Source organism: Arvicola amphibius, chromosome 3 (genome assembly GCF_903992535.2).
Source record: "Arvicola amphibius chromosome 3, mArvAmp1.2, whole genome shotgun sequence".
NCBI classification, from domain to species: Eukaryota; Metazoa; Chordata; class Mammalia; order Rodentia; family Cricetidae; genus Arvicola; species Arvicola amphibius.
In genome coordinates, this window is record NC_052049.1 from 188,307,550 (window position 1) to 188,560,907 (window position 253,358).

The window sequence follows — 253,358 nt, forward strand, 5'->3', positions numbered from 1 at the left end:
ACCAACATTTTGGTATTTGTTGATAACCATGAATTTTTCTCCAGATTTTACATCTGCACCTCCAAAAACTGCAGACCAATGTTTAACTATTTAATTTCCTTATTACTTTAGAGACAAGATCACAAGGACATGCATTAATTTATATTTTAAACCATTGGTGCTTCTTTTAATTTTTATAGGAATATAGAACTAGCTTTGCCCAGTCCCTAGCTCTGCCATCTCCTTCAACACTGTTGTGAGTGCGTGCACGTGTTCCCACAGACACGTAGCACAGGAGATCAGCTTGAACTCTCTCTCGTCACGGTGTCACAGTGGAGATTCTCATCGGCTCACTGCCATCTTTGCATTTTTGTCTTTCTTGTCAAGGTTCCCTCCCTCCCTAAACCAACTGCTACCACTCTCTCCACGGGTCTTCCTGTAGCTCTGTCTGGCTTGGAACTCTATGTAGACCAAGCTGACCTTGATCTCACAGAGATCTACCTGCCTCTACCTCCTAAGAGGTGAGATTAAAGGAACAACCAAACATGGCCCAGCATATTTTAGGAGATATGTGGAACTGTAAACAGAGGCTGCTCTTTTGTTTCCTGGCCACCCAGACCAAAATAACCACACAGAAACTGTATTACTTCAACACTGCTTGACCTGTTAGCTCACGCTTCTTATTGGCTAGCTCTTATATCTTAAATGAACCCATTCCTATTATTTTATATTTACCACGAGGCTCATGGTTTACTGGTAAGGTTCCAGTGCATCTGTCTTCTGCGGCGACTACATTGCTTCTCTCTGACTCTGCCTACTCTCTCTCTATATATATATCTGTTCAGATTTTCCAACTGGCTTTGCTCTGCTAAGCCATTGACCCAAAGCAGCTTCTTTATTAACCAATAAAACATATTCACAGTATACAGAGGGGAATCCCATCTCATGGAGCTGTACAATGAGGAACCTACTTTAGCCTCTCACTAAGAAAACAGCATCACAGTGACTCTGGGAGATGGTATGACATTGTGCTACACCCCAGTGCTTGCTTTCCAGGCTTCCTCCTGCACAGGCTGTGCTAGCTCAGGTTCCTCCATCCTTGCCTTTCTTTGCTGTTCTCCTCTCTGGACTATTGTTCCTCTGTTTTTTTTTATACTTTTTTTTAAAAAAAAGTTATTTATTATGTATACAATATTCTGCCTGCATGTATGCCTTCAGGACAGAAAGAAGAAGGGACCAGATATCATTATGGATGATTGTTAGCCACCATGTGGTTGCTGGGAATTGAACTTAGGACCTCTAGAAGAACAGCCAGTGCTGTTAACCTCTGAGCCATCTCTCCAGCCCATGTTCCTCTTTGTTTTAAGATCCCAGAAGAAGAAAGGGAACTATTTTTCTCTCTACTTCTCAATATGTTATCTCATTCCTTAATGATAATATTTTTTTTCAGTTACAAAGCAAAAAGAAAAAAAGTAAAAAAATTGTCTTTTTCTTTCTTTTAGCAACAGGTAAGAACAGGATGGAAAGTTCTGAGTTCACTCCAAAGCACGACGTTTCTGAAGGATCCAATTCATTTGACATATCCTCAGCGGGACTCTTTGGAATGGAGTCTGGAGATATCTGTGGAGATCCTGTAGCACAGGCGGAAGGGCAGCCCTCAGATGATGAAGGGAGTGAACGAGAAAGTGATTTCTTGGAAAAGAAAGATAAGAAAAATTCCACAAAAGACAAAAATGAGGAGTGTAAAGATGGAGGGGAACATCCAGATCTTCCCTCTAGTTCTGCTGAGCATCAGCGAGAAGCAAAGAGACAGAAGCTCTATCAGTGTGATGAGTGTGACAGAGTTTGTAACCGGAGCTCACACCTCCTTGGACACCAGAGAACCCAGACTGGAGAGAAACCCTGTGAGTGTAATGAGTGTGGGAAAACCTTCCGACAGACATCTCAGCTAACTGTTCACCTCAGAACACACGCGGCAGGGAGGCCTTCTGAATGTAGTGAGTGCGGGAAGACGTACCAGCTCTGTTCCCATCTTAGTCAGCACCAGAGCCTCCACGATGGGGAGAAACCGTCTAAATGCCATGAGTATGCCAAAGCCTTCCCTCAGAGTTCCCAGCTCCTGGACCACCGGAGAACCCACATCGGGGAGAAGCCTCATGAGTGCAGTGAGTGTGGGAAAACCTTCTGCTCCAACAGAAATCTTATTGATCACCGGAGAACCCACACCGGGGAGAAGCCTCATGAGTGCAGTGAGTGTGGGAAAACCTTCTGCTCCAACAGAAATCTTATTGATCACCGGAGAACCCACACTGGGGAGAAGCCTTATGAGTGCAGTGAGTGTGGCAAGGCCTTTAGTCGGAGTAAGTGTCTTATTCGACATCAGAGTCTCCATAGTGGGGAGAAACCATACAAATGTAGTGACTGTGGGAAAGCCTTCAACCAGAACTCTCAGCTCATTGACCATGAACGGATTCATACTGGGGAGAAGCCTTTTGAATGTAGTGAGTGTGGCAAGAAATTCAGTTTAAGTAAATGCCTTATTCGGCACCAGAGACTTCACACTGGAGAAAAGCCCTATAAATGCCGCGAGTGTGGGAAATCTTTCAATCAGAACTCCCACCTCATCATCCACCAGAGGATCCACACTGGTGAGAAGCCGTACACGTGTAATGAGTGCGGGAAGGTCTTCAGCTACAGCTCCAGCCTCATGGTTCACCAGAGAACCCACACTGGTGAGAAGCCGTACAAATGTAAAGACTGCGTGAAAGCATTCAGTGACAGCTCACAGCTGATTGTGCACCAGAGAGTGCACACTGGCGAGAAGCCTTACGAGTGTGTCGAGTGTGGGAAAGCCTTCAGTCAGCGCTCCACATTTAACCACCATCAGCGGACGCACAGTGACAGACAACGCGGAGTTCTGAGTCAGCTTTGTTTGTAAGGAGGGTGTTTACCACACTCCCTTGGAAGCGTTATTCAAGTGAGCGTTGCTTAGTGCTCTTTCCATTTGGCCACCAAGGTAGGGGAGCAGTAATAACTTAGTGCAGTCTTTTCTCCTCACTGTTGGAAAAGTAAGAACCACGTGTCCCGTTTACTTCTGGCTTTTTGTTTTTTTAAACTGTTTTAAAATATACCTCATTTTTTTAGTTTTGCATTCCAGGATTTATGACTTTCAACACAAAGATACTATCTCTACTTCATCCTAACTTCTTTGACCGCTGACTCGGAGGCACACGACACGACTCTCATCGTTCTATTTTGTGGGGTAGCTCTCTCTTGGTTTACTTTGCCCCTCACATTTTTAGAGTGTTCTACCTACACATATGTCTGTGTACCACTCAGTACACATACATGTCTGGTGCCTACAGAGGCAAGAATAGGCCATCAGACCCCCTGGAACTGGAGTTACAGATAATTGTCAGCCATCATGTGGATGATGAGGATCAAACCTGAGTCCTTTGGCCAAGCAGCCAGTGCTCTTAACCACTGGACCGTTGCTCCAGCCTTCACATCTGTTCTTTAAAGTTAGTTCAGTATGTAGCTTTTTGTCATTTAAGTTCCCCAGAAATTTTTTCCTTTACTTGTTAATTTATGTATATATATGTATGACTGTTAGTTTATGCATATCTATGTGCGATTGTACAGTGAGCGCGGTGCTTTTAGAGAGCAGAGGAGGGCGTTGGGCCTTTAGAACTGGCGGTTGTCAGGCGCTGGGAACTGGACTTGCGTCCTCTGCAAGAACAGTACATACTCCTAACCACTGAGCCATCTCTCCAGCCCCTGAGGTTTCGTTTTTTTCCCTTTTAAACCTCTGTTGATCTGATCTCAACTTGCTTTGAGTTAGTTGATGGTATATGATACAACTGTTAAATTCTCTTGTATTTATATACTTTCATACCAACATGAGGGCTCTTTGTGGATATATATTTTTCATATATAGATAATTATATTAATTGATAAATAAATAATTTTTTAAATCTCCCTCAATCCTTAAATTATGGACAAACTCCCCTCTCCCCTAAGCTTTTAAGGTTGGGGGTGCATCTCCAGTGTCACATACATATATTAATTACTGTGTCGTAACTACTAGAGCATTGTTCTTAGGAAGCTAAGTGTGTGTGTGTGAGATAGAGTGAGAGACAGAGAGAGCACATTTTGTTGCACATTCAGTTGTGCAGGCAGGGCCCATCCAAATATGCATTGCGCTGGACAAGGACTAGCTGACTCCATTCCGGCTCTGCAGTGAGCAGGTTGAGAAAGATCACAGAAAACTAGAAAGGCTGTTGATGACTCCAGTGGCTGGACTGGGTGACGGACACACCCACCATAGTTTCTGTGTGTGTGCCGGGCATCTGAACTCGGGTACTCATGCATGTGTGGCAGTCATTGCCTCTGAGCCACCTCTCCTGGCCCATTTTGCACACATTCTTGAAGAATATATGGGAAGCTTCCTATTCTAAGATACAGTTATGAGTCCCTCAAGGGATCCATAATGTAGAAAAGGTCTCCATCTGGGAGTGTTGGCACATACCTGTGGTCCTAGCACTCAGGAGCAGAAACAGATCTGTATCAGTTCAAGGTAATCTTGGACTACATAGCAAGATAGGGTCAATCATGCTGAGCCACTTGTCTTCAGAGGGGAGGAGAGGGTGTGAATAAAACAATGTATAGAACTTCTACTTCACTTAGGTATCTTTTAAAATTTACATTTCTTGTACATGACTCTAGGAGGTCACAGGACAACTGTGGGAGTTGGTTTTCTCCACGAGGTAAATCCCATAGATCCAAGTTGGAAGTCAGGTTGTCAGGCTGGGTAACAAGTGCTTTCACTTGCTGAGCCCTTTCACTGGTCCTTGGCTTAATTTTTATAAACTATTCTCTCTCTCTCTCTCTCTCTCTCTCTCTCTGTGTGTGTGTGTGTGTGTGTGTGTGTGTGTGTGTGTGTGTGTGTGTGTAAAAGAGAGAGGGAGGGATGGAGGGAAGCAGAGAGCAAGTTTGAGGCAAGCCTGGTCTGCAGAGCTGGTTCCAGGACAGCCAGAGATACACAAAGAAACCCTGTCTCCAAAACCAAAAATAAGCTGGGAGGTGGTGGCACATGCCTTTAATCCCAGCACTCAGGAGGCAGAGGCAGGCACATCTCTGAGCTCCAGGCCAGCCTAGTTTACAGAGTGAGTTCCAGAGAAACCCTGTCTCGAATCAACAGACACACACACACACACACACACACACACACACACACCAAAAAGAAAAGAGAAGAGCTGGGTATAGTGGCTCCAGCAATGATCATCCAGAAGCTGGATGATCCCATTTTATACACAAAGCAGAAAGAAAACGAAGTGGGTGAGGCTGTAAAAGTCCTCACTGTCTCCAGCAAAGCTGCACCTCCGAAAGGTTTTCCCGTCTTCCCACACAGTGTTCTCAACCACCACAGTCACCACCCAATTTCCTCTTTTTTCTTTCTTGGTTTTTAGAGATAGGGTTTATCTGTGTATTAGCTCGGGATGTCCTGGAACTCACTTTGTAGACCAGGCTAGCCTCAAACTCAGAGATTTGCCTGCTTCTGCCTTTCCCCAAGTTACCTTAAGTCAGAATTCAAATCTGGTGGTCAAACGTGATGGTAAAGGGTGGGAAGTATACACTGAACCATTTGCCTCTGATACATGGGAACAACACACACAGTAAGGAAAGTCGTGTCATTATACTTTACCTTTATATGTTTGGATGCTTGCCTGCATGTATGTTTGTTTGGTGCCTGCAGATGCCAGAAAGGGTGCCAGATTTCCAATAACAAGAGTAATAGCCAGTTATGGACCACCATGTGGGTGGTTGGGATTGAACCTGAGTCTCTTGAAGAGCAATCAGTGTTCCTAACTCCAAGCAATCTTTCTAGTTCCATGTATTATTATCATTATTATTATTATTATTATTTGGTTGTTGGTTTATTTTAGGAAGTTGTTTTGGTTTGAGGTTTTTTTTATATTTATTATGTATACAATATTCTGTCTACATGTATGTCTGCAGGCCAGAAGGGGGCACCAGACCTCATTACAGATGGTTGTGAGCCACCATGTGGTTGCTGGGAATTGAACTCAGGACCTTTGGAAGAGCAGGCAATGCTCTTAACCGCTGAGCCATCTCTCCAGCCCCCTCATTTGAGGTTTTTGTTGGTTTTGTTGTCTTATTTTAAGACTGGGTCTCACTTTTAGCTCTGGCTACCCTGAATCTCACTATGTAGACCAGGTTGACCTTGAACTCACAGAAATCCACCTGTCTCTGCCTCCCAAATGCTGGAGTTAAAGGTGTTTGACAACAAGCCTGACACAAATCATGAGATTTCAAACTCTGACTTATAGGGGGCCAGGGAAGTACCTCGGCATTTAGGGACTTGAACTGCCATGGTAAAGATCTCAAGTTCAGTTCCCAGCACCCACAACAGGTAGCTCAGCTCACAAACTAATTACCTGTAACTCCAGCTCCAGAAGATCCGATACCTTCTTCTGGCCTCCTGAATTCACATGCTGTCAACTACACACAGACATACATACTCATAATTAAAAATAAGATAAAATTCTAACCCATGTCGGGAGATGGCTTTTGTCCAGAGTTAACTTCTAGGCTCGGTGGTGTGGTGCATGCATGCATTTATCCTAGCACCTGGGAGGCAGAGGTAGTCAGATCTCTGTGAGTTCGAGACCAGCCTAGTCTACAGAGTGAGTTGCAGGACAGCCAGGACTATATAGAGAGACCCTGTCTCAAAAACAAACAAACAAAAAAAAAATCAGTGCATCAGAAAGGATGTATTCATGAAAAGTTCTAATGATTGGGAATACATTTTAAATTTGCTAATTGTGAATACCCATACAGGGGCTCTAGCAAACAAGGCATACCACACACCTCTTACCCTTTCGCTCCGTCCTGATGGAGCCTTGTAGAAGCATTTACTCATCTAGTATAGCGTTTTTGCCCCAACTGAATTACCATGCAGCCACCATAGAGGTCCCTCTTGCCATAAAACTCCTGTTGGAATATTTTTTGTTTTTAATATACAAAGAGAAATTGGCAAAGACGGGTCATGGCGGCATAGCTGTGCCTTGGATATAGCCCCCTCAACCTTGCGTAAAGATTGCATAGCGGCAGGTGTCAACGTCCGTGGGGAGGTAACATCAGGATCACCCTCTAAGATAGAAAATAAGGGCAGTAGCTCCGACCTTGGTACATGTAGATACCCTCGGATCCAATTAATATCTCCTAGTAACTGTTGGAAATCATTAAGGGTCCTTAAGTTTTGGGTACGAATAAGGACCTTTTGTGGTCTGATTGTATCTGGGGAGATAATAGAACCCAGAAACCGTGCTGGTGTAGAGCACTGTACCTTTTCAGGGGCTACAATTAGCCCTTGCTTTTCCAAGGTCTGAACAGTATTTTGAAAAGCTTCCCTAAGTACCTGTTGGGATGAAGCTGTCAACAGGATGTCATCCATGTAATGAATGACCTTTACATTGGGAAACTGTCTCCTTACAGCCATCAGGGCAGAGTCTACAAATAGCTGGCACATAGTAGGACTGTTTGACATCCCCTGGGGGAGGGTTCTCCACTGATAACGGGAATCAGGCTGTTCATGATTTACAGAAGGCAAAGTGAAAGCGAACCTTTCCCTATCCTGGGAACACAGTGGAATGGAAAAGAAGCAATCTTTGATATCTAGTACTATAATTGGCCAATCCTTTGGCAGAGCAGAAAGTAATGGGAGACCCTTTTGGGCTGCCCCCATGACTTGCATCTGACTGTTTACAGCCCGCAAGTCATGTAATAACCTCCATTTTCCTGATGCCTTTTTGATAACAAAGATCGGGCTATTCCATGGTGATACAGAAGGCTCAATGTGACCTAATTGCAATTGTTCCTCAATTAGTTGTTTAGCGGCTTCCAATTTCTCCTGGGAAAGGGGCCACTGGGGGATCCATACAGCCTTATTTGTTGTCCATGGTATGGGTTTGGAGCCCATTGTGGAAGCCGATATGTCAGTGGCCCCTAAGAAAAACCCAGTCCTTTGCGGTCTGTCTTACAGACCCGTATTATTGGGTCAGGTATGCCTTGGAGATTTTTTCCCAGGCCTCGAGAAGGAACAAATCCTTGCAACCTCATCATATCTTTGCTTTTATCTGAAAATTCATTAGTCAACCTGAGCTGTAATTGCTGCTGAACATCCCTTCCCCAGAGGTTACTGGGGAGGTCTACTACAAAAGGTTGTATTTTTCCATGCTGATCTTCTATTCTCCAAGTCAATTCCTTAGAACTGATGCAAGGTGTACGTGCGTACCCTAGCCCCTGTAGGGACTGGCAGGATTGCTGTAAAGGCCATTGCTTAGGCCAGGATTGGGTTCTGATAATGCTTTGATCCGCGCCAGTGTCCACCAAGCCCGAAAAAACTTTTCCTTCAATAGTCAATTCTAAGATCGGTCTATCATTAAGGCCATGGACAAACAGGCAAGGTCAACTCCTGTGGACCCCAAGCCCTCATTCCCTCTTACTCTGTCTGCAGAGGGGAATGATTCATGCTTGGAGGGCAAAACTAACAATTGAGCAGCCCGGTCACCGGGAGCAACAGAAATTACGCCATGAAAAGCGTGACAAAGAATCTTAATCTGCCCCATATAATCAGGGTCAATAACACCTGGGTGAACTATCAGTCCTTTCATAGTAGATGAGGAGCGCCCCAAAACAATCCCTACATATCCCTCCTGCAAGGGACCCGACATGTCAGTCTCCATAATCTGAACTCCCATGTCTGGTGTTAATACCATTCCGGAGGTGGCACAGAGGTCCAACCCTGCGGAACCGATGGTGGCTCTCCGTACTGGCGGGTCTGCCTCTGGAGACTCAGAGGTGGGGCTGAAGCCTGAAGCGCCCCGAATATTTTCAGGCCCCGGGGACTGGGGCCCCTCATCCCATTTTTTGTCGCAGAACTAGAGACTTGTGGGATAGGCTGACCATTAATGTCCTTCACTGAGCGGCATTCATTGGCCTAATGCTTTCCCTTCTTACAGTGAGGGCAAGTGCCTGGCATACGTGGACCAAGCCTTGTAGGCGGTTCGAATGGTCCGCTGCCATTAGGACAATTTCTTTTTAAGTGTCCCATCTGGCCGCACCGAAAGCATCCTTTGTTTTTTGTATCCTGGGCTGATCTAGTGGCCGAAAGCATCGCCGCTGCTAAGCCTGCATTTGTTAAAGGACCTCCAATTTCCCTACAAGCCTTCAACCAAGCATCCAGTCCCTTATGCCTGACTGGTCCTATGGCTCGCTGACATTCTTTAGTGCTTTGTTCAAAAATTATCTGTTGCACAAACGGCAAGGTCACATCTGAATTTCCAAAGATCTTTTCAGAGACCTCAGTCATCCTGGCCACAAAGTCCGCGAATGGCTCTGTGGGTCCTTGGACGATCTTAGTCAAATTGCCTGCCACTTCCCCTTTATTGGGTAGGACCTTCCAAGCACGGAAGTAAATATCACTAATTTGCTGGTACACCTCAAGAGGATGATCAACTTGGTTTCCAGCAAACTCCCCTTGTCCCAAAAGCATCTCGGCAGTCCAATCTGGGTGGCCATTTTGTGCGTTAAGTCGAGCCTGAACCTGTGCCTTGTCAGCAGCCAGGGATTTGAATTCCAGAAATTGTCCTCGGGACAGGCATGCCCTAGCAACCTCTGTCCAGTCTGTGGGTGTTAAAACCTGGGTACAGAGTCTGCGCAACAATGCAATGGTATAGTCTGCGGTGGGCCCAAAGTCCCTAGCCGCGGTCACTATGTCTTTCAGCTGTTTATAGGGCACCGGCTCATACCACCTATGATGTGTATCAGCATCCTCAAACACTGGGAAGGCTGAGGCCAAACGAGCCCAAGTGTTATTGCTGATGAAATGATAACCTCTGGCAGGCTTTGCTGCCTGCGCATAAGATGGCAGCGGCGCTGTGGGTGGAGACTCACCCAGCAGCTGCCTAGGCCCTCCTCTGGCCCCGCCTCCAGCTGCAGAAACCCGCGGCAGGCGTCTCCACCCACGCCGCTCCTCCTCACATCTAGCAACTTCCTCCTCTAAGTCCTCCTCTTCCTGAGGACTCAGCTCATCGTCCGACAAGTCTAGGTTGGCGAACTCCTCAAGAACCGGATAAAGCCGGTTCCTCTCCTCCATTTTTGTGCCCAAGGGCTCTCTTTGGCCCTTTTCCCTGGGCTTAACTTTTGGATCCTTTTCTTTTTCCTTTTCCTTTTTTCTTTTAGGCCTATCCAAGTCTCCCCCTTTTGATTCCGATTCTGATAAGCTGTCCTGGTGTGCTATTAATGCCTCTCTACCTTTCCTAACAAGATCTGCATTATCACCCCCTCGTAAGCAGTTCCTCACTAGACGCCATAGCGGCATAGTGCCGCGGCCTATTTGGTTTTCCTGTTTAGCCTTTTCCAAGTCCCGTCCTAATTTTTCCCATGAGGGCAAGGTGAAATCCCCAGAGACCCCGTTCTGGTCAATGTCCTTCACGACCTTATCAATCGTGCTCCGAGAAACCTTCAGGCCACGCTGTTTAAGCAGCGCCTGCAGGGGACTAACGAGGTCGATGGGACCAGGACCAGCGCCATGAGTGTTGCCCATAATACGGTCTTATGCATGGGCACCCTACTGGAGAGCCGCTTAAGCTACAGCGGTCTTACTTCCCCATCAGAGAAAAGCCGTTTTATCTACGACGGACTTACTTTCGATTCTGACTAGGCTCTGACTAGGCGTGATCGCAACAGCAAAGGCACTCTTGACCAGGCTTATGGCAACGCAACCAAAAGCAACACAGGAGCACACAGATCACCATCACCACAAAAACAAGGCAGTACACTCCAGGCCCAACTCCAGCAATCATCATTTTTGGGAGACTTGCTTACCGATGTCGCTGCCCCGCGTGTCGAGTTCTGAATCCTCCTTGGCCCCTCGCCCGGTGACCGAAGGGTGTCCCTGCGTCCCGGGTTTCGGCACCAGTTGCGGCGAACCCCCCTGGCCAGCAGGGAAGAACGACCACCCAGTCGAGGATTCTTCTCAAATCACGCTTTATTGGAGCCTCTTGGTTGTAGGGAGAGCAGGAAGCGAAGGGCCCCGAGCACTTAACGGCAGCCGCTTATATAGGGAGAGTGGACATGGGTCGTGCCTGGATTGGCTACTCGCTCATCTTTCGATGCCCCCGGCCACGGGATTGGCCAAGATTACTGCGCACTACTGCGCATGCGAGAGGTTCCGTCTACAGCCTTGCCATATATGGAGTTGTTTACTCGGTGGTGCAGGGGCTCGGCGCCATCTTGTAATGGTGGACAGCAAATCGGCTCCCTGCAAATGAATAATCAGGAAACATCTAGCGTCCATTTAAGGTTTTGTGTTTAATATTTATTATTATTTTTACTATTGTTATTATTTGCAATATGGTCTCACTATATAGCCCTGGCTGTCTTGAAACTTGCGCTGTAGACCAGGTTGGCCTTGAACACACACAGATTCACCTGCCTCTGCTTCCCGAGTGCTGGGATTAAAGACACATGTGGCCACCATGCCCAGCTACTAGTTGAAAAAAATGTAATATTATTGTGTAATGTGTGTGTGTGTGCGCGCTTGTTTGCATGCGCATGTGTGTGTGCGCACAAGTAGAAGTTAGAGGACAACTCTGGAGAATTTCAGACTAGCTTGGCAGCAGTTTCATACACTGGGCCATCTTGCCAACCTTTTAACCTTCTCTCTCTCTCTCACTCTCTTTCTCTTTTAAGAGATCTATTTATACATATATATAATGTGGTGGGTGGTATATGCACCTACGTGCAGGTGCCTACAAAGTCTAGAAGGGGTTGGAGTTCAGATAGTTGTGAACCACCTGACGTGGGTGCTGAGGACTGAACTTGGGTCCTCTGGAAGAACAGCATGAACTCTTAGCCACCGAGCCATCTCCCCAGGCCTCTGTCCTAGTCTCCTTAGACGCTCAACAGCCAGATCTCAAAAAAAAAGAGGAAACCTTAGTCGTACCCTGAAACCACCTCAGTTGCTGTCTGTAGTTCTGCACGTTTGCTGTGTGCCAGCTGCCGCATCTCTGTTACACAGGAAGCAGCTCAGCAAGAACAGCTGACTGAGCCAGGGGACCTCCCATATCCCTGTTCTCAGTGCTAGATTACACTTGACCCTGCCTTTCGGTTACTCTGCTCCCATTTTAGAAAGCTGAGCAAGAAGAGAGCAGGGTGGATTTTATGTGGTTCTTTGCACGTTCCGAGACTGGGCCTGCTGTGTTCCACTTCACCTCTGTCTGCCTCTCTCTTTTTCCTAGCTTCACTTTCTCATCGTTTTGAACAGCTCTCTGGCTGTGGACACTCGCTCTCCTACGTGAGACACCGTGATCTACATTTCGTCTTCCTTGAGTAACTCTTACTCTATTCCAGAGAAACTGAGACATGTACTCTTCCTCTTCCTCTTCCTCCTGTCAGATGGTGAAATAGACTGAGGAGGGATTGATTCTGAAGCGTCATTCCTTGAAAAGTCAGAATCACGTTTCACCCTGGAGAATTCCACATAAGTGTTACCAAGTAAAGTAAAGAATTTAAAAGGGAAAAATAAGAGCAGAACAGCCACTGGAATGCCCCCAGCAGAAGATGAAGCGAAAGATGAGAACGTTTAAACACAAGGCGTTTGAAGGTAGCAAATCACCCACAGAAGGGAGGGACCAGGAGTGTCAAAACGATGGTAGTCGGCACTGTGACTCTCCAGCACATGAGCGAGGTCGCAGTGGAAAGAGACAGTACGTGTGCCCTGAGTGTGGAAAAGCCTTTAGTCAGAGGGCCAACCTCACGGTGCACGAGTGAACCCACACAGGAGAGAAGCCGTATAAGTGTAAGGATTGTGGCAAAGCTTTTAGTCATAGATCCAACCTTGTGGTCCATCGGAGAATCCACACCGGAGTGAAGCCGTACACGTGTAGTGAGTGTGGGAAATCTTTCGGGGGTAAGTCCCATCTCATCCGGCACCAGGGAATCCACAGTGGAGAGAAAACATAACGCGTGCCAAGAGTGTGGGAAAGCCTTCAGTCGGAGCTCAGGACTTATTTCCCATCCCAGAGTTCACACTGGCGAGAAGCCCTACACTTGTGCTGAGTGTGGGAAAACATTTGGCAGGAGTTCAAACCTTACTCAGCATCAGAGGACACACAGAGGAAAAAAGATTTACAAATGTAGAGAGTGTGAGAAAATATGTGGTTCCAATACGAAGATTATGGACCATCAGAGAATTCACAGCAGAGAGAAGCCCTACGAGTGTGCCAAGTGTGGGAAAGCCTTCACCTTAAGGAAGGCTCTTAGTGAGCATCAGACTTCACCATAGAGAGAAGCCTTATAAATGCAACGAGTGTGGCAAAGCTTTCACTTCTAGCTGAAACCTTGCTGATCATCAGAGTTCACACTGGAGAGAAGCCTTACGGATGTAATGAGTGTGGGAAGACCTTCAGGCAAACATCCCAAGTGATTCTGCATTTGAGAACCCACACTAAAGAGAAACCCTACAAATGCAGCGTGTGTGGGAAAGTCTACCGTTATAGCTCACAGCTTATTCAACATCAAAGAAAACAAGGAGGAAGAAAGCTTATTGTTTGTGGGCCAGGTGTGATGGCTCATGCTGTTCATCCCAGCGTTTAGGAGGCAGAGACAGGGAGATCTCTGTGAGTTCTAGACCAGCCAGGGCCATATGGTGAGACCCTGACTTAGGAAAAAAGAAAAATAGGCTATAAGGCTAATTGCTACTTTTCTGAAAATTAGATTTTTAATTGGTAACATTCGACTAAATTCTGCTTCTAAGAATCCACACAGGGAAAATAGTAAGTGGCTAAAGTTTAACAAAAGGCGTATTCATGCCAGCATTATATATAACTGAAAGGGGAAAACACACCATAGATATTTGCATGTGCAGGCAGAAACAAATGATAGAGCATTCAGATTATGCTTCTGAAGCCAGTCTGTTTTAAAAAGATTTTTAATGTGTGTGCCATGGGGGAAATTTTGAATAAAATGGAAAATGAAAGAATGAGATATCCAGATAAAATATTTATGCCTAAGAAAAATGAGGAAGGAGAAAGAAGGCCAAACCTAAATATCAGCAATGATCATCTCTGGGTGATAAGTTGTAGGTGATTCCTATTTTCTTCTGTGTACTTTTTTATGCGTTCTAGATTTTCTACAATGAGAGTGTCACTTTTATATTTAAGAAAAAGTATATTTTTAATATGGTGATTATGTCATCATTTTTATTCAGTGGTGGTAGGAAAAGGACCTGTTGTATAGTCTTAAAAAGCTCGGATTCGCCTTCATACTGGCACCCCACTCTCTACCAGCAAGCCAGTGTTGCCTTTTGTTCTTTGAAGTGTTAAGGTGAGTTGACTCTGTAACCACTGTTGGTTCAAAGAACACAGCAGAGATTAGTGCACCTTCTCTTCCTCGGTAGTAGAATATGAATCATCCATGATGGACAGCTACCTGAGCTCCATCCTTCCAGGAAATGTCTAGACTATAAGGAAAAAATTTTTAATGAGCTGGAGAAATTGCAGGCTCAAAAACTAGAACGTAGAGGATTTCACCTTTGTCACATTATTTGAGGCTGTGTGTGAAATGCAGTGAGGCTGAGAGACCTGCGTTCTGATTCTCTTGCTGAGAACCAGCTTAACTAGTTTAGACAAAGGACTTCACTACTCAGACTTCTGGTTTACCTCAGGGTTGCTGTGAGGATTGAGCTCTTGCTAGCGATGCCAAGACGGGCACATGGCAGAGACAAACAGGCCCACTGAAGGTTATTGGAGCCATGTTTCTAAACACTTCAGAAAGAAAATAACAAGAGACGTTTAGCAGTTAGCATATTCTCAGGTGTGATGAACAGGATTCCAAGTAATGATAGCATAAATCTTTGAAATGTTGTTGTTTTTGAAGAGGTAGTCTAGCAGCTCATACTTGGTTTTTGTAACTCAACAGTTCATCAGACTTGCAATAATTCCTTAAGTTTTTCATCAGATTGCTTTTATTTTTTATTGTCTCATGGTTGCAAGCCACTGCCACAGCTGGATGCTTCTTCACACAGTTTCTCCTATGATAGAACAGGAGGAAAGGAACAGAACATTCTTCTATAGTTTATCATTATTGAAAAAAAAATGTTTCCCCAAAGTGGGGACAGAATGCTGATTGATTAATGTGACAAATGCATCTGGATTCCCAGCCTCTGGGAATGGACCTGGAACCTCACATGCTGGCCAAACACTGTTGTGCTCGTTTATGAGATCTTCATGGCAAGTTTTTAGGAGGGTATTGGCCTATCTTTAGTCACGATCAAAACTTTTAATCCCTTAGTCCAAAATCCATCTAACTGTGTTGAGACTCTCCCCATTACTAATTCCTCTTGTATACAATAAATGCCTTAAGTTAATGAAGGAAGAAGGCCGCTAGTTAGTTCCCGGCCACTTAGTCCCAAAATAATTACACAGAAACTGTATTAATTAAACCACTGGTTGGCCCATTAGCTCTAGCTTCTTATTGGCTAACTCTTACATATTAATTTAACCCATCTCCATTAATCTGTGTACTGCCATGTGGTTGTGGCTTACTGGGTAAAGTTCCATCTACCTCCAGCGTGGCTCCATGGCTTCTCTCTGACTCTGCTTTCCTTCTGCCTTGCTATAGGCCAATCCAGTTTCTTTATTCATTAACCAATAAAAGCAACACATAGGCAGAAGGACCTCCCACAGCAAGTTAATACTGTTTGTCTCATATACAGTTCTTTCAGAAGTCACTAAAGATATGATATTTCATTTAATTCTGCCTGTAATTGTATAGGAGGATTGGGTTTTCCATGATGTCCGGTAACTAGACAGTCAGTGGTTGGAGCTAGTGGTTAGATCTCCAATTTGTTTTTGAATTTTAACGTTTTCCTAATTATGCCAAAGTCCCTCTGCTAGCTTTGGTGATCCCGTATGTGAAAGGGAGAACAGGGGTTCTCCGGGGAAGTCACCTCTGTGAAAGGTGACCTGGACAATTGCTTGGCTGACGCTTGCCAAGGAAAATGCTCTTCTCTGAAACTCATGGCCTGCTCCCGTGCTTCACTGCTTAGTTTTCAGGTCTGTATGTTTCTTGCAATGAAGGAATGTACAGGTTGTATGTTTGTCTCAAAAGGGATTGTTTGCTTTTGTTCTAGTTTGATAAGATAGCAGCTTTTATATAATTTTACGGTACAGTAGTCCCTCTGCATACTGGTTTAAAGCAGAGTTTTTGGGGTTCAGAGCAGATCTGCTGCACTCAGGAGCATGCATCACTGAGCAGAGCTGCTGATGCCGTCTGTATGACTGAGCACACATCCTAACAGGTATGTCATCATTTTCCTATCTGTGACATAGCATCTGAAGTTACTTCAAATCGGTGGTTTGCATGTCAAGACCTTGTGACATTTAAAGGTAAACGTTTCCTAGAAAGGTTTACGTGCCCTCTCATCCCTGAAGCTCTGAATACTGAACATCTTTGTATTTCCTGCTACATGAGGACTGAGATTGTAGTCTCTTGAGACCCTGCTGCCTTGGCCAGTGTCTGCCTTGCGCTGCAGGAGTGAATGTCAACAGCCTTCCTTACGAGGACCTGTCAGAGAAATACTCTTCTGTACAACAGAACAGGCCACACTTTTTCCTCTTATTACGTTTACCCCTCAAGCTTGAACGAGCAGCCCTGATTACTCTTTTACATGGCTATGATTTTAGGGGCTGTCTGAATGTGTTTTCTTTGCCTCATGGAACCCTGTGCATTCCCTAGGGATGGAAATTCCTGCACAGTTCTTCAGTTTCTAGGTTTGGTCTTCTTCATCCCACACACCTCTCTTCTGTTATTCTTCATTTTCCTTCAGAAATGAGTTCTGTTGAAGTAGACACCATGAGACTGTTGTGTGCTACTTAACTTGGTTTCACCTCTAGCTTCCTGCATAGCCCAGTTAGGGACTAAAGTCCCTAAAGAGTACGAGGAGGGGTGGTTTTGGTCACAAATGTCCTCACTCATTGTATAGAATCATTATATTGAATAAAAGTGTAGATGCTTGTCTGAGTCGAGAAGAAAATATCATTTTATATGGCTTTGGTTAAAGGGAAATCTTAAGACAAAGCTCGAATGTGTCCTCCCTGTGCTCAGAATTTTTTTTTCTAATAGTGTGTGCTGCATTTTAGATGGTGCATACATACTCCATGTCTTACTCGGAAACAAACTGAAACCAAAGAGCTGAGTAACTGTATGTAAATCACACGAGGCCGCGTTTCCTTGCCGCTCTCTATCCTCAGTGGCAGACCTCCATTCTAAAACAACACTCACACTGTTAGTTAGCAGGCTAACTAATCAGCTCTAACATTTATAACCAGAGTCGTGACATCCTTTTTGCAGGAAGTAGCTGTGAATCCTTGAATAAACATCTTACGTCATCACCTGTCCTCGTCTTTTTATCCGTTAAGAACAGAAAGAAATCATTTGAGCCTCTTCAAGGAGGGGCTGTTCTGAGAGTGAGGTCCATGGTTACCTAAGTAGAACTCTCAAGCCATTAGATGAAACCATTTTCCCTCCGCTGTCCCAGAGTCTTACGTGAGTGGCGGCGGCTACAGTACAGGCCATAGAGCATCTTTGTGTCACAGGTGTGCTTCCAAATACACCCTCACCTGTGCAGGGACTTTCCATTGCTTTTCTGGTACCCAAAAGCAAAGTATGTGGCAAATGTTTTGGATGGGGGAGATCCTAGATAACATTTCACAGAAAAAAGGAAAGCAAGAAAACAAATCCAAAAGGCCAAACTATTTTGGGGCCTTTCTAGATCAGTAGTTGAGATCAGTCCTGTTGGTTCAAGTCAGGGTGCTAGGCCTCTTCCATCACAACAAGCTATAAAGTTTGGTGGATTATCAGAGTGTCTGTGTTGGCTTGCACGCAGGCTGGTGTTGTTAGATCTAGTTAGCAGCGGAAACTCCTTTCTGCCCTGAGCTGCGACCCGCATTTTCCTGAGGCTAGAAAGCAGCTCTCCCCCCCACCACACACACAGGTCGACACCATGAGTGTTACACCCCCTTCTAATTGGTTGACCTAGAGCCTGTCCAAACCACCAAACTACAGAACCTCGTGATAGGCCGAAAGTCTGTCACCATGGAAACTCCCTAACAGCTTCTCCCTTTATTACATTGTGATTGGATGGGACTCAGGAGCTGTCTCTTTGTGGTTTCCCCCTTTAAAACTGGCTGCTGCCCCTGCTTCTGGGATGAGGCTTGGACCATCCTGTCTCCCTAATATATCAGTTTTTCTAAATAAATTCTTGGCTTGCTCGAACTCGATCCTTTGTGGATTATTCCCGGATTCTCGGACCCTAGCTGCGTGACTTGTCCAGGACCTGTTCGCAGATAAACATTCACAACGGAGAAGAGAAGATCCCCTCTGACCAGGTTCTGTCCCCATCAGCCCTCTTTCTCCTTGAATCTGACCTGAGTCCTGAGTGATTTGCTTCAATGAAGATAAAAGCTGATGTAGACGAAAGCTCACTTACCTTGGATCTCAAAGCCTTGCTTGTTAGTTAGAAAAAGTACGCAAGCTTATTAATCCTTAGTCTCCAGTATTAGGACAATATCGTCTGTCTTAGAGGATTCTTGTAAAGAAGCAAAGTAAGCATGTGAAAAAGGCAGACATGGAACACGTGATTTTATATTTAGTTTTTGTTTGTTTTGATGCCCTAGATGTTCTGGTTTGAAATTTAGCTTTATCTAAATATGCAGTTCCCAGTCTAGGAACAGCATTGTCTCTGAGCCCACGAGTCATGGAGATGCAGCTTCCTAGAGAGTCAGGATTGGTGTGGTATAAAGAGGGGGAGGGGTAAGGGGGGGAGGAGAAGGGAAGCCCCCCTCCCCCATGAGCGAACGGAAGTCGCAGGAACTGGCTGAGCCATTATTCCAGGCCTTGTCATCTACTTCCTGCGTTGTCTGCGGGCTGCCAGACTCAGGCTGGACCCCCCACCCCCACCCCCCACCCACGGGTCGGAGAGCGCAGGCGCAGGAAGTGGACATTAGGGCCAGGAGGGGGGAGAGGCCTCGGGCTGCGGTCACGCTACTGTGGGCTTGTGCTCTGAGAAACCCTGTTCTCTCGGCTCTAGGGATGCTGAGGCAGGAGGATCAAGAGTTCCAGATAGGACTTGGCCGCTTATGTCAAGGTGGTGAGGAGAAAGCAAGAGAGAGCGCCGTAGTCGGGTTCTCCACATCAGTCCCATCTCTGCCTTTTTGGTGTTCTTGAGGCTGGCAATGCTTTCAATGTTTGACATGTCCCTAGGACAGTGGTTCCCAGTCTTCTGGAGATGGATTTGTTTCTGTGTTTAGGGATGGGTCAGTTGTCCTCCAAATGTATAACTTAATGGAACTGAAAAAGCAAACCATTGTCTCTACAGAGCAATCATTTTATCACCGAAGTACCAAGACTGTAAAGTCAGAAAAATGCCAATTCTTTGCTAATCTGGCGATGACTATAATTATTTCTCTTTTTTTAGCCTAGTAGATAAAAGCTTTTATCTTGGCCTGGTGATTGGAAACAGTTGTCGCATGTCTCGTCTTAAATGGCATTATTTTGGACTCGGACTTAGGATCCTTGGATTCATAGTTTGCTCCCAGGCAGTAGCCAGGATGCTCATGTGTGAATTACTCAGCCTCTGGGCCTTTTACTTTTGATTGCTGCCTCATAAACCTTTTTTGAAAAGCAAGAAAGTGTGGGGTTTGTTTTGATCTGTGACATATGGAACTCTAGGGAGCAGGTGAGAAGGCTCAGTGTGTAAAGGCACCTGCCTAACCAACCTGAGTTCCATGCCAGAACCCACACAGAGGAGGAAGAAGAAGACTCCACAAAGTTGTCTTCTGACCTCCACGCGCGTGCCATGGCATGTGAGTGTCTGCACACTCTCATACACATGCACACATCTGGCACACACAATAACAGAAAAAAATTAAGTATGGAACTTATCAGTTGTAGAAAATTATTTTAAACACCTTCTTAAAAATCCCACACCATCAAGCCAGGCATGGTGGCTCATTGGAGAGGAAGCAAAGGCAGGTGCATCTCTGAGTTTCAGGCCAACCTGGTCTACAGAGGGAGGGAGTTCCAGGACAGCCAGGACTACCCAGAGAAACACTGTCTTGAAAAACAAAACAAGCAAACAAACTAAAATTCCTCTCCATCACTCTGTAGACTAGTTACCCAGAATGCCAGGTCTTTCTAAGTTGTCTTGTATGCACTACCTCTTTACTTAGAATATGATCATTTGCTTAGACTGTTGGAAAGATGGAGCTGACCTCCCTGATACCTGATCCGTCCCACTCCATCACCCTTCCCTTATCTGTGCTTCATCAGTTCTAGACTTCCATCATGTTCAGAGTCTGAAAGTTCTCTCCAATCAAAACCCCAGACCCAGAAGCCACGAAGGAAAAGGTTTACAACATGTCACCAACCGTGGAAACCACAAAGTCGCACATGTCTAACAAACTGGTGACATGTTATAAACCTTTAATCCAAGCACCCAGGAAACAGGTCTCTGTGAGTTGGAAGCTAGCCTGGTCTGCCTAGCCAGTTCAGGCCCTCACTCAAACAAACCAACAAGGGAATAATTGCAGCTCCCATTGTCAGCAAAGTGTTGACTTTCCTTTGACACGAGGACCAGATATGAGCCAACATATCTGGCTGTTACCCTCTTCCTTTGAAAACACAATGTCTTCTTGAAATAGCGTTTCTGAGTGGACTTTGGATGTCTTGCCTTTAAGCACACTCCAAAGTCATCTCTCATGAATCCCTGTGTTTGTGTGTTTACGTGTTGTTAGCTGTGACCGCACGCATTGAAATCTCTCAGATTTCTGTCTCCCCTGATTGGTTATTGTTAAGACAAGCCCCAGGACAAATATTGACAAGCTTGCATCCAACTGTATGAATTGATGAGGATGCTCATAATTCAGTGTTATAACTGGTAAACCTGAAAACTTGTAAGATTTGTACCCTTTGCCCAGCAGTTTTTCTCCTAGAAATGTATCCTGGAGAAATGTGTAAGAGATAACCAAACTTTTTTGTTGTTTTTGTTTTTTTCAAGGCAAGGTTCTTCCGTGTACCTTTGGCGCCTGTCCTGAAACTCGCTCTGTAGACCAGGCTGACCTTGAACTCACAGAGATCCACCTGCCTCTGCTTCCCGTGTACTGGGATTAAAGGCATGCACCATCACCTGGTGATAAACCACGCATTTTAACAATAACAATTAGTTTCTGGTTTGTATCTGTTTAAAAATCTTACAAATTTTTTTGTTTTGTACCCAAACAATGCTGTTTCTGTTGATTGACTTCTGGGAAGAGTCACAACCTAAGATCTGCTTAGCAAAACTTTGTTCAAAGTTATCCAGATATTTCAGTTAGCATAATGAACACATCTCAGAGAATATTGTGTAGGTCCTACAAACCCACACGATTTAATCTAGCCTTCCTTTGTTAACCGAGCATTGGGCTCACCCCTTGTATGTTTCAGGATTAAGCTCTGCTGAACTCGGGGGAAGGAGCGCAGTGACCCAAGAATAGGTAGCATCGGATCTGAGCTCCAGGCACTATACAGAAACTTGGATGAGAGTTTAGGGGTACAGCTCAGAGGCAGCACATTTATCTGGCGTATGCACTCAGTGCCACAAAACAAACCACGACGGAGACCTTCAAGTATAGTTAGACATCACCGTTCCACAGCCCTGTATGAATTGCTGTGGTCTCTGTCACAAGCTAAGAAACCAAGTCATAAGTGAGGTAGACTTCTCTGGCTACAGCAGTATCCAGGCGGTCTCTTGTCAGAGTGTTGGCTACGGTTTATTGTAAGCAGGTGGAAGAACTTTTGAGAATAAAGCCTAAAGCCATCCCATGTGTATGGTTCCATCTGTCTGTAGGGCATGGGACTTTTGACAAAGGAAGTAGTCAACAGAGCCTTGCATTCCAGAAGATTCTATTTGTTACTGGAGCTGGCTGGGCTCTATAAATCCTGGCTTTGGGGGCTAGAGAGACTACTCAGAGGTTAAGAGCACTTACTGCTCTTCCAGAGGTCCTGAGTTCAATTCCCAGCAACCACATGGTAGCTCAAAACTATTTATAATGAGACCTGATGCTCTCTTCTGGCCTGCAAGCAAACATGCAGACAGAACACTGTATACATAATAAATAAAATAAATCTTAAAAAAAAATAAGTTTTGGGGGACTGGAGAGATGGCTCAGAGGTTAAGAGCACTGACTGCTCTTCCGGAGGTCCTGAGTTCAATTCCCAGCAACCACATGGTGTCTCACAACCATCTATAATGAGATCTAGTGCCCTCTTCTGGCATGCAAGCATACAGGGAAGGAATGTTGTATACATAATAAATAGATAAATCTTAAAAAAAATAAGTTTTGGCTTTTTACGAGTCTCTTGGAAAGAGGAATCTCAATTGAAGAGTTGTCTTGATCAGACTGGCTTATGGCCACATCTGTGAGAGATTGTCTTAATTGATAATTATGTGGGAGGGCCCAAAACCAATTCCTAGGCAGGTGTGTCTAGTTTGTATGAAAAGCTAGCTCAGTGTGGGCCTGAGAGCCGGCCAGCCAGCAGAATTCTTCTGTGTTCTCAGAGCTCTGGCCCTGACTCTGCACAATTGGCTGTTGCCTGGAAGTATAAGCCAAGTGAACCTTTTTGTAAGAGACTGGTATTGGCTCAGGATCCCCAAGACCAAGTTCTCAGCACAAAGGAGATTTATTTGCCTCATGGGGACAAAGGGCAGGGAATAGGAGACAAAGACAGGAGATTGAGGACTAGAGAGAAAGGGAAGGGAGCAAGGATTAGGGGTCGGTAGTGTTTGTCCCAGTGGGGACAGAGGACTGCCCCTGATTAGAGAGGAGTCATATGGATAGAGAGGAAAATGGCAGTTTATAAACAAAAGAGTTTAATTTTATGACCTGTCCAGCAGGTCCAGTTATTCAGAGTCTGAAGAGGCTCTACCTGTAAGGGCGAGAGAAAAGGAGACCAAGCAGAATTCAATTGTCAAGGTCTCACTTTATTAGGGTAATGGTTACAGCTTATATAGCCCTTGAATGAGGAACTTGGCTTGGGGTGGGGGGTAGGGGAAAGAAGGAACTTGGCGGGGTAGCAAAGGTCACCAGTTTGCACACCTGGTGTTTTTTGTGTAAGCAGAAACATTCTTTTGTGGTTCCGTTAACAAACAGTTCTTAAGATAGTTGGGATGTGGGGCTCTCTGCAAACATTCTTAGGACAATGGTCTGTACCGGCGAGTACCGGCGGTACCGGCGGTCGGAGGGGTTAGGAAATAACCAAGATAGTCCTTTTATAATAAATCAGTTTTAATAAAAGGGGAAATAAGGGAACTTACAGAACCAAGGGTCCAGCGGAGCAGAAGGTAACGCGGGGGATAGAAAACAGGGCTCCTTCCGGGCCCCGATCCTATTTAAGGGGTATCCTACTCTGCTGGGGCAGCCATGCCCCTGAATGCAGGGATTGGGCCAGCTGCCCCAACATCTCCCCCTTTTGTCTAAATAAGGCAGATTCAGAAATCAAATACAACTATATACAACGGGAACAGATCATATAAAATTACAAGAAGTAAACAATATCAGGTGAGGAGCATATAACAAAAAATTTTTCTAATCACTCTACTTTGGGAAGTCTAAATAATGTAGAAGGTAGCTACCATTATCTAATCTTCAACCCCATCAAAGATCTGAGAAGGAAAGTAATATTACCAAAGCAACCAGGAAGCACAAACGAGAAACTTCCAAAATGTGCAACAGAAGACAGAGACAATTGACTACCTGGGCAACCACACGAAGTCTTGATAGCAATGTTGAGGCAACCAACTTTGGCTGAGGCCTGAAAAAACCTGACATACCATTATACAATGGCAAGGAACCTTTAGTAGAACTATCCTATCCTGTCTTGGCAAGATAAGACAATTTTGTTTTATCCACTCATGGATATTTTGTACTTTAGTCAGTAATGGAGGTATGGGCTTTTCTTTGCCCCAAGGCCAGTTCTGCCAAGTAGAAGACAAACCCCCAGTGGAGTGTCTTTGGTGCTCAACGTTCTCTCGGGAGTAGAGCATTGTTGCCAGGAGTGATTGTGTCTCATAAATACAAAACTCTAGGTTAGATTAAAGGCCATGTTCTACAGCTCTTCAAAGAGGTCGAAGATTATGCTATCTATACTAAATACAACCTCTATGTGTCTAAAAAACCTGATTGTCCTAAATATAAATATGACCAATATATAATTCTCTTTTTTTCTCATGGTTTATTTTTTTTTATATTTAAAAATTTCCATCTCCTTCCCTCCTCCTCCCCCCTCCCTCCCCCCAACATATAATTCTCAACACTTATGTAACTGTATGACTAATAGAACAGACAACTGTGCAATAAATGAAGACAATGATTTCCAAATGTAAACAGGGTCCTTACATAAATAATATCTGAGGTAGAAATGTACATTGCAATATGGTAAACAATGTCATTACATAAATAATATCAGAGGTAGAGATGTACATTGCAATATAGTAAACAATGTCAATATAACAATTGTTTCAAACAGAGGTAGTATCATACTCTCATACAATGTTCAATATATCAATATACAAGAATCAACACTCATATAGTTTTTCAAAAAACAATAACTCAAAAAAATCAATTATTCCTTCAGATCACCGGTTAATCCCTCCCCCTCCCTTTTTTTGTGATATAAATATATATATATATATATATACACACATAATTTATACCCCTGAGTCCATATAAAGCCTTCCACAACCCGACAACCCTATACCAGCCACCAATTAGTGTCCCTAAACCTGAGGGTAAACTTTGTTGGGAGGGGGGGCGTCGTATTATTAATAAAGATACTGCCTTGGACCTTTAAGAGACAGAAAATTAGGTAGGCGGAGTAGACAGAACAGAATTGTGGGAAAAGGGAAGCAGAGTTGGGGAGACGCTTCAGGCAGTCGCCATAGTGAGTCTCCATGCTTCTCCTCTTCAAGATGGACGCAGGTTAAGATCTCTCCTGGTAAGCCACACCTCGTGGTGCTACACAGATTACTAAATATGGGTTAAAGCAAGATATGAGAATCAACCAATAAGAAGCTACAGATAAGAGGCTGAAACTATGGGCCAGGCAGTGTTTTAAAAGAATACAGTTTCCGTGTAATTATTTCGGGTGTAAAGCTAGCCGGCGGCCGGGTGCACAGGCCGCCGCTCATTCTACAATGGTCCCTGCTGTCATCTTTAGGACAATGGTCCCTGACAATTTTAATTTATAATTTAGTTATAAACAAGAGGTGTTTCATTTTAATTGGGCATGTTGATTAGGTGACCCAAAGGGAGCTTTTGATTGTTGGACTTCAATACTTGGATAGTTGGACCTTGGTAGTCAGCCTCAGGAGGAGGAAGTAGGCCAAATAAGGAAATAGACCTTGGTGGCTAGCTTTAGGAATATAATCTAATGGTTTTCAGCAAGGCAAAGGGAACGGGTGAGAAGGGCAAGGCCTCCCAGAGCCACACTTTTCATGCTTGAGCGGTCCAGAGCCACTTTACCTTTCCTCCCAAAAGTCGCTTTTGGTTGTGGTGTTTGTCACAGCAACAGGAAGCAAACAAGGACGCTAACTTTAATGTTTTCTTGAGGTCTTACAGATGGTATAAGGAAGATTCAAGCCCAGTTCAAGGGGAGTGGAAAGGGGCCTTTCTTTTTGGTTTTTCGAGACAGGGTTTCCCTGTAGTTTCTATAGCCTGTCCTGGAACTAGCTCTTGTAGACCAGGCTGGCCTCGAACTCAGAGATCCGCCTGCCTCTGCCTCCCGAGTGCTGGGATTAAAGGCGTGCGCCACCACCGCCCGGCTGAAAGGGGCCTTTCTTAAAGGACAATAATAACAAGAGAAAGTTGGTCCCACAATGTTCTAAGACAAGAGAATCTTGTGAAAGGGAAGGATGATGCCCGGAAATGGGGAGGCATCTTTTCTGTTTTGGAAACCTCTATCTGCATTTTAGACAGCTACACTATCATGAGACGTCTGCACCCCAGGTGGCACTGAGCTGGCTCAGGGAGCTCTGCCACAGGTGGCTGTGGCTGAATCACTCACCAAGGATCAGATGCTGGAGCTGCTGGTGCCAGAGCAGTTCCTGGGCATCCTGCCTTGCGAGCTCCAGGCCTGGGTGCAGCTCCATCACCCTGGGAATGGCGAGGAGGCTGTGGCTTTGGTAGAGGAGCTGCAGAAAGATCTAGATGGACCACACCCCACACCCCAAAGGAAGTGCGGTGGCCCTGTAGTCGGGGAAGGAATGAGTTAAGACTGGACTTTTTGGTGATCCTGTGACTTTCCTTAGTCTTGGCACACTGGCAGCCTGATGAAAATTAAAGCAGGTTTGTGTTCAGAACAGAGTGTGTGCGCTGGTTTAGGGGTGATGGTTAAGGTCTTTGAGGCCAGTTGAGAATCCTCACACAAGCACTGATTCCTCTCTGTCCTCCAGGAGGAGGATGGCAGTCCTGAGTGTGGTTCCATACCTTGGAGGTGATGGTTATAAGCAGTCCCGTAAGCCAGCAGTTCCCAATCTGTGGGTCTTGGCCCCAACAGGGGTTGCATATCAGATATTTACATTACGATTCCTAACAGTAGCAAAATTACAGTTATGAAGTAGCAATGGAATAATTTTATGATTGGGAGGTCACAGCAACATGAGGAACTGTACTGAAGGCTGAGAACCACTGCCCTAAGCAAAGCATATCTGTTGTTTCTGTGAGTCTGGTTGGAACAATGATGTGGGACTAGGGTGCAAAGGGAGTGGCACAGAAAGAATGATGCTTTCCAAACCAAGTGTGGTGTCTCAAGATTGTCGGGCAGTGGTGGCGCAGGCCTTTAATTCTAGCACTCAGAAGGCAGAGGCAGGCAGATGGATCTCTGTGAGTTTGAGGCCAGCCTGGTCTTCAGAGCTGGTTTCAGAACAGCCAGAGCTGTTACACAGAGAAACCCTGTCTGGAAAAAAAATCACTTAGGATGCTGAGGTAAGAAGCTCACTGCAAGGTTTGGACTACCCTGGAATACTTAAGGAGCTCCTGAGCTTCTGTCCAAAAAGGAAGGATGGAAGGAAAGGGAGAAGGTGAGGGAGGGAGGGAGAGCGAACAAAAGAAAAGAGAATGCTGTTTTCCAGATCTAGTGGGAGCTCTGCTGTGCACCCTCACTGGGGATTGGTAACACAAGTATATAGTTGAGATATGTGCTTCTGGCAAAACTTTGAATTCTTGACCTTTAGGTTGGAACCTTGGCATTGTTTCCTGTATTTTTTATTAGATTCATTTTTTTCTTAAATGTGTGTATATGTGTGTCTGTGTGAATATATACTACATGTGTTCAGGTGCCAATGGAGGCCAGAAGGGGCCATTGGATCCTTTGAAGCTGTAGATGCAGGTATCTGTGAGCCACCCGATGTGGATGTTGAGAACCAATCTTATGGTCTCTGGAAGATCACTGAGCCATCCCTATGGGTTTTGTTTTTTAAAGATCAGCCTATTTATTATGTAAAAAATTCATTATGACATTCTTCTGCACATATATTTTGTACTTTAGTCTTACTCCAATTATTTTCCTTCAATCTGTCGCTCATGAAAAATACTTGTATGTAGGCAGTCTGAACCATAACTCAGTCTGGGCAATGGTATCAGGTATCAAGGATGGACTTCTTATTTTATTAAAAGTAAACAATTAGCCAAGCGGTGGTGGTGCATGCCTTTAATCCCAGCACTTGGGAGGTAGAGTCAGGCGGATATCTGTGAGTTCTTGGCCAGCCTGGTCTACAAGAGCTAGTTCCAGGATAGGCTCCAAAGCTACAGAGAAACCCTGTCTCAAAAAAAGCCAAAAAAGTAAACAATTATAGATCCTTATACCGAATTATAGATTATTAATCCACCTCCTTTTAAGAGATAAGGAAACTAAGCTAGAAAGCACTCCTTGGATGGCTTTAGGTCTGATGGCTAGCTGGAAGGTAAACCAGATGTCTAGACACCCCTCCAGGGTACTTCTTATTTTTTTTGAGAGCATGGATTTTACCTCAGACTTTGCTTTAGATCACACTAAGTTCAATCATGCATCTGCTCGCTTAGGCCTTTACCTAGCTGGCCCTTCTTGTTTCACCACAAGTAACTCTGGAGCCTGGGTGGCACGTGCTCATGCTCCTGGCACTTGGGAGCTGAGGCAGGAGAACCTTCGCAGGTCTCAGACCAGAATAGAGTACACAGAGACCTCCTGCCTCTGCCTCCTGAGTAATGGAATTAAAGATATGTACAGCCATGCCTCACTAAAACCTATTTCATATAATAACTTCGTGTCTAGCAACCTTACAATTTTATTGTCTATAGCAATTCGTACCATGTAGTTTTACAATTACGAAAATATGTTCTTCAGTATCTCAGCAGTGATGGTGTGGTAGGTCGAATATTCTCTAAGTTTTAAGCTTTGAAGCATATTAGCAAACTGCTTCTTTTAAGCAGTGAAATTACACTGATGCCCCCCAAAAATTCACAGGAGGGTCAACTCTCCAATGACCCCCAGAAAGTTCACAGGAGGGTCCACTCCCTGATGACCCCCAGAAAGTTCACAGGAGGGTCAACTCCCTGATGACCCCCAGAAAGTTCACAGGAGAGCCTACTCCCTGTAAGTGCTCGTGACTTGGCTGGTGTTTAATTAAACCTTTGTTATGGAAAGGAACAATAGGAATTCTGTTTTCCCTCTGATTGTTCTTTTCAGATGTGCACTGGTCATCTTACTCCTTGTCACGCCTCTTCTACATTTTTCTCTGCTATAACTACTTTTCCTTTGTAAAATGTTGTGCTTCTTTTATTCTCTTGGCTTGCTTTTCAGTATTATGTTTTTTTAAACCTTAGAAAATTGTTTTGTTAGTATATTTGAGACTTGAGAGATGGCTCAGTGGTTAAGAATGTTTGTTTGTTTGTTTGTTTGGGTACCAGGTGCACATGTGGTGCACAGACACACATTTAGGCAATATACATAAAGCAAAAATAAGTAAGATTTAAAAAAAATTACATTTATTTATTTGTCTTTGGAAGGGGAAAGAAGAGGCAGCTTCCCACTATGCTATGACTCTCATACTAAGGTCAGAGGACAGAAGTTGGTTTCTTCCTTCCTTTATAAAATACTTTATAGTATTTTTCTACAGTCTTTTCCCATATAAAGTAACTTTCCCCAGGCTTGCTGTTTATATTTTTATGTTATGGTTTTGTTGTCAGGGTACTTCTGGCCTTGTAGGCTAAGCTGGAAAATGTTTCCTCTTCTGTTTATTACAATAGTTTAGCAGAAGAATAGAACCAAGTCTTTAATGTTTGGTAGAATTCACAGTGACTCATTTTGGGCCTGGGGTTTTGTGTGAGTAATTTGCTTAAAAAATTTGGCTGGTGGGGCTGGAGAGATGGCTCAGAGGTTAAGAACACTGGCTGCTCTTCTAGAGGTCCTGAGTTCAATTCGCAGCAACCACATGGTGGCTCACAACCTTCTATAATGAGATCTGGTGCCCTCTTCTGGTGTGCAGTCAAACATGCAGACACACTATGCATAAATCAATCAATCAATCTTTTTTAAAATATAAGACAAAATTAGACAAAAATTGAAGCTAACTAATTTACTCACTGTGTTTTATCAGAGTTTTAAATGTCTTGAGTCAGTTTTAATAGTTTTTGTCTTTAGGAATTTTCCCATTTCTTCTTAATTGTATAATATGTTGTCATAGAATCTTTTGTAGTAGCTTATATTTTTTGTTTGTTTGTTTGGTTGGTTCTGTGTAACCTTGGCTATCTTGGAACTCACTGTACAGACCAGGTTGGCCTCAAACTCACAGAGATCTGCCTGCCTCTGCCTCCTAAATGCTGGGACTAAAGCCGTGCACCTCCACCATCAGGCTAGCTCATAAACTTTTTAGAAAACTTTTTTATTTTACTTATTCATTAAAGGGGTTTTGCCACAGCACATGCTCAGAGATAAGAAGGCACCTTGCAGGAGTTGGTTCTGTTCTTCTATTAGGTAGAAGTCCCTAGTCTTTTCAACAAGCACTTTAACCTGCTGAGCCCCTAATTTATTATCCTGCTTCTCCTCCCCGTGTGCTGGGATTACAGCACCAGGCTTACCGTTTAGTTTTGTTGTTGTTGTTGTTTTGATTTTTGAGACAGAATTTCTCTGTGTAACAGTCCTGGCTGTCCTAGAACTCACTTTGTAGACCAGGCTAGGCGATTAGTTTTGAAAGGGGTGGAGATGGTGCTTGTAGCAAGTTGCAAAGAACTTGAGCAACTGGGTAAGAGGAAAAGGACATGGGCAGTGGCTTAGCTAACGCAAAACCCTGGGTTCCATCTCTAGCACCAGAATAACCAACAAAAAATTGTCTTTTCAGAAATAGAATAATTTGATAGCTTTGCATTTAATTCATTTTACCAGAATGGGATACCATTACCGAGAATGAGGAGGTGATGTCAAAACTGAGCATTTTCTAAAGAGCAGATTATATAAAAGGAACATCAAAAAGATTCCAAGAACATATTTCTTTGACTTTGAAGAAGAGTGTGAATGGCAAGTTTTGACAAGTCAGTCAGAAAACGAACAGGGAAAGAGTATATATAGTAAAGAAGGGGCCCCTTTGCGGATGTGAACAATGGAAGAAGAAAATGACTCTACCAGAAAAACAACGCCAGACACGGAGGGAATTTGAAGAAAGCTTGACCTTGGATTCAACTACTTGTGAATGTTTCATAGATACTGAAGGAAAGAAGTTTTATAACGTGATATATGTTGTATACATTTTAGTAAAATCCCCCATCTTATGAACCATCAGAGAATCCATACTGATAGAAATCTCATAAATGTAAGGAGGGAGTGTGGAAAAGACTCTGTTTGGCCCTTCTAATGCTCTTACAGACCGTCCTGGGGAGAGACTTTCCAAAGGCCAGGACTGTGGGAGAGCATTCTCTCAGAGAGCTTATCTTCTAAACCACCAGGGAATGATGGAGGACTCTCATTGGTTAATAAAGAAACTGCCTTGGCTTTTTGATAGGCAGGATTTAGGTGGGTGGAGTAAACAGAACAGAATGCTGGGAAGTTAGTCAATCGCCATGCCTCTCCTCTCTGGGGCAGATGCAATGGAGCCAGCCGCCAGGTCAGACATGCCGAATCTTTCCCGGTAAGACACCACTAGTGGTGTTACACAGATTATTAGATATGGGTTAGTCAAGATGTGAGAATTAGATAATAAGAGGCTGAAACTAATGGGCCAGACAGTGTTTAAATGAATACAGTTTGTGTGTTGTTATTTTGGGGCATAAGCTAGCTGGTGGCTGGGAGCCGGGCGGGATGAAAAGCAGGCCTGCCCGCAGCTCCTTACGACAAGGGAACCCACAAGGGGAGAAACCTTACAAACATAAGGAGTGTGGAAAGGGCTCCTTTAGGCCCTCAGGCCTTTTAATACATCTGCGACACCATGCAGGGGAGAGATTGACACCATTCAGGGGAGAGATCGACACCATTCAGGGGAGAGACCATATAAATGTGATAATGTGGCAAGGTGTTTTCCAAGAACACTTACTGACTTTCAAATACAACGATGATTGATGGCAAAGCCTCTCCTCAGAGTGCTCATCCCTTGGACCATCAGAGACTCCATAATGGAGAAAAGCCCTATGGCTGTAGTGAATGTGGGGAGTGCTCATTCTGAAGAAGAGCCTTATTTTGCTCTCCACACTGGAGAGAGTCTCCATGAATGCAAAAACTGTGGTTAAGTCTTTGGCTCCAACAGAAACCTTCTTGACTGTGAGAGACTACATTATGGAAGAAGCCATATGAATGTGGAGAGCATGGGCAAACCCTTATGATGAGCAAAAGTTTCATGGGACATCAGAAACTCCATACCCACAAGAGAGAGCTTACAAGAGTGAAGACTATGGGAAGGCTTTCAGTTATAATTCAGGAATGTTTGTTCACCGGAGAATCCACACTGGATAAAAGCCCTTTGAATGTAGTTAAGTCTGAGAGGGCTTTTAGTTTAAACAGGAACCTCATCGAACATGAGAGAACCCACAGCGGTGAAAAGCCCTCTGAGTATAATGAGTATGGAAAGTGCTTCATTCTGAAGAAAAGCCTCATTGGGCATCAGAGGATTCACACGAGGAGACTCCTACAAGGGCAATGGCTGTGGGAAAATCTTCAGTTACCGCTCAAACCTGATAGCCCATTAGAGGATCCACACTGGGAGAAGCCCTGTGTTTGTAATGAGTGTGGTGAATATCAAAGAATTCACAATGGGGAAAAAACTTACGCATATTACATATGCATAAAAGTCTTTACCTCTAATAGAAAGCTTATGGTACATCAAAGAAACCACAGTGGAGACAAACTTCACAATGTGGGGAGCATGGGAAAGATTTTAGTCAGAATAAAAACCTCGTGGTGCATCAGAGAATGCACGCTGGGGAAAAACCTTATGAGTGGGAGAAATACTGGAAATCCTTTAGCTATAAGAGGAATTTAATTGGTCACCAGAGAATCCACACAGGGGAGAAGCCCTATGGCTGTAATGATTATAGCAAAGCTTTTAGGCAAAGGAAAAATACTTACTGTACACCAGAAAGTTAATACAGATGAAAAACACTGTTAATATGTGTGGGGTCCACAAAGGAATTCTTGCTACTTCAAGACGTCACCTATAACAAAAAGAAATCACACTATGGAAGAAATTTTTTTTTGCTGTAAATATGAGTCACTGAGAGATCAGAAAATCTAGGTAGGGCTGGGCATATGTCTTGGTATAAAGGTGTTTACCAGGACCTCAGAACAGTAAAAAAAGAAAAATGCAGTCATTTGTAAGATGAAATGCAATCACACTGAGGTAACTGTTGCAGTTTGAAGGAGAATGGCCCCAAAGGGACTGATACTATTAGGCATGACTTGTTGGAGGAAGAGTGTGGTGCAGAGCAGGCTCTGAGGTCTCTCTTGCTCAAGCTTCCCTCCGTGTAACAGTTGACTTTCTGCTGCCTTCTGATGAGATATAGCCAGCACCATGTCTCCCTTAACAGAGCTATGCTTCCCACCATGGTGATAATGGACTGGACCTCTGAAACTGTAAGCCACCACCTCAATTAAATGTTCTGTTAGTATTGCCTGGGGGCCCAGCCTTCAGCAGAAAAGGGCTCAGAGGGGTGGTACTGTGACTATCTGAGGGGGTTAAGGGAGAAAACACTCTCTTGATGGTTTCCTTCAGACCTTTTCTTTATTCTTCTTCCATATTATCTATTCTTTATTTTCCTGGTGATTTCTTTCTCTCATTCTTGATGCTTTCCTTCTAAATTATTTTGATTCTATCTTTATTCTTGCCCTTACAGCTTATACACCCCAGCAAAATCTTTCAGGCAATATAAAAATTACAATGTGGTTACATTTTGTTTTTCAAGTGAATGAATACAAGTAAAAAATAAAAACAACCAGCATGTTCTCTGTATCCCTTACATGATTAAACATTTTACATATTACAGGTGAAAAACAAATTATTCCAGGAACCCATGGACATTTATGTCCGAGCAATTTGCTATAGATTAACAGAGTTTAAACAAGCAAGGTATTCTTTTACTGGAAGGCTGCCTTTTACAGTTACAAAGGAAGGACCAATTACTTCATTACTTTAAAACTTTAGGGTACATACCCACTCGTAAATAGTTGTTTTTGTTTTGTTTAAGCAGGAGATTGAAAGCAAAAATGGGTACAAGGAATTAATCATCACCTTTGGTCATTATCAAATCCTAGAAAGAAAAGTGCAAAAGATAATTGGACTGCTTTGGTCTTGTCCAGATGAATGATGGTGGTATTCATTGTATCATTTCTTCAATTTTTCTGTACTGTTTGACATTTTGAAAATAAACATTTTTTTCTGCAATCTATCAGGATTTTCTACAGTTTGGCAGCTCTGGGTAGGTGCGCGCCTTGCAAGAATTGCCCCTGTCCTGCCCGCTAATACCTGGCCCTCTCTAATCTCAGGACTCTTAGGAAATGCGCGGAGGAGGACGACCTCCTAGATTCCTAGAGAGGTCGGCTTGTGTCTGTGGAGCCGGAAGCCCTTCCCGAGGCACTTCCTGTCCGGTCATTGTTCTCCCGGTTAATGCAGAGAGGCTCTGTAGTCTCAGTCCCGAAATTGGCGCTGGCTCGCTGGGCCTCCGTGGTGAGCGGGTGCGGGTGTCGCCGGGCGGGAGAGGAGCAGGATCGCCACGCACCGACCCATCCTTCTTGCGGAGCCACGAGGTAGTGGGACGGGCCGGGGCCGGGCGGCGAGGGGCTGCGGGCTCTGGAGGACGGAGCCCGTGCGTGTGGCTCCGGGCCTGCGGGGGCGCGAAGCCCACGGAGTCAGTTCGGAAGACTCAGGGTAGACAGCCTAGCGTGTGCACGTAGGGGAACGAGTCTCAAAGGCTTTCCTGCCAGGGGGACTCAGCCCCACCACGGGGAGAATAACCCTCCAGAACTGTGATTTGGTTCAGTGGAGAAAAGCGTGGCATTCCTTGAAAATTCAGTGTGTACAATAAAGTTAACGTTGGAAAAATGAGTATGATTACTCCAAAAGCTGCAAAGGTGGATTTGGTAAAAATTGGCACAGTTTTTAGTAACAGAACCAAAGGGGAATAGAAACAAACAAAAAACTAGTCTCCTTATAGCCAGCTAAAATAATAGATTATTTGATTTAGTTAAAATAATAATAATAAAAAAAACACCAGTTGGCTCATCTGAGATTTAAAAAAAGGTCTTGTTAATTAGTAGTTGTGTGCCTGACTTTATGTGGTGTTTTAGGAAGCAATTTGAAACATATAAGCCCTTAAGCTAGTGACCTCGCAGTTCCTTCTAAAGGAAAAATGCAATAGGCCTAAAGGGTGACTTGTACAGAACAACTGTTACCAAACTAAGGAGTGAAGTCCATGTTTGTTAAAGAAAAGGTTGTAAACAGTACGGTGAAGTAAGTGTAGAATCCTCCGCCAGAGTGAGGTATTTATGCTTTGTTTACTTTAGATATTGGAAGGCCCTTACGAGGCTGTTGTGAAACAGTCACTGGGTCAAGAAGTGGCTGTGGCTGAGGGTGTACCTCAGCGGTAGAGCGGCTGTCTAATAGCATCAGGCCTTTGGATGTCTTCCCAGCACTGCAGAAGCCACAGCAAAACCCACCAGCACTGTAATGGCATTTCATTTGTGTTTTAATAAATAAAACTTACCTGAAGGTCAGAAAAGCAAAACAGCTAGTCACTAACTCTTACCTCAACCTCAGTCCAAAATGGTGATCCTGCCTCCAGGAATACCAGAATGAGACTGTGTCTAAGGGCTGTCTCCTCCCGGTTTATAATCCTCGCGAGAGCTGGGATTAAAGGCCTGTACCACCACTACCACCTGGTTTCTGTGGCAAGCTAGTGTGGCTACTGGGGCTAAAGGTGTGTGTCATTGCTGCCTGGTCTGTAAGGCTGGCCACTGTGGCTGTTTTACTTTTCTGACCCTCAGGCAAATTTTATTAAAATACAAATGCAACACTATTACACAGTACTGAGTGGTGAAGTGTGTCCAAGTGTGGTCCAAAAGTACACATGGGACGAGCGACATCCAATCTAGTCACTAATTATGCTGTGTGTGTGGTGTGTGTGTGTATAATACATTTGATTTTATATGTTTATTTAACCTTCGGAAAGGCTGAAAATTATAGGTTATTGTACAACAATTAAAAAAATAAGGATAGGCTGAGCGGTGGTGGTGCACACCTTTAATCCCAGCACTCGGGAGGCAGAGGCAGGCGGATCTCTGTGAGTTCAAGGCCAGCCTGGTCTGCAAGCTCTAGTTCCAGGACAGGCTCCAACACTACAGAGAAACCTTGTCTCGAAAAACCAAAAACAACAACAAAAAAAAAGATAAACAGTGTTAACATGAATACTTTTAAGACCAAAAAGAGAAATGACCTCAAAATGCTTGGAATCATAACCTTTGAGATAATCATTCTTTTCTCTTTAGAGAACCTTTGTAATGTCTCCTCTTTAAAACTCTAGTTTAGGGGGTGGGGATTTAGTTCAGTGGTAGGGCATTTGAGGCCTTGGATTTGGTCCTCAGCTCTGAAAGGAAAAAAAAATTAGTCTAATTCTGAAAATATGTGTCCCCATGGTAAAAAAAAACAAGCTGCTAAGTAAAATAATTATTATCACTGGATTGGAGATTTTCCCTAATATTTTTCTATATTCTTAAAAGTTTTTACAGTTAAAATATTAATTCTTCCTCCTTTTTTCGAGATACCATCTTACTATGCAGCCCGGGATGGTCTATGTAGACAGGGCCTCTGCTTCCCCAAGTGCTGGGATTAAAGGTGTGCACACCAGGGTACCCCTGAAATTTGAAGGAGAACAGACTGCTATGTTCTACCATGCCACTAGCCAGGAGCAGGAAGCATCAACCAATGGGCAGGGTGTTATCCATGCAAAGCTATATTTGGTGTTAACTGTGTTTTCTGGTTTTGCAGGGAACAGTACTCCTCTGGCACTGGGAAGAGAGACTCAGGAGCTCTGGAGACTTCGAGATTAGATGGGGCGTGACCAGTGCTGGGCTCCCCCGCTGAACAGAGAAGATGGCTGCAGAACTGAAGAGGACCATGGCCCGAGCCTCCTGGGGCCCAGTGAAGGTGGAAAAGGATGGGGACGATGGTGAAAGTGTGAGCGCATCCAGTCGACAGGTGTACCCTGAGAGTGTCAAGGTCTGGGCCCCAGGGGAACGTCCTTATTTAAGCATTGATGTATCTGAGGCGGAGGGAAAGGTAAGTGAGAACGCGGATCTCAGATAGTTCCAGAGGCACTCCACTGCCAAACCCAGGCCTTGTTCTCTCCCTTTTATACTCTGGAACATAGTGAGATGTTCCCTTCGATTGATCTGTTAGTACTGATCTATAAGTCTGTGGCTCGCGACCATTGCCGCATAGAACCTGAGGAGCTTTACAATATCTTGTTACCCACAGTATAGTCTGTTCTGATCAGAACAGACTCTGGGGAATAAGACCTAGGCTTTTGTTTTTGTTTTAGGTTGTTGTTTTTTATTTTTCGGGGCAGGGTTTCTCTGTGTAACAGCCCTGGCTATCCTGGAACTAGCACTTGTAGACCAGGCTGGCCTCTAACTCAAGAGATCTGCCTGCCTCTGCCTCCCGAGTGCTGGAATGAAATGCGTGCACCACCACCGCCCGGCTCACCCTGCCTTCTTAAAGCCATGCTCCCTGCTTGTCTAAGCTAGGGCTCACTAACTGATGAGAATGTATACTGTAGAATTCTGTGAGTTAAAAATCAAAGTGGTAGACTGAAGAGGGGGTGTCACCCACCTTTAATCCCAGCACTCGGGAGGCAGAGGCAGAGGCAGGTGGATCTCTGTGAGTTCCAGGACAGCCAGGGCTACACAGAGAAACCCTGTCTTGAAAAACTTAAAATAATGAAAGTGGTAGCCTAACTTCTCCTCTCAGGTGTCCTGGGGAGGTTGGGAGACTCCTGCCCACTGTTGGTGACTCCAGGAGTGTGTTCTCGTCTGCAGAGCTGTATCGCAATGCTTCCTTCAAACAATCTACGCCCCCTTGTTTCTAGGGTCAGAAACTGTTCTGGGACATGGCACTGGTCCTAAAAGCAACACAGGAGGCTGCTGCTGCTGCTGATGCCACTACACCCCTTGGGGGCTACTCATTACCAGGGACTCTGGCCAAGAGTGAGATCCTGGAGCCTCATGGGATCTCAACCCTGCTAGGTAAAGTTCAGCTCCCTGATCTCAGTCACATTAAAATGCATGGGTGGGTGTCTGGTTTTCCTTCTTAAATACACAGTGTGAAGAGAGCAGCCCATATGCTTGCCACAGTGAGTGGTTTTTTTTTTTTTTTTTAATATAAACAAAAGAGCAAACAGATAAATTCTAAATTTCACTGTTTAATTGTTTAATCATGCTCATTCCTCAGGACTTTTAACATCTCTGCGCACGTGTAAACCCGTGTCATCATGGATATTTATATGTTGCAAGTAAAGGATAGTAGCTCTGCATTTTTTTTGAGATGGTCTCATATCCCTGCCAGACCCTAAACTCACTATATAGCCAAGATTGACCTTGAATTTTTAATTTCTAATCCGCTTTCATCTCCCAAGTGCTATAATTACGCAGATGTGCCGCCACGCCTGGTGCATGTGTGCTGGAAATTAAACCCAAGGCTTTGTACATACTAGGTAGGCAAACAGTTTACAAATTAAATTATATCCTCAGTCTTAAATGTCTTTTTTTTTTTTGTTTTGTTTTTTAAATACTTATAGAAAAAAAATAATACCTTGGGCTGGAGAGATGGTTCAGCAGTTAATAACACTGGTTACTCTTCCACGGGACCAGCACCCACATGGCAGCGCACAACAATCTGCAAGTCCAGTTTTACTGTATCAGATATACGTGCAGGCAAAACACCAATACACATAAAATAAAAAGAAGTAAATTATTAAAAAAATACCTTTAGGGCTAATGATATAGCACAAAATGTAAAGATGCCCGATGACCTCATCCCATCCCTCAGACCCACATATTTTAAAAGAAAAACACTATTTTGACTACAAAAGTTGATCTCTGACCTCCACACGTGCACTTTGGCATGCTACTTCTCTCTCGCAATAAATGTAATTTAAAAATTCTTAAAAGATACCTTTATCTTGGTATCATGGCCTTTAATCCCAGCACTCTGGAGACAGAGGCAGTTTGAGGCCAGCCTGGTCTACATAGCTGGTCCAGACCAGCCAGGGCTATATAGTATGTGAGGTGTTATTACAGATCATTAATATGAAAAGTGATTTAAAGATTTAAAAAGTTAATTTAGGGCTATCGGATAGCTTACTGGTAAAGGCAGTTGTTGCCAAGCTTGTTGACCTGAGTTCACTCCCAAGGGATCACATGGTAGCAGGGGAGAACCAGCTCTTGAATGTTGTCTTCTGATCTCCACAAGCACACTGTGGTGTGTGTGCACATACACACAAACAGAAGTGGTTTCTAAGGTGTGGGAGGTAATTCAAAGGTACAGAAATAAAAGAAAAAAATCCAAGAAGCAGATGAAGTGTTGCGTCTCGCTGATTGTAAGAGCATCACACTGAAAACAGTAGGATGTTATTCTTACTTAATTAAATCTTTTAGTATTTTTGCTCATTTGTTTTGGTTTTTGTTGTTTTGAAACAGGGTCTCTCTACATAGCCCTGGCTGTCCTGGAACTCATTCTGTAGATCAGTCTGGCCTTGAACTCACAGAGATCTACCTGCCTCTGTCTCCCAAGTGCTGAGATTAAAGGTTTGTGCCACTACACTTGACCCGTGAAATCAGTCCTGATTGTCTATGACAGAATCCGGTTTGTGCAGGAACAACCCATAAGTGAGGGTCAGGAATGTGTTTAGATGGGGTCAGAAATATCTTGGTGGGTGGGACTATATGCTTAATATCTAAAGAGTACAAAACCAAGTGTAGAGGACCAACAACATAGGTTTCAAATCTTTTTTTATTTGTTGGTTTGAGGGTTTTTTTTTTTTTTTTTTTTTTTTTCTTTTCAGCCAGTGTCTCATGTAGTCCAGACTGGCTTGAATTTAGGAACTTCGTGCTTCTACTTCCTATATGTTGGGATCACAGGTATATACTGTCATGCCCATGTGAAGTTTTTTTCTGATTAAATTTTATTTATTCTGTGTGCATGTGTGTTCACACCAACACCACAGTGCACATACAGAGGTCAGAGGTTAGAGGACAGTTTTGTGGAGTCAGTTCTGCCCTTCCATTTTCTCATGGGTACAGGGTTGGGTAGCAAGGACTTGAAATGGTAATGTTTACAGTTCAAAATGTAGGTTTACAAATGTGAGGATTTACATTTAATCCTCTGCACCAAGAAGAAAAAGTAAAATGAAGAAAGATAGATACTGATATAAGAACTTTGTGGGGTCTGATTGTAGTTTGGTGATAGAATGTTTGCTTGGCATTGTAGGTCCTAAGACCTTTGGGAAAGTAGTGTTCTTAACTTCTGAGCCATCTCTCCAGCCTCGGTGGGTTTTTTGTTTTGTGTTTTCAGTTAAACAGTCTCTCTGTTTAACCCTGACTATCCTTGTACTGGCTGTGGTTGAGGCTGGCCTCAGACTCAGCAGCAACTTTCCTTCCTCTGTTATCCAAGGGCCAGGATTACAGGTGTGTGTTACCACTCCCAGATTTTATCCTTCCTTTGCTGTCTGTCTAGCATTCTCAAACACAAAAAAGCCTAAATTCGTAGCCTTTTGATTATGGAGAGGAATTTTCCACAATTAACTGGTCAGTTATTTGCTAATCCATGTGAGCAGCTCAAAAAAAAAAAGTAAGTTGAGTCAGAGCTGGAATCCTTCCTAACCAGTCTTCAGGCTACAGGAGTCTGTCTAGAGCTTGAGGCAGAGCTGGTCTCCTTCATAACTGGTCTTCAGGTTACTAGGAGTCTTGTCTAGAGCTTGGGCCCGTTACTCTAGGCTAAGAGTCTGTTGTTGCTGACAGATATAAGGAGGGAAAGTTTCTTTTAGCTTACAAATAACAGAGGTTTTAGCACTCATTTGTACAGAAGATGAGTTTGTTTACTTTATGATAAACAGGGACCAGAGCCTCAAGTGTTCATTCAGCCCGTGACCTTTTAGGTGACACTCATACTGGAGCATAACAGAATCTGGGGAAGGTAAGTGTGTAGGTAGAAGGGCACAGAGGGTCTGGTATTTATTCCCTTCTTTGATGAGGTCAGTTTGCAAAGGTGGAGTTCTTTATTCTGACCTTGATGCCTGTTCTTTTTCTAGGCCAGAGGAATCTAACATTTTCATTTCTGTTTCCTGGTACAGGTACTGAAGCCAAGAACCTACAGCTATTGGTTCCTAAAACAGAGATTTGTGATGAAGCAGAAGAGCCCCCTGTGGTTTTAGGAAGAATACAGAAAGGTGACCTTCAAGAACCCGAGCTAGGAGAATCTTACGGAAAGGGAAATGTGTTAAAAAGACAGAAAATAAAGAGGGAAAAACAAGATATAAGAAAAGTGACAGCGAGAGACTCTCCATTGCCTGAGAGCTTCCGAGAGGACAAAGACCGGAAATCTAAGTCCAGGAGGAAATACTGCCTTAGCGCTGACCCAGCTGAAAGTCAGAAAATACAGCCCAGGCCAAAGCCTTTTACATGTAGTGAGTGTGGGAAAGGCTTTAGTCAGAGTGCAAATCTTGTTGTGCACCAGCGAATCCACACTGGGGAGAAACCCTTTGAATGCCACGAGTGTGGGAAGGCCTTCATCCAGAGTGCAAACCTTGTTGTGCACCAGAGGATCCACACTGGGCAGAAACCTTACGTTTGTGCCAAATGTGGGAAGGCTTTCACGCAGAGCTCAAATCTGACTGTACATCAGAAAATCCACTCCTTAGAAAAAACCTTTAAGTGCGGTGAATGTGAGAAAGCCTTCAGTTACAGCTCGCAGCTTGCTCGGCACCAGAAGGTCCACATAACTGAGAAATGCTACGAATGCAACGAATGTGGGAAGACGTTCACTAGAAGCTCCAACCTCATTGTCCATCAGAGGATCCATACTGGGGAGAAGCCTTTCGCCTGTAATGAGTGTGGCAAAGCCTTTACCCAGAGTGCAAACCTTATTGTGCATCAGCGCAGCCATACTGGGGAGAAGCCGTATGAGTGTAAAGACTGTGGGAAAGCCTTTAGCTGTTTTTCTCACCTTATCGTCCATCAGAGAATCCACACTGCAGAGAAACCGTACGACTGCAGTGAATGTGGAAAAGCCTTCAGCCAACTCTCTTGCCTTATTGTCCACCAGAGAATTCACAGTGGAGATCTCCCTTATGTGTGTAATGAATGTGGGAAGGCTTTCACTTGTAGCTCATACCTGCTTATTCATCAGAGAATCCACAATGGGGAGAAACCTTATACATGTAACGAATGTGGGAAGGCCTTCAGACAGAGGTCGAGCCTCACTGTCCACCAGCGAACCCACACGGGGGAAAAGCCCTACGAATGTGCCAAGTGTGGCGCAGCTTTCATTTCTAACTCGCACCTCATGCGACACCACAGGACCCATCTTGTTGAGTAGCCAGGAAGAAGATGTTTCTCTGCTGTTGGTCGTAGCCTACTGCTCCCAATAGTAGGCACCTCTGTTGAGCTTTATACTTCCTTTGTTAAAACAAAGCCTATACGCTTTAAAGTTATTTTTCTGGAAAGGAAAGTAAACACAAGCATTTCAGAGGCTAATTTAAAGAAAATAAAACTTAAATATCCAAGAGCCAAGGACTTTAACTGTACCCTAAGCAGCCATGCTTCCTGAAACGGAATGTGGGTCTGTTTTGTTCTCTGTGCCTGTACTCCCTGGTCCCAATCCTGCTAAGCTTCCGAGGTCAGATGAAATCAAGCATTGTGGGTGGTATGGGAACAGGGTTATGATAATCTAGGCCACTTTCAAATTTTCTATTGTCAGACCTCAGAATTTTTTTATACTCGAAGAAACTAAAATGTGCAAAGTTATAAGATTGTAGTCAGATCAGCACTCGGGAGGCAGAGGCAGACGGATCTCTGTGAGTTCGAGGCCAGCCTGGTCTACAAGAGCTAGTTCCGGGACAGGCTCTAAAAAAGCTGCAGAGAAACCCTGTCTCGAAAAACCAAAAAAAAAAAAAAGAAAGATTGTAGTCAGATAAAGCCTGTGTGCCAAAATGGATGTAATTAGAGGTGACAGGTGACAAGTGCTCAGTAAAATGACATTTCGTCGGGTGCACTAGATTCCCTTCAGGGTCTTTCAATCCATAGGCAGATTCTGTGACCTAATTTAATTTACCAAGTTTTTTTTTTTTTTTTTTTTTTTTTTTGGTTTTTCGAGACAGGGTTTCTCTGCAGCTTTAGAGCCTGTCCTGGAGCTAGCTCTTATAGACCAGGCTGGTCTCGAACTCACAGAGATCCGCCTGCCTCTGCCTCCCGAGTGCTGGGATTAAAGGTGTGCGCCACCACCGCCCGGCAATTTACCAAGTTTTACATAACATTTTTATGTTTGTAGTGTGACTCACTATTCTGCTTGTATTTTATCTCCAGATCTGAGTTTTTCAGAAACTCCAGGTTCAGGACTTTCCTTTGATCCTGACCAAATCACATGAGCTAGTGATTCCTATATTATCTGTTCACTGTCCAGCTAATAACTCTTCCCAGATCAGTTACAGCCCTTGAGTCAGTCTGTTCTCCTTAGTGTTTAGCAGGGAAGAAGGGCCATCCTTGTCAAAGCTGGCATGGGTATTTCTGTTCCATTGGGTCATGGCCCTCTCCCTTGGCTAGTTCTGGGAAAAGTGGTTGAAAACACCAAGATCAGCACTCGGGAGGCAGAGGCAGGAGGATCTCTGTGAGTTCGAGGCCAGCCTGGTCTACAAGAGCTAGTTCCAGGACAGTCTACAAAGCTACAGAGAAACCCTGTCTTGAAAAAACCAACCAAACAAACAAAACCAAACAAAAAAACCAGATCCCATTTCCACAGTTGCTGGAATATGAAAGAACTTTTTTCCAGCCCTGGTGATTAGTTTTCAGAGTAAAGCCAGGTGGAGTGCTGTCTGTGAAGCCTCGAGACCTTAGGTTCAATTACAAGTGGGGCTGGAGTCAGGTGGTGCTGACATACCTTTAATCTCAACAGAGGCAGGCGAATCTCTGAGATCGAGGCCAGCATGGGCTACAGGGTGAGTTTCAGGACAGCCAGGGCTACACAGAGAAACTGTCTTGGGAGGAAAATCAAGTGGAGCTGGAGAAATGACTCAATGCTGTTGTGCAGGACCTAGGTTTAGCTCCCAGCACCTACATTTGGCTCAGTCACCTTTAACTCCAGCTTCAGAAAAGAAACTTAGGAAATGTAAATGTTTTGAGGTCCAAAAACAAAATTAGTTTGGGTTGGTAATACAAGTTAGGATAGAAAGTGAATTAGGTACAAAACTTTAGACTCACCAAGATAGGGTAAGTTAATACCTTTCCTGTTTATTTAGACAGTACCTGATAATTGTTTTTATTGTATACAGTTTTACTATATTAAGAGTTAAAAACCTTGCCTTTTCCTTTAGACAAAAAGAGGGAGATGTTTTTGGAATACTCGGACTGGTTAATAAAAAGTATACCTAGGCAGGATTTTGGGGGCAGAGAGGATGCTGGAAAGAAGGGTGAAGTTGGGAGAAGACACAGAGGAAGCATGACATCCAGGAGAAGAGGTAACAAGCCACGAGCCATGTGGCAGCACATAAATTAATAGAAATGGGTTAATTTAAATTATAAGAGCTAAGCTGGGCAGTGGTGGCACACGCCTTTAATCCCAGCACTCGGGAGGCAGAGGCAGGCGGATCTCTGAGTTCAAGGCCAGCCTGGTCTACAAGAGTTAGTTCCAGAACAGGCTCTAGAAACTACAGGGAAACCCTGTCTTGAAAAACCAAAAAAAAAAAAAAAAAAAAAAAAATTATAAGAGCTAGTTAGAAACTATTATGGAAGTGGGCTTTATGTGTTAGTTTGCTTGTTTGTCTTGAGATGGGATATTCCTGTGTAGTTTAGGGTGATCTGGTTAATCCCTATGTCAGGCTAGTCTTTACCTGTGATAAATCTCCCTGCTCAGCTACCGGAGTCCCTGGCGTCTAGGCATATATCATCACTTCCAGCTAAGAATGGAAATTTACAGTTTGACCTTTCCTTCCTATAATAAGGTACATCCCTTGACTAGGCCAACAAACATCTTAGATGTGTTCAATGTTCTTTAGCTTCCCATTCTACCACTAATTTTCTGCCACACTGAAAGAAATTCATCCTGAGCTGGGAATCCCAGCATTTAGGATTTACAGATCTCTGAGCTCAAGGTCAGCCTAGTTTACAGGGTGAGTTCCAGGACTACACAGAGAAACCCAGAAAAAGCCACCCCTTAAAAGATCATCCCAGGGGGCTGGAGAGATGGCTCAGTGGTTAAGAGCATTGCCTGCTCTTCCAAAGGTCCTGAGTTCAATTCCCAGAACCACATGGTGGCTCACAGCCATCTGTAATGAGATCTGGTGCCCTCTTCTGGTCTGCCTGTATAAATAATAAATAAATAAATATTAAAAAAAAAAAAAGATCATCCCAAAATGAAGACTGTTAATCCCTTCAGTAGCACTTCTTTATATAAGGCTTCCTGGAACTCACTATGTAGTCCAGGTGGGCCTTGGAATTCCTCGTGTGCATGTTGGACCGTTTCTGGAGGTGGGACACCTGGCTTGGGAAGGTATTTTCAGCCAGGCATATATCCATGCCTTCATCTAAAGTAAGGTTTTACTAATGAAAAAGTTACAAAAAGGCTCATATATTTGAGTGCTCAATCACCAGGAAATAACTTGAAAGGATTACAAAGAGTAGAAGATATGGCTTTATTGGAGGAAGTATGTCACTGGGGGTGGGTTTTAAGGTTTCAAAAGCCCATGCCAGTGGACTGTGGTGTAGCACACCTTTAATCCTAGTGTTTGGGAGGCAGAGGCAGGCAGATCTCTGAATCTGAGGCCAGCTTGGTCTACAAAGTTCCAGAATGGTCAGAGCTACTCAGAGAAACCCTGTTTCAAAAAACAAAGCCTATGCCAGTCTGTCTCTGCATGTTGTCATGTTTCCCACCCCTCCCCCACCACCCCCTTGTGGTTCAGGATGTACCTTCAGGTACTTCTTTGGCATCATGCCTGTCTTGCCACCATTCTTCCTGCTAGGATGACTAAGCTCAAACTGCAAGCAAGCCCCCAATTAAATGATTTCTTTTATAACAGTTGCCTTGGGTATGGTGTCTCTACATCAACTTCACAGTGATTAAGACATCTATTATAACATTCTTTATGAGCTATTGATGTTAGATTTTTAAAATATGCAACAAAGTTCTAACACTGTAATTATAAGAAGCAGGACAAAGAACATATACGACAATCTCAGTTTTATTTAAAAATATAATTTACATATATACATACCCACAGGTGGGAGGTAATAAAATGTTAACAGTAGTGAATGTCTAGCATTTCCAGTAAAGGGGCATTATTGGATGGGTTTATTTCAAGTTTGTCTTCTGTATTTTTGAGGCTTTCTGTAATGAACCTGAAGTACTTGGGGAAAATGCCACTTTTAAGATATAGGAAAATTAATGTTTTAAAAAATACCTCATGGCTTTCGAAGGAAACCAAGTCCACAATGTTTATACTTACTCATTTTCATCTTCATTGTCAAAAGAAAGGAGACTGCTGTTTCTTACTTGCTTTTGTGAGTTCTTTCTAACTGGACTCTGCCTATCTATGTCATCTTCCTTTGTTTTCTTTTTCTTGGAGCTTGCTGTTAAACCTGAACACTTTTCATCTGAGGAACGCTTAGCCGGTTTTCGATACATGATTCTCCCGTCAGCTGGAGGTGGCTCTTCATCTGTGACAAAAAAGAGAAGAAAAGCTGGAGAAGCCAGACACTGTACTTAAGGACGTCATTGACTATTCAGTCTGCTCTACTGCTTCTGGTTATACCGTACCCAACACTAGCCACCACTCAGTAAAACCTCACTAACGTGTCCCATATATTATTAGTCCCCAGCTGATGACAGAAAAGATGAGGGCGACACCTGAACTTAGGGTCTCGTATGCTAAGAAGGTGCTCCACCACTGAGCTGTCGTCCAGGTCCTCAGGGTTTACTCTGAAATGTATTTGGAACCACAGTATTTCTCCCTAAACAATGTGACAGCTGCTTAGGATGAATACAAGTGTACTGCATAACACACTACACTCCAGCACTAATTAATTACACAAATCTTTGCTGACTGGTTGACCTATGTTGTTAAATGACTAAACAGTACACTACGGAAGGACCATTTATTGTCTCTATTTCACTGATGGGGAACTTGCCCAAGGTTACACAAATGGCACCATAGCTAATGATTGAAACAAATCATTAAACAATAACAACAAAAAACCCTACTTTATGCTCCTTAAAGTGCTAAAGAAAATCAGATAACTTTTGGACATTACCTGCTTTGGCAGCCTTTATTTCTGCTTTAATTTTCATGACTTCTTCAGCTGTTAGGTCTCCCTTTTTTAAAACCACTACTTGAGGCTGCTCATCTTCTTTGTCACTGCGGTCCCCATCATCATCTGGGAGCTGAGGCTGGATTTTCTACAGAAAATCAAGTGTAATGTGTAGGTTGATGACCTTTAACAACCACGGCCACTGTGACAACAATTATTAAAGTGAATGGGTATCCGTGAAATGAATATAAAGTGAATTAACTCCAAAGAGCCTAACTTCTCCACACACAACACAGGTCTCCCTGCCAGTCACCCCGGCATGCCCAGTGGCACTCACTTCCACCTAGCCCACTCAAGGGAGTGCCCAGCTACTCCGGTTCTTCGTTTCTAATCATTATTTTTCACTTCTGTCTTGTCTGAATTTGACAAAAAACAAAACGCCTGACAAACACAACTCGGCCTCACCAGTTAAGCCACCAAAGTAAGGAAAACAACAGGTAAAACTTATTTTCTCCTACCTCTGGTAGATATATTACATGATATCCTAACCGCTTCAGTTTAGTAGATACCTTATCAATTGCTCGTCAAAGACACACAAATAATTATGTAAAAGGTTTTGTACATAAACAATGCTGTAATACTCAAGCAGTACACTGTACTCAACACGTTCACACCCTCCAGACTCTAAACTTGAGTACATGGCAGTCCGTGACTATTTCCACTCCTCTGCCTCCTTTGTCTCTCACACTGTCCAGGACACGCCGCTGTTCCACACCAACCCTTACTTATGTTGCCTTCAAGACTAAAGATCCTCTAGAAGACAACCGCACGTGTGACGTGTGCATAGCTCCTAGACAACAAGAAAGACTGTTTACCGTCTTTTTTGGACAGACTACTTTGATGAGTACTGTTCCATCGCCCTATCCTGAGACACTCAGCCTGGACAGCAGCAGAGATTCTGCTCCTAATCCTGGAAGGTTCCCCAAAAGACTCCAGATTCGAATCATTTAAAAAAGTGGCCTCCGTGAAAAAGGGACGATGCTGTCAATCATCTTGCTCACGTAAAGTGAGGTCCGGAAGTGAGAAAGAAAAGGACGGGGAAGCCGTCTTAAGCTCCTGAGGGCTAGGTCATCTCCAAAAGCAGCACTGTGACAGTAAGGACCCCACGAGCACGAGAGACCAGACCTGGGGCCCGAGGCCCGGCCGGGGCTTGGCCCGGTCTCGAGTGGGGGACCCGAGGAGCCGGAAGTGGCGTGGGCACGCGGGTCCGACGCGGCGCGACTCCGGCTGGCTCACCTTGGTCTCGACGGTGGGCCCCTCCTGGTAGCCGACTCGCTCCTTGAAGCGGTACAGGAAGGCGGGCTCGGCGGGCCGCACGTAGGACACTAGGTTCCGCTTGCTCATGGCGGCCCGGACGGAAAGCGCCCACCGCAGCCAGCAGGGCAGAGGCGCCGTCGCCCGCGCGCACTTCTGACGTCTGCGCACGCTGGCGTCACCCAGACACGCCCATCGGGGGGGCGTGACGCGTGGGCGGCGCCAAATTCAAATCCGTGGCCATCTTGGCGGGAGGATCCTAGCGGCCACGGCGGTCGCGAATCCGCACGGAGGTCGCCATGGCCCCGGGCTGCAAAGGTAAGTCGTGAGCCTGCCCCGTGAGCTCATGGCCGCTGGCAAACCCCGGTGTCAGCGGACGGCAGCTCCTAAGGCGGCCCGCTGGAGTGACGGCGGCGCGCACGGTGGGAATCCGAGTTCCACGCAGAGCGCAGGCGCCCGGGTTCGGCCCCTGCTCACTTGCGCGCCCTTTCCAGCGCTGCGCACACTGATGTGTCCCTGCTGGCTTCTTGTGTCAGTGTCCCGAGGGCGGACCCTCGCGCTCCCACGTTTCCGACTTTCTCGAAGGGAAAGGAATCCCGCCCTCAGAGGAGGGATTCTTAAAGCGAATTGCAACCCGTCTGTTTACAATAGTTCCCACTTCATCCGCCAAGACTTCGTGAATTCATGAAACCAGGATTGCATCCTAACACAGAACCCTATAGATAGATAACTGTGCTCTGTAAATCTAGTATACTCAGAGTTAAGCTGATAATAAAGTACAGCAGTTGTGGTAATGTACAATAGTAAGTTATGTGAAAGGGTTTCTTAGAGCCGTCTTTCCTTTTGTCATGAGTCGCTACGGTGAGAGAAATGCTACAGTGTGACAGAGTTAGTTTCCAAAAGTCACTTGCACGCAAGCATTGTCAGTTAGCAAGTTGCTCTCATAACAGAAGGCTGAGACTATTAGGAGTGCGGTATATAGTGTGGCCAAGACCCTGGCTAAACGTAGTTGTGTAGCAAGGACGTGCTACTGAGAATAGGCTGTTTGAGGCCAGCCTTCATATTGAGAGCTTGTCTCAAGATAAATAAATAAAAGACTTACGATTTGTTTAGTTCTGAATTTTCTAGTTAGTGGTTTTGGAATGGCTGGGATATAAACCATGGAGAAGGGACCTGCAGTTTTATGGGTAGACTGATACACATTCTCAATCTCTTTTCATTCGGAAGAGACTGATTTAATCCCCCACCTCCACTGTATGTAAGTGCCACCTCTTGTGTTGCAGAATTCTGTAAGCTTTCTTAAATTCTTTATTTTTAATTATGGTATATGTGTCAAGGTGCCTGCCCTTGGGAGGGTGGTTGGAGACCACGAGCTGGCATTCTGAGTGGTCGTGAACTGCTGTGTACGGGTGCTGCCATCTGTTTTTTAAGGCTGATTTTAAGATTTGAGAGTGGAATGAGGAGATACTTGAGAAAATTGTGAAACTGTATGTTTGAATTTTACAATAGTGTTCATGTTTGTACCTCTTTGTCAAATTTTAATTGTTTCCTGATTAGTTGCTTAATTTACCCTCTAAGTCTATTACACCATTATCTGGACAATCCAGTGTGATCTTTTTCTCAGTTTAAAGCAGTCTTTTTCCTCTGTCACTTTTGGTGTTAAGGGAATTTAAGCATACGAATGGGTATGTTATGGATCTTAAATGCTCATTCTGTTTTCTGTATCATCACAGTATTTATTATAATCCTTTTAAAAAACAGGTATCACATAACCCAGACTGGTCTTAAGATTTCTGTGAAGCCAGAGATGGTCTTGGGCTTCTGATCCTCCTGCCACCACTCCCATAGACTAGAATAGAGCTGCTCCTGTGGTCAGCACCCTTCAGCCTTGCCAGGACTCTGCTTCTTATCACCACTCAGCAGTTTTATCTATTCTCGAAGCTCATGTGGTTGGTACATATGTTCTTTCTTCTCGTAATGACTTTTGTGAAATTTTGTGCCTGTTCCGTGGTAGGCAGCGGCAGCTAGGTCTTTTTCACTGCTCTCTGGTGTTCTGTTAGGTGAGCATATTACAATTTGTTCTGTTTTTGAGGGGCTTTTTCCCCCTCTCTCTCTTTGAACTTGGGTTTCTAGGTCGAATTAACATGAATAAAATATCTGTGAATAGTCTTTAACATGTTTTTAGGCAGCCACATCGATGACCTCAAAATTGAAAAAATTACAGTAACTATCCAGAGAATGGTAATCTAATAAGGCTATATACTTCCGTTAACCTTGAGTCAAGAGGGAGCACAACAAAGTGGCTGAGTAAATGAGAGATGAACTCAGAATGCCTGTGTTCTCAGAACATCCCGTCAGGTTTCAGTTAGGAATCGTGCATAGCTGCCTACTTCTCTGCAGTTTGTTTGTTGAGACGGGATCTCTCCGCATTGTTCTGTCTGTTTGGTGCTTGCTGTAGAAACCGGACTGGTCTGTAGCTCAGAGTTCCTTCTGCCTCTGCCAATGGCATGATGGGATTTAAGGTGTGCACCCCTGGCCTCCTCCCTGAAATTCTTCATTTTATCTCATTGTTCAGGTAGCTTTGCATTTGGGGGTGGACTGGGGACGGGTAAGAATTTTCTTTTGGGATCCACTTAACTTTAACTTACTAAAAACTTGCACACACATGCCTGTTGATGTCTGGGTAGTTAGGAGATCTCTGGAGAGCCAGAGCTTGCTCTCTCTATAAACTTCTCCAGTGTTTTGTCCCACAGAGTCTAGCTGCATTTACTTTCTCCTCAGCTCAGCCAGATAAGCGAGCTCTGCTTGGATTCTCCCGCCTGCACTGTGGCTTGTGATCCAAGGCTCTGCCTTCGTTTCTTCCTCTCACGATGGCTTTTCTGTGCTGCCTGCTGTCCAGTGTCGCAGAACTCGCGTTTCCTAGTCACTTAGAACAAGTACATCGCGTCCTTGCTACTCCGTCATGGCTGACAGACCGAAAGCCTGTGTTCTGTTCATAAGGATAAGCCAAAGTGTGAACTCAAGAGTTCAGCTTTTGAAACATGAAAGCCTTCCTTTTGTGTCCTGGTCTGTCTTCCTTTTCACTTTTGCCCAGGTACAGAAGTGCTGTTTCTTTGTCACCAGCGTTTAAGAGAACTGTGTACAGAGGTGTGGTGGGTTGGTCGTCTTGTCTGTTTCCTGCTTCTCAGGTGTTGGTTTGAGGGATGATCTCCAGAAATAAAGTTCTGTGATAACGTTTTGCTTTTAGTTCTTCTGTGCGTAGAACTCATTATTGTTCTGGTCTCGTTCATTCAGAGGTGGTTATTGTGTGTTACTGTGGATCAGGCACTCCCTGAGGTCTGCTTTATAAGGTGGAAGAATAATATGTGTTATGATAGTAATATAACAGCAGGTTCTTTGAAGCTGGACAGAGCCAAGAAAGGTGTGGGAATTTTGTCTGTGTTGTGGTCTGACATTCAGTGGAGTCAGGTGTTGGCCCGACAGGTGGTGGGAGAAGTGGCATTCGCGTTCAGCTGGTTGGAATGGATCATAGAGTGTGTGTGTTCACACGCTCCCCCCCGATCCAGGGGCTCTAGAAAGGGAGGCCCTGAGAAGAGTAGGCTGGCTGGAGGTTGTGTGCTCTTTTTGAGTGGGGGAAGGAAATGGTAGTGGTGTGTTTCGTGGTCTCTTGTGATTGTCTTAGATTGTATTCTTTAACATGTCTGTGAGTTTCATTCTTTAGTGGCCAGTAAAAGAAATTGCAATATCCGGCACCCCATATAGGGCCGAGTTTATCATCAGGACCACTGGTCACCTCTGTTCCACCAGCGTGCTCCCAAATAACCACACAGAGACTCTGTATTGATTATACATGCTTGGCTGATAGCTTAGTCTTGTTACTAACAGTCCCTGTCTCTAATTAATTATTAATTTGAAAATCATCGATGCATACCTAGCATTTGAACTCACGAGACTGGATATGGTTACCAGTATAATGGACTGGGGTAGCATGGGGAGGAGAAATGAGGCCAAGATTTGGTTGTGGATATAAGGGATCTGAGAAAGTCGAGGAGCATCAATAACTGAAGAAAAGATTTCCATGATGGATTTTTTTGTCCTTTGTTGTCACCCAGCCTAGGCTTTGCAGTTAGTATATAAATGCAATTATAATTACCTTTAATGATTTTGTTATATGAAATGGCATATAACCATTTGTATGCCATGAAAAATAATGATACAGGTGGTAAAGAATTCTCCCAGTTCACAAAAGTATGCAGAGAAGTTCTTTAGATACGTTGTAAGAAGACAACGGGCTGGAGAGATGGCTCAGAGGTTAAGAGCCCTGGCTCTTCTTCCAGAGTACCCAGCTTCAATTCCCGGCACCCACATGGCTCCTATCAACTGTCTCTAAGTCCAAGATCTAACACCCTCACACAGACATACGTGCAGGCAAAATACCAATGCAAATGAAATAAAAGTAAATAAATTATTAAAAAAAAGGAAAAGACAGCATGTCAGTTCCCTAGGCCAGCTTTCGAGGGGAGACCAGGGCAGAGAGAGGGGAGAAGTTTTATAGTAGTTGAGTAGAAAGTTACTTAGTCTCGTGAGCCATTCATGTGGGGTCCAGACTGGGATAGATAGGCAGGGATGCAGGCTTCTCACTGTCTTGTTAGCTAGGAAAGTTTAAAGTGTGGATCATTTTTTATTAGAACTTAGGTACCATGATGTCTGTATAAGACATGTTAAGTTACTGAGGTCAGTCTCCAAGGAGTTGTGGCCTAATTCCTGAGGTAAGAGTTTTAGTTTTATTCTTGTGCTTTTATCCTTACAGATCTCTTATCTTCTTTTTCTAGCTGAGTTACGAAATGGGACGAATTCTCATTCCACCCAGCCAAGGTAAGAAAAAGTCTTGCTGATAAGGAAAACGAAGGGTATAGTAGATCACTGTTTAGTGTGGTCAGAGATGCTTAGTTCAAAGTTTAGCTTGTCTTCAACCAGCTGGAAGTAGAGGACAATCGCATACTTCCCAATGCCTTCCCAGTTCCCGGCAAAAATATGGAGTGAATGACGTGATGATTCCTTGGGAAGGAACTACTTACTAATAGGCACTAGTAGGCGGCAGTCGCAGAAAAGCGGTGCCGGGCTCCGTGAAGTAGTCGCCTTCGATTCTATTTCCAGTAAAGGTGTGTGAGGGTATCTGCTGGGAAATAAATCTGGTGTGAGTTATGTGAAAATTTAAAAGGAGTAAATTTCAGTGGCGTAGGCCTAAGACTTGGACTATTATAGTAATGTGACAGGCAATTTGAGATTCAGTTTTTATAGTCTCCTTTCCCCAGCAAACTCACCTGTTCCTTTTTGTTTTGGTCTTAGTAATGAAGGTGATGCCATCAAAGTTTTTGTGAGAATTCGTCCTCCTGCAGAGGGCCCAGGACCTTCAGATGGAGAGCACAGCTTGTGCTTGTCTGTGCTCTCCCCGACGACGCTCCGGCTGCACTCCAACCCAGACCCCAAGACCTTTGTGTTTGATTATGTTGCAGGCATGGACACCACTCAGGTAGTGGCCATTGGAAACTTACCCTTTCATTAGGAAGATATGAGGCTTTGATTGTTGGAATTCAATTCTTGGTCACTTTTTAGTTGTGTAGATTTCAGATAAGAAAGCTAAAACTTCCATAAATGTTTTAACCTAATTTTATTAAGCTGTTGTCTTCTTTATTCTTCAAGCTTTGTCCAAGAATCACACAAAGCTGCTTTATGTTTCTTTTTATACATACTGATGAAGATAAATGAAGATTTCCAAGCCACTTAAACAATCCCTAAATAGTGTTCACTTTCAGCTTAAGGATTTAAGATGACTGTGAGCTTGTGAAAATGACTCTGTGGATAAAATCACTGCCTCAAAGGTCTCGCTAGCTGAGTTCAAACCCCGGAACCCACATAAAGAAGGTTACGGTTATGGGAGCAACTGCTTTGCTTTGCTTTGCTTTGCTTGCTTTCTTTCCTTCCATCCCTTTTTTGTTTTTCTTCTCCGCTTTGAGACAGGGTTTCTCAGTGTAGTCCTGGCTGTCCTGGAACTCACTTAGTAGACCAGACTGGCCTTAACTCACAGAGATCTGCCACCTCTGCCTCTAGAGTACTGGTGTTAAAGGCCTGTGCCACTACTGCAGTTTGATAGCTGCTTTTCTAATTAAATCCAATTTAATTAAAGTCTAATACCACTGTCTAACAGAACTTTCTGAAGTGGTGGAAATGTTTAATATTTGACCCACTACAGTAACTTCTGGCCATGTGGTGAATTAAATTTAATTAAAATTAAATAAAATTTAAAATTTGATTACTTGTGTGCATTAGCCATATGTGACTCTTAAACATTTGAAATATGGCTAGTATGTTAGATAATTCAAGTTAGTCACGTGTAGCTAATGGTTACTGTATCAGACATTGCAGGCCTTAATTTTTGTTTTGGGATAGGATCTTGTGTATCTCAGAGGAGTCTGGAGCACGCTGTGTAGCAAAGATGACCTCCAGCTCCTGAGTGCTGGGATTGCAGGCATGCACCGTGATGCCTGGTGTGTGTGGTGCTGGGATGGCAGGCGTGCACCGTGATGCTTGGTATGTGTGGTGCTGGGGATCAAACCCAGGACTGTGTATGCTAGGCAAGCACTCTGCTGAATGAATCAAATCTCCAGCCCCTCAGAGGTCTTTATTATACACTTGATATTTGTTTGCTTATTTTGTAAAATATTTAAATCTTTTTTTCTTTTCAGCTAGGGAGTTGATAGTCAATGCAAATATAACATGAGCTGCACAGTGGGCAGACAAGAGACAGACAACATTAATTATTAGTTGTATATTATTTAATAAATATGTCCAAAAGACCACTTTAGTATGTAATTAGTGTAGCTATCAGAAAGGTATTTTCCTGGCCACATGGCGGCGCACGCCTTTAATTCCAGCAGCACTTGGGAGGCAGATGCAGGCAGAACTCTGAGTTCAAGGCCAGCCTGGTCTACAGAGTGAGTTACCAGAGAAACCCTGTCTCAAAAAAAACAAAGGTATTTCCCATTTGAAGAGCATCTCCTATGTATTTCACACCTATACAACATTTCTGTTTGGACTAGTAACCTACATCAGGCTTTCAGTGGCCACACGTAGCTTACGGACAGTGTGGGTTTAGGAATTCTTGAACTGTTGATAAACTGCATATACCTATAAGTAAAAATAAAATAAAAATACTTTTAGTACAAATAATGACAAAATAAGTGAAGAAAATATAGAACTATGAATTTTGTGCTAACAAAATAATATTTGTATGTGATATGTAAAATTTAGATGCATGCATTTAAAATGTTTTTCTTATATGTATTGAGTGTTTTACCTGCATGTATGTATGTATGTGTGTGTTGTGTGCACATGCCTGATGTCCTTGGAGGTCAAAAGAGGGTGTCAGATACCCTGAACCTGGAGTTATGGATGGTTGTGAACCACCATGTGCATTCTGGGTATCAAACCTATACACAAAAGCAATGCATGCTTTTAATCACTGAGCCAACTCTCCATTTTATGTGTGTGGGCATTTTGCCTGCATATATGTCTGTGCACCATGTGTGTGTCCAGTGCCTTCTGTAACTAGAACTAGAGTTACTGTGGCTATGGGTCGGCCATGTGAGCGCTGAGAACTAGAGTTGCTGTGGCTATGGGTCTGCCACGTGAGCGCTGAGAACTAGAGTTGCTGTGGCTGTGGGTCTGCCACGTGAGCGCTGAGAACTAGAGTTGCTGTGGCTATGGGTCGGCCATGTGAGCGCTGAGAATCAAAGTAGGGTCCTCTGGAAGAGCAACCTGTAGTTCTCCTAATTACTGAGCTGTGTCTCCAGTCACCTGCGAGTTTTGTTTTTTTTTTCCCCTGGGACAGGGTCTTACTGTATAACTCTGGCTGTCCTGGAATTCACTACAGCCCAAGCTGGCCTTGAACTCCTGCCTACCTCTGCCTCCCAAGTGCTGGGATTAAAAGTCTTCACCACTATGCCCTGCTTGCTTTTTTTTTTAATAGAATTTTTTTTTTTTTTTTTACTAAAAAAACTGAAATGATTGGGAGATAGTGGAATCACTAAAGTACTAAGGTCCCAAGTTTCATCCTGAGATTCCATGTATGAGCAAAGGCAGAATTGGTGGTCTACACTTGTAATCCAAGTGGTGGGAAGGCAGAAATATGGATCACTGGGACTCACTGGCCAGCCTGCCTAGTCTACTTGTTGAGTTGACTTTGTCTCAAAATTAAACCAAAAACTACAGTGGGTAGCACTGGAGGAGCAACAGCCACAGTGTCATTTGCACCCCAACACATGCGTACACACATCTGTACATAAATATGTATGTACACCCGAAGAATTGAAATGCATTTGTAAACAATATCAACACTTTAAAAATAGTAAAACTGTGTTATAGAAATTGATAAGGCTGAAACCACAAAGTTGACACTGTGTCAGGTCTCTCAGAACCTTTCCCTGGTCGTGTTGCTCCCAAGCAGGAGACACACTTTTAGTCTTGACTTTATTGGGGGTTAATGGACCTAACGGTATCTGTAGTTCTGCCTTTTATCGTCTTTTATGGTTTTACCCGTTTTTCCTAAGTAGATGCAAACTTCAAGGAATCATGGGTCTTAAAGTCCAAGCACTCAGTTTTTGTTATATCATGAGATGTAGATTAGAAGTATTTTTATTTAACATGTTTGGTGCTTATTATTTGTAGGAGTCTGTGTTCTCAACAGTGGCTAAAAGCATTGTGGCGTCTTGCATGAGCGGTTATAATGGGACCATCTTTGCATAGTAAGTTGTTGTCTGTCTACATATAAAGGTATGATAGTGCTTGTAGTAGTTCCTACTTGTTGCTGCATTAATAAGTCACCCCAAACTTTAGTGGCATAAAATAACCGGTTTATTTTACAATTCTCTTAAGTCAAAAGTTCAGCATGGATCTTACTGGGCTTAGGTTAAGCTGTTACTGGAGCTTCATTCCTTCGGGCAGCTGTACAGAATCTTTTCTCCTTTCCCAGCCTAGAGACCATTCACCTTATGTGGCTCAGAGCCACTGACAGTGCAGTGTCTTTCTGACTTTTGCTCTGTCCCTGCAAAGGCTCTGGGTTTGCAGAGATGCCTGTTGTAGGTCAGCCTGACCTGGGCAATCAAGGTGAGTGGGTTGAGCTTTGTCTCTTGGAGATAAGAATGATATTTGAAATTTTTCTGAAAGAAAGGTTTGTCTGTTTTGTTTATTCGTCCATTTATATAATCTGTAGTCATGTATATTTATATTATACTTTGGGTTGTAATCCTGTGCTATAGTCTTATGTTGCTCATCTTGTTCCATCCTTGGTCACTGGGAGCTTTTTGAAGTTTCTGTACCCACTTGACATAGTCTGTCCTTCGATTTTTGAGCAATTTTCTTGCTTTATCACACTACCCAACTTTCCAAACTCTTATATTTTTCCTAAACTCGTTCTAGAACCATTAAAACCCTGGTTCCTTTTGTTGGAAAATAGTAATGAGAAACCAAGATCTGGCCCCTGAGGTGTATTTATTGCTATTGGACAGTGACTGCTTTGAGGCTTTCTCAGCAGACAGGGCTAGGAAATATATGTACATACCCTTGTGTCAGCAGAGAGATCTGGAATTGTTTCTGTATCATCTGCTCATGTAGATACCATGCTAAACATGGGTTTATACTGATGTCTGGCTCTGACCCAGTAACCACAGGGTTTATTCTAGCCTTTCTTTCTTGTTTATTACCCTTGCCATTGGTAATAAACCTTTTCCTGTCATCCCTTTATTAACCTATTCAGCCTTAGGATACATGTAAAATAGTTTCAGAATTAATAGGTATCACTGTGAGAAACATATTAGCTGTAAAGTATTAATGTGCAGTTCCCTTTCTGTGTGCCCTCCAGCACCATGAGATCCCGTCTACAGGGAGGAGATCTCTGGGCCTGTTCTCAAGTGAATGGTGTCTTCAGCAATAGGGAATGACCTTCCATCGCTTCGAGGGTAACCAAGGGCAACAGCAATAGTTGTATGTTCTGGGAGTCTCTTGGACACCCCTGCTCCCCAACTCAAAAGAGGGCTTCTCATGCTGTCATGTCTGATATTGGGATTTTAGGTTTTTGTTAGGTAATCTATTTATATATAGTTATATATATGGCATTTCATGTATTGTAGTCTTTTTAAGTAGATAATAGTGTGATTCCTTATGGCTTTTTCAGACCTCCATATTGTTATTTTACTGTCCTCCCTCCTTCTGTCTTTACCTCCGCCCTGCTCCCCAAAGAGCCTGCCCTTTCCTGTTGCCCGGGTCAGACCATTTGTAACCTGCTGTTGCCCTCTGTCTGGGCAGTGGTGCTGTCTCATGTTCTGATTTCTGTAGACTGTGTGCTCACTCACATCTGGAGACTTGGAGCTAGGGTCCTTTAAATGTTTCACTCTAAGACACAAGGTAGAAAGCTATTCTCTCATGCCTTCCCATAGCAGCGAGAATTTTTCCATAGATTATTTGAATGGTGAAATTCAAAATGACTTTGAGATAGCCACAGTTGCATCAGATTGCCTGTCTTCAGAACTGTTTTGGTTGGAGACTCTGGAGGCTGGCTTACTTGCTTGTTTATTTGTATTTATTTAGAGGAAGGGTTTCTGTGCAGCTCTGGCTATCCTGGAACTTGAACATATAGACCTTGAACTCAGAAAACTCTGCTGGCCTCTGCCTCCTGAGTACTGGGATTAAAGGCGTGCACCATTATGTCCAGCTCTGTAGGAATATTTATGCTAAGATTCACTCGTTAATATATTAATCAAATTTGTTTTTATATTTGTGGGTAGAACTTGGAGATAATCAAGTGATTTATTGGTTGGGTGATCATACAGATCTCAGAGATCTGCCTGCCTCTGCCTCGTACTGGGATTAAAGGCATGCTCCACCAGGTGCAGTCCTTAAATTAAAATAGACATTTAAATATCTTTTCCAGGCAGAGAACTTCAAAATTGCTACATTATTTAGCAAAAATTAGAAAGAGAAGTCTACTTGGTTCTGGTTGAATAACTTATGCTAGAAGATTCTGTCTCCATAACATACTGTTGTAGCTATTTATAAAAAAATGAGGTAAGCATCTGTTTTCTGGCTGAGATATGAGGTACAGTTAATTAAGGGAAAAGAAGGTTGCAGAGCAGTTTGGAAAGGATCTTCCCATTCCATCTTAGTAGACCATACTAAATAGGAGGATAGTCGGAATTTTATGTGTGAAAATAACACATAAAATTTTATCTTTCAGCGGGCAGACTGGCTCAGGGAAGACATTTACTATGATGGGTGAGTAACGACCAGTGTTTGCTGGCTAATGCATTTCCTGTAGTGACTACTTGGGGCGTGTTTTAGAAGGCATTATTTCTTTGTGTGATGTTGCTTTCATAAAAATATGGATGTTTCCCATGTTTCTACCAGATTGTGGATTCCTAGATAATCTGTTTGTTAATCCTGATTATAGCTATGTTCCTTAGCTCAATGCTTGGCATAGACCAGGTATAGATTGGGTGCTAGACACAATTTTATGTGTGTGTGTGTGTCTATTCATATATATACATACGTGTATGTGTGTGTGTGTGTGTGTAAAATCATATACATATGTGTGTGTTTATCTGCATAAGCTCTACCAAGGTCCAGATTCCTTGTTTATGGCTCCTGCCCTATCCCATGATACTATGATTGTTATCTTCATTATGTTTGCTTGGTTTGGAATGTCTGTCTACAAATGAGATTTTATAGAAAAATAATGTAAGATCACTCATGTAGCTAATATTATTTTCCTATGTCTGCTCTCCTCCTCTCCTTCCTTCCCTCCCTCCCTCCCTCCCTCCCCTTCTCCCTCCTCCTCTCCTCCCTTCCTTCCTTCCTTCCTTCCTTCCTTCCTTCCTTCCTTCCTTCCTTCCTTCCTTCCATTCGAGACAGGGTCTCATTGTGTGTAGTCCTAGCTATACTGGAACTTGCTCTATAGACCAGGCCTGCCTTGGACTTACATTCTTCTGCCTCTGTCTCCTCTGGAGTTTGGTATTTATAGTATATGGCACCTTGCCTAGCTCCTCCTTTCTTTCCTTTCTGTGATTCCCTCCCTAGGGATGCCCCCCCCCCCAACAGGATCTCATGTAGCCTAGACTGATCTCAAACTCACTGTGTAGCTATGGGTTTGGTTGAACTTCATCTTCCTATCTCAAGCTCCCAAGCAAGAATCACAAGTGTGCCTTTTACACCCAGCCTGTATTCTTAAAGTACAGTTTACAAGAACCATTCACAAACTTATAAGTGCAGTGCTACAGGCCTGTACAGAACAATTATAAGGTTTTCATAACTTCTCTGTACCCTTTTGTGCATACCAGTGTTGAAGGAGGCCCAGCTGCTCAGCCCCGAAATAATCACACAGAAACTGTATTATTTAAATCACTGTTCGGCCCATTACCTTTAGCTTCTTACATCTTAATTTAACCCATTTCTATTGATCTGTGTGTCGCCACGTGGCTGTGGCTTACTGGGTAAAGTTCCCAGCATTTGTCTTCTGCGGGGATCCGTGGCTTCTCTCACTCTGCCTTCTTTCTCCCAGCATTCAGTTTAGTTTTCCCCGCCTACCTAAGTTCTGCCCTATCAACAGGCCAAGGCTGTTTTTTATTCATTAATGATAATCACAGCATACAAAGGGGAATCACACATCATACCAGCCACCTGTTATGCCTAGAGCCTTTGGTCTCTAGGGTATACTTAACTAATATTTGTAATACTGAAGGTGTATGTCACAAACAATCCCACACCAGTTTGGAATTATGATTAATAGAATGGTTATTTATTTAAAAGGGAAAAACTTACAGATCACCGTCCCAGCCAACAGCCCTCTGCGCAATCAGGAAGGGAGCCTAGTCGCCGGCGGAGCCAGAAGCCAGAGAGCAAGCAGAGGGCAGTTGCTGCTTTTTTAAAGAAGGAGAGACCATGCCTCAATGGGCTGGTATCTCAGCAGCTATTGGCTGAAGGAGCGGAAGGAGCTCCCACAACATAATACCTTCTATATCATTTTGGTATTTTGTTTGTTTGGTTGGTTTTTTTGTGGGTTTGTTGTTGTTGTTGTTTTTTGTTTGTTTGTTTGTTTGTTTTTGTTTTGTTTTGTTTTTCCAAGACAGAGTTTCTCTGTAGCTTTGGGGCCTGTCCTGGAACTTGCTCTTGTAGACCAGGCTGGCCTTGAACTCACAGAGATCTGCCTTTCTCTACCTCCCAAGTGCTGGAATTAAAGGCGTGCGCCGCCGCCACCACCAGGCTCATTCTGATTTTTTTTCTTTTGAGAGTGGGTTGCTGTTTATCCCAGGCAGCTGTGACCTTGCAGCAGTGTTTGCTTTAGTCTCTTTGTCCTGGGATTGCCAGTGTGCTGCACCTTTCCTTTCTTACTCTGTCGCCCTAGCTGTCCCTGAGCTCTGTAGATCAGGCTGGCATCAAACACCCAGTGATCTACCTGAATGTGCTTCCTGAGTGCGCAGACTAAAGGTGTTTGCTAACAGGCTACCACCCCTTTCTGCGCTCTCTCTCTCTCTCTCTTTCTCTCTCTCTCTCAAACAAAAAGAAAGAAAATCAAACAAGCAAATAAGATCAATAAGACAAAATGTCCAAGCAAAAAAATCCTCAAAAAAACCCCAACAAACAAACGTGACGTTTGTTTTGTGTTGGCCAGCTACTCCTGGGCACAGGGCCTGCCCTGGAGAGTGGTGGGTAGGCATGGCGACACTCCATTGGAGAAAACTAATTTTCCCTTTGTCATTGAGTATCAGTTGATGGGACTCTGTGTCAAGTTCTTCTCGTTGCTGGGACTCGGTTTGACTTGAATCTGCTAGACCTTTCCAAACTATAAATGATGCTAGAGTTGTCTGGGAAAACAAACTTTCATCTGGTATAAGCATTCAGCTCACTCTTTTGGTTTTTTTCTACTCAGGAATTATAGGTGGGCAAGGAGAAGCTTTTCAGAGGGTGGTTATTGGCAGCTCCTGTAGCTCTTTGCATGGGATACCAGTGAGTGCTGGCATAGCAGGCAGGTCTGAAGAGGGACAGACAGTTCCAGCTCAGCTGTTGCAGGCCTCAGGTGGTAGAATTTGTAGCAGGATGTTGGGATTCCTTAGTCCTTGGTAGAAGCTGGTGTTGCAGCTTCCAAGTAGGCCTACATAATGAGATTCTTTAGCTCTTTACGATTAACACGCAAGACTTCCTAAGGTATGATAATTTAGTCCCACCTGCAAGCAAGTAATCATCAGCTGAGTGCCCCTAATGCAATTCATTCCTGTGTCATCTACTGGAAGTCTGTCCCTGATCCTGTAGGCTTAAGGCTCGCCTGAGGTTCCCTCCTCTAAGATGACCCTAGCGTGTGTTGAGGTGACAAAATCTAGCCAGCACAAAGAGTAAGCTGCCGACCCATTTCTCCAGCCCTCTGGATTTTCTGGGGATGAAAATTGTTTTGGGAATGACTGTAAAGCATTGACTGGTGATCAACTCTACCTTTGGTGTCTCTCTCCTCCTCCTTGAGGCTGGGAGGTGAGGACCTAAGCCTGTGGTCCCTCAGGCCTCCAGTCCCTCATCCTGTCGCTCGCTATGAAAGAACTTTCTAAACATGGCTTTATTAGCATCATGCGATTTTGAGTGGATTTGTTGTAAATAGTCTTTCTCCATTATTGCTCTAAACTGTCATGTGGCTGCTTCAGGAGTCAGGGACACAGGCTCAAATTCTTGAGGAAAGGATATGCTTATCACCCTATTCACTTAGGAAATAACAAGGGATATAGAACTTGTCAGCTAGGAGCTGTCAAGGTACATCAGAGTATAAATACCACATCACAAACTAAAGCTATTATTCCTTACAACTCTTATACATCTGTCCTTCCCCAGTTGTGAAAAAACAGAAAAAACACCCTACATTAATGTCTGTTAGTAACCAGGGGAAATGTCATTAGTGTGACCTTCCTACTGGTGTTTTTTTTTAACTGCCCAATTAAAAAAATGATAGCAAATCCTAATTTTTAGCACTTAATGTGCTCGATGTCCAACTGTAATTTATTTGCAAACTTTCAGATCTTTCAACAGCTCTCTGGTTATTGACATCGTTACCCCTATTTTGTAGTTGAAAGTTATGAAGCTTAGGACACAGTGTGGGTTAATGGCTTAGAGGACAGACCAGTCTGAGCCTTAGTTTCTTTTCTCTGGCTGTGAGAGGACCTCATGACCAAGGCAACTTACAGAAAAAGCGTTAATCACAACTTAAAGTTTAAGAGGGTGGGCCCATGACTATCATGGCGAGGAACATGGCAGCAGGCAGACAGTAGCTGAGAGCTTCTGATCCACAAGCAAGAGGCCTAGAGAGTTAACTAAGAATCACCACTTCAAAGCCCATCGCCAGTGACACACCTCCTCCAATAAGGCCACACCTCCTAACCCTTTTCAGTTTTCCTAACTGCAAATCCAGCATGCAAATATAGGCGCCTATGGGGGACTATTACCATTCAAGCCATCAATCCGTCTGTGAACACAAAGGTCACCTGCTTGAATAGAGTAAATAGAGTGCAGTCGCTCAGTCCCTGACACTTGGAAGTCACCTGTGTAAATAGAGTGCAGTCGCTCAGTCCCTGACACTTGGAAGTCACCTGTGTAAATAGAGTACAGTCACTCAGTCCCTGACACTTGGGAGTCACCTGTGTAAATAGAGTGCAGTCACTCAGTATCTGACACTTGGAAGTCACCTGTGTAAATAGAGTGCAGTCGCTCAGTCCCTGACACTTGGAAGATGTGAAGCTTAGCATGGGGATAGATCACACAATTTTTAGAATTGGTTGGTGGTTGCTGTGGGCCTTCCCTTCAGTTTCACTAATGGGCAGCTTTATTATTTGGTCTATCACAGATGTAAATGTAACTTGCTTGAACCAGAACTAGGAAGTTGGTTATACTAAGTATCATTTTATTTCTGTATAAACCGCCTTCTGATATTGCCATTGTTTTATTCTTTTTTCTCAGGACCATCAGACTCCGATAATTTTTCTCATAATCTGAGAGGAGTAATCCCACGAAGTTTTGAATATTTGTTTTCCTTAATTGATCGTGAAAAAGAAAAGGTAAAGCTTACTGTAAAAATTAAATGTTGGGAGGCTGGAGAGATGGCTCAGCGGTTAAGAGCACTGGCTGCTCTTCTAGAGGACCCACATTCAATTCCCAGCACCCACATGGCAGTTCACAGTCTGTAACTCCAGGGGACCTGATGCCTTCTTCTAGCCTCTGGGGGTACCGGGAATACACATGGTGCACAGACATACATATAGGCAAAGCACCCATACCAATAAATTAAAAACAAAAAACTTAAATGAAAAAATAAAATGCGGATAGAGAGCTTGCCTAGAATGCAGTAGGCCCTGGGTTTGATTCCCAACACTGAAAAAGCTGAGTGCATTGGTAATCCCATCATTCTGGAGGTAGAAGCATGAAGATCATAATTTCAAGGTCATCAGAAGTTCAAAGCCATCCTAATCGGTTTAGAGTGTTCAAGGCTAGCCTGATTGACAGCATACACAAAAGAACTGATTGCTTCTGGTGCTCTCAAAGCTTTTTATGGGAGAAAAGTGTATAGAAGAATCTCAGTCAAGGAAAATAAAGTACAGTGATTTAAATGAGAAATACCGCCCTCCTCCCCCATAGTCTCAAGCATTTAAATTTTTGGTCTCTACGTGGTTGCACTTTTTGAGGAGTCTGAGGAAGTACGGCCTTGCTAAGGAGTATGTCATTGGAAATGGGATTTGAAGAAAGTCTCAACACCATTTCGAGTTCACTCTCTCTGCTTCTTGCTTGTGTTTTGAGATTTGAGCCCTTAGCTTCTGGTTCCTCTGACAGTTGTTCCTCACAGCTCCCTTCCTTCTGCTGTCAAGGACTCTGTCCCCATGGAAGCTCTGACTTCTGTAAGCTGTCTTGGTTTGGGTGTTTTATCACAGCACTCGTAAAGCAGCTAGTAACTCGATACACTAGAAGTCCCATCATCTAGCTGTATCCAGGCTTAACGGTGTGTGTAAGTCCTCATGATATACATTAATGATGGACCCATCCTTTAAGTCCTCATGGTGTACATTAATGGTGGACCCATCATCCTTTGTTGGCTGTACTTGCTTGTACCTCACTGTCATCTTGCTCTTTGTGGATTAGAACTCCGTCATCTGAGAATATCGTCTCTTCCCTCTCATTGGCTCCTTGGTTGGACCATTCTCATGGTTGCATTTACTTAGCTTGGTAGATTCCAGAGTTAAGAATCCTTGGTATTGAGTACTTTATATATTTGTGTACCAAGGAAATTGGTAAGTAGCATTGATTTACTATTTATTCCTTTGCAAAAATACCCCTAACATTGCATTTAAACATATAAATTGCATGACATTAAATAATTAAATTTAACACCATGTGTTTCTATGGTTACATTTTAAAAAAATTATTTATTTTTATGAATATCGTGTGTCTTGTGTACCACAGGCAAGCCTGGTGCCTGAGACCAGAGATCATGTTGGGTCCCCTGGGACTGGACTTACTGATAATTGTGAGCCTCCCTGTGTGCTGAGAATCTAATGGGGGTCTTCTGGAAAAGCAGCCCAGTGCTCTTAACCAATAAGCAATCTCTCCAGCCCCTAGTTGGCATTTGTTTTGTTTTGTTTGTTTTTTAAAACAATTTTTAAAAGAATTTATTTCTATTTTAAGTATATTAAGTATTTTACCAGCACGTAAGTGCACCATATGTGTAAAGTGCTTGTAGAGGCCAGAAGAAGACAACACATACGGAATTGATGTTGTGAAAAAATATCTGTGGGTGCTGGAAATCAAGCCCAAGTCTTGTAGAAGAGCTGCAAGTGCTTTTAACCAGTTACTGAGCCATCTCTCCAACCCCAAAAGTTTTCAGGATGAATTAATTTCAGTCTTTTAAAAAACATAAATCTTTTTTAAAAAATATTTACTTATTTATTTATTATGTATACATTATTCTGTCTGTGTGTCTGCAGACCAGAAGAGGGCAGCAGACCTCATTACAGATGGTTGTGAGCCATGTGGTTGCCAGGAATTGAACTCATGACCTTTGGAAGAACAGGCAATGCTCTTAACCACTGAGCCATCTCTCCAGCCCAAGAACAGAAATCTTACTTCAAGTAAAACTTTATCTGAGCTGATGATATGGTCCAGCGTATAGACAGTTGCCACCAATACTGATGGCTCAAGTTTGGTCCCTGCGACCAGAAGTTATCCTCTGATCTACACGTACATGCATATACATAAAAGCACAATAAATAAATATTAAAAGACAAAACTAGGAGGAAGTTCACTATGGAAGACAGTAGAAACCCATTTGAGCTGCTCAGTTCTCGTGTCCACGGGCAGGCTCCGTGGTACCTTTCCAAACTGGACTTCTGGGACCAAGTGATGATGCTTAAAGTTAACTAATGTTTTGAAATTAGTTTTCCAGATTAATTTCACTTAGCTCTCAATACTTTACTTTATATATTAAAGAACAATAGGAAAGCATACCTGCAGTAGCTCATGGAAACTGAGGGTGAATGTGTGAAGTGTGTGCTGACTGAGCTTTTTTTTACAGGCTGGCACTGGGAAGACGTTCCTGTGTAAGTGCTCCTTTATTGAGGTCTACAATGAGCAGATTTATGACCTGCTGGACTCAGCGTCAGCCGGACTATACTTGAGGGAGCACATAAAGAAGGGCGTCTTTGTGGTCGGTGCCGTGGAGCAGGTGGTGACCTCAGCTGCTGAGGCCTATCAGGTACCCTGCCCCGAGGAGGGCATGCTTGATGCTTAGGCAGTAAGCATGCCTTGAAAGTGCCCTCATCTTCAAAGACTCAAGAATTGAGTTTCAGGGGGCTGGAGAGATGGCTCAGAGGTTAAGAGCATTGCCTGCTCTTCCAAAGGTCCTGAGTTCAATTCCCAGCACCCACATGGTGGCTCACAACCATCTGTAATGGGGCCTGGTGCCCTCTTCTGGCCTGCAGGTATACACACAGACAGAATATTGTATACATAATAAATAAATAAATATTTTTAAAAAAAAGAATTGAGTTTCATAAAGGCGAGAAGTAAAGAGAAAAGAATGTGTAGTCGGAGACTGTTCTTTTGTTCCCCAGCCACCCAGACCCAAATAATCACACAGAAACTATATTAATTACAATACTATTTGGCTGGTCTATTAGCTCAGGCTTCTTATTAACTAACTCGTACATCTTAAATTAACCCATTTCTATTAATCTGTGTATTACCGCCCTTCCTGGACGTGTTGTGGAGATCCTGTAGCCCTGGCCCACAGGACTGCCCCCCACTCCCCACCCCACCCTCACCACCTGTGCTTCAGCAGATCACAGATGGGGTGGGTGTTGGGGTGAGCCCACACTTAACCTGGTTCTGGGCCCGTATGTCTTAATTTTTAAAGTTAACATTAAAAGGTCAACATATAGTACATTAGGTCCTGTAATTTTTTTTTTAATTTTAAGTATTCAAGCAAATGTGCTTCTATTGCTTTGGGATCTGTCCTGTGTTTGAGAGATGTCTTTTTTGTTTGTTTGTTTTGCTTTGTTTTGTTTTTGAGACAGGGTTTTTTTGTGTAATTGCCCTGACTGTCCTTCCTCACTCTATAGGCTGGCCTCTTAACTCAAAGAGATCCACCTGCCTCTGCTTCCTGAGTACTGGGATTAAAGGCAAGGCATCTTTTTTTAAAGCTCTGCAAATATATAGCTGACCTAATATTAAATATATTTATTTAATTCTATGAGAAGGGAGCATTAAAGTACTGTTGAAGAACTATGAAAACTACAAATAATTTCAGTTTTATACTGTGTTTTGTTAATAGTTTTTTAATAACTAGCATTTATTATATTTTATGCCAAGTACTATGTTAATGTTTATATATATATACAGTATGTATATATATAAACATATGTATTATATAAATACACACATATAGAGTCGTGTGTGTCTGTGTATGTGTGTGTGTGTTTGTGTGTGTATGTGTGTGTGTGTCTATGTGTGTGTGTATAACATATGATGTATAATGGTGATGGGCAGTAGTCTTCTCACCATTCCTACAGCTTTCCTTCCGATCTTCGTGTTAAGTATATGCTACTTAGAACTTGTGATAATATGAATTCTGACAAAGCTAGATAACCGTGCAAAGTCTGTGAGTGCTCCCACCCCTGTTCCAAAGGGAAATTACTATGTTGTGAATGTGGATAATTACCTATGTGTTATGATTTTTTCATATTACAATGAGAGATTATTAAGTGCTTATTTTGTATTTTGAGTTCGTCTTGGGTAGTATATTTTCCTTCTTCCCTAGGTCTTATCTAGAGGATGGAGGAACAGGCGTGTAGCGTCGACATCCATGAACAGAGAATCCTCTAGGTCTCATGCAGTCTTTACAATCACAATAGAATCAATGGAGAAAAGCAACGAAACTGTGAACATTCGGACCTCCCTCCTCAACCTGGTGGATTTAGCAGGGTCTGAGAGACAGAAAGATACCCATGCAGAAGGGATGAGGTTGAAGGTGGGAATGAAATTACAGCGTTCATATTTAACTGTGAATACACAAAGTATAGTGAAGACCTCAGAAGAAACAAGAATTGTCCCTGCTCACAGGAGCAACGGTTTTACGAGGTCATGACAGTAAACTGAAATGAGATAGGACAGGTCTGTCAGGACAAGAGTGACGGGAAGGATGGTGGGGAGTGACTACTGGGAAGACAACTGGAAAAGAAGTGGCTTCTGGGTAGCTGTCTCATAGACACCAAGGTTCTATGGGAAGGAGGAGCGGGGAACACCTGCCCTGCAGAGTGATGTCTCGAGGTTTGCTGGGCCTTGCAGAGTAAATGTGTATTGGGTATTTCAGTGTGTATCAGCGAATAGATCAATTATAGAGCAAGAAAGCCCAGGTCAGTTAGGACCAGAAGTGCCAGGTCAAGTGTATACTCCTCCTTCTAAACCCTGGAAAACATTTTAAAAGTTTAGAGCAAATGTGTAGGTAGCTTTATGTAGAAAGCCTGTTTTATAACCACTTAGATCCATTTTTAAGTCTTTACTGCCAGAATCAAGGGGAGAGCAGTCATCTATAATCTTTGAGGTGGGAACGTACCTAGCCTGAGCTGTTTGGCAGTGGGACAGAAATTTAGTATGACATGTTTTGTGAGTGTGATGTAGTTTAGCAATGGGATCTAAGAAATCTGAGCCTACTGAGCTTGCAGTCAGCAAAAGGCTCATGTTTCTGTCAAGAAAGGAACATGTTTGTAGAGGTACTTCTAGACTTATAGTGATATTACCTCCAAAGAAATTTGGTTAAGATGAAATATCCTAAATCAGAAGTTTATTCAACAAATCTAACATGCTAAACATCCCAACTCAGCAATGTCTCATGTGGTCTGGAGCTGCAGCTTGCTGCTGCGGAAAGGTAATGAGAGAATGTTTTATCACATTTGATTCACTGGGAGAAATAAAAATTCAAATCCCAAGTCTAGTGCATTTATAAATTGTAGCTTTCTGCGGTTACAGTGTGCATGAAGTAGGAAACGGGAATAGCTGAGCACATTGCTTGAGTTTAGACGCTGCTTCTCTTTTGTCCTCGCCTTGCTCCTTAAATATTAGCTCAGAACGCTGAAGAGTGACATTGCACCTGTATTTTTGCTTTCCCCTACTTCCTCAGGAAGCAGGTAACATAAACCGATCACTGAGCTGCCTGGGCCAGGTCATCACTGCACTTGTTGACGTGGGCAATGGAAAACAGAGGCATGTCTGCTACAGAGACTCCAAACTTACCTTCTTACTTCGGGTAAAGCCGAGCACTGACTCCTGCCACCAGCATTATGCCCAGTGGAACTGATAGGGGAGATTTTCTTAGCCTTTATTATTTACAATCTAAAACATACCGTTGATGTTATTAAACAGGATTCGCTTGGTGGTAATGCCAAAACATCCATAATTGCAAATGTTCATCCAGGATCCAGGTGTTTTGGGGAAACACTGTCAACACTTAATTTTGCTCAAAGGGCCAAGTTGATCAAAAACAAGGTAACTTCTGGAGTATTTAATATATCAAATAAATTAGAAAATTATTTGCATCTACTTTTTTGTGATTAATGTTACCACTAATCTTTCTTCTGTAGAAGTTCATCTTGGTTGTACAAGTTTGCTCTTCTTCCTTCCCTCCCTTCTTTTCCTTTTTTCTTGATGCAGTTTTCTTTTTGTTGTTGGGATGGAGAGTAATTAGCCTAAGCCATGCTAGCAGAGTTGGTGCATGTGATGGTGCATGCACACGGGTTTGCATGCATGTGCCTGCCCTGTGCCCATGTGTGATGTATATGGTAGCAAAGAGTACATCTCCACATATTCTTGTTTACACACACACACATACACACACACAAGAGTGTCTTTAGTGATGGCTCAATGGTTAAGAATATTGGCTGTTTTTATAAAGAGGACCTGGACCCGGGTTCAATTCCCAGCACCCACATGGCAGCTCATAAGCAGGGTTCCAGAGGATCCGATATCCTCACCCAGACATACATGCAGACAAAACAACAATGCACGTAAAACTTTAAAAAAAAAAAAGTCTTTTAATATTGGTATACTCCTTAGTCAGGAAGCTTTTCTTGTAAACTGCTAGGTGATAAACTTCTTACGCTTCTTGTACCAACTACTCAGCTCTGCCTCTGCAGTAAGAAAGCAGCCACAGACAGTACGTAAACATGGTAGTTGCTGTGTCCCACCACAGCTTGGCACACAAAGACGCAACAGTCCATATCTTGCCTGTGGATAGTGCTTTATCGATACTTAGTGCAAACTGTCAAAAGACCAGTAGGACACCTAATTATTTTGGAGAGTTGAACACTCCTTTGGTGTCAGACAAAACAACTGTGCCATGAATTGGTACGTTTAATTCCTTCCTTTTCCAAGGAGATAACTGGGCATCACATCCCCAGGTCATCTAGCAGAGTGAAGTAGACTATGTTGCTCCTTCCCCTGGGTAAGAGAGAAGAGCACAGGTCTTGTCTTTTATTTTATTTCTTTGGGCATCATCCCATTTAATGTGAATGTTAGCAATGTGAAGAGAAAACATCAGCAGAACTTCCTGACTCTGTCTTGGATTACCAGAAGTCTTATAAGAGTAGAACCGTGTTAATGATTGTAGTTATAATGTCACTGATACAATAGTGATGTCATAATGCCTCATAATGAGGCTGGCTATATGAATCAGAAGCATTTGGAAATGACATTTAAGCATGAACAACAAGACCAGCAGCTTTCTAGTAGTTGCTCCCAATGGTGAGTCCTCTTCAGCCTGTCAGTGGGAAGTGCTAAGGTGGCTGGGGCTTGTTTAATGATGAAATGTTTCCGTCTTTCCAGGTGGGCAGGGTGAACTTAAGACAAGAACATGGGGGATTTGGGCTGTTACAAGGTGGTTTTCCTTGCCAAAATAGTTGACTTTCATAGCTAGGCCTCTGGTCTGTCTGGCAGTTAGCTGATGGCATTGGTTATTACCCTTCAGTTTTATGAATCTTTTTAAAAGATTTATCTAATTAATAAGATTTACAATGTTTGTTTGGTTTTTTTTTTCATGGTTTTTTTTTTATATTTAAAAATTTCCATCTCCTCCCCTACTCCTCCCCCTTCCCTCCCCTCCTCCTCCCCCTTCCCTCTCCTCCCCTCCACCCATACCTCCCCTCCCTCCCTCTCCAGGCCAAGGAGCCATCAGGGTTCCCTACTCTATGTTAAGACCAAGGTCCTCCCAACTCCCCCCAGGTCCAGGAAGGTGATCGACCAAGCTGAGAAGGCTCCCACAGAGCCCGTCCATGCAGAGGTTTTTAAGACAGAGTTTCTCTGTGTAACAGCCACGTCTGTCCTGGAACTCACTCTGTTGACCTGGCTGGCCTCAAACTCATGGATCCGTCCTCCCTACCTCCTGAGTGCTGGGACTAACGGTGTGCGCCACAACTGCCCGGCACTACACTTTACCTTTGAAGCAGCTTTAGATTTACAGCAGAACTGAACAGAAAGCACAGAACGATTCTGTATTTGCCCCTGTCCCCACACATGTGACCTCCCCACGACTGACATCCACACCAGAGTGATGCATTTGCTGGTAGCTTTTTTTAAATTTATTTTTCTGTAACTTTTTTAGAGGTTGTCATAAGCAAGACTTCTTTAAGAAGTTGAAGATGCCATCTAGTCACCGCGGTGATAACATTTGATTATAACTTTTTGGACCTTTCAGAGGCCATTTTACAGCAGGACACTAAAGTGAATGTGACATTGAAACGGTGGCCCGGCAGAAATGGACTGCGAAACCCGTCCCTGTTCCTGTCCATGCCAGCTTTAGAAACAAAGTAGCTCGCCCTGGGGAGGGCAGTTTCTGCTCCGTTAGTCCTGTTGGTGATCATGCCCTTCTAGGCCAGACTGTCACCAAAGGCTGCTGGACCAAGGGGACATGGCCTTGCTGAGAGAACCTGAGAGTCAGGGTTCTTAAGTCAGGGCAATACATTCAAATCCGAAGGTGACTGGCTAAGATGGCCGAGGACTGGCGAGACTGGCAGGGTCATTGGGAGCCTGGAGAGGGAGAGAGCCCGGCTGTGTGCCTTGGTTTCTGACTATTATACACACACACACACACACACACACACACACGGAGAGAACTTCCCATTTTAACATACTATTTTGGTGGCCTTTTGACTGTTGGCCAGACAGATGTGCAGTTTTGTTTGGTCTTCCTAATGCCAGCTCATACTAAACAAACAAACAGGGTTGTACAACTTGGAACATGGTCTTTCAGAGCTTTGCTAATTTTTGTCCAGGCTGTGGTGAATGAAGACACCCAAGGAAATGTCAGCCAGCTGCAAGCTGAAGTGAAGAGGCTCAAGGAGCAGCTGTCTCAGTTTACGTCTGGGCAGCTCACACCAGAAGGCTTACTGACCAGAGGTAGGATGAGCTCATTGCCTTTTGTCCTGGGCGGACTTGCTGGGAATGTTAGGTCAAGAGCTTGTGCTGCTAGATGGGTGGTCAGACTTTCTCACATACTCTCCTCCGTATTGTACCCGTGGATGAGGATAGCTCTTTGAATTAGATGTTTTGTGAGGTCCAGTAAGAAGGGGAATCAATGATTTTGAGTAATTCATCCCTAATAAATACTGGAAAGAGATGCACTTAGATTATGAGAATTTAGGAAAACTGAATTATTTTTCCTGTTTAACTGATTTGATTTGATTACTCCCAAGTATACAACATACGTATACTGATTGGGACAGGAAATGTTTCTTTAAAGAATAGCTAGTAGTGGCCAGGTGGTGCTGGTGCCTGCCTTTAATTCCAGCACTCAGGAGGCAGAGGCAGGTGGATCTCTGTGAGTTCCAGCACCACCAAAGCTGCACAGAGAGACCCTGTCTTGAAAAAACAAAAAAGACATAACAACAAAAAATAATAGCTAGTAGAATTAATTTGAGATCTATAAAACTGTAAGAAAAAAATATCTGGGGCTGGGAATAAGTTTTGATAGTAGAACACTTGGTAGGCATGTGTGAGGCCCTAGGCTTGATTTCCAATACTTTATAAGACAAAACCAGCAATCAAAAAATAAAGAGCATGCATTGATATAATAATATAAAGTATGCTTTGGTACGTGTTGGTATAATAATATAAGCATAGTCTGTGTACCTGATTCCCAGAACTCAGGGAGCGGAGGCAAGGTGGTTAGATTTAGACTAGTCTAGGCTACAGAATGAGTTTTAGGCCAGCTCTACTACAGAGCTACAGACAAAGAATAAATAAGAATGTGCATTAGGCTAGAGGCACGTGTGGTTCTCCTCCAGGTTCCTTGTAGACTCATTTCTAAGCAAGCTCTGGTGGCTCATGCCTATAATTCCAGCATTTGAGAGGCTAAGGCAGGATTGCCAGGAGTTCAAGGCCAACCTGGGCTACAGTTTTTAAAACAACCCACTTCCATTTCTTTCAGCACATGTATTTATGCTAAGTAAATAAAGAGAAACGTGTTTTCTTTGTAGAACAGCCTGTTTGCTGAGAGAGTTAGCATGAAACTGGTCACCAGTGAGAGTTGGCAGAAATACTTAGTTTTGACAAATGAACATGTTTCTTATTTTCCTGTTTTAGACAAAGAGAAGACTAACTACATAGAACATTTCCTGGAAGCAATGCTATTCTTTAAGAAATCTGAGCAGGAAAAGAAGGTAGGAGACAGAAAGAGATCCGGGACATTTTGGAGTTTGCTGTTGTGGTTGGTTTTCTTTATTTCAGGGAGTGACGCATATATAGTACCAGATGTGAAAGGAAAAGGCTTCTTGCCTTTGAGTTTGGAGTTGGTGCTCCCTGCCGGGTTCATGAGAATAGGAAAGCTAAATTAATTTTCATGTTTAACTGAATCATGATTTTTTTAAGTCTCTGGCAGAAAAAATTACCCAACTAGAAGACCTCACCCTCAAAAAGGAAAAGTTTATTCAGTCTAATAAAATGATCGTGAAGTTTCGCGAGGACCAGATAATGCGTCTAGAGAGGCTCCAGAAGGAGGCCCGGGGACGCTTCCTGCCTGAGGAGCAGGACCGTCTGTTGTCGGAGCTGAGGGATGAGATCCAGACTCTGCGAGAACAAGTGAGTGCAAGCCCCTGTTGCATTCCTAGGGAGGAGCTCTAAGGCTGTATGCCATCTTCTCCAGCTGCGTTCTTTAGTGCAGTGAACTTGACTGGCAGTGTGAGCTGCATAATTCCCTCTCCCTTTTCCAAGCTTGCAGCTGAAGACAGAAGGAAAGGCGGTGCCTTGGGCTCCACAGCAGCGGTCATTACCCCAGCCTCCGCAGAGCCGAGCTTTTCAGGGGTCTCCTTTTCTCTAGAGAGGATGAGTTTCACGAGGCACCCAGTTTGAAAGCCAAAATAAATTTTTTGTGTCCAATATATTTAATACATGTCCAATCAATGGATAAATATTTTTACTTCCATTTTTTTATGTGTTTTCCTGTACTTTGCTAGTTAATGTATTTTGGAGGGCAATTTAATCTTAATAGACATGAATTTTCCTTATTCTCCTCCCTCTTTTTAAAGATTTATTTATTGTATTTTATGTGTATGGGTGTTTTGCTTGCATGTATGTCTGTGTACTATGTGCTTCCGTGGTACCTGAGGAAGCCAGCAGAGGGTGTTGCCTATCTTGGAACTGGAATTACAGCCGTGTGGTTGCTGTTAGTGAAACCCAGGTCCTCTGAAAAAGCAGTCAGTGTTTTTGACTGCTGAGACATCTCTCTACCCCCGTACTCTTTTTATTTATTTATTTTTCTGTGCTGGAGATCAACCTAGAGCCTTTCGCATGCTAGGCTCTGAATGGCTTTTAGAGAGACCGGTTCCTTAGGACATTTTGTGAACACATGATGTGTGTAATTTCTCAATGTCACAGGTGGAACACCACCCCAGAGTTGCAAAGTATGCTATGGAAAATCATTCCCTCCGGGAAGAGAATAGAAGGCTGAAATTATTAGAGCCTGTGAGAAGAGCCCACGAAATAGATGCCCAGTCCATTGCAAGACTAGAACAGGCTTTCTCTGAAGTGTCTAGCAAAGAGAAAGACGACAGAGGTAAGAAGTGAAGTGAGAAGGGGCTGTGGAGCAGGGACTTCAGCGTCTGGAGCACTGGCTGCTCTTCCAGAGGACCCAAGTTCAATTCCAATTACCCATGTGGGAGCTTAGACTGTCTATATCTTCATTCTTACACAGAATGATGCTCTCTTCTGGCTTCCATGGGCACCAGGCATACTTGTGGTGCACAGACACACATAAAGAAAAACACACATGTACATAGGATTAAAAAAAAAAAAAAAAAACAAAAAAACAACTGAAGAATCTATGGGATTGGAAAGATAATGTCAGTAGGGTGTTTGCTGTATTAACATGAGGAGAGAACTGGATTCTCCAGTTAGCCAGCCTAGCGTATTAGGAAAACTGTTACACCATTTAGAGATCTCCTTCTTGGTGGATGGCACCTGAGGGAAAACACCTGAGGCTGCTTTCTGGTCTGCACATGGCTCACACACAGAGAAAGAGGAAAGAACATTTATAGCAGGGTGTGCAGGTGATACACGCCTGGAATCCAAGCACTCAGGAGGCTGAGGCTGGGGAATAGTAAGTTCTAGGCTAACCTGGGCTATGATGGATCTCTATCCCCAATCGCTTCTCTTGCTTTACATTTTATCTCTCTGTCATCTGTCTCTTTATCTACTTTAGATTTTTTGAGACAGGGTTTCTCTGTGTGTCTGTAGCTGTCCTGGAACTCACTCTATAGATCAGGCTAGCCTTGAACTCAGAGATCTGCCTTCCTCTGCATCTGAGTGCTGGGTTTAAATGTGTGTGCTCCTGCTGCCCAGCTCTTTTGCTTGTTTGGTTTGGTTTTCTCATCTTGCTTTTTCCATTTCCCTTGTCTGAGTCTTTTGTTACTCAGTTATGACTTAGTCAAAGAAGATCAATTATTTGCATGTGGAGAAACTCAAGATTTTATATGCAAAGTAAGGATTATCCTTGTTATCATTTTCTCTTCTAAATAATTCACTGTTCACAGTGGCCAGTAGCACCAATTTTTACAAGTTCAGCTGTACTAGTGTTTGTCTAGCACGAACATGGTTTTCTTTAGTCTCCAAGGGAATAGCTTGTCGCCTTCATTACACTTCTCCGTCCTGTGGTTTCTGAATCTTGGACATGACCTGTAGTGCCCTTGTGGTACTGCCTCATCCTGTGCCTCCTGCTGACATCTGTGTTCTCACAGACACACCTTCCGATCCATTTCTTATTTATCCTTGTGCCTCAAAACAAACCTGAAAGAGAGTGCAGAAAAATGTTTTCTCATTTTTTTGTCTTTCAAAGACTGAAGTGGTTTCCTTTTTAACAGGTCTGCAAGGATTTTCTCCCAAAGCACTGAAATAACCAAATTTCTTCGTAAACACTGAGAAGTTAAAAGCACAGCTCCTGCAAATTCAGACAGAACTAAATAACTCAAAGCAAGAATATGAAGAGTTCAAAGAGCTAACTCGGTAAAATGCAAGCACACATGCTCATCCCCCATTTTCTGAATACTTTCTATTAATAACCAATAATTTGGCATGTTACTTTACATATGAGACTTTTAGTAACTAATTTGAAGAAGCACTTTTTCTTGTAGTTCTTTGCTATGTTTTGACAGTCGGTCGTGCAAGTGTTTTGAGCAGTGCTCACCTGGAGTGTCAGTTGCACTTTAGAGGAAGTTCATCTCATTACCAGATTTAAATCACAGCCGCACACTAAATTGAGATTCCTTTTAGAAGTTATAGATTTATTAATACTCTTATTTGATTCACATTGTATAAAAGGATAAACTATGTTGATACTATAACCGAAGTTAATCCTAGCCTAAAATATAGAAAAGTGTTAATTTTGAAAGTAACAGTATCCTGACATGAACATGAGATCTACGAGAGCATAAACTGCAATGTACTTAAGAATGTTTGTCACTGCGCAGGGGTGGCGCACGCCTTTAATCCCAGCACTCGGGAGGCAGAGGCAGGTGGATCTCAGTGAGTTCGAGGCCAGCCTGTTCTACAGAGTAGTTCCAGGACTGTTACTGTTACATAGAGATACCCTGCCTCAAAAAAAAAAAAAAAAAAAAAGAAATGTTTGACATTATTGATTGTCTGAAGGAACTAAGTCTTAACATCTATTAGGAAAAAGCAGGTAGAACTGGAATCTGAGCTTCAGTCTTTGCAAAAAGCAAACCTCAATCTTGAAAACCTTTTGGAAGCAACGAAAGCCTGCAAGCGCCAGGAAGTTTCCCAGCTGAATAGAATTCATGCCGAGACACTTAAGGTGAGTCACTGGTGCTTCTGTTTAAACTAGACACGCCTCTTTTACTAATAAAGGTTGTTTCTAAACACAGATTGCAGGACACCTAGCGTTAGACTCCAGCGACAAGGCCAAGGAGGAGGAACAAAACATTTGAGATCAAATTCGACGTTAGACGTGTTTCCTAACATCTGCATCTCTCTCTCTCTCTCTCTCTCTCTCTCTCTCTCTCTCTTCCTATTTTGTTCTTTTTGAGGCAGGATCTCATAATAGCTTAGGCTGTCTTTAAACTTACTCTGTAACCTAGGTTGGCCTTGAACTTTTGATTCTCCTGTCTCTACCCCTATGAGTAATTGTCTTACAGGCATGTGCCACCATGCCCAGCTTTGCAATTTAATTTGCTTTTTGTAACACTCAAAGATGTGTCTTAGGCCACGCCTGGCAGCGCAGGCCTTTAGTAGGATGCAGAGGCAAGCATCACACATCCTGATATTACAGTCATACGTAACCATGCCCAACTTCAAGTTCCATTTTTTAAACTTTATTTACATGCAATTATATTGACTGATGGGTTTATTTCCATTTGGTCATTTCTACCCAGTGCTTCAAGAACGCATTTTTTTTTGATAAATTGATGAGTAAAACTTTAATTTTTTCCTATTCTTAAAATCTCTAGATATTTTTCTTTGTATTAATGATTCTTTCCGCAATGATTGTTCTGCAGACAATTACCACTCCAACGAAGGCTTATTCACACTGTTCGAAACTGGCCTTAAAGTCAAGCCCTGAGGTGGGGAACTTTGGCTTCCTGTACACACAGAATTCCAGTGGTTCAGACAGCGATATATTAAATGAGCCAGTGCCGCCAGAGATGAGTGAACAAGCTTTGGAGGCCATCTCTGAAGAGCTTCGGACTGTTCAGGTAATACTTTAATTTTAGGAAAAGTTAACAGTGTTCATTTAAATAAACTCCCTGTAATTCTTTCATTTAGCTTCTCGAGACAGGTTTCCATATATAGCAGTCCTGACTGTCCTGAAACTCGCTCTGTAGGCCAGGCTATCCTCAAACACACAGAGATCCACCTGCCTCTGCCTCCCGAGTGCTGGGATTAAAAAGTGTACACCACCACTGCCCAACAATTCCTTTTAATTTTTATGTTTGCATATTTATTTAAAAGTTTCTGTTCTGATTTTTTTAAGTTTGTTTGTTTGTTTATATATTTATTTATTTATTTATTTATTTTCTTATTTTTCAAGACAGGATTTATATGTAGCTTTGGAGCCTGTCCTGGAACTTGCTCTTTAGACCAGGCTGGCCTCAAACTCACAGAGATCCACCTGCCTCTGCCTCTTGAGTGCTGGGATTAAAGGTATGCGCCACCACGGCTTGGCTTATTTCTTATTCTTGAGCAAATTGTTATATAGATCAAATTTTAGGGAGGTTTTAATGTACTTGAAATAATGTGAGATTTGATTACATTGGGATCCTACTAGTTTGTTAATTAAATTTTACCCCTTTGTCCAGGAAAACTTGAAATAGATATCCCAAATCTGATTTTTTTTTTTTTTCCTGTTGCAGGCCAGAGAGGTCTTTGTGATGAAATAAGCCCAAGGAAGCTTCTTAAAAGACTCTGGGGGGGTGGGGGTGGGGTGGCTGGAGAGATGGCTCAGTGGGTAAGAGCACTGACTTCTCTTCCAGCCTACCTGGACTCTGTTCCCAGCACCCACATGGCAGGTCACTGTTATTTCAGTTCTGGAAACCCTATGCCCTCTCTTAGACATAACATGTAAGCAAAACACCAATTCACATAAAATTAAAATAAATTGGTTTTCATAAAAGAATTATTAAAAAGTCACTAGGGGGTGCACTGATTAAGTCTAAAGTTTAAAAAGTTATGTAGAGACCTTTATAATTTATTTCATACATACATTTTATATACATATATGTGTATATATAGTATACGTATATAATTACCAACCAAGCCACTTTTCCAACGCTTTTATTTATTTGCTTATTTATTGTTTATATATTTTGGGGGGGTTCAAGACATGGTTTCCCTGTTCAGACTAGCCTTGAACTCAGATCTGACTGCCTCTACCTCCCTAGTACTGTGATTAAATGCATACTCTGTCATACCTAGCTAGGACTCTGTAATTTAATTCCAGTTGAATATTAGCTACTTTTCTTTGTGATGAGTTTATCCATTTTGATCATTCACAAACGTAATTTTGGAACATAGGTATAATCAGAATAGCCCTTTGAAGATCTCTGCCTCCAGCAGTCCTTTGCTGTGTTTGCTTCTATAAGGGTTTAAGTTTATTTTGCTTTGGTTTCTTGTTTCTTTAATCAAAAAGAAATAGGGCAGGAGAGTTCTCAGCAGTTAGGCTGCTTTCTAGAGGATCTAGGTTCAATTCCCAGCACCCACCCAGCGGGTTACAGCTTCCTGATATTCAAGCTGCAGATGTTCCATCACCCTCTTCTGCACCATGGGCATTGGGCATGCACTTGGTACTCAGATGTACATTGACGCAAAACACCTGTCCCTAAAACTTATAAAATTAATAGTTTTGAAATTCTATGAGAGGCCTTTTTGATGACTGAAGTGTATTGATGCAGGAACAACTGAGCGCTCTTCAAGTCAAGCTGGATGAAGAAGAGCATAAAAACCTGAGACTTCAGCAGACTGTTGACAGACTGGAGCACCACTCTACACAGATGCAGGAGGTGAGGGTCGGAGGGCAGCCGCAGGATGCTGAGATAGCGTCCGAGTGAGCGTGCTGTGAGACGGGGCATCCCCTCCCACCTCTGGGGTTCTTTTCAGTTTTCCCTAGTAATTTATATTCATTCAGACCCCATTGCCCTCCAGAACAACACTGCCAGATAAAAATTCCCTTACCAAGCACTAGTGAACTTTCTGAACCCTCTGCTAGTAAGACAGACATTCATTGTCTGAGTTTTGTACTGCTTAGTAAAGTATTCAAGCGGACGGTTTGTTTAAAGACAGACGGGTCTGTCCACATCTTGCGCTGATCTTTGATTGTGTTGGTCATTTCGTTATCGTTCATCTTGTTTTGTCTCCTCATTGCCTTTAAAGCTAGACATTAAATACAGAAATGCATGACTTGCATTGCTTTAGCATACTTTTTCAGGATATTCACTTTTTTCCCAAAGCTTTTTTCATCAGAAAGAAGTGATTGGACCAAACAGCAACAAGACTATCTTGCACAGTTGAATGACCTTGAAAAACAGCTTCAGGATACCCACAGTAAGAACGACTGTAAGTCTGGCAGTGAGCTCAGTATCTTTTTTGATCTTTTAAATGACCTTTTTTTTCTATTCAGAGGGGTTGCTTATTTTGTTGTTAGATAATTGATCTTGAATTTTCATGGTAAAGGTATAATAAATAAAATAGGTTATAAGACATAATTTTCTTCAAGATTACTCACAAATAAATGTTGCAAGTGTTTACTTAAAGTTTATCTAAGGGCTGGGAGGTGGCTCCATTGCTTCACAGGTTTGAGGACCTGAATTCAGGTCCTAGAACCCACTTGAAAAGCTGGGCATCTGTTATCCCAGTGATGTCAAGATGGAGGGCAAGACGAGCAGATCTCGGCTCCCTGGGCAGCTAACCTGGCCCACGCTGGGAAGCTCTAGGCCAGTGAAGGCTCCGTCTCCGGCACTGCTGTCCACATCTGTGAGGATCTCTTGGAAGCTGGGTTGCGCTAATGTTGACAAAGTCTCTAGGTGTGGGTGTCACTCCCACTTCTTTATTTTCCTCTACATCAAAGCGTTTTCAGATAAGCCAGGACATCCTTTGCGACACAGCAAATTGGAGATTGGCCTGGGATGCATGAGACCCTGTCTCCAAAATGTTTTCTGTAGTTTTCAGTAACTCTAGTTTTAAGTTGGAGTTTCCTTTTGAGACTAGAAGTGTCTAACCCATGTTGAAAAGCTCTGGTATATTACTAAGCATTTTCAACAGCTAAGAGTACACTGCTTCAAATAGTTAAATATCATGAATTTTTCTTACATTAATAATTTTGTTGCGTGTTCTACAAGAAAAAAGTTCTTAAAATGTCAACAACGAGGAACAGATGTTAACTTTCTCTGTTTGAGCAGCAATGTTGGAACAGCTGGGTGTGGTATCCCATGCCTGTAATTCCAGCACTCAGGAAGTAGAAGCAGGAAGGTGAGGAGCTCAGGGCTATCCTTGCTACACAGTAAAAGTAGGGCCAGCCTGGGGCAAAAGAAATGGAGGTGCAGTCATGAACTCAGGAGAGGAAGGAAAGTGAGATTAGTGTTTAGTGCTCACTTGTCGATGCTTGTCTTGGTGATGGTGAGGTCATAGTTATTTGCCTGCTTTATACAAGGTAGAGGAACCTGTTGAGACCTTGATTTCTTTGATTTCCAGTTTTGAAGTGTGAGGTCCATGACCTACGAATTGTTCTTCACTCCGCTGACAAAGAACTTTCTGTGGTGAAACTGGAGTATAGCACGTTCAAAGAGAGTCAAGAGAAAGAACTAAACCAGCTTTCTGAAAGACATGTGCAGGTTCAGCTTCAGCTGGACAACACCAGGTAGACCTGTCCTCTGTTGGTTCACGGTGCCTGCTCTGTTGTTCTCAATACTACTTGAAGTATTATAAGCCCAACACACATTGCATAAGCCAGTAACCTTGTAATTTATTAATAATTTATTACAAGTATACTGTGTTTTCTTATATCCAGTTGACTTCATTACAAACTGGCTTTGAGATTTTTTTTTTTTTTAATTTAGTTTGTGGCGGGGCAGGGGCGGGTTGTTCAAGACAGGGTTTCTCTGTAACAGCCCTGGCTGTCCTGAAACTCACTCTGTAGACCAGGCTGTCCTTGTTTTTCCGAGACAAGCCCTCACTATGTAGCTTTGACTAATCTAGAACTCATTCTGCTTCCTGAGTGCTGGTATTAAAGGCATGCACCAACATGTCTGACCTAATCTCATTAAATCTTAATTTCCTTTGTTTATTTGTGAGACTAGAACTAGATCTGAAATGTAAAGAATCTACCGAGCTATGTATGCATTTTGTGCTAAATTAAAAAGCAGTGATTATCCTAGTGATATTGGTCAAAATGTAGTTGTTCTGAGTGTCTCTGTTCTACAGTGAGCCATTTACAGTGCTTATTCCCCGGCACTCAGTGACTGCTCGTGCTTCTGGGTGGTAGAGCACAGCACTGCCTTCTTGTCAGCATTGCCTATACCGTGAATACGTGCACAGGTCCCCCCTCAGCCTACTTCTTCATTCTCTTTGTAAGGTGCTGCTTCTGCACTCCTTCATTGCACAGGAGAGGGTTCTGCATCTGGTTCGCTGTGTGTCAGCCAGGAGAGATGAGATTATTGGTTCTCTTTTGGATGACTGCTGGATGCAGCATAAGATGAAGTGTGCTGGGGAAAGGAGCAAGGGGGTGTAACTGAGCAAGCAACAAGTAATTCTTCTCTGGGGTTATAATCTCTTGGTTAGGAAGAAGCCACAGATTCTATTGTAACATCTTCCTAGAGCTAGACTTTGTCATAAATGGCTGGGGTTGAATTTTTGACAAATCATGAAAATTATTAAGTGGCGAGTGCCTGGCTAGAAACACTCAAGTGAACCTCAATTGTCAGCTAGCTAATAAATCTCCAGCCAATTAGCCACATGAGCAAGGATACGGAGGAGATGCTTCAGGATGACACTCCCTCTCCATCATGTCTTCTGGTAGTGGTGCTCATATGAGTACCGAGGGCATTCCACATCAGACCCGACAGCTCTCTGTCGAATGCCAGTGGTTTCTGATAGAAAAACTTGAACTTGAGAAAATCTGACTCATAGAAGCAAATGTTCATACTTTCCGTTTATATTGCTGGTAAAGATTAGAAAATGAAAAGCTTCTTGAAAGCCAAGCCTGCCTACAGGATTCCTATGATAACTTACAAGAAGTAATGAAATTTGAAATTGACCAACTTTCAAAAAAACTCCAGAGCTGCAAACAAGAAAATGAAACTCTGAAGTCTGATCTGCATGTAAGTGATGGGCACTGTTGTAACTGGTGGCTGTATTCTGAATCTGTGGCTCCTGTCCTGTGTCCTCTAACTTCCTCTACCAATCGCGGTGCTTGATGTTTGTTAGCCGCTTCAAGCCTAATCTACGGTTGTCTTTTAGAATTTGATGGAGCTTTTTGATGCAGAAAAAGAACGCAACAACAAATTATCATTACAGTTTGAAGAAGATAAAGAAAATAGCTCTAAGTGAGTGCTGTTAATTCTTCCCATTAATTAGAATATTGTTCAATACTACATTCTTTATCTTGCTTTGGGGGACTTTAGGGTCTCACTGTCTAGTGGAGGCTGGCCTTAAACCTGCAGTCCTCCTGCCTGGGTGTATTCCCATGTGCTGAAATACAGACATGCACCACTGTGCACAGCTTTCAGCTTGTGGTTTTCTTATTAACACCCTACGGAGAGTTATTTTCAGTTGGGGCTGTAGCTAACTGGGGGGGGGGGGGGGGATACTTCTACCCAAGTAGCTGATGGTGATTGGAGTCAGGGTCACCTGTAAGTCACAGTATGAGCTATATGACTAATTATCCTTTTGTTTGTTTTGTTGTTTTGGGGGTGAATTGGTTGGTTGCTTGCTTTTTTTGTTTTGGTTTTTGAGACAGGGTCTCCCTATGTAGTCATGCATGACTTGGAACTCATAGAGATTCACCTGCCTGCCTCTGCTTCCTGAGTGCTGGGATTAATATACATCACACCAGGCTTTTGACTATCCTTTTATTTTGGGGGGGTGTAGGGGTAACTTTTACTTTATTCCCCCCAGACTCTCATTAGGTCTCTCCCTCTCTCCAAGTTCTTTTTCTTTCCATTGCAGTGAGTCTGTCAGTAATCTCATGATCACACTAGGGAGAATAGCTATTTTTCAATTTCTATTTATAGTGTTCTTTATGACTATTCTTGGCCCTGATACACAGTGAAGGCAGAATATGCCACCTAGTAGGGATATAGTAGGGATATACTAGCATATAGACATATCCGGTGGTCCAGGTCTGTGCTGTAGGTGTTAGAATGCGTAGAGTGAACCAGTGAATGAGACATCCCTGTGGTCATGGACTTCACGTTCTGTCTCAGACAGGCGGCAGTAAATACTGTGTGCTGTGTTTGGGCTATCAAATTCCAAACACTGAAGAGAAGTAAAGAGTTGTGGCACAAAAATAATTCCTTACTAAACAGTTGTTACCAGATACATTCGGCTTTCTGCCTTGCGTGGCATTTATCACTTCTGGGCATGCACACTCAGTTCATGTTTCCTTAATTTTTTTTCTCTAGAGAAATCTTAAAAGTTCTAGAGGCTGTGCGTCAGGAGAAACAGAAAGAGATGGCCAAATGTGAGCAGCAGGTGAGATTTTGTTCTTACTCAATTATCCTAGAATTTGAAATTTGTAACTTTTATTTCTGAACTCTAAAGAATAAAATGTTTCCACTTTCAGTGTTAGAAATCACTAATAAAAATTTTGACTAGGGTGTTTTGTTTTGTTTTTTGTTAAGGTTTAAACTTAGACTTCTACCACTGAGGTGCATCCCTAGACATTATTTGTTTCGTTTGTTGTTTGTTTCCGAGACAGGGCATCTCTGTAATCCTGGCTGGCCTGGAACTAGCTATGTAGACCAAACTGGTCTTCAGCTCAGAGAGCCGCAACTAAAGGCATGTGTCGCCACACTTGGCCGCCCTTGATTGTTGAGACAAGGTCACACTGTGGCTACCCTGGAATGTACTTATAACCCACGTTTTCCCTGAACTCAGATCCTCCTAGCCCTGCCTTCCAAGCACTTGAATTTTTGCATGCAGTAGGACATCTGTTTCTGTTAGTATTTTTAATTTTACTTTATTATTGCTGTGCACCCCGTCGTGTGTGTTTGTGTCTGTCTGTCTGTCTGTGTACCTCAGAGGACAGCTACTCCCCATCTCACCAACTCTTTCTGACTCCCAGGTGGCTATAATGAGAGCTGCTGGGCTCACTTAGTAGAAACCACAAAACCACTCCAGGCTTTGTTCCTTGTTAGTGCAGACTCTGTAATGTGCAAAGTAATTTTCAGCCTGTTTTTTTGTTTTTAAATGTGTGTCTGAATTATTTTCTAAAACTGTTTTTCCTCACAGATGGCAAAAGTACAAAAACTAGAAGAAAGCTTGCTTGCTACTGAAAATGTGATCAGTTCTCTGGAAAAGTCTAGAGATTCGGACAAGGTAGATAAAGTTCGAGTTTTATACTTCTATATTTTGTTTATTTTTGGTGGTGTTGTTGTTGTATGTTTAGTTTTAGAGCCCTGATATCTCTGTGTGACCCTACCTGGCTTTGAAATCACAGTCCTTTTACCTAAGTATCTGGGATACAGGTACATCATTCCTGTCTCCTGAACTATTTCTTACCTCAGGATGACTTACAGACTGGTCCATGTATATTTTAGGCTTTTTTTTTCTTCTGTCTTTAAAACAAGGTCTCACTGTGTAATCCTGGATGGCTTGGAACTTATGATATAGACCAGACTGGCCTCAGACTCACAGAAATCCACCTGTCTTTGCCTTCTTAGCACTGAGACTGTGCATGTACGCCGGCATGTCCAGCATACACTGTTCCTCTAGAGGCTTGTGAAACACACCTTGTCCTTTCAACTAGAATCCTGATGTGACGCTGACACTTTTTTACTGACTATAAGTTCATGACACACAGTCTCAGTCCTTATTGTTGGCTTCACCAGAATAATAAAAGTGGTTTGTCTGTGTAAATATAAAAATGAACATAACAGCCGGGCGGTGGTGGCGCACGCCTTTAATCCCAGCACTCGGGAGGCAGAGGCAGGCGGATCTCTGTGAGTTCGAGGCCAGCCTGGTCTACAAGAGCTAGCTCCAGGACAGGCTCTAAAAAAGCTGCAGAGAAACCCTGTCTTGAAAACCCAAAAAAAAAAAAAAAAAAAAAAAAAGAACATAACAGTCTACACCTATCATACCAGGTCTTAGGAGGCAGAAGGCAAGAAGGGTAGTGATTAAGAGGCCAGCCTGAGCTACATAAAGATTTGGAAGCTAACCTGAGGTACATGTTGAAACCCTGCCTCAAAAATAAATAAATAAATAAATAAATAAATAAATAAATAAATAAATAAATAAAAATTTAAAAGAAAAAGGTTGTGGAAGGTAGAGTATTATATAAGATTTTGCTAAAATAAATTGGCTTCCTTTGTTGCCACTAGGAAACAGAAATGGTTTGTATTTTTTGTGTTTGCTACTTTTCTTATTTATGTGACCAAACAATTCCCAATAAAGATTTATAGTAGGAAAGATTTATACTTTCTCATAAGGGGCAAGGCATGGCTCCATACTGATAGGAGCTCTTCGTAGCTTGGCACCTGATAGGGAGCACAGAGGGCATGAGTAGGAATTGGGGCTGTAACCCTAGAACCCACTTCCTCCATCTCGGTCCCAGAACAGTACCACTAGCTGGCAGTCGGGTGCTCAAACAAGACTGCAACAGTTCATCGTTTAAAATGATCTCCGTGTCACTGGTTTTGAAGATAATGTTTGTGTCCCTCTCAGGAACTTGTCACTAATCTCATGAACCAAATCCAGGAGTTAAGAATATCAGTTGGTGAAAAAGCAGAAACCATAGACACCCTGAGACAAGAACTGCAAGACATCAATGTAAGTTTACTCACAGTCTGTGGTGGAGTAAGCTCGATTGCAGAATTAACACCCAGAGGACTTGTGAGGTTGCAGTGGGCACACTTTGGGATAGAACATTTGTGTGCCGGGAGCCACTGATGAGAAACAAACGGTATTGCTGGTAACAGTTAAGGCTAAGGTGGGGCTCCTTATTTGCCTCAAGAAAGGAAGTTATGTTTTAGTTAAATTTGCAGGTGCTTGTCATATGGAATTGTGCCCCTGATCTGAGACCCAATGATCCGTTTCCTGAAGTAGCTTCTCCCTTTGCTTGGCTCAGGGTGAAGGTTTTCATCTGCATCTGTTCTGCTCCAAAGGAACTTGGCTTCGCTCCATATTTAACTTCACAAGCAGTCTCTGATGAGATGACAAAGCCGATGGTTCTCTTTAACACCTTTAGAACTGTCCTGTTTCTCCTTGCCATGTACACTAGTTCTTATTCCTTCATTAACACAGTTTGTCGGGTTGGAAAGACGGCTTAGTGGTAAGAGCAACTGCTGCTCTTCCAGAAGACCTGGCCCGTCCTCCACATTGGGCATCTCACAACCTCCTGTCACTGCAGACGCGTGGATTTGATACCCTCTGTGGGCACCTGCACATACCTGGCATGCAAGTACACTTGGCATACACAGACACAAAAATAATAAAACCCAAAACAACAACAAAAACAGCCACCAGGTGTTTCTGAGTTAGCTTGTTAGTCTGGTCCTCACCTTGGAACTAGGATCACTTCTCAGTTGCTTTGATGTGCAGATGAGCAGAAACCCTGCTGAAAGCTCTTGTGCCAGTGACTTTATTTTCTGCAGTGCAAATACAATGTTGCTGTGGCTGACAAAGAAGAGAGCAAAGAGTTGATCAGGAGACAGGAAGTGGATATCCTGGAACTAAAAGAAACTCTCAGGCTGAGAATCCTCTCAGAGGACATTGAGGTGGGTATTATTATCGTGACACTTTCCTTTTTTCTTTTTTCATCCCTTCCTCTCCTCCCCTCCCTTTCTTCCTCTGTCCCTTCCACCCTTCAAGATAGGCTCCTCTCTGTGTAGCACGGGCTGACCTTGAACTCATAGAATCCCACCTGCTTCTGCTTCCCCAGTGCTGGGATTAAAGGTGTGTGCCACCGCCTGGCAGCAGTAAAAATTGTTAAGTCCTTGTCACAAAAATAAAACAATGTATCAGAATCTTAAGGAGAAAATTTAGCAAGTGTTAGGCTATCAGAGAGATTCCAAGTGATGTAAAGGGAGCTGTGAAAAGAAAAACACAGAGTTACCGTTGTAGGCATAGAAATTTGTAACTCCAGTGCAAATCCCAGTTTTGAAAAACTGGTGTATATTTGCATTGCAAGTATACACATATAAGCCAAAAAACTCAGCTAGTGTTCTCCATGAAAAGATTAACTCTGAATCCCTGAGTAGAAAGAGCCTACTATCTAGCCTTACACAGGAGCCTGAATCTGCTGAAGTCACGCATAGGCCTGTTTATTTATGTATCAACTGCCTGGGTTGTCTTGGAATGGTTTAGCCCATAAACTGGGGGGGCGGGGGGAGGATTTTAAAGATTTTTATATGCAACTTTTCTAACTTTAAAAAGTTTATAAGAATGCAATGGTTTATGAAACAAACAAGATAGATATGAAGTGTATGAACTGTCCTCCTTATATGAACTGTCTCCTGGGGACATTGCTCCTACAGAAGGACATGCTGTGTGAGGACCTGGCCCACGCCACCGAGCAGCTGAACACGCTCACAGAGGCCTCAAAAAAGCACTCTGGGCTACTGCAGTCTGCCCAGGAAGAGCTGACCAAGAAGGAGGCGCTGATCCAGGAGCTTCAGCACAAGGTGAGGGGCACTCTGAGCCGCTCAGACACCTGCAGGGAATGGCATGGGCAGGGTGTCCTGACTGTCCTGCTGTGGCTAAGTTCTCTGTGCACAGAAAGTTGGCAAATGGGTTGATTAGATAGAGGCTGTCATTCCACCGTGGACTTCCCTCCCTGCTCTGGGTCTTTGACACATGACAACAGTATCTGCCACAAGGTTGTGGTTATTAACAGTAAGATATTAAAACAAAACTATAGCCTTCAAATTAATAAGTTGTCCATATATATATATAACATTTAAGAAACATCTTTTTTTTGCTGTTGTTTGAGATTGGGTCTCACTATTTATCCTAGGTTGGCTTTGAGCTCATCATTTTCTTGCCTCCACCTCAGTTGTGGGGAGGCTGCTTGTTGGTTTCCGGCTGCTCAACCTTGAAATAATCACACAGAAACTGTATTAATTAAAACACTGCTTGACCCATTAGCTCTAACTTTGGCTAACTCATATCTTAATTTAACCCATTTCTAGTAATCTGTGTATCACCACATGGCTGTGGCTTACCGGGTGAAGTTCAGGCCTCCTTGACTCCGCCTTCTTCCTCCCAGCATTCAGTTTAGTCGTCCCGTCCCCCTTTCCCCGCCACCCCCCCCCCATAATGGTAATCACAGCATTCAGAGGGAACTCCCACATCACACCTCCCAGAGTGCTGAGAGTACAGGCACAGGCCACTACACCCAGAATAAAATATCTTTTTATGTAATAAATAAATTAGATATATTTGTGAGGTTTATACTAATAGGTTTTGCTGGAGTTTGTTGAAACAAGCTTGCTTTGTAGCTCTGGCTTTCCTGGTACTCAGTAGGCAGCCCAGACTGGCCTGATAATTTTATAATTCAAGCTGTCCTCAAACTCATGATAATCTTCCTAATCTCTACCCCCTGAATTCTGGGATTACAGGCATCAGGCATCTCACTTGCCACACTGTGTTGCCTTGATATGTGTATACATTATATTATGATTAAATCAGGTTGGTTAATATATCCATTACCTCACTTACTGTTTTGTTTGTGGTACAGTTTTAAAACTACTGTCTTTCCTGTTTTGAACTATGCTTTATGCATTATTTTTGCTTGTGCTCAAGATATATTGCATTAGGTCTCAAAAACTCGCTTCTGTCTGAACTTGATAGACTTTAATGGACACCTCCCGTCCAGGGCTCTTTAACTCCCTAATCTCTCATAACTACTATTCCTCTCAACTCTCTGAGTGATGCTGTTGTGGGTTCCACATAGAAGCTGGTTCATTGTGTTTCTGCCCTTGGCTTCTGTCAGTTTTGTGATATCTTCTAGGTCCATGCACTTTATTGCAGAGGACAGAGTTTGCTTGTCCTACAGGCTGGCCAGGGCTCTTCTGTATCTAGGACTCCTTGTTTTCTTTCCGTCTGCTGGTGGATAATCAGATTGACTGTGCTTTGGGTGCTGTGAACAGGGTGTGGTTAACACAGGGATGCAATCCTCTCCTCAAGTATTATATCACAAACTGGGGAGGATGGTTCAGTAGATAGAGCAGTTGCCAGGCAAGCACACGTCCTGCTGCTTGGATGTGCAAAACTTACAATAGCTAGGTAGACGTGGTGGCCTACTTGTGATCTAGTGTGCAGGGAGCAGAGCCAGGGAGTCCCCTGAGCACACTGACTAGCGGTTGGCCTCCACAGGTCACACCCATGCTTCTGCATGTGATCCCACACATATGTGAGCACACACATACACCATTTCATTTCCTGCAAATAAAGACCCAGAACTGAGATTGCTGACCACGTGGGAGTTCTAGTTTGTTTTGGGGTGACCTTCCCCCTGTCCATGGGTTTGTACTAATTGGCATACCAATAGCAATACAGACTCTCCGTGTCCTCAGTACATCTTTTCACCTCGACAGGGACAGGACTCTGACTGTGATGCGCTTTCCTCTGGTGGTTGGCGCTGGGGAAAGTTGTCTTTTCTAATTGGACAGTGTTTCCTGAATTATTTTCTAAACTATAACCTGTTATCTGTTCAATTTGCCCAGTTAAACCAAGAGAAAGAGGAAATAGAACAGAAGAAGAATGAATATAACTTCAGGATGAGGCAGCTGGAGCACGTGATGAACTCTGCTTCCGAGTGTCCACAGGTATGTTTCCAAAGACGTGCATTTCAGAATGACCAGTTTTCAAATGAGAAAAACGTGTAAATCGTTATTCCTTGTAATTTTTAAGAAAAAAGTCTCTTCATTAGCACCCCATCTGCTTTCTACCTGGTAAATTCTTTTGTTTTGCTTGGATGGGAATTAAAATAATAAACTACGTGGCCTTTCCCGGCGTGGCCTGTGCTCTAGGGGCATGGCATCATCAGTGCGATGTGGACTGCAAAGGGACTCTTCGTGGTACGTGTAAGCACGCATGTGGATGCAGTGTGATTTTTGTTTCAGAGTCCCAAAACACCACCTCCTTTTCAACCTCATTTGGCAAAACTCTTGGAAACACAAGAACAAGAGATAGAAGACGGACGGGCCTCTAAGAATTTTTTGCAGCACCTTGTTACAAAACTAAATGAAGAAAGAGAAGTCAGAAATGCTGAAATCCTCAGAATGAAGGTACATGACTTCCTTTCTGTGGGCTTTAAGAATCTGCAGCTTCCTTCCAGCTGCTGCTGATCCACGTTCAAAAGGCCAGAACTTTTTCAGAGTCTTCCTCCCACCCTTGACCCCTGGTTGTCTAGTTTGTTATCCCAAGGAGCTCCCACTTCCTTTCCTTCCTTTTTAAAACTGTTCAGTACATACTCACTAAGTCTGTAAGCCCCTTTCCCTGCCATGTGGGGTTTTTAGTATCATAGTCTCTACCAACCACATTGTTATGAGCAATGAATAAGAGGCCTGATTCCTTGAACTTCACCTCAGTGCTGTCCAAGTTCTGAATCTTTACCAGATTAATAGCATATTACCTCAGCACAGATTTAAATGTGGCACGCTTGTCTTAGGTGATGTGCTCGTGGAGCCAGCAGTCAACATCACATGGGTTTCTCTGTCACTTTCCACCTTAATTTATGAGGCAAGGTCTCAGAGCAGGCACTCTACTGACTGCGCCATCTTCCTAGCCCCTTGGTATAGTTTCCTTTTCTCTCCTCTCTTAGGCTGTTTAAGACACTGAACATATTCATGAGTCACGGTTCTAAGTCTCCAAGAACCCGTCACCAACTGTTTAATCCAATAACACTCAGTGCTGTACTTTAAGAATGATATAGCCAGGCGGTGGTGGCGCACGCCTTTAATCCCAGCACTTGGGAGGCAGAGGCAGGCAGATCTCTGAGTTCGAGGCCACCCTGGTCTACAGAGCGAGTTCCAGGACAGCCAGGGCCGCACAGTTAAACCCTGTCTTTGGGGACTTGAGGGGACACAGGGGACACACAGTGTCACTTCACAGACCTTGCTGTCCTGCAACTCCTTATGTCCGGCAAACTCAGAGTTTTGCCTGCCTCTGCCTCTCAAGTTTTGGAATTAAAGGTATGTGCCACCACACCCAGCTTCAGTCACAACCTTGGGAAGAAAATAGCACCCAGTCTGACATTTCTTCTGAAAAAAGCCATTTGGTGTGTTCTCAGGATCAGCTGTGTGAAATGGAGAATCTGCGCCTGGAGTCTCAGCAATTAAGAGAGAAAAACTGGCTCCTGCAAAGTCAGCTGGATGATGTTAAAAGGCAGGACAGTAGGTGAGTAAGAGCAGAAGTCCCCTCTCTGGACTTGGTCTGTCTGTGCGTCCTTGTGTAGATGAGGTCAGTGCACGCTTCCCCTGACCTGGGCAGTGCTTGTTTGGCTTAAGTTCTGTGGTGAGGGTGTGGCTCTTGCTAGCATCTACCACCTACCAGCTCTGTGAAATATATTCAGAAGATGTGGAATATTTGAACTAAACCAGAAGCGTTATATCAATAAAAACCTAGAGTCAGCGATTGAGTAAAAACCTGAAGGGTCAGAGAAGCAGCGGAGTGGCCACCAGTGACTTCCTGCTTCCCCAGTTCCTCCAACCAAAAGAGCTTAGATCCTCTCTCGCCCCACCTTAGCACTTCCTGTCCCCTCTCTGTACAGACCTCCAGACCTCTATGGTTGACTAGTGGCTGGCTTCACCCTCTGACTCCAAGCAAGCTTTATTTGTCAGAACACAAACAAAATGTCACACAGCACAAACTGCTTTTGTTTAAAAGGGTTTTTGTTTTTGTTTTGTTTTCTGGTGTTTTGTTTGTTTGGTTGGTTTGGGTTTTTTTGGTTTGTTTTAGGAAGGGATGATTGTTTTTGTTTTTGTCGGGGTTGGGGTTTTCGAGACTGTTTCACTACTGCCCTGGCTGTCCCAGAATTCACTAGACCAGGCTGGCGATGAATGAATTCACAGAAATCCTCCTGCCTTTGCCTCCTGAGTGCTTGCATTAAAGGTGTGCACCACTACACCTAGCTTTTTGGTTTTTGTTTTGATTTTCTGAGACAGGGTTTCTCTGTGTAGCCTTGGCTTTGTAGACCAGGCTGGCCTGGAATTCACAGAGCCACCTGCCTCTGCTGTGCACCACCACTGAGCCACAGTCTGAAACCTAGCATCTGTATTTGTCAAGTAGCTGTCACAGGGTTTCTGTTGCTGGGAAGAGACAGCATGGTGACTCTTACTAGGGAAGATATTTAGTTGGGTGGCTATGTTTTCAGAGGTTTGGTCTGTTATCATCATGATGGGACATGGAGAGATTCAGGCAGACAGGTGCTGAGGAGGGATCGGAGAGTTCTATCTGCAGCTTGCAGGTAACAAGAAGTGAACTGAGATGTGACTTGAGCATTCATGAGACCTCAAAGTCTGCCTCTGTGGTGACACACTTCCCCCAACAGGATCGCACCCACTCAGGAAAACCACACCTCCTGATAGTATCTTTCCCTCTGGGGAGCCATTTTCTTTTAAACTACCACATTCCACTCCCTGGACCCCAAAGTCTTATCACCATATAATAAATGCAATCAATCCAACTTTAAAAGTCCTCACAGCCTATCACAGTCTTTGCAGTGTTTAAAAGTCTAAAGTTCAATGTCTCTTCTGAGATTCAAGCAGTCTCTTAACTGTAATACCCTATAAAACCAAACGAAAAAAAATCGCATACTCCCATCATATAATGGCTCAGGATATACATTATCATTCCCAAGCGTAGGCAAGGGATCATAGCAGGGAAATACTGGACCAAAGCCAGACCAAAGCCAGCTGGTCATCTCCAGACTCTGCATTTCTGTGCCATAGTCTGACCTGCGTTCAGATCTCCAGCTTCTGTCTGCTTTGTTCCCTGCAGCACACTTCTCTCTCTTGGGCTGGTCCACTCCCTGTTAGAGCTCTTCTCAGCTGGTGTCCTACAACTCTGGCATCTCCAGCATCTTGGAGTCTCCAAGGCAATCCAGGCTTCAACTTCAGCTTCACACAATGTCCTCTGTAGACCTTCATTCAGGAACACCCCTGCCATATGCCCGGCCTCAGTAGCTTTCCTTAGTCACAGAGGGAGATTCCATGACCCATTTCTTCCATTCTAACTCTAAACTCAGAACCATGTGGCCGAAGCTGCCAAGTTCTGCTGCTTGCTGGGGCTGGAACGTGGCCCCTCATTCAGGTTCATCTTCACTAGCTCTCTGTTTTCCATGTTTCTTCACCACCCAAGCTAGACTGTCCTTGCTCTGTAGGCCAGACTGGCCTCAAACTCAGAGATCCATCAGCTTCTACCTTTCCAGCGCGGGATCAACGGTGTGTGCCACTGCATCCTGCTCTAAGCTTTCTTAAAATTTCTTTTCACAAGATGAAAGTTTAGCTGGGTAGGATCTTACCCTGAGGTCACTAGTCTCTTTATCCCATTTCTAAAAATCTGTTTATCTCCTTGAATACAGGACTTTGCTCCACTCTACTTCCTAGTGCCCCCTTTCTCCTCAAATTTTACGTTTTGTAATTTATCCTGCTCAGCTTGCTCCTTTTCATTATAAATCTTTACTAGAGTTACCACTAATAACCAAACAGCAGAGTCTATACTAGGCTGTTTTGAGATTTCTTCTGCCGGCAAAATTAATCCAAAACTCTTCCCTTTAGCCTTAGACACTCTCTTTGGACAAGGGCAAAAGGCAACCACATTCTTCACCAAAGTATTTCAAGAATGGTCTCGAGGCCATATATTAATATTCTTTGATTTTGAATCCTCTTGAGCCCGGCTCACAGCACCACTGTCTTCCGTGCTCCTACGGCACGGCACATTAAGCCCGGCTCACAGCACCACTGTCTCCCGTGCTCCTGCGGCACGGCACATTAAGCCCGGCTCACAGTACCACTGTCTCCCGTGCTCCTGCGGCACGGCACATTAAGCCCGGCTCACAGCACCACTGTCTCCCGTGCTCCTGCGGCACGGCACATTAAGCCCGGCTCACAGCACCGCTGTCTCCCGTGCTCCTGCGGCACGGCACATTAAGCAATGCTGAAAGCATTCCACCTCTTTCCTACCCCAAAGTACCACATCCAGATTCCTCCTAACAAAGGCTGCCACAGCAATCCCTCACTCCTCGCACTAAGTTTTGTCTTAATTAGGGTTTCTGTTGTTGTGCCAGGACACTACGACCACGGAAACATTGAATTGGGTGGCTTAAATTTTCATTATTTTTATTTATTATTATTTCATTATCATCATGGTGGACACAGCAGCATGCAGGTAGACGTGGTGCTGGAGAAGCAGCTGAGAGTCTACCTCTTGCAGGAAACAGGAAGTGAACCAACACTGGGTGTGCCTTGAGGAGATACGATACCTCAGAGCCCACCCCCACAATGACACACTTCCTCCAACAAGACCATGCCCACTCCAACAAAACCATATCTCCTAATAGTGCCACTCCCTTTGGGGGCCATTTTCTTTACCACCACAGTTTCTAGGTAAATAAGGTACAAGATGCAGAAAAGGGGAGAGTTTCCCACCAATTGACTCTGCTTTGCAATATGGTTCAGGCAGACCGAGGCATCTTCAGCATCCTGCTAATCATGCCTAAGGCCCTAGGTTTGATATCCAATACCACAAACAAAGTCAAGCTAGATGTCAAGTGTACGGTGTAGTATTGTTGCCTGTTAACTTTCTACAAGAGGACTACTGACAAACCTGGTGTCAGCATCCATGCCTGCCTGTAGCCTCACTCAAGATGTGCAGGCGAGGGGAGAAGCTCACGGTCATCTTGAGCTACACATCAACTTCATGCCTAGCCTGGGCTACATAAGACCTTCTCCAACAGCAACAAAATAAGGCAGGAGGTGAAATGGACCCAAAGAATTTTCTGGGATTGCCCCACTAATTTCATCCCCAGACTGGGTCCATGCCTTTCCAGAGCATCTTAGAAACGTGCCAACTGTCTGCACGTTTTCAGAGGCTGTCCTGAGACTAAGATGGGATAACAAAGATTTGAGAGAGTTATAAAGGCAGGTCTGCTGACAGTGCAGATGCTTCTCTTCCCATCTTAGGGAACTCCATACCACTGACTTAGTGGACTGGAGTAAGTCACTGGTATAGGCTGCTCCCCTAGGTCAGTGGTTCTCAACTCGTGGGCCATAGCCCCTTTGGGGTCACATATCAGATACCCTGAGGATCAGATGTTTACATTACAATTTATAACCGTAGCAAAATTACAGTTATGAAGCAGCAACAAAGTAATTTTAAAGGGTCACCGCGTTAGGAAGGTTGAGAACTATTGCTCTAGGTGACTATTTGCAGTCTATAAGTCTGCTCACCTGTTTTCCATGGGCTCCACTCCTTGCCAGTCTTATGAAGAGCACAGTACTTTCCCAAGTCATTTATTAAACCACAATTTAAAGTACTTTAGTTTACTTTTTTTTTCTTGGTTGGTTTTTTTTTGTTTTGCGGGAAGGGAGGTTTTGAGGGAGGATTTCTCTGTTTAACAGTCCTGGCTATCCTGGAACTCAGTTTGTACACCAGGCTAGCCTTGAACTCACAGAGATCCACCTACCTCAGCCTCCCAAGTGCTGGGATTAAAGGTGTGCGCCACCACTGCCTAGTTTATTCCACTTCTTTTCAGGTTTGTGCAAACTATAACCCAATCTGGTCCCTAACCTCATAAATAATGTTCTGTTGACTGATAGTCACTTCATTTATTGTTTGTTTGTTTTATGTATAGCCTTGGCCAGCCTAAAACCAGTTATGTAGACCAGGTTGGTCTCAAACTCAGAAATCTACCTGCCTCTCCCTCCTGAGTGCTGGAATCACAGGTATGTGCTACCAAGCCTGGCTTGCTTCCTTTCAGTCACCATGCTGAATGGCTGTAATGTGATAGGGCTATAATTCTAAAATACTTAATGTCTGGACCTTATTTTATGGGTATTAGTATTTTGTCTGTATGTTTATCTGTAACAATTGTGTGCCTGGTGCCTGAAGAGACCAGAAAAAGGTGTTAGGTTCTCTGGAACTGGAGTTAGAAGTCGTTGTGAATTACCATGTAGATGTTGGGACACAAACCCCAGACTTCTGGAGGAGCAGCAAGTGCTTTGAACTGCTGAGCCATCTCTCTAGCCCCATTGTCTGAATGTTTGCAAAAAAGAAGAAAAAAAAAGTTTTCCTGACTGTGGATCAGTACACAAACAACACAGACAGCACACCTGTTTTTTAATTTTGGGTTTTTTTGGGGGGGGGAGGGGAGGCTTGGTTTTAAGATTTATTTATTTATTATATATACAGTATTCTGCTTGCATGTATGCCTGCAGGCCAGAGAGGGCACCAGATCTCATTACAGATGGTAGTGAGCCACCATGTGGTTGCTGGGAACTGAACTCAGGACCTGTGGAAAGGCAGCCAGGGCTCGTAACCTCGGAGCCATCTCTCCACCTCCCAACAAACAGCACACTTTTCCCTGACCTTGGGTGACTTCACATTTGAGTCTCAGTGCCGTGACTAGGCTACAGATGTGAAAGAAGGAAAGAAGCCATACTATACTAAGCCTTGCTTAATGATGGTCTGCTCACATCTGAGATTCCTAGCTAAGCCCACAGCACTCAGCAAACTTGCAGAGGTGCACGTGCCGTCAGACTGTAGCCCCTTGATTGTTCTCTGTGAAGAGGCCCATATCACATGCTCAGGTTGTCCTGCTGTTTGCATACACGTGAAGCCAGAGTGGTTGTCTGAAACAGTTATCTAACTAAATACCCAAGAAAGGGAGGAATCGGGTTCCAAGAGGCCTCCCCACCTAAGAACCCTCTTCTGTTGGCAGTCTGCCTGCTTTAACTCAGAGTTGATCTTCATGTTGCCACTTATGGCAAAATTTCTGCACCAACTTTTCTTTTGAGCCTTGGTTCGATTTCTGCACTTTGCTGATCTTGCTTTTATAGTGATAAAGCTCAGTCCTGAATTCTGGGGAGGGCCCTATTTATCCCATCTGTGGTCACACTGGTTAACTGTACTAACTTAATCAGCACAGTTAGCTTTACTATAGTTACATATAATAAACGGTAAATTAATCCTTGAATATACCTGACAGCGTTTCCCTGCCCGTTGTCTAATCTGTGCAGCAATCAGAGTCATCCAGACAGTCAACCGCTGAAGAACGAACATGAAGAGGAGCTTGTCAAAGAAAGACTTGCTAAAGTATGGCTTTGTTTACACAAATTTCTTCCATGAGAATTGCTTTTATACATAACATCCACGGTTATTTATTTTAGGAACCATTTTGCTTTTGAAATTATTACCTTTGCTGTGTTCCCACTGATTATCGGGATATTTACCATCAGTATTAATATGTAACCGAGAAGTAAAGGTGTCTGTCAGCCAGGCCTGGTGCGGTTCCAGTACTTGGGAGACTGGAAGATGGTGTCTGCCCTTGTGTTTCTACACAAGCACTACGTTTCCCATGCACGGTTATCTGCGTAGAACCGAGTGTGGCGTCTTTTGTGCACAGTGCGGGAATGCTGGTGAACCAGTGTCCTTTGTGTATCCATATGGGATTGTGGGAGTGGACATTGGCTTGATTTTATTAGCACTAAGGAAAACTGACTTGTTCCTCTCCAATCTTCTTTTTAGTAAAGGTATTAAAGAACCTAACTATCTTTTCTTTTTTTAAATTATAGAATAAACTTATTGAAGAAATGCTGAAGATGAGAACAGAGTAAGTGTGCTCTTTTATAGTTCAAATCTTTCTTTCTTTTTTTAGTATTTCTAAATTCTATTATGGGGGAGTGCATACACGCTGTGCCGTGTGTGTGTGTGTGTGGAGGTTTGGGGACAAATGGGCAAGTTGGTTCTCTTCTTCCACATAGGTCATCAGGCCTGTACAGAAAGTGTTCTGCCTGCTAAGCCGTCCTGCCAGGCCTACTTCTTTGTTGTTTTTAATTTCATGTGTATGGATGTTTTGCTTTGCCTTGTGTATGATGTGTGTGTGTGCCTGGTACCTGCAGAGACCAGAAGGGGGCAGCAGATCCCCTAGAACTGGAATTGCCACAGCGTTGTCAACCATCCTGTGGGTGAAATTCTCCTCTAAAGGAAAAGATACATCCATAAAATAACTTACTCCCTTCTGTGGTATATGTGAATATAATTGGTGTTTATCAGTCTTCCCCCCCACCCCCCCACCCCGAGACAGCGTTTCTCTGTGTAGCTATGGAGCTTGTCCTGGAACTTGCTCTGTAGACCAGGCTGGTCCCAAACTCACAGAGATTCGCCTGCCTCTACCTCCCAAGTGCTGGGATTAAAGGCGTGCACCACCACTGCCCTAGTCTTCTTTTTTGTTTTGTTTTGTTTTTTGTTTTTTTTTTGTTTTTCGAGACAGGGTTTCCCTGTAGTTTCTAGAGCCTGTCCTGGAACTAGCTCTTGTAGACCAGGCTGGCCTCGAACTCAGAGATCCGCCTGCCTCTGCCTCCCGAGTGCTGGGATTAAAGGCGTGCGCCACCACCGACGGCTCAAAGTCTTTTTTTTAAATAAGATTTTATTTTATATGCATGTGTTTGTGTATGGGTATGCACACATGCATGCAGTCGCCTGCAGAGACCAGAAGAGAATATCGGATCCCCTGCAGCTAGTTAGAGGCAGATGTGACCTGCCCTTTATGGTGCTTGGAACTGAACTGCAGGTCTCTTCCAGAACAAGTGCTCTTAACTGCTCAGCTGTGTCTCTAACCCCAGTCTTTGATCAATAAGCTTTTCATGTAAAGCCACTTTTAACAGCAACAAAAATGTGTATGAGCAATCTTTAGTTTTCTTGAGGTCCTCATGGACAGTTAAGAGCAGTTTTTACAGGCTTCTAGCAAATAGTGGTTAAGCTGGCATACAGGGTAGTGAACACTCTAAATAAGTTTGTAAAACAACAGCCAATTTAGATATATCCTTTGGGACCTTGCCACTGTATGGCATGTATTTCTCGTGGTGACAGAAGTCCTCAGGGATATGGGGTCCTTGAAGCATACAGAGCACACATCGTGTTGTGGGCATCCACACAACACATTTTCTTAAGTGCTACTGAGAACCAGATATCAAACGGTGGTGGCATGGGCAGGAAATATTTGATTTCATGTGGTTGGGACTTGGTGATACCATCAGGAACTGAGACCTTCCTCATTGTGCTTTTGGTACTACTGGCTACAATATACCCTATTGCAGTTCCAACATCCTGTCTTCATAGGGTGGTGGTGGCTGCTGCTTCTTTTTTTTTTTTTCTTTTTTTAGCGAGGTCTCATCTTTTAGCCCTTGCTGTCCTGGAATTCATTTTGTAGGCCAGACATCCTCAGGGCTTTGAAAACCAGTGTCCAGCAAGAAGACAGAGCTCACCATGCTCAGCTTAGGCCAGCATCGTCCTCTGCTGGGAAATGGATGGGCCAGTGTTCTCTTCCCTCATAAACAAGCCAGATGTCTCCATGTATTTTGATACATTACTGACAAAAGGAAGAAAAAAGGCTTTATTTTGATTTACGGTTCCAGAGGGATCCAGACCATCATGGTGGGGAATGGCACAGGGGCAAGAGTAGGAAGCTAGCCGTCATACTGCATTGGTAATCAGGAATCAGGGAGAAAACAGGAAGTATGGCTGGGCAGTAAAACTTGATGGTGCACACCTTTAATCCTGGCACTCAGAAGGCAGAGACAGGTAGGTCTCGAGTTCAAGACTATCCTGGGCTGCATTGTAAGTTCCATGACAACCAGGGCTACATAGAGAGGCCCTGCCTCAAATAAAACAAAAACCCTCAAGACATGGGCCTTAGAGGGATGTACTTCCTCCAGAAAGTCTCCACTGCCTTCCAAAATAGCACCAGTCTGCTAGGAACCCGGTATTAAAAATGCATGAGCCCTAGGGAACTACACATTCAAGCCACAACACAGTAAGGTGGGCGGGAGCAGCATCTGAGCTTTTTATTCAACCAGAGCAGAGACAGAGCTCTTCCTGCATTGTCTCTGAGGGTATGGCTGAACACGTTCTGGAAACATTGCCTAGACTGAGCGGCCTATGGAGAGGTTTGGATCCTGTGTGTCACCTCCTCCATCAGTCAGCATACATTCCACATGCATTGTAGCACACAGTGTTTCCAACAGAAAGTGTGTAAGACTGAAACACTCTTATAAAGTAGGTGAAAACCTATCCTTTTTCATTGAAATGGGTAAGGTACACACCCCTGATGCCAGAACTAATTAATGTTCCATTAATTAGTCTGGGGCTTGGTTTTTAAATCAGAAATCATTATTCTGAGATTGGAGACACTTAAAGCCTACAGACTGTAATGATACTTCATTTCCATCTCCATGTGGGCAAGCAAAGTTTCACACTAAATTTTTATGATTAAAAATGTGAAGCCTGTCATTGTGGAATATGCCTATAATCCCAGACTTGGGTAAGGGAAGTAGGGTCATCCTCAGCTACGTAGTGACTTTGAGGACAACCTGAGCTACACAACAGTGTGACTCCAAATAATAAATAAAATGGTTTGAAGAGTTTTTCTCAGGATTAAAACATTGACCTAACAAAGCAATCACATCTGATATTCAGTACTATCCCCCTACTGTGTTGAGGAAGGTGGAGCCCAGGGCCTGAGCCATTGTCAGGAAAGCATTTGCCACCTAGGTCCACCCCAGTTCTAGCCTTTTTGTTTGTTTGTTTCAAGAGAGGGTTTTCTCTGTGTAATCTTGGCTGTCCTGGAACTTGCTCTGTAGACCAAGCTGGCCTTGTATTCTGCCTCGGGAGTGCTCGGATTTAAAGGTGTACACCACCACCCAGCAAGCCTGTCTTCTTTTGCCAGCTATACAGGAGTCTTGAAGAAATCAAAATTCTGAACTTAGAAGGAAAAACCTAGTTTGAGTCCTGTTTTATAACTATATTTTCTTGCAATACTGTTAGTAATGCTATTCTTCCAGGCTAGAAGAAGTCCAAAGTGCCCTTCAGAGTAAGGAGAAGGTCTGCCACAGAATGGGTGAGGAGATTGAGCGAACCAGAACTTTGGAGTCTAGAGCATTTCAGGAAAAGGAGCAGCTGCGGTCAAAACTGGAAGAAATGTATGAAGAAAGAGAGAGAACCTCCCAGGTGTGTCGGGTTGTCCACGCTAGGTAGAATACTTGAGTAAACAGAATTAACAAAACACATCCGTGGTTCAGTTTCTCTGGTGTGCAGAAGGCCCACAGAAGCTTGGCCCGCACTCTGTTGGTGCTGGTGAGAGGGTGTGCATAGTGTGATCTTCCCGTCCTTGGGTTGACAGGAGATGGAGATGCTGAGAAAGCAACTCGAGTATCTTGCTGAGGAAAACGGAAAATTGATAGGTCATCGAAACCTACATCAGAAGATCCAGTACGTAGTGCGTCTCAAGAAGGAAAATGTCAGGCTTGCTGAGGTAAACTGGAAACTACTCTAAGTAAATTTATGGTGGTTTAAAAGTGAGTATTTTAGTAAAATAAATTGGTCATTGCTATTTTACTTTTTTGTGTTTTGAGACAGGGTCACACTCTAATCACACAGGTGCTAGATTTTTACTTAATATTCACAAACTAAATATTGTAGCTTTAATTTGAATATATACTGAAGTCAAGAAAATAGCTTCTATCAATTAGAAACTTAATTTTCTTTTTTTTTAAATTACAGGAGACAGAAAAGTTGCGTGCTGAAAATGTGTTTTTGAAAGAAAAGAAAAAGAATGAATTCTAAGGCTCCTAGCCAGCTCCCTAGAATCACGTTGTTTAGACTGGTTCTTTAAAAGTGAAAGACTTTCATTATAAACCACCGTGTATAGTGGCCCTCAGTATTGTGGTGGATATTCTACATGCAAACAACAGACTGTTAAGTGGGTAACAGTGCACTTCCAGGTTTCCAGTCACTGTAAGTTCTGGAAGACCCTTTAAAATAACCTACAGCTGAGGTTTCTGGTGAATGTTGGCCAAGTCCTTTTCTCCTTGGATTCACCTTTGATAAACCTGATGTGAATTTGACAGCTGGCTGATTTTATAGAAAACTTGTTCCTATACGTTTGTTTGTTTCTTTGTTTGTTTGTTTGTTTTTTATAACTATTGTCATGAGCATTTTATACATGTCTAATTTTTTTCTACAGTCAAATAAATTTTTTCAAAAACAAGTTTTAAAAAATTGTAAATAAATATTTTGCCTACATGTATGTACCTGTACCACATGTGTGCCTGATATCCTTGGAGGTCAGAAGAGGGTGCCAGATCTCCTGGAACTAGTTACTGATAACTGAGCCACCTGTGGGTGCTGGGAACCAAACCCAGGCCCTCTGCAGGAACAAGTGCTCTTAACCTCTGGGCTAACTCTCAAGCCCTAGTTGTGAGTTTTTTGACCAGGATCATAGGGTTTCGTGTAATCCAGGTTTACCTTGATCTCACTATGTAGGCAAAGATGCCCGTGAACTCTTGATCCTCCTGCTTCTACCTCCAAAGTTTGAGGACTTTAGGTATGCACATCACACCCAGATTGTTAGCTAGGTTTTGACACTGGATACACAAATAATAACCAAGTCAAACCACTAGCTTTACCTGGGCTTAATTTGCTTGAAATCCCTGATTCTGGAGGCCACACGGCTATTTCTCTACACCTCACACATCAGACGCCAACAGCTGTCTGCCTTACTCTTTCTGCTAAAAGCACAGTGTTACTTACCTTCCTAATCTTGGGATGAAGACCATGACAGAAACAGCTTAGATCGGTTTTAGCTTCTCTTGCCCGTTGCCACAGCGTAAGATCTCTCCACCATCAAGAGGAACAGTACAACAAGGCCTCTGCATGTCAACTTCCTTCGCTGCAAATGAAATTTATATCACATACAACTACCTGGGATAATTTGTGCTTTTTATTTAAGATTTATTTTTATATGTGTAACTGTTCAGGTATGAGTACATGAGTAAAGGTGCCCATGGAGGCCAGAAAAGGCACTGGGTCTCCTGGAGCTCTGAAGTTGTAGGAGCTGTGAGGTTGTGAGCTGCCTAAACTGGTGGCTGGGATCCGAATTGCTAAGCCATTTCTCCAGCACCCAAAACTCCAGCCCCTTATTTCCAGCACAAAACTACCTGCATGAGGAACAATGGGGCATGTTAAGAAAGTCCGTGGAAATAACGTGCTGAACCAGAAGTGAAATGCGTAGCCCAGGCTGCTCTGTCACTCACAGAGATCCATCCGCCCCTGCCTCCTGAGGTGCGCCCCCCCGCCCCGCCTCCACCCACCCCTGCCTCCTGAGGTGCGCCCCCCCTCCACCCACCCCTGCCTCCTGAGGTGCGGGCCCCCCCCCCGCCTCCACCCACCCCTGCCTCCCGAGGTGCGCCCCCCCCCTCCACCCACCCCTGCCTCCCGAGGTGCGCCCCCCCTCCATCCGCCCCTGCCTCCCGAGGTGCGCCCCCGCCTGGCCCACTTTATACGCCTCTAAAGCACTTTGGGGTTTTGTTTTGTTTTTAAGGAAATGTACCTGCAACATACACTGTCATGGATTGAACTCGGGATTCTCCATGTGTTAGGGAAGCACTAACTTAGGTCCCCAACCCTCCTTTTATAAGAAAACATCTTTTTGAGATAGTCTCAAAAAGTCTTTGGCTAGCCTAGTTCTTGCTATGTTGTCCAGGCTGGCCTCAAACTCACGACAATCCTGCCTCGGCCTCTGTAGTGTTGGATTTCAGGCCTGTGCCACCAACCACGCCAGGCTGCCCCATCCCTCTTACGTGAGACTGGTTGTCCAGGATTGCCATTAACTTGTAATATTACTGACAGTAGATGACGCGTTTTAGTTTTTTTGATAACTTTCCATGAATTTTGAAGTGACTGTGGTTCTGGTGGTTGACAAACCAAAGCGATCAACAAACGACGCTTTTCTTGGCACTTTCCCCAAACTCTTCTGTCTCAAGCTGCACGCCTCCAGATCTGTCCCCTGCATCCACGAGGGGGCAAGAGCTGGAAACATTTTGTTTGGTTTGGTTTTGGTTTTGCTCTGTATATCCTGTCCTGGAACTCACTCTGTAGACCAGGCCGGCCTCGAACTCACAGAGATCCGCCTGCCTCTGCCTCCCGAGTGCTGGGATTAAAGGCGTGCGCCACCACGCATCTTTAGGGTGCACATTGGCTTCAGGACCTGCAGAGCCCCATCCATGCCAAGGGGAAGGAGGTATGGAACTGCAGACCACCCCGTCATCCCCTGGGCTGCAGGGGTCTTTCGGGATCGGGGTGACTTCCGCACTGTGACAGATTCGCCTCTGCAGCAGATTCGTCTCACAGCAGCAGGTTCCCCTCCGTGGCGCACGGTGCTCACTGGCAGATTCGCCTCGCTCCGCCTCCTCCATGCTCGGCCTTGGCTCCGCCCTCGCCGGGCTCATAAGGCTCGGCTGTGGCGGGCGCAGCGGGCCTCATGGCGGCCTCAGGTGCAGCCGTATCTGCAGCCGCCTACCCCGACTCCCCCGTGGAGCTCCCCGCTCGCCTCCGGGCCGGCGCCATGCGGAGCCGCTTCTGGGGCGTGCTCAACTGTCTGTGCGCCGGCGCGTTCGGGGCCCTGGCGGCCGCCGCCGCCAAGCTGGCCTTCGGCGGGCAGGTGTGGGTCGGGGCGGGCGGACGGCGGGCGGGGCGGGGAGGAGGGCGAGGAGGGGGCCCGGGGGAGTACGCCCGCACCACCTCTCCCTGCAAGCCCCGTGCACCCCTGAGCCCTGCCCGACCCGGCACGGGACTCCTAGGGTGAGGTAGCCGGTGGCCCACCTCGTCCAGCCTCTGGCCGCAGCCCTGACTACGCCCCTAGGGGGGTGGGCTGCCGGCCCTCTCCTCTGTCCCGACCTCAATAGGGGACCGCTTGTTTCTTTTAAGATTCCTGGCGATTTAGAACCAACCGAGTTGCAGTTGCCAGGCTTGAAGCGCACCTCCCTTTGGGTGTGCAGATGTGCCCAAGTGGTCCAGCGTGAAATGAAGGGCTCTAGACTAGGGAAATTTTTCTTACTCTTTCCAGTAGCGATCAGACTTTGGTTATCCATTGTGCAAGCAGGTTGCCCTTGGCTCTGACGATGATGCACTTTTGTAAGTCACCTCTTTCCAAGACACTACTAGGCTGCCAGAAATTTGAGGTCCACACGAAAGAAAACTATGCCCCTTTCCTAGAGGCAGGTACCTCACTCTCTGTCCACAAGGTCTAGTATCCTTTGCAGGAGGCATCTAAAGATCCCCCGGGCTTTTAAGGTTCTGCCCTTGGTGGTTGTGGCTTCAGTGACCCTCTCTCCTGCAGGTGAATATTGGCTTGTGTGTCTTAGGCATTATTGCCATGGCAAGCACCAATTCTCTGATGTGGACCTTCTTTAGCCGGGGCCTCAGTTTCTCTATGTCTTCAGCCATTGCATCTGTCACAGTGACATGTTCGAACATACTCAGCTCGGTGAGTAGCCTGGTGACCTTGTTCTTACTCATGTTCTGGGTGAGTTGTCCTTGGGGAAACCCCCTGCTTGCTTGGGCTCAAGAAAGGACAGGAAGTCAAGCAGAGGTTGGACTCGCCAGTCTAGGAACAGCTAGACCTGGAGAGCTTAGGTAGGGATGAAATCTGAGTGTCATTCTGGGATCACACCAGCCATGTGAAGTCCCTTGGCGTGTCTCTCGTAAGTCTGGGGCAGAGAGGGGACTGGTCAAGATTCCCTGTATAAGCCCAAGGCCAACAAGGTGGAGCAGACACGGCAGTCCTGAAGTGGAAGGAACATGGCCTAGCTTGCTTTTATGGTTACTGGCCCCACCTGCTGGCCTGTTGGGCCCCGTTGCTCAGTCGGGGTAGCCCCTGACTTCCACAGAGGAGACGGAAGAACGTGGATTGATGTGATGAATGACGGTGGTAGTTGGAGGTGCAGCAGCAGACCTGGGCGTCTGGCCACCGCTGAGGAACGGTAGAGCCCGCCGGAGGAGGCCAGGTCCCTTACACCTGTCTCTCCCACAGGCCATCTTAGGCTACGTGCTGTACGGAGAGTGCCAGGAGGTCTTGTGGTGGGGAGGGGTGTTCCTCATCCTCTGTGGGCTCACCCTCATCCACAGGACGCTCCCACCCACCTGGGAGGCAAGCAAGCAGCAGTGACTGTGAAGGAGACCAGGATGTCCAGCCAGGGGTTGGCAAGTAGGACTGCCTCCAGGGTGGCCTGGGAGTGCCGCCTTTGACTGTCGGCCGCAAGGAGATGCCCGACCAACCTCAGGCCTCTGGCCAGCTCACAGCCTGGAGTGTTGGAGCATTAGCTCCTGTCAGATGACAATAACCACCACAGCATGAGGCCCAAGCCCTTCCGTGTCGGTACAGGGCTCCGATTCTGTGCTCCAGGACTGCCATGATGAGCCCTGGAAGACTGTTGGTTATGATCCTCCTACCTGACCATGACCCTTCATAGACCCCGGAGTCGGCAGCTGGCGGGACGTCCTGACGGAAGAAAAGCAAGCAGACTTGTAAAGTGTCGGGTAGTCTGTCCACGCCTATGAATCCGCATCAAAGGAAGGAAACTTGGGCTAATAAATCCTACTTTGTAAGATAAAGGTACTAGGTGTGGAATCTTAATTCTTTCCAATTGTAGCCAGGTAGCTGAGTTCTCAGAATTGGGGTAGTGGAATAGTACTCACGGAGACTGTGTGCCCCTGCCTCCATCTCCAGCTCCGCCCTTGTGGTTCCCTCCTGAGCCAGGACCCAGAAAATGAAGGTTCTCTCCCCTGCTCGTGCGCGCAGGTGACGGCGTACTGACACGGTTTTACTGCGTCTGCCAGCCGGGACCCGGCCTCAGCGCTCATACAACGGTTTCTATCTCAGCTTCTGTTCTGTCCTACACACTGGACTCCCCAGTGGCTGGACTTCTAATATAGAAAGGTTTGCAAGTCCACGACGTCCAGTTCCGGTTTGTGTGTCTGGGTCTGCTCTCTCTGCACTCCTGGCAACAACCTCTGCCAAACCTAGTTCCAGACTTCTTTAAACCCTCCCGGGAGCCAAGGCAAAGCTGTTGGTTGCTTAGCCCACTTTGACATAGTAAAACCACCTGACCACTCCATGAGGAACACACTCTAGTATTCTCATCTTAGGTGAGGTTAGGAGCCTGTGGAGTAACTTGTCCAACATCACACAGCTAATGAGGACTAGAAAGACCGTCAGCCCTGTCTAGGCCCAAACGAGTCTCAGAACCTTGTCACCAACCACTTCCTTGTTTGTGAGGGTTTCATGATGGTCATTCTACCAGCGAGAGAGAAAGCCACTCAAGGCCCCCTAAGGTGTGTTCCTGCTGGGGCTGTGGACCCTCAGACCCTGAATTTCCTGTAAACAACTTGTTTTCCTGTGTTTGCAGCTGCTCAGAGCGAGACCCTCAGGAGTTCCTGATGGCAGAGGAGTGGTTTCTGGTGGGTTTGGCTATCAGTTAAGGATCCCTATATAAGCTGCCCTGGAACACAATAAAGGGGGCATTCTTGGCATTCTTGTATCCCCGTGTCTCCGTGTGTTTTTAAACCTCCAGCCTAGTTCCCGGCTCGCATACCGTCCTGTAGTGCAGGCACCACATGTTCCCATGTGCGCCAGGCACCAATCAAGACCAAGCATGAAGGCTGGAGAAATGGCTTTGCAGAGGTCCTGTATTTCTGTCACCCACATGATGGCTTACATAGTTCTTGCACATTTGCCCTCATCTGACCTCTGCTGGCACCAGGCACACATGTCATACAAGCATGTGCAGACCAAACAGTTACACACATAAAATAAGTATTTAAAAAACAAACAAGTATTGAAGGTTGCTGAGAGCCACTGGTAGGGTCTCTCTGAGCAAGCCATCGTGCAGGTCAGATGTCCATCTTGTCCCAGGCACTGCTGAAGGAACTCTGCCTGCAATCTAGACAGCCGCTGAATGCACAGAGATGCTTGATACTGGCTAGTCCACAGATACTTTTTTCTACAGGGAAGATGAATTGTTCTCCGGGAAGCAGAAATGTTTGCCTCTGGAATCACCTGAGAAGACTGGCAGCATTCATGTCTTTGTTGCACTGGTTCTTTTGCAAGAAGAATAAACCACAAGACAATATTTGTCTTTCTGATGTGTGTCCTGGACTGTGGCTTGTCTTGTTTGCTTCCGGGCTGGAGATTTGGCATCAGGTTCTGTGTAGCCTGTGGCCTTGATAGGACGGTTACCATTTTCTGTTCTTGCTTTTTTTATGTATAGTTAGCTCAGCAGTTTTTAATATATCCACAGGATTTTCAGCCATCATTAATTCCAGGAAATCTTTCACTATCAGTGGAAGTCCCTACCCATCAGTCATTGCTCTGTCCTAACCTCACTGCACTCCCTGCTGTCACAGATACCTGTTTCTATGAATTTCCTAGTCTGGATATTTCATATAATGGGTCTTTTCCCGAGGTCTTTTGTGTCTGGGTTTTTCTTTTCAGTTAAAATAGTGTTTCTCGGGGCTGTAGAGATGGCTCAGTGGTTAAGAGCACTGGCTATACTTCCAGAGGACCTGGGTTCAGTTCCCAGCACCCACATGGCAGCTCACAACTGTCTGTAACTCCAGTTCCAGAGGATCTAGCATCTTCACACAGACATGGATGCAGAAAAAGCACCAATGTAAATGAAATAAAAATAAATATTAAAAAAATAGTGTTTCTCAGGCTCATTATTAATGTAACACATTTTAATACTTCATTCCTTTCTATGGTTCAGTCCCATTCTACCTTGCAGGGAGACCATTTGACCTTTTATTTAGATAGGTTGTTTCCACTTTGGGGTTATTATAAAACTGTTATTAGTATTCAAGATGTCTTGTGGAAATGTGATTTCAACTCTACTGAATACATGCCTAGAAATGGACTTACTGGGACACATAATAAACCATGTTAACTTGGTCTTTTTGTTTTGTTGCTGTTTTTGAGATAGGGTTTCCATAGGTAGCTCATGCTTGCTTGGAACTTGCTGTATAGACCCGGGTAACCTCAGACTCATAGAGATCCACCTGTCCCTGCCTCCCGAGTGCTGGGATTTCTGCTTAACTTTTTGAGGAACAACTATAGCAGCCACACCATTTTATAGTTTAGCCATCCAAGTATGAGTTTCCAATCTCACCACTTCCTTGACAACATGATTATTAACCATCTTTTTAAGTTTTTATGTTAATTGTACATTGTACTAGCATGTGTTAATTATACATTAATTATGACTTTTTATAAATATAAAATACTTTGTTTATACTTTTCATCTTTTTTTATTATAGCTGTTGTTTTAGTTTCTTTTCCTGTCATTAAAATACTGACAAATCAACTTGAGAAAGGGCTGGCTCTGGCTCACGTTTCAAGGACACAGCCCATCACTCTGGGGAAGTCACAGCGATGAGTGGAAGCAATTGGTCACATTGCATCCACAGCTAGGAAGAGAGTGAGAAATGTTTGCTCTTCATCACTGAGCTCCTTCTCTCCTCTTACACAGCTGCGGATTCCAGCTAGGGAATGGTACCAACCAGTGCGACAGTTCTCCACCAGGCATTTCCAAGAGTCTGTGGGGCTGAATATTGACACTATCTTAGCCATCCTAGTGGTATCTTCTGTGGCTTTTATTTACACTTCTATAGTGAATAACCGTGTCAAACATCTTTTCTATGCTTATGAGTCATTTGTGTATCTTCTTTGGGAAAAATGGCTTTGGAGGGACTTTGGACATTTTAAAAGTTCAGACTTGCAGAGGTCTTGCTTTTGGTTTTGGTTTTTATGATGAATTCCTTATGTAGGTCACACTGATCTCAAAGTCACATAGTCCTACCTCAGCCTTCCTAGGGCTGGGATTACAGGAATGAGCCTCCACATTTGCCTGGGCTTGATCTATAATAAATGATGCTTTAATATCAGTCCCTGCAGGGGACTGGGGTTAGCAACAACCCCGACTCTTGCTCAGTTTTCCCAGATGCTGTCTTAGAAGAAAGACTGGCAGCTTGGCACTGAAAAAGGTGGGCACTGCAGTGGGGTAAGAGAGAGGAAGGGCAGCAGAACTGAGGTCCTCAAATCCAGTCTATGACAGTTTCTGCCTGAGCGGAGTGGCTCAGGCAGTCCCGGCCAGAGCCTCCCACACTTACCCTGCCTGCTAACCATTCACTGCCCAGACTTATTTATGATCTCTACACTGTCACACTCCTGAAACTCAGTCCGCACCTAGACCCCATTCTGTTCCGGATGGGTCTACAAAGAAAAACCCTGTCTTGAAAAACAAACAAGCAAAAAAAGAAAAGGAAAGAAAGGAAGAAGAAAAGAAAAGAAAAAAGAAAAGAAAAGAAAAAAGGCTCAGTGGAAAGAACAGGCTGGAAGTGGAAGCAAGCCTGTAGAACATTTTCTTTGTGATTGGTGGGGGAGATCCCAGCCCACTGTGGACTGGATGGGGCCATCTCTGGGCTGGCCATCCTAGCAAGCCAGTAAGCAATGCCCTTCCGTGACCCCTGTATCAGCTCCAGTCTCCGGTTCCTGCCCTGTTTGAGTTTCTGTCCTGACTTCCTTGATGATGCTAGTGATAACTGAAGTGTAAACCAACTAAACCCCGTCCTCTCCAAAGTGCTTTGGTTATGGTGTTTCCTTGCAGCAACAGCAGCCCTAACTGGAAAGGCCCTTAATCCTGGATACAGACAAAAGGAAGGAGGCCCGTCTGGACCAGGGGCCCCTGCCTGAGCACCTTCCCAAGACCTTCCTCCTATTGAAAGCTCTCCTTAGCCCTCCCTAAAGGGTAAGGGAGGGTGGCCTCTCAGTTTATACCCCAAGTTCTTTTACCAGAACCCCCCCCCCGTGCAAGCACAGCAACCAAGAGCTTTGATTGGGTGTTCTCTCTCTCTCTCTCTCTCTCTCTCTCTCTCTCTCTCTCTCTCTCTCTCTCTCTCTCTCTCTCTCTCTCTCTCTCTCTCTCTCCATGTGTGTATGCACTTGCATGTGTCTGTGTATCCCTGTCTGTCTGTGTGTGTGTGTCTGTCTGTCTGTCTTGGCCTCCCCTCTCACTGTAGGAGCACTGGGATTACAGATGTTTGTCATTCTCAACTTTACATGGGTTCTGGGATTCAAGTGTTTAACTCACTGAACCATCTCTCCAGACCAAGCTTTGACCCTTTCAAAACTTTTTTTTGGGGGGGGGGGGGTACTCTTCAAAGTACAGCAAAAATCCCTTAGCTGTATGATTTGAAATACTTTCTCCCATTTGGGGAGTTGTCTTTTCAGTTCCTTGTACTATCAAGGTGCCTTTTGAATCAATGAGTTGTTTGGTTTTTTAGCCTTTGTGTTTGTTATTTTATGTATATGGGTGTTTTCCCTGCACATATGGCTGTACACCCCCTGGGGCCTGAAGAGGCCAGAAGAGGGTATCAGATCTTTTGGGACTGGAGTTAGAGACTACTGTGAGCTGGGAATCAAACCTGGCTCCTCTGGAAGAGCAGCCTGTGTTTTTAACCACCGAGCCATCTCTCTAGTCCTGTACATGAGTTTTTAATTTTGATGAGTGCAAATTGGCTTTTTTTTCCCTTTTTCTTGTGCATTTGGTGCCATCTCAAGGAATTCAGTCAAATATGAATGGAAAAGTGTTCAGATAATACAGATTATTGAAGTGACTTGCTTTTTTGACTCTATATAGTTAACCCAACTAACATTTTAAAGGGTTAGTTTATATTTAGAACAGTCTGTCGAGGCAGGAGCAGAAACAGAAAGACCCATTTGAGGCCCTGTAGGAGGAGGTGTTAGTGATCAGACCCTAAAACACTTGAAAATTTATAAACAATTCCATATACAGCATCATCAAAAAGAAGGGGGGAAATTAAATAAATTTAACCAGGGAATTACAAAACGTTGCTGAAAGAAATTAGGGGAACATAGGAACTGGAAAGACATGTTCATGGATTGGAAAATTCAATATTATTAGGATGATACTACCTAAAATTCATATGTGGTCTTTTTTATACATGTTTTTAATATTTATTTTTATTTTATATTTCATTTTTATTTCATATTTTTCTTTTATCTTATTTCATATTAATATTTATTTTATTCCATATTTTATATTCATATTGGTGTTAATAATTATAAATTTTTGAGGTAATAATATCAATAAGGGAAAATAGGAGAGAGAGACTGGACCCTAGACAGCTATGAAAACAAGGCATGGGTCGCATGGGTGAATAAATCTCAAAACTCTAATGTAGGCTCTGAAGAGATGACTCAGGGTAAAGTATTTGCTCTACAAATATGAGGACCTGAGTTCAGACCCCCAGAACACACATAAGATCCAGGCATGCCAGTACATCTGTAATTCCAGCAATTCTATGGCAAGGGGGGAAGCACGCAGGAGAATGCCTGGAGGTTTACAAGCCAGCTATCCTGTCACTTGTAGCACTGTGTCAGACATTACTTCAGACGTGGTGGAAGATGAGGACCCAGACTACCATCTGACTCTCTCTCACACACAGTGGCATGAGTATATCCACACACATCATGCATACGTACATTATGCACACACCATAATATGGAAAAAAAGGACAATTTTTTACTACCCTTTACAAAACAAAAGGAGGAGGAAGAGGAGGAGGAAGAAGAGGAGAGAAGAAGAAGAAGAAGAAGAAGAAGAAGAAGAAGAAGAAGAAAGCCCTAAATAGTGCTACTTTTTAAAAATATTCACATGAATGGTGTTTTAAACCAGTAAGGGGACTGAGAATGCAGCTCGGTAGTAGAGTGATGGACTGCTGGCCTGAGGTTTTGCATTCAATTTCCAGTTCTTAGATAGACGATAGATAAATAGCTAGATGATTAGATAGATGATGGATTAGATAGATGATAGACAGACAGACAGATAGGCAGGCAGGCAGATAGCCAGATATAGATAAATGATGGGCAGGCGGGTGGGTGGTAGGTGAAAGAAGCCCTAACTCAGAGCATTGATTAGTTTTGACAAGGCAGTGGTGTAGGAGGGGACACACACACATTAGGGTAATCACAATGTTTTAGTTCCTGACCTTAAGAAGGAGATGGAAGTTTTTATTCCTTTTTGTTTTTATAGGTCTTATGAGTCTTTAAGGACAATGGCTTGTTGATATATTAAAATGATGATTTTTAATATTATGAAACATGAAGTTACAGTTGCTGTGATGGTCAGCTAGGAAATACACATTATTCCAACTAGCCTAGCTGTGTTCTGGGTTCTCTGGACCTAGACAAGGAAGACGTGTTTGGAGGTATACAACGGACGCCACTGGAATTGGCTCCAGGAATGGGCTAGACAGAGAATGGTTCCTCACAATCCTCTTCTCATGTTACTGACTTTTTGAGACTCAGGCTAGTCTCAGACTCACGATATAGCTGAGGATGACTCCTGGTTTTCTGCTCCTACCTTCTAATTGCTGGGGTTATGGGTGTGCTCCGCAATGGCTGTGCAGATCCTACATTCTAGGACACAGGCTTAGAGAGCTTATGTTTCCCTGCATCTGCCCCCTAGACATAGAAGGGGCCAGGAGCCATCAGCTGCACTTCCTTGTCCCCTAACCAGCCTCCCACAGCATCCCGAAAGGTCTTTCTACTTGGTACCGTGACCATCGGTCCAGCTCACCCTTTGCACAGTTTACCCCAGATGACAGATCTTAATCAAGCCAAGAAGTCAAGCCTTGGACCCACAGCAGGCACAGCAGAGGAAAGCACAGTTCATCATTGCATGGCGGTGACCCCCAGCAGGGCTGATGGTGAACCATCCTGGGCTGTGAGCAGAGGTAACTCTGAAATCAGCATGGCCCCGGCACAATCAACGTGTCAAGCACTGGATGGCTTGATGAGTAGAGATTTCCTGGGTTATTGGAATCTTTCATTTTCTCTTGTAAAGTTGTTTATATACATATGAGTCAGAACAGAGATAAGCAGAGGTTCAGATGCCAGAAGAAAAGATGTTCCTAGTGGTGTCTGGGTGCTGTTTACCAACCCCTCCCTGTCTCCACAGACAGCGAGGCCAGACGTACAGGAGGACATCTTTATGCTTCAGAGCCAATGTGTGGCGCCAGGGCAGCTCCTGTGGCACCGGGATGGCTGCCAGGCCTAGGACTGCTCCTTTCTCAGAACTGGGACGAGAGTATAGAGGTTGGGTAGCAGAGCCGGCACGAAAACCGGCAAGCTTCCCTTCCCAGGCTTTCCTTCTGGGAGGAGAGAACCTGGCTTACAAGTTCTCATTCGGGTGTCCCCAGGATCCCTCCCCTGCACCCTTCGGGTGGCCCTGAGGCACATCTTCACACGTTATCTTCGTTGGCTCTGTCTCCTCACACTACTCAGTCCTGAGCAAGATGTCTCAACACGAGCCCAGCCGTGGGGCAGAGGCAAAAGGTGGACAAATGCAATCCTGGCTGGCAGTTTCATGCCTAAGTGTGTTTCCATCTCCAGTGTCTCACCTGCAAGCTTCCAGAACTTTCCTGCCAGTCTTCCCCCTCCTTTCCTTTCCTCCAAGACCCTGCCATCTCTGGATTGAGGTCAGTGGTACCTGTTTCCCAGGTAGTTGCATTCAAAGCCTCTGTCCCCTGGTGGGACCCGTGCCTGATCACCCCTATGAGAAGAACAAAGAGTGTGGGATCAGCTGACAGCTCCAAGCTCTACCCGCAGATGCGAACAGGTGGCACCTAGCACCACCTAATAGAGAAAATGCCACAAAGTAAAGCAAAAGCCAGCACAGTGGCGGCAGAGGAGTGGGGGAAGCTGGCTGGGCTCCTCAGATAACGCCATGCAGGGCTCCTCGCTGTAAAACTAACGCAGCATCCTATATAGAGCATGCCTTCTAGTCTAGGTACCAGGAGCCTGTGGGATGACATAACCTTGAAGGCCTCCTCATAACCTGGAGCGCGGGGATTCATCACCTCCCAGTGTCTAGAGGTTGAAGACAAAAACACAAAGAGGTGAAGCAGCTTGGTCAAGGCACACACTCTGTTCTCTGTGGACATGGCTGCTCTCGCCCTGGTGCCCTGGAGACAGCTTGTGCTTTTCAGGCTCCTCGTTCACATAGACCAGGAGAGTAAATACAGACCTCGTGGTCCCTGGGCTGGGACTCTGCAGAGGCTTCTCTCCTTTCTACTTCATACGATGAGCAGCTTTAGTTTTACATAATTCATGCACGTGGTCCTAACTTCTGATGCTACGAGAAGAAATAGAAAAGTAAGTCTCTCGCTAGTCTGCTTGACTTGAAAGCAGGGTGTAGAACTGCCCGGGCTGTAGAACCCTGCAGAGCGAGCCAGTCTGGGCTGTAGAACCCTGCAGAGCGAGCCAGTCTGGGCTGTAGAATCCTGCAGAGTGAGCCTGCCAGGGCTGTAGAACCCTGCAGAGCGAGCTTGCCTGGGCTGTAGAGGCCCAGAAGGAATTCAGTCCCTCAGACAACTTCCCAAGGACACAGCAGAGTTACTGAATGCTGGGACTCGGGCCGTACTCCTGCTCCAGGGCTTTTGTTGTGTCGAACCAGCTCTTTCACAAGAATCAGCCTCGCTGAAAAGGTTACAGGTATGGGGCTGATAGTTCAGTGGATAACACGCTTAGCAGACGTGAGGACCCGCGTTCAGATCTCTAGAAACCATGGAAAAGCTGGCATGGCAGAGCATGTCAGTATTCCCAGTGCGGGAGAGAATGGAGATCGCTGAAATTTGCTGATCAGCTAGCCGCAGTGAAACTATGAGCCCCAGGTCTGTGAGGAGCCTTGTCTCCAAACAGTAATGTGGTTAGGCTGAGCAGCTGCTCAGCAGTTAATAACACGTGCTGTTCTTGCAGAGGATCTGAGTTCAGTTCCTCCCACCCACACTTGGCAGCTCACAACCACCTATAATTCCAGCACAGAATCCAACACCCTTTTCTGACCTCCGTGGTCACCTGCACACATGTGTACATGCACATACACGTATATACACATAAAATAAAGATTTTAAAAGGTGTATAATTTTATAAGACAACACCTGATGTTAACCTCTGGTCTCCAGACATGTACACAAACAGCTGTAACCTGCACATAGCATGTATGGGTAAGTGTACCTACATACATGTTCACACATAAATACACCCTCAGTCAAGCAGAAGACCTTATAGGTACCCCTAAGGGAAACGGAGAATGGATGTCCACAAGACACACATCTGGGCATGCATGGGCCAGTGTTTCCACAAGGCCTGTGGTTCTTCCTCTAGACAGTGTAAGGAGCAGTGACTTGTGTGAAACCCTCTCCCTGCAGCACTGAAGGGAGGAACTGCTGCCTATCTGTGGGAGGAACTGTGGGATGTAGCCACGTGTGACAGCAAAGCCTCCAATACCCCCAAGGCCTCGCTGTGGATTCAGAACACAGTGGTATGTATATCTCATGTAATGCGTGAACATGCTGTCTTCTCAGTGGACAGCATATCTGCCAAGCTCTAAAAGAGAGTAGGAATTGGAGGTTGGGGACACTGGAAAAATCCGGAATCATGTGTGCATGTTAGAAATGTAAACAAAAATAAAATTATAAGGCACCCCTTATTTAAAAACAATAAAGCCACATACTAAGATCTTCCCAGTTTCCCTGGAGGTCACAGGACCCTGGCTTTTGGGGACTTGTTCCTAGGGTCACAGGATCCCGGTTTTGAGGACTTGTTCCTAGGGTCATAGGACCCTGGCTTTGGGGACTTGTTCCTGGGGTCATAGGACCCCAGTTTTGAGGACTTGTCCCTGGGGTCACAGGACCCTTGCTTTGGGGATTTGTTCCTGGGGTCATAGGACCCCAGTTTTGAGGACTTGTTCCTGGGGTCACAGGACCCCGGTTTTAAAGACTTGTTACTGGGGTCACAGAACCCTTGCTTTGGGGACTTGTTCCTGGGGCCACAGGACCCTGGCTTTGAGGACTTGTTCCTGAGGTCATAGGACCCCGGTTTTGAGGACTTGTTCCTGGGGTCATAGGACCTCGGTTTTGAGGACTTGTTCCTGTGGTCATAGGACCCCGGTTTTGAGGACTTGTTCCTGGGGTCACAGGACCCCGACACATGGCGCCATTCTCTGTGCCCCCTCCTTTGAAGCCAGCTCATCTTGTCTCCTGACTTCCTCCTAGGGCTGATATGGAAGATGGTTAAAGTTTTATTGTTTCTGATCGATATGGTCCTAAGCCTTACCACTTGGCAGCCACTGCAAAGCCACATCTACCCCAGGGCCACATAAAAAGGGGCCACACCTGCTCAGAGACTCACTCTGGCAGTGCCGTTGGCATCAGGGCTGCAGAGAGAGACAGCAGGACCATGGACACCAGGAGTGGTGAGTGGGTAGTGGGTACAGTCTGCACTATGCCAGCTTGGCTTTCTGGGCACCTGCTGCTATCCAGCCCTCTGAGCCAGCCACCTGCCTCAAGGCGGGGTGCCTGGGCCACTGTCCTCCTACCTCATCCATGGCTTGCTGTCTTATTCATTGAAGAAAGCCAAATTTTCAGATACACAGTAATTTCAGATCTCCCAAACAATTGCAGGGATCAGAATGCCGGCTCACTTTCACCCACACTCCCTTATGCTGACCGCATTTAGTTATCCATGTGAGTCTCTCAGGGCCTCTGTGACCTGGCATCAAGCATTGTGCAGCCTCTTTCTGGATGCAGAGCCATGGGTCAGGCAAGGAATGAGTACTTTGGAGCTCTGCGAAACGGTGTGGTTTGAATGACATTGGATGACAACATGATTCTTCGTAGCCCCTAGGCCACCTCGATTCTTCAGATGGTCGAATGCTTATCCACATTCAGAGGAGGAGGACAGCAGGGCCAGGGCTTGGTAAAGGCCGTGTATGCTGGGAGGGTCTGCTGGTCAGAGAGATGGTTCAGGCTGAAGTCTGCTATACACTGGTTAGCAGTGTGGCTTTGGGTTCTCTCAGCCACAATAAAGGACAAGTCCATGAAAGTGTTTGTGAATGGCTAGTGACAACCGTACAGGCTTGTTGATGTCACCTTGACACAGACTGGAGACATTTGAGAGGAGGGAACCACAGGTAATAAAATGTCTGCATCAAACCAGGCTGTAGTCAGGCCTGTAAGGCATTTTCTTAATTAATGATTGATGGGAGAGGGCCCAGTCCATTGTGTGTGGTGCCTCCCCTGGTCTATAAGAAGGTGGATTGGACAAGCCATGAGGAGCAAGCCAGTAAATAGCACTTCTCCATGGCCTCTGTATCAGCTTCTACCTACACCGGGTTCCTCCCCAGTTTAAGTTCCTGCCTAGGCTTCCTTCAGTGGACTATGACTGGGGATACGTGAGCCAAATAAACCCTTTTCTCCCCAAGTTGCTTTGGTCATGGTCTTTCATCACAGCAACAGAAACCCTACTAAGGGGCTGGAGAGATGTCTCAGTGGTTGAGAGCACTGGTCGCTCTTCTGGACGACCTGGGTTCAATCCCCACCACCCACATGGCAGCTCAAATTGTCTATAACAAGTTCTAGGGGACCCAACACCCTCACATAGATATACACGCAGGCAAAACACCAATGCACATAAAATAAGAACAAGTAAACCATTTAAAAAAAAAAAAGAAAGAAAAAAGAAATTCTAGCTAAAACTACAGCTTGAAAAAAAGATGTAGTTTCCTGACCCAGCCAGTGTGTTGAGCACTCGGGAAAATGACTGCAAGTTCAGGGTCACCAGTGACGGAGCATCGTGAGAAGGGCCTCATGCACTTGAGAAGTCCTTTCTGATGACTGAGGACTTTTCAGAATGGGTGAGAGAATCATTTCTTTAGGGACAAAAGAATCACAAACAAAACAAGTAATAACTGGTCATTGCAAAACTTAACCCTGTTCCTCCCCTGTGACTCCAGTTCCCTCTCCAGAGGTGGTCACAGTGTCTGAGTGTCTGTCTCAGCTTTTGTGTCTGTGTCAGTGGATGTTCCCTTGGTACAGGAGCAGGTTTCTCAGTGGGCATTTTTAATCTCAATGCTGACACCCACTTTCTCACCACCCCAGTAATCTTGTCTTGGTGGGTGGTGCACTCCCTGCTGTTGGCAGCTCTCTTCCTAGTGCTCCTGTTGTCCCCGCGTCTCGGGCCCCCTCAAACCCACTTCCATGTTCCCATGGTCACAGTTCTCCTAGTTATGCGTATTATTTTTAAACTTGTTTGCTGGATTTTTAAGAGAGAGAGAAAGAGGAAAGGAGGGAGGGAGGGAGAGAAGGAGAGGGCTATTACACACATGTGGAAGTCAGAGGCAACTGTCTGTACGTCTGTAAGTCTTTCCATCATGGGGGTTCTGAGGTTGGAACTCAGGTCGTCAGGCTTGGAAGCAGCTCCTTTACCCACAGAGCCACCTTGTTAGCCTTTCAATATTTTTTGAAAATTATATTTATTTGTGTGTGCGCCTGGTGCCCACGGAAGGCAGAAGAGTATGTTGGATCACTGGAACTGGAGTTATAGACAGTTGTGAGTGTTGTGAATTGAACTGTGGTCTTCTGCAAGAGCAGTCAGAACTCTTAACTATTGAGCCATCTCTCCAGCTCCATTCACTGTGTATTTAATTTTAAGAACTTTTATTTTTAAAAGTTATTTTAAATCTGTCTTTTTAATATTTCTTTAACTTTTATTTTGTTTTAATATATATTAATAATACTCATTATATATTAATAATACTCATATATATATGAGTATCATATATATATATATGAGTATTTTGCCTACATGTATGACTGTGCACCACTTGTGAGTCTGGTGACCAAGGACAGAAGAAGAGGGCATCTGATCCCCTGGGACTGGAGTTACAGATGGTTGTGAACCACCATGTGTGTGCTGGGAATTGATCCTGAGTCCTTGGAAGAGCAAGAAGTACTCTTAACTGCGGAGCCATCTCTCCAGCTCACCCTCCCACAACTGTTTTGAATTCCTTATGTCCCAACTGCTTTTTACTTATTTATTTTATAGTACAAATCACCTAATTTGTTTTCTTTGGGGGTAGAAGTGGGAATGAGACAGACTTGAGAATCTCACTTTGGCAGCCCAGGTTGGCCTCACTCTTGTGACATTACTGGAGGGGCTGCCACCTGCTGTAAGCTTTGATTTCTTTGGGAAGAATATATGTATAGTTTTCGTACAGTTCTGTTTTTAAATCTGTGCCTTCATCTGTGGAAATCCTGTAAACCCCTGACTGCAAATGAGCTCCTTTGATGAGGATTGCCGTGACAACTCTCTGGCACATGTACCTAGGGCAACCATTTACACTCCCAATTCGGAGGGGCCCTGCCCTCTGCAGGAAGAGGTAAGGTTTAGGGTGCTTAACAGTTGCTGTGTCCAGTGGACTCCTGTGCCCACAGCAGGAGGTCTATACAGCAGACTCCAGCTATGCCTGCTGGGAGCAAGGTTCCAGCAAGCTCCTGCGGGCACCTTTCTCCTTCGGCGGCTACATGGCATCTCTTTGACTCCACCTACATCTCTGTTCAGAATTCCTGCCTTGCTCTATTCTACCCTGTCTATAGGCCCGAAGCAGAGTCTTTATTAACCAACGGCAAAAAAACATTCACAACATACGGATGGGTATCCCACATCACCAGCTTAGGAAGAAAAGTGTTTATTTCAGCCAACAGCTCTCAGGTCACTTTCCTGTCACTCAGGGAAGTCAGGGCAGAAACCTAGACAAGAGCTGACACAGAGGCATGGAGGAGTGCTACTTGCTGGCTTGCCTTGTGGCTTGTCATTCCTGCCTTCCTATAGCACCCAGGACCGCCAGCCTAGAGGTGCCACTGCCCACAGTGACCTGGGACCTCCTACATCAAACATCAGTCAAGAAAATGCAGGCTTGTCCATAGGCCAACCTAGTGGGAGCATTTCTCACTTGAGGTTCAGTCTTCCAAAATGACTTTAACGTCTGCCAAATTGGCATAAAACCAGCCAGCACACACAGAATGACATGTAGTATTCTCATGGCTGTGCCTTCTTGTGGCACAAGGTGCAACAGTCACCAAAGGGAGAGACTTAGTCAGTGGGGTTGCACAGTATGCGTCCCTTGACTCCCTTAACAAGTGATAAGTTATCTGTTAGAACAAGGAACTCGGTGCCTTGAGAGTTTACTGTAGTCAGCCATGTAGCCTCTAGGAAGAAGTCACCTGTGTTTGTGCAGACTAGGTAGTGTGCACCCTGGGGTACTCTAGAGAAAAAGGACCGATACAATGAATGTATTTTAAAGGGGTATTTATTATATTGGCTTATGCAGATAGTTCAACAATAGCAATTTTCACATTGGAGAGGTTGAAAGCCAATAGCTGCTCAGGCCAGGAGACTAGCTGTCTCAGCATCCAGGCTAGTGTTCGAGGCCTGGAGGATTCCCAGATAATTATTCATCTTCCGTCCATGTCAGCCAAAGAAGCTGGGTTCTCTTGTCAGCCCAGAATGATGGCAGCAGCAGCTTGAAAGTGCCAACAGAGCAGATAAGCTTGCCGGCAAGACCTGAGAGTAAGCAGTTTCCTCAGACCTGCGTCTATCAGGCTGGCGCTGGGAGGTGCCATCCACCTCAAACAATATGATTAAAAACAAACAAACAGACATCAACAAAACAAAAACAAAAAAATGCTGGGCAGTGGTGGTGCACGCCTTTAATCTCAGCACTTGGGAGGCAGAGGCAAGCAGATCTCTGTGAGTTCAGGGCCAGCCTGGTCTATAGCGGGCTGGCAGGAATGGGGAGCAGTTGAGGACTGCCCCCTCCTCCTCCTCTCCAGGATCCATGTACCAGTTTACAAAGCTGGGAGGACGGACAGTGGGGGTGACCTCACAGCTACTGGTAGAAGTGTTGGTCAAGGCTATCTATGACTTGTATCTGGGCTCTGCCCCCTGTAATCCTGTGTGGCTGGTGTGCACACACACCCATTTTATAGGCAGGAAACCAAATCTCAGATTATCATGGCCTGTCAGAGTCAAGAGTCAGCCCTGTGTCTTCCCACACCCTGTGTGCTAACAGCTCTGGCGGTTTACTCTGTGAACTTGGAGAAAAAGGATAATGCCGCTGCCCACCACACGTCGGAGTTCCAGACCCAGAAGCTGGTGCTCAGACGCGGACAGATTTTCAACATGAAGGTGGTGCTAAACAGACCTCTCCAGCCTCAGGACGAACTGAAGCTGATATTTTCTAGTGGTGAGGCCTCAGCCCCGGGAGCGGGATGAAGGGTGGGAACACAAGGCTGATGAGTGTGCAGTGGCCAAGGGTGGCTTTGCTCCCTAAGCCTTAGCTTCCCCATGCTGACAGTGGACTGGGAACCGGGTTGATCACTCCGGCACAGTTGATGCAGCGATGGTTAGGGAAGGGGCAGAGCAAACAGAGGCCAGACAGTGAGGCAGCTGTTCTAAAGGGATCAGAAACACCTTCTAGAGATAAATCACAAAACTGTTTGCTGACCCTGTAGCTCTGTTATCAAAAGTACCACACTTGGGGGCCCACGGAGATAGTCCAGTCAGTGAAGAGCCTGTCACACACAAGCAGGAGGACCCGAGTTAAGTCCCCAGCACCTATGTAAAAGCCAAGCAGTAGGGTAAATATTTGGTGGAGCTGTACACAGGCTGATCCCTGGAGCTTACTGATTGGTCAGCTTAGACAAATTGGTGAGCTCCAGATTGAGGAGACATTCAGTGTTGACCTATGGCATACACACACATACACACACACACACATACAAATACACACACACACTGCATTTTTGGCAGGAAGATCATTAGTTTAATGCATGCTGTAGTGACTGTATTGGCCAGGGCTAAACAATTTAAAAAAGCAGATAGAGACACGGAAGAGAGGACTGGGCTCTGGAGTTATAGGAAAGGATATAGAAAGAAATGGGGTAGCCTTGCCTAATTTGAGCAGACAGGGCAACCTAGATAGCCAAGGTGGAGGAAGACCATGAGCCCTGTCAGGCAGAGGGACTAACCATCAATTGAGGGCTGCGCTCCAGGAACTAGGAAGGAGCAGTGGGACTTGGTGAGTGGATATCCATCCTGGGTTTGACATCAAGACTCACTTCCCTGTTGATGATTCCAGGAGAAAGATTGTCGCACTTGGTGGAGCTTGATCCGATGACATCCTTCCGCTCCAAGGGCTGGCAGGTGAAAATTACCAAACAGTCTGGCGTCGAGGTGAGGGCCATAGTGTCGGGTTACTGCCTGTGGCTTCTGGGTAGTTCCCTGTCTCGACTGACCAGTTCCTATTCATCCCTTCCTTGCTTCCCAGTGTATAATGCCGCTTACCACAGTAGCCTTGACTCTGGGTACCGCAGCTTCTTGCTTACCCATAGCGCACAGCAGCTCTGACTAGCCAGATGTTACATAACTCTTGATCTATATTTATGTTCGCTGGAGGAAATGAACAGAGGAAAATGAGTAAGAATAACCCATCAGGGCCAGGCGTGATGGTGCACGCCTTTATTCCCAGCACTCTTGGGAGACAGAGGCAGGTGATCTCTGTGAGCATCCTGCCAGCCTGGGCTATATAGTGAGTTCCAGGACAGTCAAGGCTATGGAGAGAGGGAGGGAAGGAGGGAGGGAGACAGGGAAGTGGGGGAGGGGAGAAGATCAATAACAACCCTTCTTCCTACAGATGCAGTGTCCATTCCTCCCTCCAGGCCTTTTGTTTAAATTCAAAAGCAGTTGAGGGAGCTTCTTGCTTCTCACCTCCTCTTAGCAGAACGTGACATCGTCATGGGTGTTCTTTCCTTTAGGTTGCCAGCACAGCAGCCTCCACAGGTGTGAGGGCTTAGGTGGCTTCTGTCACCACCAACTGTCCCCCTCCTAGCGAGACCCCTGAACAACTAGTCTATGACTTCTTCCTTCAGGTACAGCCTACAGATTCCACTGCTAAGTTATTGCCAAGATTTAGAAAGGGCAACGGTCTTCAGCCCCCCCCCCCCACCACGAGCCTCTTTTCCTTCCTTCCCTTTGGGTCGGAACCAGGGCTTCAGTTCCCTCTCTGCAGCAGCATTTTGTGGTTTTCAGGAACTCATGACAGCCTCTCTAGGGAAGGTCTAGGCTTAGTCTCCTTCTCCAGGAACCGCAGTCTGGGTCATGGAGCTGGTGGGAATGGGATAGGGGATGGGCTAAGTTTCTTCACCCAAACGATATTGTTTAATATTTTTTGTTTAAAATTGCTTATTTTTTATAGCGCCCATGAAGGAAGTGAATTTAAAGAAAAAACATGGGAACATAGGATTTTTTTTTTTTAAAAAAAATGTATATATAGCCGGGTGGTGGTGGCGCACGCCTTTAATCCCAGCCCTCTGGAGGCAGAGGCAGGCGGATCTCTGAGTTCGAGGCCACCTGGTCTACAAGAGCTAGTTCCAGGACAGGCTCTAGAAACTACAGGGAAACCCTGTCTCGAAAAACCAAAAAAAAATGTATATATATATATTCTTTATTTTTAATCAAGTGTGTGTGTGTGTGTGTGTGTGTGTGTGTGTGTGTGTGCATGCCTGTGATATCTATATGTGAGTCAGGTGCCCAAGGCACTGAATCCCCTAGAGTTGGAGTTAAAGGCAGTTATGAGCTGCCTGACATGGGTCCTGGGAATTGAACTTGGGTCCTCTGCAAGAGCAGTACAAGTCTTTAACCGATGAGCCATCTCTCCAGCCTTTCTTTAAAATTTTAAACATGTGAACATGTATGTAGGACCCCGTATAGATCAGGGTGTCTGACATTACTTGTACCACGGAAGGCTGGGCTTCCTGTGTTGCTTGGTAGTGAACGATGGTGAGGGTTCTAGTCTGTGCTGGGACCCAACAGGAAAGACCTTCCCCACGAGCCGAGAGCTCTGTCAGCTAAGGACTTTGTCCCACCTGTGCAGTTGGTGCTCAGGAACACTTTTATCACAGAACGGCCACTAATCAAGGCAGCCAAATGCCACTGGGGGTTGAGAGAGAGGACTTCCTGCCTTCCAGAAAGCTCACTCTCCTTCTTACTGCCTTGTGTTTGTGTTGCTAGTTTAAGTTCCACAACCACCTCAGGGAGATGGAGGAGGAGTCAGCAAACTTTCAAGCAAGGAAACTTATGCACATGAGAAATTGAGCAAGTAGTGTCATTCAGCTAGTGGAAGGCAGGGCCATTGCTCCCAGAAGATACCTTCTAACAGCAAGTTTAGAAGGTTTAGAAGTCCCTGGATGGCAAATAAAATTCTTAGTGCAGCTGTAGGTACTGTGATGTCTATGTCTTAGTTCTCCGCCCACTTCCACCCTAAAGCACTGGAAGGCAGTCTGGGTGCCACTGAAGATGCTTCAGGCCCTGCAGGGTTGGATATGACCTAGGGTTTCCAGCACCCATGCCCTGCAGAGAGCAGGAGCTGACATTTGCTTTGCCTCTTGGAGCCCTGGGTGCTAGATCAGACTCCTTATGCCACAGCCACAGGATCTGCCTTATGTCTGCATGCAGGAGCGAAAGGAACACAGCTTGGGCTGAAATACACCTAGGAGCTGCAAACTCAAGTTTATCTGCCACTTTGGTAGACTTTCTAGACCTTCCCGCCTTGTGGGTCGCATCTTCTCCCATCAGGGCACGCCTGGTCGCCGGGCCGGCCCTAGAGAGGGTGATTTGTCAGTACTGTTGATTCTCCTGGGGGCCTCCCAGGATTCAGAGCTGCATGGGGAAGAACGCGTCTGCATGTCTCGTGTTCCGTGCAGGTCACACTGGCTGTCATCAGCGCCGCCGACGCCATGGTGGGGAAGTACTACCTGAAGGTGAATGAGTGTAAAGCTGGAATATTCTTCCTTCTCTTCAATCCATGGTGTGCAGGTAACTCAGGAGTCCAGCTGTGCTGTGTTGTGGGTCCCCCCCCCCCGCAGATCTCACGTGACACAACCCGGAGTGCCCGTGCTCGCCCCCGGTGCCGAGCCCCAGAGCTGTTGTTTGCTCTCAGGGCCCTCTCAGACTCGCTGACCAGCATGATCCAGGCACAGTTGCTGCTTGCCTAGAAGATCCTCTGGTGGCCAAGCACACTAACGCTGTTTTTTCTGCCATTTTGGCTCATCCTAACTGCCTTGCCAAGTCCAGCCAGCTTCTGCTACAGCCCTGCCGGGAGGCTGCTGGGAGCCACAGGGACTCCTCTGTCTTCACACCTGGCTCTTCTCAGATCATCCCTTCCTGGCTGCCCTTGAGCCTTTATACAAATGTCCCTCATTTTTTAATTTAAATTTTTATTTTTTAATTTTAATTCTCTCTCTCTCTCTCTCTCTCTCTCTCTCTCTCTCTCTCTCTCTCTCTCTCTCTCTCTCTCTCTCTCTCTCTGGTTTTTTGTTTTTGTTTTTCAAGACAGGGTTTCTCTGTGTAGCCCTGGCTGTCCTGGAACTAACTCTGTATACCAGGCTGGCCTCGAACTCTCAGAGATTCACCTGCCTCTGCCTCCCGAGTGTTGGGATTAAAGGCGTGTACCACCACCACCCAGCTATTTTTCTCGTTTTTATTAGTTCTTTGAGCGCTTTGTGCAAACTGCTTTGGTGATATTCACCCTCCTCCCCCAGTTTCCTTCAGATCCACACATTCTTCCCTCTCCACCCAACTGTGTCCTTTCTAATCCATCAGCCTTGTTCCAGAGATTCTGGAGCAGAGACCCCTCCACAGTCATCTCACCCACACCTACCCTTGACTTTCTTGACAGCGAACTTCCTGGGCAGCGGTTCTCAACCTGCAGGTCCTGACCCCTCTAGGGGTGCACATCAGATATTTACACCATGATTCATAACAGTAGAAAATTACAGTTATAAAGTAGCAATGAAATAATTTTGTGGTTGGGGTCACCACAACATGAGGAACTGTATTAAAGGGTTGCAGCATCAGGAAGGTTGAGAACCACTAGAGGAACAAGCTCCTCTCTTCTTTAACAGAAGAATTCTAATTTTTGTGATTTGTCTGGTGATTCATCATCCTTAGATTCAAGTCACATGCTCCTGGCTGGAATATTATGTGAAGTATGTTGAAAATCATCTAGAGGCACACCATATATCCTTATCCCTTAATTGGGAAACATTAAACTTGGAATCATTTGATCTAGGTATTGTCCAAATTCTCCTATATCACGATGATGTTTCCTTTCATAACTAGGAAGCAGCTTATGTGGAAACTTTACAACCATGCAGATATGTACTCGTCAGAACTCCCCACTTCTGAATTTTGCCTGATTCAAGCAAGCAGTCTCCAGAGGGATGTGATGTCCAGTTCCAGCCTTCTGTCCACTCCTACCAGATGGACCCTGGCATTCTCTTGCTTCAAGAGCTCCTCCCAGTCAATAGTCATCCATCCATCCACCCACCCACCCATCATTAATCTGTCCATCCATCCATCCATCTGTCCATCCATCCATCCATCCATCCACCCACCCATCATTAATCTGTCCATCCATCCATCCATCCATCAATCCATCCACCCACCCATCATTAATCTGTCCATCCATCCATCCATCCATCCATCTGTCCATCCATCCATCCACCCACCCATCCTCCATCCACCCATCCATCCATCCATCCATCCATCCGTCCATCTGTCCATCCATCCATCCATCCACCCACCCATCATCCATCCATCCATCCATCCATCCATCCATCCATCCATCATCTCTGTGAACTTATGGATTCTCTCTCTTTTTCAACGTATTGCTTTTATCTTATGCGTATGCTTTGTTTGACTGTGTATCACGTGTGTGCCTGGCACCTGGGGAGGTCAGACAAGAGTATTGAATCCCCTGGAACTGGAGTTAGGGATGGTTGTAAAGAACTGTATGGATGCTGGAAATGGAACCTGGGTCCTCTGCAAGAATAAGTGCCCTTAGCTGCTGAGCTATCTCTCCAGCCTCCAATTCTCTCTTTCATTAAATGTATGATTTATACTTCATCATAATTTTCCTTATGTTCAAACTTCCTCACATTTTTCCAGTTGAAAGAGCCACACACCTGGCTCAGGATGTTCTTTTGGAAGTTCTTTATTTTTTTATTTTGTTTTTGTTTTTGCTTTGAGACAGAGTCTCCCTATGTATCCCTGGCTGTCCTAGAACTCTCAATATTGATTAGTCTGGCCTTAGATTCACAGAGCCCCACCTATATCTACCTCCCAAGTGCTTATATCAAAGGCATGAACCACTACATCTAACTGTATTTTCAATGTACAGTGTATTGCTGTACCCATTCCCCCAATAGTTGCTTTCCCAGCCCTGTGGTAAACCTGTTCTATCTCACGGGTAGTTAGTAACCCACATGTGTGTTGTCTTGCTTCAGATGATAGCGTTTACATGCCGAGTGAGGAGGAGCGGGCAGAGTACATCCTTAATGATTCCGGCTACATTTACATGGGTTTCGCCAAACAAATCAAAGAGAAGCCCTGGACCTTTGGTCAGGTAATGGATTGTCTTCTTCTGACTGCACCATGCATGTTTTTCTTAGGGTTTATCAAACAAAGGCTGTGGAGCAAAGTGGGTTCACGTCAGCTGAAAAAACTGGCCTCCCAAGTGTGAAACTTGCCTGAGAGGACTAAGATCCACAGACCCCACAGGAGAAGCGGTTTGAGTCAGAGGTCCGATCTCCTATATTCCAGTGCATTTATCCAGGAACCATCCAGCAAGTCCTTATATAGGTGCCAGGTGACAGTGTGACAAGAAGCTCAAACCAGGAGGCATTTGGAAGACTTGGGTGCAGAAGGTTCTGCTGCATAGAGGGATGGGTGTCTTGGGGCAGCTGTAGGAAGAGTGGCAACATGGGTGGACAGAGGTTTGGTGGCTAACAAATTCACTGTGTCAGCTTCATGGCATCAGAAGATGCCAGTCTTCCTCCCACATTTCACAGAGCAAAACACTCTGGAAAATGCCCACCCTTCAAACCTGCCTCCTGTCCCTGGTCTCTGCACAGAGGATAGGACAGAGGAAGAACAGTGGAGGAGGGACTTCCAGTCAGTAGGGTGTCTGCTTTGTGGGCAGCATGGTGTCAGGTTGTCCTGTAGCTGGAAGGCCAAGAGAGCAGTAGAAAGGGGGTAGGAATCGGTCCACAGAAAAGGGAAACTTCCAGGAGAAAGGTCCTAGGAGACTTTGCTGGAATCCTAGGTGAGTCGCTTCTCTCAGGAACTCGCTCAGCTCTGCTGCTTTCTGAACCACAGCTGTTGTCTGCTCCTTCTGCTTTGCTGTGTTTCCCATGGGACTGCAACATAACCAGCACATATCACATCCGTAGACAGACTCCGACCATGCTACCTTATGGGATGTTCTTTGTATCTTAGACAGGATTTAAAAGTAACTCAGGCCTGCACTGAGCTGGGCACTGCTGGCCTGGCTTGTGTGAGGCCCTGGTTCTATCCCTAGTCGTGCTTATCACAAAAGACTTAGGCCAGGTTTGGTCGCACGTGCGAGAGGGTGACTCTGAAGCCGGTGTAGGGTAAGTAGGAAGATACCGTCTCAGTCCCAGCACTCAGGAGGCAGAGGCAGGCGGATCTCCATGAGAATGGAGCCAGTCTGTTCTATGTAGCAAGTTCCAGGAGAGCCAAGGCTAAGTAGACCCTGGCTCAATAAAACAACAAAAACAAAAAGACCTTCAACAATCAGCAGGTGGGGAGGAGGAAGAACAAAGAAGAAACTACAGTACATAAAACAAAAACGTCAGCTTTCCGTGGTGACCACGTTACAGTTTAGAGCATTTCATTCCCTTAAATGTTTGTTTTACATTTATTGTGTGTGGGGCACTCTAAGTGTTGCAGTTCCGGGGGAAAGGCTTCCCTGGTGCAGGTGTTGCAGCTCTGGGGGGGGCGCGGGGGCGTGGTTTCCAATGCAAGTGTTAGAGCTCTGAGGGGAAAGGTATCCTGGTGGTCGGGAGCCAAGAAATACCACAAAGTCACAGCGCACAACAAACTTCACACAGACATTTATTGGGTGAGACACAAGTGGGTGACTGTGTTTGCTTGGGTGAGAAGCAGCAGGACACCAAGGAGATAGACTTATATGGGGATTCCTGGGGATGGAGATTTCCAGGGTGGAGATTAGTGGGATTTCTAGCCAAGCCCAGGGATTGGTGGGTTTTGAGGCTCAGGGATTGATGGGTTTGGGTAGGTTTTCAAGCCTGGAGGTGGCCTTGGACCAGTGACCCTACATGCACACCTGCGGCCCGTGTGTGGAGGCCAGAACCTACTCTCAAGAGTCGGCTCTCTCCATGGGGTAGATCTTGAGGATCAAACGCAGGTGCTTTTCCACTAAATCAAACTGCCTACCCTAGTCTTTATTTTTAAGGTATTTATTTATCTTATGTGTATTTTGCCTGTGTACATCTGTGCACTGTGTACTTGCCTGGTGCCCGTGGAGGCCAGAAGAGGGCATTGGCTCTCCTGGAACTGGCTATGAGCCACCATGTGGGTGTAGGAATTAAACCCAGGTCCTCTGCAAGAGCAACGAGTGTTCTTAGCCACCGAATCAATGCCCATCACCACCCTCATTCACTTTTTATTACTAATACTGACCAAGTTGAGATAACATTTCTCGTGCACAGTTTGGCAACTTGTTTCATTGATTTAACTTGAATACCAAAGGATTTCCCTCATGGTACTAAAACCTCTTTGTGTGTGTGCATTTACCCACTGAGCCATCTTCCCAGCCCCATGTTTGTCTTTTCCATAGTTGTGCCCTGTGAGCCTTTGGATGACACACACTGTTGTCTGACTGCTTGGTGGCTTCTACTGCAGAGTGTGGAGGATCTTTGGGGAGACCGTGGGCAATTTCCCTTACTTTGGAGATGAGTTATCCTTCAAGGAAATACAAATCAGATGGGGTTGGCTAGTGTCTGCCACAGGACAGAATCCTGATGCCTCTCTCTCTATCTCCACGACAGTTTGAGAAGCACATCCTGAAATGCTGCTTCTCCCTGCTGGCCCATCTGGAGCCCAGTGAACTGCAGAGCCCAGTGATCGTGTCCAGGACCATTTGCACCATGGTATGTGGAGAAGCCAGACGCTACATCCAGGCTCCCAGAAGTCTACACAGTAAATGCTGCTGTGGTCCATCAACGCCTGCTCAGCCGAGTTAGGTTGTCCAGCAGATAGTTGGCTGCTCTCCATGAAGCTCACAGGGAGCTGTGGCTGAGTAGTTAAAACTGTCAAGGGATGTGTTGTCTGCCATTGTCCATCTGAGAACAGGTTCTCAAATTTGAGTTCAGACGGCCAACTTTGCCACTTCTAAGTTGATCGTAGGAAATGGCTTTTCCAGTCTACAAGATGGTGTAAATATTCTAGGTTCTCGCCCTCCCTGTAGACCTGGCTGCAGCTGGGATGAACATTGTCATGAGTGCGCTACGTAAGAATTCACTGATAGCAACAAATTCATGTGCTATGTTGTGTTGCTACGCTATGCTAACTTCCTTAGCAGCAGTGTATCGAGTAATCCTGATTTGTCAGCTGAGGCAAACATAGGTTCTTTTATTTCAGTCTTACTAATATTCACTCTTGGATTACACATCACATAGTAATATACGTACATGTATGTATGCATGTGTGAATGTATGTATGTACAGATGTAAGTTATTGAATGGTCACAAAAAGATCAAAGAAACTGCAGCAGAATCCAAGGAGTTCAAAGAGGCAGAGAAGCTGATAGGGTTGCAAGAAGGATCTCTGCTCTGTGTATGTGTGTGTGTGTGTGTGTGTGTGTGTGTGTGTGAGAGAGAGAGAGAGAGAGAGAGAGAGAGAGAGAGAGAGAGAGAGAGAGAGGGAGAGAGAGAGAGAGAGAGGGAGAGAGCGCTAACATTGCTGAAGATCTGTTGGAAAGTGCTACAGGGTAAAGCTGTGGGATTACAGGACTGAGCCAAGCCTCAGGGTCAAGCAAGGCTGTAGAAATGAGGTGTGGGACAGTGGAGGCAGCCGGGTGAAAAGCAGGACAGGGTCCAGACTGACAGCAACTTAAGTAGACCATATTGGCAGTAGGAACAGAGCTGAGCAGAGATTCCTGGGACAGGCATTTCCCTTGTCTGTACCAGACGTTCAGGTGACAGATTACCATTACGATGTTAGCTGTCCTTCACCTTGGGGCCCAGTAAGGTGCTGGGCCTGATTGTCTCTCCCTATGTAGTCAAGGCTAGTCTTAAACATGTCCCTTGTTCCTCCTGTGTGCTCTGCTTGTCCTGACAGACTCTGGGGTGTGGGGAGGGCACACATGCTAACACCGCTCTGTCCCGTGTTAGATGTGTGCCGTGAATAATGGCGTGCTGGTGGGGAACTGGTCGGGAGACTACAGCAAAGGCACGGCCCCGTACGTGTGGACCAGCAGCGTTCCTATCCTGCAGCAGCACTTTATCACCAAGGAGCCCGTGTGCTTTGGCCAGTGCTGGGTTTTCTCTGGGATCCTGACCACAGGTAGGTGGCAGCTGGGGCAGGGACCGCTCAGCCCCCACAGGAGCTGACCATCCTGTCTGGGCTCATTTCAGCACTGAGAGCATTGGGCATCCCGGCTCGCAGCGTGACTAACTTTGAGTCAGCCCACGATACGGGAAAGAACCTCATAGTAGACATCTACCTGGATGAATCCGGCAAGACAATTACACATCTGACCAAAGACTCTGTCTGGTAGGCTCCCTCCTGGCTGGCTAGGGTTCCTGCTCTGTTCTCCTGTGGGCTTTCAGCCTCCTCTGTCAACTGGTTCAGGTTGGGAGCAGTGTCAACTCCAGAAACTCACTTTGCAGAGTCAACTTCATTGCATGACCCAGAACTCCTGGGAAGGCTTGTTAAACATGAAGAACCCTGGCGGCAGCCTCTGCCCCCATGGAGGCAAAGACCGAGAACTGGCCTTACTCCTGGCCCCCAGCCCTGGAGACTGAGACAGGTGCTGTGTGCTACGCTGATGCAACTGGCACCTCTAGTCAACCAGGGGCATGGTCTCCTCTGCTCTCTGACCCAGTGCGCAGCACCTTGCAGGCTAAAAGCACAGGGATTTTAAGGGAGGGAGAATGCCTGGAGGCTTGGGTGGGGTCATGTCTCCTATAGCTGGATGTGCCCCCAAGTCTTTCACTTTGGCACAAGTGTTGGAGACACCAAAGCTCTGTTAATCCATATGATGCAACTGTCTTAAAAATAGCAAGAATAGCTGGACAGTGGTGGCGCACACCTTTAATCCCAGCACTGGGGAGTCAGAGGCAGGTGGATCTCTGAGTTCAAGACCAGCCTGGTCTACATACAGACTATGGGTTCCAGAACAGCCAGGGCTACACAGAGAAACCATGTCTCAAAAACAAACAAAAAGGCAAGAATATGGAATACTGTCCAGCTACAAAGCTATAAAATTATTCATCAAGAAAATCAAAATCCCTTTGAGTGGAGAAAAGGCTTACAGTCGTTTTCATTCATTCATTCAGCAGAGGCTAGCGATCAGGGGTCTTTGGGTCTCAGGGGCTTCTCCCCCACTGCCCGCCTGCTCCAAGCTCCGCTCTCCACACAGCAGTCCCCACTGTCCTTGCCTTTGTTGACAAAGGTCCCCCTCTTCAGAGCCTTAGAGGGCTGTGGTGACAGTTTCTCTAACCGCATGGCTGGCTTGTTCCACTGCCACAGGAATTTCCACGTGTGGACAGACGCCTGGATGAAAAGACAGGATCTACCCCAGGGCCATGACGGCTGGCAGGTCCTGGATGCTACACCACAGGAGATCAGCGAGGGTGAGTTTGTATGGGGCTCAAGAGGAGCTGGGGATGGAGGCCGTGTCTGGGGTCTTGGGTGGCGACACTCACACTGAACAAGGCCTTATAAAGAGGACACAGTGACAGCCACATGATACAATAGTAAGTGCAGGCGCTTCCTGGATGTACAGCCCGTAACTCACCTTTTCACGTGTTTGTGTGTGCACACACATGCATCATGGTATACACGTGAAGGCCAGAGGACAGGTTGTGAGAGTCGGTTCTCTCCTTCCATCACATGGGTAGGAGGGGTTGGATTAGTGGGCTACTTAGTATCTCACCCACAGCTCATCTTTAAAGTGTGTTTGGTCACTGTCTGCGTTTGGCAAACCCAGGCTCAGGAAAGTGTGGTGAATGGGACTCTCAGCCACAGGTCCCCGAGCAGCTGACCACAAAGCCCAAGCTGGATGGAGTGGGAGTGTCCTACCTGGCTGGTTACCTGTATCTGGTCCCGGGTGGGAAGGAGCTTGGGGAGTGTCTGGGTAGATGAAGTCTGGTCTGAGGTTACACGGGAAATCGTATGGATTTGTTACAGAGTTAATATGCCTTACCAGTGAGAACATGACCTGCATGCTTAAAAGATTAATAAAGGAGAAAGCCCTTTAAGAGTGTGTGACTGTTTCTGGCTAATGCACAAAGGGAACCAGCCTCGAACAGAAAAAAATCTCCAGCTTGTTTTATGTAGCCTTAGGCTGATACATTTCATTTACACTGTCATTCTTAAATCTCTTTCACATCCCAGTGGGACCCTGACCTCCACAGGACACAGGCTCTTGCAGGGGACTTCTTTAGCCCTTCCAGGAGCAAGGTCATCACCTGGACAGAGGGAATAGTGTGGGTAGAGGAGGGGTGCCCAGAGGCAGGAGGCACAGTCCCCAAAGGCATTCAGATTACAATGTAAAATATGTTGGTAACTGTATTATTCCAACCAGCATGTCCCAAAGGCTCCCTAAGGCATCACAGCATCACAGCTCCTGGGAGCCTCCAGAGATCTGCTGCTCCTCACCTCCCCACGGGGAAGAGAGCTCACCACACCGCCTGTGCTGAAAGATGCTCAGCAATTGTCTCTGCCAGGGTGGGGACGGTAGCCTTGCAGCCCACAGTTGCCATCCACCTGGGAGGTAGCAGAAGCCTTGTGCCCCGGTGGAAAGGGCTTTCGAAGACCACCTATCCATTCACACTGTGGATAAGGCAAGGGCAGAGTGTGGACTCCCTCTGCATGTTAGAAACAAGAGTGTTAGAAGCCCTGTGCTTAGTCTTAGCTCACTACACTGAATTGCAGGGTTGGCTGCTTTTGAGAGGCTAGGGGAGGAGTCGTGTGTGTGAAAGGTTTAAATAGAACCAAGGAAATGGCAAGACCGGTGTTGAGAGTACAGTGTGCAAAATCAAACCAATCTGCACAATGAAGAGCCGAAAGACAGTCAAGGAGACCTCTCTGCTCCTACGTCAGAGCTAGAAGGCAGCATTATCAGTTCAGGTCAATAGTGATGGCTGTGTTAAGTGCCATTGTATACTGCTTTGTTTGATTTTTGATGTTTGATGACTTTATGAGGTCAGTACTACCTTTATACCCAATATCCAGGAAACGAAGGTACAGGGGCCATACAGAAACAGGCAATGTTCTGGGATGAACGGAAGTAGAGGCATGGCTCCTTCCCTCTGGACCTGAGAATTCCTGGACATTTCAGTTCTAAGCTGGGCTGTGTTCTTAGTGGTAGATAGCAGTCAGGCTGCCTGGGAAGCCCCTGTCTCCTCCCTGAGTTGCTGTGATGAACTTAGGGGATAAAGTAGGGTGGGCCAGGAGACAGACCCCAGCAACCATCCTCTCTTCCTTCCCCCCAGGAGGCTTCCGTACTGGACCATCACCACTGAGTGCCATCCGCCTGGGGGAGGTCGAAATCCAGTACGACACCAAGTTTGTCTTCACCGAGGTCAACGGTGACAAGTTCATCTGGCTGGCAAAGCAGAACCAAGGCAGGGAGAAGAACGTCCTTATCGCTGTGGAGACTGCGAGCATCGGCAAGAACATCAGCACCAAGATGGTTGGCGAGAACAAGCGCGAAGACATCACCTTGCAGTACAAGTTCCCGGAAGGTAGCTGCACAGGGCATCTGCCACCACGGGCTGGCCCGAGACCAGGATACTGGTCCTGAGCCAGGATCTTGGAGCCAAAGGCCCTGAGGGGAGAAATCTAGGGCATCGTTGGCCATAGGGTCCCTGTCACAACAGCCTGACTATGTGTGCTTTGGCAAGAATGTGACGGTATCCCAAGCCGTGTGAGATGAGGGTGGCTGTGTCCTGGGGCAGGCTTGGCATGACACACAGTCTGTCCAGTCCAGGGCAGGATGTAGCCCGGTGTGGTGGCACACACCTGGAGGTTAGGGTAAGGGAACTGTCCTGCTGTCTGGGGGTCAGCAGCACAGGGCTTTGAAAGGAATCCAACCAGTCAGCCTAAGCTAAGCTTTTCTATCTGAGGGGGTCTTAGTGAAGCGAGCTCTTACAGGATCTGGATGGCTTTTTTCCTCGTTCTCTTGTGTTCTTTCTATGTCCTTTCTGCTGTATACTTTTTTCTACAGCTTATATATCCCAACAAAGTCTTTCAGACAATGTAGGGATTACAATGTGGTTCATTCTGCTTTACAAGTGAATGATTACAATGAATACAAAACACACAGTAAAAAAGGAGCATGTTTTCCATATCCCTTACACTACAGGTGAGAAACAAAGTATCCCAAGAACCCATGTACATTTATTTGTTGCAGATTTGTTTTTAGCAATTTGTTATAGATTAACTGTGTGGGCAGGCAAGCTATTCATGTCAGGTCTTCTACTGGCTGGTTGCATTTGCAGTTACAAAGAAAGGGCCAATTACTTTATTACTACCTTGAAAGGTAATCTTATAAAAAGTCTTTTTTGGTGGTGGTGGGGGAGTTCAAGACAGGGTTTCTCTGTGCAACTCTGGCTGTCCTGGAACTTGCTCTGTAGACCAGGCTGACCTCAAACTCACAGAGATCTGCCTGCCTCTGGCTCCTGAGTGCTGGGATTAAAAGGCCTGTGCCAGCACTGCACAGTTTATAAGGAATCCTAAAGGAATCACAATCCTAAACTTGTATTTATGAAAAGGAATCAGTCAGTTCTACTTTAAATATGATACACACCCACTCATCAATAGTTATTTTTGTGTCAGGAGATTGAGGGCAAAAATGAGTATAAGGAATTCACCATCACCTTCGGTTATCAACCAAACCTAGCAAGAGGAGCTAGTAGCAATTGTTCTATATTGTATTTTCCACCCCAGCCTAATGAGTCAGACAGCTCAGCTATGTGTCCTTGTGAACTCTGGCTTGTTTTCTGGGGTTATTGATCTTAAGATTATTAGCAAGGCATCTGGTCTAACCTGAAGCTTTGTTTTAGCTAGAGGTACGTGACGGCCTCTTTACAGCATTAAGGGAATTAGAGCCGGCCTGGCTCCTGGACTCAGGTGCTTTCCTTTTACCTTTAATCTGCGCAGCTCCTCAGGTAGAGATCCTTGGCCTCAGCTGTGAAGCATATCCTTGTATTTGTTTTTAATTCATCAAAACTATGCATAGGCTATCATTATTACTATCAAATTAGACAGTACAGCTTAGAGAGGGGTCATCTTCTTGACAATCCACGAGGAAAAATGCCCAGGACATGGAATTCAGAGATGTTCTTATATTCTTATTGGCTTAGATTCACCCATCTTCAAAGTGGCTGAGTCAGGACTTTATTTTCCTTTGGAGACAGTCACACTGCATACTCCTGGCTGGTCTGGAACCTACTGTGAGAACCAGACTGGCCTTGAACTTACAGAGAGCCACCTGCCTCTGCTTCCTGAGTGCTGGATTAAAGGTGTGGACCACCATCCCTGGTCCAGGGCTTTGTTTTTTTTAGAGTACTAGAGCAGGAAACCAGGGTTTTATGCACACTAGGTAAGCACTCTGCCAGAACTGTACACCAGGCTCAGGTCAGGCTCTGCCTCTTGTGTCTGGATCTGTCCCACTGTGCAGTAAATCTGCCCAGATTCCACCAAGCTAGGCTGCCTGGAGCCAGTATGCCTGTATGCCATGGGGTTTCTGATGCTGAACATGCAGTTTCTGTTCCTCAGCCACCAGTAGTGGGTACAGGTGGTCTCGGGGAAGAGGCTCCAGATATGGTGCGGTGTTCCCTAGAGCACAGCCTGCAGGAGGCATGCTGATGGGGCTTCAGAGGTTGTCCTGGTGTTGCCCGCATCCCGAGACAATAGCTACTCCTGTGTCTGGCCTTGCTGTGCTCATGCAGGTCCTGTTTGCATGTCCATGACGGCTGTGGTGACAGGGTGCTTCTGGGCAGCCCCGATTCCCCGCTGGATGGAGATGCGGCTCAGGTGGTTGTGTGGTTCTATGAAAACAAGGCACACTGACACATGCTGCAGTCCCAGCCATGGTCAAGGCAGTGGTAGCAGAAGTTCAAGGTCATCATTCACAGCACAGTGAGTGTGAAGCCAGCCCCCAGAGAGGAGAAGGGTGGTCGGTGTAAAGAAGGCAGGAGCTGCTCACTGTAGTGTGACAGGAGGGAGGAGTCTGCAGGACGCCAGGTCTTCCTGTGCATCCTGGACCCAGGACAGTGCCTGCCCTCTGTAAACAGACTGTGCCCTTGTCCTCTGAGCCATCTCACTGTCCTAGCAGGAGATTTAAGAAAGAAAAGTCAGAGCGAGGGGTGCCTCAGAGAGGGAGAGAGGGCTCAGCGTACTGTTGCTTTTTCCTTGTTCCTTTTCCTTCTGCCTTGAAGCCTGGATAATTTCAATGACCCTAACCTCAAATCTGATGGTTTCCTGTGTAGTCTCTAAGCTGTTAGTGACTTTTAGACTATTACACGTTCTTTATTGATAGTCTCTGCTTGGTGAGCTACTGCTGTACTCTCTGTCCCTTCAGTTCCTTGAATATATTTACAGTGGTTTTGCACTTGTTTGACTTTGTGTAAGTGGGTGTGCATATGTGTGTGAGCACACCACAGTGTGCCTGTGGAAGTCAGAGGACATTCCTCCATGCGAGTCCTGAGGATTGAACTTACGTCACCAAACTTGGAGTAGCCCCTCTGACTATATTTAAAATAGAGAACTTGAAGTTTTTCCCTAGTAAGTTCCAAATCAGGCTTCTGCAGGGCCTGGTTCTCCTTTGGGTGGGGGGCATTCCTTGTTGAAAGCCATAAGCTTGGAGGATACACCGTGGCAGTCTGGAGAACAGATCTTGTTTGCCGTCCCTACTGTGTGCTGTGCGCTGTCTCCCTGAAGACCTCTGTGCAGTCTGATTTCATCATAGGAAACCTCTGACTTTTCCTCCCATTCGCCTCATGAGCAGCTGGGGACCGGTGTGCTGCGGCCTTGGTCATCTGGGATACGTACACAAACTCGCCTTGGTTCGGGGGCTGTGCCCACGCGGGGGCTGTGCCCACTCGGGGGCTGTGCCCACTCAGGCTGTGCCCACGCAGGGGCTGTGCCCTTCTGCAGGACTTGGTGCTGTGCTTCAGTCTCACTTGTACAGATGAGAGCGCACAGCTTGCTTGTCTTTTTCCTTCCCTTGCTTCTCTTCAGGTTTGTAAAACTGTCTTTCAAATAAGCACACCAGGAGAGAGTCTGTTGATTGTGAGCTGAGCCTGCTCCAGTAAAGGTGAGCTCTATGAGGGGACATTTCCAGGAAAGAGTCTGTGGTTGTGAGCTGAGTCTGCTCCAGTAAAGGTGAGCTCTATGAGGGGACATTTCCAGGGAGCTGTCATGGAAGTCAAAGGAGCATAAAGTCCGTGTGATGAGGTTGCAGGTATGCTCCAGACTGAAAGAGGCTTCTGGCTTCACTGTGACTAGAACTGCTGGTTTTCCAGGTGACCAAGGGTCTGGGAGGAGGGGAGGCAATAGGATCACTTCATGCCTTCTGAGTTCCTCCTGCCTCTCTTCCCATTTTTTTGAGATCATGTCTCACTTCGTACATGGTCTGAAACTCACTCTGTTGTCCAGGCTGGTTTGAAGCCATGGCAATTCTCCTGCCTCAGGTTTCCAAGCGCTGCTGGGATTACAGGTATAAGTCACCATGCCTGGCTCAGTGTGTTATTGTGATTAAATTATCCTTAGTTTGATGTCAAGAGTCCTGGGTAGGTTGGAGGTGGAGTAACTCTTTGCTTGTGTTCCCACAGCTTTTTAGGAAACACTAGGGTGCTCTGGTCTTCCTGCTGCCAACCACTTAAGACAAGTCTCAAGCACGTGGCCTTGGGTAGTTCTCAGTGTGAATCCATAGCTCCTGGGAGCTTTCATAGTCCTAGTCAGTGGGTGTCTTAGTTTAGTTTCTGTTGATGTGATAAAGACCATGATGGAAAGCAACTTGGGCCAGGCAGTGGTGGTGCACACCTTTAATCCCAGCACTGGGCAGGCAGAGGCAGGCGGAGCTCTGTGAGTTTGAGGCCAGCCTGGTCTACAAGAGCTAGTTCCAGGACAGCCCAGGCTATTACACAGAGAAACCCTGTTTTGAAAAACCAAACCAAAAAAAAAAAAAAAAAAAAAAAGAAAGAAACTTGTGAAGGAAAGGGTTTATTTGGCTTACTCATTCCAGGTCATAGTCCACTGAAGGAACCCAAAGCAGGAATTCAAGGCAGGAACTGAGTCAGAAGCCACAGAGGAATACTGCTGACTGGCTTGTTCCTCAAGTCTTACTCAACCTGCTTTCTTATATGACCCAGACACACCTGCTGGGGTGTCAGATCCACAGTGGTGTAGGCCCCTCCCACATTGATCATTATCAAGAAAATGTCTATGGGCTGATCAAATGGAAGCATTTTCTCAATTTTCTCAATTGAAGTTCTCTCTTCCCAGATGAACCTGCTTTGTGTCAAGTTTACAAAAATATCTAACCAGGACAACTGACTCTTTGTCAACTTGACACAGAAATACAACACTATGAAACCATACCCTTTCCTTTCTTGTTTATCCCTAAGGTCTTATATTAACATCAATATCACAATATAAAAACATTCTAAAAGTCCCAAAGTCTTTTAAAATTCAGTCTCTTTAAGATATCCAAAGTCTCTTAACTGTGGGCTCCTATAAAATAAAAACATAAGTTACATATTTCTTATTCCAAGAGGGGAGACCCAGAGCATAGTTACAGTCAAATCAAATCAAACACAAAATTAAAAATTCAGTGTTAAATATCCAGTGCTTTACTCCTGAGACCGACTCCCGGTCCTCTGGATGCCCAAGCCCCCTACCCCCAGCTCCGCTTTTGGGGCTCTGCCACCTGCAGAACATATAGCTCGTCTCCTAAGCTCAAGTTAGGTCCATGCCACACCTGCCTCTGCCCTTGGTGGTCATTCCATGGTCTTTGTATTTCCAACATGCTGGGTCTCTATGGCTGTACCTTTATCAGTGACCTCTCTTGGCTTCTCACAGTGCCATGCTTCAGGTGATATCCATGATATCTTCATGCCTTTAAAACCAGCACCACCTGGGAAGCATACACTACCAAGTTTAGCAGCTACCATGAGATGCAGCTGGGTGCTGACAATGAGGAAATACTCCCAGAAGATTTCACCTCGGTGATGCTCGTCTCTTCATGACATCTGATTCCTCAGCTCTGGCTAACCAGTAACCAATTGTCTCATAAAGGTTTCACTCTAGTGGTGCTGGTTTCTTGATTATCAGCTGCCCTTTCTTTTGTGTGTGTGAAGCAGGGTCTGGGCTAGAACTTTCTATATAGACCAGGCTACCCTCAAAGAGATCTGCCTGCCTTTTCCTCTCAGGTGCACAGCTGATTCTTCAACTCCAGCTGGCCAGATACCACAGAGTCTTAGTTCAAATGTATCATACAGATGGCTCTCATAGATTCTTTAAGGGACTTTCAAGATTCTCTTAAAACTTTCCAGGCCAGGATTCCATTGTCTCCATTGCTCTCAACATTTTTATCTTCCCAGCTCCCACAGAACAGCGCCCACTAACCTTTGAACACTCAACAGCTTTTCCAGACCAGTGTCCCAAAGTCCTCCCATAACCTTCCCCAAAACGACATGGTCATGTTTGTCACAGTAATACCCTACTCCTGGTACCAAATTCTGTTTAATTTGTTTCTATTGCTGTGATAAAGATCATAGCAACTTAGAAAGGAAAGGGTTTATTTTGGTTTATATATGCTGCATAACAGTCCACTGAGAGAAGCCAAGGCAGGGGCTTGAGGCACCTAATGACGCAGAACTCACGGAGGAACACTTCTTACTGGCTCACTTCTCGTGTCTTGCTCAACTTTTCTTATACAACCCAGGTCTGTTTTCCCAGGGGTGTTAGACCTGCAGTGTAATAGATCTTTCTAAATCAGTCATTAATTAATAAGATGCTTCACAGACTTGTCCATGGGCCAATGAGATGGAGCCATTGTCTCAACTGAAGTCCCTTCCTCCCAGATGACTCTGGCTCGTGTCAAGTTGATAAAAAAAAAAAAATCAAACCAGAACAAGGAAACGCTCTCTCAGCCGCCAAGGGTGTGCTCAGACATTCGGTTCCCCTTAGAGAGGTGTCCTCAGGAAATGTTCCGTGTCTCTGCAGGCTCCCCAGAGGAGAGGAAGGCCATGGAAAAGGCCGCCCGTAAGCGCCCGGATGAGGACAAACCCAGCCATCGGCCAGTGAACAGCATGCTTCGGATCCATGTCCTCCAGAACTCTGTGGAGCTAGGTTATCCTGTCACTTTAACCCTAGTGTTGAAAAGGAAAACGGCCACACCACAGAATGTCAACATTTCGTGCTCCCTCGACCTACAGACATATACAGGCAGCCAGAAGACAAACCTGGGAATCATCCACAGGACGGTGCAGATCCAAGGTCAAGGTACCAGAGCCTCGGGCCCCAGAGAGATCAGGATCCCCGTCATCTCATGTCTCTTTCTTCTCTGCGATTACTCCCACACTCTTATGTTTGAATAGACACAGCATTTATTGAACACTACATTTGGTGGTGATAAGGAGTCCAGGCATAGTAGAAAAAATGGGCCACATAGATCAGAGTGAGCACTGGGAGTCTGGGGTCTAGTACACATAGATCAGAGCGCCGGGAGTCTGGGGTCTAGCACATATAGATCAGAGCACTGGGAGTCTGGGGTCTAGCACACATAGATCAGAGTGAGCGCCGGGAGTCTGGGGTCTAGTACACATAGATCAGAGCGCCGGGAGTCTGGGGTCTAGCACATATAGATCAGAGCACTGGGAGTCTGGGGTCTAGCACACATAGATCAGAGCACCAGGAGTCCAGTCTAGCATACATAGATCAGAGCCCTGGGAGTCTGGGGTCTAGCACACATAGATCAGAGCCCTGGGAGTCTGGGGTCTAGCACACATGGATCAGAGCGTCGGGAGTCTGGGGTCTAGCACACAGCCACACACTAAGGGTGCTAATGGTGTCACCAAGTCTCTGCAACAGTAGAGATTTTGTTTGGAATTACTATTCTATCAGTGGGCTGTGGCACCCTCAGCGTGAGCAGACTAACCTAACAATGGGGGCCCAGAATGGGCCTGGAGATCTCAGTAAATCATCAAGTCCATTTGGTCCCTAGATGCAGGCTCTCCAAAGAGAGGCCAGGATTCCTCCAAGGCCAAGCGGCTCTGTCCCGAGTTAATCTAAGCCTATGCTTGCCAGGAACTCACCTCTCCTCTCTTCCCTACTCCTTCACAGAATCAGAGGTGGTTCTCAGCATGGACACCAACTCCTACATCTACAAACTGGGCATGGTTGACGATGAGGTGGTCATCAAAGGGTTCATCATCGCAGAAATAGTGGAGACTGGCGATAAGGTGGCCACCGACACAACCCTGTCGTTCCTGTACCCCGCCTTCTCTGTCGAGGTGAGCTGCCTGCAGGCCAGGAGAGGGGCAGAGCTCAGGGCCTTTGTGGTCCCCTGGTTGACTGACCATTGCGCCAACTGCATCCCTAAGGAAAATGGCACATCATTTTCCACACAGGTATTTCTGAGAAGGGATGTGTCAAGCAGCTTCTTTTCTCTATTTTTTGGCTAACTGGATTTAAACTTTTTAAAAATGAGGACTACCTGTTAACAGCACGAAATTATAAAGATGCAGCTGGCACAATAAAAATTTCTTCCCATCCTCCTCAGATGCTCAGCTCCTTTTACCAGAAGTAATCCCTGCCATCAGCTTCTTGCGTGTTTAAGTGTTTTGGATACAAGCCAGGGAAGTACAAGTCTTGCCACGGGCCCACCCCCAGTGCGGGGTGCGATAAAGCTGGTGCCAGACCAACTCCCAGGCAAGTGGGAGTCAAAGGCAGCTTACATAAGAGGCTCTCTATAGTGATATTTCATTTGTATTTGAATAAATAAAGCTCACCTGAAGACCAAAAAGCAAAACAGCCAACCACTGGCTCTTTACCTCTACCTCAGTCCAAACTGCCTCCAGGAATCTCAGAATGAGACTGTGTCTAAGGGCTGTCTCCTCCTGTTTATATTCCTCTCCTGGGATTAAGGGTGTGCACCACTACCACCTGGTTTCTATGGCAAACTAGTATGGCTACTGGGTTGAAGGTGTGTGTCACCACTGCCTGGTCTGTATCGCTGACCAGTGGGGCTATTTTACTCTCTGATCTTCAGGCAAGCTTTATCTATTAAAACACAAATGAAATCACTACAGTTCTCACTGTTTCTGATGACCTGTCAATCCCATCATCCCAGAGTCCTTCCCTGGTGGCCCTGGCCTCTCCTTGGGTTCATCGTGGATGTTTACAACTCAGCAGGGTACCTCCCATTGGACTTCTCAGGCCTAGGATATGGCCACCTTTGGAGACTGTTTTGACATTTCTGTGGCAGTGTGGTTGAGTCGGACGAGAGTCAGTGACTCATCCTTGGCCACGGAGGGGCACAGGCCTGGCCCCCACTCAGTGAAGCAGAACTGCGTGCTTCACAGGATCCACTCTGCTTGGAAGCAGGTTCAGCCCACTCACCATGGCCCAATCATCCGGAATTTCTAGCTGGGCGGTGGTGGTGCACACCTTTAATCTCAGCACTCGGGAGGCAGAGGCAGGTGGATCTCTGTTTGAGGCCAGCCTGGTCTACAGAGCTAGTTCCAGGACAGCCAGGGGTACATAGAGGAACCCTGTCTCAAACCCTCCCCCGAAATGAGAGGCTGGAGCGATGACTCAGAGGTTAAGAGCACTTGTTACAAAGGAACCAGGTTCGGTTTCCATACATAATGGTTCACAGCCACCTTTAACTCCAGTCTAAGGGGATCTGATGACTTCTTCTGACTTCTGTGGTACTAGGTATGCATGTGGCACAATACATACATGTAACCAAAACATTCATACAGTTAACATAATTAAAATAGGTTTCTCTTGGGGGTCTCATTCCCATCCTCCCCCAGAGGTGGCTCCACAGGTATCTGTGGGCATCAGAGAACACTTGTTTCTGGAGCCAGGCATGTGTGGTTGGGGCTTCAGATGTCTTGGAAGTGGGCACTATAGCTTTTCTTTACTAAATTGTCTGTACTTCAGGAACTAAAATTCTAGTTAGTACATCTATACTGTGATTGGAGGAACTAAAATTCTAGTTAGTACACCTATACTGTGATTGGAGGAACTAAAATTCTAGTTAGTACATCTATATTGTGATTGGAGGAACTAAAATTCTAGTTAGTACACCTATACTGTGATTGGAGGAACTAAAATTCTAGTTAGTACGCTTACACTGTGATTGGATGTAGCTAGCACATGGTTTGAGTGGGGATCAGGCACTGCTTCTGGAACCCTGGGCATCTGAAGGAGACTAAACCTGAAATACGCAGGCAAAGATGTGAGCTCTGGGATGCCCTGGGCAGGGGAGATGGGGCTCTGAGGGAGAGGGTCCAGCCAGAACAGTATGGCAGGGCACGCATGAATTCCAAGTGTTCTGGCTTTGGACAAATGAGGGGCGGAACAGATTCTGAAGGATGAACACAGCCTGATTTTGGATGTGTTTCTCCGGGCTGTCCTGTGAGGCAACTTGGAATTTTGGGTCATTGGTGAGGAAGGACCAATGTCCATACTATAGCTTGGAGGCTCTAACAGCTGTTCAGTCCCTGAGCTTGGGCAAAGGGGCATCCTGATTAGCTGGACGAGATCAGGATGTAGTTCACACCAGGACCTCTGGCTACCATCAGAGTATGTACCTTGAGTTCCTTCAAAATGTGTCTGACAAAACTAAATAGGTAAACACGTGCAAATATACGGAATCTCAGAGAGACACAGGTGGACCAGGTTCTCCACAAGAGCCTTCCAAGGGAGCACAAACCTACTGACACTCCAGCTGCCATCTAAGCTCTCATCTGCAACTCGTCATGCCTGCCTTTCCTCCACTCCCCACGCTTAACAGATGCCGGACACGGGCAAGATCAACTGGCCACTTCTCATCACCTGCTCCTTCAAGAACACCCTGCCCATCCCTCTGACTAACATCAGGTTCTCCGTGGAAAGCCTGGCCCTCTCGAACATGCAGTCCTGGGACCAAGGGTGAGTCTACCCAAGTTGTTCTCACGGTACAGATGCTGTACATGGGTCTCTCATGCAAGTGCCATCCTTCGGAGACGTAAACTTTAGCATGAGATTCAGTAAAAATGCAGGCACACATTGCTGGTACCAAATCACAGAAAAGACCACACTAGTATTCTGCCAGGGGTAGGCCTTTCTGCTTCTTGTCAATCTGATTGTTCTACAGAAATGCCAAAGTATCCCTTTGTCTTAACGTGTATTTCTCTTGCTGACTTTCTGCTGTAATTTGTTTCTTTTGCCTGTTTACCCCTAGGGAGTCATTACTTTTCTTATTAACCCGAGTGCAGCCTTTACTCAGGAGGAATGTTGTGGTGTAATTAGCTTATAGGAGTTTATTTAGAAACAGTCTTACTCTATGGCCCTCGCTAGCTTAAAATTCACTATATTGGCCAAGCTGGCCTTGAACTCAGAGATGCATTTGCCTCTGCCTCCTGTGCTGGGATTAAAGGCACGCACCACCACTGCCCGGCCTTGTTTTCTAAGGTGCTGTCCTGCAAACAGCCCAGGCCTTGTGCATGAAAGGCAAGTGCTCGCCCATAGAATTATCTACCCCAGCTTGGGCTGTTTATAGTCCTAACACGCCTTTGCTAACCTTCTCTGTGAATACTGAATTTCATGTCATTAATAAGAATATAGGAATAGTTGCCAGGTGGTAGTGGTGCACGCCTTTAATCCCAGCACTCAGGAGGCAGATGCGGGAGTATCTCTGAGTTTGAGGCCAGCCTGGTCTACAAGAGCTAATCCCAGGGCAGCCAGAGTTACACAGAGAAACTCTGTCTCAAAAAGAATCAACCAAACAAACAAAAAAGAGAAATAGTATAAATTTTTCTGCAATTTATGCCTCTATTTACGTAATTATTACTGTGAATATTAATTTTGGGGTGGAATAATCCAGAGCCCCAATTCTGTCAAATAATTGATCATTTCCCTAGTATTCTGAAACACTGTTAATAATACAGGTAATTCCCACATATACCTCAGTCTCTGGACTGTTTCATGTGTCCTTGTAGGTGATCCTGTGTTGTTTGAATGGCTGTACTGGGAAGTGTGCAGTGCTATATGGAAGGCAGCTTTCTTCTGTTTCTCAAACATAGAGCATTTAGAATCACCTTGATTTGGGATTTAAACCGGAACTGTGTTGTGCCAGACAAACGGCCTTGCGGGGATGTAGGCTGAGTTCCCATGCATCCATGTGTCCTCTTTGTAAGGGGCACATTCCTAGTTGGAGCCTTTGTTGCCTTGGTGCAGGGGATGTTTCTCGCTGTTTTCTGTCTGAGGAACTAGATACATGCTATTGATCTTGGTTTGCCGACATACCCAGTACAGGATTTTAACTACTCAAAGATTCCTCGGGTCTGTTTCTCACCAAGTGTCTAGATCTCCTAGGTAAATCCCAGTGGACTCCTGTTATTCTGAGGCGAGGGCTTCCTAACCCTTCACAGATACACAGATCACCCAGGAACGTTGTTATTCTGAGACGAGGGTTTCTTAACCCTTCGCAGACACACAGATCACCCGGGAACGTTGTTAAAGAACAGATCAGTACAGCGGTGTGTGTGTGGGGGGTGGGGCTCTGAGTCCAGCACACTCTCAGGTAATGCCATCCTGTGTCCCTAGGGTTAGATAACACCTAGGGTAGATCCACCAGGAACTGTGTTCCTGAGGACACCCAGGAGGGTTTGCGACGGTCCTAACTGGAGAGCAGCCATTCCAGCCAGCCGTCTGTCTGGCAGCTGAGACAAATGGCTGTACTCCTGGTGGAAGCCTGCTTTACTGGGCTCCGGAGCACAGTGATTTTCCAAGTGCTGCCCCGGAACCAGATGCCTGGTTTTTCATGCAATGCACTTTTCTTCTGTGGCATCTCTGCTGATTCTGTGTCATTTGAATTTTCTAGGACGGTGCCACCCGGACAGTCCATCACTTTCCAAATGAAATGCACCCCGGTGAAAAGTGGACCCAAGAAATTCATTGTCAAGTTTACTTCCAGACAAGTGAAGGAGGTTCATGCCGAGAAGATCATTCTCATCACCAAGTAGCCCAGCTGAGACCATGGAGATAGAGGCAAGAGCCCTGATTGGCTCTGAGCCTCAGCTAAGTGTGTTAGCATTTCCTAAATTGTACGTAGCTTTCAGGTCAGGGATGATTGGATTTAATTACTCAGAGGAGGGCAGATTCAAGAGGCAGCCCAGCAAAAGACAGAGCTCAAGGGCCAGTGTAACCTCAGGCAGTAGCTCCATGGGACCAGGGCACCTCTCTGCAGCTGAGTACATATCACAGACATCTCAAACACACATCTAGGAGTCACGGCCTCGGAAGGCAGCAACTGTCGTCTGGGTTTAGACCCACAGACAGAACCCAGAGCTGCTGTTCAGTGGGGCTGCAAGTGTTGGAGGCATCTTCCATTTGGGCAATGGATTCTGTCAGGTCCAGGAGTGCCTAGAGGTGAGCTGGCACCCCTGTAGGAAAGCATCCTGGAGCTGATCCTGGCACTACATGCTCATCCCAAGGCTCTGTCCTCTCAGAAGCGGGCCCACGCTGGCGTGAGGCCCTCCTGCTTCTGGGTGGGACGGGGAGGAGACCCCACAGCCTGCATCCCCTCCGAGGAAGAGTCTATGGCCACTGGTAACATCTGCTCTGCTCCCTGGAGTCTGTGTTCTGCTCTGCCCTCCAGGGATCTTCTCGATGATCACTGTGCTTTGAATTAAACTGGTGACTTTAAGATGGCTATGTCCTCCTGAGTGCATTTTCCTTTTATGCCAGCATGCTGCTTAACAAACCTGGGGGGAGCCATTGCCTCTGAACTTCATGTTGACCTCCCTGGTCTGGACTGTCTTCATGATGGCCAGCCTCTGTCAAGGGCTACACTTTCTAAGTGGACATATACTCCAGAGAGGCGGAGTAGACCAAATGAGGGGTATTTGTGTATTCCAAGGACACTTCGCATGATAAAACACTGTGACCAAATGCAGCCTGGGGAGGAGAGAGCTGATGCCATCTAACTTCAGGTATGGTTCAGTATCTGAGGGCAGCAGGGCAGGAGCCTGGAGGCGGGAGCTGATGCAGAGGTCAGAGCAGTGCTGCTTACTGGCTCGCTCCTCAAGGTTTGCCCATCTGTTTTCTCATACTGTCAGGACTACCACCCAGGAGTGGTGTAGTGAGTTCTCGTTGGTCTTAATAATAAAAGCCCAGGGTCAGATATAGGGGTAAATGTTGAAAGATCAGAGAGACAAAGGAGCAAGCCAGAGACAGCCACTTCATACCCAGCCAGGTCCTCAGCCTGAAAGGGACTGAGCATCTCTCTCTAGGCAGCCATATCACTTCCTGTTTCCTCCGCCCTAGTGCTGGGAGTAAAGTCGTGAGCCACCACAGCCTGGCCTCTGATCTCCAGGCGAGCTTTATTCGTTAGAGCACAAACAAAATATCACCCGGTGGCACCACCCACAACGGGCCAGGCCCTCCTACATCAGTCACCAATACTTGCTCACAGGTCATTTTTTTTTTTTTTTTTTTAAAGAGGATTTCTCTAAAAAGTCCTAGCTGTCCTGGAACTCGCTTTGTAGACCAAACTGGTTTCGGTCTCACTGAGATCACCCTGCCTCTTCCTCCCAAGTGCTGGGATTAGAAAAAAAATGCGTATCACCACCGCCTGACACTTACAGGCCAATCTTACGGAGGCATTTCCTCAATTGACTTTAGCCTGTGCCAAGCTGACAGAAAACTAGCCAGAAGACTGTCAGCATCTCACCTTCATTTGTTCAGAACTAGAAAACCTCAGTCCTGATTCCTTTTGCCTATCTGTCCACCTCCCTGGGATGCAGCAGGTGTCTGGCATGTGCTTGTGGGGTGACCAGTTAGTAACCCCATGAAGCCACTGTTAATGTCTGTATGACAATTGTTGGACCTGAGAGGAAGGGTTGCTAAAAGTAGGCACCTCTAACTACAGAGGTAGATCAGAGAGCTTTCATTCAGATGAGAGGTAGGTGTGCAACCCGCCTCCCTCCCAGAAACACTGGGCCTCTTCTTATCAGCTGCGGTACTGAGCAGACTCTCAGGAATCACCATGGAGAGAAGGCCACTGTGTCTGTCCTGGTGGATAGGCACAAGAGTCAACACTGAGCAGACTGCTGCTTACATGATCCTGGCTGTCCATCGCTCCTTGGGAGAGATGCAGCTGAGGCCCTGACATGAAAATGGGTTTGCTGAGGAAGGAGGAGGTGCTCTAAACCCGTGGGAGCAGATGCTTGCCCACCTCAACTCTTCTAGGGGAGTACTCTGGATATGGATGGCTGTGGGGCTGGATCCAGGGAAGATGGGCTTCAGCCCCAGTGTGCAGGGACGTTCTTGAGGTCCTGGACTCAACACGGACACCGCTCCTTCCTTCTTTGAACGGCTGCTCCTGGGGACCCGTTACTAGCCCTTTCTTCTTGGTGTGCAGGTCATGCAGGGGTTAGGGCTCCTGCAGCCAGAGGACCGCTCTCTCTAACAGTATCAGCAGTAAGGCCAACTTGGGCTAGGATGTTAGCACAAATAAACACTAAAACATATCTGCTCGGAAGAAATGCACCTGCAGCGGGGTGGGGCAGGGCACAGTTGTTAATGCTGGATCCCCGCTGCCACTCTGTGGGGCGAGCTGTAGGACCTGATGGAACTCCACCCTCCAGGGACTGCCCAGGAGTAAGACCACTGCTTGGCCCTCGGCCCCCACAGCCTTCCTTTCTCAGTGTCCTCAAATAATACCGACTCAGTTGGGCAGTGGTGGCGCTTGCCTTTAATCCCAGCACTCGGGAGGCAGAGGCAGGAGGATCTCTGTGATTTCAAGGCCAGCCTGGGCTACAAGAGCTAGTTTCAGGACAGGCTCCAAAGCTACAGAGAAATGCTGTCTCAAAAAAAGGGGGGGGGGGAGGGCTGGAGAGATGGCTCAGCGGTTAAGAGAATTGACTGCTCTTCCAGAGGACCTGGGTTCAATTCCCAGCACCCACATGGCAGCTCACAACTGTCTGAAAAATCCAGTTCCAGGGGATCTGACACCTTCACACACCAATGCACATAAAATAAAGCTTAAAAAAAAAACCAAACAAACAAAAAGCAAACAAAACAAAACAACAACAACAACAAAAAAACCCCAAACCTGACTCATGCATAAAGGCCACAGGTTCCTCTGGTCCAGGACTCATGGCTTTTCACCCAGACATGGAAGAAGGGATGTAATACAGAATCCTCTGCCAGGGTTGGTGCAGGCAACACTGGGAAATGGTTCAAGGTCTGAGTCGGGGAGCTGGTGTGCTTCTTGAAACTATCTGTTTAGACGGCAAAAGCTGCTGCTTCCACAACCACGGCAATAGACTGGGGAGTGAGGGGCTGCCCAGACCCAGCACCCAGCAGTCTGCATGTCCGAGCCACCATGCAGTTTTCTGTTGTTTTTAACATGGACTTTCACTATGTAGTCTGGAGCTCTGTAGCCCAGGCTGGGCTGCCTGCCTGCCCCAAATGCTGGAATAAAGGCATGTGCCTCATGTCCAGCCACACAGCTGTCTGAGAGGCACCATCCTGGGAACAGTTCTAAAATGCAGAGGTAACCATTTCTGGGTGTACTTGTCCCCATGTCTTACTAGACTTTTTCCAGGAGCTCAAAACATGAATGCAATCTTGTGGCCACAGAAAGGCAGGCTCCATTGCTGTGTCAGAGAAGAGTCCAGTATCTATAGGATGGGAACTAATTTTGGGTGACTGTCATAACTCAGGCTCATTTCCTTCTGTGTAGGTTCTGCACAGGTGTGTGTGTGGGGGGGTGCTCTTTCAACCAAGCCCAAGCTCAAGCCCCAAGGGCAGGCTTAGTAGCCCCTCTTTGTCCTGATTCCCACAGCCAGTCAGACAAGGAATCCCCTTCCCAGGAATGGCTAGTCTTTCTAGCCTTTCAGGTTGATCATCCCTGATGTCAGTATCCTTCCCCAAGACAGCCCTTAAAAAGAAGTGGCTTACCCTCCCCCCCCCCCCCCCCGGACATTCTGGTCATCATTTCCCTTGCTGGGCAGAGACTAGGCGGCCTTCCCAGGCCTGGAGAATGGTCCCTAACCATCCCTTTTGGCACACACTGCTAAGAGGAACTCAGAGAAAGTCCCCACTCTTCTCTACCCATACCCCACTGAGTCCTCACTGGAGAAAGGGTGGGGAGAATGCCTCTGCAAGCCCTGGGAGCTGGGGAGTGCGCATCGGGCCAGCAGCTACCGTTGGTGTATTATTCTCTGCAGCCTCTATTCATCCAGCACCTCCACAGAGTCCCTGTCTTTTGTCTCCTCCAATTGGCTCTCAGTGGTCTCCATATTGTCCATGTCTGACAGAGATGACACTTGCCGGACCAAGCCCTTGTCAATGGGTATCACGGGCTGACAAGGTCTGGTGAGAGGGTTGAACCAGTTCAGGGAGAAGTCCCCACCAAAAGCCTCCTGGACCGACTTCCAGCTGCCCGAGTGCTCCCTGGGCTGCGTCTTGCGTTGGAGGCGTTCAATACCCTGGAGGGGAATGGGGCGAGAGGTCAGTGTGGCGTGCCTTGTCTTGGCAGAGCAGAGCATGGGTGTCCGATATGGCACAGCTTGCTGTGGCCCAGGCCACCCTGGAAGCCCCACAGGGCTGCAGGGCAGAGCAGAAGCTGTGGAGCCTGGTAAGAAGGCATGGCTTTGGAACTGCCTGTCACCCACTGACTCCCTGACCCCTTCCTCCAATGGCAGAGGTCAGCTGCTGGACACCCAGTGACCAAGGATACCCTGGCTCCTGTCTGTCTGACAAAGCCACTAAGTTAGGACCAGCAAGCTTGGCACCGGGAAGGCTGAGGGGTGAGGACACGGCACAAAACACAAACATGCGAGGGGAAGCAGCAGATGCCACATGCAGCAGGCACCGGAAGGTGCAAAGGCCACTGTAGGTTGTGAGGGTTTGTCAGGCCTGCTCATGCAGTGGGTTCCCCATGGCTTCTCCCGGGCTCGCCACTCACCTGCTGAGGATGCTGGCTGTAACTTGGCCACCAGGCCACAGAAAGAGGGCGACGGGTAGGAAAAAGCCCAGAATTGTTACAGATACAGCCAGAACAAGTCTCCAGACCCATAACACCCCTATAGAGGCTCTGGGTCCCCAGGGTAGCCTCTGCTGGAAACCAAGGGAGTTCACTGGGTTTGCCCAACAGACATGGGCGTGCTCATTCATATGACTCAAGACCCTCTTCCTCCAATGAAGACCTCTATGTTCCTAGTTTTACGTCTTCTCTTCCATGCAATCTTCTCCCATAACTGGCATACTGGATACCGTCTTTGTTATGTGGGCATCTGACCGTATCCTATACCAACGCTCTGGCTCTCTTCCCACGCCACCTCAGATTAGTTCCAGAATCTGATCTCAGCAGGTGTGGTGCCACATGCTCTTAACCCTAGCACTTGGGAGGCAGAGGACAGCCTGGGATAAACAAACAGACAAAAGGAATCTGAGCTCATGTTCTCTCTTCATATGAGACATCAATCACCAAAGGAGCTAATGGCCGTTTTACAGCAGTGAATATTACAGAGATGGATTTACACAATGATCAAAGTCAGAAGTGCCAAGACTGAAGCGGATCAGTGGCAAGTGTCCCCAGTTACAGAGAGCCACCGATATGACACCCCAGTGCCATTCCTGCCCCAAACCACAGCCCAACCCAAAGACATAAAGGCTTCTGCAGAGCACCTGATCCAGTCTGCACTGGGCCAACTGGACAGAAGTGGTTTATTCCGAATTCGATAAGTCACAGGACCGCTACACACTTAAAATGATTCATATTACATTATATGAATTTATCCTCAACTTAGAAAATGTAGATCATGACAAATTTAAGACTGAGGAACTGATGGAAATGGGGTGAAGAGACAAACAATAGAATGTGGGGCCCACGAAGGCAAAGGGGGCAAGGAGAGGAACCTCAAGAGAGCCCCTGAAGCAAAGGGCAGTATGTCTCAATAGTTTTGTCTTTAAAGAGAAAATGGGTTTCACCTGCTATTGTGTGTAGGCTGATCTCAAACTCCTAGGCTCAAGTGATCTTCCCACGGTAGCCTCCTGACTATAGGTACGTATGTGCCACCATGCAGACTTCAAGATTTTACTTTCTCTTTTTTACTCTTTATGCTTGCATTTATTTATTTATTTTTTTAAGGAGGCAGGGTTTCTCTGTAGCTTTTGGAGCCCGTCCTGGCACTAGCTCTTGTCGACCAGGTTGGCCTTGAACTCAGATATCCACCTGCCTCTGCCTCCAGAGTGCTGGGACCAAAGGCGTGTGCCACCACTGCCCAGCTGTTTCTTTCCTTTTAAAATTATTTTCTTAAAAGAAAAAGGAACCTCTTGTTGATGTTATGGTTATAAGATGTTTATCTTTGGCACTGAATGTCATAGAGAAGATATATAATTTTGCTGATTTTTTATAAGTGAAATTATTTCACAATGAAAAGTTTAAACAAATGTCAAAAAATTCATGGCAGATTTTGTTCTCTAACCTGGAACACTGAATTAATAATGAAAAGTTAAGGACTGGAGTATACAACAGTGCAGGCTAATTTTAGAAATCGGAACCGTGTGGACTGGCAGCTTTAGCGACCCCTCGGCCACCCAGTGACCTGTGTGGTAATCACAGGGGAGCAGTTTGCACAGGAAACCCCCCCCTGGAACTGTTTCCCTAGCAAATGGTGTCTGTTTCTGTGGATCTGTCCACATTTCATGTTTTCACCATGGAGCAAACATTAGTTTTATAGAATCAGGTCAAGCCAGGGATTTTTAGCACCCCTGCAAATTGTGCACCCAGGCACAGGCTTCACTTGGCAGCCTATGGCCACACCTTCCCACAGACAGCGGCGACAGTTCATTCTCAGGGACCCTGCATCCCCCGCCTGGTGGGCCACTACAATGTGATGGCACCCACCTGGTAAGGAAGGTGTCAGGACTGATTCTCAGCAGAGGTCTGTCAGGCTGAGCCAGCAGTCCAAGCTTGGCTGGAAGGCTATGCAGAAATAGGACAAGGTTTTTTCTATCCACCAGGTGTTTTCCCATTCTCTGACAAGGCCTCACTTTGCCCATGTGGACAAGCAGGGTTGCCACTGTCCAACAGTGTGTCGGGATAACTGGCCTGTGAGCTGACACTCCTTAGCAGCTAAGAGAACAGACACCAGGAGTGTCGGTTGAGTCTAAAGAGGAAATGGCCTAAATAAACGGACGCATAAAGCAGGCCCGAGGCTATCTTTTCAGGAGACAGGGAGTCCAGAAGGCTCACGGGTGTGTACCCACGTCTCAGGCTCAAGAGAACAGAGTGACTGATTTACTCAGAAGGCACTGGGCTTCACCTGCACGTATGGGAGTGTGACCCGTGAACTCAACAACACCCCAGCATGAAAACAGGAGGCCAAAGATGACCAAGGGAGGCAGAGACCTCCAAGGCTGGCGAGACTCCTGGAACATGGCTCCAGTATCAGATGAGTCAGCCAGCATCCCCACAGCAGTCTCTCTAGAGCTGGCCGGCACCCCCACAGCAGGCTCTCTAGAGCTGGCCAGCACCCCCACAGCAGGCTCTCTAGAGCTGGCCGGCACCCCCACAGCAGGCTCTCTAGAGCTGGCCGGCACCCCCACAGCGGGCTCTCTAGAGCTGGCCAGCACCCCCACAGCAGGCTCTCTAGAGCTGGCCGGATACTAGCTCACATCCTGGACTGTAGCCCACAGCAGCACACATCTTCCTGTTGTGACCCACAGCACAAACATTCACAACCAAAAGCCTTTCAAACACCATTCAGGAGGTCATGTATTTAAGAATGGGTTTTTCTGGGCATGGTGGTGCATCCTGGCACTCAGGAGGCAGAGGCAGTGGATCTCTGTAGGTCTGAGGCTAACAGAGACATCTTGTCTCAAACCTACCCCTCAACAAGACAAGTTGAACATGGATGACTCAGATTGGACAAGCCCGGTTCCAGAGAAGCTGATACACAGCCCAAAACCAAGCCCCAGACCACTCCACCTTCTGTATTTTTATCCAGTGCTTGCAGAGACCATGAGAGAGAAACTAAGGCTCAGGGAGACTGTCCATGCCCGTCCTTTGGTGTGGTCCGGTCACCTCAGCTGAAGACCTCCAGGCGTCCCTCATTCCACTTTCCCCGGAGGGTTTCTGGGCTGCCACCCCTGCAGGACTCACTATTCTTCCTGGTTTTCCTTGTCCATGGAAGAGGAGAGTAAAGGATCTGGGGACTCTGCTTCACGTGTATTAAAAGTGAAGGACAGAGAGGGATTCAGGCCTCTCTTCTGTAAGCGGAAACTTTCTTCTGAGGGAGAAAGGAGGTGAAGGTCCTGGTTTTTGGGGAGCGTGCTGCTCAGTGGCTTCTTTCCTTTTCTCTGGAATAGGGTTCCACTGTGCCCCCTAGGCTGGTCTTGAACTTGACTTGAGCCACATTCCCGTCCTAACCTCCTGAGTGTTGGGACTACGGATGCATACCACTATACCTGGCTCTTTATGAATTCTTTATTTCTTGAGATCTAGGGTCTCATGTACCGCAGACTAACCTTGAGCTCTGCATATACCCAAGAATGACCTTGAATTGACCCTCTTGCCACTACTTCTGAACCTGTTGGGATTAACCATGCTTAGCTTCATATAGTCAACAATCAGCCCCTTGAGTGATGAAGCCACAGTGGAAAAAGGAAACCTGCCCATGGCGGGGCTACTCAAACACTGTGGGTCTGGAGAACTCACTAGATGCTCCTCACGGGAAGGCTGGTTCCTTGGTTTTATCCTGCTGGCTCTTCAGTAAAGGTGCCTTGGTCAAGACAGGCTTGCATGGAGTGTTTAAGGATCACCAGAAGCTGTTTTATACATTCCAGGATTCCTTGGCATTCATTTCTAGGAGAGGCCACACACACGACTTCTTAGGAAGTCATCGCTCAGTGGTTGATCGGTGTGAGCACCTGCTGGTCGCGGAGATCACATCCCAAGTAGCGGGCAGCAACAGCACCCATCACCACCAGCAGCAGAGCTAACCTGAAGCCCCATCCCTGCAACGCTGAATCACTGTGCTCTTGGGTAGTTCAACCTTTGAAGCTGATACGCTGTTTAGAAAAACAGGAACTGAAAACTTATTAGTCTGGTTTTGAGAATTCCTGCCCATCCTCCTGGAGTGGGACACTCCGTGATGCCAGTCTTGCATGGGCATTCCTTAATAAACGTTTGGTAGTTTGTCTCATTTGGAAGGTTTCTCGTCAGGATATGAAGGGCTGAGCAGAATGAGCAAAGGCTGGCTATCCGTTAGCTCTCGTAAGGTCCAAGTGTCACAGAGATGATGGCATCAAGGAGAGGCCCAGCACACATTTCTGCTCTTGTGCCCTGTATACATGTCACCAAGCCCATGTAAACACACAGATATGACATCAGAGATGGGCAAGAACATGGTATCACCCAGCCCAGCTGGCCATGTCTTCCTCACTCCTGCTCTCCAGAGTTCCCATTCTGAAATACAGGATATGCAGGCTCCCTTACCAGTGGGGACCACTGAGAAAGATACTCTTAGCGCATCTGAAGAAGCTGACACACATGCTGTGGTCACTGTACGCTTGCTCAGAGAAAGTGAACTAGGATACACACAGGCCACCCTGGGCTAGTTCTACCTTGAGTCCCCTTTGCTTTAGTGTGAGCACTGGGACTTGTACTAATTCAGAGGCAAACTCAAATGAGACCTGGGATGTGAGCTGGGAGCAACCTTGTTTAGAGGGTGAACTTTAGTTTCAGGATCCAAATTCCTGTAGCGCCACCTACTGCATTCCCTAGGAACTGCATGGGGAAAGCAATGAGCCACCTACAAAAAATGTCCTTGAAGGAGATTTCCAGAGTTCCAGTCTTGAGAGGGAAAGCGTGTGTGTGTGTGTGTGTGTGTGTGTGTGTGTGTGAGAGAGAGAGAGAGAGAGAGAGACAGAGAGAGAGAGAGAGAGGGAGAGAGAGGGAGAGAGGGAGAGGGAGAGAGACAGACAGACAGACAGACAGACAGACAGACAGACAATGACAACAGAAACCACAGCTGTAGTGCTGCTGCCTGCTGCCCAGTGGGTCCATCCTGAGTATTTGACCAAGGCTAGAGCATTCTAACCTACTGAACCTGGAATAGGCCACACCTCTTTCATATATATTCAGAAAACTATAAAATTTAGAAGGTACCTGGAGAACAAATGCTATGAACTTGATCTAAAAAAGCCTATATATGTAAATATATACAATTATGTGCAAAATTACACACACACACACACACACACACACACACCCCGACCCCCAGGATCTCCACCTAAGCAGCACAGCAGATGCAAGTCAAAGCAAATGAGGTCGGGAAGGTGGCCAGGCCCTCAGTTAGTTTCAGGATCCAAACTCCTGTAGCGCCACCTACTGCATTCCCTAGGAACTGCATGGGGAAAGCAATGAGCCACCTACAAAAAATGTCCAGGGTGGTCTCATCTGTCATCACTTGAGGCCGCCAGCAAGAACCTCACAGCAGCACGCTGGAGCTGTGGGCAGGGACGCTAGGCATTTCTGTTTGCTCAGTTTTGCTCTCTGCTGGGCAGGCTCTGACCCAGACTCTGGAGAGCTTGACGTCCTGGAGTCACAGAGCACCCAACACACACAGCACTGACCTCAGAAAGGTCAGCATACCCTTTACGAACAAAACTTTAACTCCCTCACCTTGCAGCCCGACGCCACCTACCCTTCTGCACAGACCCTGGGGAGACAGTGGAGCAGAAACAGGGGTTTGGAAAAGGTTTATTGCATTGTTTCCATGTGGAAGCACTGGCAGAGTTGGGAAGAAGCAGCATGTCCCGCTGACTTCTGAAAAAAATCACAGGGCTATGTCGACTTTCCTCCTACCCAGGACTAGAGTGAAAAACCTTATCCCACCCCCACCCAAGCCAAAGCTACAAAGGGATCTGTGGTGAGCGCTTAAAAACCACTGGTGTGGAGCACCTCACGGTGCTCGTGGTCTCAGTGGGATGTAGTGTCCAAGAGGGGTTTTCTCCCAGCACCTCCTGCATCCCCTGGTCCTTCCCCAGCTCAGGACCAGCTCTGTCCTGAGAGGCTGCGCAGGGAACTGCCTCCGGATGGGAAAGCTAGTCTGTGTGGTGGGCTGAGGAGCAGGTGTGGGGGAGGCTACCTGGCAACTCTAAGAACGTTGCCTAACATCTACAAACCATCTCCCAAGAGAAACACAAGTAAGATACAGGTCTGTGTACTTTAAACTCCAGAAAATATATGCTCATGGCAGATTTAAAAATGAGATGATCCTGATAGCTGGCCTGTCTGTTTCCCTTAGAATGAACATAGCTTGATTGACAACTTGCCGGGAAAGGGCGGGAACTGGGGCAGGAAGTAGTTGTAACACAGGCAAGTGTAGCTTGCCTGAAACTGTTTTCCCTCCTGTGATTGTATAAGGCATTTTTGAACTGGAAAACAGCTCTCCTTCATAGTCTTCCAAAAAGTCAGAGGGACACAACTGTTAATTCAGAATACAGAGACCCCCTTACCTCTCCCACCTCATCCAAATCTTTTTGCACATCCGTGCCCATCAAGTACAAGGCTGGCAATTAATTTTGAAACTGAGGCGAACTGTGTTCACTTGGGTGCAGGAAGCTGCTTCAGAAAGGCCCTTCTGAAGGCTCCAGCCCCAATCTCGCCACTCTGAGGCCTTCAGTGAGGTTCTGAGTCCCGCGGAGCCAGTGCTGCCTGGTGGGCAGGAGGTGGGCAGGGCCTTCTTGGCTTTCCTACTGGACCAGGTCATCCACGCACAGCGTCAGGGGGTCAATTAGTAGAAGGGGCAGGGCCTGGGCAGCACCCTTGACGTTAGTCGTGCTGACAGACAGCAGAGAGGAGACAGAGGCCAGAGAAGTGATTTCAAAAGGAAAAGAGCAGCTTCATTCGTCAAAAAATTGAAAAGATGATTTTTTTTTTTTTTTTTAAAAATAAAACATGGGGACTTTTTTTTCTCTGCAATGCTCAGCCATTTTTCTGGAGACATAAAAAGTTCTAAGAGGAGTCACTTTGTTTTGTTTTTGGCCTAAACATTCACAAGAGCAGATGGGACGGCGCCGTGACGTGGCCCGAGTGGCAATGCCGGTCAGGGTCCTTCAGACCACGTACTGGTACGGGTCTGCCTTCCCTTGGTCTGGTGTGGCAAAGGGGCTGGCCCAGCCTAGAGAGAAAGGGTGGCCAAAAACAGCTTTCATGTTCATCCACTTTGTTTTTTTAGCCCATCTTCTCTCTTCCTTTTTCAATTGTTCTATTCCCTGAAAACAAGAACAATCACACTTTCAGTCAGGCCCCCACTGCTGTGGCTGTAGGAGAGACGTCCACATGCTCCGATGACCAGAGTGAACACTTCTTTGTCAAAGCCGTGAAGCTACCTACATAATACAGCTTTCTTCTGTCTCTTGTAAGAAGCATCACACATTTACAAGCTCCCAAGGAGGAAGGGGCAATGAGCTCTCAGCAGGCACCTGGGCCACTGCCGCCAACAAGACCGACACCGGCTAGTCAAAGGGTTCACATGCCAGACCTGAGTCCTTGCTGCGTCAGAAAGGGCTCCAAGGCACCTGTGTATGCAAAGGCTCTGGTGCAGGAGCCCGAAATTCTGACAACCAACAGTGGCTGTTGGTGCGGGAAAGATGAACAGGAGAGCTAAAGCTACAATGGCCTCTTTGCAGAAAAAAAAAAAAAAAGAAGAAGAAGAAAAGAAAGACGAGCAGCAGCTAAAGGGACCGCTCTGGCACAGTCCGGGGAGACGGGAGGAACAGCGAAAGGCAGGTGGTGAGGAAAACAATCACCCCAAGAGGAAGGAGGAATTAGCGCAGGTTAGAGGGAAAGGGGTCACAGTGAGGAGGAAGGAGGTCTTCCCAGCGCTCCCTCAGCGAGGAGCGTGGAGGCCAAGGCAGTTCTCACAGCCTGTGCCACGTTCCCTGCCAAGTCTCAGGGAAAAAATACAAGATAAAACAAAAACTAGGGGCGAGGAAGAGAGTTTTCTTTTCCTCCTTCAAACAGAGCCGCTGAGATGCCGGAATGGCAGAGAGCAGGGGCTGTTGTCTGTCTGCTGTCTGCCAAGAGGAAGACACCAGTTAAAGAGGGTGATGCTCTCCCCATGAGCCGCAGGCCTTTTGTTTCTTTTCAACACATTCTCTTTAGGGACAGTCTTGATGAAGAACAGCTAGGACCAGGCTGTCAGTGTGCCTCTGCCCCCAGAACATGCTCTGGGCACCTGAAGCCGTGAAGAAGCTGCTCTTCATCTAGTACCAGCTGCAGAAGAGCACGGGGCCCCCAGACCAAGCTCAAAGTTTCTATCTGGGGAGGTGGGGTGCAGCGCTCATGAAACCAGGAGCAAGCAAGACTGAACGCAAGTCCCCACGATTCTTCTGCACACTCAACTAAGGTGCTGCCCACCTCATCCTCCAGAACCCAAAACACAAAAGTCAAGAAACGCTACATGGCAGCCACCTCAGAGCTCCTGTCCTCTGCACGGCCAGGACCTGACTGCAGGACATGCAGCGGGTGGGCGAGAGGACAAGAAGGCTCACAGCAGATCCGTCCCCTGGATCCAATCATGACACCAGCTCTAGAAGCTGATGCCTCGAGCCTTGCTGGGAAGTGCAGACCCTGGAAGAATGCCCTATGGGGCACAATATGTGGTAAAGAAGGCAACATTCTGGCTAGGGCTGCAGACAGGACCGTTCCCATGTGACCCTGCACCCTGAGTCCTCAGGCCCGGCAGCTGGCCAGGTCCCCAAAGCCCCCTGCTTACCGTCTCATCTGTGCAGATGGAGTGCACTTGGGTCCCGAACATCACTGAAGTGAAAATGAGGAAGAGCAGTGCCTCAAAGCACAGCAGGATGAGCAGGATGACCGTGGTGGGAGGCGAGAAGGAGCTGCACTCTGCAAGGGAAGCGGCACAGGGATAGGATGGCTATGCGGCTCCCTGCTCCACCCCACCAAGCTCCCACCCTGCCTCCGGGTCCTACTTTTTGACCTCTTACTCCTTCAAGGAGTCCCCAAGAGGCTTGGCAGCCCACCAGATGGAGGAGCTGGCTGTGGGTTACTACCTGCCTGGCCCTGAGTGCTGAGGGGTTCTGGGAAGACTCTCAAGTCTGACAGTCATGGGTAGGGGACAAACCTGGCCATGAGCTCTACGGTGGCCCTAACACTCTGCACTAGCCTGCTTTTCCTACCCCTTTCATGTGGAAGTGGAATCGCACCCTTTCTTCCTTACCTGACATCTACCTCTCCCACCACACCTACGTCGGACTCCAGGCAGCCAGTGACTGTTCTCTCACTGCCATAAAATCAGTTTTGAATGCTGCCCAACCACAGGTATCTGAGCATGAAGCTCAGGCATCCTGAGATATACGTTCCCCTGGTACAGGTAAATGGATAAGAAGTGAAAATAGAACATCTGTATAGCTTACGTCAGCTGTGGGGTGTGTGTGTGTGAGTGTGTGAGTGCGCGTGTGAGCCAGTGTGCACACACATAAAAAAGCGGTCACTCCCTTCTCAGCTGCACTGTTACGGGGCAAAGCCAGGAAGGTTCACCATTCCCTTCCCTTCTTGCCCTAGACTCTGAAAATTCCAATTAGGATTTGGAATGGCAGGATCCAGGCCCCAGGAGTGTAGAACTCCCCAACTCAGAGTACCCATCCTAGGACACAGTTCCTTGAGCCCTCTTATACAAAATCTATTGTGGGCTCAACAGCTTAACTAGAGCCAAGCAAGGATGACATTAACTACTAACCACGGGCAATTTTCCCAGTCTTACTGCCCTAGGAATAGGTGTCTGGAGTCCACTCCATTAGGAATCTGGCTGGGAGGACCTTGTGCACTGGAAGCAGCAGACAAGGTTTGAACTGTAGGCCCTCTTTTCAGGTGAGAGGTCTCAGGACTATTTCATACTCTGACCCCAGCTCATATATAAAGGAGGAGCACTCCTCTCCTATCCTGGGGCTCGTAGGGTCTAAACAAAGCAATGCTCAAAATACTCCCTGCATGTTGCCTGGCTTCTAGCGGGCTCTAACTGTCCTGTCAGCACCACTACAAAGTCGCCTCTATGACAGTCTGGGTTATACAATAATTGCCCACAATTAGCCTGACACAGGAGGGAGGTTTGTGATGATAAAATGACCTCACTGGACACCCTCTATCAAGTTGCCAAGGCCGTACCTGAATTGGCCTGGATTGCCAGGCTGGCAGAATACAAGCACTTGCAGAATGCTCACCGAGTGAGCAGGGATGGGTTGGGTTCACTTGGTTCTGCAGATGGTATCTTGCTGTTCCTGCCCCCCCCCCAAAACTGCCGTGGGCACAGAGAGGGCCAAAGAGTGGAGACGTGGAAAGAGGAGGGCACTCACCAAGGGCAGAGCTGGAGAGCAGTTCCTGCTTGGGACATCTGCCTTGCAGATTCTGAGTGTGAAAGCTCTAGCCCAGCATGTAGCTGCTTGTTACTTTCTGCTCTCCCACCCCCGTTTCTCCTGCAGTCTCTGGCTAAGCTCCCTTCCTCAGCATCTGCACATTTAGATGGGATACGTGTGAAACGGAGACACTGTCTACAATCTTAATCTAAGTATCGAGACAAGCAATCTGAAAACAACAACAACAACAACAACAACAACACACACACAAAGAAAAACAAACACAAATCCTCTATGCCCTAGGCACAAAGTTAAAAACTGATCTCTGGGAGACTGGGGTAAAATGTCCTTGGTTACAGTGCCCTGTTTAGAGCTGGGGTGTCGCCTAGGAGGAGCGCTTGCCTGCTGCGGCCCTGGGTGTCAACCCTAGCAGTGACAAGAGTGAAACAGGTGCCCTGCAGACCCAGACTCAAAGCTGTCTCTCCCCGCCCCCTTATGGCCTGTGAGCATCTCTGAGACATGCCCAGTCTGCTGCCTGTCTTACAACCTGATCAGTCTGTAGGCTTTCGGAAGATCTAATAAAAAACGGCTGTGCCTGGTACTGCACAGGGTTAGAGGCCCCCACACCACTCAGGTTCTCTACCTTCTCTACAGCAGGAGGAAAAACCCCGGCAATACTTACTTGTCCAGTCTTCTTCAAAGCAATGCAGGAAGTGGAATCCCACCATGATGAGGGCGTGCAAGGAAATGAGAGCTATGTACATCTGAAACAGGAAAGCAGGGCTGAGCCACTGTTGGGAGAACGGCCTAACTGTGCAGTCTCCTTGAACATGTGCTACGGGAACATTCTGCTAGGCTAAGGCCCCGAGAGTATCTGTGATTCCTCCAGCCCACAGACCCCCTACTTTCCTGTTTGGAGTGGGAAGGCATCAGCCATTCGTTAGGAATCTGTGGAACCAGAACAGACGCACAGCCTAAACACAGACTGGACTCGGGCTGTGTGGGGCACATACGACCTGCTGCTGCTTCGAACGGAAAGGGTCAGAGCGCCAACTGTCTGCACCTACCTGGGCTCTGAGCTCGAGGTCACCAGCAACACTGCCTTCTTTAGGGACTAATGCCTGAGCGATACCCAGAACAGAACTCTTGCCCCCAGGCATGCAAACCAAACTTGCTTTCTACACGCACAAGCGAAGAGCACTTGGGGAGCCAGGGAGATGCAGCCACGTGGGCAGGCAGTGTTCTCAACAGCAGCAAAGACCGCACAGAGTGCTGACATTTTCCAAAGAATAAGAGTCCCATTGCCTTATGGAGGCAGGGCAGAATTCAGAAGCCGACTTACTGTAAACAGGACAAAGTACTTCTGGTTGTTCTCGCCGACACAGTTGTTGACCCAAGGACAGTGGTGGTCCATCTTGCGAATGCACCGCTTACAGACACTGAAATGACCATATTCAGACTCTCAGCAGGAATTATCACCATACACGGTCTGAAACAAGCACTGCACAGTGACAAACCAGCAGGCACTGGGGAATACAGACTCCAGCTCCCACCTCTGGGCCCCACGAGAAATTCACGTCTGGAAGGCAGAATGAGGACCCCCAGGGTCAAGTCATTCTTCACAAGGGGTCAGAAGTTAGGACATTCTTCCAAGGCGTCTGCACACATTAACAGGCAAGAACTGACCCAGGTAAGAGGTTGTCTGCAGCCTCACAGAACTTAGCTGGGTTTCCTGAGGAGGCCAAGTACAATGAGTTTGAATAATGTTACTATAGGGAGGCTATTGGGAAGGGGGTGAGTTCTAGAAGCTCTACCAAGCACTAGCAGAGATGGAATGCACTTTTTCAGGCTGTAGGAACTGTAGCAGCTTGGCAGATGTGGTAGCCTCACTAGTGGGTTCCTATCAGTTTGCCTTCCACGAGAGGCTTCATACCGCTCTTGCTCTTCTCCACCTCCAAGGGCCTCTCATGGCACAGGCAACATTCAGAAACGCTAGCCTGGAGCAGGAAGGCAAGGGAGGAAAAGGAGGCCCTACATGGATGCAGAAGACAACTGTACCACTGGTCTGTCTGCTCTGCCTCTTCTGTTACACATGGGAATTATGTACATGACACATCGGCGAACACTTCTTCCCCCCAGAACAAGGTTTCTCTGTGTACTCCTGGAACCTGCTCGAGGAGCAGGTTGGCCTCAAACACAGAGACCCACATGCCTTTGCCTCTCGAGTGCTGGGATTAAAGCTGTGTGTCACCATACCTGGCCTTCTCATGCTCCGTTTTAAAGCAGACTCGTAGTGCAGAGTGGCTGTGTCCCAGGCCTCTGCTCCCCATGGATGGAGTCACCCACTACATCCTACTTCTCATTTACAGGTATGTCTTCCCCATAAAGAGAGCTCCAGGGTCCTTAATGCTCCTTTCACCTGGGAGACATCTCTCCTTGCCTAGGCTCCTGAGCAGGTCGACTCCCACCCTACTTATTTCTAGGGAGACTTTCAAGTACATGCTCGAGTCAGTGAGGACTCCACTGTAGAGAGACCAGGTGTGAACGAGCAGGAGGCGAGGTTTCACAAGGGGCTAAGGGGCACTGGGCAACCAGGTCAGACAAACACATGCTTGAGGGACAGGAAGTGACTGTAGCACTTGAGGGTTGCGTAAGCGGGCGGGTCCAGTGTTTCCTGCTCTCAAGGGCATCAGGTGCCAAAGCAGCACTTCTCTTCTTGGGCTAGAAGGCTTCACACAGGGAAGGCAGGGCTCTGGGGCCCAAGCTATGGAGGCTGAGGGAGAAGCAACAGTCACTGAAAATATCAAATGCACTCTATGGAGGTATTTCCTGGTGCCGTGGCCTCTAGATTTCCCTCACTCCTAGCTTTTACACCACTGCTTTAAAAACCAATGATTCTCGTCCCTTCTTTCTACCACTTCATTGCCACTTTTCAGAGCACCCAGCTCTGAGAAGACATTCACAAGCTCTTTGGTTTACATGCATTAACATGTCTACTCGTGGGTTGTGTTCTGTCTCCGGGAGGTATAAGGACCCATCTTCACTGTGTACCCTTTAAGCAGCCAGCATAAGTTCTCTGACCTATCCTGGGTGCTGACCAGCATCAGACATAACCATGTCACCCGAACTACTCCTTGCAGCACCCTCACCACACTGTCATAGGTACGCCTGCCCTGCATGGGCTTAGAGCTACTTCTCGCCCACCACAAGCTAGGGTTGAGCCCAAGGCTTAGCCTGGCTGGGGCTGAGCATGAAGGCTTAGAGCTCAGACAAGATAAGCAGACCTAGAAAATGGGCGAAACCACAGTGGAGCAGGGTGAGAGACCTTGAGAGTCCTGGTTTCATTTATAGGTTTTCATTACTCACCTCACTGACTGACAAAATTGTAGGCAAACAAACAGCATCCTACACTCTAGACCAAAACAGCTCTGAAGAGACAGTGCAGGCAAGGGAAGAACAGAACACCCATCTCCATTTTGTGTGTGGGTGAAGAAACAGGCCTTCCAATAAATCTGGGTTATCACCCTGTTCCTCAGGTGAACACCACGTCACATGAAGATATATGTTCGGCGACTAAGGACTGGAAGAATAAGCAGCAGGAGTCTGTTCAGGGTTCTAGGAAGCTGATGAGGGTTCAACCTTAGTGTATGCGTATCAAAGGGAGCCTCCCCTGGGAACCTATCACATAAGCCCAAGGCCTTAGCTCTGTATTAACCCACACAGGCTTTTCACCTGCTTCCCTGGTCCTTACAAACCGGAGGACTCAAACAGAATGAAAGTCGCCTGGAGCTATAGGGCTTCTCCAGGAGGGAAAGGCTAGGAGGCAGACTCTAGATCAGTGGTTTTCAACCCTTGGAGGGGGGTGCCATCCCTTGGAGGGGGTGTCATCCCTTGGAGGGGGTATCGAAGGACCCTTTCACAGGGGCTGCACACCAGATACTTACATTAAGATTCATTATGAGCAAAATTACAGTTATAAAATAGCAATGAAAATAATTTTATGGTTGGGTGTCACCACAACATGAGGAACTGTAATCTGGAAGGTTGAGAACCATTGCTCTAGGCGGGAGGTTTGTGAGTAGCTATAATCCCCACCAGGGCTCTGACTCCACCAGGAGCAGAATGCAGAAACAGGTGTATGTGTGGCCCTCTTCCCAAGGACAAGACAAACACAGCTCTCTCTGTGACCAGCTAGCAGCCTCTGGGCTAAAAGACCATCAAAAAACCCCAATCTATCTTGTGTTTCAGGACCCTACTCACCTACCCAGGGTTCTGGGAGAGCCTGGGCCTCCATGCACCATCTCGAAACAGCAGTGCACACTTTCTGAGGCAGACACAGGCAATTCAGCACCCCCACCAGGTTACCCTAAACCAGGAGCTCCTGCTTTGCTCCAGCTGCTTACTAGCACTTGGATGCCCACTTTGGGTCACTTTGGGGAGGAGGTGAAGAGGCGTGGTAGCTGCAGTGAAGAAAAAGAACACCAGGTGCCGGGCCATAGGGAGGAAAGAGAAAAGAACCACTGTGTGGCAGGAAAGCTGTTTCTGGCCCAGTCTTTAGAAACTGTGCATATCTCTAACTCCACACATGGTTCCATTCACGGGGAACTTTCACTTCCTGCTGGCCACTCCATAGCTATTTACATTAAATCCTTAAAATGAGGAAGGAAACAGTCACCCCTGTTTACAGAGGGAAAAGTGTGCCCCAGAGAGACACAGACTTTGCACTGGCTTAAAACAAAACCTCTCCAGCTTCAGAGTCAGGCCTCCAGGGTGGCCAAGGGAAATAAATGCCATCTCACGTACAAGAAGCAAACCTCAACAGACTTCAGAGGCAATCCAAGACAGAAGTCCTCCAGAAAAGCAAAGCTTCTCAGTCAAACACTCACACAGCTGCCATTGTGTGAATCACTTTCAAGGCCCCACAAGGACCGAGAACCAGACAGGCAGGATCCACACCTGTCTCAAGTATCCGCTTGCTCTGTGACCTTAAAGCAGTCAGTCAACACGAGGCTAGCGTCCCCATCAGGGGCATCGCCTGTGCAACAATACCGGCTCTCCAGGGGTGGCCATGAAGGCGGAAATAGATGGGTGATAGAGAGAGGTGGTAGGAGAGACCGAGGTTCCTGGAACACAGGGGCTGGGGAGCCGACCGATCTGGGTGACAGAAACGGATCGTTTCATAAGGCAGCACAGGAAAGCCACTCCAAGTCTGTTGCTCAGGTACAATCTCTCTCCCACAGTATCTCAGCTAGCAAAGCTCATTCCTCCAAGCCCTCCTCACTGCAAACATACAGCATGTTGTAAAGGGGCCAAATGACATTGGAGGTCTCTGTAATTGGCCGCTTATAGATCCCTTGTAATGAGAAAAATGCAATTTTGAGCAAGATATCTTCTCATCAAGAAGACTCAAAGAACCTTGATGATATAAAGGGATGCCTGTAACAGCTCAGAGGGAAAAGAGACTTCTGCTTAGGAGCTGCTCCTGTCACAAGCTCCGCAAGTGTTGCTTTAAGCAAAGTCTGCGAGATGTCTGTCTCAAGCACTGTACCTCACGGGTTTACCAGAAAATTGGGAGTCCCTCAGCCTTACAGACACGGAAACAGAGGCCGCACCAGGTGTCCCTCGCTCTGTCAAATGCCTTCTCCACTCTAGCGGTCACTCCTTGACGGGGTGGGACACTCAGCAGTCCCGGTGCTGGCCTGGTGCTAAGGAGGGTCCACGGTACCTGCAGTGGTGGGCCCGGTCGGGCTTGATGCTGCAGCACTTGGGGCACTTGTACACCACCTGCCCAGGCTTCAGCTGAAGGCTCTCGATGAACTCTTTAGTGGCGTTTCCTTTGGGCACTGCCCCCTAAGAAAGGAGGGAAGGCATCAGGGTCAGCTGTCACTCTGTACTTGAGGCGCACACACGAGCTCTGTGCTCCAAATCACCTCAATACACAGAACTTTCCCAAGAAACTGCACCTAGGTCACACTGTCCCATGATTAACTTCTTACTCTCATTAGCCAACACTGTTTTTTATCGATTGTTCTTTCCCCCCTGGGAATATCACGGTAGTAGTTTGGCACTGACCATTCTGATTTCTGGGAAGAGCTCTGACCTTGGGAGGGTCCACTGATGAGTGCCCTACCCCACAGCTCACCTCTCCCATGCCAAAATGTGCTGCTTGACATTCACTGGGTCGTTTTGCTTTATTTATTTATCTATTTATTTAGTTTTACCTGTGTGACTATTCTGAAGGATGGGCACTCTATATTCAGTAACAGAAGCCATGGCCCCTGGGTATCTGACATGTTACTCCAGGCCGGTAATACACAAATACTTGGTACTCTGGTTCTAGAGTCTGTTTGGACTCTGCACCAATCTGGACAGAAGGACAGACAGAATACCAACTTGAACAGGATCTCAATAGCCAGTGCCACCAAGCACCTACCTGGAGCTAAGCCCTGGGCCCAACACTCATCACTATGGACTCCTCCCGTGTGTCCCCCTCCTGCTGACCTCCCCAACAGGTGCAAGGGTTTGTGTGCTGTAGAAGTTACTGTGTTAAGAGATCAGAGGAAGCTGGGTGGTGGTGGTGCACACCTTTGAACCTAGCACTCGGGAAGCAGAGTGAGATGGATCTCTTGAGTTCAAGGCCAACCTGGTCTACAGAGTGAGTTCCAGGGCAGCCGCTGCTTTTGCCGAGAAGGTATTTCACAGGGGACAGACTCGGGCTAAAGGGACTGCAGACACTGGTTAAGCAATAGTTCTGCACTGCGAACAGAGGCTATGATGGGAGCTGTAGGGCACAGATACACAGGCAGTGAGGCAGCCCAGGGGAGTACCTGGTGAAGGTTCCAGCCCCTAGAATTTGCTATAAACCCTAGAGAGCCCACACAGGGCTGCCAGAGGAAGTCACTTTGCAAGGGGTAATGGGAGCCTCATGCAGTATTCTCATTATTGTTTATTAGCCAGCTGGTAATTAGAGCCTTCCTGAAAGTGTGCCTCTCTGGTGTGCTTCCAATTGCACAAACCTCCCAGAAGACTTGTTTCCATCAGGGCAAGACCCCAGCTGTCCAGCCACCTGAGTTAGTCCTAACCAGGGACCAGCTGCTGGCCCCTGGTGAGGACCCCTCCCCACTCCTGTCCCCCCAGAATTGGTTATTCCACACTTGTTGGCTTCAGTCTCAGAACTGGAAACTGTTACTCCCTCACAGAGAGGAGTTTTTGTGGCTGTTGATGTTGCTGAGTGTAGTCCCTGTTAGTGCAGGGCATGGGTGGGAACTCAGTGTCTGAGACACTCTCCCTCTCTTATCTTTATCCACCTCATGGGAATGTCCTGAAGCTTGCAGATCCCTGCAGCCTGCCTACCCAAATACACTGAGTTTTCCTCTCTTTTTCAAAGAGATAAAAACTTGTTTGTGGTTTTTAAAAAAGGACATATAGATAAGAAAGGGGAAACCTCACTTGGTCACCCAAGAAGTATTACCTAACTGTGAAGCATATACTAAGAGTCTTTTGTACACAGTAGGCTGTAAACGCTTAAAGCCACAGTTGCAAAATATGCATCGGGCTCATCACAAAGTTAGATAAAACATGGCTGACTCAGCCTAGAGGAAGCACAGAGAAGCTGCTGGAGGTTTCCTGGTCTGGGCACGCGTAGCACTTAACCCTCTTGCTCAATGGTATCCTGGATGCCACGTTATTGAGGCTAGAAACCTAGCGGCCACCTTCCGGTGTTCTCACTCCATCTAAATCTGAACCCTAAAACTGCCGTCAATCCCATGTTCCCCTCCATATCACCGTCACAGGCTTTCTTAGCCCTTACTGCCTCTGATTATTTCCAGGGCAAACATCCTACATTGTAAATGGCCACATGACTCTGGGCATAAAGCCTCCAATAGCTCCCTGGTGACCATGGATCAGAGTCTGAACTCCTGGCCTGGGAACACAGGCCACACCTAACCTTGGCCCCACTCTCGTGCTGGGCTCCTCCTGACTGTGCTGCCCTGTTTATGCCTGGGCTTGCAAGGGCACTGCATACACCTCAGACTTCTCTCTGCCCCCACGACATGTGAGCACCACCTGAAGCCCTCTAGGAAGCTTGGCAGCCAGTATTTGAAGTCCTCTGTATCCATTTCAAAACCACTGGAGCTCCTTCTGACGTCTTCCTGACAGCCTGAAAGCATGGCATCACCCACAGCAGGACACACACCATGAGATTACACACTGACTCTCCAGCATGACTGTGAATTCCCAAGGGGACAGAGACAATGTCTTTCAACCTAGCAAATTGCTCAGAGCCTGGCATCAGGCCTGCATTCAATATACCCAAGCCAGATAATAATGATACAACAGACATTTATTGAGGCTTACACAGTTCAGGCACAGTTCCAAATGCTTTGTGACTGAAAGCATTTTGCCAGTTAATTCTGACAATAAATCTGTGAGAAAGAGACTGTGTGCTCCCTCATTTTATAACACAAGTGAGTGAATCAGAGTCAGACAACTCCTAAGACAATGTAGTTCAGGGGCAGCAGACTGCAGATCCAGGCCCAGGCAACAGTTAAGACAAAAACATAGTTTTCAGGTAGTTCTACTAAGAGACTTGGAAAAGTGTTCTTTTTCTTTATTGCTTTGATGCTATCTATCACACTCTACTGCCAATGACTATATCAACAGTCATGGATAGGAAGGTTAAAATAAGAAGGCTTGACTCAATGTCTAGATTAGGGCACACAGAAAGAAAGCAGTGGAGATAAGAAACCGTCAACAAGAGATTGAACTTGAAGAAGAGGAGGAGAAAGAGCAGCAGCAGCACAAGTGGATGGGATCTCTACGCCTTCAAGGGGGCTAACAAGTGGCTGGGCCCGAGGGAAGGAGAGGCAGAAATGAACCAACCACAAGGACTCACGCAACTGTGGCAACTGTGCAATGTGTGGCTTTGAACTTCCTGGCAGTGGGGACTGCGCCTCAGTGTTCAGTGTCTTCTGGGAAAGACACTGTCCCAAAATGCAGAACCAGAATGTGACGGGAGCTGGAAAGGAAGTGGTGGGGAAAGCGAGGTGATGGGCAGGAAGGATGGACTCCAAGATAGAAGGGGTTCCCAAGTCCAGGCTGTCTTCAAGGGCGCCTCCTCTAGAAACCATAGGCATACAGCCAACTTGCTTCATGCAACTTGCTTGTGCTCCAGGACCTGCTTGGGCCTGATCACACATATGCCAATCCATCTGATAATGGAGTGTGGCTGTGCAGCACAACTTTATGACTTGGCGCATCAGAGAACATCCAGCTCATGATAGGCAGGCTCAGGTTGCATAACAGACTTAGTTAGGGCTTCTATTGCTGTGGAGACACCATAGCCACAGCAACTCTTATAAAGGAAAACATTTAATTAGGGAGGCTCGCTTACAGTTCAGAGGTTCAGTCCATTGTCGTCATGGTGGGACACGGAGGCACGCAGGCAGACGTGGCGCTGGAGAAGTAGTAAGAGTCCTACATCTTGCAGGTAACAGAAAATGGTCTAAAACACGGGGTGGTACCTTGAGCATATATGAGATCTCAAAGCCTGCCGCAAAGTGACAGACTTCTTCCAACAAGACCATACATGTCTACTCCGACAAAGTCACACCTAATAGTGCCTCTCAAACTACCACAGCCATTGTCAAACAGTCAGTTTCCACTAAGGTTCAAAAACAGGCCAAGAGCCGTCTCTCAAAAGGAGTAGAATTGTCTGCAGATGACGGTAGGGCCTCGCTCCAAATCCCAGAGGTCTCTCCTGTGGTTCACATACAGATGTCTGCCAAAGGCTCCAACAAAACATCCCTGCCGCTGCCGCTCAGTTACCACAGGGCCTGCTGGATTACACGGCACAGCACAGCAGCTTTTTCCTACTTCAGGTCCCACTCAAGTTGGCGACTTTCAGAGTCACTTAGTATATGGGCTCTAGTACCACACCAACATGGGGAATGTGCTGTCTCCAGAATCAAGTAGGCACACTGAGTGTCACACTTGCTTCCTGGTGGTAGGAGAAGCCAGGTGCCCTAGAAGGAGTATCTCTACATGCTTGCACCACCGGTTTACTAGGAATTTCACGGATGTAGCAGGCCCTTGAACTCTGGCTGGATTTATTTCCTATCCTCTGATGTTCATATGTGCTGCCAACAATTCCAAAGTTCTTATAGACAGGTACTGAGAAGAAGGCATGGCTAGACCAAAGCTGCATACCACACACACACACCCCAGATGTGTTACTGGCTCAAGTAAGGCCGCCACATGTGGTACAGCAGCTGCAATCAGAATCATTACTTGACTGAGTCTGTGATAGTCAACTGTCTGTCTTCTGCACAGGCCCCATAGGAGCACTAAGGGACAACGCGGTGGGAGCCACCACTCCTGTCTCTCTCATGTCCTTAATGGTGGCGCTAATTTCTGCAGTTCCTCCAGAGATGTTAATACTGGTTTTGGTTCACTATTTTCCCTGGTAGAGGTGAATCCAATGGCTTCCATTTGGCCTTTCCAACCATAACAGCCCTCACTCCACACACAGGTTAGAGAACCGATGTGGGAACTCTGTCAGCTTTAGTCCGTCTACAGCAGCGATACACTCTGGAGCTGGGGAGATAACACAGGGTGAGTTCCTGAAAAGTGCTGTGGGTGACATTACAACCTCAGAGCGGGCAAGAACAGCCCACGGCGAGACCAACCACCAGCACAGCCTGCTCTCACTGCACACTGCCAGTCCTCGTGCCTCTTGGTCTAGCTGTCCTTTCTCTTTGTTGAAAAGCATCTCTCTTCCCCAACTGCAAATGGTACCATTTCTGCTTCTCACACACTCAGAAGCAGCTTCTCTCTTCCCCTGGCTGTGGACTCAACTACTGCTGTGCCAGTCAAGGAACTGAGGAATGGTCCAGAGAGCATCATGGCTGAACTGCTCTCCTGTTACATTTGGAGTGAACAAGTTAGAAGGGTGCAGTATTATCTAGTGGGAGATCATGACATTTTTTTTTCCTTTCTCCTCTTCTCTACCCCTTTCTCCTCACCCTCTCAGTGCTAACCTAAATGACATACAAAGCAAACATTGCTTATAAAAGCAGGGTATAGGCTGTTTCCCCTGAATTATAGATAACATGCATTCCTGAGGTATAAATCATCATCCCTCCATTAGGCAAACTCCCCAGAATTAACAAGAAGCCCCCAGTTGATCTGTGTTTGACCCGAGTTCTGAATCCAGACTACGCTTCCTAGGAGCCAGGGCACCCAGGTGGTACCCCCCAGGCCCCATTTCTACAGCTCCACTTCCCCATTACACACATGGGTTTTCATAAGTCATCACGTGCTTCGGGCAGAGGCATGAAGATCCTGCAAGGGGCTCGTACATAGCACATGCTTTGTCTCACGCAGGGCAGTTACAGGACACATTGTCCACTTACATCTACGGGGGTGGGGTGGCGGGGCGACTTGGGCTCAGGACTGTGGCTCTTGCCTACTGTGATGGGCAATTTTAAACGCCAGTCTAGAATCATCTGAAAGAGAGTCTCAATTTGGGACAGTCTGTATATGATTGGCCTTTTAACATGTCTGGGAGAGGGGATGACTTTTGATTGCATTAATTGACAGGGAAAGACCTCGTTCAAAGCAGATAACATCATTCCCTGGGTTTGGGTCTTGAACTGTACAAGAGTGGAGACAGCATCCATCCATCCATCCACTGCTCTCTGCTCTCGACTGCAGATGGACACTTCACGAGTCCCCTGCATTGATTTTCCTGCTATGATGAGCCGTAACCTGAACTCTGAGCTACAATAAATTCTTCCCCAAATTGCTTTTGTCAGGACATTTGATCACGGCAACAGGAAAGAAATCTAAGGCTGCTACTTAGAATTGGAAGCTAAGCCACAAAGCAAGATAAAAATCAGGAAAACTTCTGCCGCAGGGCTGCCTGAGGAGATCCCTGGAGTAAGGAGGAAAGCGTAGGTCTGTGAGAGCAGCCCAAGTGCCAGCAAGAGGTTCCTGGTGACATCCAGCTCCTCAGCCCTGTAAGCCTTCTAGACAACAGTGAGTCCATCTTCTGCCCTCCGATCCTGCCTGGCTCATCTAACGTCTCTGCTTGCACCCAATCCATGGTAGTTTTGCCACAAAGCAGCTTTGGTTTGGCCTCCTAAACCTGTTCCTCCCTGGCCTTTCTCAAGCAGCAAGTGCACCAGCATCCACAGCTGCTCCTTCCTAGGCTGAAGGTTTTCTTTGTGGCCCATCTCCATTTGTTAGCTTCTCTCAGCCCTGGTAATTCATGGGGAGCAGGGGCAGTTGCAAGTGGGTCAATACCTAGAGCTCTGCCCCTAACCTGATTAAAGCAGAACCCCTGAGGGTAGGAGGCAGGCACCAGTACTTTAAAAACTCTCTAAGGAGTTCTTACTGTGTAGCCAGACTTCAGAATCAATCAGTGACTCAAATAAACTACAAATCCAGTAGCTTTTCTGCTTCTATCATGATCCGAGCTAGCACCATGTCTTGCCTAAACCACTGCCAATGCCCCTGTCTTATTTATTCTTCTGCGGCTCCTGCCTGAACCTCACCTACAAGCACACTGCTATTACACCTTTCTCACCAAGGTTCTGAGAGCTACAAGGTCCGGCATGACCCTGCCTCTGTTCACCATGCTTTAGCCTCACTCCCAGCTCAGACTGAGGTGCCCTTTTCTCTTTTGCCTGATCTGCCTGCAGATCTTTGCATGCTCTGGCCTGCAGCTTCATGCCATTCAGGTCAGCTCCAATGGCAGCACCATGAAGAGGCCTTCTTGGGTCATCCTGGCCTAATGGGTGCCCACCACACCCTCCTGTTGCTGTTCTACTGTCCTTACACAATTAGCGATTTTGGTCAGCACCTCATTTATCACTGAAATATGAGGTTCCAGAAGGCAGCTGTACCTGCTGCTCATGGAATCTTCTGTAGGATTGGCACCCAGCCCAGTCCACACAACTGTTCATCTGCCCATCCGTGCCCAGCAGGGCCCTGCCCACCACTGCTACAGCCGTGCTTGTCCAGTGACTCTGGCCTTATCACTCGAGTTAAAAATTCCTACAGCAGACCCAGTGGCCACACCTTCTTCAATCTCAGCACTCGGGAGGCAGAGGCAGGTGGATCTCTGTGAGTTTGAGACCAACCTGGTCTACACAATGAGTTCTAGAGCTACATAATGAGGCCCTGTCTCAAAAAAATAACTTCTTGGGGCTTTAGACTCTTTCTTTTAAAAACACTTTTCAGAGTATTTTTTTTAATTTATTATTTATTTATTATGTATACATTATTCTGTCTGCGTGTATGCCCACAGGCCAGAAGAGGGCACCAGACCTCATTACAGATGGTTGTGAGCCACCATGTGGTTGCTGGGAACTGAACTCAGGACCTTTGGAAGACGAGGCAAGGCTCTTAACGGCTGAGCCATCTCTCCAGCCCCGGCTTTAGACTCTTTACTGTCCTGTTTCTTCTTTCATAACCACAGACACCAAAGGTAAATCCATATTCTGTGTGGTCGTCCCATCCCAACAACCAAATGCCGAGGAGCCACGGCCTGTTTTTCTGAACAGGAGGCTCCCCGACTCTGTTCTCTGCCTCTCACCACCAGCCTTTTGACTGACAGAGACCCTTCCCTGCTGTCCACAGCGAGCTGCACTTCCTCTGCCAGGGCTGCCCTCACTTGTCTTCTCAAGATGGGAGCTGGCACTGGACTGTGAGCTGAGCAGAAGACGTACTTTCTTCCACTGTCTCCAATACAGCAGCACCACACAAACTTCTGAACAAATCCTTAGTTTTTTTTTTTTTTTTTTTTTAACTTTTTTTACCTTTGTGTTTGTGGCATTTAAGAACCTAAGCACTTCAGCTCCTCGGTGCGGATGCTGCACTGTCCTGTAACATCTGCACCAGTCCACAGCCCCAGCACACAGAGCCTCAGGCTCTGTTCCCTCTGGAGCAGCCACACAGGTAACTGGGCCAGGAAACTGCCTTTCCTTGGGAGGGATTAACAATTCACGTTCAAGAAGGGGACTGGCTCAGCTCTATGGTCTGTGCTTTGCTTTTCTGGGGCTCACAGAAACTGTGTGGCTATTAACAGAAGTTTTTCTTTCTCAATGTAATGGCTATCACCCACATAGCAATAAGGTTAACACACAGGAGGGCTTTACCAAGTTATCTATATGGTTGTTTCCCATACGACACCATGAGAACAGGAGGGCTTGACATCAGGGGCCTCTGCCTCACCTGATATATTTATCTAAGTCACTAAATGGAACAAGTTTTACCCACAATACCCAAAGGTGTCTACCGTCGTGCCAAACAGGCCCGGCCAGTTTTCCATGAAAAGAGGAATCTTTCTTCTCTCTGACTACAAGGTGTCTCATTATGTAGTCCTGGCTGGCCTCAAACCCACAGGTATCTACCTGCTTCTGCCTCCCTGGGACTAAAGGTGTGTGTCACCCTACCCAACCTAGAAAAAGAGAAATCTCGTGCAAGCTAAGTAAAGGCTAAATGCATGAAGACCCTGAAACTGGCTAGGCTGTCGCATCAAGTCGACCCACTTCCGTTCTCTCTTGTCTTTTCTTCCCCTAGAATGCTTTCTGCTCTGACCATCTGGTCAGTCTTTAGGGTAATCTGAATGCATTTCCCAAACAGAGGCTGGGTTTAGCTGGACCCTTGACACAGTAGGCTCAACAAATACATACAGCAGTACGCAGACAGTGCCACTGAACTAACCCCTATACGCTTTAATACAGGTGTGGCCCCTCCCAGGTCAGAGTCCCAAAAACTCTAACAAGAGGTAGCTCACTTTTCCACCCAGTCCTGGCTGTCCTTCTTTCACATTCCCAAGATCCAACGGGAGTTTGCGGGTTATGGCCATGCCAGGGCCAGAGGAACAGAATGTAGGCTGGTCAAAACAAGCCCAGACATACTCACGGGGTCCGTCAGCATGGCCCGGCAGTGTGAGGCCAGGGCTAAGAAGGCCAGCAGGTTGAACACAATTCCATTGATGATGCTGTATGCGTAGTCTCTGGATGGAATCAGCATGACAAAGAGGACTACAAACTCCGCATAGAGGACCAGAAACCAGGTGACAATGGCACAGGCGATGCCACAGCCATCACGGATAAACCACATGGTTCCCGCAGGGCCAGGGAAGGGAGGTGGGGCGCACTTCTCTGGCTGGAGGTATTCTGGTTTCCGCTCAATGTCTCGGAAGTGATGGCTGGGGGTCAGCATCATAAGCTATTCTGTCCATACTGGCATCTGAAAGGAAAGGGAGCAGAAATATGGTGTTAGCTCAGCAATAAGGAGACCTCCCAAGTGAGCCACGGTGTGTGTGCACAGATTTCACACAAACGCTGCCAAGGGGTGAGAACGAAAAGAGACCACACCCAAGGGCAGCCAGATCGGACGGCGGCACAGCGACGGGAGGTGGGGCTAGAGCCCAAGTCCCCTCCATTCAGTTAAATCTGGGACAGCAAGTGCTGGGGACCATCTCCTCACTGAACGGAAATGGCCTGCGAGTGACAGGGCGAAGAGGAGAGATGGTGACAGTGTAGTCAGTGTTCCTAGTACAAGACACCATTTCCTCCCCTGTGAGGCACTGCCCATCAGGGCTGTTGTTTCCAGAGCTAGAGGGCTTTGGGGAGGGGCTCGTGTTGAACATCCTGCATAGCTCATGGCCATGCACAAGTATTCTCTTGGTAAGACATTCTTTCCATTTAAAAAATGATGGGCAAGCAACTTTCTTCCTAAGAGCTACAGCACTGACCTTTGGAGATGAAAACTAAGCACTGGGAGATGAACCAGAACAAACAGAACAAAGTATGAGTGTAAAGTGTAAGTGTACAGTATGGGTGTACAGTACGGGTATACAGTACAAGTGTACAGTACGAGTGTACAGTATGGGTGTAAAGTATGAGTATACAGTGTAAGTATAAAGTACAGGTATAAAGTACGGGTGTACAGTACGAGTGTACAGTATAAGCATGAGAATGCTATAAGGAAACCCACTATTTTTATGATTGTTTTGCTTTTTGAGACAGGGTTTCTGTGTATAATAGACCTCACTGTCCTGGAATCTGCTTTGTAAACCAGATTGCTCAAATTCATAGACCTACCTGCCTCTGCCTCCAGAGTGCTGGGACTAGAGGCGTGCACTAAGAGACGTAACTAAGAATCAGTGTTGCATACCTATCCATCCATAATGGAATATAGGTCAGAGAGACAGTAGATCTCCTCTGTTCATTTCAGCTGCTAGCTTGTCGTAATACCAACCAGAACTCTCCTGAGAACTGTGATGGCTCGGTTCGTTCCCTGATATAGAAACAATGGGAAGTCATGCGTAGCACAGATGGTGGGCAGGGGAGAGTAAGTCGCTCTACAGCAGAAGAAATGGCCCTGGCCTCAGGATCTTCTGAAGGCTCTGTTAGCTGATCCTAACTAACCTCCCTAATTCTCCTTCTTCTATGAGAAGGAACATCTGGACGGAACAGTTATGGCCACGTAGAGTGAAATGTTGCTAAGGCTGATCACGCACACAGTTCAGCTCTGCTCCAATGTAGCACAAGACTGAAGACCGGTGGGCAGCTCGGTGTGCACCGCGTGCCTGTCTAAAGGATCACGGGAGTAACAAGTCAGAGAGACTGCTCTACCGCAGGCACCAGTGCTGGGGACAGGGTTGTGACATACAGAGTAACACAATGTTTTGGTCGTCATCCAGGATTTTCTAGATCAATCTTGTGCTTGCTCCCCAGAGAGTGGCAGCTCAGTGGTGCCTGAACAACATACAGTCATTAAGAGACGTAAGTTCACCTTCTGAAAACTGAGCAGGACTCCATGAAACTGCAGACCAAGAGTGTCTGGGGACCAACCTGTGCTCAGCAAATTCTAAAACTCTGAATTCCATCAGCTACAACCCACACTCAATAAATAGTCACACGGCACAAGAGGTCAGAGGCCAACAGAAGAGAAGCACTCTCCAGGGACAGACATTCTTCTCTGAGTGGGTCTGCATGCTTATCACATGTGCTCCACTACGTTCAAGCTCACCCTTCAGATGGCCTCTGGTAGCTTTGCATGGTGATGGAGAGCTGCCCAGCAAGGCAGGTGCTGTATCAACATGCAAGCCTCAAGTATTTACTCTGAGTCTTTACAGAAAAGTTGCTGCATCCCAACTGTCAACCACTAAGTAGGAAGCAGACCACTTTGACTCAGGTTCCCTGCACCGGAGACAGTCGGTTACAAAACTTGCCAGCCCTCTGACAGCACATCCTTCTGTCATAAATGGGAGGCCACTAAAAAGAAGCTTCCAGTGACACAGGCAGTTAATTTCATCCTGCCCTTTGGCAGCTGCTCGTTCTCAGTCTTATATGAACAATGGTGTCAAGGACCCTAAAATTCTGCACATTGTTTTACTAAGAAATAAGCCCTTCTATACAAGAAAAGTTTCCCAGGCAACTGGGACTTCTTTCTTCCATTTTTTGGGGGGGTAGGGATGGGGAGGGTTGAGACAGGGTCTTGCTATGTAGCCCTGGGTAGCCTGAAACTCACGGAGATCCACTTGCCTCTGGATAGAAAGCATATATCACCATGCCTGGCTAACTGGGACTTCTTTCAAAGCACCTGTCAATCATTTTGATTGTTAGATGGAAATCTGAAAACAAAATGTAAGAAAAGAAACAGCAGAGATCGAGAGAACACTAGATGGGAATCCTGCTCCTGCCTCAGCACAACAGCCGCTCCCTTTCCCCAGGACGACTGAGCTAGTCCCAGTCACCAGCACCTGTGCAGGCCCCCGCAATCCCAGTCACCAGCACCTGTGCAGGCCCCCGCAATCCCAGTCACCAGCACCTGTGCAGGCCGCCGCAATCCCAGTCACCAGCACCTGTGCAGGTCCCCGCAATCCCAGTCACCAGCACCTGTACAGGCCCCTGCAATCCCAGTCACCAGCACCTGTGCAGGCCCCCGCAATCCCAGTCACCAGCACCTGTGCAGGCCCCCGCAATCCCAGTCACCAGCACCTGTGCAGGCCCCCTGCAATCCCAGTCACCAGCACCTGTGCAGGCCCCCTGCAATCCCAGTCACCAGCACCTGTGCAGGCCCCTGCAATCCCAGCATCTCTTTTGCATGACTTTCTTCTTCTTCTGTAACTAGCCACTGTCACTTCTGTGTCTACACAGCACTCTCTGGTTACTGCAGCAAGCGGGCAAGGCTAGTAAAGATATTACTAGAGGTCTCTGTAAAGGAAGGGTGCTCATTTGGGGTGTAAGCTTCCTTCAGGTACTCCCCTGACACCAAACAGCCCCTCAGTACATGTCCTCACTTGTCAACAAAGAGCTTTGTAATCCCAGGGCCACCTCTAGGAGGCCTGGTCTGCTGCTTCTCAGGTGAAAAGGGTAGATCAAGTAGGATCGTGAAGTAGGGGGACCAACACTCAAGAAACTAGAATGTTCTACTTGGGACCGATCTGGGATCAAACAGTGTATGGGGGAACTATTTTCTAGCCTTTACTGGGAACAAGAATCTGCTGGATGTGGAAGATCAGGAAAAGGCCCACCTGGCAAAGACAGGGGCCAGGGCTATGCTGAGGATAGCTTTCCTACCCACACTCAAGAGTGCAAACAAGATTACAGTTCTAATAACGACCCTTTTGGTATGGTATTTTGTTTGTATTCTGACGAAGTTTGCCTGGAGATCAGAGGGCAGAGCTAGCAACTAGTTAACCACAGAGGCTAGGCAGTGGTGGCACCCACCTTTAATCTCATCACTTGGGAGGAGGAAGCAGGAAGATCAGGAGTTCAAGGCCACTCTGGGCTGCACAAGATTGAACCAGTCTAAAAGAGAAACAGAGCCAAGGTGGTAGTGGCTCACACTTTTAATTCCAGCACTTGGGATCTCAAGCCTTTGATCCCAAGTACTTGGGAGGGACATGCCTCCTTTAAGCCCAGCACTAGGGAAGTGGGATAGGAATATAAAGCTGGCAGAAACAGGATCTCGGGTCATTCAGTCTGAGGATTCATAGAGATATGATCTCCCCCATTCGGTCTGAGATTTCACAGAGGAAAGAGCTAGTGACTGGTTGCTCTGCTTCTCTGATCTTTCAGCTTTCACTCCCTAATATCTGATTCCAGGTTTCTATTTAATAAAACTAATTAGATTCAAGCTTCAGACCCTCCCTTTAACTAGATAAATGAACTGTGGCAATCCTCCTGCTTCTGCTTCAGAGGGGCTTAATGTAAAAAAGGTATGTGTGTTTCCTTCAGCTTCTTCCAATAACAAAGACAGATGAAGACCCTTCTCTCTTATTTAGATTAACCTTACAGCTCAACAGAAACTGACGAGGACCTACCTCCCCTCACTTGTCCTTGCTTCTAAGGAGCCTGCAGAGCTGGTGCTCAGGTTGGAGAGTCTCTGGAGGACCACCCCCAACACCACTCCTTGCAGGCTAATCACACCTTCAGAGGAATATCTCCTCTGGGGTCTCCTCCTAGTCCCTTTATCCTTCTCCTTGCCTGAAGTGTCCTCTCTTCAGTCAACTCAACTCAGCATTATCTTGAAGGAGTAGCCACTGTACTGTACAGCATCCGCCTGCCAACTCCCCTGGGATGTGAGGGCAGAAATGTGGGTACCACTCTGCTCAGCTCCTCCTCCCCGATCTGGGAAGACTGGGCTCATTTATGTTCTTTTGCTGACTTACAAGTACCATTTGTTGAGCTCTGCAGCCTGGCTCGTAGTAGGCATGAGATTTGTGCTCAAATTCAAAGTTTTTGAGTGAGTGAAGATGTCAAACAGTTGACTAACAAATAGCAAACACAACAGAGGGCAAGCAGTATTAAAACAGCAGCAAAGCAAAACCCCCATGCAGAGTGAGATGAACAGACTTGCTAAGGGTAAGGGCTCATGAAGGCAGAAAGTGAGGAGACAGGGGTGAGGACCTCGAGATCTGTTGGAGAAGGCTGGCACACACAGACTATGTTGGGGCGGCGACGGAGGAGCTGTGAGGGACCACGGCACCCTATGGCGAGGCCACGCCGGCTGCTGATAAGGCAGATGAGTTCAGAAGCCAAGGAGCCCAGGAAGCCCACTAGGGCAACAGGTGCTAGCTAGTCCTATCTGAAGATACTAGCTAGTCCTATCTGGTGATACTAGTTAGTCCTATCTGGTGATACTAGGTTTTTGGTTCCTCTAAGTAGCTATATCAGCTTTTCACTGAAGGACTGAGAAAAATGACCTTTTTCCTAATCTTAATTATAGTGACCTATACTGTACTTTCTGAGCTGTTATACAGCATCAAAAGGAGCTTCCCCTCCATGTGTTAGTAACCCCCAGGTGAATTTTATTCTCACCCAACAGAAGAATGCCTAAGGCCCAAAGAGGCAAAGGAACAAAGTCTGTGGCAAGAAGTCAGAAACAAGGAACTCACAAAGTGGAGGAAGGTGTTCCGGAGGCTGGAGCTCCCAGTCGTTCACTGTATGTGTGTGGGTCTAAGTGTAGGTACGGACATGTACATGCAAGTGCCTGAAGAGGCCAGAGAGGGCGTCAGATCTCCTGGGGTTGAAGTTACAGGAGATCACGAGACACCTGATATGGATGATGGGAAAAACCTCAAGATCTCTAGAAGAACAGACACCCTTTCCATCCTAAGACAGGATGCAGTCTTTGATGACACAAACTTTGAGATTGTGTGTATGTGTGTGTGTGTGTGTGAGAGAGAGAGAGACAGAGAGAGAGAGAGAGACAGAGAGTGAATGAGATAAAGACTGTAAGGAAATTAAGTAAAAATGTCCTTCTAAAGACTTATAAACCAAAGCTTAAAATGTTTGAAATTGGTGCTAACTTTCTAAGAAACCCAACCCAAATCACCTCCTTCTGGTACAGAGCCATGTACATAGCACAGGCTCCACTGCACCTGACAGCAAGCATGCCCCTCTATCACAGACTGGTAGACAGACAGACACAAGGCATGTGTGGAGCAGAGCCTGTAGCCCAGAGCTCCTGGGACCTGATGCTGCTTGCTTCCTGAGTGAGCTGCTCATCTGTTCATAGATGGGCAGCTCCAGGGCTGAGAACACAGGCCCTGCCCTCTGGGACCCACTACTCAGGCTTGGCTGGACTCCCAGGCGGACTCCCGCTACCATGGCTGTGGTTACTGGGTAAGGGCAAACCCCTTTCAGTCTACCACTTGGCAGCCCATGCTTTAGGGACAGGAGTCAAAGGCATAAAACAATATTCTCAAAGTACACTGTAAGCATGTATAAAAATTCCAAGGTAATATTATATTTAAATAGCAACAACAACAACAAAAATGAAACAAAAAACAACCACATCCACTGTTTTCATACCAGCAAATACTCCTGACCCTTTTCTACTTCATCTGCTCTCCTAGGACAAGATGAAATGCTTCAGACAGGTCTGATACCAAATCCTTAGAATCCCTTTTAAAGCACTGTGGAAAGATTTTGTTTCTCAAACATTACACCCACTCTATTCTCCACCCACAGTGCATTCCTCAACAGCATGAAGTGGATCTCTGTGAAGTAACACTTGGTAGCAAAAGACAATGAGCCATGCTGGTAAGGCCGACTCAAACCTTTGGCAATTCTTTTCCCCAGTCTTAGACAAGGATCACCTAAATATACATGCAACAACAATAACAACAAAACAAACATCATGATTAAACCACTTGGGTCTCTACAGGTAGAAGCTACACAGATGCTCTGTTCCATCCACTTATGCATATCAGCAAGGTACAGGACTCCTAAACAGGAAGCTTTTAGCTAGTTCCAACACTGAACATTTAATTCCCGTTAAAGCAAGTTTCTTCCAGAGTTAAGTGACTGTCTATCATCATGGTCATTCAGAATTTCATCTCAAACAGTGTGGCATCTTTTCATAACTCCTGAGATGTACTTAGAGAGTTACCATCAGCCTCCATTGTTTAACGGAACTGTTTTAAGAATGTGGTATTGGACTCTTGATGGCCACTTTAGAGTCAATCATCAGTTTCTTATATTTTTGGTTGTGAGCCTGGGCTTTAACGGCTGAGCCATCTTTCCAGTCCTCAATCATCGATTTCTACAAAAGCATTTATTCACAAGCGAGCCGAGCAGCTTCAAAGGTAGGTGAATGGCCTAGGTCCTAGATGCTTTAGAAGCGAATGGGAGTTGGGGGAGGAGCTGGAGGGACGGTTCAGTGGTTAAGGTACTTGTTGCTCTCGCAGAGAAGCTGGGTTAGATTCCCAGCACCTGTATCAGGTGCAAACATATACACATGCATAAATAAATCTGTATAAGTATACCAAACAGTTGTGAAATGTATGTCCATTTTCTGATGAGACTCCAAAATTCCAGTAATGAACAGTGAATTACTATGCCTGAAACATTTCATTAACATAACAGAATGACTCACTGAACTTTCCACAAAGGTAAGGGTGTGGCCACAGCCTGACGGAGCAAAGGTATCTTATCTGCCAGAGAAGGTGTCTGGGCAGGCAGACCTGGCTGTCTTGCCTTATGGGAACTCCACACAATCAGCATTGCTGCCCCCTCTGCCTGCCACACTCAACCCTCAATTAATATAAAAACAAAAGTGGAGGAGGTGTGGAAACACGCACACCTGTGTCCCCAAACTAAAATTAAAGTCCACCAAAACCAGAAAATGGTAAGCCAAGTTTCCTGTCCTGCCTGACAACTGGCTGTCTTCTTTGCTTTTGAGACAAAGTCTCACTCTATGTTTCTGGCTGGCCTCTTCCTCGGAATGCTAAAATTGAAGGTGTGTCACACCACACTCTGCCTTTATTCCTAGCCAGATGTTTCTTTCCAATTAACTGACCATTTTTGAAAATGTCAAACAGACCATAGAAGATATTCCTTTAAGCTCCGGTCAGGCCGGGCCTCAACACCTGCCTTCACCCAACAATAACAAAAAGCAAAGCAACAAAACAAAATAATAATAAAGGATTCCCTCTCCCAGCAGCCATTTCACAAGCCCTTTGAAACACAGCCTCCTGGAAACCCACTGAGACGAGCTAGCCTCTTCCAAACGTGGGCCAGCTTGTTCAGAGCTCAGAAACGAAGCTCAAGGAGTTGTTCTCTACACTGGCCAACAGTACCTGTTGCAATCTGCTGGACTGGCTGTTAGGGCAACTGCCCTGAAGTAATCCCTTGTAGGCAGTCTAATGCAGAAAAGAAATTCTTCCTATTGGCAACAATAAATAAGTCACTGATCTAGTTACATAAGAATATATACCAATGGGTAAGACAACCTCACAGTCTGAAAAGCCCTTCATAAACAAGTGTATAATCTACTTGATAAGGAACTGTCTTCTGCCTCTCTCAGGGTAGTTTCCAAAAGGCTATAAACTGTTGCTACATTGGGGTGGGTGGGGGCTGATGAAGGTAAGATGGGGCTAGGACTCTTCCCAACTGATACTAAATGTTTATTAACTGGCAGGCACTAGTGCTGCCCCATCCTCAAATGCATTCCATCCTGTAGGCTCTAAGCCCACTTTCCTCCTTCCCTGAGAGATGAGGAAGCTGAAGCATGGAGATTCTGGCTAAGTTCACACCTCCGGGAAGCAGCAGAGACGGGGTCCATCTCCACAGCTGGCTTTCAGCTGCTCACCACAACCACTGAATAAAACAGAAAAAGGGAGGGACGTCAAAACTGCAACCAAGGCCCTGGGTTACTTACAGCTTTGCCATCTTGCCCTCACATGGTATGAAGAGCAGGCTCTATTGTGTGGGCTAGCCCCCCGCAGAAGAGTTCGAAATCAGGGGACTGAACAAGAGCATTCTGGACTGATGCAGGGTCCAACATCTAGAAGACCGATCCTGCTCTAACCTAGGGCGTGGGAAGGCCATTTAAATCAGGAGTCAGGCTAAGACTGAATCCCTACAGTCTGCTGGGAATTACTTCCCATGGAGCCAGTATCTGTACACAGCCCAAACAAGCAAAGGTTCCCACCTGAGGGTGCTGAGCAAGGCCCCTGGCCTCACACTGTGCCCTGTGCAGACACACAGCTACTGTGACATCATCCAAGCAAAGGCCTGACTTTTGTTAAGTACTAAAAGCAGAGGCTTGCAAGGATCAGAAATGATAGGTTTTCAGCTGCACTAGCCTCCAACAGGGGGTTCAGCTTTCCAGTCTTTGAAACCCCCTTTATACCAGGCATCTGTAAGAAAACATAAGGAACAGCTTCAGGGGGGAACCAGAGACATTGAGGCTGGCTTCAAACTCCTGCAGTCCTCCTGCCTCAGCCTCGCTAGTGCTAGGGTCACAAAAGGGGGGCGGGCAAAGACAAAGCTAACTCAAAGGTCATTGCAGGGATTCGATTCTGAAATCTTCTTGTCAAATTGAACATGTTCTTGATTTTTTTTTGAACCAAAAGCTTAACCCTCCTTCCATACCCTTCACTAATATTCAAAAGAAACCCACGAAGAAACCCACGAGTAATCGTTAGACTTTCCAAGCAGTTTAGTTGTTACAAGTATAAACAGCGTTATCAAACTGCATCAAACGGGTTGGAGCTCCGCTCCTAGAGTGTTTGTTTAGCATCCAGAAAGGCCTGGGTTCAATACCAAGTACCAATAACGCATGTGTAGTGGCACAAGCCTGTTAATCCCAGCATTTGAGAGGTACAGGCAGGAAGATCATCCTAGGCTACTTAGTGAGTTCCAGAACTGCACCTGACTATCTCAAACACCTTAACAAACAACAGCAGCAAAATAACCATCAAATATTACAAAACGATAAATGTGAGAAGTCTTTAAGTACCCAAAGTTAGGCTGGGTGTAGTGGCAATGCCTTTAATCTCAGCCCCCAGGAGGCAGAAGCAGGCAAATCTCTGAGTTCTAGGGCACCCTGGTCCTCAGAGTTCTAGGACAGCCAGGGCTACACAGATAGACCCTGTCTTAAATAAGCAAACAAACAAACAAGCACTCTAAGTTAAACACCATTTTGAGCCATTTTTTTGGTATTTATTTATTAAGATAGGGTCTCACTATCTCTGCCTGATCTGTAACTCACTATGAACATCAGACTGGTCTGGAACTCACAGAGGTCTATCTGCTCAGAGTTCACTTTTTAATTCTTCATTTATTTATTTAATTTATGTGTGTGTGCATGTGTGTACACACATATCACACATGATGCATGTAAAGGTAAGAGGACAACTCGTAGGAGTCATTTCTCTCCTTCTACCATGTGGGTTCTGAGGTCAAACTCAAGTTGTTAGGCTTGGTGGCTGGCACTGCTACTCACTGAGTTATCTAGATGATACCAGGATCTAGTCTGAGTTTTACAACCTAGCAAGAAACTAGCTTGGGAGTAAAGTGATGCTAAAAGATTGTAGAAACAAAGCAAGTCAGCAGTGAACCCAATCAACACCACTAGAAGCAGTCCAGGAGTCTGCTCACCAGATCTGTATCTTCCTAACCAACCTGTCTTTCTGGATTTTGCTACTGACTTGGTCTAGAAAGAGACTTTATACGCCAAGGTCAAGACTTACGACAGCAGGACTGTGGCCAGGTGGGCACTAGCCTTACTTTGTTAAGGTGAGGGATGGATCCCACACAAAGGTATTCAGCACCCCCCTTGCCCCGAATGTGAGACAATGTCCTCAGGCAGCAAAGAAAATCCAGACTTCAATCAAGTGTTCGTGCATCCTGAAGGCTACAGTTTGGAGACTATAAAAACATGATTTCCTAGCTTTTCTCAAGTGCTGGGATGATGAAAGCAAGGATATCTGCCTCTGGCTCTCTCACCTGACCTGCTAAGTGTCTCAGGAAATTTCCCAAGAGGAAAGCAAACGATCTTCAAAGGTGTAACTACGAGAAGCATGGTGCCAACCTCTTTCCCCTTCTAGGTCAATACTGAAGTATTACCCTCAGTTTAGACCTCAGACTCTGAGCACAGACTTTTTTTTTTAAGATTTATTTATTATGTATCATGCTCTGCCTGCATGTGTGCCTGCAGGCCAGAAGAGAGCACCCGATCTCATTATAGGTGGTTATGAGCCACTATGTGGTTGCTGGGAACTGAATTCAGGACTTGTGGAAGAGCAGCCAGTGATCTCAACCTCTGAGCCATCTCTCTAGCACCTGAGCTGTATTCTACACCTGGAAATTGGTATGTGTGACTCATTTTCTTACATATGACTTCATGAGACTCAGACAGGCAGGCCAGTTTCTTAAAATTATACATGGTAGACCCTTCCTCTAATGGGGAATATGCGTGGCTCATGTACTGCTATCAACTTTTCTATCACTATAATCCTAAATCACAAGATCTAGGACAAGACATACAGTCCTATGGTTAGATTATGAAAGGCTGTTTATACCTAATATTCATACAAGGCCAGGCAGGACAAATGCAAAATATGCAAAGCAAACAGACCTTTAGGAAAAGCAGTAGCTCACTTTGTGTTCTTTTGTGAGGCTGAAGGTACAAAGGAAAAGACCTAAAATCTGGTCTTGGTCAGCCTAGGACTGGGCATAAAATACCCCCCTCCACTCCCCGGCTGAGTTTCTAAGAGTTCACAGCAGGGCTCTAGGCTCTTTTATAGCTTTAATGAACAGGGTGGGTGGGACGTATTTACTTCTGCTTTACATAATGTTATTGCTGTTAACAGCAGCTCTTTCTCTCTTGTACCTGGTACTTGGCCTGCACAATTAGCACCTTATTACAGCCTTAATTACTAACTGGCTCAATTAAGTATTTCATTTTACCATCTGGTTCATGTACTAGCTCAAGGGCCTGAACACCTCAGCTACAATAAATCCTAAACTTCTTTTAAGCAAGTGCCTGATTTTCATGTCATGTCTTTAGGTCCATGAGGCTGTCAGGCGTGCAAAGGCACTAGACCACTTCTTGAATGTTTGGCTCTCTAAGAGTCTCTCAGATTCTGGAGGGCTCTTGTCTTAGCTGCTTGTGGAGTTTAGCTTTACTGTTTGCATATAACCTTTCCCTTTATCTGAAGAGGTGGGCTAAAGCAGGCACAAGACTTATCAACATCACATTCCATGTTTCTCTAAAGAGGATTCAAGAGAAATGGGTTCATGTTAGAATATCCATCCTTGCTTTAGAAATTAAACCTGTGGCCTGGGGATATAACTCAATGATAGACAGACATGGGCCTTCTGCATTAAGCTTCCTGATAGATGACAGAAACTGTGAGGGGCTAAAGAAGTTGACACTTAGGACTGCAGGTTTGGGAGACACAAAGCCTCCCCTCAGATCCTGCCTCTGTTACTTACTAGTTCTGTGATCTGTGGCTTTGCCTGTTTCCCAAACTGTAAAATAGTCCTCATAAGGCTCTTTGGAGAGCTGAATGTTTATAAAGTTTTTGGCACACAAAAAGCATCACACAGCATCATAGAAAATTAATAGAGCACAGGGTTTTATAAAAGACACAGCAACAAAACACTATGAAACAAACAAACCAAAAAACAAAACCAAAAAACCTGCCATCCTTGGCTCTTTTATTTATTGGGTTCTAACATGTTCTTTGAATTGCTTCAGTAAACAAGAGCTATGGGTTGATGAGCATTAAAGATGTCTAATGAGTTTGACAAGTATTATGAAAATGACCTGGCGGCACTGAGGAGGAACTGAAGAGAGTACCAGTGTCCCGGCAGAGGTTAGAAACGCCACTTGCCACTTCTTATGTTTCTGTAGGCCTTCTGAACCTACTATCAGCCACCACCCAGAAGCTTAAGTCACCAAACAAGTAATGCTGACCATTCCCCACAAAGAACCTGCTGTTGGTTGTGGGGGTACGGTGTGTGTGTGTGTGTGGTACTGGTGAGGGAACTTAGGGCCTTTTGCACACGATAGTGTTCTACCACTATTATGTATTTTTAAAGACATGATGAAAGATTTTTTTTTTTCCCCCAGGAAGATAACTCCATGGTGGTCAAACTTAACTTTTCTTCTGGTGTCTTTTCTGACTTTTCAACTTGCTCTTATCTTCCCAACCTTCAGCTCGCCTCCCACCATATACTACTAAAATGGCCTGTCTTCCCAATAATCTCCAGCACAGGGTACCCTTGTTATTCCGCCAGTTCCTCACACAGATTCTAGTTGTCCAACCAAACACACAGAGAGATAGGGTGTAGGTGTTGTATTAAGTGTGGCACCTGTTCCTCCACAAAAGGAAGAAAACCTTTCCGGTTTCACCTTTCCCGTTACCCTAGAGGGCAAAGTTCAACCCTGCAGGAAATCTTCTCTCAGGAGCACCTGTAGTACCATGTGTGCACACAGGAAATTCATGTCCAGTCTATCAGTGGGAAAGACCATCCATTTGAGGGCTCCACAGTTAACAGCTGAGTACCTAGGAATATAGTCAGGCACTTCCTGCTGCGTTCCTCACCCACTATAGCCACTAATCCTCTGTTACATCTCTAATCACCGTGTTCTGCGGCTATGCTTACAGGAGCCTTCCCCTCTGCCCTGGAAGAGTCTTTGTTCAGAAGTTCCGTTTATTTGTTCAGTTAGTTGTGAGGCCAAAGCTAAGAAAAGCCTCTCTATTTTTGTTGTTGTTCTTTGAAACAGGGTCTCACTACGCAGCTCTGGCTGTCCTGGAACTCTGGGATTAAAGGCGTGTGTGGCCCGCACCTTTTATTTCTTGATGATTAAGGTGTGAAGGGTCACTTTCCTCAAAGGTAGAGCACATCTGGTAAGTGAAGTGTCAACCAACTCCCCCCATTTCCCTACATTGTTCATATACTATCACTCTTCCTTAAAGGGCTCCCACGATGACCCCCAGCTTCACCTTGCAGGCATTCTTTCTGGATATCCAATTCCCGTATCCTCCCAGGGTCGGTTGTCTTTCAGCCAGTTGCCCACACGCTTCCCCCAGCTATCTCCTCCATCCAGGCATTTCGAAGCGCAAGACACCCTCCCTACTCTCTCTGGGACAATACTCCAGCAACTAACTTACAAAGCCCTGGGTCACTATCTGATGACGGGCAGCAAGGGAGGAAGGGATAAGGGAAGAGAGGACGGAGAAAGAGCGATCCCTGGAGTGGAGCGCGGAGTGAGCAAACTGAGAAGCCGGCGCCCCGCTCCTGGCTCAGACCCTTCCCGACCAGAGTGACCTAACGAGGGATCCATGGTCTCTTCAGCTATCCTAAGAACCAACTAAGGGACTTTAGGAGATGGTCCCTCACGGGCAGCACGACTTCCGCCTTCCCGAGGCGTCTCACGTGCGCGAGCTCGGCTACTTCGACTCCGGCCCCAGCGCGCAAGGGTGCGCGCTTCTTGCCGAGTCCCGGCTGGGGCCCCGCGCCTCCCTCCTCCCGGGGCTTCCTCTCCGCACTGACCGTCAATCTGAAAGCAGCTCGCAGTCCCACGCCGCCAGCCGCTGCCCCTACCCCGGGTCCCAGCCTCCAGCGTCCGCGATGGCTCGGGCACCGGGTTGCACGGCTTGCCGGACTCGGCCTCACACCGGACGGCGCGCAGGAGAGGCCCATGGAGCTCCAGGCGGTGGCGGCAGCCGCGGCTGCGGGAGCGGCCGCCGCGCGGGCTGATGACGCGCGGGCACCGTGGGGAAAGGGCGCAGGCTGATGACGCACCAGCGCGCACGGTGAGCGGAGCGGCATGGCGTCGGTGGCGCTGAGCGAGGCTGAGAAGGTCTACATCGTTCATGGAGTGCAGGTAGCGGTAGCGGCCGCGGGTGCAGGCCATAACGCTCAGGGAGGAGGTGCGGGGCGGCTGCGTGGCCGAGACCGACGTTCCGAGGCCTCTGCGGTCCGCTGCGAGCGTGCATCCCGCATACCTCGATTTCCACAGCTCTCGGGATGGAGATTCATTCCTAGTTTATCAGGGAGCGGTGGGCCTCTCTTGAGGCTTCTGCTCAATGGAGGAATGTCTTTGTGGCCTCCACGCGCTGAGGGGCCTGTGCCTGAGATCCAGTAACCGGAATCCCGGCCCGTGGATGGACGTCTTCAGGCTTCGCACCGAAAGAGATGGAGGCCATGCATCCGAGGGGAAAGGCCTTCAAAACATAAACTAACAGCAACCCTCCTACTCCCCCCACCCCAGAGGGAGTGGCGGGGGTGAGGGGGTGGAGAAAGGACCGCAGCTCAGTGGTTAAAAGCTTGCCCTAGCATGCAGAAGGTGTTGGTGGCTGGCTCCTGTAATCCCAGCACTTGGGAAGTGGAGACAAGAGAATCAGGAGTTTAAGGCCAGCTGAGCTATCAAGACCCAGTCTCAACAAGAAAAGTCACGCTGACACGTGTATTGCTGACAAATAGAGAAGAGTCATTTGTTCTTTTGGCGGTGCTGGGGGTTTATCTTCATGGTCTTGGGTGTGCTAGGCAGGCATTCTACACCGAGCCGCATTCCCAGCCCTTCTTTTCTCGTTTTTGGGCGGAGAGCAAAATGGGAGACGCGTCTTTGTATTCCAGGCTGTTGTGGAACTCACGTCAGCCCTTCTGCCTCGACAGAAGGCATGCCCCATCACCACCTGGCTGAGACTGGTAGATGGCGGTGTAGTCGTTGATTTCGCTGTTTTAGCTTAGATTCCTTGGTAGCTATGATGAATACATGATGTGTACTCAGTCTTGCTTTTGGACATTCAAGAGGAAGAGGTGAAGAGGGTTAACCTGGCAACCATCTCTCTGGTATCCTGCAAGCCTTCTCCCTGCAGTTGATCTTGCGATGTAGCTGGCAGATTAAAGCAATGTATCGCCATTTAAACTTCGTAATACAAGTGATGGCCATGGTCTTTTTAAAAATCTGTTCTCTTCTGTGCACCTTATAAGGTAGAAATGCCAATATTTAGTCAATAGGTTGCATATTAAACCTGATTAATAAAATCCAAACCCACCACTCGTTAGCTTTTCGGTTCAAGATGAGGAATCGTGGGGTATATGCAGAATGGTGTTGTGAGCGGATGTAAAAATAAGGTGGTCAGCCCTGGGGGGAAATGTTGCTTCCCTTTCAGGTTTGTTTTTGATGTTTTTTTCTGTCAGAAATGTGGCTTTGTCCTAAACCATTCATGCCAGGTCATTAGTCTTCACGGTGACTGCGTTAAAAGCTGCTGGAATTTAAATTCTTCAAATTGACAGGAACTGTTAAATGACCTGAAGAAAAAGGAGGTTCCTTGTAAGAGTTGGAAAGCTTCCATCCAGCTGCAGAATACCCTCTTTCATAATAACCACAACAAGCACTGATGGTCCCTGGTGATTCGTCTGCTTTTCTTTGCCAAGCTGTATTCCTTCTCAGCGGCCACTTGTGCCCAGCTTCCCTTCCATCTTGGTGAAATCTGCCACCCCCCATCCCTGTACCTTTAATTTCACGTCGCTTCTCCATTCCCTCTGTCACATCACGGCCTCACAAACCTTTATTTTTATTGAGACAGGGTGTCACTATGTGCCCTTGGCTCTCCTGGAACTCATAGAGATCTGCCTGCCTCTGCCTCCTAAGTGCTGGGAATAAAGGTGTGTGCCACCATGTTGGGCTAGCCTAACAACTCTAGAGATCCAGTTCCACGGAAAGAATTGGTCTGGGCTGCTAATGGTTCGTTACAAAAAAAGCTGATCACCCTCTATGTGGCATGGTTTGGATTACACACCTACCTCTGCTGGCCCTGTTGATGATGGGTAGTAACTCAGGTGGCCACTCCAGAGCTCTAAGCCCCGTGGGATGGATATTCGTTGTCTATCCTACTGAGTGGTTTAACTGTAACCTCATAGCCAAACTAGGTCATGACTGTTGATTAGGCTTTCAAAGACTTTCCTCTTGGGGCTCTGTCAAAGCTGTTTCATTGTTTTATTCTTGGCTGTTGGAGGAAGACATAGCTCAGCTGATGTTTTCTGTATTTCTGCTCCTTTTCTATGGCTTTTCCTTTTAGCTTAATTTATGTCTGAGTCTGGTCTTCAGTGCTAAGATTGAGAAGCCGTCAGTTACTCAGTCTGACCATTCAGAACTGAAACCAGTCCCCAGCACATTTCCTGTTTAGCCCTTTGCCCTTTCTATTCACAGACCCGAGGCACAGAAGGCCTGTGACCTTATTGGACCACATCTTTTCAGAGGGACGCAGAGCTGCTCAGGAGGGTCAGAGAGTGAAGCAACAGTTGCTGCCTAGTTTCCTTGGCATTTCTTGGGCGTGGTCCCGCAAAGCCGGGCCAGATGAGGTTATTTTCTACTAAGAAGACACTTAAATCTCAGTTCTCCGTTAAGAAATGAGGTACTGGACATGTCAAAACAAGGAAGATGAAGGGGTTGCCTTTGAGTATGCAGTCATCCTGATTATGTTGAAGTAGTAACACCAATTGCCTTGTACCACATCCAGGTAGCAGAGTTGTTATAATGACAGATGTAATAGCTATGCAAGTCTCCAGGAGCTAGCCCAGCAGCCAAAACCCCCAGTCTAAGGTGCTTCAGTGTCTGCTGAGAAGGGCAGGGTCCATGCCATCATGACGCCCAGAAGCTGTTCCTTCCCTGTTGACTGGAGCCTTCAGTCTTGGGTGACTGTCTTAAGTATTCAATATATAGATTAATCCCTTTGCTCCTCAGAACCACGCCAGGCAGGTACAGACAACTTCCCTCAGCATTTTATAAGGAAAAGTCATTTCTTTTTAAAAGTGCTCTTAGTTCAGTGATGCATGGACAGGTTGTTTTCTCTCATTCTCTTGTTTTTTGTTTGGGTTACTTTGGAGAGACTGGAACGTCCACTAAACATGAAAGGAAACTGTGTAAGTTCTCGTTCAGCTCACTCGTCCACTTGGCCTTCCCTGGAAGGCTGAGGGTTATTAGCGGATGGAGAGGCATGGTCCGGTGAGGTCCCATTTTCTGATGACCACGCCGCCCCACGTGGAATCAAGTCACAGGATGACATTTTAAAGGCAGCCCTTGAAATCCTGTGATTGATGGCGTGGCCTGCTATATTCAGAGTCAGCCCCATCCTGATCAGGGCTACCTCATAGAGCTGGCCACCTCATCTCTGGAAGGTTGTCTGTGTTGACTGTAGAGTGGAGAGACCCTTTGGGAAGGTACAGGCTGCGTAGAGTGGTGGGTAAGAACTCTGGCCTTGAGTTCAAAGGCTGCTCACTGGCTGGGGGATTTAAGACACTTAAGTTAGTAGACGTGGCAGTAAAGAGTAGCTCATTGAGGGCTCATTTTCCTAGACATTAAATTCTGCTGCTCTCCAAACACATGTCTCCCGATGCAAGAGGAGTCCAGTGAAAGAGTGAGTTGAGTGGGTGGCTGCAGGTGGACTTCACATGATTTAGGTGTTTAATTCCTCTCAGAAGTTGCCGAGAGGGTTAACACGCTGACGCAGATATGATGGATGGTCAGTGTAGTATTGTGCGGTGGGAGCATGCAGCAATGCTTTGGTTTTTTTTTGTTTGTTTGTTTAACCTCTCAAAATAAAGTCAGATACATAGACAGTTAGCCTGACAGTTTAAAGATAAGAATTGATCGTCATATATTTAAGAGCAATAGTCTTTCTTTGTTTTCCCCTCTCCTTTCGAGAGAATCAACCCCTTTGAGGACCTGGTGAAGTTCATTATTATTTTTAATTATATGTGTGGTTATATGCACAAATGAGTGCAGGTGCCAGCAGAAGCCAGAAGCGTTGGATTCCTTGGAGCTGGAGTTAGAAGGGGTTGTGAGCCACCTGACTCCAGCCCCTTGTTTGTTTGTTTCTTTCTTTCTTTCTTTCTTTCTTTCTTTTCTTTTCTTTTCTTTCGTGGGCTAGAGGAATATCTCAGTGATTAAGATAATCTGTTTCTCTTGCAGAGTTCTGTTCCCAGCACCCACATGGCAGTTCACAACCACCCATCATTCTAACTCCAGGGGATCTGATGCCCTCTTCTGACCTCCTCTGGCACCAAGCACACACATGGTACACATACTAACATACATGCAGGCAAAAAGACACACATAAAATCTAATTTTCAAAAATACAGAATAAAAAAATATTTTCAAGGGTATTTATGAAAAATGAGGAAGATCCTGATGAGATGGTTTGGGGCATTTTATTGTATGCAATGTGTGTTTGAAAAAAGAGAAGTATAAAAAGAATATTAAAGGACTAGAAAGATGACTCAGAGGTTAAGAGTACTCGCAACTCTTGCAGAGAACTCACACAGCTGCTTACAACCATATTTAACTACTTCCCAGAATCCAGTGCTGCCTTCTAACATCCCTGGGCACCAGGCTTGCATGTGGTACACAGGTAAAACACTCATACATGTAAAGTATCAATAAATCTTTTTTTTTGTAAATAACATGTAAAATGATATGTTACCCTTTATGTATGAAAAGGGAATTATTACCCAAAAGTAGATCATTATCACAAGAAAGCCAAGTTGTTTCTATAGTGGGGTTCAAAATCCAGACTTACACAAGTATGCTTTTTGTAATAATGCTTAATTTTAAAAGAAAATGGTTAAAACTTTTTATCTGCTCATTTGAATAGATAAAATACAAGATAACGCCAGGCAGTGATGGCGCACATCTTTAACTTCAGCACTCAGAGGCAGAGGCAGGAGGATCTCTGTGAGTTCGAGGCCGGCCTGGTCTATAGAGCAAGTTCCAGGACTTGCTCCATAGCTACTGAGAAACCCTGTCTCGAAAAACCAAAAAAGAAAGAAAGAAAGAAAGAAAGAAAGAAAGAAAGAAAGAAAGAAAGAAAAAACCAGATCTTAATAAGAGACCTATGAACCTATCATTAACCGGGGGTGTATGGGAAAGCAATGAGAAGAGGGATGTGGGACAAACATCGTGCAGATAAAACAAAGGATGTTACTCTGAGCTTATGTGACTGGTAGAATCATATATAGTGGCATTCCGTACACATGAAAGACTAAATAAGTAATTAAGAGTAACCAGGATTCAGTGAGCCCAAACTGAAATGTAAATAATTACAAATGAGTTTGAGTTACAGATGAAAACTGACCACAGAGAAGTAAGAGCAGAAGAGAACATTGTATCTAACTGTACACTACTGGGAAGTTTATTCCTATGGGGAGAATGGTTAGCAGCCCTGAAACAATGTATACACTGAGAGAGAGAGAATATATGGAAGTCGGGGGTAGATAATGACAGCCAGGTTGCTCCCTTCCTCCACCTCTAGGGATTTGGTAGTGGAACTCAAAGAAGAGAGTTACAAAGAAGAAAAATGAAGTCTGGAATGAACTACGGACATTAGATGGAAGTGAGCTATTTATTTGAACCCCTCGCTTCTTGATAGGTAGTGAACTAAATGCGTTAATCAATGTGTGTGTGTGTTTTCTAGTTCTGTTTGCTATGAAGGTTTAGAAACAGTGAGCTTAGCACCCAGATCCTGCTATTTGAGTCCTTTATGCCAGTAAGAGGAACCAGGGCTCCTTGGGGAAGGGGAAGGGAAAGCTAACCAATTGCCAGAACATGTTGTGTTGTCAGAAATATGGAAGAGTTGAGAGCACAGAGCCAGCCTAAAGGGACCAACATGCGTTGAGTGACAAACAGATTAGAATCCGACATAAAAGGACATCTATGAGTTGTGCTGTTGTAAACAACGGGAAACAAATAGTCGGACAGAGGGACAGGCAGCACATAGACACTCTGGAAGCCTCTCATGCGGCATGGCTGACGGAGCGCTGCTGTTCCCCTCAGCTAATGCTGGGAGAGCATTCAGAGTGCCTGAGGGAACGGGCATGGCTGTGTTGCGACCTAATCACAGAAACAAGCTCCCCTGCATTTGTGTGTTGACTCTGTTTTAGAAGGTTAAGTATTCAGGGTGTGCATAACAGGTCTTGTAAACTGAATTTGGGGTGAATAGGACTCACGTTGCGATCGTTGTGTCTGCAGCTCCAGCGAAGCCTAGCCTTGAGGATTTGGAGAGGGGTGGGGTGACTTTTTTTGTTGTTTTGTCCATTTTGCTTGCTTTTGTGCATGTGTTGTGTACATCCAATGTGGCAGGCCTTTGTGGTCAGACACATCTGACATGAAACCATTGCTTTGTCAAGATTAAGTGAAGGATAAGTCACCCGAGTCTCTCCCTTATATTAACCTGGTAGTATTGTTAGTAATAGTGAGGGCAGAATTTGGGGTGACCCACTGAGAAAAATGGCGATTGACTGTATTTCTCTAGGGGAGGAAGGGAGTCTGTCTGAGATGGGATCACAACCTGAAGGCTGCTGTTCCCTTAGGAAGACCTCCGGGTGGATGGCCGTGGCTGTGAGGACTACCGCTGTGTGGAAGTGGAGACGGACGTCGTGTCCAACACCAGTGGGTCTGCCAGAGTCAAGCTGGTGAGTGCTGTGGGCACTGTTCATACCAGGTGGAGGGTCGGTTACAGGCCCTGCTGACACTGGTCTTGGGGAGACCCAGTCCCTAAGCCATCCTGGGGGAACACATCTCTCCAGATCCAAAGCCCCCCTCATCTCAGACTCCTGTAGCCCCAGCCACAGCACCGTGCTTGTCTGGAAGAGGAGTGTGGCCGTTTCTGAGCAAGGACTCTTGTATGTGTCTACAGGGTCATACAGACATCTTGGTGGGAGTGAAAGCAGAAATGGGGACACCGAAGCTGGAGAAGCCAAATGAAGGCTACCTGGAATTCTTTGTTGACTGGTCAGTACCGCACAGGTGGTTTTAAAGGAAAAGGAGTGCAGGGGATGCATAGCACGTGGGAGGCATTGGGTTCAGTCTCTGCTTCCCAGTGGAAAAGCAAAGATTGAAAGATGAAGTTTCAGGGCGTGACTGTCAGGTTTGTTCAGCCATTCATTTACCTAGGAAGGATTTACTCACTGTAAAGCGCCAGGCAGTAGAAGTACCTGACCTTGTTCTAATTCCCTGGCTCTTTCTGAGGGTTAAGTGAAGTTGTAAATGGTAAGGTGCTTTGAAAAACACCAAGCAAGGGTAAATATGGATCATTTGATCCACAGTACCCTGTGTCTCTTCCTGCTCTTGCTCTGCAAAGAACACTTGTTTTGCTTGGCAAGTGGGTCTGGGACCAGTCAAATAGTCTGGTGAGCTGGGAAAGTGGCCATAGTATCAGCAGCAAGTGTGCTGGGAAGAACCAGGGCTCTGCGGTATCTGCGTCCAGCCCTGGGCCAGAATGTGTGACCTCAGTCTATACCCGAATCTCTTCCTCTAAAGGGTGAGGCCTAACATGTGGTGATAAGGAATAGGAAAACAGAGCAGCTCCCAGACGGTGACCACCTCTCATGAGATTCACAAACCTTATTTCTTTTCCCTTTTCAGAATTGGGACTTTGGAATTTTTTATTTTGTTTTATGTGTATGGGTGGTTTGCCCACATGTATGTATCTAAGCACCACTTGCATGCCTGGTGCCATTGGAGACCAGAAGAGAACAGTAGACCCCTGGAGCCGACGTTACAAACGGTTGTAGATGCTGGGAATCGAACTTGGGTCTTGCAACAGCAACGAGTGCTCTTAACCACTGGCCCAACTCTGTAGCCTCTAGGACTGGGACTTTTTATTGTATGGCCCCTGCTTTGGTTCTAGAAACTAGCATTGACCAAAGCAGTCCTTTGTCGGAACACAGCCCAAGAATGAAGTCCCGTGGGAGAGTCTTGTGACCTACCTCAGTTTCTTCAAAAACACAAAATTGTTCTTGAAATATGCTTTCGTGCCTCCCAGGTGTAGTGGACGCGAGTGAGTTTACTTCAGATTATTCATTACAAGTTGACTGTTATTTGTTTATATGACTTTATGGAAAAACATGTTTTTGCCATGTGCAACTTGTCTTTGTGATTATATACAGCTTGAACTCCCGAGAGCTTTACTCGTGTGACCTTCTTAACCCTCAAGATGGAAATTTTCTGATGTTCTGAATAAAGTTAGCTATTGCATTTTTAGGCTCCATTCTCCCAGTTTTTACTGCCTCTTGAGCAGCAAACATTCTTACGATCGCCTCTTGGCTTCTGCTAGGTCTAGGTGTGTGTATCCTGTGGTCCTAAGACCTCCTCCACATGTGGAGGCTGGTTAGAGGGACCACAGGACTTAGCCTATAGTTGTGAACATGGCTGGAATTTGTCCTAGCTTTGTAGATGCAGCAACTGACTTAGGACATTTCTCCCACTCAGATTTTTCGCCTAGGATTTAGTAGGTGCAGTCACATAGGCTCAGACTCATAGGCTCAGACTCCTAGAAGGAAAGCATAGAACCAGTTAGCAAAGTGGCCACATAGGTGGGCCCATCTTGGTATGGTAGTTAATTTTCCTGTCTTCATTTCCAAGCACAAAAATTGGTCCTTGCTGGACCCCTGTGAGAAAAAGACAAATGACGTGTTTAGAGAGGAGGTGCCTGCCCAGGGTCAAGTGGCCAGAAATGTGACTCTGTTTCTTGCTCTTTCTGCTCCTACAGTAGAGGCCAGTTTAAGGATGTTGAGCTTGGGAGGAATACTGTCCGTTCCACTTTCTGGCCAGTTTTCTTCAGCTCTGGTTCCATCCCCAGCTCCAGCAGTCTCCAGTCAGGTTATCGTGGGGCTGACTCATCCTGCAGTGAGGTGGATGATGGTACCATTCCCTGCTTTGCTGCTGCAGGAAGCAGAATGGCTTCCTGGCCTCATCTGCAAATCCCTTTATTTACAGACAGAGGAGCTGTAATTGCTTTCCTTTCCTCCCGTGTTTTCTGCCCTCCTCGTCCTGGGCGACATGCTGGCTGCATCATAAGGAGTGGTGTACTCCGATGCCGGGGTGCAGCGAAAGAAGGGTTTCACTGGACTCTGGATTTGCTGCTTTTTCCAGGAGATGTAAGATGATCTGTTCCTTGTTGCCCCTGGGATGCACAGGGACAGCCTAGTAAAGTGAGTTAATAGTGCTTGCCTGGGGAGCAGAAGGATGTGGATGACTGCATTTTCCCCGAGTCACTAGCCCTGTTCTTGCCCAGATCCTGTTTTATCTTTACTGAAGTCTGTGGCAACACTGATACAAGCCTGAATCCAGAGAGATGCCTGACGTTGAGGTGACCGTGGATTCACACAGCCTAGATACAGAATGAAACCCAGTCTGGCACAGTTATGTCTGTGTGTGCACCATCCTTGCTCTTAGCAGAGATTCTGCTGGTCTCAGGAAACACTGTCTAGCATGGGAATCACAGTGTTCTCCCCGATGTATGACATGCAAAAATACCATGGCTTGCTGCAAAGTGGAATCCCTCTGGCCAGAATTCAGAGAACTCGCCTCACTGTGCTGTGTGTCTGAATATGAGGAAGGGGCTCCACTTAAATGCTGTGCTTGTCCCTTCCTTATCCTAGGTGTCAAAGCAGGGTGACTCCCATGTTTGAGCTGCTTCCTCTCAGGATTTAGTTTATGAAGCAGCCTCACTGGCTGTGAATGGCTGCCTGCTGGTCTATTTTCCTCTTTTCTGAGTCTCAGAGGACCTCACTCGGCGCTCCCGCTTTCCAGGGAGTTCTGAAGCCTGTCAGGATGGTAGTCTCAAGGTAGCGAATCCTAGCTTATTTACACAGCTTCACTAGCATGGTTGGCCCTGGAGGCAGAGTCACACCCGTGCTCTTGGGTGTGCTTTACTTTCTCAGGCTTTTTCTCCTAATCCCCATGAGTAAGCCTATATTGAAATATCTTTACTAAAACTTCCAACTCTACTATCAATAAAAATAAAGTAAAACGAGGGTTGGGGGCATAGCTCAGTGGTAGAGGGCCTGCTTAGAATCTACAGTGAGGAGCTGAGGTTTGTAGGTCAGTAAGTAATAGAACTCTTGCCTAGTATATGGGAGGTCCTAGGTTCCTTCCCTAGTCACTCAAAATAGATAGATAAATAAATAAATTAAAATCCTCAGAGGAGACAAGACAGAAACAGAGAAGGGTCAGTAACACAAGTAAATTCGTTCCTTGTTCCCCTTATCAGTGCTGGGCTCCTTTAAGAGTCACAAAACCATTTGATGCAGAAGCGGAGTCTACCAGGCCCTGCGGCTGCCCTCTGTTCTAGAACGCACGTGGGACTCCGGAGGCCAGTCCCTTTCTTGCTGCCTAGAAAACAGAAATGGCTCTCAGGCCTGTGGACGTGCCCAGCAGTATGTATTCCTCATGCTGAAGAGCTCTGCTGGAGAGCTTCTATCTGCAGCCTGTAGCAGTTGCTCCCCACGGGGAGGAAAGAATTATAATTGGTGTTGGCATGGAGTCCCTCCTGCCACTCTGGGTCCAGCTTGATTTAATTCCTTATCAGCAGCTTCCAGGTCTTTATTGTCTTAGTTCTCAGTTGTCCTGGTCTCTCAAAGCAGATTGCTTTTCTGCTAACTCATTGTCTTCAGGTTTATCTCTTTGGGATGATAGTATGGACCCAGGTAGGTAAAGCTCCTTCCTGCCAAGGTGAAAGACCTCGGTCCATCTCAGCCCACTGGAAAGGCACCAGCTACCCTGACCCATCCCGACTCCAGCAATGCCAGGCTGCCCTTACACTAATCTGGAAACAAAATGGACTTTGCCTTGTTTTGTAGTAACTGAGAAAGGTCCATTTCAAGTGAGAACTCTTAAACTTGAAGAAAAGTTGGTTTCCAGGATGAAAAAATTCAGTAGGCTGCATGTCAGCCTGAGCTGCCACTAGGTGGCAGCCCTTTGAGACACTGCTTAGCTGACTTTCATCAGAGCTTTTGGACCTGGAAAAGGCTTGGGTTTTGTTTGAGGAATCCAGGAGAATGTTTGTCATGCCTGGGTTCAGCATGCCAAGTGTCTGTTATTTCCCTTTGGGATCTTAACTGAGTTTTGGTATGATCGCGTGTATTTTTCCCAAGCACAGAACCAGTCTTGGAAACCTGGTGGGTAGAACTGTGTATCTGTTCTTTGCCTGTCAGGGGAGCACCATTCTTGGCTAAGGGCTGGGGGCGGTGCCAGCAGAGAAGGGGCTTAGAACACCATTGAGTTGGCTGTTCTCGGTCTTTGGGGCTGATGGCATCATCAGTAGAAACAGATTTTAAGGCAAGGTTGAGAATGTGCTGCTGTTCTTGCCACCGCATGTATACAGAAGGTTCTGCAGTCTCAGAGATGAGTGTGTGCACACACAGGAGTCAGCCAAGGTCAGCCACTCTCCCAGTAACCTGTCCTATCTGTAGGCCGCATAGATTTTCAGGCTATATTAGTGACAAGGGAACGATGAGGGCCCAGAGTCTGGAGTTGCTACAAGTAGACATAGCTTTGATCTCACCCTACTCCAGTTAGGCAATAGATGTGCAGGCAGCAGGAACAGAGTAGAGGGAATGAGTCAGAGGGTGGAGATCTGGGAGGACCCTGTTCTTCCAGCTGCTCTGGGAGAGGAACTGGCGCATGCTTTATGGAGGGTTTGAGTTGGTTTGGTAACTAATAAATAGCGTTTGGTTTAATGATCTACTGTGATGATACATGTAAGCAGAGGCCTGGAATGACCAGCCTTTGCATGTATGTATGTATGTATATATGTTCTCTCTCGCTCTCTCGCTCTCTCTGTGTGTGTCTTAATTTAACAGAGGTTTTCATTAGACTTACTTTCTTTGACTGTATCTGTGGTCTAATAATAAGTCCCGTGACTAGAACACCCATTCGTTATCAGAGGCAAAATATGAGCGCAAGGCGAAGCCAATCTTAGATCATAGTGCCAGCTGAGCCACAGTGCCGCATCCAGGAGGCTGAGGCCTAAAGTGCCTGCCGGAGTTGGACCCTGAGCTCTCTCGGCTCTGTGTGACCCAGCAAGTGACCCAACCTGTCTGACGCCTCACCATCTAAATTGTGTCAGAGGTTAAGAGTGTAGCTCAGTGGTAAAGAGCTTTCCTGGCATTTGTGAAACCCCAGTTTTATTTCCCAGTACCACAATTAAAAAAAAAAAAAGATAAGATGGTTGGCCCTGCCTATGATGGCTGTGAGAATGAAATGGCCCCGTATAGCTGAGGTGCTCAGAGTGGCTCATGGCGCATGGTAACCACGTGTGAAGTTGTTTGTGTTTGCCACCCTGTAAGACGAGGAATGCCTCCTGGGCCCTAGGTCACAGACACCTGAGAGGTTTAGTTTCTTTGATGTGGTGCTGCTTTATTTTTCCAGAGGATTTTTTTTTTTTTTTAAAGATACGGTCTTGCCAGGAAGTGGTGGGGCACACCTTTGATCCAGCACTTGGGAGGCAGAGGCAGGCAGACCTCTGAGTTCAAGGACAGCTAGGGCTACACTGAGAAACCCTGTCTCGAAAAACCAGAAAAAAAGAAAAAAGAAAAGACAAGGTCTTACTTACTGTGTGGCCCTGGTTGGTCTAGAAACCGCTGTCGACTAGGCTGGCTGTAAATTCAGTCACTTGCCTCTACCTTCTTGAGTGCTGGTATTAAAGGTGTGTACCACCCCGTTCCACTACCAGAGAGTTAAAATGCCTTTAGTCAGACCTGGGAAATGCCAGTGTCTCTCTTGTGGAATATGTTGCTCACTATTGTGTGGGCCTTTTGTTTGAGTGCGTGCCATTCCCTGGCTAGTACCTGTGAGGCATTTGGTTTTTATTCATTGGAAATGGTCTCTGTCGCCCTTTTCTCTGCTCAACTGTTGCAGAGGGTCTCTTGTGTGTTAGGAACCCCAGTGATGGACAGAACCTTCATCTCTGCTCTGCCTGTCCTTCATTGCCAGAATGTAGGTACTCTGCCTCCACCCCCTTTATTTTTATTTCATGTGTATGCATCTTCCATGGAGACCAGAAGAGGTTGTCAGATCCCCTGATGCTGGAGTTACAGGTTTTTATAAGCAGCCATGTGTGTGCTAGGAAAAGAACCTTCTGTTGGTTTTTTGTTGTTTTCGGAGATAGGGTGTCCTGAAATTCTCAGTTTGTAAAAACATAGACAAGGTTAGCCTTGAACTCGGAGATTCGCCTGCCTCTGCCTCCCAAGTGCCAAGATTAAATGCATATGTCACCATGCCTGGCTAACCTGGGTCTTCTGGAAGAGTGGCCAATGCTCTTAACCATTGAACCATCTTTCCAGGCCCTCCCTGGCTTTTCTGTGCTACCCAAAGCATGTGCTATGTTTCCCATGCTGAACACTTAACCTCCTCTCTCTCTGACCTCCTGTTATCACCCTACAGCTAGGGGCCATGCAGATAGTACTGGGCCATGGTTGCAGAATCTCTAATCTTCCTCTCTGCCTGATTGTGAACTATGCTAAAAGAATGAAATATTCAAAAATAAAAGGTTGTTTTAAATGGGTAAAGTTTTCTTTAAGTTAGCTTAGTCCTAAAGAAACCATGGGGCCTGGCTTTGTGGGCAGATAAGTATAGGCTGCTTTGTGTCAGTGCAAGACTCTCAGAAAGTCCTGTAATGCCTTTGAGTCGTGCCCGAGTGGTGCATGTGAACTCATGTGGAGGTAATTGGGCGTAAGTATCAAGAGTCCAAAAAGGAGTTTTTTCCCTCCTAAAAAATACCAGATGATGTCAAATACAGATACTTAACAGGGCAACTGTATTCTCCTACTTTTGTTCCTCTTCCTTCTCTGTCCTGCTGTCATATGTCCCTTCTAAGACGGACCAGAGGGTCTGACACTGATGCTACCCTGAAAGCCAGGGCTGGTGTGGAGGGTGAACGACCAGTCTGAGCCACACGTCACAGTCGTGAGACTTCCCAGCTCCACAGGCCAGCCTGAGATGAGTGTTCATTTTACTCTGAAGATAAAGAGTTCATTACCAGCTGAGGTTCACATTACCCCAGTCTCTTCCTCCTTGGCTGAAGAAGGCTTCTGCCTGAAAGCCTGTCACCCACTGACGGGTGCAGGGCCCAGTACCGGGCTAGTTCACTGCACGTACCTGTAGGCCCAAGTAGCTAATACCTTCTCTCATCTCAGCAACTTCTTTTTTCCCTTTTGCCTTATGCAGGACAGGACAGCTCTCTGGCTTTTTCCCTTGGTGATATTCTTTGTGCTGGCTCTCCAACCTTACACAGAGAACAAGTTCCTTGTGTTTGTAGACACTCACACAGCTTTTCCGTTGCTGTCTCGTGTAGTTCAGCCAATGCTACCCCAGAATTTGAAGGGCGAGGAGGTGACGACCTTGGCACCGAGATCGCTAACACCCTGTACCGGATCTTCAACAACAAGAGCAGCATGGACCTGAGGTCCCTCTGCATCAGTCCTCGGGAGCACTGCTGGGTCCTCTATGTGGATGTGCTGGTGAGTCTCCTGCTGTCCCCGACCGGCACCACCCTTCTTTCCTCCTCGTGGGGAAGAGTTTTCAGCCTCCACCGTAGGATTATTGGGGAAGAGGCAGTCTCCTGTAATCTATTATTTACAAGATAAATACAGAGCATTAGTAAGTGGTTCACATAACACCATTCTATAATAACATTGTAGTCATAGCAGAGGTATACCTAAGATTACTCATAGGAGTTATCAGGGAATTAAAAACAAGGATCTTCTGGAAGGCACCAGACATGTCAGAGTTTAGCAAGTTGGCACTTTGTGTGGGATGATGATCAGCTCTCTGAGTAGACACTAGAGACCTAAAGAAGAAAGGAACCAGACTGTCGTCTCTGATAGTGGAAAAAAGAGAGCTATAGAAGTAAAGACCTTGCCAGGTAGTGGTGGCCACACCTTTACCCCAGCACTTGGGAGGCAGAGGCAAGTGGTCTCTGAGTTCAGGATAAACAGACTGAATTTCAGGACAGCCAGGGCTACACAGAGAAACCCTGCCTTGAAAAACAAAACCAGAAGGAGAAGCAGAAAAGAACTCAGCCAGTGTTAGTGCCTGTGCTTGGCCTCTCTGGGAGGACTGAGCCAGGATCTAGGCTTCACCTAGAAAGAAGGTTTTTCCAAGGGAGGCTGGAACATACAATAGGATTTGAATACCCTGTTCCTGTTTTTCTGATTAGGACGTAGATAATCACCTGAGATCGCTGCTGCTCGGTATTTTTAGGTTCCGTGTAAACATATATAGACGAGTATGGCAGGAAATAGTAATAACAGGACTTCTTGGGGGTTTGAAGCTGCTGTGCTGTATTGTCAGGAAGAACTGTGGGTTCCCCTTCTGTGTGGTCTTAGAACTCACCCAGGGCTTACGTGCAGGAGCTGACCCTTGGGAATGTGTACTGCGTGTTTTGCTCAAAAACCTGAGAAAGAGATCCAGTTTTTAATTCTAGAATTTTATTTTCATCTCAGTCTTTAGTATGTGGCCAGCAATGGGCATTTCTGTACTGGATGCTGTTAAGGGTCTTTCTCAGGAGGGATGATATTGCACAAATACACAAAATGTCATGCCCATCAAAACAAGAAAAAGATTCGTGACTTCTCAACATGTGACTTCTCCATCTCCTTGAGGAGTCTGGCCATCGGCTTTTTTCCCAGAACCTCAGACAGAGGCCTCTTGGGAGGGCAGATTTGCCACTTCCGTGTGAGGTGTGCTCTGCTCTCACCTGCGAGACTCTACCTGAGCGCTCATAATCCTGCACAACATGGAGTGGTCAGGTCTGAGCACTGGGCATGTGTTTTGTTACATGCTGGAGGTGTCCCTGCCTCCATACATGCAGTATCCTTTGTCAATCATCGCCGAAGTGAGGCAGGCAGTGCAGCTGGGAGCCTGCAGTGCACCTGGGAGCCTGCAGTGCGCCTCGGAGCCTGCAGTGCACCAGGGAGCCTGCAGTGCACCTGGGAGCCTGCAGTGCACCTGGGAGCCGTCTGGGACAAGTCAGCCACTGCTGAGGTGCTGACCCTCCTGCTTGTGAGAACATTAGACCTTGCGTGTGTGCCTGTGTAACTACAGCTGTGGACTCGCAGCACCGTAGTTAGGGGGCATGTTACTCTCCTCATTGTTTCGGCTAGCCACGGAGGGCAGCCCACCGTCTTATTTTAATTAATTTATTAATTTATGGGTTTTGTTGTTGTGGTTTGTTTTTTCAGTTTGTTTTGAGACAGAATCTCATTGTGTAGTCCTGGCTATCCTGGGACTCACTATGTAAACCAGGCTGACCTCAAACTCACAAAGATTCACCTGCATCTTCCTCCTGGGATTATAGATATGAACTGTCACACCTGGGTTCATGTCTTTTTTTTTTTTTACTATGCATTCAGCGTGACCTAGGAATTTGTTTCTTAGCTGGGTTAATGCTTCATGATAATTAATGCTGACTTTTTCTTTCCTCTCTGTGCCTCTCTCAGCTCCTGGAATGTGGTGGGAATTTGTTTGATGCTATTTCCATTGCTGTGAAGGCTGCTCTCTTCAATACAAGGTGAGTCTCCCTAAAGACCAGTCCTTTGGGCCTGCGGAGAACTGACAAGGAATTGTACTGTCTGAAATGTTAAGCTCGAGGAAAGAGATTTTGTAAACTAAAACTAAGTAAGATATGAATATTTTTATTTATTTTTTACTTTTTTATTGATTTCGTTGGTAAGCGTGTACCATGTAAACAGTATTAGGAAACCAGAGACACATACCCTGGCTTCAGGTCGTCTGCCTGTTACAGGATGGACCCTCAAAGTTGCCTTTCAGTTTCTCGGGTCCCCCTTCTGCCCTAGCACCTAGCTCAGAGCAGGTGCTCACACATTCCTCGGCTGTGTGTGGGTGTTCTCGGAGGGGAGCAACTTGGTTTCCCCCCTGTGGTTTCCTTCATAGATAAGACTGTGAACACGTACAGGGAGCTAAGGTTTGTGTTGACATTTCTTTATTACGTCTATTAGAGAGTCTGGCAGCTGAGAAAATGTGGGTGGGTGGGTAGGTGGGGGGTTCATTTCCTGAGGTATCCTGGGTAAAGTGAGGTTTAAAAGCGTGTGATTGGGGCTGTCGGGGTAGCTGAGTTCGTAAAGGACTGAGGAACCTTAGTTCAGTTCCCAGGACACACACCTGTAATCCTATGCTGGGAAGACAGAGATGAGAGGATCCATAGCAGTCCGGGTCAGCCTGGCTAGTTGAGTCAGCAAGCTTAGGTTTCTGATGAGAGACCCTGTCAGGAAAATAAGGTGGAGGTCAGGGAAGATACCTGAGGTCCTCTGACCTCTGCACATGTGTAAACTTGTGCACACCATCTGCACAAGCCGCTAGAGAGAGAAAACTTTGAGTAAGTGAACAAATATATTTATTCTGGAACATCTCTCATGTCTTTTTAATGGTGAAAGTTGAACAACCCGAGTCTTATAACATGGAGATTAAAGTATACACGGCAGCATCTTCAGAGGCTTGTTAACAAGGAAAAGCACTAAGTGTAGCTTTCACGTCCCGTTAGATGGTTGTTCTGGTTTGATTTTGGCTGTTGTGTCTGGTGTGTCTGGGACGATTTCAGATGGTCACTGTTGCTAGTTCTCAGTACTCATATTATGGGCAGTGTAACACGGAGATTTTATACCCTTTCTGTTGTAAGTCAACTACGGGACAAGTAAAAACATAGTCAGACTTACAGAAGAGCTTGCAAGATGGAGTTTTAATAAGACTAGGAGGTGTAGTGCCCTCCACCCTGATAGATTTTGCATGCTAAATCCCACCAGCAGCAGCAGCCAGCACCTGGGCTTTGTCAAAAAAGGAAAGGAGCAAGGAGCTTGTCATCAGAAGCGGCTTAAAGTGGAATGAGTCTGCTTGACTAGCCGGTTCCCATGGGTGCCAGGGCATTGGGGAAGCTGTTCTGCTGTGAGGGCGTCCTAGGAAAATAGATGCCAGCTTGTGAAGCCTGGGTACCCAGATACTGAACAGCTGCCAGTCTCACCCCCAAGCAACAAAGAGCGGTGACCCCATGATGCCCTTAGAGGATAGAAAGACCTTTGTATGTTGAAGTTCTCTGAAAGAGTTGATGCCACCCAGCTGTCTTCCCCAACCCTTTGCCCCACTGTGTTGGGGCCAAAGAATTAAGAAATTAAATGTCTTTCTATATACCTTCCCCCCTTTCCCTCCCTCCTTTCTCTTTTTTTCTTCCCTCCCCATCCTCCCAGTGTGTGTGTGTGTGTGTGTGTGTGTGTGTGTGTGTGTGTGTGTGCAGGCTTCTTTTTTGACATAGCAATCCCATTTCAGATTGCTTACTGTCCAGGTCAGACAGGATATTACTTAGTACTCTGGGTGCCTGACATGGAAGCTCTAGCCTTAACCTTTGACAGGTGATAAGGATGTAAACAAGATGGAATCAGTGAAACTTCTGCTTGTAAGACGGGAATTTCAACTCCTCTTCTCAAAAAAGGTTATGCTTCCTCCTTTCAGTAGATGGAAATTTTAATTATGCCTCTGTTTCCAGGATACCAAGGGTTCGCGTTCTGGAGGATGAAGAGGGGGCAAAGGACATTGAACTGTCTGACGATCCTTATGACTGCATCCGACTGAGTGTAGAGAATGTCCCCTGTATCGTCACCCTGTGCAAGGTGTGAGCTTGTCTCTTAGCGTTTTTGCCTTCTGTGGGGTGGTGGGTCTCCTCCATCCATGGCCTGTTGAGATGCCATCACAGGTTGAGAGGTTGTAGTTGTACAAACCATATAGATGAAGGTTTAACCCAAATCTCATAATTCGGTTACATGAGAAGCATCATCTGAGGAGTCCCCAGAGAAGGCTGCTTCATCAGCAGTGGGGCTGCCACGCTCCCTCTGCAGACCCTGCACGGAATCTCACTGCTCATTTTCCCTAACTCCTCTACCCCAGAGTCCAAGGCAGCTGAATGCTGTAGATTCTCAAACAGTATTCCTCTGTGCACCCCGAGGTCCACATACGGAAACTGGGGACTTGGGGCCAGCCCTAGGTGTCACATGTCAGGTATGGTTCCCACAGAGCCTGACATCTACCATTGCCTCAGGCCTGTGTTGGCTGGGCTTGTGACTGATTCCACAAGAGACTCGTTATATAAAAACGAAACTGAGTCGGGTATGGTGGCTCAAGTTTATAATCCTGGAACTCAGTAGGTGGGGACCAGAGGACTACTACCAGCTTGAGACCACCCTAGCCTATATAACAAGTACCTGGTCAGGGCTGCACAGCAAGACCTTGTTTCAAAACAAAACAAAGCAAAAACCAAGTTTCAGTCATTTGATTCCACTGAAGGCCCTTTGAGAACTGGGACTGTAAAGAAATGTTCACAGAGTGTTGGGACTGAACCCAGCTCTGGAGGGTGACATCATTTTGCCCGTCCCTTAGCGTGGCTCTCTTGATTCACTGTTGGAGTGGACAAGATGTAACATGGCCTCACATATGCATTTCTCGCCTCTGTCCCTTGTTGGAAAGCCTCGTGGCCTCTGTCCTGATGACCGTGCTCCCACCTCCCTTGTTTCCATTTTGTATTTTTATTGTATTATTCACACAATGGACCATATTAACAATTAACAATGTTCCAGCAATTTTCAGATGGGCAGAATTTTAAAAAAGATCTGGAATGAGCCATGCATGTACAGCCTTTGTAGACTTTGTGTCGGGGGACTTTGGGATCTCTGGTGTATTATTCACATGTGTTTTTGTTTTGTTTGTTTGTTGGTTGGTTTTTTGAGACAGGGTTTCTCTATAGCTTTGGAGCCTGTCCTGGAACTCGCTCTGTAAACCAGGCTGGCCTCGAACTCACAGAGATCTGCCTGCCTCTGCCTCCCGAGTGCTGGGACTAAAGGCATGCGCCACCACTGAGTGGCTTTTGCATGTGTTCTAAGAAGCCCTGATCTTGCAGATTGGCTGCCGACATGTGGTAGATGCCACACTTCAAGAGGAAGCCTGCTCCTTGGCCAGTTTGCTAGTGTCAGTGACCAGCAAGGGAGTCGTGACATGCATGAGGAAAGTGGGCAAGGGAAGCCTGGATCCTGAGAGCATCTTTGAAATGATGGAGGTAAGGCCATGGTGCTGGGCAAGTCCTTCCCGCTCCTCATTTTCCATGTGTCTTCCCCATTCACACCCAGGACCCCAGCCTGGACCTGGGAGCACAGAGAGCCCTGCCAGTGACTGTTTTATCTTCAGCAAGTCTCTCCTCCTCTAATCCCCAGTGGCTGCATTTTGGTCTGAGAATATTGACTTTGACCATGTAAAGAATCAACATAATTATCACAAGATGAGGAATTAAATTCCTGTCCCTTCCAAAAAGAGTGTAGATGAGAGCGGCACTAAGGGCTGACCTATCTCAGGTTCTCCACAACCTGGAGGTGTTGGGGAAAGCTAGCAAGCCTCAGGTGAGACGCTCTGGGGATGGGTGAGAAGATGGCTCAATGAGTGGAGCGGTCGCTTCACAAGATGAGGACCTGAGTTCAGATCCCCAGCACCCACATCCACTGGGCAGAGTGGTAGGTGCTGTAATCCTAGTTCTGGGAGGCAGAGACAGGTAGGTCCCGGGGGCTCATTGGCCAGCTCCTCTAACCAGGTAGGTGAGCTTCGCCTTCCGTGAGAGACCGTCTCAGAAACTAAGGGGAAGAGTGATGTTGACCTCTGGCCTCCACATGAAAGGAAGTATCTGGCAGTGTGCCTTGTCCCAGGCGTAGCCCGTCCCTTGGCCAGCAAGGCTGTCTCTGAGGAGCAAAGGATTTTCCAGGACTCCAGGCATTGAGCTCAAGAGTAGTATACACAGAGCACTTGTCTTTTGATATTAAAGCAAACAAAACATGATGTGATGTTTACATTTAGTGTAAACAAACACAAGTACAAGGAGGGAATCCACCTGGACCATGTGAAAGAGCCAAGACTATTCCTCCCACAGAGACAGTGTGGACGTGCCGGGCTTTCCCTTCAGGCCTTTGCTTTCAAGTGCGGTCACTTACCATAGTTTATTCTTTACAGGCCTCCTGTGGGGGAAGCATTCTATGCTCTGCTCCATCCATAGCTCAGCTTTCTTACCAGGCTTCTGCATCCAGGGGTAGGCTGTAAAGACATGTCCCCCAGGCTGTGCGTGCCAGCTCAGGGCTACAGGTGTCTCCTCCAGGGTGGGAAGGATGACTGCCCGAGCTGCTCTGAGGATATGAAGGGCCGGGAGAGAGCTGGTGTGTCCTCGCCTGACATGTTGTCTGTGCCCGTCAGCTCTTGTTCTCTGCTCTTTTCAGCAGCCTGGGTTCGGGTTTCTCTACATGCTGTTAGACCCCCTCCCCCCTCCAAAGGACCCCTTTAGACAAGAGGAGCGCGCACCTTCCCTTAGAGAGGGCTTACCTCGTCCGGGTGTTTTAAACAATAGCAAAGATTTATTGTGTACTGCATGCATCCTTAGTGTTCTTCCCGATCTGTTACCCTTCACAGTTCATGCTGTTTGAGATGAAGAGCCTGAGGCATATAAGGATAAGCAGATCTCTCTGGAGTGCTGTAACTGTGCCTCCAGGACTGTCCGCCTGTCTTTGCCATGAGCTTAGGGCCAGGGCTTCAGTGGCTGGGAAATTAGCTCCATCGGTGAGCTGAGCATGGGTTTCCCTGACTGGGAGTGAGGCCTGCAAACCTGGCTCAGGGAGCCATTGGCTGTGACTGTTGTGACTGCCCAGAGGTTCAGTGGGAATCTCTGAGGAGCCCTGCAGACTGAGGCCTCTGCTCTCCACCCCTGTTGACCTTGCTCCCACCTTCACTTGCATAAGTAATAAGACCTCCTATTTCATAGAATCGGATATCCTTCTAGTTTGTGTTTGCATGTTGTGTGGGCACACGTGGGGAGGTGCTTGTGCATATACGTGTGCATTCACGTGGCGACCAGAGATTGACAAAGGAGTCCTCAGCCATTCTCCACCTCATGTATGGGGCAGAATCTCTCACTTCAGCCCAGAGCTCATCAGTCCAAGCAGTCTAGCCATTCAGCTTGTTCTAGGGATGCCCTGTCTGGCTCCTGTGAGCTGAGATCACAGGTGTGCTTCCACATCTGCCCATCCAGCTGTTCTAGGGATGCCCTGTCCTGCTCCTGTGATCTGAGATCGCAGGTGTGCTTCCACATCTGCCCAACGGTTACTGGGTCCTGGGAATCTGAACTCCAGTCCCCAATAACTTTTCCTAAGTAGTCACGGCCGGCCAGGATAGACACAAAGGCTATGAGCTGTTGTGACCAGCCTGGGGCTGGTATATGCCTGTGTCTCTTTGGCACTGAGATCCAGTACAGTAGCAGAGTCACAGCAAAGGCTATGGGAGCATTCAGAGCTTGCCATGGAGGTTTGGGGTTGGTGCGTAGTATTCTTTGTTGTTTTTGTTTGTTTTTTGGAGACAAGTTTCTCCAACTTACAGTTCCACCTACCTCTACCTACCTGGGATCAAGAGTGTGTGCCGCTGGGCAGTGGTGGCTGTGCCTTTAATCCCGGCGTGCGGGTGGCAGAGGCAGGCGGGTCTTTGTGAGTTCAAGGCCAGCCTGGTCTACATGAGCTAGTTCCAGGAGAGGCTCCAAGGCTACAGAGAAACCCTGTCTCAAAACAAACAAATAAAAAAAGAGTGTGCGCCACTATCGCCCGGCTGGTGCATTGTAGTCTTAAAATGATTCATGAGCCTAGAGACAGGATAACAGATTTTGTTTGGGGGAGCTTTGGTACATTCTATACGTGTTCATTTAGTCTTTTTTTTTTTTTTTGGCTGCCTATTATGAAGCTGCTAATACTAAACTAGAGGGTAGTCTGACCTCACATCATACACCTGAGTACCTGTGGGTAGCACCAATTCTAATTGTTCTTAATAATAAAATCCTGGAGTCAGATATCAGGGTAGATGCTGAAAGATCAGAGAAATAGAGCAGCCACCCAGTAGTTGTTACCTCTACTGCATCCTCAGACCGAAGGGGTGGTCCTGTCCCCAAGAATCCTCAGACCGAAGGGGTGGTCCTGTCCCCAAGAATCCTCAGACCGAAGGGGTGGTCCTGTCCCTACGAATCCTCAGACCGAAGGGGTGGTCCTGTCCCTACGAATCCTCAGACCGAAGGGGTGGTCCTGTCCCTACGAATCCTCAGACCGAAGGGGTGGTCCTGTCCCTACGAATCCTCAGACCGAAGGGGTGGTCCTGTCCCTACGAATCCTCAGACCGAAGGGGTGGTCCTGTCCCTACGAATCCTCAGACCGAAGGGGTGGTCCTGTCCCTACGAATCCTCAGACTGAATTCACTGAGCTCCTGTCTCCTCCCCGTTCATACTCCTCTCTCCGCCCAGCCATACTTGTTCCTGTCTCCGCCTCCCTAGTGCTGAGGTGTGAGCCACTGCCTTTGGCTCTGTTCCTTTTTTAGACTGATTTACTCTCACATAGCCCAGGGTGGCCTTGAACTCGTAGAGATCTGTCTGCCTCTGTCTCCCAAGTGCTGGGTTAAAGGTGTGTACCACCACTGCCTGGCATCTATGGCTAGCTCCACACTGATCTTCAGGCAAGCTTTATTTGTTAAAGCATAAACAAAATGTCACCACGCTTGTGCCTGGGGGTCTGGTGCCAGGTGAGTTAGGAATGGCTTATTCAGGTGGCCTGGTTGGTCTCTCTGCTCCTTTGTCAGCAGGAGAGTTCTTTGTGATCTCTCTATGCCTTATTATAAGACAGTGTGCCTCAGCCAGGTTGGGTTGGCAGTGTGGCTGTTTGTTGTGGCAGCGGGAACATTGACAGTTGGCAGCCTTTTCTGGCCCTAAGTGCTTTATTTGTGTGTATAGAGGATCTCCAGATGTAACCACGATGCTATTGGGATTTGTGGTTCATTTGTATTCATCGAAAGTGCTCAGGTGAGCTAGGGTGTAGCTCAGTGGAATGTGTGTCTGACATGGGGAAGTCAAAAGCTGCTCAGAGATTCCGGTGGTGCAGACAAGTGTGTTGGGCAGGCCGGCAAGCAGGGCGGCTCAGCAGTGGGGGACCCCTTACAGGGTTTGTTTTGTTTTACTCTTTGGCTTTGGGGGGGCCCCCCACCAAGCTCCCAAATGAATACATGGAGTCTTCTTACTTATGAATGCCTGGCCTTAACTTGGCTTGTTTCTAGCCAACTTTTCTTAAATTATCTTGTCTACCTTTTGCCTCTGGGTTTTTATCTTTCTCTATTCTGTATGCCTCTCTTTACTGCTTACTGTTGCTATGTAGCTGTGTGGCTGTGTAGCTGTGTGGCTGTGTAGCTGTGTGGCTGGGTAGCTGTGTAGCTGGGTGGCTGTGTAGCTGGGTGGCTGGGTAGCTGGGTGGCTGGGTGGCTGTGTAGCTGGGTGGCTGGGTGGCTGGCCGCTGGTGTCTTCTTTTCTTACTCCCTGATCTTCTCTCATTTACTTTTTGTGCCCGCCAGCCATTCCTGTTTCTCTCTCCTGCCTAGCTATTGACTATTCAACTCTTTGTTAGACTAATCAAGTGTTTTAGACAGGCAAAGCAACACAGCTTCAAGAATTAAACAAATGGACTATAAAAGAATGCAGCACATCTTTGCCTCATTAAATGTTCCACAGCATAAACAGACGTAATGCATCTTGGAATAATATTCTACAACTCTCTGTCCGTCCCTGTCATCTGCAGAGCAGCAAGCGAGTGGGCAAGGTGCTGCACATGTCCTTGCAGAGCGTTCTGCACAAGGAAGAAAGCCTGGGGCCCGAGAGGCCGAAGGTCGGGTTCCTGGGATGAGTTGTTGCCACCCTGGCGGGCTCGGGTTATTTCACTTTTGCATTGAGACTGGTTTGTATATATTTTTCTTAATTGTTAAAATTTAAGTCAACATTTGTACATGTAAAAATAAAGTCTATTTTCTGGTCTGGTTTGGTATTACTAGCATCTCCAGCTTTATACCGTGACTCCAGCTTAGCAGTCTTCTGCCGAGAATGGAGGTGAAGAGGGTCTCTGTCCTCCAGGGAGTTAGCTGCCTGCTTCCCAGGTACAAGAGGATGATAGCAAACCCTGAAGTAAAGACCCTGTAGAAGCTAGGCATGGTGCCATATACTTGTAATACTGGCACTGGGGAGGAGTTCAAGTTTGAGGCTATTTAACAAGATCCAGTCTCCAAAACAGATTCCTTGCAGAAAGTGATTTAAGGCTTGTAAGTATTTTGTGAATAATTTTTTTTCTTCATAAAGCTTTCACAGTAAGAATCATAAATTGGGGCTGGAGAGATGACTCAGTAGTTAAGAGCACTGGCTACTCTTTCAGAGGTCCTGAGTTCAATTCCCAGCAACCACATGGTGGCTCACAACCATCTGTGTGAGATCTGGTGCCCTCTTCTGGCCTGCAGGCGTCCATGCAGACAGAACACTGCATACATAATAAATAAGTCTTTAAAAAAGAAGAAGAAGAAGAAGAAGCACACACTTAATCCCAGTACCTGAAAGGCAGAGGTAGATAGATTTCTATGAGAGGAAGGAAGGAAGGAGGGAGGGAGGGAGGGAGGAAGGAAGGAAGGAAGGAAGGAAGGAAGGAAGGAAGGAAGGAAGGAAAATCACAATGCAATTAATTTTCCCTGCAGGTCAGGAATAAGGAAGCCATGGCCACAGAGGAGAGCCCAGGCTCCTGCCTGTGTGTCCACCAGGTCCTGCCAGCCAAGAAATCCAGGAGACCTTCCCTTGGGTCAGGGGCTTCGTGGCCATTTGGGCCATTAGCCAGCTTTTCTTACCGTTCTTGGATTTTTCTTGTTTTTAAGTCAGAGTCTTACATAGCCAGTGATCCCTTTGGCTTCCCAGTCTTCCTACTTGGGAATAGGTTGCAGGCGTGTTCTAGCTTTTCTGCCTTCCTTTGTGTGTTATGACCCCTCCCAGATGCTTTGTAAGATGACCGTGTTTTGTCAGCACTATAAAAGTTGTTTAAGGAATGGTGTCATCGGACTTACCGGCCAGCTTTCATTCTCTGGGGATAGTTAAGAAAGATATTTTACTAACGGTGCAGCATGGTGCAATTAAGCCGTTTTGGATAGAGGAGTGTGTGTGTGTGTGTGTGTGTGTGTGCGCGCGCGCGCGCGCTTTCCAGGAGAACCAAAGCTCCTAAGTCCATCTCATAGGGCCCTTGGGAGGCAGCGAGGTAGCTCACAGAGAATGTTCAGATACTGGTATCTGCATTCTTCGTAGGAATTTACCGCATAATGGAAAGGACGTAGTGGAAGCTGCAGCTGTCAAGCTTCAGCCACCCGGGTGTAGGCGCCTCCCCTTGTGTGTGACCAGCTTCATCCATGCAAAGTAGCTGGACTTGTGTATCCCAGTGAAGCTGCCGACCTGTTGATAGTGTAGTTGTTATATTTATCATAGTTATATTCTGGGCTGTTAGCTTATATTTTCCCAGTGCATGCTACTTCGGATGCCATGACATGGTGTTCCCAATAGGGCAGGAGTCAGGTTTCATCCTCTGCCCTGTGTCTAGTGTACCCACGAGGAGTGATTGGCAGTGGTGGTGCAGACATGTTCCTTCAGTTCCAAGGATCACTTTGGGGTTTGTAGATGACAATCCGTGCTTTGTGTTTGCCCGTGGGTGATAAAAGTAAACATTCAGGTTAGGCACAAGCATGGAACAGGTCACCCGGATTCTTACACCACCTCCATGTTTACACACACCTCTCCTCTACATCTGACTCCTAGGAGAATAGCTGAAGGAAGAAAACCCAGGACCGGTTAGTGGGTGAATCAGTTCTGTATGTTGGGATAGCAGTGAGGGAGCCAGAGCCATAGAACACGTGGTGGTTTGCTTTACATGAAGGGAAAAGAGTACTTAGCTAGGAGAAATGTGTTTGGGTCACTAGACAACATCTCCAAAGAGCAGAGAGTGATCAGAGAGAAGGAGTGTGCTCTGGAAACAGAGGGTGGCATGGCCTAAAATCCTGGGGCCGTCTGCAGAAGCGGTCAGTGTCACCAGCTGGTCTTTTCCCAAGGGCATTTGTAGACTTAGGATGTGGGCTATGGATCAGGCCCCAGAAACACCTTTGATGCTTGTGTAATGGTTTTCAGTCTGCAGGCTCCTTAAACACTGCTGGGTTCACATCTGCCAAAGTCCAAGGCAATGCGTGGGGAAAGAGTGTGAGTTTAGACAGACCAGAGTCGGGGGAGGGGGCACCTGGAGCACTGGTGAGCTCTGTGTGCCCCTTTGCTTTTCTGGAACTCTCTGTAAAGGAGAGCAGAGAAGACGTCTTGCTCCTCAGCGCTACCCTTGTTCCCTTAACCTTGCGGGTTGTCAGCTGTCTCCCATAGGTGCTCCCGTGTGCCCCTTGAAATGATCTCATCCGTCCGTGTCTGGACAAAACAGCCAGGTGTCTCTCCAGATTTGGAACATGGGGCTCCTGGCTTCCTTTCCATCCTCAAGTAGTTTGAGCCCTGAGAAACCTGAGACCAAGCCATGTAGTGAGTTGCTGTCCTCCCAAGGCCTACCACCGCAGGCCCCACGGCCTCAAGGCACAGGACAGAGCCAGGGTCCAAGGTTTAGGCCAAGGGTGGGACTACTCTGAAAGCTGTGGCCTTTGAAGGGGTTTGGGAAGTAGGCCTCAGGCTAGGGCGCGCTGCTGCTGACACAGGGCCAGCAGAGCTGAAGAGAAACATCTGTGAGGGCTGGGCGAGGGCCAGTTCCTTGCTGTGCCAGAGTTTTCATATTTGGGCAGATATGGGTGGGGAGCCCAGATCTTGTTTGGTCTAATTCTTAACTTTTAAAAGTTTTCAAAGCTGGGGGTGGGTGGGTGATATGGTTGAATAAACAACAGGAAAACAAACCCTAGCCCTGGAAAGTTACTGTGCACCTTACCCTCTTCGCAGGTTTCTGCCTCTAAGCTTGGTAAGACTTAGCACACGGTTCCTTGGAGAAACATTAATTTGTCTGTCCCAGCCGAAACCAGCCCTGACTGCTCTCCTGTGACCCGTGATGAGGACTGTGCCACAGATCTGTAGTTGGGGGATGAGGGGGTGGGGTTCCAGATGGCCTGTTGGAGTGCGCTGCAGCTGGTGCTCCACACCTGGGCAGGGAGAGGATGCGAATGCTTTACAGACCCAGTTTGGGTAATAAGTGAACCAGGGTTACTCTTATAACTTGTGCGCCCGTGGCTTTGTACAGAAGTTCAGGCTGCACATAAGAGGCCCCATATATAGTCTGTACTCTGATTGCTGCACCACTAAAGGTTAGAAAAACCAGGAAATGGGGCTGGGGTGTAGAGTACTTGCCTAGTATGTACAAGGCCCCAGGTTTAAGCCCAATACTACAGAGGCTTGGACTGGGGGCGGGAAACTTAAAGGAATAATAGGAAGAAAAGGGACAGACGATGATGCCCAGTTGCTAGCCTCCTGAATGACTGCCAGGGGCCACTGAGTAACGTCTTAGGGGCCAACATCAAGCCTGCAGGGACACCATATACTGAGAGCAGACTGGGAGATACTTTGTAATCCTCTCTCTCTCTCACCCCGTCTCTCTCTCCCTCTCCCCCTCCCCCCTCTCTCCCTCTCCTCCCTCTCCCTCTCTCTTTCTTCTCTCTCCTCTCTCCTCTCTGTATAGCCTGGCTGTCCTGGAATTTGCTCTGTAGACTAGGCTGGCCTCAAACTCAGAGATCCACCTGCCTCTCCAGTGCTGGGATTGAAGGAGTGTGCCACCACTGCCTGGCTCCCAGCCTGTTCTTTAAGGCAGACTTGAGAGAGCGTGAACCATTTCACCTGTGAAATCCACTGAAGCAATTAAAGAACGACAAACTGCTAAATGGGGCTGTCAGGGTTTCTGTTGCTGTGAAGAGACACCATGATCATGGCAGCTCTTCTTTTTTATTGGGGTTGTAGGGGTTCCAGACAGGGTTTCTCTGTACAACAGCCCTGGCTGGCCTCAAACTCACAGAGATCTGCCCCTGCCTCCCAAGTGCTGGGATTAAATGTGGGCTACCACTGCCCAGACCATGGCAATTCTTTATAAAGGAAAACATGGGGCTGGAGAGATGGCTCAGAGGTTAAGAGCATTGTCTGCTCTTCCAAAGGTCCTGAGTTCAATTCCCAGCAACCACATGGTGGCTCACAACCATCTGTAATGGGGTCTGGTGCCCTCTTCTGGCCTGCAGGCGCACACACAGACAATAAAAAAAATAAAGGAAAACATTTAATTGGGGCTGGGTTACAGTTCAAAAGTTCAGTTCATCTTGGTAGGAAACATGGTGGCATGCAGGCAGACATGCTGAAGAGGTAGCTGAGAGTTCTACATCTGGATCCAAAGGCAGTTGGAACAGAGTGACTTGGCCTGGCTTGAGCATCTGAAACCTGAAAGCCCACCCCCAGTGACAGCTTCCTCCAGCAAGGCCACACCTAATAGCACCACTCCCTATGAGCCTATGGAGGCCATCTTCATTCAAGGGCCACCACAAGGGCTACATAAATTGTGATACGTGCTTACATTTGGCAAAATGCCATTTTGTTACAAGTACACAGGGCAGTGTTCTATTCACAACATGGATTTTTGGGGTGTTTTTGTTTGTTTTTTTGTTTTTGATCTGAGGTCTTCCCACTCTTCCAGAGGACCTGAGTTTAGTTCCCAGCACCTATCCCAGGCAACTTCCAAACACCTATAACTCCAGTTCTAGGAGATCTAATGCCCTCTTCTGGCCTCCATGGGCACATTTACAAACCCATACATACATACATACATACATACATACATACATACATACATACAATTCAAAATAAAAATTTCATAAAGATTGATATTTATGTACATATGTAGGTATAACTGCTGTACTTGTGTGTGCGCGCGCGTGTGCGTGCGCATGCGCGTGTTGGGATTACAGGCATGAGTCACCATTCCTGGCTTTGAAATATTCTGAGGTTGCCATACTTGCCACTGGTGGGCATAGGTTTAAAACTGGGTGATAAATTGAGTTCCCTCAAAACAGCTGGAGTCTCCAGCTGTGGAGATGTTTCTAAGCCTGGGGAAGCTGTAAGAGGAATGCCGCTTGCTTGTCCTGGTTGCCCAGAATCAAAATAATCACACAGAAGCCATATTATTTAAATCACCGCTTGGCCCATTAGTTCTAGCTTCTTATTGGCTAACTCATATTCATTTAACCCATTTCTTTTAATCTGTATATTGCCACGTGGCTGTGGCTTACCTGGTAAAGTTCCCAGTGTGTCTCTGGTGGCTCCATGACCTCTCTGACTCTGCCTCCTTTCTCCCAGCATTCCATTTAGTTTTCCCCACCTAGCTCTGTTCTACCTTATCAGGCCAAGCCAGTTTCTTTATTCATTAGCCAATAAAAACATCACATAGGCAAAAGGACCCCCCACACCAAGAAGCCCCTAGCCAAGACACCCTCCCCACCATCCTAATTCTAGAGTAGGCATTTTAACAACACAAATGGAGTACCAACCTTGTGCCTGCATGTAGCTCTATGTAATGTGTGCACACAGACCCACCCCTTTCAAAGTACTGCAGGTTAAATGACCAAGGATGTTGCCTGCTGCTTACTTTAACCCCCAAAGTTGACCTTAAAGATTCAGGGTTCACTTGCTAGATCAAGTAGGAAAGAGTCGCTCCCCAGGGCAGGTGAAGCCAATGCTTGGAACTAATGTTTGACAGTCCCTGGTGTGTTTCACTCTCTGCTCATCCCTTCCCCCAAGTATGTTCTGATCACAGTCTCCCTGTGTGGTTTCCCCATGGCCTCCAGTCTTGCTATCTCCATCTGTGTTGCTAGCTTCCTCTCAGGCTCCTCCCTGTCCCCACAGGTGCTCAAGGATCCAGGAGATGCCTCTCTGTCACAAAGCTACAAATCCTTTCTCCTTCTTCCTTGATCCCCACGTGGACCACCATTCTGATTCCTTCTCTGGCCTGTCTATTGGTCATCTTCCCTCCCTGCCTTCTCGAGCTGTGAAGTGCCCAGTGATGCCCTACTGCAAACCCTAGGGCACAGCATAGGTGCTTGCCCTGTTATGGCCATGAAACACCACAGGCTTGCACAGTTCCTGATGTGCATTAGTCCACTAAGGCTCTCCCATGTTTTACACACGTAGAACAACCTCCTCAACAAACCTAAGGCAGGGTCTTAACACTCAGGCCCATTTGGGGGAACATCTTGAACTAACATATACTTAGATATCCCACACATCTTATGCTGTCTGTAATGGAGTCAGACCAAGGTGAGGAGTTGGGGGATCAATGGAGTTTTTGTTTGTTTGTTTTTAAAAAGAATTATTAACTTCCCCCTACATTTTCTACCCGCCCAGTTTTCCTGGAAGCAAGAGTCTTTGTTAGGTTATGCAATCACTAGTCCCCAGATTACCTCACTGAGGTTCCAGCTGTGAGACAAGCCCTCTCCCACTTAAGGAAGTGAGGGGTGGTGGCTCTTTCTGCCATGTAAGGGGCCCTGCATATGCTCTGCTTCCAGCTGGATGCCCTTGAACCATCTAGGCTCCTTCTCCTGGGCCTGGACAACTTGCCCCTCCCCAGCCAGATGATCAAGGCTGGTTCAGAGAGCAGGGAAAGGCTGATGACATGGTATTGCTTTCTTTTTGTCCCTCCCCTTTTTGTTTTTGTTTTTTTTTTTTCGAGACAGGGTTTCTCTGTGGCTTTGGAGCCTGTCCTGGAACTAGCTCTTGTAGACCAGGCTGGTCTCGAACTCACAGAGATCCGCCTGCCTCTGCCTCCCGAGTGCTGGGATTAAAGGCGTGCGCCACCACCGCCCGGCCCTTTTTTCCCCCTTTTGAGACAGGGACTTGTGGCTTTTAACTCCTGAACCTTCTGCTTCAGACTCTCAAATGCTAGGATCACAGGTGTGCACAATACCCTGTTTATTTCATGCTAAGGGTCAAACCCAGGGCTTCCATGCTAGGCATACACTATACCAACTGAGCTATGCCCCCAGCCCTGCATTTTATTTTTTGTAATTTATTTTTATTTTATGTGCATTGGTGTTTTGCCTGCTCATATGTCTGTATGAGGGTGTTGGGCTCCCTGGAACTGGAATTACAGACAGCTGGGAGCTGCCTTGTGGGTGCTAGGAATTGAACCTGGGTCCTCTGGAAGAGCAGTCAGTGCTCTTAACTGCTGAGCTGTCTCTTCAGCCTTGCATTTTATTTTATAAAAGGTCAAATTCACCGAAAATTTCAACTACTCTACAAAGAACTTTATCCCCAGAAGCCAATTTTGAATAAGTGGTTCACCTGGGCTCCCTAAAGGTGAGAACATGTTCTACGTTGTTGGAGCTGGGATAGAAATAGGAACATAGCTCTGCCATGGGTCCCTTACATCCCATTGGTCGTCAACTGTCCTCCTGTGTCTAAGGTTCCAGTCCAGTTTTTGGTGTTGAATTGTGTGTTCATCTCGTCTAGGCTGATGCTGATGCTTGTGCGATGGCTCTCAGTCTACAGAATCCCCAAACACTGCTGGGCTCACACCATAGGCAGCTCTTTCAGGGTAGCTGTACCCCACTGATGGGTACACAGCATTCTCTAAGTATCTTGCTTTCTGGCGGTGTGACACGTTTGGGTTCATTTCCTGCCCCTCTGATAGAATGCTGCATTCTGCACTTATGTGCCAAGAGGATTTGCAGCTCCAAGGCCGTTCCAGGGACAGCTGGGAAACAGATGTATCTGCATGCTTATGTTAACTACACATACGGATTTCTCTGAATGTGTGCATGTTCACAGGGGCTCGTTGGGAGCTCTGCTTTTAACCATATACTGCAGGGTTCAGCAACTTCCTCTTTCTACATGTTCATAAACCCCTTCTCTGAAAAGAAGCCTAGTTCCCACTGTCGTTAGTAGGGTCTGCATATGTCATCCGTGTCCCCACGGTCTCTGCCACCACTCTCTGCTCACACAGTTCTCCCTCCCAGTGCTTGGGTTCTCACACTGGCAATGCCTCCCTCCATCCTGCAGAGCTTTGATGTCCTTTGGTGCACATCCAGAGGACACTGCCCCTGCTCCCTCTCTGACACTGCTACTCCAAGGCCCTCTGGTTCCTTTCTCTGCTCTGGTCCCCTTTTTTGCTCTCTCTTATGACTTCAGGGCAGATTTTTGAGGGGAAAATGTGAGGAAAGGAAGGTCTATCTTGCATTCCACTAAGGCTGCTAGCCTAGTCACTGTCCCTTAGTGGCTGAGTAGTTTGTAGACACCCTTTACCCTACTGAGCCTCAGTTTCCCCAACAAAATGGGAAAGGATATTTCTGTGGGTACAGAGACTCATTGAGCCAATGTCAGGCCCAACCTGGCTCTTGCCTGAAATGATCACTGGACGGATTGAGCAATGACAGCTATTGGCTGTCTATTAGAATCTCCTGAAATGCTGACTTTCCGGGAGGCTAGCCAGGCTGCTGGGTGGTTGTCCACAGCAGTGTAGCTGTGTCTCCCAAGCCTTTCTCCTTTGGCAGGCTTGCATCACTTTTTTTTCTTTCCTGTTTTGTGTGTCCTCAGCCAAGTTTTCGGAGGGTTTCCAAGACAGAGGTCCTTGTTTCCACAGCCTTAAGAAGTGCAGCCCAGGCTGCAGTGACCACTGCTTCCCGACCCAGGCATTGCAGCCAGAAGCAGCAGGATGGGATTTTGGAGCACCTACCTGCTTTTCTGCCTCTTCTCCTTCTTGTCCCAGGTCACTGCAGAGTCACCCACCCCCAAGACCAAGAAAGCCACAAATGTCAAGAAAGGTAAGAAGGGGGCAGCTGCCCCTCCCTACCCTCTAGGGCAGCCCTTCCTTCATCCTGGGGGGGGCAGTCACCTTCCCTACACTCTAGGGGCAGCTGCCCTGCTTTCGTTAACTCCTTCCTGTTCCTTCCCTTCATGTCTGATTCTGATTGATGAGTCTTCCTGGGACTTTGGTGAAAGAATCTGGTGGCTTGGGAGTTCTCGCAGCAGGGATGGTTGTCAGAACTGCAAGAGTCCCCGACTCTTAGGATGGAGAAGAACCTTATAGATTTTCTAAACTGACATCTGCTTCCCCTCTAACACCCGATATGTCAAAGAAATCGAACCTCCAGCTTGTAGCTGGTCAGTTCCTATCAGGGAGCACCAGCCTGGGTTTTCTCAACTGTGAGCCCAAGAGGAGTAGAATTCACTCAAAGACTTGCAGCCAACGTTTAGTAATGTAAACTGTATAAAGCCCCCCCCCCCCCCCGGACAAACCTTTGCTTGGCACACACAGGGGAAATGGGGGACAGTGGACTCTGACTTTCATCCTAGAGTAAGCTCAGAGCATCTCTGCTCTCCTCTGAAATGCTGAGGGTGAGGTCATCCTGGGAGGGGTGGACATGAAACTGCAGGATGTTACAGTGATGACTGAGGTTGTCACCCCTACAGGACCTCGAGGGTGACAGGAAGAGCCAGAGGTGGAGACTCAGGAACGGCTAGAGCCCAGTCAAAGGAAAGGGTGTGGAGAATATACAGGTCCTCTATACCTGGATAGTGATATACAAAAACCAGTACCTCGGAGCCCAGGGCTACAGCAAACACGCAGAACTTGGTTGATAGGGTGCTTGCCCAGCATCTGCAAGGAACTGGGTTGATCCCCAGCAACACACAGAACCCAGAGTGGTGGTTCACACTAACCCCAGCACTAGGAAGAGAATGCAGGAGGGTTATAAATTCAAGGTTTCTTCAATTATATAGCAAATTTGAAGCCAGCCAAAACTACAGAACCCCTGACTCAAAAAACAACAAAACTCTAGGGGTCAGAGTTAGCATCTTCCTGTGTACTCTACTGAGTGCTTGCCTAGAATGTGTGATGTCCAGGCTCCATCTTCAGCACTTCAAACAAACAAACAAGCAAACAAAAACAAACAAAACCGGGGGGTGGTGCTTGCCTTAAATCTCAGTATTTTGGAGGCAGAGGCAGGTGGATCTCTGAGTCTGAGGCCAGCCTGGTCTACATAGTGAGTTCCAGGCCAGACAAGAATACACAGGGAGACCCTGTCTCAAAAATAACCAAAAGTTAAGTTTACAATGTAAACAAAATTCAAAACAGAATGGATACTTTATTAACATCACTTTGACAAAGAGATCTATCATGATGTATATGGAGATGAAGCCCGAGAACCTGAGCAATTAACATGTCAATAATTATTTAGAAAATTTGAATGGACTGAGCTAAAAGTAAATATCTGTTGACTATGTATAGAACTGTCCAGAAGAATCTACAAAGATAGCAGAGACTACTCTTGGAAGGAAAAGCAGGGAGCAGTCTGGATTGGGAAGGTTTTTTGGATGGCTCTGATTTCTTCAATCAGATCAATATATAATAACTGTCTACAAAGTGTTCATTTAAATTAGGGGGACTGAATACCTCACATGGTTCTGTCCTTCAGCACCGCCAACTTTGCCACCAAGGCATGTGGTGTGAGGGATGTAGATCCAAAGGCAAGCAGGATTTCTGAATATGGAAAATGATTGCTAGTTTCTCAAGTTTTTCCCGGTCTTGTAAATCATGTCAGTTACGGGAAAGAAGAGGCTCAAGGCTGCTCCTGTCTTCAGTAATGACCACACTCAAGCTCTGGCCATCGATGGTTCCCACGAGAGCTCAAACACACACCCTGGTTCCGTTTCCGACTCACATTACCCACATGGTGCCCTGTGCTGGTGTTCTGTATCATTGCGCACAGCGTCTGTGAACCCAGAGGTTGAAGCAGCGGTACGGAGTGACTCTGGCTCCAACCCTGTCTGCTGTGCAGACCTTGTTCCGCTGGGTGTTATTTTCCCCACACTTGATAAGTTATATCACCGATTTTTGTACATGCAAGTCCATGTCTTTTTTTTGTTTGTTTGTTCGTTAATTGGTTTGTTTTCAAGACAGGGTTTCTCTGTGTAGCCCTGGCTGTCCTGGAACTCCCTCTGTAGACCCCCTGTCCTTTGCCTCAAGCCGAGCAGAGTTTTCCAAGGAACCCCTGGGACTTCAGAAAGACAGGAGTCCATGCACAGCTCCAGCTGACACACACGGTGTCCCTCACCTACACCTGCTGGTGCACATGTCAATCACCCATGCGGGCAGTCCCTATCAGGGATGTCATGTACCATGGAGCAGACGGGAAGAGCATTGGCTCTGTGGCTCGGGCCAGCTGCTCTACCATCCTAGGCAGCTCATTTAAATCTGGCCTCGGTTTCCTTGTGAAATGGTGAGTACCCAGGATGGTACTTGCCCATGCCTTAGGGCTGACTGGCTGACTGTGAGCATGGCTGAGGAGGTGCACAGCAAGGCTGAGGAGGTGCACAGCAAGCCCAAGTCCTTCTGCAGGAAGCTCTACCAGAAGTGGCTCCTCTGCTCTCCCTCAGCTGCAGCTGAGATCTCTGTGCTGTGTCATTTCCCCTGAGCTTCCTCAGTCACTCCAGGGTGCTGTTTTCCTCTCACACTGTGTGTATGTGATAAGGTGGAGCTGTGTTGGTGAACGTGTGTCCCTGTCACCCTCAGCTCAGACTGGGGCTTGGTCCACATCCTGGGGGAATTGACCTCTGTGATTTTATGGCCCATAAATGGAGCTGGTAAGGTGGCTGTTTCCCTGACTCCTGCTAATCCCACCCTGACAAATGCAGGATAGGGAAGCCTGGAGAGGAACCAGGGCAAAAAGAGCCCACTGGAGGGTCAGTTCCTTAGGCAGGGGGCAGAGATAGAAGATCACCAAGCAGCCTAGGCTGGGAAAAGTAATTCCCCCTTACCTCTTCGGGGCTGGCAGAAGAGAAGGGAGCATCTGCCCGCCTCGGGTTTTCATGGCCTCATGCCTCTCTGTCCTAGATGTGGTGAGCCCAAAGATGTTTGAGGAGCTCAAGAACAGGCTGGACAGCCTGGCCCAGGAGGTGGCCCTGTTGAAGGAGCAGCAGGCCTTACAGACCGGTGAGTGTAGCGTGACTGTGTGGACGGACACGCCCAAGAAGTGGCCAGGCTGGTAACGGGCAGAAGCGGGGAAGCAGGCTCAGTTTCCAGCCAGTGCCAAGCTCAGGAGCCTCTGTTTTCACATGGTTCCTTGGGGGAGACTGCCTGACTTACATCTGTACAACCCATCCATTTGGGCACAGCTGGGTCTGGTCACAGCTAGAGGGTGTGGAGGGTCAGTGCTGCAGAAGCCAGGAGGTTTCTCCCAACAGGAACCTACCACCACCCCGTGAAAGTGTGAGCTCTGGATCAGGGCCAGGAATTGTAGTACGGCCTAGGCCAGCTGCAGGGGAATTGTATTTAGTGTGTCACTGCCCTGGGGCACATGGCTCCCCTCCCCGGTGCCCACCCCTCGTGTGTGTCTGTGCTTTACAGATGCCTCTGAATCACAGTAAACAGGCCAGCATTTGTCAGTCCCAGTGTTAAAGTATGCCAGCTGATGGGGGCTGGAGAGATGGCACGACAATCAAGAACGCTATTGTTTCCGTAGAGGACAGAGTTTGATTCCCAGAGCCACGTCTGGCGTCTCACAACTGCCTGTAACCCCAGTTCCAAAGGATCTAATGCTTCCTGTCCTCCATGGGCACTACACTCTTGTGCATCCTCTCTCTCTCTCTCTCTCTCTCTCTCTCTCTCTCTCTCTCTCTCTCACACACACACACACACACACACACACATGGACACTCATGCATGAGTCTCTCTCTCACACATGCACACATACACGGACACATATAGACATTCATGCACAAGTCTCTCTCTTCCTCTCTCTCTCTCTCTCTCTCTCTCTCTCTCTCTCTCTCTCTCACACACACACACATACACACACACACCTTAAAAATAAAAACAAAGCCAGGCATGGTGGCACACACCTTTAATCCCACCACTTGGTAGACACAGGCAGTGGATCTCTGAGTTTCTGAGTTCAAGTCCAGCCTGGTCTACAAAGTGAGTTCCAGGCCAGTCAGGGTCATACAGTGAGACTCTGTCTCAAAGACAAAACAAATAATAATATGATAAATAAAATCTTGGAGCTGGAGAGATGGCTCAGTTATTAAGAGACCTAGCTGCTCTTCCAGAGAGTCTGGTGGGTTCAATCCCCTGCACCCACATGGTGACTGTATAATTCTAGCCCCAGGGGATCCAATGCCTTCTTCTGCCCTAGGGTAACCCCACACAGACATGGCACACACTCACTCAGACATACACATAACATGCACATATAAAAATCTTTAGTGAAAGTAAGTATTTTTTAAAAAAATAAAAGATGGGGGCTGGAGAGATGGCTCAGCAGTTAAGAGCACTGACTGCTCTTCCAGAGGTCCTGAGTTCAATTCCCAGCAACCACATGATTACTCACCACAACCTGTAATGAGATCTGGCACCCACTTCTGGCTTGCAGGCATACATGCAGACAGAACACTGTATACATAATAAATAAATATTTAAAAAAAAAATAAAAGGTGGGCTAACTGAGGCAGAGGAAGGCCCACAGTCACCCTGCTGGGCACTCCAAAGGCCAGGAGAGCCAGAGCCAGCCTTTGTTTTCAGACTGGCTAAACGCACAGAACTTTGCGGCCAGGCTGGTTGTCCTCTCCACCATGGTCTTTGCGCAGTGTCTCTACTCCCACTCTCCCTGTGATCTTGCCTCAGTTCTGTGGTGTGCAGTGAGCATGCCATGTGTGTGCTTGGTCTTGATCTAGGTGTACGATGTACCCGAGAGTGTGATGGGTGTGCTACAAGTCTATGAATCTGTGAATACACACTTCCGTGAGGCTCATTTGTCAAATCCCTCTGAGACGTAGGGATGCTCCTCCTGACTACTCACTGAGTGGAAGGACTAAGTGCATGGGGTAGGGGCCAATATGTACTCCTAACGTATATGACCCCACAAGTGAGGCATACCCCATCTGCCTGATGGTGGTTTGAAATCAAGCTATGTCGGGTAGTGGTGGTGCATGCCTTTTATCCCAACACTTGGGAGGCAGAGGCAAGTGAGTTCGAGGCCAGTCTGATCTACAAAGCGAGTTCCAGGACAGGCTCCAAAGCTACAGAAGGATTCTGTCTCAAAAAACAAAAACGAGAGAGAGAGAGAGAGAGAGAGAGAGAGAGAGAGAGAGAAGTTAAACACAAACTGCTACACCAAGCTCACCCCATGTCTGTTCCTCCTAACCTGGGAGACCAGTGTTCCACTAAGCACTAGTTCAGAAGCCATTCGGAAAGGCCTCCCTTCCCTTTACTTGGGACCTGGCCTGGGCAGAGGTCCCCTGTGTTGATCCCCTGTGGTAAAGCTTGCTAGCCCTCAGACTGAGGTGGAAGTACTAAGTACCTGGACTGTGGTCTCCATCTCAAGTAGGCAGATGCCTGGCACTGTGAACTAGCTAGTGGCTTGAACCTAGAGCAGAGCCCGGTGATGGAGCACAGCGTGGGAGGCTCTGGCTAGTTGGGGAAACCGAGGTCGCCGCAGCCTGCGGAGGGTGAGGAATGAAGCAGACCCGAGAGAGGTTAAGCTCAGAATAAGCCTGACGCTAGCCTCTGTGGCCCTGGGCAGAAACCAGGTGGCTTTTGTACTCCATCTCTGGAAGTCAGTGACCCTAGCTAAGGAGCCCTTTGCATCAGAGGGGTGGTCATTCCCGGACCAGGGCACCAATTCCTCGTGGACAGTATTCTGGCTTCTTCAGTGCCTGCCACGGCAGGGTCCTGTAGCGGAAGGACCAGGTTTCAAGCAATGGATGGGATGGGATGGAGGCTGGGGACAGTGTGGCTTGGGGCGTCCGAAACTCATGACTGCTATTTCTCCTTTCAGTATGCCTAAAGGGCACCAAAGTAAACCTGAAGTGCTTCCTGGCCTTCCCTCAGCCGAAGACCTTCCATGAGGCGAGCGAGGACTGCATCTCCCGTGGGGGCACGCTGGGCACGCCGCAGTCGGGGCTGGAGAACGAGGCTCTATTCGAGTACGCGCGCCAGAGCGTAGGCAGCGAGGTGGAGATCTGGATGGGCCTCAACGACATGGCCGCGGAAGGCGCCTGGGTGGACATGACCGGCGGCCGCCTGGCCTTCAAGAACTGGGAGACGGAGATCACGGCGCAGCCCGACGGCGGCAAAGCCGAGAACTGCGCCGCCCTGGCCGTAGCGGCCAACGGCAAGTGGTTCGACAAGCGCTGCCGCGACCAATTGCCTTACGTCTGCCAGTTCGCCATCGTGTAGCCTGACCCCTGCGCTAAGGGGCGCGGCCTGGGCCAGGGAGGGGTGAGGACCGCAAAGAGGCGGGCGCTGTTGGTGGGTGGGGCTTGTGGGTTGCTAAGGGGCGGGGCTTCGGTGGGCGGAGTCGAGCTCCAGAGAACGGGGCGTGCGTGCTGGTCCCTGGTGAGAGAAAAGCAGATGCAGGGTCCTGAGAGGGGCGGGAGAGGCCTTTTTGTCTTGGATTCCTCCTTGCCTGTTTTTTTTTTTTTTTTGCAAATAAAGCTGTTCAGAATCCCCGAAGTTGGCTGGTCGCCACGTCAGGGTGGGGCGAAGATTCCCGGAGCCTGGCCCAAAACCCAAGAGAGCCTTAGTCACATTTCCAGCCTGCTTTTTTGTAGCGGCCACTCTCCTCTGTTAGAATAAGACACACACTCCAATTCTGGCGGGTATGTTTGGGGGCTTTATCCTTTCTCTTGCTGGGGATCCATCTGGAGATTCCCCCGGGCATGCAGAGATCTGCTGTGGGGTAAAGGATGAATGGGTTGCCAAGGCTTCCCAGGGAGATCTGTCTCAATCCTCATCCCAGGAGGCTAGTCCAGGAGCCAAAACACCACAGTTACTAGCACTGTCTGGGCCGGCCGGCCAACCAGGGGTTCTGTATGGCTCCAGATCAGCACAGAACATCACTGAGCCCACCATAGTGCAGGAACTTTAAATATATAGTCTGGTTTAGTTTTATCCACCCAGGACAATATGTGTTATTGTGTCTTACAACAAGGAAGTGTCTGATCCCCTTAGCACAGCCATTCGTGCACTGGAGGGGGCTTTCCCAGCACCTTCTGCTTCCGGACAGGCCCACAGTTCCTCGTCAGCCTTCAGTCCCACACTGAGGACAGCGCGATTTGACTGGAACGGGAGGCCGCTTGCAGTGACTGTGTACTCCACTGCCAGGCTGCCTATCATTGGCACTCATTGTATGGAATACAGAGTCATGGCAGGGTGGTGAGAGCCATAGCTGTCGGTGTGTGAGAACATTCAAGGGTGAGGGGTCAGCCATCAGGGCAGCTGACCCCTCATGGTCCTGCTCAAATTTCCTAAGTCGTGGGTCTAGGCAGGCAATGAACATTACCGCCTTCCACCAGAAGATGGCAGTGTGGGAAAGAGGATGACTTCCTGTTCGTCATCTGCTGGAATGGTCTTAGGTTTAGAGCACCTACATACTGCAAACTCGTCCGCCTGTCCTCCCAGCTGTTTGCTCTTTAGAAAAAAATCTTACTGTGTTATCCAGGTGGACTTTGAGCAGCTCCAGGGTTCATTCACAAAATCCTCCTGCCTCAAAAGGCTAACTCTTCACCACATCCTGGATGGAAATCAGAGGGATGCTTTGAAATAGGGGTTTGCTAATGACAGACTCACTCAGATTCATTTTACTAACTTAGTACTTTTTTTTTTTTTTTTGGCTTTTCAAGACAGGGTTTCTCTGTAGCCATGGCTGTCCTGGAACTCGCTATGTAGACCAGGCTGTCCTAGAACTCACAGAGATCCGCCTGCCTCTGACTCCTGAGTGCTAGAATTAAAGGTGTGCGCCAACACTGCCCAGCAAATTTAGTCCTTTGCTTTCAGCATCCTTTGCACAGACTAAGCCTTCAGCTGATCACTGTGCAAGATACTTCCCAATGGTTAAAGAACACTTTTGGACCTGTACCTTAGAAGTTCCAGCTGAGCTCTGAACATTATAACAAAATTCTCTCCAGTTCCACCAATGTAGTTATCTGAACAGTTTGATTGTGTGTGTGTGTATGTGAGTGTGTATGTGTGTATGTGTATATCTGTGTGTATGTGTGTGTATGCCTGTGTGTGTATGTCTGTGGAGACTATAGAGGCACCAGATCTCCCTGGAGCAGGATTTACAGGTGATTCTGAGACACCTGGTCTGGGTTCTGGGATCTAGAAGAGCAATGTGTGCTTTTAACTACTGAGCCATCTCTCCATTTTACATTTTACAATTTTACATTTCACAGCCCTAAAAGTAACAATGGAAATAGTGTTGGTGCCAAATTCTGCTTTATTCTAGCCATTAAAACAACAACACTTGTCTGAACCAGGAAGATGTCTTAACAGGTAAAAGTGGTTGCCATACAAGCCTGAGGATCTGAGGAGGAGAGAGACAACTCCCCAGAGCTGTCCTCTGGCCTCCACACATATTACCATGGCTCCCCCATGTGCCCTTGAAAAAAATTCATCTAAATCTATGCCTGTATCCAGCAATTTAAGACTGAGGCAGGAGGAGTGCTGAGTGTTCAAAGTCATCCTAGACCCAATCTCAAAAAACAAACAAAAACTGCTAGGCGTGGGGGCATGCGCCTTCAATCCCAGCACTTTGGAAGCAGAGGCAGGCAGACGTCTTTGAGTTCCCAAACAGCCAGGGATACATTGAAAGAAGGTCTCAAACAAATACAACAACAAAAGACCTCAAAAATCCTACCAAGAATCCCCTACCCCTTTATCTGATTGAGAACATCATATTTGCTGGGGATGAGTTCAGTGATAAGATTGCTTAGCATGCGTAAGATTTAGGTTTAAACTCTAGCAACACACACACACACACACAATTAAAAATTTTTCTGGGCAGTGGTAGCACATGCCTTAATCCCAGCACTCAGCAGAGGCAGGCAGATCTCTGTGAGTTCGAGGCCAACCTGGTCTACAAGAGCTAGCTCCAGGACAGGCTCCAAAACTACAGAGAAACCCTGTCTCGAAAACCAAAGCAAGTAAATAAATGAATAAATAAAAAGTTCAAAAGGGCGCAACAGTACTTGGTGCTGGCATGTGTTTGTGATTGGGAATACATAATTGTGTAAAAACACCATTCCATTCAGAGTGTTTAGGGTTATTTCTGATGCCTGATGTCAGATCCCTCCTCACCTGCTTTTTATGAGCCAGTGACTCACATAAGAGCATGGTTTATTAATTAATTAAAGTGGAAATCCTGGCCCCACTCTCTGAACACCCCCCCTTCTCCAGTAAAAAGCACTGTTGTTTCAGGCACTGTGAACACAATCTTCAAATGAAGTTGCCACAGCGGAGGTTAAGCTAAGAAGGTCTCACCGCTAGCTGAAGATGAAAATGTGACAGTTTCTGTTCCCTGTAGAAAGCAGCTGATGCAAAGAGCTAAGCTGGACTAGAGAGATGGGTTAGTGGTTAAGAGCACTGGCTGCTCTTCCAAAGGTCCTGAGTTCAATTCCCAGCATCCACATTACTGCTCACAACTGTCTACAACTGCAGTCCTATGGGATCTGATGACCTCTTTGGGTGTTCAGATGTAGGTGCAAAAAGACCGCTCATATACATAAATAAATAAATCTTTTTTTTTAAAAAAAGCTGAGCTGTTGTAGTAAGAAAGTGATCTTTGGATCATGGCAGGTTTAAACACCAGGTCAATAGCAAGGGAAATTTGGGTCAGCTCTAAATGCGAGAGTTTTCTTTTTTCTTTCTTTTGTAATTTAAATTAAAATTTATTTTATTTTTGGGTTTTTCAAGACAGGGTTTCTCTTTACCCTTGACTGTCCTGTAACTTGCTCTGTAGACCAGGCTAGCCCCGTGTTGGGACCATTTGGAGTCCTGGCCTCCAGCTGCTCTTCCTTGCTAGTGATCTTTACTTTCCTTTAGATTTGAGTTACTAAGGCTGTGTCAAAGTTGTTTACCAGCTCTGCTTCACGAGCACGTTGTTGCCTGCCTTGAGGATCAGATGATAAGGTTTTCACCTGTTGGCCCACTTGACTGTTGGGTATATAAGCCTTCGTGGTGCTATTGAATAGAGGGCTTCTTACCAGTGACTAGAGGTCCGTGTATCTGTCTTTGTGAGTTTCAATCTCCAGCCCCCTTGCCCGAATTTCAAGAGCTGTATGGTAGCTCATAGAGCACCAGACAGGCATTGTGTGCTGTAGCCTCAAACTCAGAGATCCGCCTATCTCTGCCTCCTGAGTACCAGGATTAAAGGCGTGTGCCCACCACTGAGGGGCAGTAGAGTTTTCTTTTTCTTTTTTAAGATTTATTTATTGTTATGTATGCAGTGTTCTGCCTGAACTGAATGTATCACTGCAGGCCAGGAGAAGGCACCAAATCTCATTACAGAAGCTTGTGAGACACCATGTGGGTACTGGCAATCAAACTCAGAACCTCTGGAAGAGCAGCCAGTGCTCTTAACCTCTGGTCCACCTCCCCAGCCCCACTGGAATTTTCTTAACTGGGTAAACAACGAACCAGATTTTCAGTTACTCCACAGTGGTTGCCCTGGGTAGGAAAGAACACTTGACTTAGAGTCCAGCTCGACAACTTTCTCCTCAAGCAGTGCTGTGGCCTTGGGGAGACACAGCCACAAAAACTGTGGTTTGAGTCTTGTGCACCATTTGCAGAAAAACATTGGCCGCTAGGGTCACGCTCAAAGGCAGGGCGTGTCAAAGTGAAAAGGTTGTCCTCTGGGCTCTACACAGGCACGGAGTGGCCAGAGGGCAGAAAGACAGGTGGGGCTGTGGAGTGGACCCACACAGTGAGATGCATCTGTGCAGGACCAGTAACCACAGAATATACCAGACGGAGTACGGAGGGGGAGAGAAGGAAATCTTCCTCACACCCGTGTCCACCCACCCTTGTGATCTACCCTGACCTCACAGGAGATCCAGGCAATGCCGTCTCTCTGCCTGGGCATTCTTCTGCTGTCGGATACCATCTGAGGACCACGTGGACAGAGTTGGAATCCAGGCTTCCTCTAGTCCGTGTAATGCGCTGACGTTCACAGTGTCCCCAGTTCTTTGAGAGCTGTTGCTCATGTGGACTGGGACACAACACACAGGAGTCGGAGGTAGCAGCGGTGGAGGTGCTGGGGGAGACAGGGACACACACAAGGCTTTTTTCACCCTGGTCCCCAAAGTGTTTTATTGTTTAAACATCAACTATACTTTTTTTTTTTTTCCTGGAACTCATTTTGTAGTCCAAGCTGGCCTCAAACTCAGAGTTCTGCCTGCCTCTGCCTCCCCGGGTTGTGATTAATGGCGTGTGTATCGCTGCCAGGCCAACTGTACTTTTTTTTTTTTTTTTTTTTTTTTTTTTTGTTTTTTCGAGACAGGGTTTCCCTGTAGTTTCTAGAGCCTGTCCTGGAGCTAGCTCTTGTAGACCAGGCTGGCCTCGAACTCAGAGATCCGCCTGCCTCTGCCTCCCGAGTGCTGGGATTAAAGGCGTGCGCCACCACCACCCGGCCCCAACTGTACTTTTGAAGTGTCTCCAGGTCATACTTTAAAGGTAGAACAATTTTGTGGTGTTAATACCCTAGAATGTTCTCTCAGTATTTATGAAGAACATTTCTACTGACAGTTGACAAAACTCAGAAGATTCTAAGCAAAGGAAAGTTTCAGATCCCATTCTGAACTCGGCTGACAGGATGGCAGGACAGACGTGGGCTGTGCCTCCCTTGGCGTCAATGTGTGCAAAGTATTTTGCTTGGTGTCAGGGCTCAGAGTACAGTCCTTTTGACAAGTGTTCCTGTGACTTTGCAAGGTGTATGTTGGGGTGGGGAGGGGAGGAGCTTGTCATTTAATAGAAAGAGGTTGTGATTCTGCAGGCACCAAGACTTCCTGCTTTTCCACAAAACTCTGAGTAGAGGTTGTCACCTGACTCCAACTGCCCTGTGTTAGGTCAGGGCTGTCTGAGCTCTGCCACGCTGGATCGGCTCAGTGGGAGCGCATATGCAGAACTCATACCCAGCAGGTCTGTCTAGAATGGTCCTCACTTTTCCCACTGCCCACTCAAGAAGCCTGTACCACTGGCTTGCTGCGAGAGGACCTAGAAATGAGCAGGGAAGAGCTTCCTAGGCGGTCTGCAAAGCAAGTGCTAGGACAGCCAGAGCTACACAGAGAAAAACCTGCCTTTGTAAGATCTCTTATCCAGGAGCAGGAGGCCCTGTCAAACCCATCCCTTTGGAAAGCAGACTTAGGACTGTAAGTTAAGTCTACCCTACCTAAAGTCTACATAAAGAGTCTTGTCTCGAAAAAATAAAAATAAAAATGAACAGTCCCACCCCCATAAATTCATTCATTGCTCATGATGCAGGCTTCCCCCCCTTCACGACTGCTTCCTTTCAGAAATCTCCCCTCCCACCTGACCCCAGCTCAGCATCTGCCTCTAGCAGGTCCTGAACAGATTCAGTGATTAAGAACCTTGTACCAGGGCTGGAGAAATGGCCTCAGGCAGTTAAGAGCACCGACTGCTCTTCCAGAGGTCCTGAGTTCAATTTCCAGCACCCACATGGTGACTCACACCATCTATAATGAGATCCGGTGCCCTCTTCTGGTCTGCAGGCAAACATGCAGGCAGAACATTATATGAATCATAAGTAAATAAATCTTTTTTTAAAAAAGAACCTTGTACCAGCTAGGCAGTGGTGGTGCACACCTTTAATCCCAGCACTCAGGATGCAGAGAGGCAGGTGGATCTCTGTGAGTTTGAGACCAGCTGGTCTACAGAGCTAGTTCCAGGACAGGCACCAAAGCTACACAGAGAAACCCTGTCTCAAAGGAAGGAAGGAAGGAAGGGAAAGGAAAGAAAGAAAGAAAGATAAGAGAAGAAGAAGAAAGAAAGAAAGAAGAAGAAAGAAAGAAAGAAAGAAAAGAAAAGAAAGAAAGGAAGAGAAGAGAAAAAGAAAGAACCTTTACCAGGGCGGGTTTGGAGAGGATGGTTCAGCAGTTAAGAGCACAGACTGCTCTTCCAGAAGACCCAGGTGGTCAATTCCAGCACCCCACATGGCCAGCTCACAACTCTTTGTAACTTCAAGGTCTGACAGCATCACACACACTACATGCTGGCAAAATACCAATGCAATAATAAATAAGTTATAATTATAAAGAAAGAAAGAAGAAACTTGTTACTAGGATCAGCAAGATCTGCAGCTTCAGACACTTGCTGCAGAGCCTGTGATTTTGAGGACGATCCCGGAAACACACATCGGAACAAAGAGAATTGAGTCTAAAGTTTGTCTTCTGATCTTCACATAGGTGCTGCGGTGCGTGCTCACAGCCCCACACCTCCCTCACACAGATTAATGATAAATTAAAAATTCTAAATTGATTTACAAAACCAATAACTTGTACCCCTGACTCCAGAAACATAAGTCCTTTTAGATTTCTTTGATAGCACCTAAAACCGACAGCTGCCACCTCCAGGGCAGTGGACTATCTTTGGGCTGCTTTTGGGCAGGGATTTGAGTACAGAAAGAACGTTGACATGGCCCTTCCTGCCAGTGACCAACTACTTTGTAGTTGATCAGATCAGGGGTCACCTGATCAGAACGGTTATCTGAGCCCCCCCACCCCCCACCCCGCGCCACTTCTGTAATCCTAGCACATGGGAAGTGGAGGCAGGAGAAGCAGAAGTTCAAGACCATCCTTGAGTATTGCTAAATTCCAGATCAGCCTGAGCTATATGAAACCTTGTCTCAGGGAAATAATTCAGCGAAGAGCCCTCATAACATTTTACAACTGTCTGTCCAACCACAATCCCTATTCAGTTCCTTCCTCTGGAGTTAAGGTGGCCTCAATGTTACTGGTAGCAGGGCACAGAGATCAGTGTGAATGGCTGTTGCTGCCCAATTGTTTTCAGAGATCTCCACCTATGGTGAGCTGTGGTCTTTACTGACACAGGATAAAAGTGTTTTCAGGAGGCACTCGGTACCAAGCACAGCTGGGATTACTAAGCCAAGTTGAGTTGCTGAGGGAAAACATCGTGGGGTCTACAAAGAAAAGCACATCCGGATTTAAGCCTGCCTCAGAAAAGGACAGCCTCACACACCCAAGGTAAGGGGCGGGAGTGGGCTTCTTCAGAGACTGCAGTCTTGAGCTTTGGATAGCGAAACTATGTAACACAGAGGGGGTATTATTATTTTACTATGCTGAAGTGGGGAAGACGTGAGGAATTCTGGGAGTGGGATTTTCCCAGAATAGGGTTTCCTCAGCTATTCTGTTATCACGTGGTTTTTGGATTGCATCCTGGTATCAGATGCAGGATGGGAAGTAGGTGGTTCAGCCAGACTCATGGTATGGGGATCATTATGAAGCAAAGAACAGTGGTTGTGTTGGTTTGAATGAGAATGCTCCCACGGGCTTGTAGATCTGAATGTTTAGTCACCAGGGAGTGGGCACTACTCAGAAGGATTAGGAGGTGTGCATTGCTGGGGTAGGTGTGGTCTTGTTGGAGGCAGGTGGTCACTGAGAGAGTGGGCTTTAGGTTTTCAAGAGCCCTAGCCAGGACAGTGGCTCTCTCTCCCTGTTGCCTATGTATCCAGATGTAGAACTTTCAGCTGTCTCTCCAGTACCCATGTCTGCATGCTAACAATAAACTAAACCTCTGAAACTAAAGCAAACCCCAGTTAAATGCTTTCTTTTCGTAGGGGCTGCAATGGTCATGGTGGCTCTTTCACAGCCATAGAGCCACTGACTAAGACGTGGTATTCTGAGTGAGCTACATTGGTTCCAGCTGATTTGGGATGGTCTTTCTGTAAACGACTCTAGGCATTGCATAACCTGTTATACCGGGATGTAGCCCAGTGGTAAAGTGTTTGCCAGGCTTTTATGAGGCCCTGGGTTCTTACCTACAGCCCTGCAAAAACAAAACACGCTATATGTTGATGGCTTCTTGTTCCTACCAACCTCCTTAGCAGCTCAAGGAAAGTAGTTAGTGGGATGTAATCAACCTTACCTGTGGGTCATTCTTGGCAAATGCATGAGTAACTGTTACTACCTTGCTGGCGGTTCCCCTCCTGCCCACTCTGCGCCTGTATGCTTCCTCCAAATCATGTTATATAGCAACTTCTCTGTCACTAGCCTATAAGCTTGGGGGGGGGGGGGGGGTGGCTGCACACCCATGGGTATTCAAGAAGAGTTACTGGAAATAATTGGATAGAATAAGATGCCAGAAGAAAAATGCCCCTTGCTTTATTGCTACTAACAATAAAACTCCCTCGCGCAAACCAAAGCAGATGTCGATGCCATGTTCAGTTATGGCTCAGGGCTTGGCAAGGGATCTGAAGGTAAAGTTTGCTCAGGAAATCCACGCTGGCAGCAATTGTAGCAAATGTGCAATTTTTCATCTTAAAATCAATGTCCTTGGCCTTGGAGGGTGCAAATAAAACTTTTCTTCTTTAAACACAAAAAAACCAAAGGCTTTATTATCTCAGGGAGACTTTGTTATCGATCGATATCTAGGTTATTAAAGTAACCTAATTGAATACTAGAAGGGATTGGACACTAGAGGCCACAGGAACAGTTTTATCTTCATTATGGGGAATTTCTGTTGGCCATGTTTGTCAAAGAGGTGGTTAATTACGGAAGTGTTACTGAGTTGCCTTTGGAGCAGATGTGAGGAGATAGGGAAGAATCTCCTCTATGGATCCCACTTCCCAGCTCTTCCCCTTGAGCAGGGCCTGAAGAGACCATCAGTAAAACAGGACAGTTTGGTCGTGAGATAAATATTTAGCATGCCTTTTTAACTTTAGATGTTTTACTCTTCTTTAAGGACATAAAATGAAGGGTAATGTTAGCTAATAGCAAAATTTGTGTTTTATTATTTGTTTGTTTGTTGTTTGTTTGTTTTCGAGACAGGGTTTTCTGTAGTTTAGAGCCTGTCCTGGAACTAGCTCTTGTGGACCAGGCTGACCTTGAACTCACGGCCTGCCTCTACCTCCCGAATTCTGGGATTAAAGGCATGCACCACCACCGCCCCAGCCTTTTTTTCTCTCTTTCTTTAAGATTTAAATCATGCATATAGATGGTCTATCTTTGATGGGTACGAGCATGTGGGTGCAGATGCTCGTGGAGGCCAGAGAGGGCACCAGATCCCCTGGAGTCCCAGGCAGCTGTGAGCCACTGACCAGGTGTTTCCCAAAACAAGCTCTGGCCTTCTGCAAAGCAGCTGGTGCTCTTAACCACGGAGCCATCTCTCCCTTATTAACTGGGGGCACCTGAACGTAGAACTTTGGCGTGTGGAAGGCAAGTGCTTACCTCTGAGCTAGGAGCCATACCCCCTTTTGCTTTCAATTTGTGATCCTCCTGCCTCATCTTACACACAAGTACCTGGGATTACAGACCTGTAGCAACCGGGCCTGGTGCTGTTGGTATGTTTGTTATTGGTGTTTTGTTTGACTGGGGGAGGGGGGATATTATTTCCATGATCGGCGTGGAATGTTTTATGTAGCCCAAGCTGGTCTTGAACTTCTTGCCTCAGCCTCTCAAGTGTTTTGCACTTAGATGTGAAGCCACCAGAGTTGGTATTTGGTGCTTTTTACATTCCTTGGCCATCTGTGTATTCTCACAGGAGATGTCTGTTCTTCTTTCTTATTTACTTTTGCCCAAACTTTTGACTTATTTTGGAGGAATAGGTACCTCTGTGTAAACCCAAGCTGGCCTGGAACTCTCTATGGTCCCTAGGCTGGAAATTTACAGTCCTCCGTGTCAGCCTCAAGAATGCTAAGTCTTTTCTACTGAGCTGAGCTCAGCCCCCATGCTCTGTTGTTTTCACTCTCAGGGCCCATTGTGTATTCTTGGCTCTCAGTAATCCAGGCTGTTCCCTAGGGAACTGGAGGCCATGCAGGTTTTATTTGATTACCATTCCTCAGAGAGATTTTCCCAACTTTTCTCTTCACCCCAGCTTCTGCTTTTACAGCACTTACATAATACATGCATTACCTATCAATTTGCTTTTTGTTACTGCTTTCTTCCAATTTTCAGCTCTACCAGAAGCCTGAAGCAAAGCTTTGCTTGCTCTTTCTCCAGGGCCTAGTAGCACCGGTAAATAATTCTTTGCCTGACAGGATGAAGGGATGAATAACTGTAAGCTAAATGAGAAATTTACTTCTTGGTCAGGAGCTTTTTCTGACTTTGAATGCCCCCCTCCTTGGGAAGTCAATCTGATCAGGAAACAAAGTCATAAATCAAAACCTCAGGATGGCAGGAAGAGACGCAAAAGTAGGTGGTCACAAAGAGGACTGAAGAACCAGTGGAGGTGGTTAAATACTGGAAAATTTTCTCCCTGGAACATGAGCTTCTGGATTTCTGTCGGTTAGGGGAAGGAAATAATTTGCTCCTCACTGCTGTGGAATTCTTCCTTTTTTATTTTTTAAATGGGGGTCTTATATAACCTGACTGGATTTGAACTCCTCCCTAACTCCCAAATCCTGGAATGGACTGTCATGTACAAACCTTACCTGGCTTCCCCGTGGAGTTCAATATCCAAACAGCCACAGCACTTACCCGCAGTAAGATCTGGATACCTTACAGCTCAGTAAGTTCAGACCAAAATTAGCTATCCTTAACAGTTTACCAGTTGTTCTTCAAATGAACTCAGGGGGCCCAAAGCAAGAAGTCAGCCAGGTGCCAGTTCCTTTTTGTAGCTCTCTGGTGTCTGGAGTGGAAAGGAATTCCCTCTCCTATCTCTCTCGTCTCTCTCTCTCTCTCTCTCTCTCTCTCTCTTCTCTGGTTTTTAGAGATGGGGTTTCTCTGCATAGCCCTGGCTGTCCTGGAACTCACTCTGTAGATCAGGCTGGCCTCGAGCTCACAGAGAGATCCGCCTGCCTCTGCCTCTCAAGTCCTGGGATCAATGACGTGTGTCTCCACACCTGGCCAAATCATATTTCTTTGACATTTATATTTTGCTTTGAACCCAGTAGTAACGTTATGTATAGTAAGCCATACAAGCAAAAGAGGTGGAGCGGTCAGCTTTCAGTTTCATGGCTCTTGTTTCTAAGGCGTCTGCTTGGCTCTACCGCTCTCAGAACCGAGGCCTCCAGGAGTTCTGAGTTACTGCTGTTGAGAGACAGGCAGCGCTGAAATGCTTTCTCATGGTACCTTGTAGTGATGTGTGGTGTAGAGGAAGCCTTCACCATCACCAGGGTTGATGTAGCAAGTGGGCGGCGGCTCCCATCAGCCTCCCACCTTCTGCTTGTAAGGATTTGGCCTGTGACCATCCCTTCCTTTCTCCAGCATTCTAAATTCCTGAGAAAAGCTCCTGCCTCGCTATTGGCCGTTCCGCTCTTAATTAGACCATCAGGTGTTTTAGACAGGCCAAGAATCACAGCTTCACAGAATTCATAAACAAAAGCAACACATCTTTACATCATTAAACAAACATTCCACAGCCTAACAAAAGTAACACACCTTAAAATATTCCCCAACACCCTTTCACCTCAAGGAATGTCCCACTCCATATGTCAATCAAGGTTGTCCTCAGTCAGCCCTCCACTTCCCAGTCACCACGAGACCAGCCTGCAGGCTGTTTCATGGGAGCTTGAATTCAGTCTACACACACACACACACACACACACACACACACACACAGACAGACACGCACACACAGATTATAGGACACACTGCTGGGAACTCTAGGTTGCCTCTCACCAATACTTAGGTCCTGTAACCCAAATACGAGGCTGGTTGGGATAACCAAACTTGCTTTTAACAGAATGCCTGAGAATGGTTATTTTGTAAAGAAGGGTTATTTGACTTCTAAAGGCTGGGGAGCCCTAGGTGATAGCGTTGGCATCTGCTCAGTTTCTGGGGTATGGATATATGTGTAGGTGCATATGTTCATATATGTATGTGTGGAGGCCAGAAGATAGTTCAGGTGGCTTTCCTCAGGGGTCCCCTATTTTTTGAGACAAGGTCTTAGGCTTGCCAGTGAGCTACAGGGATCCCCCTGTCTCTACCTTCTCAGTGCTTGGATTATAGGCATGTGCCACCACGTCCAGCTTAAAACCCTCTTCTTGATGGGGTTGGAGGATGGTTCAGCATAAGAGCATTGCCTGTTCTTCCAGAGGTCCTGAGTTCAATACTCCGGAAACCACATGGTGGCTCCCAACCATCTGTAATGGGACCTGACACCCTCTTCTGGCCTGCAGGCATACATGTAGACAGAACACTATACATAATAAACAAATCATTAAAAAAAATCTCTTCTTGATAAATGCCAACTTGGGACTGGGAAGATGGCTCAGTTGGCAAAATTCTTGCTGTTTAAGGATCTGCGCTTGGATCCCTTGTGCCTGAACGGAAACTGGGCACGGGGGCTAGAGAGAGGTCTCAGTGTTAACCCACTTGCTATTCTTGACGAGGATCCCGGTCCATCTTCCAACACCCACATGACAATTGACAGCCACCTGTAACTTCAGTTACAGGGGATCTGGCACCCTTTTCTAACCCCCACAGACACCAGATATGCACACGGTACACATGCATACATTTAGACAAAACACTCATACACATAAAAATCTAAAAAGAAAAAGCCAGGCAAGTGACATGTGGCTATAAATCCCAGCACTGTGGTGACCAGAGCATCCTTGAGGCTTACTGCTTGTTGGGGGCTGTGGACCCCCAGACCCTGAATTTCCTGTAAAAAACGTGTTATGCTTGCAGCTGCTCTGAGCAAAACAACTTGTTTTCCTGTGTTTGCAGCTGCTCTGAGCATGAGACCCTCAGGAGTTCCTGATGGCAGGGGAGTGGTTTCTGGTGGATTTGGCTGGGGTAGCTATCAGTTAAGAATCCCTATATAAGCTGCCCTGCAACACAATAAAGAGGGCATTCTTGAGGACTTTAAAGGTGACTCGTGTCTCTGTGTATTTCAATCTCCGGGTCCCTTGTCCAACTCGCAAACCGCCCCGTAGTACAGGCGTAGTGTGTAGAGCACAGAGCAGACGTGACATTGCTTTTCAACTAGTTTAGCCAAATTGGGAGTTCCATGTTCCGCGAGAGACCTTGCCTTTAAAAAATAAACTGCATCCCTGGCCTGACTCATGCTACAGACCTCAAAATGGATGGCAGAATATAAGACTTTTTTTTCCCTGCTATGTAGCCCAGGCTAGCCTTAACTCACAATTCTCCCTCAGTCTCCTAGTGTGTGATTACATGTGTGCACTACCACGCCTGGCTAGGACTCATTTTTATTTCAAACAAAAATATTTGCTTCCCTCAGGGCACGGCACAAAGTCCAAATGCCTGCCCAGTAAATCCTCGGTGAACAATGGGCTGGAAAGCCACTTAGCCCACGGAGCCTGCTGAAAGAAACTGCAGTGAACAGGACCATGGAAACGGCACAAACAGCAGCCGCATTAAACCACCAGATACATGTTCATTTTGCATATCTTTATTTAAAAAAAGTATAGGAAACGAATAAGATGTTATCTAAAATGTCTCTACATTAAATAAATTATTTTCACGTATGCCTGCAGAGCTAACCTGCACTGAGGTTACAGCTGATGGACTCTGGCTTGTCCCCAGGAAGAGCCAACCTTTTCCTTCCATATGCAGCCACAGGACCAGCCGATGGGTGCAAAGGCTGGATCAGCAGAGGAGCCAAGGTGGAAAGGCACTGGGCTGCACACAGTGAGAACCAACACATGAGAGTGATCTCCCCAAGGGGCACTTGAAAGGCAGAAGTCAGCGGAGAACTGCCCCCCAGCATGGTGACTCCAAGTGAAGGAAGGGGCCACAGCTGCCCCTGACCTTCCTGGAGGGTGGGTAGCACCTTGGGTAGCTGGGTAGGAGTTAGAGGAAAGCTTTCAGAAAGGAAAGATGCATGAGCAGCACCTGGAACATGGTTAAAAAGTGAACCCTCCTTTCCGGAGAGAACTCAAGAGGTCTTGGAGTTCAAACCTTCCAGGACCCCTGAGTTCACTGTCTCGGAGGCTTCATGGGCCGGATGATGAGATACCTTTCCAAGGTCCATGTCCTGAACATTATGAAGCACATTTATTTCTCAAAGAAGGCTTACCAGAGATCCTGAACTCTGTAGTGTGCTAAGCTACACTAGCATGGCTTTCTCTCTTGATCAAGGCAAGAGGGACTTCCCCTGTCTCCTCACTCTGTGATGGGAGGTTCGCCCTTTGCCTTTCATACAATTCAGAGTCAGTTTACAGTTAAAGCACATAGCTTCAGAGAAGAGGCAACAGGGAAAGATATGTCTACATCTATATATAGGTATATAGATATATAGATATTTGTTTTTGTTTTTTTTCGAGACAGGGTTTCTCTGTGTACACCAGGCTATCCTCAAACTCAACAGAGATCCACCCATCTCTGCCTCCTGAGTGCTGGGATTAAAGGCGTGCACCACCACTGCCCAGCTTAATTATGTATCATTAAAGGATCAAATTATTCTCAAAATTTGTTTAAATGTCGAAGTATTGCTGCAGCCGAGAGAGCCACACACCACACTGCGCGGCTCATGGAAATTTCTCTTACTCCTAGGAGTAGAGGACAAGGGGGTCATTTCTGCAGGGGGGCAGCTGTATGTAGTGAAAGAGGACTGGGAAGTCTTTAGCGAGTAAAAAATACACACATGCACACTCTTCTGGCTGGGTAGGTCTAGTGTAGAAACCAAAAACGCAGACATACGAACCAGGTACCACGAATTCAAACCACTACACTAGATCAAAGAAGCTTCGTTTATGTTTTAAAAAGAGGGTCTGACATGGACCAGGAAGGCCTCCAACTCACTACACACTTGGCAATGACCTTGAAATATGATCCCCCTGCATCGACTTCCCTGGTGTTGGGACTGTAGGTGTGTGCCATCATGCCTGGGTCTATGCGGTGCTGAGGATGGAGCCCAGAGCCCTGTGCATGTCAGGCAAGCATTCTGCCAACTGAGCTGTACCCCCAGCTCCACATCCAACTTCTTAAAACACAAAGGACCACCAAATAAATACTACTACTGTTACTACTACTACTACTAAAAAAAGCACACAGTCATTTTCATCCAGAGGACCCCAGTGAGAGCAGACCTCAAGTTCACCTTCTGGCAATCTGCTAGTCTCTGCTTCTTAGCACTGAGAATCCAGGGGTCACTGTAGTGCTGTCTGGGTGTCTCTCTTCTGTCACTGTGGCCAGCCCCAGCACAACCTGAGTTCAGGAAACCTGAGCTGTTGTTGGCATCCCCATCAGAAGCCATGATTTGCTCATCACTGGAAGGAGTCTGCCAGGAAATCAGGAGTCAGTGGCATCTTGCAAAACCTACTCTTCCTTCAGTAGATTGCTCTGCCATCTGACTGCTGTTTAGGACTTCTCAACGCCTGGTGCCACATCTCAGCAAAGTCTTTGGAATGGGGCCAAATTATTCTTCTGTCTCTACTGGCCCTGTCTCCACTGGCCCCTGGGTGCTGAGTAAGGGGATGTCCGTCTCCCTGACACCTATCTCCCCCTTGCTGGGGTGTGAAAACGTGTACGGTTCACTCTCAGACTCAGGAGGGCTACTTGGGGCTGGCTCATCCGCAGTGAACTTTGCGGTTGGGGTCCTGGAGAAAACTGGGGGTGGGGAGGGGGGACAGTCCCCCATGGGGCCCTGGAAGGGCCGGTAGGTGTCCACCTCTGGCTGGATGAAGGATCCACCGGAGTCTTGTAGCAGGTGTCCGTACACCATGGTGTCGTCGATGACGGCGTACACATGGGAGTCATTGTCCTTCCGTCTTTTCGGGAACTTTTGAGCCTGGGGCACCTGAGTATTGACATTGCCGTTGTAGATACCCACAGCAGGGCCCTTGTTGACCTTCTTCCTGTTTGTAGAGGACACAACAGAATGTGTCAGATGAGTGACATCTCGCCCCATCCCTGAAGCCTATTAGCATTTGAAACTGAAACTGTCTTAGGGACTACTCGGAAGCAAATAGCTGTTGTCTCAGGTTTCCAAGGTAGAAATGGAGGAATCATAAATGGAAGAGGTGGTTTAAATGATTGTGTTTGGACTCTGACAGACTCCAGGAGAACCAACAACGGAGATAACCTTGTAATCCCCCCTTCCTTCCCAGTAATAGGGATACACAAGCCTTTCTAAACCACATCAGCTCAGCATGCCCAGGTCAGCCTTCTAGAACACTCAGTACTAGCCTGTACTAACGCTGCTGCTTCCCTCGCACAGAGCGAAACTCATTAGCTAATTCCTGTTAATATCCACGACTCAGGGGGAGAGAAGGCTACAAATAGCCAATTTTCTGCTAGAGCTGAGGTCAGAACAGCTCATCATTAGCTGAGTGGCTGGGCACACAGCTCTGTCTTCACTGAACAAAGCAGCCAGGACTTAGACAATAGCTGACTCAAGGAGGTGGTCAGCCCAGTTAGCATAATGGGCAGCAGAATGCAAGGTCTGGCAGCTCACTAATCCTGGGCTGTGCTTTGTGAGGTAAGAATCCATCTGGCGTTGACCAGCTCTCCGGGCTCTTGCATGTGCAGATGTCCCTTCCCCATGTTCTCATAGTGCCTGGCTTTTCCTTCAACCCATGAATTGTAGAAATGACTGTCTTGCCCCTGGTTTATCCCCAGTATGTTACACGCATGGGTCCCAGTGCCAAGGAAACCCACAACAAGCACCCACAGCAGGAACAAGGTCAGTGTCACTAATTCCCCTTGTCCTTGCAGAACCTGCCCCTGCACGCGCGCTTGCACACACACACACACACACACACACACACACACACACCACTAAGGGGCACAGGCTTCATAGAAGCCCATCAGACAGCAGCCTTGTGCAGCTGGAGACCACAGAAAGACTTCCTGTACTTGCAAGTGTCAGGTCGATCGGGAAGGGTTTGGAGAAGGAAGCATGATGGCTGGACTCTTCCTCTTAACCAAATCCCTCCTCTCCACTAGGCACCTGGGGACTCAGGGTTAAAAGCATGTCTCCCACCTGAGTGGGACATGCTGTGTACCTCAGACAAGGAAGTTTCTTCCTTTCCTATGTTTTAATGTGCTTTT

At 46.5% G+C, this 253,358-nt stretch overlaps 9 protein-coding genes and 1 long non-coding RNA gene across 16 annotated transcripts in view; 7 read left to right on the top strand and 3 right to left on the bottom strand.

Moving 5' to 3' along the window:
• Positions 1 to 3,130, top strand: part of Zkscan7 (zinc finger with KRAB and SCAN domains 7) — an 11,695-nt gene extending 8,565 nt beyond the window's left edge. For all 3 annotated transcript variants that reach the window (XM_038324091.1, XM_038324090.1, XM_038324092.1), the window contains exon 6: positions 1,482 to 3,130. In XM_038324091.1, the coding sequence (XP_038180019.1) occupies positions 1,482 to 2,917 (1,436 nt within the window). In that variant the 3' untranslated portion in view covers positions 2,918 to 3,130. The remainder of the gene's footprint in view (positions 1 to 1,481) is intronic.
• Positions 3,131 to 34,209: 31,079 nt separating this feature from the next.
• Znf35 (zinc finger protein 35) lies at positions 34,210 to 42,391 on the top strand. Its single transcript, XM_038324334.2, has 4 exons — positions 34,210 to 34,362; positions 36,599 to 36,889; positions 37,698 to 37,854; positions 40,959 to 42,391. Exons 2-4 carry the CDS (start codon positions 36,704 to 36,706, stop codon positions 42,200 to 42,202), a joined length of 1,587 nt encoding a protein of 528 aa, XP_038180262.1. The 5' UTR covers positions 34,210 to 34,362; positions 36,599 to 36,703; the 3' UTR covers positions 42,203 to 42,391.
• Positions 42,392 to 46,037: 3,646 nt separating this feature from the next.
• Kiaa1143 (KIAA1143 ortholog) lies at positions 46,038 to 48,574 on the bottom strand. The gene is made up of 3 exons (XM_038323208.1): positions 48,418 to 48,574; positions 47,125 to 47,269; positions 46,038 to 46,530 (listed from the first exon to the last, which is right to left on the bottom strand). The coding sequence occupies exons 1-3, from the start codon at positions 48,523 to 48,525 to the stop codon at positions 46,316 to 46,318; spliced, it is 468 nt and encodes a 155-aa protein (XP_038179136.1). The 5' UTR covers positions 48,526 to 48,574; the 3' UTR covers positions 46,038 to 46,315.
• Positions 48,575 to 48,679: 105 nt separating this feature from the next.
• Kif15 (kinesin family member 15) lies at positions 48,680 to 104,418 on the top strand. The gene is given in 35 exon segments (XM_038323023.1): positions 48,680 to 48,753; positions 53,268 to 53,310; positions 53,785 to 53,968; positions 57,163 to 57,239; positions 59,726 to 59,763; positions 64,477 to 64,574; positions 67,079 to 67,258; positions 68,822 to 69,031; positions 70,181 to 70,306; positions 70,423 to 70,545; positions 73,326 to 73,449; positions 74,635 to 74,711; positions 74,920 to 75,129; positions 75,925 to 76,102; positions 77,406 to 77,547; positions 78,214 to 78,355; positions 79,056 to 79,253; positions 80,949 to 81,056; positions 81,504 to 81,609; positions 82,744 to 82,909; positions 84,218 to 84,368; positions 84,508 to 84,593; positions 85,671 to 85,740; positions 86,500 to 86,586; positions 87,931 to 88,035; positions 88,860 to 88,982; positions 89,742 to 89,888; positions 91,932 to 92,033; positions 92,331 to 92,495; positions 93,500 to 93,606; positions 99,447 to 99,522; positions 100,002 to 100,039; positions 103,269 to 103,434; positions 103,607 to 103,738; positions 103,987 to 104,418. Coding segments are annotated over 35 exon segments (4,167 nt in total). The 5' UTR covers positions 48,680 to 48,734; the 3' UTR covers positions 104,050 to 104,418.
• On the bottom strand, positions 103,228 to 106,185 carry LOC119809854. The gene is made up of 3 exons (XR_005284679.1): positions 106,065 to 106,185; positions 105,016 to 105,154; positions 103,228 to 103,643 (listed from the first exon to the last, which is right to left on the bottom strand). It is a non-coding gene; the product is annotated as an uncharacterized LOC119809854 (long non-coding RNA).
• Positions 106,186 to 106,698: 513 nt separating this feature from the next.
• Tmem42 (transmembrane protein 42) lies at positions 106,699 to 108,876 on the top strand. Its single transcript, XM_038323229.2, has 3 exons — positions 106,699 to 106,924; positions 107,603 to 107,749; positions 108,296 to 108,876. Exons 1-3 carry the CDS (start codon positions 106,745 to 106,747, stop codon positions 108,428 to 108,430), a joined length of 462 nt encoding a protein of 153 aa, XP_038179157.1. The 5' UTR covers positions 106,699 to 106,744; the 3' UTR covers positions 108,431 to 108,876.
• Positions 108,877 to 119,581: 10,705 nt separating this feature from the next.
• On the top strand, positions 119,582 to 150,983 carry Tgm4 (transglutaminase 4). Its single transcript, XM_038324351.1, has 14 exons — positions 119,582 to 119,597; positions 124,254 to 124,427; positions 125,322 to 125,416; positions 127,945 to 128,056; positions 130,528 to 130,646; positions 133,114 to 133,215; positions 134,458 to 134,629; positions 134,701 to 134,839; positions 135,818 to 135,921; positions 137,785 to 138,036; positions 144,524 to 144,802; positions 145,643 to 145,812; positions 148,326 to 148,462; positions 150,396 to 150,983. The coding sequence occupies exons 1-14, from the start codon at positions 119,582 to 119,584 to the stop codon at positions 150,535 to 150,537; spliced, it is 2,013 nt and encodes a 670-aa protein (XP_038180279.1). The 3' UTR covers positions 150,538 to 150,983.
• A 2,551-nt stretch (positions 150,984 to 153,534) lies between these two features.
• Zdhhc3 (zinc finger DHHC-type palmitoyltransferase 3) lies at positions 153,535 to 195,433 on the bottom strand. Of its 3 annotated transcripts, none has more exons than XM_038323485.1 (7): positions 195,232 to 195,433; positions 180,842 to 181,171; positions 171,636 to 171,760; positions 167,253 to 167,349; positions 166,593 to 166,674; positions 164,314 to 164,444; positions 153,543 to 155,010 (listed from the first exon to the last, which is right to left on the bottom strand). In XM_038323485.1, the coding sequence occupies exons 2-7, from the start codon at positions 181,145 to 181,147 to the stop codon at positions 154,753 to 154,755; spliced, it is 999 nt and encodes a 332-aa protein (XP_038179413.1). In that variant the 5' UTR covers positions 181,148 to 181,171; positions 195,232 to 195,433; the 3' UTR covers positions 153,543 to 154,752. The 3 variants fall into 3 exon arrangements, with proteins under 3 accessions (XP_038179415.1, XP_038179413.1, XP_038179414.1); XM_038323486.1 differs by lacking the exon at positions 153,543 to 155,010 and adding an exon at positions 161,274 to 162,808; XM_038323487.1 differs by lacking the exon at positions 195,232 to 195,433 and having other exon boundaries at positions 153,535 to 155,010; positions 180,838 to 180,975.
• A 27-nt stretch (positions 195,434 to 195,460) lies between these two features.
• On the top strand, positions 195,461 to 221,438 carry Exosc7 (exosome component 7). Of its 2 annotated transcripts, XR_005284733.1 has the most exons (9): positions 195,461 to 195,565; positions 202,054 to 202,155; positions 202,380 to 202,474; positions 209,820 to 209,985; positions 211,966 to 212,036; positions 214,020 to 214,143; positions 215,424 to 215,579; positions 220,150 to 220,305; positions 221,087 to 221,438. XR_005284733.1 is itself a non-coding variant. In XM_038323733.1 (8 exons), the coding sequence occupies exons 1-8, from the start codon at positions 195,509 to 195,511 to the stop codon at positions 220,252 to 220,254; spliced, it is 876 nt and encodes a 291-aa protein (XP_038179661.1). In that variant the 5' UTR covers positions 195,461 to 195,508; the 3' UTR covers positions 220,255 to 220,395. The 2 variants fall into 2 exon arrangements, 1 of the variants encoding a protein (XP_038179661.1); XM_038323733.1 differs by lacking the exon at positions 221,087 to 221,438 and having other exon boundaries at positions 220,150 to 220,395.
• Positions 221,439 to 227,616: 6,178 nt separating this feature from the next.
• Clec3b (C-type lectin domain family 3 member B) lies at positions 227,617 to 235,644 on the top strand. Of its 2 annotated transcripts, XM_038323860.1 has the most exons (4): positions 227,617 to 227,726; positions 229,009 to 229,189; positions 232,261 to 232,359; positions 235,202 to 235,644. In XM_038323860.1, exons 2-4 carry the CDS (start codon positions 229,081 to 229,083, stop codon positions 235,600 to 235,602), a joined length of 609 nt encoding a protein of 202 aa, XP_038179788.1. In that variant the 5' UTR covers positions 227,617 to 227,726; positions 229,009 to 229,080; the 3' UTR covers positions 235,603 to 235,644. The 2 variants fall into 2 exon arrangements, with proteins under 2 accessions (XP_038179788.1, XP_038179789.1); XM_038323861.1 differs by lacking the exons at positions 227,617 to 227,726; positions 229,009 to 229,189 and adding an exon at positions 231,898 to 232,010.
• The last annotated feature ends 17,714 nt before the right edge of the window (positions 235,645 to 253,358 follow it).

What these genes read in the sequence shown, in the direction of transcription:
- Znf35 (XM_038324334.2), top strand. Translation starts at nt 36,704, where the DNA reads ATGGCTGCAGAACTGAAGAGGACCATGGCCCGAGCCTCCTGGGGCCCA. An exon ending in TATCTGAGGCGGAGGGAAAG is followed by an intron (nt 36,890 to 37,697) that starts GTAAGTGAGAAC and finishes CCTTGTTTCTAG; the next exon opens with GGTCAGAAACTGTTCTGGGA. An exon ending in TGGGATCTCAACCCTGCTAG is followed by an intron (nt 37,855 to 40,958) that starts GTAAAGTTCAGC and finishes TTCCTGGTACAG; the next exon opens with GTACTGAAGCCAAGAACCTA.
- Kiaa1143 (XM_038323208.1), bottom strand. Translation starts at nt 48,525, where the DNA reads ATGAGCAAGCGGAACCTAGTGTCCTACGTGCGGCCCGCCGAGCCCGCC. An exon ending in GGCCCACCGTCGAGACCAAG is followed by an intron (nt 47,270 to 48,417) that starts GTGAGCCAGCCG and finishes GATTTTCTGTAG; the next exon opens with AAAATCCAGCCTCAGCTCCC. An exon ending in AATAAAGGCTGCCAAAGCAG is followed by an intron (nt 46,531 to 47,124) that starts GTAATGTCCAAA and finishes TTTTTGTCACAG; the next exon opens with ATGAAGAGCCACCTCCAGCT.
- Tmem42 (XM_038323229.2), top strand. Translation starts at nt 106,745, where the DNA reads ATGGCGGCCTCAGGTGCAGCCGTATCTGCAGCCGCCTACCCCGACTCC. An exon ending in AGCTGGCCTTCGGCGGGCAG is followed by an intron (nt 106,925 to 107,602) that starts GTGTGGGTCGGG and finishes TCTCTCCTGCAG; the next exon opens with GTGAATATTGGCTTGTGTGT. An exon ending in GTTCGAACATACTCAGCTCG is followed by an intron (nt 107,750 to 108,295) that starts GTGAGTAGCCTG and finishes TCTCTCCCACAG; the next exon opens with GCCATCTTAGGCTACGTGCT.
- Tgm4 (XM_038324351.1), top strand. An exon ending in GAAGCTGATATTTTCTAGTG is followed by an intron (nt 124,428 to 125,321) that starts GTGAGGCCTCAG and finishes TGATGATTCCAG; the next exon opens with GAGAAAGATTGTCGCACTTG. An exon ending in CCAAACAGTCTGGCGTCGAG is followed by an intron (nt 125,417 to 127,944) that starts GTGAGGGCCATA and finishes TGTTCCGTGCAG; the next exon opens with GTCACACTGGCTGTCATCAG.
- Zdhhc3 (XM_038323485.1), bottom strand. Translation starts at nt 181,147, where the DNA reads ATGATGCTGACCCCCAGCCATCACTTCCGAGACATTGAGCGGAAACCA. An exon ending in AGTACTTTGTCCTGTTTACA is followed by an intron (nt 166,675 to 167,252) that starts GTAAGTCGGCTT and finishes TTCCTGTTTCAG; the next exon opens with ATGTACATAGCTCTCATTTC. An exon ending in CTTTGAAGAAGACTGGACAA is followed by an intron (nt 164,445 to 166,592) that starts GTAAGTATTGCC and finishes CTTCCCTTGCAG; the next exon opens with AGTGCAGCTCCTTCTCGCCT.
- Exosc7 (XM_038323733.1), top strand. Translation starts at nt 195,509, where the DNA reads ATGGCGTCGGTGGCGCTGAGCGAGGCTGAGAAGGTCTACATCGTTCAT. An exon ending in TCCTCTATGTGGATGTGCTG is followed by an intron (nt 209,986 to 211,965) that starts GTGAGTCTCCTG and finishes TGCCTCTCTCAG; the next exon opens with CTCCTGGAATGTGGTGGGAA. An exon ending in GTATCGTCACCCTGTGCAAG is followed by an intron (nt 214,144 to 215,423) that starts GTGTGAGCTTGT and finishes CTGATCTTGCAG; the next exon opens with ATTGGCTGCCGACATGTGGT.
- Clec3b (XM_038323860.1), top strand. Translation starts at nt 229,081, where the DNA reads ATGGGATTTTGGAGCACCTACCTGCTTTTCTGCCTCTTCTCCTTCTTG. An exon ending in AGCCACAAATGTCAAGAAAG is followed by an intron (nt 229,190 to 232,260) that starts GTAAGAAGGGGG and finishes TCTCTGTCCTAG; the next exon opens with ATGTGGTGAGCCCAAAGATG. An exon ending in GCAGCAGGCCTTACAGACCG is followed by an intron (nt 232,360 to 235,201) that starts GTGAGTGTAGCG and finishes TTCTCCTTTCAG; the next exon opens with TATGCCTAAAGGGCACCAAA.